This window comes from Malus sylvestris, chromosome 16 (assembly GCF_916048215.2).
Source record: "Malus sylvestris chromosome 16, drMalSylv7.2, whole genome shotgun sequence".
NCBI classification, from domain to species: Eukaryota; Viridiplantae; Streptophyta; class Magnoliopsida; order Rosales; family Rosaceae; genus Malus; species Malus sylvestris.
This window is the reverse complement of record NC_062275.1, coordinates 9,874,889-10,118,681: the sequence shown is the minus strand read 5'-3', so window position 1 is coordinate 10,118,681 and position 243,793 is coordinate 9,874,889. Positions and strand designations below refer to the sequence as shown.

Genomic DNA, 243,793 nt, shown 5'->3' with positions numbered 1-243,793 from the left:
GATCAAATGTATGGTCCATGATCTTACATCACTTGCTCCATAATATCCAACCACTAGATTTTCACTAGTAAGTTCCTAAGGTCCAACAACTGATAACTAGGGTGCTCACAAAATTGTACGACGATCCAATGATCGGATTGTCGTCAATCATGCAAACAAGTGGTGGTCCAATTTGATCACCACACCAAACAATTGAATTTCGGGAAACTGAGCTAGACATAGGTTCATAGGGTCACTAGAAGGTATTTGGTACTTAGACAACACTCATGGACGGTCCCACGCACTACCACACACGAGCTAGCCATGGTGAAGGGTTTGAAAACCCAAATTTTCAATATTAACTAGATGAACTCAAATTTACGTGGTAACTAGAGCTCAACAAGGGAAACACTTTTCACAAATAAGCCGACGACCAATTCTAACCGGAAGCCGTCCAAATTCGCCAGAGAAAACCGGGTTTCTAGGGTTCTAAACACCCAACTCTAAAACGAATACGAAAGCATAAACCAAGCATACCAACTTGAAGATTATGAAGAGTAGATGAAGTTTCATACCTCACTCGAAGGAAATGATTGCCGGATTCACCGGAAAAATGATAAAACCGTCGGAAACCCACAAAACTTTGCTGCCTCGAACTGGAAAAATGGATAAGAAAATGGGAAATCTAAAAATACAGAGATGTAGTGCTCGCCAAGAGCTTTGCATGGACACCAAGATGACCCAAAACGGAGCTCGGATGAAGGAGATATGAGCAGATCAAGATGGCGGGTTAATGGGTCGAAATTGCCCAAAAAGTGGCTGAAATCAGCCACCGTTTTGTTTTGTTTTGTTTTTTTTTTTTTTTTTTTTTTCAGAAACCTCCTCCTGTCTAATTGGTCTCTCCCTCTTTATTAAACTCACTTAACCTTTAACCCACATGTGGGAATTAAATCATTCCCACAATCTATAGCTCACAACTTCAAACGTCTGTAACTATACCGTTATAACTCAGACTCGCAAACGGCTTTCGCCTATACGCTTGTGGCTTCGAGATCTATTCGAAAACTTTACTTGTGACCTCAAAAGGTCAACGAATTTTAAATAATTATTTTCCAAACTTCACTCTTCGTAACTAGTTTAATTAAAATCTAAATCCAAAAAATTTAAAATAAATTCTTGAGAAATAATATAAAATCTCAATAGTACAAATATGTAGATTATAACAGTGAAATCCGGGAACGGGATTTCACATTCTTCCCCCCTAAAAAAAAATTTCGTCCTCAAAATTTCAGTATATCTATCAATGCCAAAAATCAACTGAACAACAATTTCGAAATGGCATTTACTCTTTAATTATAATCAAATTTAATTAACATCAAGCTCAACAACATCGAATCACAACTCACAAATACAATTATCATCGTCTCAGCACGACTTCACCACCAATCTTTGCACAATCACAAAGAATGCCACTACTAACAAGAATTCATCAATATACTCATAATTATGGCAACCATGAGTGAAGGATGGGAAAGAAATATGAATCATCAACCAAGAGATGATGAGAGCGAGCATAGGAGCAAGTCAAAAGGTATAGCACTGGATCAAAATTTATTAAAATAATGTGACAGGAAAGTCATTACCTTGTTCTCCAAGTAAATGAAGAAAGAAAAAAAGGATCCTAAAACTCTACTTCAAAGCTTGGAAACAGAATCCTAAACTGCCAATAAAAGTTGTCAAAAATATACAGAGGTTGAAAGCCCAAACACCCTAATTTAACAATGTCCCTTAAACAATGCTAGAATCTTTACATGTCTTCTTATTGTGGCCGAGCCCCTTGCACTTGCTGCATTGCAGCTGGCGTTTTATTATGTCGTCTGATTCCGTCTGCTTCATCTTTGGCCGCCCTGGCGGCCGCCTGGTGGGCGGAGGGGTAACAGTAACTACTGCTTGGTTTGATTCATCTGTGTGTGGTCTGTCTACATTCGGAACAGGGTGAATTGATTCTGCATAAGTTAAACGGTAACTCTCCACTGTGAAGTATCTGGAGCAGTAATCATAAGGGTTCCTGCCAATAGTTATAAAGACAGCAACAGCATGGCAGCAAGGAAGACCAGTGAGTTGCCATCCCTTACAGGTGCAATCCCAATGGTCGATGTCAACACTGTCAACAGATTCTCCACGAACCTCGAATGTGCTATCATGTGAGAGTAACACTTGAAGTGATCGAGCAATTTCCGTTTCCTTTTGAAGCTTTTCCTCCTTTGATGGTGTTAAACTTGTCACCCACTGACTGGACTCCACCCCGCGTGAATAGAAGGCTTGCATCGTATTGCCTCGTAATACATCAATCATCTGCGTAATTGGCAACTCATGCGCCTCTGATACCCAACTGTAGAACTGCTGTCCGAAGTTTGATGTCATGTGGTTGTACCTGCCTCCTCCGCAGAATGCATTAGCCCAGTGCACTGGCTCGCTTTGTATGACCCAATTGTAAGCATCCGGTGAAATATTTTTTATGTTGTCAACACTGTGCTGGAAAGCCTCCCGAGTGGGTGCATAAGCAGCCGCATAAAAATCACTTATCATGAATCGTCTTGCCTCGTGAGAAAATTGCCCCTTCAAGTCCTTGTTAAGTTTTTCAGCAAGATGCCTCAAACAATAGCAGTGGTAACATTTATCAAATACCTCGGGCAATGAATTTTTCAATCCATTCTGAAAATCTGCTACAAATGTGATCGGCTGAGATGTTGCCACTGCCGATTTCAGTTCTAGTAAGAACCAATGCCAGTTCTCATCAGTCTCAGCATCCACAATAGAAAATGCTACTGGAAACACACCATCATCAGCATCTGCAGTTGTTGCAGCCAACAAAACTCCTTGATATTTTGAGTTCAGAGGAGCACTATCAAGAAAAATTAGAGGGCGGCAACCTTCTTTGAAACCCACAATTGATGCACGGAAAGATACAAAGAAACGATGGAAGCTTGAGTCTTCCTTAGTTGCAAATGAAGCAAAACTTCCTGGATTAGTTTCTTTTATCTTCTCGCAGAAATATGGCAACTGATTATAGGCCTCTTTATAGGAGCCTTGAAGCTGCTCCCTGGCAATCTCTTTGGCACGCCATGCCTGAGAATAATTCAATTGAATCCCGTACTCTCGCTTAATGTCCTCTGCTATAGCCTTTGGCTTGTAGTCTGGGGAAACTTTCAACTTCTCTTTTATGATACTTCCCACCCAACCTCTCGTAGCCCGATACCCAGCTTTCACAGCAGCTCCTTCACATGTATGATCTGTGTTCATTTTCTTGATACAAATCAACTGGGTAGTAGACAACCTTGATGCATATATCCTCCATGGGCAATTTTGACCTTTGCATTTGACAGTGACACGGTGACTGTCATTTTTCTTATACCTATAAGCAAATCCATGCGCAATTGAAAACTTATGCAATGCTTCTCGGAATTCGCTAAAACTATTAAACCTTTGGTCCACACCGGTGATGGTGTTTTCCCACTGTTGTGCAGCTTTATGATGCTTATCATCACTGGAACAGCCAGGAACAGAAAGCAAAGGGATTTCATGGAGTTCCATATCAATCTGGCCATCGGCATTGTCAGTATTGTCGGTATCAACTCGCGCATCAACAGGATCAACAATAGGAACCACTGCTTCCGATACAGTTGTCCTGCTTGACCTGCATGTCCAAGTGTCCGAATTAGATTTTTATGCTAAACACATGCAGGGAAAACATCACTTCTTGTAACAATCCGTGTAAACAAAAATTTGATAATAAACACATTTCCATGGCCTTCGTTCCACATTGTGATTGTTCCCAAACCGAACCATATAAGATTATGCATACAGGGAAAAAAACACAGAAGCAGATACCAAAACAGCAAGAAATAAGATGAACTAAAAATAAAATGTACCTACTAGCAGGCATGTTGGACAAATTTCGAATACCAGCTTCCTCTGTCATGACAAAAACATAGACAGTGTTTGTATCCCCCAGAAAATTGACCATACGTTGCAAGTCCTTGTCTTTAGAGATCGTAATGAGAGTCTTCTGATTGCCAGGAAGGAAGTACTTGATGGACAATGTATCAGCACTACAATTAAACACATCCGCTATTTCGGACTTGAAATCACCAAGCAGTGCTTTCTCATCAATGCCAATTGCATGAGCATCACCCCCAGAGTACGATAAACTTCCATCATTATTCGTCACAAATTCTCCGCCCAATTGACATATTGCTATAACCTTCTTTGCAGCCATGGCCTACCCACTCAAAAAGACATTTTTATATGTTTATGCACAAGAAATCATAACGAAACCTACAAATTGCTCAAAGCAGTTTACACAAGAGAGTCAAATTTCGTAGTTCATAAGAAACTAATTACACAGATTGAAGCTAAGTTTCTAAAATTACATAAGCAGGTTTAATTTCACAGTTGATAAGAAACTTAGTTCCAGCCACATTCACAAAAATAACCCTAAATTTTGAAACTTTTGCACACATCCATACCCTAAATGTTGAAATTACACAACCCCAATCTCTTATTTTGCATATAAAAAGCATCAAATTTTCCATCTGCAGAAGGAAGACGTTCAGAAAAATCCTAATCCTAAATAATAATAAATAAAAAAGTCAATAAAATCGAACGTATAATTAAATGCAAAAGAAAAAAATCATTTATAAAGTAAACAAAAATTAAACAATTACGAGAGAGCGGGAAACAAGAACCCTAATACGAAAGAATTGTAAATATAAACATATATAATCGAAACCCTAGAATTTGGGGGAATTAAAAATCAAACCTTGAAGCCAGACTGAGATGAATTTCTCAGGTGAAACTATGAGAGGCCTTCAGCTTCTGAAACAGAAGAAAGTCGAAGAAGCTCCGCAGACCGATAAACAGGAGGAGAGAGAGGAGCGAACCGGGTGATGACTTTGCCCTTGTAATTGGCTGCATCCGCGTGTAGGTTACTTTTTGTTTACTTGGCGTCAGAGACCGTTGATTGTTATACTACTTCGGGTTTGACGTTTTGAACGGCTGTAGATTTGTGGTGTAGATATATTATTCGGATTGTACGGTATCTGGTAAAACGACGCGGTGAGTGTGATCGTATCGGGAATGCTGCTTTAGCCTTTAGGTAATTTACTTGTCCAAGCAGCATGCGGGGCCCACATAAAATCGACGTGGGCCTCACGTAATTGGAGAAACGACGTTTCACTGTTTAGCAATCAGGTACACAATATATCTGCACATTGTATCCTGATCTTCCAATCGTCTGATTACACATATCCCGTACTTTTCGTTGAGTCATGTACAATAGGATCTTGGGTTAGGCAGGGCACTTCGACCATCTTATTCATAGGACACTCGTATTATTTCACATCGATCTCACTTAACGTGTAAATTGTGTTATAAAAGCAGTCATGCTTAAATTTCTCTTTTTAAATACATAAAAATACTAAAACTGTAGTGTTCATTTCAAATTGTTACGTGATCATGTAAACATGGACACAAACACAAGGAATACCTACATGTCGACAGTGGCGAAGCCACGTGAAGGCGAGGAGTGGTAGCCGCCCTTCCCCTCGTCAGAAAACACAGCTGGAGCGCAGGTTCAACCCCTCCCCTCGCTAGAAAATCCAGCCCCTACGATCGTCGGAAATCGCCATTGAGGGTGAGGATTTCGCTCCTTCGATCTTATGAACCCACTGGTATTTGGGGTTGGTGTGCTGCATTGCTGGGTTTTAATGCTTTCAAGGGAAGAAGACGACCTAATTTTGTTTCAAACCACACGACGTCGTTTGCTTGTTTGTGGTTATTAGTCATAAAACTTGGTTTCTTTTAATGAAACGGTACAATTTGGAGGTGGGATCCTTTAATTTCTTTTTTATTTTTTTATTTTATATTGATGTGGACTTCTTTCCCAATCGGACTATGGTTTTAATTGATTATTGTTTCCACCATTTCAATTCTCTTTCCTCTCTTTCATTTGTTTAGACTAAAGAAAAATAAAAGGTTGATGCTTACTATTGGTCTTTTTTAATTCTTGTTATTTTTCCAGAATTTAAATAATTTTTTTTTTCCAATCCTTGAGAGATGATTACTTTGAGGACTTGTTTCATAATGTATAAAAATTTGTGAGAAAAATAATATTAATGTTCTTAATATGGAAGATTTGCATTTTATACCCAGAAAATCAAAAGCATAAATCTCCAAGACTTGCAAACTTCTATTACTATCATGTGGACCTCTATTTTCAGGTCCTTCATATGCAACTCAAAGAATTGAATGATCGCTTCAATGAAGTAAACACCGAGTTGCTTCTTTGTATGGCATGTTTGAGTCCGGTGAATAATTTGCAAGTTTTGACCAACAACAAAAAATAGTTTGTTTCGCTAAATTTCATCCTCAAGATTTAATTGAAAGAGATGTTTTTTTTTAGGGAACTTTAACGAAAAGCACCTGGTACTGTTCACTTTAACGAAAAACCACATTTTTACACTAAAAAGTCAATCCTGGTACTATTCACTTTGCCCTTTATTTTGTCCTTATCATTAAAACTCAAAGTTTTCAAGCCCTTTTCATTAGTTTTCCTTTTTTTTTATTGGTAATGAGCCTAGATGTGACATTTCATAGTATGAAACCTCATTGGCAACAATTGTAACTTGTTTGTATTAATAAATAATGAATGACATTAATATTGTGTACTATCTAAAAGGTAAGCTACATTTCTTTGAATTGTTTACGCTTTTAAATTTTGCCCCTTCCCATGAAAATTTCTGGCTTCGCCACTGCATGTGGAGACATTTGTTACTCAAATTGTGAGACTCCAGTTAAACTATGGACACGACATTTCTTAAATGAATTTTTTTTATACAACAATATATTCACACTAAGAGATAGAAAAATAAATTGATATAAACTCCATGCAATTCAAACATAAAATGTCTCATTTGCAAATAAAGAGGAATACAACTGATCTACAATGACACGTTTGAGTCTAGGTACGGTCACAAACTTATTTACACTCCTTGGAGTGACATAGTGCATCCTGAGCCAATAATGTGAACTATGTGTTTGTTGGAAATATGCCTTAAAACCAATCATGAAATGATACTTTACGAACATTTCATATGTTAAAATAATCTATTTTAATATAATGGTAAAGATTATTGTTTAAAGCCGTCTCATTAAATGTTATGCGCTTCAACAATAAATTCAAAGAATATATAGTTAAGAGAATGTGATCTAAATAAGTTAGAAACATGAGACCTTTCAATTTCACATATCCTAAACGTTCATGATCACAGGATTGCCAATTGAAAATTGACAATCCAGATAGATCGATACATATTATACCTTCTCTTCATACAATGGCTAGTCTTGAGTCATTGGTGGCCAAGACAAGTATGTGAGTGATCAATAGATAGTGAGTCCACTGAATACGATCAACCAAGAGTTCTCATACTCATGTCATATGCGCACTCACTAGTTCGGATAATGTAAAGTAGTCTTTTAACCTAAGACACCACAATTGTCTTATAGTTAGGTCATTAATCTTTAATAGCTCAGTTGGTATAACATTCTTTTAACCTAATGGTCACCCGACAACGACAAGATGCTAAATTTCGAAGCTACTCTCGGTACAGGGGTATCTTTCATTGGGGGAACGGGTGCTCCAGTAGGTATGGGATTTACTGTTACGTCGATTAGGGCACCGACGGCTACAAAGGAGAGTTGCGAACAAAGTAAGGCCAAAAACCCCAATCGGAAACGTTTCACTATGCCACACGATTTGGCGGCTCAACTAGGGATAGAAAAGACTCCAATGTGTCCATGACTATTTCCAAACAAAGATCCAAATCAATGAGCTTGACCTGCACACACTTGAACTCATATGGCATGCTGCTCCACAAGCAAGGAGCATCCAGCCGGTCTTCATCTTGAAAACATCCAAGACTCTAGATCTTGTTAATTATAAGGTAGTTTACTTGCTTACTACAAAGTGCAAGCAGCAAGAGGTGTAACATCAAGTGTTGCGGTTTGATAAATCGGAGGAAATGTTGCATGCTCTATGTTAAAGGCATTCCATTTGAGTGTCTACGACATCGTTGGGGTTAAGCTACCTAGTTATTGAGGCAAGTGAGTGTATAACAAAGGATCTCTAGCCTTCAAACCGTTGAAGAAGAATACTCTAGGAAGTACAATTTAGTTGTTCCAAATCACATTTAAAGTAATTGTTTAAACAAGGGAATCACATTGGATGGTGAACATGGATGAACTATCAACCAAACAATGTGATCAATAGGGTTGATATAAAGAAAAATTGTATTGCATTGTAACCCCAAATTGAATAGATTCTCCACCTCCTTTACTTATCTTGGGTAACCATGATATATTGCAAAGTGCTACTCATGATTTGCGGAAGCTCTGAACACCAGCAATAAAAAATCTTTACTAAAAGGAGAATTGAAAGTAAGTTTCGATTCAGTAGTAAAATTTCTAATCGCACTCTGCCTAACTAATTGAAAGCTAATGAATCATGTGGAGTTAACAGCCGAGGCTTGAGAAAATGTCTCGAACATCCGCGTCTTTAAACCGTTCATCTTGCTACTTCATTGCTTTTGACTCTTTGAACGGCTGAAGATTTGATTTCCCGTCTCTTAAACCCTTCGGAATTGCAATGTAACGTGTAAAACATTGTGACGGACATTTGGGGGTTTGAGTGGAGAGATGAGAAGATGAGTAGTGCTGCAGTTGTAGTAGCCCTTCCTTCTCCCCCTAATCTTAACGGGTCTCTCTCTTCTCCAACTCCCATTAATAGCAGCTCGGTAATCTCTCTCTCTCTCTCTCTCTAACTGGTGGTAACAGAAATGGGTAAATTTTGCAGAACAAAAAGGATGGAATTGGAGAGCAAATGGTAATGAAGAAGACAGGGAATGGTGGGTACAAGTGGCGTTTGGTGATTGCTTGTGACGGCACCCGTTATGCAGGTTATTTCTTTCTTCCATTAAAATTTAAAGCTTTGAGCTTTCCCCTCCTTCTGCTTCAATTTTGATGTGCTTTGCTTTATTAGTCAGCGCCCAGTCTTGGGTTTTGCTAATTATTACGTTCATGAGGAACCCAATTGCTAATATGCGATTTAAGTTTTGATGAGAATAGCATTGGCTAGAGCGAATGTGCTCCGTGCACTTGATTTCAAATCATTTCTCGCAATTTTGATTAGTTTAAGGTATAATATCGCCCATATATAAAAGAAAAAAGTTTCTGCGGCCAATAAGCTCTGCTTAGAAATGTGATTCTATGATATATTTGACATAATGCCGCTGAGAAGGATTTTACATTTTCCTCAACTTCCAACTTTGTAAATCGAGCACCTTATAGCCATGAAGGTCATTCTTTGCGGTCAATTTTAGGAGAAAATCTGTCGTATCACCAGTTATATATAACCACGTGCCTGCCATGGGTCTCCCTCGTCATTTCTGTGATGAGAGAGATAGGCTCATGGTTGTATACATCCGGTGACACACAAGGACCTGTCCAATTTGAGATGTTTAAGACGCCCATTTCAAAAGCTCTCAACTTGATGTTAAGCTTCAACTTTCTGCATCAATCTTCTTCCAACACCTCAATGAATGTTACAGGACGGCAATATCAGAGTTCACCACCTACCGTACAGTGCTTTGTGGAGAAAGCTCTAACGACCGCTACGAAGCTGGAAAGGAACGATCTTCATTTCGTTGGTGCAAGTAGGACGGATAAAGGAGTACATGCCTGGGGTCAGGTCTGACTTTCTCACAACAAGCATTTTAACAATCAACCATATCACAGACTTACGTTCAGTTGAGCTTTCAGGTTGCACACTTTGTCACACCTTTCGACTATGACAGCATTGAAAGCATTCACGCTGCTCTCAACGGTCTTCTTCCTGATGATATCCGAGTTAGGGAGATCAGCCCTGCAATGCCTGAATTCCATGCTCGTTTTTCAGCGAAAAGCAAGATTTATCATTACAAAATACATAACGACACATTCATGGATCCATTTCAGCGCCAATATGCTTACCATAGAGTGCTCATAAGCTAAACGCCGCTGTCATGCGAGCAGCTGCAAAGTATTTTATTGGAAAGCATGATTTCTCTGCTTTTGTCAATGCTTCCCAGAAGGAACAAGTGCGTGATCCAGTGAAGGATATATTCCGTTTTGATGTCATTGAATTGGTAACGATCAAACCCCGAAAGATTTCTTCAACAGTAGTTGAATTTTAGAGTTCTGTGCATTACTGTTCATTGATTGATAACTGATTCTGTCGTCGTATCCTTGTTTAGGGAGTTCTTTTACGGCTAGAAGTTGAAGGCTCCGGCTTCTTATACAGACAAGTCCGGAACATGGTGAAGCATTCGTTTTAACCATTTTCGTCAAAAGTTAACGTCTTTTTAGTTCCAAGCAACAAAAGTATAAGCATCTGCATTTTTTCACCTCTGCAGGTTGCTCTGCTTATTCAAATTGGAAGGGAAGCACTTCCTCCTGATATTGTTCCCAAGATATTGGCAACACGAGATCGGAGAGTGCTTGCCAAATATACCATGTTTGCTCCACCCCACGGGCTTTGTCTTGCGACGGTCAAGTACAACGAGGAGCATCTACGGCTTCCATCCGGTTCCTTCGCAACCAGTTTTGGTATGCATTATACTATTGGCTCATGTAAGCTTCCATTCTACTAAGAATTTCACTTGCATTCTACCAACCAAACAATTTACAACAAGTAATAACATGATTGTTCAATAAATAATATTAACTTCAATTTGTTAGTTCTCCCTCCAACAACACAGCACTTACGAAATGGTGAATGAAAATTTCCATTAATGGGAAAATCTCCCTCAAAGATTCAAAATGATCCAACAATACAAACCCTATCACTGCACAGTAGGACGTGGTTTTATGTCTCGTAAAAACGAAGCTCTATCATGCATTCCTGGTGCTTTGGGGAATACCAAGCAACGGCTTTAGCTGAACCGAGGACTTGCAGCGCGTATTCAAGCGCAAAGACGGGCTCATCCACGCGTATATTCCAATCTCGGTTCTTTAGTTCAACTGCGACTCCTGAATCAACCCTGAAACTGACAGGTCCACAAATCTGCAACAAATTGCAGAAATTCAGTTCATGGCTAACATTCATGACAACACCGCTCAGGTTCAACATCCCAAACAGAAGCGATCCTAGTTAGTACGATGTGCGGCTCAAGTTCAACTCATGAAAATATGTTACAAGAACAAGTTTCCAAACTTAAAAACTCTCTTATTCTGAAATCGGAATTGACGTCATTTCTGCCAAAATGGAAGATGAAATTAATACAAGAGAAATATGGGTACCTGCTGCTGAAGAGAAAGTGTGGCATTGGGGCAAATGTCCTGTATAGCTTCCAACTTTGGCTGCTGAGAATTGAAGTAATCTTGTGCTAGATGTGCAGCACCTGAAATAAACTTAGAGCCAGAAGGAAAATCCAGGCGGGTGTGAAAGCGAGTAAGATCTAGGAATAGTCTTTGGAAGTTTCCATGCTGGGCTGTAAATGTTGCTGATGCAAATATATCTGCTAGAAATGCAGACTTTACTCCAGGAGCCCGAAAACTAAAACCTCTAAAACCCTGAGGACCATCGTCAGCAATTTGTGACCTAACCGAACTATCACCAAATGAGGCAGTCATAGCAGCACCTATGTTTAAAACAATGAATTTGAGGATCAATCAGTAAGAGTTGCATGCCTCAGTTTGCATCAAAAGCATCCGCAACAAACTAGTCGACCAAATTCACCTTAAACCTAATTTGTCACAGGTTTGTTAATAACGAACATAAGCAAAATTACACTGCAACTTCTGCACACAATCATCCCCTACTCTGCACCGTAAGAGTACATGCCAGTAGACAAATCTGACAAAAATTGCATTCGATGGCAAAGCACACAGGACTACCTGATCCCAATTTACGAGCAAACATTTTTATTATTAATGCTACAACTGATTGTTTCTTTCCTAATAAGTTCCGGAAAAAGCGTTCCTCCTTTATATAAGCAAAAGGGTGTTAACTAGTTCTTATAGAAAACCTCATCATCTTCTCCCTTCCCTAGTCCTTCCTTGCCAACTACCTGTATAATTCTGCAAATGCAGTGCCTTACCAATAATCCCTGAAGCCGAAACATGAGGATTCGAAAGGAATATATCAAATGGTTGGACCATTCTCAACTTCTGAGCACGACTCCTCCAAAGCTCAAAGTTCTTCTTAAAGGAAAATGCACTTGTGACAGACAAACCAGGAAGCAGAGTAGCAGGAACTCCATCGCTCTGACCACCGTCAAACTGGTCAGGAGTCCCTGAATTATGACGTGCACATACATGATAACTGGTACCGGAGTCAGAAGCAACCGAAGCCAGATCAAGTGACATTGAGAATGGCACATCCCAATAGTTTCCGGGTTTGTCAACGAAAAGTCCGGGCCAAACTGCCTCCACTGTCAAATTATGATGAGGAAACTGCAATGTACATGATTATTCACAGCATTACTACAAACTCAGCAACAAGGGCACAAAACTGATAATTTTCCATGAAAAAAAGTCACCTTGTGCTGAAAAAGTGCTTTCTTTCGGGGCTTCTTGTCATCGCCATAACCGTCCACACTCAAAACCAATGTGTCATCGGGTGTTAGCCAAAACTCAGAGCAGAAAGAAAGGGCGTACAACGACTTCTCACGCAGGTGGGTTCCAATGCTTTGCATCCACGAAGATACAGAGTCCGGCGACGCCTCCTTCCCGCTCTTTTTCACGGCGGAGATGAACCGCTGCACATGGAACTGACCCAGAAACGTCCCGAACCTATAGAGCTTTTCAATTCGAGAATTAGTGATTCAACTTGAAAAATGCAAAAGGGAAAGTGAAGTGGATTTTGGCGGCGGCTACCAATTGTCGCCAATGGGTAGGGTGAGGACTCGCTGGAGAGTGAAGCCGTTGGCGGGGGCGTAGGAAGGGACCAAGGGGGAGGGCATGAACCGCTGCATGAAGTCGATTTGCTTGGGCCTGGAGAGCTTGGCGCCACGGGTGAGGCCCAGAGGAAGTGGATCGCCGGGAACCGGCCGGACCAGTCCGTCGAGGGTCCTCGGTGTCGACATGTCGAGGTCCCAGAAGCTGCCGTCCATTGCCCATCTCAGCTTCTTCATCTCCATTCCCAGATTGCTTCTTGTTTCAGCTTCTTCTGCTGCTTCTGCAACTTCTTCAAACCCATTTGATCTTTGACAAATTAATGAACGACAAGTCGTCTAACTTTGGAAACGTCAGTGCTTCGAGTGGGATACCCATTTTTGTGATTCTTTTGTGTTATTTTGAGAATTTTAACGAAAATCTCACGATTCTATTCATTTTAACGAAAAATCAAATTTTTACACTAAAAAATCAAACCTAGTACTATTCACTTTATCCTTTATTTTGTTATTTTCGTTAAAACTCAAAATTTTCAAACTCTTTTCATTATTATTATTTTTTTTAATCATTTGTACTTACAGACCCTAACAAGCATCGACACATTACATTATTGAAGCAAGACGCAACGTGGTGATAAACTCGTTTCATATAAATTTCTCTCAAACGAGGCCACATAGGAGTGAGAAGGAATTTTAACGTATAATTTTCATCATTCGTTTGAGCCTTGGCATAGATGAATTGATAAAGGTGATGAACACCTCGGTGTCGTAAATCCGTCACAAGCCATAAGCACTGATTACTAATTAGTAATCACACATTATTGTTATTAGTTTGAAACCTTGAAGTTGTAACCTGCCGAATCATCATACAGATCAATACTCGATTTAGGATAACAACAACAACAAAGCATTTTCTCACTAAGTGGGATCGATTATATGAATCCCAGAACGCCATTACGCTCGGTTGTGTGTCACGTCTTTCGTTAAATCCAAATACTCAAGTTAGGATATTCAAATAAAAATCAATATGGTAAACTTGGTCGCCATGATCAATATTTACAACAAAAATGCAGTTTTAAGACATACAGTTCACCTCGTCGTCCATGGCAGATCCATTAAACCTCGAACAGTAGTATGAATACGAATCATGAGCAAGCGTCTGCAGAAACAAAAGGCACGGCGTATAAGTGTTAGTTCTAAGGCCGTTGCTATGAAGACTACACGATTGTGCGCGCGTGTAATACATTGCTTATTTGCATTTTCTTTACTTTGTATCACGTCTGCATAGAAATCCTGAGTTTGAATGCAGACCGGAGCTACACCTATATGGTTTTCTATGTCAGCATTTCATCGTGCAGGGTTGCACGTGAAGAAGAGATTTTCGCTCATTCTCTAACAATTTAAGCTTTGGTGTTTAGTGGTTGTCAAACACAGAAAGCATGATAAAGAACGCCGTGATAGTTGAGTTACCTGTTCCTGCGAGCGGAAATACATGAACGGTGTATAATGTAGGAAATTGGACACCCTAGAGGTATATATATCAGCATACCTGTAAGATGAAAAGGAATTGAGAGGATCAATATCAATGAGGACATTCATAATTTCAATTTTGACATCTGTCACAGCCGTGACCAGAGTACACATTAACGAAAGTGAACATGTCAGAAGAAAGAACATACTTCTCGATTTGCCTCATCAAATGGCTTTTATCCCAGAACCCTGCACGTGAAAGAAATCCCCACCTGATGCAAGGCGGGTTCAAGAGGTCAACTGTATGTTCATATGACAAACTTTTTCTACAAATAAAACACTAGTAGTGAATAAACAATTCTGTATTCTTTGTAAGCATCTTACCTTTTGTTGAAGAGCTCTCCATCTGCTTCTAGCATCGGAGCAATTTTCTGGTCTAGTCGTTGCATAACAATAAGTAGCTTTTGCATGCTTTCTGAGAGTTCTTGATCATCCAAGTTTGTTGCAGCAAGGGTCTGAAAGCACAGAAAAAATTTAAGAAGCACTACATCACATAAGTCTTGGATTAGGCATTCAAGGCGTTCACATTGCTTACTCAATGCTGATGATTCAAAACGAAACCAATTTAGACTAATAGCTAACTAAAAACATAAGCAATGAAATCATAAGACAACTTACTTGAGCAGGACGCCCTTTAGTTCGCCTTTGTGAGGCGAGCCGAAGTTGGTTGAAAAGATCCCCTACGACCTCCTTTTGATTTATAAGATCTACGAGTGCTGCTCTATGACCCCGGCTATGAATCAAAGCACTATACTGCAGTTCAAAATTTTCATGAAACAAATTAAGGCCCTCATTAGCATTCAACAGCTCAAGTATATTAAAATCTCAATTTCTAGGACACCAAATTATAAATTTAGTTCACAGTGTTCGGTCTGGGGAATAACGGAATACTTATATAAAGGCGGATTTAGTTTGCAGTCTCAATGATTTTTTTCTAGGTAATACTATATTATGAGTGATGCCAAATTGTTAGTTGCATTTCCCTTTCTGAACTCTAGCATGCAAAGAGAAATCAACTGCACAAACCTCTTCTTCCAATTCTCGACAAATCAATGCTGTTCGCCATCGCAGATGAACTTTGGATTGACTTACATCGGTGTAGATATGATCACCAACATATAGTATCTCATCTCCGTGGATATTTAGGGAATTCTCAACCATCTGAGCACTTCCTCCTGAATACAATCCCCCTGCAGAAAGAAGACATTTGAATGAGAATGAGATTCATAAATAGATGTCAACAAAGTATAGATGAATCGAAAAATCAGATCAATGCAAAGCACAGATGAATATTCAGGCAATCCTGGCAAGCAGTGCCCCTTATTACATGCACCTAAATTCATCTACTATAGCCATGAAGAAATGTATCCTCAGGTATTATCCCTGCTCATTCACTGTATTTCTTCCGTGCATATAAAGTTCACTACAAATTATGAGTCATGACGACTATGCCACTATCCATTTCTCAAGACTAAGAGAAGACATTATTGTCCATGGAATCACATCCTAGACACCTTAACAGCATGTTCAACCACATACAAGATATTCAGTGCTAAACAGGCACAAGTACCAAACTATAGCCACTATCACCTGTTTTAGCCTAAACCCTGAAGTATAGCCATTATCACCTGTTTTAGCCTTGAAGCATGGACGCATGAGGCCCTCACCCGTCACTACCTCATACATTGGGTGTGACATTTGGAAGAACTCTGGCTTCCTTGCAGAGACTATTACCTGCATATAAGCGTAATAAACAAAAATTCTACTCACTGCTGTTGACGCCTGGTTACAATTCTAAAGATCATTACTATTTATCAAACTCCTGTAGAGCAGATGCCCAAAAGAATAATTATTATTCAACGTAGCATGAAGTTAACACTAGATGGATGACGTTTACTTACAATGTCAAATAGATCCCTCCAACCCATCTCATTGGGAAGAAATCTGTTGAAGGAATGCTGCATCATTTTGTCGGTGTAATGATAATCTGAGTTGGTAATGAGCAGAAGCTTTTTACCAGCCTTATGCAGAAATAAGTTCTAGTAAATTAGGATTTATATAATAGCCACACGCTATGCAAAGATGAGATCATTGAGATCCTATAAGACATACCTCTTTTTGATCCAAAAGCGCTAGTGGCAATTCTGGATCAGGCGTCACAAACAGTTCAGGCTTAGACATTATCTCGCTCTGCATATACACCAAAATCAGTTCATGTTCATGAACCAATATCTGATTATTATTCAATAAACAAATAATAAATATACAAATATATTAACCTTTAGTTGACCCTCGACATGTGCCCAGAAGAGGGCTGTTCCAACAGCCTGAAATCATGTCAAGAGTTAAAAGGGAGCAAGAAAAAACCAATGCCAGAGCTCTATAAAATTGAGGCAGAGCATATTGCCTTATAGAGCCCTTTATAATCAAGTGGACCAAGTTCTGCAGGTATGGTTCCATCATCCAATCTGTCAACCAACTGAAAAAAAGAAGAGTCAATATCTACATAAGTAAAATCTGCAAAATGATAGCAACAAAATGAGTCGGTTGTTTAAAAAGGTGATCTAGCTAAAACAACACCAATACCTGCATATAAGCCACAGCTTCTGAGACAGAGAACAGTGTATTAAGGAATTCCCACCGAGTTTCCTTCCGGAGGTCCACCAGTTCCCTCCCGTACATCTCACTTCAATGGAAAGAAAGTTAGGCCACACTATAGAATATACTACTCCAGCTTTTTCCCAAAATGATATTCTAAGGAGCTACATGCTTGAAGAACCTAGCCGCATACGCAAAGTTACAATATAAGGGCAGACCAAGTATACATATGATATATAGTTACATTCATTTGGAAAATCTTATTGTTAGTTATAACAGAAAAGAAAACTGAATTTGCATTTGCAGTGCGAGACTAAACATAAATCCATGGGCTGACACTATACGTGAGTCACATTCTCCATTGTTTCTCTATAATCAGAATAAAAGGTTCCAAGCGTACCTTACAGCTCGATTAGATAGCATGGATGTGCCATGCATAGCCCTCTTAACATAACCAAATCGATCAGCCTTCACCAAGTTTCCGTTCTCTTTGTCTATGACGAGGCCTCTAATAACCTATATGAAAAGATAGAACAAGGGTGGGGAAGAAAAAAGTAACTTGAAGATCTTCTGGCTTGCATAAATGTAAATACTCAGTTAAATTTTCAACTAGTTTATAGATGATACCAAGTCAGGGTCAAATGCAAGACCGTCAACAGGGAATCCCACTTTCTTTAAATTTTCCATACAGTAATCATAAGCCCTCCCTTCCCAAGCCTGCAAGATACAAATCCATGTCAGACAATCCACAATTCCACCTCCTCCAGCACCAGCAGTAACCAGAATAGTAATGGTTACTAATGTACTCTGGCTCCAACACTGCAAATGCAAAATCATAAAAAAACAGAAACCAATGAAACTTACAATCACGTTATAATGCATCAAGGTGTAGTCCATATCATATCCGATGGCACTGATTGATCGGAGATTCAACGTGCGGCTACAGAAAATGCCACGAGGTGATTGCCTCGACGAAAAAGGGCTCTGCACATAAAAATTCTACATGGTAAGTTCGATGCACAGGTACCACCATAAGCAAATGGTCAGTGTGACGTTCACTGGAACAACGACAAAAGAAAGGAAAACAAGGCCAGTGATTTAAACACTCGCTCAAACATTGTAAGCTATTCAATTTGGGGTGCAGATGGCTAAAACTATAGTGCGAAAATAAAAAATTGTCAGTCTAAAACAAATGTATGCAACAAAAAGATTAAATAACAGCACCGGAATACCCAAGTCTCTGAGCAAGTCTCCAGCTTCTTCAGCCTCCACTCTGGCAACTTCCTCAATCGGACCTTTCAAAGTTACATCACCATCGATTCCTACGCGGGTTTTCGAAAAAGATCAAAACTTTATACATTGCAGGCTAATACAGTTGCAGTTTCACAAGTGGGAAAATTGAAAGAGTGAACTGGAATTTGGATAGGGGAATAATAAAAAGTTACCAAAAGCCTGGAGATGCTCCATCTTCACATTCAAATCTCCTTTGGTTTTCTCTCCCAAGTAATCCACTTCATACTTGCTCGACGAAGTCACTGAAAACGCTGACTTCTCGTCAACGCCGCTGCCGCTGCTGCTGCAGTTGCACTTCATTCCACGATTCCGGCGCAAATTCTTGCTGCTGATGAAGTTCTGGGACATGGGTCGGATTCGAAACGGGGTTCTGAGAGAGCTGGAAGCCGCCATTGAAACGGGGGTCTCTCTGAAAACTGAGAATTTCCCCAACGCCTCGAACGCGTACATCTCTAAAGCTGAAAGCTGGGTCCTTGCAGTTGCAGTTGCGGAGCGCGAGAGGAGTAGAAGAAGCGGAAGTGAAGGTTTGCTTTTTAAGTGTTTGTGGAAGAGATTGATTGGTTTGTCGCTCAGCTGCTGGGACTACTGTCGGGTCTATCGGGCCTCTGTGACCATGGTGGTGGTCGTCGTTGTGGTCGTGGTCGTCGTGGTGGTGCTGCAACAAAACGATCGAAAACTAAAAGGCCTTTGGGGGGTCACCTGGTCCGTTTCTCAATTTTCAGAGGCACCACCGGACCATTGAATTTGATCATGGGTCAACTTCATGTCAGAGATATTTTATTTTTAGGTCTGGCTTGCTTAACTTTACTAAAATTATATAAACATGTCTAAATTTTCGAAGATATTCAATGTCCATTTCACAACATGTCAAAAACATTTTGTATTATCTTATGATGTTTGATATAAAACTTCTTTTTCATCAAAGCAAATAACTGAAATTTAAACTCGTGATTAGGACCAAACTAATCACATTCCAAGAGCGGAGAATTAATAATCATCATCCTAGCAGAATGAGGATACACTAAAACAAAACACAATTAATCACTTGAATATAAAGTTCATATGCAACGGAAATTATTTATGCATACTCATTTTTATATACGAGCATTCTTAGTTATTATGATTTTTTTTTTATTTGAACAAACGAAATTATCTATTCTGACTTTTTTTTAAACAAATAATGTGGACTTAGTATCACAATGAACTAGTAATAATGTAGTTTAAACTTACATTTAGCGAGAAGTGAAACTAAAATCTCTTACAAATGAAGATGAATATACTAGACTGTAGTCCTAATGATATTATTCTGACTTTTAAATTAAATAATTAAAGAAAAAATTAGTAAAGGATGGGCTCGAGTACAAAAGAGTCACGTTTTCCTAACCACAAATCAGGCCTTATGCCTTAATACACAGTAGGCCCATTGCATATCTCTTCCATTTTTCTTCTTCTTTTGGGCTTTTTACATCATGAGGCCCATCACATATTTTTCTCAGGTAGGTTAACTACCATGAGTGATAATCTGTTTTAAGTTCCAAAACCTTTTCATAATCATCCTAGGTCTGTTTTTTGTTTAGGATACAAGCAATACTTCGAATACAAGACATTGTGTGCAGGAGTGAATGTTTTGCCAATTCACAGTCCCAAAATGAATATTAAACTCGCTTTAATTCATCGTGTTCGCCATCACACTGTCTGGCTGGTGCATTGACCTCCATGAAATTTTCGGAATCTACAAAAACATTATAGGGAGCAATCTGATGATTAGCCTATTCCGAACTACTTGGGGATTTCATGAGGATCTAAAACCCCAGTCCCTTTTGGAGGCCAAATACCTTACTTTCTCTACTATTTCCAAGTATGTCGTTCCAATTAAGAGCCAAATTTTGAACAAACAACCTTTGGTCAAGTTGGACAGTTCTCCAAGTAATGTTTGGTTCAGGGATCGCTCACATAAAGCATGATATTCTTATGTATTTTGATCATACTCGGCCCTCATGGTTTAATAAAAATGAGAGCTGCCTTGGTAATACAACCCTTCCGAAGTATTGTAAAAAAAACCTCTCACAAGGACATGAAACTCTCTCGTTTCTTCAACGTAGTCAGGACATCTTCATCCGATTTCTATCAAGTCTCATTAACAGAATTGATTCTTGACCTTGATTCAATGCAAACAAACAATGCCAATGAGAACATGACGATGATTTCCCTCCCGTATGACATGGATGCAACTCATGGCATGTTTACGTAAGGGTAATCGGAATAAAGAAAGGGAATTGAATTTCGATTACGGAGTATTCCGGTGTTTACTAAATATTAAGGAATCAAAAAAGTGGTGGAGCCCACACCAAAAAAAGAATCCAATTCCTGAAATTGGAGGAATCAGATTCCCTAGTTTTGTGAGGTATTTGAATTCCCTGAGGGCAAGGGAATCGGGAATGCATCTTTTATTCCAATTATGCCCTCACTTGTTTCTTATTATCCCAACATTGCCCTACATTTGACACTCATTATGTCATTTTTAATAAATAAATAAAATCTATTTATATATTTTTATATAGATAATTGTATTATATAAATTTAATTAAGAATTTAATTTAATTAATTAGTATGAAAATAATTTATTTATGTAAGGGCAATTTAGTCATCAACATAGTTTTCATTCCGATTGAATTGAATTAGTAAACAACTTATATGGACTCAACATCATTCTTACCATCTTTTAATAAATAAATAGAACCTATTTATACATGCTTATATAGATGAATTTTATTATATAAATTTAATTAAGAATTTAATTTAATTAATTAGTATGAAAATAATTTATTTATGTAAGGGCAATATAGTAATCAACCTAGTTTTCATTCTGATTGAAATGAATTAGTAAACAACTTATATGGACTCAACATCATTCTTGCCATCTTTTAATAAATAAATAGAACCTATTTATACATGCTTATATAGATGAATTTTATTATATAAATTTAATTAAGAATTTAATTTAATTAATTAGTATGAAAATAATTTATTTATGTAAGGGCAATATAGTAATCAACCTAGTTTTCATTCCGATTAAAATGAATTAGTAAACAACTTATATGGACTCAACATCATTCTTGCCATCTTTTAATAAATAAATAGAACCTATTTATACATGCTTATATAGATGAATTTTATTATATAAATTTAATTAAGAATTTAATATAATTAATTAGTTTGAAAATAATTTATTTATGTAAGGGCAATATAGTAATCAACCTAGTTTTCATTCCGATTGAAATGAATTAGTAAACAACTTATATGGACTCAACATCATTCCTACTCCGATTCCTAACAGTTTTAGTAAACAACTTCAACAGGAATCAGATTCTGATTCCACCTCATTTCAATTCCTCCTTAATCCAATTCCCCCTCAATCCAATTCCTCTCAATTTGATTACGGATTAGTAAACGCGCCATCAATGTTCTACTGCAGCCAACTTTGACTCCCAACAATCTATAGATTCCAGATACACTTTTGGCTGTGTGACATAAGGAAATTTGATCCCCTTTACAATCTAGAGGTTTTGAATTTTCAACAAAATACTTGACTTCCTACTAGGTTTTCTATTGGTTACGACCAATGACTAAAATATCGATAATATCGGCGATATTATCGTTTTTCAGAGACACCGATATTTTCCCACGTATCAGTCTCATTATCGTCAAAATATCGCGATATATTCGATATTATCGAAAAAGTTGTCGTGGCTCCGTCGTCGGAAAGGCAGCCGAGGCTGCGTCGTCCCAGCTGCCTAGATCTCTCTCTGCAATCCAGGCTTAGACCCAAGATCTGCGCCTCCGTCGTCGGAAATGAAAAGTCCAGTGTTCTAAAACTTGCTGCAAATCCCAAACTTGCTGCAATTTTTGCAATGGGCTGCAGAAATTTGTAGAGACAAGCTGCAGAAATTCGTACGAGATCGGAAGTTGTAGATCTGTGAAGATGAGGGAATTTTTCCAGAGACGATCTGTAGCTCGTCTGTGAAGATCTGTGAAGTTGTAGAAATTCGCAGAGACGATCTGTGAAGATGAGGGAATTTTTGCAGCTCGTCTATGAACTGTGAAGATGAGGGAAGAGAGTTTGAGAGAGTGCGAAGAGAACCATGGGATGTGATTAAAACGGGTGATGTGATTAAAACCACCCATGAAATTGAAAACCATGGGATGGTTTTAGCGAGGTAACCCAAGGTGGTTTTGATTATAAAATAGAAAACCATGAGATGGTTTTAAAAGTGGATGGGTGACGCTAAAGAGGTGAGGGGATGGTTGATGGTTTTAACTTTTTAATAATGAAAACCACCCACTATGTGGGTTTTTTATATTTTTAAAAGTTTGGTATATATATTAAATATATATGTTATATAAATTATAAATTATTTAGATAATATTAGGTTTTTTTTTTCATAGGCAAGCATATTATATATATACATAAAACATTCACATATGTATATTCTTCTATAAGAAATAACATATTAGTCAAGAATTATTTACATTTGATATAGTAAATTTAATTAATTCATAAAATATATAAGAAATTTCTTATATCCAGCCCATGTGTGTGTTATCCGAGAGAAGAAAAAAAAATCCAAACCTGCTTTCAAAATATCCAGCCCACGTGTCAGTAATCGTGAGGTTTGGTCTTCAATGTCTTCAAATGATTTTGCTTATGGACAACATCAACCAATCTCGGATCCATATGGGTGGCATGTTAACAATTACATGCAAAACTATTTTGGGGATTTATCATTTGATGACTACTCTTCACAATACACTTACTCTACACATAGAGATGATGAAGATAGTCAAAATTTTGAACCTCATAGGAATTCTATGTGGTACTAAATCACTCATGTATCTTATCATGCAATGTATAAAGTGTAAAATATTGTACTAATTCATTAAATATAAATGATTATAGTGTGTTTAAACTTCTTTAATTAATTACTACATATTTTCTACGCTCACAATGTTTGCCAGCACGCTATATAATCAACTTAAATAAGTTAAATTCATCATGCAATGCATTTCGTTCCAATTTTTTATGTTAAACTAATAAATAATTGACTAAATAAACATCCTACAAAGTTTCAATAAAAATTTTCAAGTTTTTCTTACAATTTCCGTGGTTTCCATATTATTTTTATCGATATTGATAATATCCCGATATTTCCATCGATATTTCCGTGTTTTTAGACTACCGATATTTCCGATATTATCGATATTTAATATCTTGGTTACGACTGCTTAATTAGTACACGTGCACACAAATTTGCCATCCATTGAGCTGGCCAAATAGTCATGTTCATTAATTTTACTAACTTGGCCACTAAGCAAAGCTTAATTCAACTGATCAGAGTATCTCTTTGGCTCTACATAGTGAGCAACTTGAGAAAAGACTTATGACATATCTTTTGATTAAAATTTTATAAACATGTCGTTATTATTACGATCTAATGATAATTATCATTTTGAAATTCAAAATTTCAAATTGACTGGTTCAACTTAATTATTACTGATCTGCCAAGCGTTTTAGCCCGACCTTTTTTCTACAGATTTGGATCCTCTCCTGAGCCAATGGAGAGGATCCTCCTGATCAAGCATTATGAGCTGTTGGATTTTTATCCAACGGTTATAATTATTATAACTTTTAAGTGATCCTCTGTTTATAACCGTTGAATTTTTATCTAACGGCCCATAATACTTGGTCAGGAGAATCCTCTCCATTGGCTCCGGAGATGATCCAAATCCTTCTTTTACATCAACGTCATTTGTATAAAAAGAATATTTTATAAAACTACGCGCACAATAGTGACCCAAGAAAAAAGTCTCCCTAGAAAGTCGTATTGAAATTGTTCTTCTATAGCATAAGCTCGAGCATTTTTTATTTTCATGAGTGCAATAATATTCCATACCTACCTCATGCGTGCAAGCCATATTTGATGCCATCATTTGTTTTTTGCCGTGATCTTATGGTGTTTCTCTTTAAGATGTAACTTAATTGTCCAATTTATGTATATAACTCCAACACCGGCTTCTTGTTTTACTCAATTCGTTGTGTAGACAATAAACGCTAATGAGTTTATAGACAGAAACGAACTTACATATAATGGAATAAATTCATTCATGTTTATTATTTTCGTGTGAGAGGTGTAAGAGAAATTAATATCGCTCTATCATATAGAGGGAAAAAACTTACAAGTAACAAGATAAATTCATTTCTCTCTACTACTAGAATAACAAAGTAAATTCATTTCTCCGTGACTGAAAAAGGAGCAAGAGAAATAAAGAAAAATAGGCATTATTCAGGAGAAAAGGAATTTGCAAGTACGTAACATAGTGTACATATCTTTTTCTTTGTTTTTCTTCACGCTTAGACTTGTCACGCTATAAGGACGATACAGGAAAATAAGCTTGAACCTCATTGCATTTACGTCATGACCTGTTAAGATGTCGTCATGGTCTCTTGTTTTGTTTAACAATAATTAACAACACATTCCTTGTTTTCTAAAACAAAAGGACATACTCGTTGCATTATTATTTGCTAGTGTAAAAATATAACAATATTGCGTAGTCCCTTCGGAGACATTCGATAAAATGATAATGTGTTGAATGCATATCGCCCCATATTATTCTCCAACTCTTAGAGTAAAACTTAAATTTTAAATTTTAAATCCACTTATATTTTTAAGTTACTTTAAGAAAAAAAATTATCCTAAATTCATTAAATGTCATTTTTATTAGACTTTTTCAAGAGGGAAGTGCATGTTGGTTGGACTGCCACAATTATTATTTTTTAGGAAACTAATGAAAATAGTTTGAAAACTTTGAGTTTTAACGATAAGAACAAAATAAAGGGTAAAGTGAATAGTACTAGAATTGACATTTTAATATAAAAATATGATTTTTCGTTAAAGTGAACGGTACTATAGCTTTTCTTAAAATTCCTTTTTTATTTTATTTTATAAAGTGATATGAAAAATGGAAAAGCAAACATGGACCCATTGACATTACAAAAAGAAACTCGTCGTCTATGTAAAAATTAAAAGCCAACATGACAGTGGGGTAGGGGTAGTCGGAGCACAGTTGACCTCAGGACATCAGGAGACGACAAACCACAAGCAGCACAACAGACCCAGGAGCTCAAATGGTATATCGGAGTTGGACTACGACTACCAGATATCAGAGCAACCCAAGTTTCCCAGATACTTCCATACTTGAAGAAGAAGAAAACGAAAAAAAAAAATGAAAAATTAATCAAAGGTCAGAGTTTGAATTGTATTTCATTCAACTGTTAAGCTAAAGAGAGAAACATGAATTCTGTATATATATATGAATAGAAGAAGAACAAGGAAGAACTAGAGAGAAAGAGAGAGAGAGAGCTAGATGTAATTCTCTTGTATATTTTTTTTTCTTAATCTGAAAGTCATCACAATACAAGGTATTTATAGAGGACATAATATTGCAACTACTCTAACTGCCTAGCTAATCTTCTGCCAAGTGTCATAATCTCACACACTATATAACATCTCTATCATCCCCCCTCAAACTCATGCTTGAATGATCCTAGCATGAGATTGTTGCAATGGGTGTGAAACAAAGGAGCACTCAAGCCTTTAGTTAAAATGTCAGCAAACTGTTCCTGAGAAGACACAAATTGAACCCGAAGCTGATTCTTGGCAACACGTTCGCGAACAAAGTGAACATCAACTTCTATATGCTTTGTCCTTTGGTGCTGAACTGGATTGAAAGATAAGGCAATGGCAGACATATTATCACAAAATAAAACCGGAACAGAAGAGATAGTGATGTGAAGAAACCCCAAAATTTGTTTAATCCAATCAAGTTCTGCAGCAGTAGAAGACAAAGCTCTATACTCTGCCTCTGTGGAGGATTTGGAAACAGTTTGTTGCTTCTTTGAAGACCAAGAGATAGGACTACCACCCAGGTAAACAATCAACCCCGTTGTAGATCTCCTATCATTGGGATCGCCGGCCCAATCAGCATCACTGAATGCTTTAATGTCCAAATCAGTTCGGGAATAAGACAGGCCATAATCCATAGTGCCCTTGAGATATCGAAGAATCCGTTTAACTGCAGTATAATGAGAAAACATAGGGCACTGCATAAACTGACACACTTGATGAACGGAGAAGGCTATATCAGGCCTAGTAAAGGTTAAGTATTGCAGAGCACCCACAACACTCCTATATAGTGTAGGATTATTGAAGGGTTCACCATAATCTTTCAGAAGCCTAGTATAAGGCAGACAAGGTGTGTCACAAGGTTTAGAATCAACCATTTATGTTTTCACCAGTAAATCATGAACATACTTGTACTGAGAGAGAAACAAACCAGTTCCAGTTCTGGAAATTTGAATGCCCAGGAAATAATGCAAAGGACCTAAATCTTTGATGTCAAACTCAGAAGTCAAAGATTGGATAACCTGTTGAACAGCCAGAGAATCATTGCCAGTGATGATGATATCATCGACATAAAGCAACAAAATGATCAATGTAGAATCAACAGTCTTCACAAACAAGGAAGAATCAGAGTAAGTTGTCTTGAATCCCAACTGAGGAAGAAAAGCAGTGAATCTCTCATTCCAGGCTCGGGGAGCCTGTTTCAAACCATAAAGAGACTTATGAAGCTTGCAGACCAAGTTAGGATAAGTAGAGTCTTCAAACCCGGGAGGTTGCACCATATAGACCTCCTCTTGCAAGATGCCATGTAAGAAGGCATTTTTGACGTCTAACTGCCGTAAAGACCAATTAAAATGAGCTGCCAAGGCCAAAACAATCCTCATTGTTGTAGGTTTAACAACATGACTGAAAGTTTCAGTATAATCAATCCCTGGTTCTTGATTAAACCCTTTTGCGACCAACCGACCTTTATGCCGAGCTATAGTACCATCAAAATGTCTCTTAATCTTGAACACCCATTTACAACCAACCAAATTCTTGGTGGAAGGCAAAGACACCAAACTCCAAGTTTTCTGAGTATGAAGAGCATCAATCTCTTCTTTCATAGCTTGTACCCAAACTGGACACTTGAGAGCTGACTTATGGGAAGTAGGTTCAATCAAAGACAAATCGGGGACATCAGATGGAGGAATAGCTGATAAGAATGCTTTCTTCTTGATAATCCCATTTTTGCTTCTGGTTTGCATAGGGTGTAGATTCATTGGTGGAAGTGGCAAGACTGCCTGAAGAGTCTCAGGACAATGGACAGGGGCCATAGGGATCTCATCAGTAGCATTTTCTTCAACATGGACAGGTGCCACAGGGAGCGCAACAGTAGCATTGCCTTCAACAGTAATGGACGGAGAAGAACTGGGACTTGAAGAGGATAATGGTGAAGTTGAAATCGAATGAGGTGATGAAGGACAGGGAACAGGTATAGAAGAAACAACCAAGTTATGTGGGGTAACAACTGGTTGTGGGAAAGACACAGAAGAAGTAGGCAAGGAAACAGTATCATTATGAACCTGAACCTTTTTAGATGCTGTCAATAAATCAGGATATGGAAAATCATGTTCACAGAAAAAGACATGCCTTGATACATATATGCGTTGTCGAATGACTTCATAACAAAGAAACCCTTTGTATTTGGAAGCATAGCCTAAAAAGACACATTTAGTAGTTTTGGCTTGTAATTTGGTGCTATTGTAAGGCTTAAGAAGAGGGTAACACGCACAGCCAAAAATTCGTAAGTGAGAAATAGCAGGAACACTCCCATATAGTAACTCAAAAGGAGACTTATTGGATAATAAAGGAGTAGGCATTCTATTTATAAGATAAGTGGCTGTTTGACATGCAAAACTCCAAAACTGAGAAGGAATCTGTGCATTTTGAAGCAAAGTAATGGAGGTTTCAATGATATGCCTATGCTTGCGCTCAGCCAACCCATTTTGTTCAGGGGTATAGGGACATGATTTTTTATGGACAATGCCTCTCTCAACAAGAAAAGATTGAAACTTTGTACTACTAAACTCCCCTCCCCCATCACTTTGGAAAATCTTCACAGTAGCAGAAAACTAATTCAGTACATAGGCATAAAAGGCAATAAAAGTGGCACAAAGATCTGATTTATTAAGGAGTGGGAATATCCACGTGTATCTAGTACATTCGTCAATGAAGGTAACATAGTACCGATATCCATCAATGGATTTACAAGGTGTAGGACCCCAAAGATCACTATGCACGACTTCAAAGGGAATGACAGACTTAGTTACAGAAGAGGGAAATGGCAGCTTACAAAATTTGCCTTCTAGACAACTGGCACACACAAGAGGTACAAAATCTTTGGCACAGGAAATATTGGACTTATGCAACATCAAAGAAACAATGGAATTAGAAGGATGACCTAACCTACTATGCCATATAGTAGAGTTAACAAGTTGTCCAACAAAGGCTTTAGCTTGGAGCTTGGACTGAGAAAAACCAGGAGTGGGAGTAGTGAAGGAATGAATGGGATACAGTCCATTACTGCATAATCCGCGGAACAGGATCCTCCCTGTGGCTTTGTCCTGTATCCAGAAGCAAAAAGCATAAAAAATGAGGTAACAGTTATTATCCAGACAGATCTTGTGAACTGAAAGTAAATTCTGTGATAATTTGGGAACATATAACACCGAATTCAACTTTATAGGAAGCACAGAAGTTTGAAGCATAGTATTGCCAATATGGGACACTTGCAAACCTTCACCATTAGCCGTTTGAATGGTTTCATTGAATGGATAGGGCGAAGCCAGTGACAAGTTACTCAAGTCGGCGGTCATATGATTGGTGGCACCGGAATCAGTAAGCCAAACCTGAGAGTTAGCCTGTGAGGGAGAAGGTTGGGATGGAGGATTAACCACTGTGTGTAGGGCCTGCATTGGTGGTTGTGATAGACCGGGTTGCACATTATAAGCAGACATAGGAGGTCCATATTGCTGTCCAGGATGAGATCCAAAATGTTGACCAGACATGAGAGGCCGTTGAGAACCAGAACCAATATAGTTAGGACCTTGCTCATTGTAAAAACAAAACCATGTGACATGATTCGTTTTGCCATAGATATGACATTGAGGGCGGGTAGGATGTGGAGAAGCACAAAATGGTGCTGTGTGGCCGTCACTGTTACACAATTGACATGTAACAAAATTTGGAGCAGAAGGTTTATAAGAGGATTGCGGTGCTTGCCCAAGTACTCCCGGAGTAGGAACTGGAAAAACATGAGTTTGTGGTTGATAATATTGGCGGGGAGTAAAGTTTCTGGACCCGGGATTAAACTTGCCCTTGCCCTTGTTTTTATATTGATGGAACTGCTTGAAGCCTTTGTGAACAAAAGTAGATTGTCCTGGACCATTAGAAAAAGACTGAGATGAGCCTGTAGGTGCCTGAGATGGAAGATTGGCAACCATGGCAGTTAAAAATGGTGCAGCTGTATTAGAATCAATAATGGCCTCTTCAGCAAGCAACTGAGACCTGAATTCTTGAAGAGAAATGACTTGTTCTCGACCTCGAATAACAGTCCGAAATGTATTATACTCAGCCGGCAACCCATTTAAAGCCAAAATGACGATGTCTTCATCAACAAAAGAAACACCTGCAGCAGTAAGATAGTCCCGAGCTACTTTTATCTTTTGCAGATACTGAGCCACAATATCAGTACCTTTCCTTATGTTCTGCAAATTGGACTTCAATTGAAAAATACTAGTGCGAGAAACAGTAGAAAATTGTTCCCGTAGTCGAGTCCATAGATCGTGAGAACTAGTGCTACCTATAGCACAGGACATGGCTATGGGAGGCAAAGTAGCAGTGATCAAGTGCATAAGAGCCCGATCATGCATCGTCCAGATCAAGTACTCATCAGAAGGAACAGAAGAAGATGAATGTGACACATCCAGACCACAATTAGCAGATTGAGATACACAGCGAGCAGGACAAGGAACAGATCCATCAACAAATCCCATAATACCATTGCTTTCAAGTAATAATTGCATTTGAAAATGCCAATTAAGATAATTGGAGTCATCCAGTTTAACATTGACCGAAGTAGAAAGAGAAGGAATAAGTGCAGTAATCGGAGATTGAAGCAATTGTAATTGGCTAGCCGTAACCATTTTGCAAGAAATCAACTTACAAAATCGTGAAGAAACGAAGAAACTTCGCAGCGACAAACTAACAAACACCTGGAGTGCAAGAACGAGGAAGATAGCGAAAGAAGGATTCCGAGCAGAAAAAAAAAAATTCCGAATATCGAAACCCTAGAATCTTGTAGAAGAAGAAACCGAAGAAACAGAACACAACTCAGCAATTGCACTGTAACTTTGTAACAATCAATGACAAAAGCGGAAGCTTGTGACAGATCGAAGAAGCGGTAGCCATGGTGGCTCTGGATACCATGTTAAGCTAAAGAGAGAAACATGAATTCTGTATATATATATGAATAGAAGAAGAACAAGGAAGAACTAGAGAGAAAGAGAGAGAGAGAGCTAGATGTAATTCTCTTGTATATTTTCTTTTCTTAATCTGAAAGTCATCACAATACAAGGTATTTATAGAGGACATAATATTGCAACTACTCTAACTGCCTAGCTAATCTTCTGCCAAGTGTCATAATCTCACACACTATATAACATCTCTATCATCAACTAAGTTCAAAAGTATCTACTTTCTTTAATCTTCTCCATAATGTGAACGTTTGACTTATCTGTAGGGCTGCGATGTATAAAAAGCAATGGTTGGCGGGGAATTATCCGAAAAACTTCATCAATCCGTTTCCCAAAAACTGGTAAGAAACTTCATCTTTCGCAGTTACAATGTTTCCTGCACCACTTTTAAGGTTGCACCTCTGATGTTTGTAAAAATGTCTCTTCCTTTAAGTTTCAGTCCTTTAGCAATTAGCATGCGTTAGCAGCTGCCCACTTTGTTTCCTTCCTTCGTTTGATTCCTCGTTTCATCAAGTTAGTAGGTAGTTTTTAAGGTGGTTATTCTTTTTGTTCATATGAAAATCTGAAAAGAATTAACTTCCCTATATTGCATGCTTTGTGAAGCATTTTAATGTTTAGTTCTGTTGTAATAATCTTTCACTGCAAAGTAACAACCACCCTTCTTCGTTATTTATTGAGTTACTACTTCTTGTGTTGTTTCAATGGGGCCAAATTTTTTGTTTTCAATGCCGGAATTGTATACGGGTTTGTATTCTTTACTGCTTACCTAAACCCTATAGTCAATTTAGTGCTCATGAACTAATGTGGTTTTTATAAGTACAATTTACTCAAACCATAAATTGTTTCTCCTGCAGCTCTGATCTCACCATCCAAGTTGTCTGAATTGCTTGTGTTGTAAAACAAAGCAACTAAGCTTTCTGAAGTGTTGAATTTCCAAGAAAACAAAAGGGAAAAAACAAGAAGAGTTCGGAAGTGCTGCTGCTTGTCAATTATAGCAAGTTAAAACTATTACTGTTAAAGACATGGCTGAGGAAAATCCTGTTAATGGAGATGTAATCAAGGAGGAGGCTACGACAGCATCAAACGGAAACTCAGCAGTGGTGGATTCTGAAAACAACGCACAAGATACAAGCAAGAGCAAGGAGGATGGCACCAAAACGGTTCCATTTCACAAGCTTTTCTCCTTTGCTGATTCCTTGGATTACCTGTTAATGTCTGTTGGTACAATCAGTGCCATTGGAAATGGGATCTGTTTGCCTCTCATGACCATAATCCTTGGAGATTTAATTAATTCTTTTGGAGGAGCGGGGAATACCAAAGGCGTGGTTGATGCAGTTTCCGAGGTAAATATTCTGTGACTAAAACCTGATAAATACTTCTCTCTGGTAGTGCAACATCTCTAGAAATTAAGTCAACCGAGCAATAGCATAAAAGGAAAGCAAATAACAACGTATGTAGCAGATTGTTCGATACAGTTCCATCTGAATTTTTGTGTCAACTGAGCTCTCAACTTCTTTATTGGAACTTTTTTTTTTCCGGTTATCTGGTGCCTGCAGTTTTGTTGCTAAATAGGATCATTGCCCCTCCACCAAATTTCTGCATTAAGAAATTCTCATATTTGTAAATTGTGCTATATGCAACTATTATTACTAGGTTTAGTGGGAAATAATTTAGGCCAACTCAATATCCTTTTCAGGTGGCTCTAAAGTTCGTTTATTTGGCTGTGGCAGCTGCTGCTCTTTCATTTCTACGTAAGTTTTACTGAACTCCCTGCAGGTATTAAGGAAATAACTTGGCTCATTGGAAAATGAGATAATTAGCTTTTTCTATATGCCAGAAATGTCTTGCTGGATGGTCACTGGAGAGAGACAAGCTTCACGAATAAGAAGTTTATACTTGAAAACAATTATAAGGCAAGATGTTGGCTTTTTTGATAAAGAAACGAACACTGGGGAAATTGTTGGGAGGATGTCAGGTGATACCGTGCTCATTCAAGAGGCAATGGGCGAAAAGGTATTTACATGCCAGTGCCACACAACAACCTTCAGTTATTGTCATTATCTCTAATTCACATCTTGATTCCGTTTCATTTTCTTGTGGCAGGTAGGAAGTTTTATCCAATTAATTGCAACATTCATCGGAGGCTTTGTTATAGCATTTGTTAAGGGATGGCTTCTCACGCTTGTCATGCTATCATCTCTTCCTCTTCTCGTCCTCTCTGGTGCCGTCATTGGCATAATTATATCAAAGTTGGCATCCCAGGGACAAACTGCTTATTCACAGGCAGCAATTGTAGTAGAGCAGACAATTGGTTCAATAAGAACTGTACGCCTACTTGTCTTTAAAATAAAATTTTCATAATAATATTGCCTTTTTATAGAACTAAATCTTACAGGCATTCCCAATGCAGGTTGCATCCTTTACAGGAGAAAAACAAGCTATAGCTAATTACGACAATTCCTTAATTAAGGCATACAATTCTGGTGTACAAGAGGGCTTGGCATCTGGATTTGGAATTGGAGCGGGAATGCTTGTTATGATGTGTAGTTATGCTTTGGCTATATGGTTTGGCGGAAAGATGATTCTTGAAAGAGGATATACAGGAGGAGAAGTAATAAATGTAATTTTCGCTGTGCTGACTGGTTCCATGTAAGTGCATTTCCATAAATTTGGCATAGTCTATGCGTTGCAAGAATGCGATATTCAAAAACTTGTAGACTATTCCTCCTCTCCTCCTCCTTTCTCACTCCAAAAATTGGATAATTTGATGCTTCAGAATATTAAGATATGAAAGTTAATGCAATAAATTTTCAGGTCTCTTGGGCAAGCATCTCCATCCATGAATGCATTTGCTGCTGGACAAGCTGCAGCTTATAAGATGTTTGAGACGATTAACAGAAAGCCGGAGATAGATGCTTATGATACTAATGGGAAGCAGTTGCATGATATACGTGGAGACATAGAACTGAGGGATGTTCATTTTAGTTATCCTACGAGACCGGATGAACAAGTATTCCATGGATTTTCACTCTCAATACCTAGTGGTGTAACTGCTGCTTTGGTTGGAGAGAGCGGAAGTGGTAAATCAACTGTAATCAGTTTGATTGAGAGATTTTATGATCCCCAAGCTGGTGAAGTTCTTATTGATGGTATTAATCTGAAAGAGTTCCAGCTGAAATGGATCAGACAGAAAATAGGCCTTGTCAGCCAGGAACCCGTTTTGTTTACCTCTAGCATTAAAGATAACATTGCCTACGGGAAGGATGGTGCCACTGATGAAGAAATACTGGCTGCTTCTGAGCTCGCTAATGCTGCTAAATTCATAGACAAACTGCCTCAGGTTAATTCTGTTTATAGTTGCTCTAAGTTTGGGTGTTTCTTCGCTGAATATTTGCTGTCAATTTTTAACTCCACTAGGTGGAATTTTACCATTTTGCTTGTTCAATTCTTTTTTCAGGGACTAGACACAATGGTTGGTGAACATGGAGCTCAGCTGTCTGGGGGCCAAAAGCAGAGAGTTGCCATAGCTAGAGCAATTCTGAAAGACCCAAGAATTCTACTATTAGATGAAGCCACAAGTGCTCTTGATGCAGAATCTGAGAGAGTTGTGCAGGAGGCACTGGACAGAATTATGGTAAACCGAACCACAGTCATTGTAGCCCACCGTTTGAGCACAGTAAGGGATGCTGACACCATTGCTGTTATACGCAGGGGAACAATTGTCGAAAAAGGTATCCTATTATACCATATGGGTCTGCAATCTCACTGCCAATGGTTCAACGTTTCCTTACATTTTATCATACTGCACATACTGATCTTTTTCGTCTGAGCAGGTCCACATTCTGAGCTAATCAAGGACTCTGATGGAGCATATAGCCAGCTTATAAGGTTGCAAGAAATGAGCAGTGTGTCAGAACAAACATCTGTGAATGATCATGAAAGGCCAGAAATTATAAGTATGGATTATCGGAAACATTCAAGACAAAGACTTTCAAACTTACGATCCATAAGCAAGGGATCATCTGGAAGAGGAAGTAGCAGTCATCATTCCTTCTCAGTCTCATATGATGTGCCCACTGTAGTAGGTGTCCCTGAAGCAGCACATGCAGGACCTGATATTCCTGAGTCAGCGTCATCAAGTGCGCCTCCAGAAGTTTCACTTCGCCGCCTGGCGTACTTGAACAAGCCAGAGATCCCTGTTTTATTACTAGGTACCATAGCCGCAGTAGCGAATGGGTCAATCTTACCTATTTTTGGGGTACTGATATCCAGTGTAATCAAGTCCTTCTTTGAGCCACCTCGTGAACTCCGAAAGGACTCTGAGTTTTGGGCCGTAATCTTCATTGTTCTGGGAGTGGCATCCTTCATGGTACTTCCCGCAAGACAGTACCTTTTTGCTGTGGCTGGTTGTAAATTAATAAAACGAGTCCGATCTATGTGCTTTAAGAAGGTGGTTTACATGGAAGTAAGTTGGTTTGACGATCCCGAGCACTCGAGTGGTGCAATTGGTGCAAGGCTTTCTGCAGATGCAGCTTCTCTGCGAGGGCTGGTTGGAGATGCTCTAGCTTTGGTTGTTGAGAATCTAGCAATGGCAATTGCTGGTTTGGTGATTGCTTTTGTCGCAAATTGGCAACTCGCTCTTATAATCCTCGTTCTGCTTCCGCTGTTAGGAGTAACTGGTTACGTTCAAGTCAAGTTCATGACAGGATTCAGTGCAGATGCAAAGGTATTTCTCCAATCTCAAACTATAAAAAAATATGTACTTTACAACTGCTATCTGGTGCACCTCAAAACATCAACCATTTTTTCGGATGGAAATAGACAACACCAACAGCAGAACTCAAACAGAAACAAGATGGGGTCTGATTAAACCAACCCTGTCGTCGCCAAGAATATCAATTATGAAAATAGGAGGATCAAGCAACTCCTGATACACAGTTGCACAAGAAAGTCCCATCTTCACTAAGTGATCGGCAGCAAAACATCATCCATTTTTTCATTCAATATACATGGAACCTAATCAGTTATCCAATCCAATCCTTGATACCAAACAAGGTCTTACAACTAGTGGCTGGTGAGCGTGCATAACATGTATAAGACTAATCCGTTTTCTAACAATACTGAAAATTCTAAACGGTTGCAGAAAATGTACGAGGAGGCAAGTCAAGTAGCGACTGATGCTGTAGGGAGTATTAGAACAATTGCTTCCTTCTGTGCTGAAGAGAAGGTGATGGAGTTATACCAGAGAAAATGTGAAGGCCCTATTAAGACAGGGATAAGACGAGGGTTAATCAGTGGGATAGGATTTGGGTTATCATTCTTTTTTCTTTTTTCTGTGTACGCCTGTAGTTTTTATGCTGGTGCCCGACTTGTTGCAGCAGGCAAGACGACATTCTCTGATGTTTTCCGGGTAAGTTTCTCTACGTTATGCTACAAGTCTTCAAGTTACTACCTAGCTCAGGAAACATAACTGCAGGATGCGCACTTTGCTAAATAAATACTTGTTACTTGAGAAATAAATCTTCATTATTCGATTCAGTCCATTAACATTTGTTGTCCTGGTTTACAGGTTTTCTTTGCTCTCACTATAGCAGCTGTTGGAGTGTCTCAGTCTGGATCCCTAGCCCCTGATGTAAGTAAAGTAAAAAGCTCTGCTGCTTCCATATTTGCAATTCTCGACCGGAAATCAAAGATAGACTCCAGTGACGACTCAGGAAAAACTATAGAAAATGTTAAGGGAGAAATTGAATTTCGACATGTGAGCTTCAAGTATCCAACCAGACCTGACGTTCAAATTTTTGAGGATCTTTGCTTGACCATCCATCATGGCAAGGTAACTTACTAGCATGCTTTGTACATTTACTCCTCCTTTTCAATCAATATAAAGATTTGGAATTCTTAGTCTGATTTATGTTACTGGAACTTACATTTTGATTTACATTATGCAGACAGTTGCTCTGGTTGGAGAAAGCGGAAGTGGGAAATCAACAGTTGTCTCCTTGTTGCAGAGATTTTATGATCCTGATTCGGGTTACATTACACTGGATGGAATGGAAATCCAAAAGCTACAGTTAAAGTGGTTAAGACGGCAAATGGGGCTGGTGAGCCAGGAGCCTGTATTGTTTAATGACACAATCCGAGCCAACATTGCATATGGAAAGGAAGGGGATGCAACGGAAGCTGAAATTATAGCTGCAGCAGAATTGGCAAACGCTCACAAATTCATCAGTAGTTTACAACAGGTAGGCACTAACTTAAACACATTTGTCCATCTATGCACAAATAGGGCCGGTCACAAAATTTTAATAAAAAATTGAACCGGAGAGACACTAAATTGTCAATAAACGCACGCTATACAACTTATTGTCTATTTTGTTTCCCCCAGTTGTAACTTTGATTAAAGTATATAACCGGTTGTATATGTATGTATTTCACTTTTGCCATGGTGTTGCATAACTGAGGACTAGTTGATGAAATATTACGAAAATATATTAAGAATGATGGAGATTAATGCATAGAGTTTGGAAAACAATGCAGGGTTATGATACAACTGTAGGAGAGCGGGGTGTTCAGTTGTCCGGCGGACAGAAGCAAAGGGTGGCAATTGCAAGAGCCATAATGAAGGCCCCTAAGATTTTACTACTAGATGAAGCCACAAGTGCGCTTGATGCTGAATCCGAACGAGTTGTTCAAGATGCATTGGATCGTGTCATGGTGGATCGAACCACGGTGGTGATTGCTCATCGGTTATCCACGATCAGGAGTGCAGATTTAATAGCCGTGGTGAAAAATGGAGTGATTGCAGAGAAAGGAAAGCATGAAACTTTGCTCAATGTCGAGGATGGCATTTATGCTTCTTTGGTAGCACTCCATGCAAGTACCTCATCGTAGAGAGCTTTGCAAAGAGGTAAATTAGCGAGTGGCATATTTCGTTCATTTTTTTTCTTCTTTCCTGAAAGCTTCACTTGGAATTTGAAGTGTAGTACAACACTTGTGAATACAACCCTTAATAATGTTGGATTTGTTTACATAAATTTTTCCTATTCAATTTTTTTTTATATAATTTACAAAGGGTATTCGGAAAAGAAAAATCGAACATAGAACTTGATGTGAATTGTTAAATGCACTAAACCGCTTACAGTAAGATCCACTTCCAATTTTCTACTCTAATTAAACTCATTAGATAAAGGTTCATCCAATTTCACGTGGAGCAAGAGAGATTCGACAACTTTATTGAATCCTTTTTCCTGTTGCACAAAGTCTTCGGCACCCTTGAGTCTTTCACTATACTAGATACCAGGCCTTACGGTTGGCTCAAATTTGACGAGTGGTTGCATGATTGCATCAACTTTAACATCCAACTGGGTGGTTGCATGCATGATTGCATCCATGGACAAAGCCAAGCTCACCGGGGGCAGATGCCCTATTCACGTAATTCGTTTGTTTAGTTGCAGATTATAATTATATAATATACATGTGTTATTTTTAAAGAAAGTATATGTATCTAATATCCAACATACGTTCATACTACTTATACTTCATATCAAATATTATATGAGCAAAGATACTCTTGTTCTGTTATTCAAACCGAAAAACCTTCTATTTTTCCAATCACTTTGCCGCTTTCCGTTACTATATCGAAATTTTTGTAACAACAATAACAATAATAAATAACAATTACATAATCTAAAACTACATTAATGAAACCCTCTTTGTCAACAAAAGAGGGTGAAAATATATCTTTATCTTCTATCACAACAAAAAAGTTAAGGATAGTAACGTAATTTCACAAAACAACATTTTGCTATTTATTTTAAACCTCACCTACATGTAAATTTATCATATCTAATTTTTTTTAAAAAAAATAAAAAACAATCTCTCTCCCTCTCTCCCTCTCTCCTCACTCCCACCTTCTCTCTCACTCTATTCCTCTCTCCTTCAATTTTTTTTAATACATCAATATTTTTACACTAAGGGGAGGGGGAGTTCGGCTAAGCCACACAATTGACAACCTAATTTGGTATAGAATTCGCCATTCACGAGATTCAAACCTAAGACCTTTCACTTCCAAGTGAAGATGAATATCATCATATCGTAGTACTGAGTGACCTCTCTCCTTCAATTTTAACAACCACAACAACAACAACAAAGCGATTTTCTCTCATCTTTCCTTCAATTTCGGCTACTCCTACTTTACCTCGGATATCCTCATTCCCAATCTTATCCTTTCTCGTGTGCCCACACATCCCACGAAGCATCCTCATCTCCGCCACACCCATTTTTTGTACGTGTTGATGCTTCACCGCCCAACATTCTGTGTCATACAACATCGCTGGCCTTATTGCCGTCCTATAAAATTTTCCCTTGAGCTTCAGTGACCTATGACGGTCACACAACACGCCGGATGCACTCTTACACTTCATCCATCCAGCTTGTATTCTATGGTTGAGATCTCCATCTAATTCTCCGTTCTCTTGCAAGATAGATCCTAGGTAGCGAAAACGGTCACTTTTTGTGATCTTCGCTAGATTGCTCCGGTCATTAGTGTGGATAAGTATATAAATGGATAGAGATAGGAAAGCAAACACAAGACGTACGTGGTTCACCCAGATTGGCTACGTCCACGGAATAGAGGAGTTCTCATTAATTGTGAAGGGTTTACACAAGTACATAGGTTCAAGCTCTCCTTTAGTGAGTACAAGTGAATGATTTAGTACAAATGACATTAGGAAATATTGTGGGAGAATGATCTCGTAACCACAAAACTTCTAAGTTCTAAGTACCGGAGTGTGGTATCGTCTTGACTTGCCTTATCTATCTCATAGGTAGATGTGGCATCTTCTCTGGAAGTACTCTTCCTCCATCCAGGGGTGGTATCTGTAACTGGTGGAGATGCACAAGGTAATGTATCAATTTCACTTGAAGCTTACTTGTAGTTTCAGGCTTGGTCAAACGCGATACAAACCATGTAGTAGGAGTCCCCCAAGTCGCCGGGCTAGGGGATCTGCTGAAAGAGGTGACAGACAAGGTAAGCAATCAGAGCTCCGGCTGATTGTTCACATTCTCCCTATCTTGCAGGCAGCATGAAGGATAAAGAGAAGAAAAATGAGAAGAGATGATATAGGATACTTTTGCTTTTGAAGAAGTAACTTTCCACAGGCTTATTCTTGAACCGGGCTGGAGGGTTTTCTGGTTTCCTCCAGAGTATAAGGCCGACTGAAGAATTTGAGGGTCAAAACAAGTCCATCAAATCTAGAGTACGTTCGACCCTGCTGATATGGGATACTTTTGCTTTTGACAAAGTAGTGGATGTATCGGCACGTGTGCTGTTACGCTTGTCTCCACATGCTTCCTTGTATCCTTCTCACTTGACCTATCTGTTCCTCAGGCAGATGCGGTATCTTCCCTGGCAGCATAAGATGTTGAAGATGAGTACTCGAGAGCAATGCCAGGTAAGTAATTAGGTAAGGGGTTCCAGGCAGTCAGTTCCTGGCTGGAAGCTTGATTCCAAGTGCTGACTGATTGCTCTCTTTCTCCTTGTCTTGTAGGTAAGAACAAGGCCAAAGGAAAAGACAGGGAAAAAGCATGATATGGGATACTCTTGCTTTTAACCCTGATGATATGAGATATTCTTGCTCTAGTATAGTTTGTTTACAGAGGTATTATCGGGGGGAAAGAAAGCTGAATATTTCGAAAGGCTTCGTTGGGAGTGCCCTCTCAGATAAGAGAAAGGGTTGAGCATTTTTGCAGGTCTGCCTGTCCGTTAGGGATGGAGGTCGACATATATAGGAGTCTCCCTAACATCAAGTAATCATGCTATTCCTTTACCCTGCTTGGTCATAGCACGGTAGTGGGAGCTGCCAGCTTCACATGTTTTAACTCTGTCAGAGCACTTTGAAAAAGTGGTCTGTGGTATATGGAAAACTGATGTTGCGTGTGAAGATTACAGACAAGCTTTATCCAAGGAGATCCAGCTCTTGAAGTTGGGAAAGTGGTGCCTCTTCGGTTTTCGAACAAGCAATCCTGTCGGGGATCTGGCTCTCGAGATTCGGAGAACGATGCCTCTTCGATTTTTGAGAAAGCAATCCTGCTGGGGGTCTGGCTCTCGAGATTCGGAGAGCGGTGTCTCTTCGATTTTTGAGAAAGTAATCATGTTGGGAGTCTGGCTCTCGAGATTCGGAGGGCGGTGCCTCTTCGATTTTGGAGCAAGCAATCTTGTTGGGAGTGTTTTCTCGAATGTGAGTAAAGGTTGGGCATGTTTGCTAGTCTACCTTGCCACGAAGCACAGAGGTTGACACACAGGGACTTTCCAATTATCCAGCAGTGGTACTGTTCCTTTACTCTCTCTTCGATTTTTGAGAAAGTAATCATGTTGGGAGTCTGGCTCTCGAGATTCGGAGGGCGGTGCCTCTTCGATTTTGGAGCAAGCAATCTTGTTGGGAGTGTTTTCTCGAATGTAAGTAAAGGTTGGGCATGTTTGCTAGTCTACCTTGCCACGAAGCACAAAGTTTGACACACAGGGACTTTCCAATTATCCAACAGTGGTACTGTTCCTTTACCCTCTCTTCGATTTTTGAGAAAGTAATCATGTTGGGAGTCTGGCTCTCAAGATTCGGAGGGCGGTGCCTCTTCGATTTTGGAGCAAGCAATCCTGTTGGGAGTGTTTTCTCGAATGTGAGTAAAGGTTGGGCATGTTTACTAGTCTACCTTGCCACGAAGCACAGAGGTTGACACACCGGGACTTTCCAATTATCCAGCAGTGATACTGTTCCTTTACCCTTGTGGGTAATAATATGGTAGCTAGACCTTCAAAATTTATGTGTCTAAACTTTGTTAGTGTTGTTTCTTTGCAATTCTTTTACCCTTCTTGGTCAGAGCGATGTAGCGGGAGCTGCAAGCTTCACGTGTCTCAACTTTGTCAGAGAACTTTGGCAAAGTTATCTGTGGTACCCATGAGTTACTGTTGCGTGTGGGAAGTGGGTGATTGAACAGTACGATTCATGTGCTTTCTACTTCGCCAGAAATCTTCGACAGAATGCCCATAATTTCCGCAAAGCTGAGTGTGCGTGTGACAGGTGCTGACAAGGCTGGAAAAGTAGGTGCCTCTTCGATTTCTGAGATCGGCCCTCGTGGTCTCTTAGCAGCCCAGCTTTTGAGAAAGCAAGCCTCTTCAATTTCTGAGATCGGCCTTCGTGATCTTTGAGCAGCCCAGCTTTTGAGAAAGCAAACGCCTCTTCGATTTCTGAGCAGGCGCCTCTTCGATTTCTGAAGCTTCGTCGAGTGCAGATTTTTATAGGGGCTGACATTAAATTCCGCTTTTGAGAAAGCAAACGCCTCTTCGATTTCTGAGCAGGCGCCTCTTCGATTTCTGAAGCTTCGTCGAGTGCAGATTTTTATAGGGGCTGACATTAAATTCCAAAGCACACTTGAATATCCACCAGTAGAAGCTCCATTCTTGCACTTCTAAGATCTTGATTTGTCCGACCTCTTCTCTCTTCAACACCTTTGAAAATGTCTGGCCCCTCCGACCGTTGTTTTAACTTGAACCTTGTTGAAGAGGCAGCCCCGCCTTCTCCAGACAACATATAGCGCCCATCATTCGTCTCCCCTACTGGTCCTCTTACCGTTGGGGATTCCGTGATGAAGAATGATATGACCGCTGCGGTAGTGGCCAGGAACATTCTCACTCCCAAAGATAACAGACTACTTTCCAAACGGTCTGATGAGTTGGCTGTTAAGGATTCTCTGGCTCTCAGTGTTCAGTGTGCAGGTTCTGTGTCTAATATGGCCCAACGCCTATTTGCTCGAACCCGCCAAGTTGAATGATTGGCGGCTGAAGTGATGAGTCTCAAACAGGAGATTAGAGGGCTCAAGCATGAGAATAAACAGTTGCACCGGCTCGCACATGACTATGCTACAAACATGAAGAGGAAGCTTGACCAGATGAAGGAATCTGATGGTCAGGTTTTACTTGATCATCAGAGATTTGTGGGTTTGTTCCAAAGGCATTTATTGCCTTCGTCTTCTGGGGCTGTACCGCGTAATGAAGCTCCAAATGATCAACCTCTGATGCCTCCTCCTTCTAGGGTTTTGTCCAGTACTGAGGCTCCGAATGATCCCCCTCCGGTGCCTTCTCTTTCTGGGGCTCTACCGACTGCCGAGACTTCTCCTAAGCAACCTTTGTGAAGGCTCCCTCTTGTTTGTTTATTTTGACTCAAGTATATGTACATATTTGTAACTTATCGGGGATATCAATAAATAAGCTTTCCTTCATTTCAACGTATTGTGTTAAATACACCAAAGCCTTCTTCGCTAAGTTCTTTGAATTTTCTTTTGTTGAAGCTTGTATGTTGAAGCTTTGTGAGTGGAGCATGTAGGTTGAGGTAGTGTTCCCTTAATTCCCGAGTGAGGAAAACTTCTCGGTTGGAGACTTGGAAAATCCAAGTCACTGAGTGGGATCTGCTATATGAATCTTAGAATGCCATTGTGTTCTGTCCTGTGTCATGTCCTCCGTTAGATCCAAGTATTCTAAGTCTTTTCTTAGGGTCTCTTCCAAAGTTTTTCTAGGTCTTCCTCTACCCCTTCGGCCCTGAACCTCTGTCCTATAGTCGCATCTTCTAATCGGAGCGTCAGTAGGCCTTCTTTGCACATGTCCAAACCACCGTAACCGATTTTCTCTCATCTTTCCTTCAATTTCGGCTACTCCTACTTTACCCCGGATATCCTCATTCCTAATCTTATCCTTTCTCGTGTGCCCACACATCCAACGAAGCATCCTCATCTCTGCTACACCCATTTTGTGTACGTGTTGATGCTTCACCGCCCAACATTCTGTGCCATACAGCATCGCCGGCCTTATTGCCGTCCTATAAAATTTTCCCTTGAGCTTCAGTGGCATACAGCGGTCACACAACACGCCGGGATCAAGAAATATGTCATTAGTATACGGCTTGTTGTCTGTCTACTGTCCCCCAGTTCTATGTTTGATCAAAAGTATATAAGTGATTCTATTTGTTCATATTTCCTGTGCGCATAATTAAACTAGGACTAGTTGATGAAATATTACAAAATTACGTCGAGAAAGTTTTAGAGTAATGCACGTTAAGTTTGGAAAACAATGCAGGGTTATGATACAATCGTAGGAGAGCGAGATTCAACTGTCCGGCGCGCAGAAGCAAACGGGTGGCAATTGCAAGAGCTATAATGAAGGCACCAAAGATAGCTATTAGATGAAGCCACAAGTGCTCTAGATTTGACACTGAATCCGAACAAGTAGTTTCAAGATGCATTGGATCGCCTCATGGTGGATCGAACCACGGTGGTGGTTGCTCATCGGTTAGCCACGATTAGGGGTGCAGATTTAATAGCAGTGGTGAAAGATGGAGTGATTGCAGAGAAAGGAGAGCATGAAACTTTGCTCAATATCCAGGATGGCATTTATGCTGCTTTGGTTGCACTGCATGCAAGTGCCTGATGCTGTTCTATTATTCTTCCGAGAAGTCACCAAGGGGCATACATCAAATTGAAGCACCCGTATCCAATTGGTTTTGTGTTGAATGCTCATTCTAGCATTCTAGCAATCTAGCATATAGTAGACTATTCGTGTGATCGGCTCAAAATGTATTTGACTTGAATGACTTCATCGTCCATACGATGTGTTGAAAGACCATCCTCAAATATAAATGAGACCCACATATAATAATACTAGTAACACCGATGTTTTTTGTGATATAAAAACCCTACACTTGAACGAATCATCGGACTTCTTGTAGTATATAGAAAGGTCTTCTAATTCAGACTACTAAACAATAATACAAAATATATCCATTATGACCGTTACAAATACTTTATAGAAAGCCTTTCTATTAGTCGTGACCATTACGACTTACAAATACTATAATCACGCTGGTCATTTTCTTCTGTTTCGACAGGTACCAAATTCACCATCATCTACTCAGAAACTGATGTGCAAATCTGCATAACGCTTTATGATCCAGTGAGCTAGCCGGTAGTCCTTTTTAATAAATAAAAAAGAAACTGGGCCAATAAGCAAATATCAAAGACAACAACTCCACCCTAACCAATCCACAAATTCAAAGCTTAATCCAACGAAGGAAAAAACACAACTGAGCGGTGCTTTTGTCATGACTGATGTCAGATTGCATCTTTTTCTTTTGTTAACGTAGCTCTGAGTTATATTAAAAAGATTATATTTTCCTCCTTCCTCTTTGACTGCATGTGGAGAGAGGCCAATTAGTCTCTGTAAAAAGAATCATGTCTTCCCTTTATTAAACAAACACGCATGAAACAGGATGCATATATTAACATACAGCGACATGATAATTACACCGTTTATTTTTATGTACTATAAAAGGACTTTTCACTCTCATTTTAGGGAGGGGGTCTCTCATTGTAATCTTAACCCTAGTTCCTTTACTCTCTTAAGGCTCAAGCCTCTATGTATAATATAACCGCTCCAGTTATATAGTGAAAATGGAAACTACACCAACATAGATGTGTTGAAATGTCTCACATCGATCGTATCAATGAGAAAAAAAAAAAGAATTTAAATATCCTAACCCCACTCCAACTAACACCAAAGCCTTTTGTGATAAAACCCCACACTTGACGTATTGTGCAGGTGGTAATTACCAAGTTGGGGACAATATTGGTGTTGTTGGAAGTGGGCCTTTGGCACATCTCTCTGATAATTCTATATGGTATATTAGAGCCAGGGAGCGAGCTCGTATTATACTGCCACATGATGGGTGGGTCCCCTTGGCCCCCGCGATGATGGTGGGTCCCTTGGCCTCGAGTGTAGGTGAGTCTCCTTGGCTCCACGTGATTGTCGATGTGTGGATCTCCTACATGTGACCCACTAGAGTGGGCATGTTGAAATGTCCCACATCAACCGTATCAATGAGAAAATAAGAGTTTAAATATCCAAATCCCACTTCAACGAACACTGAGACATTTTGTGTTTAAAACCCACACCTAAAGGATTGTGCAGGTGATAATCTCTCTGATAATTCTACAAGATGTGGCTTAAATTTAAGTAAATCACGATACATTTTATGTTTTTATACGTTTGTGTGATTTTACTGTCGGATCTAAGTTGATCCAGTTTTGTACATCAACCGTTGTCCTAGTACAAGCCGTTTGACAATCCTTAGGGAAAAAGAAAGGCAAGAATGAGCGAAAGAAAATTTCCTCAATCCGCCAATACAACTTAACCATTGTCCAAATTATGAACTTAAATCCAAATGCCAGCTCTTTATTTTACTCACTCCATTATGCAGACTGTAGACAGTGGTTAAGGGCTAAAGCAGCATCATATCCAACCTAATGCGGTGATATGCTTAGGTTGGCATATATATCATGACCAAATAATAATAGAATGCTAGAGAACAAAAAAACAAGGACAAATAATTAGAGACTGATATATAAAATATATGTTAATCAATATTTCACATATGCATTGCTAGGTGACCAAATTGATTTCTTGTCATCTATGAGATTATTAGGATTTTGAGGTTGTTAGTGTTTAAGGTGGCAAATTAATATATTAGGTTGTTCATGTGTAATTTTTAAAGCAATTTAACTAGTTAGGCAAGAGCAAGAGAAAGGGTAGCCCTGTGGAAATTATTATTCACTCTAAAAAGTAATTGTCTTTTTGCAACTCCACCTGTTGGACGATGGCAATAGTGTTTACTATTCACAAATATACTTTTTCATTATTTTTATGTTTTGTTGCATTTTTAGGTATTTTTAAAAATATTTTCTTTTTCTAATTTTTCTTTAATTTTTAAAACCTTTTTTTCAACATTTTAATTTGTTAAATAAAATTTTAAGTCAAGAATAATATAGGCCATGAGATCTTTTTCCGTTTGAAATCTAACGATTTGCAAGGCGCCACGTGACCAACTAAAAAAGAACTAGGTTGTTGGACCACATGAGGGCCCTACAACAGTAGAACAAGTCGGCCCACTCGCCTGGATGCCTGTGTATTACACTTGCCAGACACATAAAAATAGTATAATGTGGCTGATGTCAACCAAGTCAGTAGGTGGACCACAAGGTGATTCTTGCACTATCACTAGGTTGAGCTTGGCTTGATTCACCACTTGTGCTTACATTTATGGGCCGGTGGACGAGTTTTTTAAGTTTAAAGGACAATTGAGAAGTCCTAGCCTTTGCCCTTCGACAATACGTGGAATTGCTCTTAAGATCTATTTAGTTTGATTTCACCATTACACATTCATCATCACTAACAATCTCACCACCATACTATGGTGAAATCAAACTAAGCGAGCCTTAATGGTTATCCATTAACAACCCAATAGGTTAGTTTGTCCTTTCTAGTTAAGTCTTGGCCAAATTTATCATTTTTTCTTAGGGCTGCTATTAATTATGGGTTTGGGTTTAAAGTTTTAGCCTCGCTTTTTTTTCTGGTCCTATTGTTATACCACACCTTCTCATGTGGTCATAAAGTTTTTAGGAAACTAGATTATAATCCCTAAATAAAATACATTTTTCATTAAAGTTGGGTGTAAGATTAAATATTGATTTTGATTATATATCACCTAAAATCTAGCTAATAATTATTAACTTTTGTTTTGTTTTATTTTTAGTATTATAAATTAAAGATTTTTACTTAATGCGTATTCAATACGTGTAAAAAAAATTGCTTAAGTGGTAACAATACATATATGTTTGTATGCACATATATATATATATATGTATACATAATTGGTGTACCTATGCATATGTACATAAATATATATTTATGTACCCATATATATGCACCTATATATACATTTGTGTATATGTACCTATGTGTATATGTGTACCTATATATATATGCACCTATATATATATTCATGTACTCTTATTATATATTATTTATTGTGTCTGCATATTAGTTTATTTGTTTGGTTTTGTGATTTATATAGTTTAATTCTCATTAGCAAAATGTTTTAAAAAGTCTTCAATTTAAAATTGCTAAATTTGATTTGTAGAAATAAAAATTCCTAGTTCAAGGCCTAGTTGATGATTAAATTAGGAATTTTAGAAAGAAAATTTGAAAATAATAAAAGTGGGCAGGGGTATTTAATATGACTGATAATGAGTTTTAAAGTTAGGGACTAAAACTAGATTTATAAAAGCATCCCGGTTATAATGAAAAAATAATCTTCTTTAGGTCCTAGAGTCTAAATGCCCCTAAAGTTTTTGGCAATTGCGTTTGAATTCATAACTTTCTCGGTTCTATGGTGATACCACGTAAGTTTCATATTCGACTCACATAAATAATAATGACGTATTATACAATTGTATTAAGTTCGATACGTTGTTAATTGTTAACGTGTGGCGTAGCTCAAACTTTTATCACGTAGAGTAGAAATCATTATGTGTGTATATATACATATAAAACTTCCGTTAGTCCTATATTAAAAAGAACACATGTGAGACTTATGCGTTAGCTCATATCAATTTTCTCAAACTACATTTGAAGTTTTGAAATCATATCCAATTCTGCATTGCATTAGTTTGAAAATATGATCCTATGTCAAAATCAATTATTTTAATAGTTTATCTCTTCAACTCAGTACACCCGAAGTTTAGAAAGAGAGTAATGTTACACTTATTACATTTTTCATTCTCTATATGTACGGGAAATTTTCAGTGTGTTGAGAACACAGCTTGGAACACCAAGTGTCATAATACAATTAGTTGGAATTTTTTTTTAAGTTTTCAACCAATTGTATTATTACACTTGGTGTTTCGGATCATGTTCTCAGCACACTGAAAAATCTCTCCATATGTACAACTTGTGGAGCCAAAAATAATCAAGAGGCGACACATGGATTTTTTGGTGAAAATGACAAAATTACCCTAGAGGCACATCAGGATTCCTACACGTGAGCAGTGGACAATTATCCCTCAATCAAGCCAAAAGTGCCCAAAATAGGTAACAATTCAAAACATATCTCATCAAATCCCTTCTATAAGGTAACTCCCAAAACCTATTTCATTCCATATATTTTTTTACCTCTTTTTCCCCTTTTAGTTAATCAATTAACTATTTATTTTAATCATTCCATAACTTCTAAAAATATGTTAATTGGCTAATTAATGGATTTATTACCTAATTAATCCATTAATTGCCAATTACATTACCCACTAACCACAAAATACATTAAAAAACATCCCAAAGGGCCGGCCACCTTTTCTCCAAGGGGGACAGGCCATGCCCTACATATACTACCCCATTTTCTCTAAAAACGTAAGTCTACACTCTTGCAAAATTCTAAAAACTCTATAATCACTTTTCTCTCTAAATTCTAACTTTAGCATAAGAGGTTCTTCGGCCAAAGCCCCCTCATTCATCGTGGGCGCGTAAGGCTTTTGGCCTTAACCAAATGTGTTAATTGTTTTGTAGGTGCAATTTTGTCCAAGATCAAGGAGGAAGAAATTTACATCCACACAACCTCTCTAATAGAGGTAGGGCCCATCAACACATGACCACATCATGCTATAACTATGAAATGTGGTAAGAGTAGCATTTTTGTTAGAAATGAAAAGCATGTAATTAGAAAAACAAAACCAAAACTTTGGCGGGGGGCAGGATGATTGAGTATAATTTTTTATTTATTTATTTTCCGAAGTCTCATGATGATTGAGAACAATTGACCACCGGACACCGAAATAGGACGGCTGCGTCGCCATTTACAAACAGCAGAGCAGACAAAGGATCTGATATGATATATTCGATCACAACCCAAATGCCAAACCAACCGAAAGTTACCATTACATTTCCACACTCCCAGAAGAACTGAAAAGGAAAAAGAAAACTCATCCTATCAAAGCTAAAAAAGTAGAGAACTCGAATCGTATTTCTTCCAACTCAGTTCAAAGTAACAACTTTTTTTCAACTTTTGTTCTGGAAATTTTGAATTTTGACTGATCGCGGCTTCTAAAAGCAATATTTTGGCAGGGAATTACGCAACAAATTCTCACAAAGTGGTAAGAAGTCTGTTTCTTCATTGCTCATTATGTTACTATATATTCTCTCCTTGAGCAGCATTGCTTTCCTTCTCTTTGTCTTTTGATTTGATTCTTCGCTTTCATGTTAATTAGTGCTTACTTGTGTGTTGTGGAGGATGGAATTTAGTCTGCTGAGGTTGTAAATATTTGTTCTCTGCAGGTTTTTATTTCTTCTTTTGATGTAAAATACTCACAAGAATTAGCTTCCTTGCATTGCATGATTGCTATGTGAAGCTTTTGAATTTTTTTTTTGTTTTTTTGAAGAATAATTTTTCTTGGCAAACATTTTGCTGAATGATTTTTTAATTTTTGGCTGAATAATCAAATCCTTTAGTATATTACAACAAATTTTCCATCCATTCTTTGGTGAACTATATTTTAAAATTTTTTTTTTTAAAGACAAAGTTTGGTTGGTAATTCAAACCATAAATTGTTCCTGTTGCGGCTCTGATCTCATCATCCAACTTGTCTGAGTTGCTTGTGTTGTAAAACAGCAAGTTAACACTACTCCTGTGAGAGACATGGCTGAGGTAAATCCTGTGGAGGGCGATGTGGTCAAGGAGCAGGGCACGACAGCAACAAACGGGCACGCAGCAGTGGAGGATTCTGAAAACAGCCAGCAAGATACGATCAAGAACAAGCAGGATGGCACCAAAACAGTACCATATTACAAGCTTTTCTCCTTCGCTGATTCCTTGGATTGCATGCTAATGTCTGTTGGTGTAATCAGCGCCATTGGAAACGGGCTCTGTATGCCTCTAATGACTGTAATCATGGGAGATATCATTAATTCTTTTGGAGGAACTGAGAATACCAAAGATGTTGTGGATGCAGTTTCGAAGGTAAATGTTCTGTGGCTAGAGCCTGGTGAAAAGTTTTCTTTACGAACACATCTTCACTAGGAATTACTCCTGGGGCCTGGAAACTATTTCAATTAAACGACACAAATGTCATGGCGTTGTGTGTTGAACTCGTACATGTTAAGACTAAACTTATGAAATTGGACAACAGTCCAACATTCCGTGTCTTATAAGTCCCACATAAAAGGGTGCACTTTAAAGGACTTGCTTGGAATCATGAACTCGATTCAAATCTTCTCTAGTTCAGCCGCCAAGTGGTTGTTACATTAGGATTTGTGTCTGAACTTCTATTTTTGAACTTTTAACTTGGTTTCTGGTGTCTGCGGTTTAGTTGCTAAAATAGGATCATATCCTCAGGTAGCTCTAGAGTATGTTTACTTGGCTGTGGGAGCTGGTGCTGCTGCATTTCTGCGTAAGTATTACCGAGCAACCTTACAGTATTGAAGAAATAGCTTGGCTTATTGGAACTCAGATAATAAATTATCTTTTGCTATATGTCAGAGATGTCTTGCTGGATGATCACCGGAGAGAGACAGGCTGCACGAATAAGAGGTTTATACTTGAAAACAATATTAAGGCAAGATGTTGGTTTTTTCGATAAAGAAGCGAACACTGGGGAAATTATTGGCAGGATGTCCGGTGATACTGTGTTCATTCAAGAGGCCATGGGCGAGAAGGTATTTACACGCTACACAAAAGCCTTAAATGATTTCCATTTTCTCTAACAGCCTCTAATTTTTTCATGTTCTTATTGCAGGTAGGAAGGTTCATCCAATTAATTGCCACATTCATTGGAGGCTTCATAATAGCATTTCTTAAGGGATGGCTTCTCACCCTTGTCATGCTATCGTCTCTTCCCCTTCTTGTCCTCTCAGGTGCTGTCATGGGCATCAATTTATCGAAGATGGCATCCCGTGGGCAAACTGCTTATTCACTGGCATCAACTGTGGTAGAGCAGACAGTTGGTTCAATCAGAACTGTATGCCTACTTGTCTACAAATTATAATTTTATTTTCTATATTATCTTGGTATGGAACAAAAACGATGAGCATTCCCTTGCAGGTTGTATCATTTACAGGAGAGAAACAGGCGATAGCTAATTACAACAATTCCTTAATAAAAGCTTACAAGTCGGGTGTGCACGAGGGTTTGGCTTCTGGTTTTGGGATTGGTGTTGTTCTGTTTATTATAATGTCCAGTTATGGTTTCGCTGTATGGTTTGGCGGAAAGATGATAATTGAAAAGGGATATACTGGAGGAGAAGTAATTAATGTAATTTTCTCTGCGTTGACTGCCTCCATGTAAGTTGCATTTCGATAAATTTTGATGAAAATTTTTGGTGAACGTTGCGTGATTGCACTAGTAAACATGTTTTCACTTTTGCATACACTTCAAGTTGTGATATCTTAAAGTTATTGACTACTCCCACTCTTCACTTCAAAGTTTAATATTTTATGCTTCAGAATATCATGACATGAACATGTCTCTGTGATATTTTTCCAGGTCTCTTGGGCAGGCTTCTCCATGCCTGAGTGCATTTGCTGCTGGAAAAGCTGCAGCTTATAAAATGTTTGAGACGATTAACAGAAAGCCGGAGATAGATTCTTATGACACTAATGGGCAGCAGTTACAAGACATCCATGGAGACATAGAACTGAGGGATGTTTATTTCAGTTATCCTGCAAGACCAGATGAACAAATATTCCATGGATTTTCTCTCTCAATACCTAGTGGTGCAACTGCTGCTTTGGTTGGGCAGAGCGGAAGTGGTAAATCAACTGTGATCAGTTTGATTGAGAGGTTTTATGATCCCTTAGCTGGGGAAGTTCTTATTGATGGTATTAATCTGAAAGAGTTCCAGCTGAAATGGATCCGACAGAAAATAGGTCTTGTCAGCCAGGAACCCGTGTTGTTTACTTCTAGCATCAAAGATAACATTGCTTATGGGAAGGACGGTGCAACTAACGATGAAATAAGGGCTTCTATAGAGCTTGCTAATGCTGCTAAATTCATAGACAAACTGCCACAGGTTAAATTCGTTTATACATACTCTTTAAGTTTGGGTGTTTCTTTGTTGATCTTACCATTTCGATACATACGAAGATGGAAACCTAGCCTAATTCAGCTCGTGTAATTAATTTTTTAGGGACTAGACACAATGGTTGGTGAACATGGGACTCAGCTGTCTGGGGGCCAAAAGCAGAGAGTTGCTATAGCTAGAGCAATCCTGAAAGACCCAAGAATTCTACTTTTAGACGAAGCAACAAGTGCCCTTGATGCTGAATCTGAGAGAGTTGTGCAGGAGGCATTGGACAGAATTATGATTAATCGCACCACTGTCATTGTAGCCCATCGTTTGAGTACAGTAAGGAATGCTGACACCATTGCTGTTATACATAGAGGGGCAATCGTCGAAAAAGGTAACACATTTGTTTTCTATTTTACCATTCGAGTTCCCAGTCTTACTTTCATCAAGTTTAAAGTATCGTTACCATAAGCTTAATTAATGAGTACTTATCATACTGAACTTTTTCAACTGAGCAGGTCGACATTCGGAGCTAATTAAGGACCCTGAAGGAGCATATAGCCAGCTTATAAGGTTGCAAGAAATGAGCAGTGTATCAGAGCAGACGACTGTGAATGATCATGATAGGCCAGAAATTAGTAGTGTGGATTCTCGGAGACATTCAAGTCAAAGATTTTCACTCTTACGATCCATAAGCCGGGGATCATCTGGAAGAGGAAACAGTAGTCGTCATTCCTTCTCAATCTCATTTGGTATGCCCAGTGCAATAGGTGTCCTTGACGCAGCACCTGCAGAATCTGATATTCTTGCTTCAAAATCATCAAGAGTACCTCCAGAAGTCTCGCTTCGCCGCCTAGCTTACCTGAACAAGCCAGAGATCCCAGTGTTGTTCCTAGGTACAATAGCTGCAGCAGCCAATGGGGTAGTCTTACCTATTTTTGGGTTATTGTTATCCAGTGTAATAAAGACCTTCTTTGAGCCACATCACGAACTCCGGAAGCATTCAAAGTTTTGGGCATTAATCTTTATTGTTCTTGGAGTGGGATCTTTAATAGCACTTCCAGCTAGACACTACTTTTTTTCTGTGGCTGGATTTAAATTAATAAAACGAGTCCGATCTATGTGCTTTGAGAAGGTAGTTTACATGGAAGTAAGCTGGTTTGACGATCCTGAGCACTCAAGTGGTGCAATTGGCGCAAGGCTTTCTGCAGATGCAGCTTCTCTGAGGGGGCTGCTTGGAGATGCTCTTGGTTTGCTTGTTCAGAATTTAGCAACTGCAATTGCTGGTTTGTTGATTGCTTTTGTGGCAAGTTGGCGACTTGCTCTTATAATTCTTGTTTTGCTGCCTCTGTTAGGAGTAAATGGTTATTTTCACGTCAAGTTCATGAAAGGATTCAGTGCAGATGCAAAGGTATTTCTCTGAAATCCAAAATTTGAAGAAAAATTATAGTATGCAACTTGTTGCCGGTGCAGTTCAAAACATGATCCAATCTCACATACATAATATGTATAAGACTAATTTTTATTGATACTGAATTCTAAATGGTTGCAGAAAATGTACGAGGAGGCAAGTCAAGTAGCGAATGATGCTGTAGGGAGTATTAGAACAATTGCTTCCTTTTGTGCTGAAGAGAAGGTGATTGAATTGTACCAGAAAAAATGTGAAGGACCTATTAAGACAGGGATTAGGCAAGGGTTAATCAGTGGAATAGGATTTGGTCTATCCTTCTTTTTTCTGTTTTCTGTGTACGCCACTAGTTTTTACGCGGGAGCCCGACTTGTTTCAGCTGGAAAGACAACATTCGCTGATGTTTTCCGGGTAAGTTATTTTGCCTTCCTCTACAAGTCTTCAAGTAGTGAATGGCACAGAAAATTTGTTCACATGCCTGAAATTTTGCCCTTCTGGTTTGTAGGTTTTCTTTGCTCTTACTATGACAGCTGTTGGAGTGTCTCAGTCGGGTTCCCTAACTACTGATGTAAGTAAAGCAAAGAGCTCTGCTGCTTCTATATTTGCAATTATCGATCGAAAATCAAAAATAGACTCCAGTGATGATTCTGGAACAACGATAGAAAATATGAAAGGCGAAATTGAATTCCGCCATGTCAGCTTCAAGTATCCAACTCGACCTGACGTGCCAATCTTCCAGGACCTTTGCTTGACCATTCGTTGTGGCAAGGTAACTCAGCAGCATGCATTGTTCTTCTTTGTACTCGTTTTCAATTCATTCACGAGATTTTGACCTTGTAGTCTAATAGTCTAATATGCGTTTCTGGAACTTGGAAATGTATTTTGTGTTTATCAGACAGTTGCTCTGGTTGGAGAAAGTGGAAGTGGGAAATCGACAGTCGTCTCATTGTTGCAGAGATTTTATGACCCTGATTCAGGTCACATTACACTTGATGGAATCGAAATCCAAAAGCTACAGTTGAAGTGGTTGAGGCAGCAAATGGGGCTGGTGAGCCAGGAGCCTGTGTTGTTTAATGAAACTATCCGAGACAACATTGCATATGGAAAGGAAGGGGATGCAACAGAAGCTGAAATTATAGCTGCAGCAGAATTGGCAAACGCTCACAAGTTCATCAGTAGTTTACAACAGGTAGGCACTAACTTAAAAACTTCGTCGATTTCTTTTTTATCAGTATGATTTAGGAACATGCGTAGCTGAAAATAAAGATTGCGCCACCTCAATCCATAACGAAACATGAAGATCGAGCCAACTCAAAGAGATGTAGATTCGATCCTTATGTTTGTAATGCACGTTTGTATCACTTATCACTATAAAAATCTTTGGCGTTGCTTACAAGAGGACTATTTTTACAAAATTATATTCAGAATGTTGAAGATTTATACATGTTAACTTCGGAAAACAATGCAGGGTTACGATACAATCGTAGGAGAGCGGGGGGTTCAGCTGTCCGGCGGACAGAAGCAAAGGGTGGCAATTGCAAGAGCTATAATGAAGGCACCAAAGATTTTACTACTAGATGAAGCCACGAGTGCGCTCGACGCTGAATCCGAACGAGTTGTTCAAGACGCACTGGATCGCGTCATGGTGGATCGAACCACGGTGGTGGTTGCTCATCGGTTATCAACGATTAAGAGTGCAGATTTAATAGCAGTGGTGAAAAACGGAGTGATCGTAGAGAAAGGAACGCATGAAACTTTGATCAATGTCGAGGATGGCATTTATGCTTCTTTGGTTGCTTTGCATGCAAGTGCCTCATCTTAGAGATCTACTTTTCAGTAATTCTTCCGAGTACTTCAGTCGAATAGGAAATCCAAGGAATAAGTATGTAATATATATAAGGGTAATGTTAAGGAAACCATCTATTTAAACAAGATTTTGTAAATTATATAACGTGGTTATGTGTTGGATTATGACTTAAGTATTGATTAACGTACATATATTTTTATGGTGACACGTCAAATGGTTTTTAATTTAATCTAAACAATTAGTATACCTAGTTTTTTATAAGAGTTATATTACCAAGGCGTATATGTTATGTTTTACTTTATATCTTGTAAAAGGTCTAAGTATGTATTACAACAATTATAAACACAACCCATTATAAAGTCGATTAGAGAGAAGGATTCGAACACCTGATCTTGACTGTGGTTATTCTAGTGTCAAGCGCTTTTTACTATTTGAATCACAAGTCTCTTCCAAATTTTTTCACCAATTTAAAGCAAGCAAAATCCGCAACGGCTCGGTTGTGGTGGTGGCACAAAGAAAGTCGTATCTATGCCCTAGTTTTTATTTCGCTCCGATTCATGTCTTATTCCTTTGTTAAATTTCTGAATCCACTGCAGCTCAGTGTATGATGGGGTATAAAATATCGATGATATCGAAAATATCGGTAATCCAAAAATACGAAAATTTCGATGGAAATATCGGAATATTATTGATATCGATAAAAATTGAATAAAAATCAACGAAATTGTAAGAAAAACTTGGAAATTTTTATTGAAACTTTGCATGATGTTTATTTAGTCAATTATCTATTAGTTTATCACAAAAAAATTGGAAGGAAATGCATTGCATGATAGATATAACTGATTTAAGTTGATTATATAGCGAGGTGGCAAACATTGTGAGTGTAGAAAATATGTAGTAATTAATTAAAGAAGTTTAAACATACCATAATCATTTATATATAATAAATTAGTACAATATTTTACACTTTATACATTGTATGGTAAGATACATGAGTGACTTAGCAAGGTCTAAAATATCGATGATATCGGAAATATCAGTAGTCCAAAAAAATATCGGTAGTCCAAAAACACAAAAATTTCGATGAAAATATCGGAATATTATGAATATTTTAGACTATAATGGTGGCACAAAAAATAGTCATATTGATGCCATCATTTTTATTTTGATACGATTTTTGTCTTATTTTTTTGCTAACTTTCTGAATTCGCTACAACTAAATAGTGGTGGTGGCAAAATAAAAGTCGTATCGACGCCATCGTTTTTATTTCGCTACAACTTTTGTCTTGTTCCTAGGTTATCATTTCCATGTACTCACTTTGATAAAATACAACTTTTTATGTATAAATTATGAATATAAGTCTAAATCCCAGCTTTTTCTTGTACTGTATAATGTATATGCTTACATAACACATAAAGAAAAAGTATTAATTGAACGTTAGACAACAAAAAGAAAGAACAAATAATTAGAGAATGACGAGGAATATATTAATGAATATGTCACCTGTGTGTGTTTTCAATACTGTTGCTACATCAACCAAATGATTTCTCTCTCTAATCAAATCTCAAAATTTTGACTTTTTTTTCTTTTCAAGGAGGGAGTGGGTGGTCGATCTAGAAGACTAGAACGGTTTCTTTGGAGGAGTTTTGGTTTTTCATTTACTGTAATTTTAAGGCTATGATTTGGTTGCTTTCAAGCTTTTGTTGGAGGTACTGTGTTCGGAGATTATTCTTCCCCCTCCCGTCCTCCTTTGTTTTTCTAGATTCTTGCGGTTGTTTTCGTGTTTGGTCCTGAGATTTTTGAGGTCCAGGGTGACGCTAAAAAATATGCCCTAACTTTATATAAGGTTTCACACATATAATTTCAATTATACTTAGAAAAAGATTTCAAACTCAATAATTTAGAAACACAGAAAAACTAATTTATTTTGTATTGAGAGAAGGGAACAAAAAAAACACAGATGTACAAGTAGATAGATGATGAGTTTTGTTTCCCCTTTATGTGAAATTTTAAATTATTTTACATAAATCGTGAGGTATTTTGCTTACTTACTAACCTTGTTAGTAAGGGACTAAAAAATTTAATCACATTTTCGAGTATTTAATTGATATGTTTAAGCAATGCATGAGCACCTAATTAAACCTAGTAGGCTAGTATTGGTAAAGACATACATATATTAATTTATTGAAAACTAATACTAAGGAGACCAAGTTTTAAATCAAATTTTGTAAACCATATGATATGATTGTTGATGATTTGATTACTATTTAATTGTTGATTAACGCGCTATTTTCTATTCGTGACACATCATATGGTTTGCAAATTTGGTCTATCTTGCATTACTCTTTGTTAAATGTTAGATTTGAATTGGAATGAACCTCTAAAAATTGCAATCAACATAGCCACAAATAGGGTTTCGAACCCGCAACATCTTTTTTAATTTTAAGGAAGAGAAACCACCCCTTCTTGTTAAAGTTGATTATTTAACCAAATTTTATAAATTTATACTCTCCTGAAAACATATATAAATATACCACCTAATATTTTTGGTGCCCTGATTTTTTGAGGCACCGAACGATCGTCCTGCCCGTTGTTCTTCAGCTTTGCTTCCATGTGCGATATTGGAAACTTAAAACCGAAAATCTAAAAGTAAAATTGAAAATAGAAAATTTTATATGACTGATACTAAACCCACCTCATTGTCTTATTTTTTCCACCCCATTTTAATAAAAATGATAATACCATATTTATACTTTAGAAAATGACTTTTAGACCCCTATTTATAAATTTATTATAATCTTCCTATCCAAAAAATGGAAAACAAATGAAAAAACTGAAAAAGCTTAGCAATCTTTCACCTCCCCCAACCTGTTTCTCTCTCTCTCTCTCTCTCTCTCTCTCTCTCTCTCTCTGTGAATTTCTTTTACCATCTTGAAGAAAAGCTCAAAGGGGTTGCAGCACGAACAAATCTAATTTGAATTTCTATAGTTCTAGTTAGTGAAGAAAAACTGAAGGCGATTGAATTGGTTTTATCTTGGATGCTTAATTGTCAAAGAGAATGGCGTTGTTTTTTATTTTTTATTTTTTATTTTTTATGAAGAAAGCTTCAACAGCTGAGTTGGATGCTTTCTTTCCAATTAGATCAGAATTTGTAAGATGGCATGCTACTTTCTCTGAAGATGGTCCTTTGGATATAGCCAAAGTGCTTGGACATATCTAATGGTGGGGTCTAAGAATTCTTGTTAGGTTGCTTTGATCCAAATAGCACATTCGATGAACGAAATCAGCTTAGGCAATGCCATAGGTATATATATATAAGAAGGTTATTTTGGGAATAATAGTGGGTGGGAAATAATGTAACATCTCACATCGTCTAAGGGAGTGGATCTTATAAGCCTTATATGTATATTATCATCTATACCTAATATGAGGCCTTTTAGGAGCCCACTGGTTTCGGGTTCCATTGGAACTCCGAAGTTAAGCGAGTTCACGCAATCCCATTCTCAGGATGGGTGACCCACTGGGAAGTTCTCGTGTGAGTTCCCAGAAACAAAATCGTGAGGGCATGGTCGGGGCCAAAAGTGGACAATATTGTGTTACGGAGGAGTCGAGCCCGGGATGTGGTGGAGGCCCGGGCCAAGATGTGACAATTTGGTATTAGAGCCAATCCTTGGCCGGAGGTGTGCCAACGAGAACGTCAGGCCCCTAAGGGGGGTGGATTGTAACATCCCACATCGTCCAGGGGAGTGGATCCTGTAAGCCTTATATGTATATTCTCATCTCTACAGGATGTGGTGGAGGCCCGGACCGGGATGTGACAATTTGGTATCAGAGCCAATCCCTGACCGGAGGTGTGACAACGAGAACGTCAGGCCCCTAAGGGGGTGGATTGTAACATCCCACATCGCTCACAGGAGTGGATCATGTAAGCCTTATATGTATATTCTCATTTCTACCTAGCACGGCCTTTTAGAAGCTCACTGGTTTCGGGTTCCATTGGAACTTCGAAGTTAAGCGAGTTCGCGCGAGAGCATTCCCATGATGGGTGACCCACTGGGAAGTTCTCGTGTGAGTTCCCAGAAACGAAACCCTGAGGGCGTGGTCAGGGCCCAAAGCGGATAATATCGTGCTACGGTGGAGTTGAGCCCAGGATGTGGTTAGGGGCTCGGGCCGAGATGTGACAAATAACATTTTAATTCTGTAAGTTTCTATGATGGGTGAAATTATAATATGGGTAAAAAATAAGATAATGAGGTGGGTGAAACAAAACCCTGAGGGCGTGGTCAGGGCCCAAAGCGGATAATATCGTGCTACGGTGGAGTTGAGCCCAGGATGTGGTTGGGGGCTCGGGCCGAGATGTGACAAATAACATTTTAATTCTGTAAGTTTCTATGATGGGTGAAATTATAATATGGGTAAAAAATAAGATAATGAGGTGGGTCTAGTAGCACTCTTTTATATTTACCCCATTCACAAGCATATTTTAAGAAAACCCCTTATATTTTAATACAAACTCATTGGCCGTATTTCTCACTCAACTAACTTCTCGTTATGGCCTTAAGTTGATGAGTTAACTGATAATTTGTTTATAATGTGATTTATGACCATTTTCATAAATTGTTTTTAAGGTGTTTTTAAGTTGTTCTTAGTCCTCAAAAGCAGTTTCAGACATATTCCTTTTTTTTAATAGAGAAATATATTTACATTAAGAGAGTAGAAGAATAAATTGGTTGCAAAACTCATCATTTTTGAAATTCCGACCTAATATCATTCACTTACAAGTGAATATGGATATCACCAGACCGTACTACTAAAGGTCAATTTGGGATTGTTGCGCTTTTAAAAAAATACTTCTACTGTATTTCAAGAATAATCAACTGTAAAATAAAGCAATTGAGCGTATTGTTCTTTTAAAAGTGTTGTGAGTATGAAAACATTGAAAAATCGTTTGGTAAATTTTAAGGTAAAAGTAATATAATTGTATATATTGATGCGCAAAATTAGTGAGGACTTGGTACAACATAAAGTGTTAATTTTATGACCTTCGCTAGATTGCTCCTGTCATTAATGTGGATAAGTATGCAAATAGATAAAGACAGGGAAGCAAACACAAGATGTACGTGGTTCATCCAGATTGGCTACGTCCACGGAGTAGAGAGTTCTCATTAATTGTGAAGGGTTTACACAAGTACATAGGTTCAAGCTCTCCTTTTGTGAGTACTAGTGAATGATTTAGTACAAATGACATTAGGAAATATTGTGAGAGAATAATCTCTATTTATAGAAGAGAGTTTCTAGTTTTATTCTGACATTGACACATGTCGTGTTGTGATTGGCTTCGGATGTTGACACGTGTCGCGTTATGATTGGCTTCTTATATCGACACGTGTCGCGCTATGATTGGCCTCCTGGTTAGAGGGAAACTCTTTTGGGTCCTTGACGGTATAACGTTGACCGGTGCTCAGTAGTTTCGGGATTGGTCAAGTATAGTACAAACAGTGCTCCCCTAAGTTCCCGAGTGAGGGAAGCTCCTCAGTTGGGAACTTGCAAGATCCAAGCCATTGAGTAATCACGAAACTTCTAAGTACCGAATAGTGGTATCATTTTCACTTGCCTTATCTGTCTCATATGTAGATGTGGCATGAAGCTTTGTATAAAGCTTTTGTGTTGAAGCTTTTGTTGAAGCTTCACAAAAGCTTCACAAAAGCTTCACACAAAAGCTTCACAAAACTTCTAAGTACCGAAGAGTGGTATCTTTTATGAGTGAAGTTTTTGTTGGGTACCATGAATTGATTTTGCTTCACACTATCTTGATCAAGATAGTGTGAAGCTTTTGAGAATTTATAGTTGTCCTCCATTGATGAAGCTTTGGAGTTGAAGCTTTTGTTAGGTACCATGAATTGATTTTGCTTCACACTATCTTGATCAAAATAGTGTGAAGCTTTTGAGAATTTGTAGTTGTCCTCCATTGATGAAGCTTTTGTTGGTAAAGCTTTTGTGATGAAGCTTTGTTGGGTACCACGAATTGATTTTGCTTCACACTATCTTGATCAAGATAGTGTGAAGCTTTTGAGAATTTGTAGTTGTCCTCCATTGATGAAGCTTTGTTGAATTTCCCTTTTTTTTTTTGGGAAACTAGAAATTTGAAAATGTGGGAGAGACAACATATACAAATTTTGCTTCCGCACTGTTGAGCAAGAGATTGTGATGCAAGCCACACCTTGTAGTAGTCGAAGGTTTAGATGAACCATATAAATTGAATTTGCTTCAAACAGTCTTGAATTTGCCTTGAAGGTTTGAGAATTGTAGTTGCCCTCTATTGATGAAGTTTTTGTTGGCACCATAAATTGGTTTTGCTTCACATTGTCTTGATCAAGAATGTGTGAAGCTTTTGAGAATTGTGGTTGCCCTCCATTGATGAAGCTCTTGTTGGCACCATAAATTGGTTTTGCTTCACACTGTCTTGATTAAGAATGTGTGAAGCTTTTGAGAATTGTGGTTGAACTCCTTTGATGAAGCTTTTATTGGCACCATAAATTGGTTTTGCTTCACACTGTCTTGATCAAGAGTGTGTGAAGCTTTTGAGAATTGTGGTTGCCCTTCATTGATGAAGCTCTTATTGGCACCATAAATTGGTTTTTCTTCACACTGTCTTGATCAAGAGTGTGTGAAGCTTTTGAAAATTGTGGTTGCCCTCCATTGATGAAGCTCTTTTTGGCACCATAAATTGGCTGTCTTGATCAAGAGTGTGTGAAACTTTCTACGAGTTGTAGTGTTTGCATTGTTACAAAGGAGAAATGTCTGAAGCAAATGCAAGAGGGCTGAATAGCTTGATCTTCGTATGCCATGCACTGAAGTTATTGTTGGCTTGCAATAAGACTTTGTTGGTAACTATAACTCTTGTTGGGCATAAGTGTTCCCCTAGTTGAGTTGTAAAACTTGAGGGTTTTTTATTATTTGTGAATGCTAGGAGTTCACATGTACAAGTTGTACCACTTGTTTTCTGGTTGGTGGAATGAATGGTGAGTTGCTTTCATCACTTGGTTGGTGGTACGAAGGTGAGTTCCTTCATCACCTTTCATCACATTTCATCACCTGGTTGGTGACACGAAGATGAGTTCCTTCTTCACCTGGTTGGTGGCATGAGTGGCAAGTTGCCAAATGATATTAAAGTACGGGTTGTACGTTTCATCACCTGGTTGGTGGCATGAAGGAAAGTACAGATTGTACATTTCATCACCTGGTTGGTGGCACGAAGATGAGTTCCTTCTTCACTTGGTTGGTGGCATGAGTGACAAGTTGCCAAATGATATTAGAGTACGGGTTGTACATTTCATCACTTGGTTGGTGGCATGAAGGAGAGTACAGGTTGTACATTTCATCACTTGGTTAGTGGCATGAAAATGAGTTCCTTCTTCACCTGGTTGGTGGAATGAGTGGCAAGTTGCCAAATGATATTAGAGTACGAGTTGTACATTTCATCACCTGGTTGGTGGCTCGAAGATGAGTTCCTTCTTCACCTGAGTGGTAAGTTGCCAAATAATATTAGAGTACGGGTTGTACATTTCATCACCTGGTTGGTGGCATGAAAGAAAGTACATGTTGTACATTTCATCACCTGGTTGGTGGCATGAAGGAGAGTACGGGTTGTACATTTCATCACCTGGTTGGTGGCATGAAGATGAGTTCCTTCTTCACATTTCATCACCTGGTTGGTGAGAATAAGGGCAAGGTGTCGAGGCACATTGTAGCAAGTGTCGAAGACACAAAGTATGTTGAACCCTTTCGAAGCACAATTGGCTTATGTATGGATGTGTTGGAATGTATGATGTTTATGTATGAATGTGTTGGAATGTATGATGTTTATGTTGATTGATATGAGTGATGCTTATGAATGTTTTGCTATGCATGAAGGGATCCATGTTTCTTATGTGTGAACCATGTTGGTTATGTTGGAATGTATGATGTTTATGTTGATTGATATGAGTGATGCTTATGAATGTTTTGCTATGCATGAAGGGATCCATGTTTTTGATATGTGAACCATGTTGGTTGTAACACTTAGTATCACATACTTTGTGTCAAAGTACGCATGTTGAAGCTCTGAGTTGGAGTATAAGGGTAGGTCAGCGTAGACCAAGTGTTCCATTGCTAGGAACGCAAAAGACTCAGAAGAAGTTGTTTGAATTCCCTTTTCTTTAAATATTTACCAAATGGCTTATGTTGCAAAAGATCTCAAGCGGTTGAGAGTCAAAACATTTGTAATGTGTATGTCTTCTTATAATAGCATTTCTTTCAGTACCTAGTCCTCCACTTTGAAAGAGTGAGGCCCCATAGTCATAATTGTCGACGGTACGTTCACCCTTGGTTGTCTTGATACGAACTTGTATCCCTCTTGTTGTAATGGGCTTGCTGAGAGTAAAAATCCTTCCTTTTACTAAGAGACAGATACGTTTGGTGACTTAGCGAGTAGCTAAATGAGGCAGGAGATGATGCAATGGGTGTCTGAATGGCCAATATCTCCTCACTTGGTAGAACTTGGCTTCCACTTCCCACTTGTTGATTGGGGTTAACCATATGGAGGTTCCCTTAGTATGTCATTGCTTCGGCGGAGGTGTGGTTGTAAACCTATGCCATTACTTCAGAGTAAGTCTTCCAAGTGTTGACATTGATTATGTACTTGAAGAAACAATCACATAGGCCTGCCGTGAAAGCCTTGAGGTCGGTCTTGTCATCTGCCTCAGTGTAGCGAGAATACTCATGGCTGAAGCGACCAGTATACTCTCATAGTGACTCGTCCGGCTTCTGGCGAATAGTGTACAAGTCATCTGCAGAATGCAAGCGATCGATCTAGAAGATGTGTTGAGAGACAAACAGTTTCCTCAGTTCCTCAAATGAGTCTACTGTCTCAGGTGGAAGACGGCAATACCAGTTTAGAGCTCCGCCAGAGAGGATGGAAGGGAAGAGAAGACATCGCTCTTCGTCGGTGTGCATCCGATATGCCATGGTGGATTCAAAGAGGTTAAGGTGTTCAATTGGGTCTTCCCTTCCAGTATAGAGTTGTAAACTAAGCTTTTGTTTTGTCTTTGCTTGAAATGGGGTGTCGAGGATCTTTCTTATGAGAGGGCCAGGCCTGGGTTGGTTCCAGTCAAGTATCTCGGCCTTACGTTCGGCCTTCAACTTGTTTACTTCCTTAATGAGCTGTAGGACAAGAGGGTCCTGAGTGGAGTCATATATCACTGGAATTTTCTTTCGTAAGTCTTTATCGCCTCTTGGAAGTAGGAAAGTTTGAGCAAGGGCATGTGGTTTTTTCTTGGACTCGCCGTACTGACTTCTAGGGCGAGTCTGTTGTTCCTTCCCTAGATTGGTAGTTGGCCTGGGTCGTGGAAGGGGATCGAGTCTTTCAGAAACCCTTGGGTCATTGATCTTCAAGCATATGTGGAGGGGATTCTCTCGACGTTACTTTAGGAAGTCTCGGCAGTCATGATAAACGGCTTTCGATCCTTCCAACCCTTCTGCAATGAGGTGTCTTCCTCCACTTCTTCTACTTCGAGTCGAAGCATCTGGGTTGAGAGAAGTCTCATGTTGATCAATGTTTTGATGATTAGCTCGCTCATCAGCAGGGACACCCATGTCGAAGGGAGGTGACCCTCCGAGCTGGGGGGCACCCAGATGATGTTGATGTCCACAGAGGCAACAAGCTCGCGTGTTTGAGTACGCCTAGTTTGGTGGAGCGTCTTAAAGAGCTTCTCATACTGCTCATGGAGGACCTCATTCTTCATTGCTATCTTGTTTTTTTTAGCTTCTAGCTTATCGACTTTAGCTTGAAGAGCAACCCTCTTTCCTTCTTTCTTTCGTTGCTTCGCACTAAGTGTAAGAGGGGTGTCATTCTGTGTGTTGTGGCTTCCTTCGCTCCCCATGTTGGAGAGGGATGCCTTGTCAAAAGAGAGTGTACGAATGGTGGAAACCAGTTTAGCAAAGCTGAAAAGAATGGGAATAAGTGTCGTTCCCACATATGGCGTCAAATGTTGATGCACAAAATCAGTGAGGACTTTGGTACAACATAAAGTGTTAAGTTCATGATCTTCACTAGATTGCTCCGATCACTAATGTGGATAAGTATGCAAATGGATAGAGACAAGGAAGCAAACACAAGATGTACGTGGTTCACCCAGATTGGCTACATCCACGGAGTAGAGAGTTCTCATTAATTGTGAAGGGTTTACACAAGTACATAGGTTCAAGCTCTCCTTTAGTGAGTACTAGTGAATGATTTAGTACAAATGACATTAGGAAATATTGTGAGAGAATGATCTCTATTTATAGAAGAGAGTTTCTAGTTTTATTCTGACATTGACACGTGTCATGTTGTGATTGGCTTCAGATGTTGACACGTGTCGTGCTATGATTGGCTTCTGATGTCGACACATTTCACGCAGTGATTGGCCTCCTGGTTGGAGGGAAACTCTTCTGGATCCTTGACGGTATAACGTTGACCGGTGCTCAGTAGTTTCGGGATTGATCAAGTATGGTACAAACAGTATATAATGATAAAAATTGACATGATAGTGTGGGTGATGATAACAACGACAACGGTGGTGAAAGCAATGGTTATGATGGTGGTGGTGGTGGTGGCGATGCCAATAAAAGGGTGTGGAAGTTGGGTCGCAGTGGTAACAGTGGTAGGGGTGGCGGTGCCAATAAAGGGGTGTGGAAGTTGGGTCGTAGTGGTAACAATGGTGGTAGGGGTGGCGACAACGACGATGGTGGCAATTGTGGTGGCAATGGTGGTGGTTGTGTATATGGTGGTGATAGAGGCGATGACGGTAGCGATGGTAGTGGCAGTTGTGATTTTGGTGATAGTGGTGGTGGTTGTAGTGGTGGTGATGGTGGCGCCATTGTGTAGTGATGGTGGCAACAATGTGGTGGTAATGGCAATGTTGGTGTAAGAGGTTAGGGTTTGTAGTAGTAAATGGTGGTAGTCACTTTGTTCTTTAAAAATAAAATATGTCTAGAAGGATAAATAAAGTTATTTTTTTTTAAATTAATGAGCATGTTACATAAATTCAAAATATTCATTAAAGGCTCCACTCCATTTAGTACCTACCTCATAGATTAGTTAACACAGTTAACCTACGATAAAGGTACAAGAAAAAATTGAGTATGAATTAGTACCAGTAAAAAGGAGAAATAATATTTATTTTTTATTTTCAATCCTAAAATTAAGTAAATGATAAACATATAAGCAGGGGATGACATTTATCACCATTTAACAAAAAAGATAATAAAAATAAAGGTGTGAATAATCAGTGAATAGACATAACCCAAAAAAGTGGACTAAACCCATTAACACTCACAAAATTGGACTTATATAAAGTTTACTTTAGTATTAGTTTTTGGATAATGCTAGGGAAACCATTAGACCAAATTCGGTAAACCAAATGATGTGCAGCTTTTAAAAAGCTATTGTCTAGAAACCATTGCTTTTAAAATAAGCATGATATTTTATTTTTACTAAACACTTTTTTACTGTTTAACTATAAAGTGAAACAGTTTTTGATAAATAAAAAAACACTACCAAACTGGACCTAAATGGTTGATCCTTATTTTATTTGAATAACTATCTATTTTTCTTTTTTGGATTTTTGACACCGTATTCTAAAACTACTATTTTCACTCAAATTATCCAAAGATGAATTAAGACACTGCCTAACTCTTTACATGCAAAATTATTCTTTTCCTAAAAATACTCTTGAGAATGAACGGATTCAATTATGAAGTTTGTCTTAGGTTGTCTTTGAAGAAAGAACAACTACTTGTTGACATTTAGTACTAAGGTTTAATGGTATTCCTCTTCACTTGTAAGTGAGAGGTCTCACGTTCGATTTTCGCCGAAGGCAAATTTGAACCACATTATTGCATGAGGCTAAGCCTACTCCCTCCCCCCACTAAGATAATACCATTTGTTCAAAAAAATAAAAAACAACTACTTTGCATGTGAGGGGTGGAGTATTGTCCCACTCTATGGTGAGGCAGGGTGACGAAGACAATGGAACGACGGACACCAAGGAGGACGTCTACGTCGGCAATAGCTAGCAACCAGTCAGAGGTCGGAGACTCGGAGAAACCAATCAGGAACAGAAGTGGAGGAACACGAATTGTATTTTTTAATTTTTCAGATATCAGTGTTTTTAATAACACTTTGAAAGTTGCGGCTAAGATGTTGGTGGTTATGTCTCTTAGCTCTCAAAATTTTTCTCCTTTAGCCGCCCACTTGATTTTTTCTCTTTGTCCTTTCATTTGATAATAATGTTAATTACTTTTTTAATTGTCTTTGTGAAGTGTTGTTCTCCAACATCCTTTTACTTCTTCAACAACATTGCATGACTGCCGTATGTTAACAAAATAATTTTTGTTAGTGTCCGTCCAGACTTTCCCGTTCTGTTTGTAGAGGGTATATTTTCCCCGCCTGCTTTGTTGTAAAGATTTGATCGTTGCATTCTCTTTGTTTGTTTCATATGCATCTGTTCCTTGGACTGTAAGTCAATTTAGTGCTCATGAAAAAAAAATTGCTAACTCAAACCCATAAATTGTTTCTCTTGCAGCTTTGATCTTATCGTACAAGTTGCCCAAGTTGATTGTGTTGCGTAAAACAAAGTAACTCAACTTTCGGAATTGGTGTTGCTTGTCAAATATAGCAAGTTAACTGTAAGAAATGGCGGAGGATGAAGATGTAATCAAGAAGCAGGTCACGGCAACATCCAAAGGCCACTCAGCGGTGGAGGATTCCCAAAACAGCAAGAAAGATACGAGCAAGAACAAGGAGGATGGCACCAAAACAGTACCATTTCACAAGCTTTTCTCCTTTGCAGATACCTTGGATTACATGTTAATGTCTGTTGGTACAATCAGTGCCATTGGAAATGGGCTCTGTACGCCTCTAATGACCATAATCTTGGGAGAGGTGATTAATTCTTTTGGAGGAACTGGGAATACCAAAGAAGTGGTGGATGCAGTCTCCAAGGTAATTGTTGTGTGACTAGATAATAGCACAGCAGCAAACTAAAGATAAAAATTCTCTGATCCGGTTCCCATCAGAATTGTGTCAACTGTACTCTCAACTTCCATTTTTGAACTTACTTTTTCGATTCTCTAGTATCTGTAGTTTGGTTGCTTAAAAGGATCATCTCCCTCCAAATAAGTTCTGCATTAAGCAACTCTCATAATTGAAACGTTGAATCATTAATAATTTGTCCAATTTGATCCTCAGGTGGCTGTAAAGTATGTTTACTTGGCTCTAGGTGCTGGTGTTGCTGCTTTTCTGCGTAAGTTTTACTGAACTCCCCGCTGGTATTAAAGAAAGAACTTGGCTTATCGGAGATAACCAGTGTTTTCTATGTGCCAGAGGTATCTTGCTGGATGATTACGGGTGAAAGACAAGCTGCACGAATAAGGAGTTTATACTTGAAAACGATATTGAGGCAAGATGTCAGCTTCTTCGATACAGAAACGAACACTGGGGAAATTGTTGGGAGGATGTCGGGTGATACTGTGCTCATTCAAGACGCCATGGGCGAGAAGGTATTTACATGCCACATAAAACCCTCAAGTTTTTGCCATTCTCTTGTAACCTATTAACTTTTATTTTTATTTTTCCTTTTCTTCTGTCAGGTAGGAACTGTTATTCAGTTAATTGCAACATTTATGGGAGGCTTTGTTATAGCATTTATTAAGGGATGGCTTCTCGCCCTTGTCATGCTATCTTCTATTCCCCTTCTTGTCCTCGCTGGTGCGGTCGTGAGCATCCTTACATCGAAGTTGGTAACCCGTGGACAAGCTGCTTATTCAGTGGCAGCAACTGTGGTGGAGCAGACAATTAGTTCAATTAGAACTGTACGCCTACTTGTCCCTAAAATGAATAAAAATGTCTTCGATAAAACTAAAACTGATGGGAATTCGTAATGCAGGTTGCATCATTTTCAGGAGAAAAACAAGCTATAGACAATTACAACTCCTCCTTAACTGAAGCTTACAATTCTTCTGTGCAAGAAGGTTTGGCATCGGGTTTTGGATTTGGCTTCGTTATGCTTATTATGATGTCTAGTTATGCTTTGGCTATATGGTTTGGCGGAAAGATGATTCTTGAAAGAGGATATACAGGAGGAGAAGTAATAAATGTACTTTTCGCTGTATTGACTGGCTCCATGTAAGTTGCAGTTCAATAGAATTTGATGAATATCGTTGGTAATATATCCGTGTTTAATTTTACGTGCACTGCAAGAATGCAACTTTTATTTACTACACCCCAAAATTAAATATTTGATGCTTAAGTATCAAGATATGAACATGTCTATCTATCTTCAGGGCTCTTGGGCACACATCCCCATGCGTGAGTGCATTTGCTGCTGGACAAGCTGCAGCTTATAAGATGTTTGAGACAATTAACAGAAAGCCGGAGATAGATTCTTATGAAACTAATGGACAGCAGTGCCAAGACATCCATGGAGACATAGAACTGAGGGATGTTTATTTTAGCTATCCTGCAAGACCGGAGGAAAAAATATTCCGTGGATTTTCTCTCTCAATACCTAGAGGTGCAACTGCTGCTTTGGTTGGAGAGAGCGGAAGTGGCAAATCAACTGTAATCAGTTTGATTGAGAGATTTTATGATCCCCAATCTGGGGAAGTTGTTATTGATGGTATTAATGTCAAAGATTACCAGCTCAAATGGATCCGACAGAAAATAGGTCTTGTCAGCCAGGAACCCATTTTGTTTACTTGTAGCATAAGAGATAACATTGCCTATGGGAAGGATGGTGCAACTACAGAAGAAATAAGGGCCGCTGCAGAGCTTGCCAATGCTGCTAAATTCATAGACAAATTGCCTCAGGTTAAATTCTCTATTTTGCTTTGAAAGTTTTCAATGAATTTTTTCTAAACGATGAAAGCTTGTTGAGCCATCAGTGATCTTACACATTTTTATTTTCCTCTATTGGTTTTGTAATTAGGGACTAGGCACGATGGTTGGTGAGCATGGGACTCAGCTATCCGGGGGCCAAAAGCAGAGAGTAGCCATAGCTAGAGCAATCTTGAAAGACCCAAGAATTCTACTTTTAGATGAAGCCACGAGCGCTCTTGATGCAGAATCTGAGAGGGTTGTGCAGGAGGCATTAGACAGAATTATGATTAACCGCACTACTGTCATTGTAGCCCACCGTTTGAGCACAGTAAGGAATGCTGACACCATTGCTGTTATACAAAGAGGGACAATCGTTGAAAAAGGTAATGTATTTGTTCATTGGTGTGACAGTTGTTACGCTTTATCATTATTCATTAATTACCTCACATACCCATGTTTTTAAACTGAGCAGGTCCACATTCTGAGCTAGTTAAGGACCCTGGAGGAGCATATAGCCAGCTTATAAGGTTGCAAGAAATGAGCAGTGCTTCAGAACAGACTGATGTGAATGATCAAGAAAGGCGTAGTAGTGTGGAATTGGATTCCCAGAATAGCAGCCATCATTCCCTCTCAATCTCATATGATGTGGCCCCTGCACTAGGTTTCCTTGAAGTAGCACCTAAAGAATCCGATATTCCTGCTTCAGAATCATCAGTAGTACCTCCAGAAGTCTCACTTCGCCGCCTTGCTTACCTGAACAAGCCAGAGATCCCAGTTTTAATTTTTGCTACTATAGCTGCAATAGCCAATGGGTTAATCTTTCCTTTTTTTGGGCTATTGATTGCTAGTGTAGTCAAGACCTTCTTTGAGCCGCCGCATCTACTCCTCAACAATTCTAAGTTTTGGGCATTAATTGCCATTGTTCTTGGAGTGGGGTCTTGCGTAACACTTCCATCAAGACAATACCTTTTTGCTGTGGTGGGAAGTAGGTTAATAAAACGAGTCCGATCAATGTGTTTTGAGAAGGTGGTTCACATGGAAGTAAGTTGGTTTGACGATCCTGAGCACTCAAGTGGTGCAATTGGTGCAAGGCTTTCTACAGATATCGCTTATCTCCGAGGGTTGGTTGGAGATGCTTTTGGTTTGCATGTTCAGAACTCATCAACTGCAATTGCTGGCTTGGTTATTGCTTTCGTGGCAAATTGGCCACTGGCTCTTATAACCCTTGTTCTGTTGCCTCTTCTAGCAGTAAATGGTTATTTTCAAGTCAAGTTCATGAAAGGATTTAGTGCCGATGCAAAGGTATATCTCCGAAATCCAAATTTGGAAAAATCTACAACATACAACTTTGTAGTCGGTGCAGTTCAAAACATGATCCAATCTCACATGCGTAATATGTATAAGGCTATTTTTTAATTAACAATGAAAATTCTAAATGTTCGCAGAAAATGTACGAGGAGGCAAGTCAAGTAGCGAATGATGCTGTAGGGAGTATTAGAACAATTGCTTCCTTTTGTGCCGAAGAGAAGGTGATGCAAATATACCAGAGAAAATGTGAAGGCCCTATTAAGACAGGGATAAGACGAGGGTTAATCAGTGGGATCGGATTTGGTCTATCATTCTTTTTGCAATTTTCTGTTTTTGCCTGTATTTTTTACGCTGGATCACAACTTGTTGCAGCAGGCAAGACAACATTCTCTGATGTTTTCCGGGTATGTTTTCTGCCTTGCACTACAAGTCTTTAAGAAGAAAATAGTACAGAAATCTTCTGCTTATATCCAAACTCTGCTAGATTAGTAGTCATTACTAAAGATTTAAATCTTCATAGCCCATTCAATACATTAGTTAAATTTGCTCATCTGGTTTGTAGGTTTTCTTCGCTCTCACTATGGCAACTGTTGGAGTGTCTCAATCGGGTTCCCTTGCCCCCGATTTAAGTAAAGGAAAGAGCTCTCTTGCGTCCATATTTGCAATTCTTGACCGGAAATCAAAAATAGATTCTAGTGACAACTTTGGAACAACCATAGAGAATGTGAAGGGAGAAATTGAATTACGCCATGTGAGTTTCAAGTATCCAACTAGGCCTGATGTACCGATCTTCCAGGACCTTTGCTTGACCATCCATCATGGCAAGGTAACTTACTATCTTGCATCGTTCATTTACTCATTTTCACTCAATAATAAGATTTGGACCTCATAATCAGATTTAAGCTGCCGGAACTTACAACTTGATTTTATATTATTCAGACGGTTGCTCTGGTTGGAGAAAGTGGAAGTGGGAAATCGACAGTAGTCTCGCTGTTGCAGAGATTTTATGACCCTGATTCGGGTCACATTACACTAGATGGAATCGAAATCCAAAAGCTACAGTTGAAGTGGTTGAGGCAGCAAATGGGGCTGGTGAGCCAGGAGCCTGTGTTGTTTAATGACACTATCCGAGCCAACATTGCATATGGAAAGGAAGGAGATGCAACAGAAGCTGAAATTATAGCTGCAGCAGAATTGGCAAATGCTCACAAGTTCATTAGTAGTTTACAACAGGTAGGCGCTAAATGACTCTGTCAATTTGTGCAGAAATACGACAAGTTCAAACTTATAATAAAAAAATAGAACTGGAAAGACATTAAAATTACAATAGAGGCGGACAAAAACAATTGTTTACATACGGCTTTTATCAAATTTTTATTAAGAATATGCGTAAAACACAATTTTGGTCACTGTTTTAGACCTAATAACAGATTCGGCACCAACGTTATAATTTTACCAATCTGGTGAGGTGTTTAACTGTGTTCGCTATTTAAGTCCAATATTTAACTACCGTTGTATAGTGTCATAGTGATCAACATTGGTGACCAAAGCATATAACCGGTTCTATTTGTTCATATTTTGCTTTCTGGTGTTGCATGAATGAGGATTAATTGATGAAAACTCGCAAAATTATTGAGACCGTTGAAGATTAAAGCATATTATGTTTGGAAAACAATGCAGGGTTATGCCACAGTCGTAGGAGAGCGGGGTATTCAATTGTCCGGTGGACAGAAGCAAAGAGTGGCAATTGCAAGAGCTATAATTAAGGCACCAAAGATTTTACTACTAGATGAAGCCACAAGTGCGCTTGACGCTGAATCAGAAAGAGTTGTTCAAGATGCGTTGGACCGAGTCATGGTGGATCGAACCACGGTGGTGGTTGCTCATCGGTTATCCACGATTAAGACTGCAGATTTAATCGCGGTGGTGAAAAATGGAGTGATTGCAGAGAAAGGAAAGCATGAAAAGTTGCTCAATGTCCACGATGGCATTTATGCTTCTTTGGTTGCAGTGCATGCAAGTGCCTCATCCTAGAGAGCCTTTCTATTCTTCTTCCGAACTACTGCAAGTAAAAAAATAAAATAAAAAAGAACAGTATGTAATATCTTTTATGCAGTAGAACAATGCAACCTCCTGTATATAAAGTTTGTTTGATTTGCATCAATTTCCTTCTCTTATAACCCTAAAGTGTAAGAGAAATTTACCAGCACCTGGAATGCTACAATGACGGTGTTTGAACCCAATTGCGTATTGTATGGGAAAATTAAATAAAATAAAGTTATAAAAGCAGTGCATGATTGACGTGTCATCCCAAGTGAGTTTTTATCTTGAAGTGCCCCCTCAACAACCCAATTTTTTCATTCACAAAACAGCAAAAGTGGATCAAGCATTACTCAGAGTCTCCAAAAATCATAGAAAACAAAGTCAAGCCAAGTTTCTTGCTTTGCAAGCTCATACAAAATCCATAATAGTAGGTTTCTCATCAAATCCTTTCTTAAAATTTCCTTTTCCATCAATGAACTCTTCATGCAAACATGATTAGCTTGGTGACTGAGACTTCCATTGACATCACAGAACCCTTCCACCTACCTCTGATATGACCCAGCACCTATTTCAAACTGCCATTTCCACTGAACAAAAATCTGAGCTTATCTTTTAGGAAAGAGACTTCTCTACATCTTTGGTAACATGATATCTCAGACCAATAATGCAATATCTTATGAGAAAAGTAAAACACATAATATTACAGCATTTGTTCAAAAGTCACGATGGCTTACCAAGGTCTAGGTAAACCTTCACTTACATGGATCAGGTTCACCGCAACAGTAACGCTTGTTTTGATAAAACAATGACATGTGCAGTTTCTTAAAATATAACATTGTATTATTGAATCAAAATGTCACATGTTCCAAATAAGTTGTTTTCTCTGCTTTTAGGCCACAAGTGGGGCCAATTCCTACTGTTTTTATAGACACTCTGCAGATGGAAAAGTTCAGCTAGGAAAAGAAAAAAGAGAGGGATGAGGCAATCAAATTAGACCTTTTATTATTGCGATATATATCTAAAGCCCCACAACTACTACCTTCCACCACCTCTCAACTACTTTATGGACTCGTTTTAAAGATACGACCGAGAAATTTTGTGTTTGGTGTCATTGGATAAAAATTGAGTATAACTTGCGCTTTACACACCATCATGCAAGATTATGAATGGGGGTAATAATATTTGCTGGAGTCAAATGGCTTTCCCATGAACATGACAAAACCTTGATCTTTTTCACAAATTTTATGATTTAAGACCCACGAGTACTGTTCACTTGTCGAACTTACGTGATCAGAAATAAGACTATAAATCTAGATCATGCACTAAAATAAATACCCGCGTGTTCACCAAACTTTTAGAAGAAAAAAATGGTCCGTTTTTGCTTGGTTCTCAAGCTACAAGCGACAAGCATGATATTATGATAAAGCACATGCTCTAGAAAACATCATAATGCAATATCTGAAGAAGAACCAATGTCTCTAACCACAAACATTAATTTGGTGAAACTATTAAGCACTAATCAATATGCTGCAAACTTACGTATTTTCTCGGGGAGTAATTAAATTAGAAAGGGACGTTTATCAGTCAATCTCTCCAGTGTAAATGCAACGTTAAGCACTAATCAAGGATTGAATTTAATTAATCACGTGGAATAGAGAAAGTCTTAATCAACTTAAATGAAAACAGCGTCTCATCATATATATGTCACATTCAAAAACAACAAATATGACACATCCTGTGATGTGAAGTTGCAACTGACCAACCACTTAATTATATATCTTATTAACCTTGCATATATTTTTCAAAGTATTAATCCCTTCAAAGGGAAAGTTCTCTCTCTGCTGAAATATCCACCTAGCTCTCTATAGTCTTCGTTCTTCAATTTCCATCAACTTTAGCTCATATTCTTCGTTTCCAATATTAATGTTTAATTGGGACCTGCTTAATTAAATTTGCTGAAATGTGATTTTAATGGCGGTTTGGATCCATGGATATGCGATCTTCAGTTTTCAGGTACACTGGTTTTTCTGCAACCTGCAATTCATGTACAATCTCTATAGACTTGCTCTTCACAGTAATCCTTTGCATTATGTGAGCTTGTTTGTTTGGTAGTATTTTTGTGCTTCGTTTGGTGTTTAGAACTAGATCGGATTTCACACTAGAGACCAAGGTGGATGGGATACGTATCCTTCATAACTAATTCATCTTCTTCTTTCAACTTGAACAAAATTTGAAAGTTGACATTCATTTCTTCTTTTGACATGCATTGAATGATTGAATCTAATTAGTTATACATCAAATTCAGTTCAATCTTGGACACCAAGCAAGCCTTTAGAATCACTAAAAGCGTTTTTTAGATAATCAAAACTTTAACAACATTAGTTACCTCTACAAAATTAACAACATCAACCATACTACTTTAATTCGAATTGCTAAAACCGCTTTCAGATAACTTTATCAGGTTCCTTATGCAAAATTGAAACCGAAGGTATAAGGGGCCATGAGCCCGTTAATTAAGGTGGTCCATAATTTGTTCAATAGGAGACAAAACATGACCTCATTAAGGCAATTGAGCAATAAGTATAACGTCTTTGTAGTACATGGAGGGCATGCACCATACAGTTTCAATTTCTCTTAGCTTGGGTCTCTTCGGTGGCTTTTGAATCTAGCGCATGCAGAAGCACACGTCACATTCTTCACGGACTCACCAGTCACAATTGCCCACTCTCACATGCACTGTTGCATGTGTCGTTCCATTCCAAAAGGCTTCACGGGTCCGCTATGTATTTATCGCAGCATGCAAGCGCTAGATATATCTTGTAATTTTGTACGTATGAGGCATGTTTGACGCCCATTTATCTAAATATATGTATTAACAAAATTTCAAGCCTATATGTTCACTTTGATTACCATCAATTTTCTTTTGATACCATTTTCCTGTTAGAGTGTTAAGAGTATACCACATTAAATGATAGACGTCTAATTAGCATAACTTCTTAAAATATGAGTTTCTTCATTCACCGTCAATTGGTCTTGAATTAGATACTCATTTTTTTAAAATGATATTAGAATAGAGTAATCACGTATCCACATGCTCCCATTTCATCCGATAAGGATTGTCTAGATGTTAGGTCAAAAGGCCTGATAAATCTTAGGTCTCGTAGCACCATCACATAATTTTACCCAGTCATGCATACGTAGTTCATATAATTTTACCCAGTCATGCAACGTGGTACTTGGTACATGCAATCTTAAAAGCTAGCTAGCCAGACCTAGTTATCATCACATGGATTCACATTGGAACTTGAAACCACTGTTTGTTATATATGCATACATAAATTGCAGTGATTCAGAAGAATCAGATGATGAACATATCATGCATGCCCCAAACTGAAAGTGCTTTTCATTTCATTCAGCTACAGGGCCGGCAGAAACAGGGAAACGTTTCATAATTCATATGCAGATGCAGGCAACGCTTCGTCTATGTATGATGGAAAAGCACAAAGAGAAAGAGTAGAAGTTTCATTTCCATTTTATTTGAGGGTTAAGTAAGGTACGGTGCTTATGGCTTTTAACTCCTGCAATCAACGAGCGCTTTTACATTTTGTGTCTTTTCATGCACTATATATTTTCTAATTAATACATAGCTTCATCTTAGCCTGTAGCTATGGTGTGATTTAGTTGGAACTTGGAACCATGCTTTTTGGATTTGCATATTGCTTTGAGAATAATTAACAATAATCTTTAGACCTCTCATCACAAATAAACGGCTAATACACGTTTTGAATGAAATCATTCTTTTCCTTTCACCCAGCCCTTTTCATCCCCGTATTCGCAACCATTTTCTCCTCTTCAACTGTTCTGTCGTCGCTGCATAGTTGCCACCCCCTTCACTCCTCGTTCTCATCTTTTGTCCACCCTCTACCCATCAACTCCTTTATAAAATCTCGTATCTCGTAGTTTTACGCTACGAAATAAAGAATAAACAAACACATAATATTAGAGGAAAGCAAGAACAAAAATTAGAGACGAACTTTTAGCCTAAATCCACGAGGTTCGACGTAAGTAACTTATATTGGTGCTTCTAAAATATTTGATAAATAATCCTTTGATCAAATCATAATGCTAGTGTAATTTTGCCAATACTAAAATATCTACTTGACAATTCTAAGTTTAATTTCTACTCAAATCCCTGCCACAAATATCTAAATCCCACTCATCTTTTCTTTTCTTTTTTGTGAGAAATTTTTTCTTATCTTTTGATCCTCAATGGTAGAGCAGGCTTTAGCGAGTCCGTGTCCAAAAATCTTAACGTTTTGTCTGGTAAATATATTCTTTGTTAGCCTTGGGAGATAAGACAGGGTATGTATTAATTTAAGCCGTCCCCAATATTGATTTGGACATTGAGGAATAAAAAGAAGGGTATATGGACCCCAATAAAGTACATTTTCTCCAACATTTCTTTTTCTTAAACAAACAAATGGAAATATGACTATACAAAGCCAAAATTGATTTCTTTTCAATTTCTTTGAGAGGACAAACACATCTTCAATGGTACTACAAAGAGAGGTTAACACAACTCATTTGAAAAACTATATGTTTGGAGGACAACACTTAACAAAATAGAAGTGTATGTATGTAATTTGTAGTTAAATTTAAATTTGACACATTTGCACAATAAGTTGCTTTAATATGAATGTCGGTCTGTAATTTGCAACAAGTAGTGGCCATACAAGATTGTCGCTAGGAATCAAGTTTAGAAAGCCAAACATGCACCAAACCTAATATTACAATTATAATTAAGGGATGCTTTGAATGCGGTCCTTAGTCTCTAACATTCTTTGATTAAAACATTAATGGTATTCGAAGTTTGATCAAAGTCCCTTGATTTTATACACATCATTATATTACTATTACTATTTATATTTTTATAGTTTTGACATTAATTGTTTGATATTTTATGAGATTTATAATCCTATAAATTTAAAATCCCTCGTTATAATACTATTAGAAATGGCTACAATAAAAAAATTCAAACATTTTAATTGAATAAATGGACAAAAACTATGTAACAATAAGAAATAATAATTGGCAAAAGAATGTATCCATAGTGTTAAAAAAAAAATTGGTACATTTCACATATAACAAAGTAGTACATTAATAAAGAAGAATGGGTAAATTATAAATAAATTAGGGTACAAATAAAAGATTAAAAAGAATTATGAGTACAAATGAAATTTTAAAAAATATGGGCACAAAAAGAAATTAATACATGGGTACAAATTCAAACTAAAAATAAAATACTACAAATTTAAAAAAAAGGTTGCAAATTAAAAGTGGGTACAAACTAAAAATATAAATATATGATACAAAGTTTAGCCATAAAATAGAAATATATCATATGTAATTTTTCTATCATTAATTAATTATACAATATCACGTGATGGTAAACACATGAGCAAAAATACAAATAAAACTTTAAAAAATATGGGCACGAAAAGAAATTAATAAATGGGTACAAATTAAACTGAAAATAAAATTGGTACAAATTAAAAATGGGTACAACTACAAACTAAAAATAAAAATATATGATAAAAAATTTAGCCATAAATATAAATATACTAATCGTAACATTTTTAACTTTAAATGGATATTTTTAGGTAAAAATATTTTATTATTGAAATAATTAATGATGTTATTAATATCCAAGGACCTTGATCAAAAATTAAAAAAAAAAAAGGTTTTAATCAATAAAGTTGCAAAATGAAGGATGAGAACCTAATTTCTCCTATAATTAATCCAATTGGATAATTTTGTGTGTGAAAACTAATCCAATCGCCCATAATTGTGACATCGCAACCAACCATTTGGAGAGGGAGCAGTTTGAGCTTAGAAGACAACATGAATGTTCATCAAAATCTTGTAGTTTGAGCTTAGGAGGGGACAATGATTGGTTTTTAAGCATAAAGAACTCACCGTTGGCAATGATCCTCATCATCCAATTATTTTCTCATGAGTCATGAGTAAATATAAGACTCCAGTACGACGACCTGAGCATGATGGACACATCATTGTATTTAACTGTACGATGGCAAATATTATAAGATGCTAAATTCACGTTTCTGAGTTGTTTTCTGTATTTAAATGCAGACAAAATGAATGACAAATTAATTACAAATAAATACAAAATAAATAAATAAAAATTAAGAGGGCCACTTTCAAAGATTTTTTTCTTTGTTCGAATCTTGTGCAGCAGCACCACTTTTAATTGAGTTTGTTGTGCGAATTTTTAGCGTCTTTCTATAAGAATTTGTGGTTTCTAATGGTAATCTTTGGTTTAAGCGGGAGTTCAATATTGATTTTCTGTGATTATTTGTTAGAAGAAGACTTTGTAAATTTGATTTCGACAGAATAAGACATGAATTTCAACATCACTATAAAAAATAGACCCTCTTCGGATTCTTTTGGTGATGATCTTGGGGATCTGTCAATCGTTAATCGTATATCATGCGATCAGTTTTTATCAAGTATTGTTTGAGTTTAATTTTAAATAAAAATATTTAAAAGAATTTATGACCACACGATGTATGATAAACGAACATAATTGACGAATTCCCAAGATCCTCACAAAGAGGATCCAAGTTTAAAAATAGACCTATATACATTTTACGAGAGTTATACTAAAACGGATAATGTGCACCTGAATTATGCATGAATTGATAAAAATATCAATTGCTTTGTAGCTATTGTCACTTAGTATACGGTCTAGTGGTATTTCTCTTCACTTGTAAGTGAGAGGTCTTAAGTTCGATTCTCGCCAAAAACGAGCTAGCCTATTGTGAGGCTAAGCACACCCCTCCCCTTAGGCCATCTCTAACCGATGGCTGGCTAAATGGCTCATTTTAGCCCTTGGCTCTCCAAGAAATTAATATTTTAATGAACAGTGCAGGGTCATATTTCTTACCATCTTCAATTGAGGGCCATAGGGTCAAACATATTATTTAAATTTAAAACTACAACAACTTAAATTAAATACACATTTATTTACCATGTATAAATGCACATTTACCATCTCTAATAGGAAGCTTATATTTGGGGGACCTTTCTAGGCCTTAATTAAATATTCTTTTTAAATTTTTGGCCCAAACAAAATGTAAAAAACTGTTAAAAAAAATTCAAAATAACGGCTAGCTAACGTCAACTAGTCGTTGAGATTCAAAAATTTTAGCCCTGCTCGGGGCCGGTCGGTTGGCCCTTTGGCCATTTTTTGTCCAATGAGACCCACAAACCTTTTGGTCTGGCCCTCGGTTGGAGACAGTTTTAGAGTTATTTTCGACCCTCTGACCTTCTGGAGCCTTCAGTTGGAGATGATCTTAGTGTAGATAATATCGTGCTTGTTCAAAAAAAATTGTAGCTATTAACATAGAAAATTAAAAGGTGGAGAATGTGGCAATATTCCTATCAAATATTATGAACAATTAAATCTCTCGTAATTAGGTTCGATTCTCGCTAAGACGAATTTGAACCGCAATACTGTTAGCTCATTATGAGATTTACCCAACCATCACATCCTTTAGTATAAATACTATCATTTGTTCAAAAAAAAATTCCCACACGCCCCAGAGCAGTACGTTTGTTGCTCACCAAATTTAATTCTAAAATTAGAATTAAAATACGCATTAAACAGAAAATTCTAACAGAAAATTCATTTATGTGCACAGAAACTGATAAAACACAATAACACCAAAGCAACACACAAATGGAATGTTGCATTAAACTTGAGTTCTCATCATCCCAAGATTCTCCATAGCCTCAAATTAGTGGCCAAGAAAAAGTGGTTTGATTCGGTGCGGTGTGGTCCGCATGTCAGCAATCCACCAAGAAAAAGATGGCTTTTAGTAGTTTAAAAAGTCAACTGCTCCGCATATGCATTCATGCACCAACACTGCAGTACGGAAAATCCAACAGAAAAAATGTAAAATCTCTGTTTGCACATTTGTTGTTGCAGTCGCAGGTTGCTTGAAACATGTCTAGCCAGACGACCAAATCTTATCTCAGAGCTTCAGCTTCTTCCAGAGCAAAGGAGTCTCCGACTGCTGCGAGACCGGCAAGAGCAAAGTCGGTATCCCCAGATGTGAATTCAGAGAGTTCGAGGAGTACGAGGAGGGCTCTTCTGCTCAGCAACAAGCCGAAATCTGGGGAGTTGGTGTTGGGATCTCAGAAAAGCAAGGAACTTGAGGAGATTAAGGTTGTGGGTCGGACCGGAAATCGCCAGGCCGCCGAGCAGTTCTCGAGACCGCGGCGGCTGAGGGCGGTGGAATCCAATTCCAAGAGAAATGGTCTGAATGAAGACGACCCACATGGGAAAAACAGAGAATTACAGGAAAAGCTGGAGATGAGTGAGAGTTTGATCGCCGGGTTGCGGGCAGAGGTGGCGGCGCTGAAGGCGGAGCTGGATAAGACTCAGGGTTTTAACGTGGAGCTGCAGTCGCAGAACGAAAGCCTCTCTCGGAATCTTGCCGCTGCTGAGGCAAAGATTTCAGCTTCTGCCACTCCTGAACAGGTAAAGACTCTTTTAACTTTCATGGTCTGTAATTGTTTTCTTTACCCAAGCGATATTCTACTTTTAACTAATCTAAATTGCACCAGTTGATTAGAACTCCGGTGCATAGAGCCGTGGTGTTAATATTTGATTGTGTATTTTCTCTTTTAAAACTAATATTGATTGTGTTCTTTGACAGAAAATTCGATTTCTTCGTTGGAAATTGGAATTTTATTATTTCTAATTTAATTTCGTGTTCTGTTTTTGTAGGGGGAGACAAATGGAGAATACCAGAGCCCTAAGTTCAAAGACCTTCAGAAACTCATTGCCAACAAATTAGAACGCTCAGTAGTTAAGAAAGATGCAGTCAATGAAGAAACAAGTCCTCCTGTTAAAGCACCACCTCCTCCGCCACCAAAATCTGCAATTCCTAGAGTTTCCACCACCCAATGCGGACCACCACCACCACCCCCACCTCCACCATCACTTCAGCTCCGACCCCCACCCCCACCCCAGTTCTCTGTGAGAGCAACTGGCAGTACCATTCAGAAGGCTCCAGCACTTGTAGAATTTTATCACTCACAGAGGAAGCAAGAGGTGAAGAGGGATTCTCCGGAATCTGGAAACCATCATAAACCGGCTGCTATTAGTGCACATAATAGCGTTGTCGGAGAAATTCAAAACCGTTCAGCACATCTTTTAGCTGTAAGCATTAAAGATTTTGATTATCTTATTGCTTCTTTTGTCTCTGCTGAATTTCGCTCGAAGTTTGAATCATTGTCCAATGACATTTTTTGGTTCCAGATAAAAGCAGACGTTCAAACAAAAGGAGAGTTCATCAATGACCTTATCCGGAAAGTGCTGGCTGCAGCATATACCGATATAGAAGATGTCCTAAAGTTTGTGGATTGGCTTGATGTTGAACTCTCATCTTTGGTAATTTCTAATTCCTAATTTCCTAACATCAGCAAAGAATCTTATTTAACGCACCATCCATGAGTAGAAGTCGAAATTTTCTAGATCAGTTGCAACTTATGTTAAGATGGTAGACCAGTAGGCTTTCCTTGGGATTCAGCTCATCTTGCATTAGTTTTTTCCGTTGAGGAGGGGTTAACAGACATTAACTTTACATCACCAAGAGTTTGGAAAATTTTGAAACTTTGTACTCCTACTAGATTGTTTTGGCAGATGCTTAATTGGTCCAGAGATTCAGAGATACATAAATGGGTTGCTAAATCTAACATCTTTGTGCCTTCAACAGGCAGATGAACGGGCTGTCCTAAAGCATTTCAAGTGGCCTGAGAGGAAGGCTGATGCCATGCAAGAAGCTGCAATTGAATATCGTGACCTTAAACTGTTAGAAAGTGAGATTTCTTGTTATAAGGATGACACTGACATTCCATGTGCAGCTGCCTTGAAGAAGATTGCTGGCTTATTAGACAAGTAAGAACTTTATGAAATATCTTCTGTATTCATTAAAAATATACCACTTCCCAGGCTTAGAACGCTAATGTTGCTCTCTCTCGTCTCATTGTTTAAGGTCCGAGCGAAGCATACAACGGTTAATTAAGTTAAGAAATTCAGTTATGCGTTCTTACCAGGAATTGAAAATCCCAACTGATTGGATGCTCGATTCAGGGATTGTGAGTAAGGTATGCCTTTCTTTTGTGTTTTATAATATATTGGAGTCTAAGGAAATCGTGTAGTTAATTTAAGAACTAAAGAATTTCAGCATGGTGAAAACCTTTTAAGTATCTTCATTTCTTGGGTAGATTAAACTTACTACGGAGCCATATCTGCACATCTCCGCTGTTCTTAGTGACTAACTCTGTTTTATCTCATCACCTGTCAGCTTATGCCATGAATAATTTTAAAGCCTTCTTCTCATCTTTATTTAGTCACTGGTTCGGAAATTGCTTGTATTTACATTTTATTTGAGGTGAACTGAAGTAATCCCAAATGGTGCAGATAAAGCGGGCTTCCATGAATCTGGCTAATATTTACATGAAGAGAGTGACGTTGGAGCTTGAATCCATTCGGAATTCAGACAGAGAGTCAAGTCAAGAATCTCTTCTGCTTCAGGGTGTGCATTTTGCATATAGGGCTCACCAGGTAATTCTTGAGTTAGCATTTTCTACGTTGTTAGTAGCTATGGTATGGAAAGTAACGGCAATTAGATCGGGTTGTTTTTCCCTTACAGTAGGTGTATGGAGACTGGAGATATGATGAACTTCAGGACTAAATTTTTATTTTGTAAGGCAGTGTTCTGGTGGTTTGGACAATTTGAACGAACCAAAACTTTAAAAACATCTTCAAGCATATTATAATTCTAGTAGCCGAATTTACATATGAATCACCATGGAATGGTTTGTCGACTTTCTTCTTGATCTTTCTAGGTGCCCTTGATTAACATCCTCTCTTTTTCACCCCTCTGATCTCCTATATTGTGAAATTCTCTTCTCATTATGTTTCCTGGTATGCATGTCTGCAGTTTGCCGGAGGTCTCGACTCTGAAACATTATGTGCTTTCGAAGAAATAAGGCAGCGAGTACCGGGACACTTAGGAGGTTCCCGAGAGCTATTGGCAGGCATAGCATCTTCCTAACAAACTACAACGAGAGACTTGTTGCTGCCACTTGTAGGTTCTTAAGAAAGTTAAAAGGATTAGTTAACTACTTTCCTCTTCTGTTACCCTTGGATTTTTTGAAGTTTGCAAGAACCTCATCTCCCAGCTGCAAACAGAAACTGAATAATCCGACCCAAAAAGGTTTACGATCAAATTTTGTGAAGCGTTGAGAAGTGAACGGTGACTCGGGATGCCCCTAAAACGGCCGTTTACTGTCAGGGTTCGATTCCCCCCGAAGCTCCTACTACTGTATCAACTGGCTATGGTAACAGATACCGTAAAAGATATCTACGGATTATATACTTTTCAGTCTGTTTTTTTGTGTATAATCATCAAACAATCTTGACTGTATATTTAATCGCCCTTTTGCTTCGTAATAAGATATCCATAGATTGTGATTAGTTTAATCTAAAGAAATTTATAAATTTAGCACAGGTGTGTTTGAAACATGGTTCTACTTGTTGCTGGTAAGAATGTTGGTTGGTTGGAACTTGGCATTGCCTTCTGTCCCATGTTGTTTGTCTTGCTGTCACCTTTTTTTTTTTTTTCCTTAAAATGAGGGCAACTGGTGGCAAGTCACGATTATCTATCCCTTCGGAGGCTGGAAAGACTCACAGAGGCATTTCAGTCTCCCTTGACCACAAGTTTGGCTTCCACACCAACAGCGGGTTTCGAACCCAAAACCTCCATTTTTTAATTTGAAAGAAGTCTCGCAACCGTCTTTTATCACTAGGTCATCAGCTTGTGGTTGTCTTGCCGTCACCCTTTAAGTATGCGTGTATAGCATACGTTTACCAACACGTGAATCAAAAATTAATTTTATTAACACTTGTTACATATTTTATTTAATCAAGTCCGTTATTTTATTTTATTTTATTTATTCAATCCGACCACAAAAATAAAAGAAAATGTATTAAATAAAAAAAAGCTTATGTGCGACAATCGGCTTCCCATTATAGTGTGCAAAATTTGACTCAATGGTCAAAGCATGCTAAACCTTCTAAATTCATTCTAAGAAATGTTATCGACACTCTCTCAAAAGTAAAATTCTCAATATACTTTGTCACTGCACATTTTAACGTCAATTTATATGCCAATATTTTAAAACATTATACCAAAAACATAAGTTGGCAAAAAACCCATCAAGAGACCCACTTTTGAATAGCATTTATCATTATGAATTATCTATAAAGTGACAAAGAATCTATAGAAAGTCTTAAACAATCTTGGCCATTTAGTATTTTGGATTATATATAAAATGTCGGTTTTTATAAGTTATAACTAAGTTAAAGATAGAATTTGTTATTGACACTATAAAAATTTAATTGTGTATTACAAATTTTTTATGTTAAAAAGAATGGTACTTTTTTTAAAATCTACAATTATATTTTTGGAGTGTTAATAGTAACTCTCTTAAAAATAGTATTTTGTAGCCAAAAAATTGAGAATGTAAGAAATGCTTACTTTGCAGCACACGTGGCGCCAGTTGGCTCCATTTCCTACCCTCGGATACATCGAAAGGTGAAGGCTTTACCCTATTCGTGTGGACAACCGAAAACTGCCACAAGCTTCCAGGTGCCCCACACCCGCCTTCCACGTCATCATCGGCCAATTAAAAACGTCCGCGTGGCTCTAACATTAAAACCAAGCTTTACGATTTAAAACGACGGTCTATTAGTCCGTTTCCTCCGCAATCTGCCATACGGTGCGTTTTGTGGGTTTACAGTTTCCAGGTTTTCATCATCGTGTTTGAAGAGCCATGGAGGTCTCCGGCGCCGTTTCTCGCCAAGTTCCGTGCTTTTCCGCCGCTAAAATCGACACCACCGCCCGTTCTTGTACGACTTCGTTTAGCTGCGAGCTTCGCGCTCTGGGTCGCAGAGATTTTGGAGTTTCGTTGAGAGCCAGAAGGCCTCCCCGGCATTTGAATTCTGGGTTTAGCGACGACGGACATTTACAGTATTATCAGGTGGGTCCCATGTGCGGTGGTATGAAAGAGAAGGAGAAGGAGATCAAGAAGAAGGTGAAGTTGCTCAAAGGGTTGTCGAAGGACTGCGCGGTGTATTCTAAGATGGGTTTTGGACCTTTCGATTCTCAGGAGGGTTTGGCCCCTCAACTTCAGGGGAGGCTGATCTCGGTATGTTTCTGTTCGTTTGACTTTTATATCTGTAATTTTATTCATGTCTGTAATTTTACTTGAATTGGGCTTTTTGTGTGTTCTTTTTTTTAATTGACATAGTTTAGATTGTATCTAAATTTATAAGAATTCGAATACTTGTGGGAAGAATGAATCAGATGTGTTTTAATTTTCGCGAAATCGGGTTTTGGTACTGATGATTTATTGAGCTGAAGTTATTAAATGCGTAATTTTTCTCAATGTGCAGGAAGGTGCAGAGGAATTATTGTTAAAACAATTGGAACGGCTGAGAGAAAATGAGAAGGAATTGAAGAAGAAGAGGAAAGAAGAGAAGGCAAGGCTTAAAGCCGAGCGGATGAAAACCATGGTTGACAGTGAATCCTCATCATCTTCATCGTCTGAATCAAGTGACAGTGAGTGCGGGGAGGTGGTAGACATGAAGCGCCTGCGAACTGAAGTCCCAGCACAACCAATGGTGGATGTTTTGCAGCCATTCGCTCATCAAGAAGGGGCATTGTTGACCATACTGAGCTCGCTAGCTACTTATCAAGAGAACACAACTGTGGATAATGGCATTGAACTTGGGAGATTACAGATTGGTCAGAAAGCGGAATGCTGCAATGGAACTAGTACTAGTTGCAGTAGCAGTGGTATTATTGGCGTTGATGACATGCTAAGTAGCTCAGTTGTCGGAGTATCTGCGAAGAGGATTGAGGTGTGCATGGGAAACAAGTGCAAGAAATCAGGAGGCGGAGCATTGTTGAAAGAATTTGAGAGGCAGATGGCTGTTGAAGGGACTGTTGTAGGGTGCAAGTGTATGGGAAAATGCAAAAATGGCCCTAATGTGAGGGTTTCGAGCACCATAGATGGGATTCAATCCGAAGGAATGGATGATTCGATTAGAACTCCCACAAATCCTTTGTACTTTGGAGTTGGCATGGAAGATGTGAGCCTCATTGTGGCTAATTTAATTGGGGAAGACAGCAAGGAATTGGAGCTTGTTCCTGCAGCTTAGGTTTAGCTTTTTTATTGGTCTGCAAGGGATATGGCATTGGATTGGTTTTTTTTTGGTGTATAATGTATGTCTTGTGACTTGTAGGTTTGCATTTTTACTGTCATGCCCACAGGTCCCAGTTCTTTATAACTTTTTATCTTTTTACTACTGTAAATGTAAATAGATAGGCAGTGTATCTGCAATTACTACGTACTAGTTAATCACATGCCTTTTTTCCTGCGTGCATTTCTCTTTATGTATGACCATCAGATTGAATGATCAAGCGAAAACACAAACGAGACCAAGCACGAGCAAAGTGAAAGGAGCAAAAAGGTGTGCTGGTTATAATTTTCCTTTTAATCTGTTTTTCTGTGAGAACAAATAATAGATGGATGGTGCAAGTATTCAATAACTTAAATTAACACTTGAAATACGCTCAGAAATGTGATCATATTTGATTAAATTTCTAATCTGGTTGGTATTGTTGAGCACGTAACTTTACTTGCAAGACACGGTGGGATTTGGTCTCACTTTGATGCGGATATTAGTTATTTGACAACAAAAAATTTGGGTCCACTTATCCGGCTTGTATCTTTTTTTTTCACTCAAACGGGGAATTTGAACTCGGAATCTTAATCGGAATTTAACATTGAGGTCAACTTTTAGAAAAACTATAATTTTGGAATATTTTTTTTCTTTTTCTTCCGTATCGCTTGTATAAATTTTTTTTTTATAAAATCTAAAACTAGAAGAAAAAAAAAAAACCATTGTTAGAAAAAAAAAAATAATGATTCCCATGGACCAACTATAAAACAAAACATATGCAAAGGAAAAACCCAACGATGGTCAATTGAGTTTCTTGGGGACCAAGCTTCTCATTAAAAAAAAAAGAATCTAAATAAAAAATAAAAGACCTAAAAGCATAATGCCTATATAAAGTCCTAGCAGCCTCTCTGACCACAGCAGTTGCCAAAAAAAAAAAAAAAAAAAAAAAGAGAGGAGGTAAGACACCGACGATGGTTTCGCTCAAACTCCAGGAGAGGCTTGCCTCCAGCATCCTCAAGTGCGGCTGCGGCAAGGTCTGGCTCGACCCCAATGAAGTCAGCGAGATCTCGATGGCCAACTCTCGCCAGAACATAAGGAAGTTGGTCAAGGATGGCTTCATCATCAGGAAGCCGACCAAGATCCACTCGCGCTCTAGTGCACGTCGCATGAAGGAGGCTAAGAGAAAGGGACGTCACTCTGGATATGGTAAGCGCAAGGGTACCTGGGAGGCAAGGCTTCCTACCAAGATCCTTTGGATAAGGAGGATGCGTGTGCTCAGGCGGTTGCTTCGCAAGTACCGTGAGTCGAAGAAGCTTGACAAGCACTTGTACCATGACATGTATATGAAGGTTAAGGGTAATGTTTTTAAGAATAAGAGAGTGCTGATGGAGAGCATTCACAAGTCAAAGGCTGAGAAGGCCAGAGACAAGAGTCTGTCTGATCAGTTCGAGACTAAGCGGGCAAAGAACAAGGCTGGCAGAGAGAGGAAGTACGCCAGGAGAGAGGAACGCTTGGCTCGGGGACCTCAAGAGAAAGCACCAGCATCCGCTGCCCCAGCTGCAGCTCAACCACTTTATTAAAAATTCCCTAGGCATTTGAAAATTAAGAAAATGAGCTTAGACGTGCTTAGGCGCCTGTCCAAACCCGTCTAGACACCAGCTTAGGTCGCGACTCTCCCTTAGACAGAAAATAAATAACTTTCATTTTCTATTTATTTTGTTTAGTAAATTGTAAGAGACTTGTTGAACTTAGATAACACACATTATATGTTTGTTCTCTATATTTTCATTATGTTTTAATACTTTATAATTTATATGTCATCTATTTTGCAATTTATGTATCCAATGCAATTATGTTTTTTTTAAGTATAAACAGACGCTTAAGCTCAACCGACACATGTTTCCCAATATAATATATGTCATTATATAGGCCCCGACTAGTCCCTAGCGTCTTTTAGAACCTTGATGAGCTCAACCGACACAGGTATCCAAGAAATCAAAGAAGTGAGTGTTGTACGAGGAGAACTGATGGATTGATGGCTTGTTATTGTTCATTCGTCTTGAGTTACTTTGGTAGACTAGTTTTGACGAGCAAGTTTCTTTGTATGTTTTGTTCTTCAGTATTTTATTTTCTAGTCGAAAGAGAGATTTCAAAACCGTTGTACTTTGTATGAAGTTTAGTTTCTTTTTATCTAAAAAGAAAATATAAGGTCCTCGTACACGAAGCAAGTAGCTTTGTCATATTATTAATCAAAATAGAAAATTTAGACGAGCGAATCTTGGAAATTTTGAACCGCTTGAACATTTCAAGAAAGAAAATTTAGCAAGGTACACATTATGTTTCATATTTTTCTTATTTAAAGGCCTAATTTAGAGTTATAATTTCATTTTAATCATATTACAACTCAATTTGACGCTAATTAATCTTTCTATCTCATTCTTCCGCCGAGTCAACCTTGGTCCGTAGGGTTTGGTCTATAAGGTAGCTTTGGGGCCAAGCTTATTGTTTGTTTGGGCCGAAGGCCCAAAAGTATCTCAGACAAAGGAATTTCTAAGCAGTAAAATTAGGGCAAAAGCCTACTGCGGTACAGTGAGAACAAAAAAAGTCTTCCAGTCTGCTGTCTTCTCTCTTTCTTTATTCTCAGAAGTGGAAGGCCACAACTGCGGAGCCGCAAACGCAACGAACCAGATTCAATTCGGTAGAAACTCAACTTTCCCAGATTGTTTTTTCTCTCATTTTTTTGGGGTTAATTTTTCTCTCATTCCGTTTTTCTAGTATTTTTTTCATGCATTTTTCTTCGTTTCAATCTCGAGTTGTTCAAAAATGGAATCTGGGTTGTTCCTGTTGGATTACATTTGGATTTTATTGTATTATTTAGCAAAAAGAACTGAGCTTTGAGCATAATTCTGCTATCCGGATAAATGAAATTGTCTAAGTTTGTTGCAATAATCTTGTATCTGGTGTGTGTGGTCTGATATAGGTTAGAGATATCGAAACATGGCGGACCAGGGTGCTAAGAAGTCCAATGCCAAGGGTGGTGAGCTTCGCTTTTCGGCTTCTCAATTTTCGGGTTCTTATTTGATTTCCGTGTTTCTGTTGGCTTAGCTTTGATATTAATTTTTCCTGATTTTTAGGAGGGAAAAAGAAGGAGGTGAAGAAAGAAACCGGTCTTGGTCTTTCCAAGAAGAAGGATGAGAATTTCGGAGAGTGGTATTCTGAGGTATCTGTCTTTATCTTTTTCTGGGGTTTATTAACTTTATTCAACAATTAAGTAATGAATATGTTTCCTTGTGTTTAGGTCGTTGTTAATAGTGAGATGATCGAATACTACGATATATCTGGTTGTTATATATTGAGGCCATGGACGATTGCGATATGGGAGACGATGCAAGTAAGCATGCTTTTTCTTGTTTAATCCATTTCATGTTGTTAATGAGTTTTATTTGCTATTAGAACCAGTAAACAATCATCTGGTTCTCAGGATTTTGATACCACTCCCCCTGTCTAGTTCTGAAGTACTCAATTTAAATTTGACTTTGAAGCATGATGTCAACTGATGTCATCTCATCCTGTTAGTTGACTATTTTGCCTGAATTCTTTTCGACACCTGATACTACTTTTTCATTTCCTACCTCTTGTCTTGAGTTCACTTTACATAATCTCATTTTGCACTTATCTGATTAGGTACTGGTGGCTATACATTCATCTCTAATGTCAAAATTATGAACTTTATGTACCAGTTTTTATGTTTGCAAATTTCTCTAATTCTTTAGAAAATTTATATGTAACTCCATCACAGTTACTCACTTCACACACTGTTACTTTTCAGGCATTCTTTGATGCAGAAATAAAGAAAATGAAGATAAAGAATTGCTATTTCCCTTTATTTGTCTCCCCTAGTGTTCTAGAACGAGAGAAGGATCATATTGAGGGTTTTGCTCCAGAGGTGAGATATATGTCATTTGTGTGACTTAATTTATTGTGTTACACGTAAATAAGCATATACACATGCTCCGTTGGTGTTGATTATGATTTCTCATTCTAGTTTTCTTTCCCTGTTTTTCTCCTTTGCATGCCCCCTATTTTAGTGTTTAGCATGCAACCTCACCTTCTATGTGTTTGCCTTGGTTTTTTGAAATCATATGATTGTGTAATGATAGATTTGTAATTTACTTGTCACTTTGCCAAAATTTAAGCCTGTCCTGTTATTCCCCAATCACCGCCACTGTGTTACTCCATGTGTATATTATTATTTTTTTCTTGGGGAAGGTCTTAATTGTTTTAGACTACCTCTCTTTTCATGCTTTTATTTTCATAAATAGGTTGCGTGGGTCACAAAGTCTGGAAAGTCTGACTTGGAAGTGCCAATAGCAATTCGTCCAACAAGTGAGACTGTTATGTATCCTTATTTTGCTAAGTGGATTAGAGGACACCGCGATTTGCCATTGAAGCTAAATCAGTGGTGCAATGTTGTCCGGTGGGAGTTCAGCAATCCTACACCATTTATCAGGTATTAGCATGTCTCACGGTTTTGGTGTTCTTATAATACTTTCTGTGGTGTTTTTGTATTATTGACAATAGCACAATTAGTAAAAAAAACCTTTTTATTTGTTCCATTTTGTTCTCATAGATATCGAGTTCAGTTCTTGCTTAGTGTTTGCTGCATATTTAGTCACGGTTTCAAATTGTTCTATGTCCGAGGACCATTTTCTTTGAACTCTCTTTTTGTACAAGTTTGTTGAATTTGGTTTTTCTTCTTATGATCTCAGGAGTCGGGAGTTTCTTTGGCAAGAAGGCCATACAGCTTTTGCAACAAAGGCAGAGGCAGATGAAGAGGTAAGGAGCCACTTAGATTACTATTTCCCCCTTCAGTGCCCTATTATGTTGCCAATCACACTTTTAGGATAGAATTGAATTTTTACTATGCCGAGTCTGATTCTCACCCATTGTCACCTTTCCTTGAAGATTGCTTTTTGATTATACATCCTGGTTTTAGGTCCTTGAGATATTGGAACTGTACCGGAGGATATACGAGGACTATTTGGCAGTTCCAGTTGTGAAGGGAAAAAAGAGTGAGAATGAGAAATTTGCTGGTGGTCTTTATACTACTAGTGTGGAGGTACTTAATATGTTCTTTATATATATATAATTTGATCTTCCTTCTTATGCCTCTTCTATGGTAAGCTTGAGTGTATTAATTCATGCGTGCAGGCTTTTATTCCAAATACTGGCCGCGGTGTACAAGGTGCCACCTCACATTGTTTGGGTCAAAATTTTGCCAAAATGTTTGAGATTAATTTTGAAAATGAAAACAGAGAAAAGGGCATGGTTTGGCAAAACTCTTGGGCATACAGCACTCGAACGGTAACTTTGCTCCCTTCTCTTTTCTGTGTTAAAGTTTGATTCAAAATCTATACAAGAACACTTTTTATTTTCTCTGGAAATTAATTACTCTTGCCATGCATCAAGCACGTTTTTGGTCATCATGCATCAACACAATACCATTATCTATATTTTATGCAATTTATTTTTATGTTGACGCAAGTCTGAGACTTTTGAACATTCTACATAGGTAGGTGCATTGTCCATGTTAGGCAACATAATCCTAAGTACGTTAGGCCAATTATTCTCTTTTTGGTGAATAGGATAATATGTTTTTGCTAGTGCACAAAGTTTAACTTAGAGACAATGCCGTGTCTGTCACGTAAAGTTTAACTTAGTGACAATGCATAATGTTTACTATTTCCACCACCAAATGTCAATTTATGTCACGCCATTGTTGCTATTACCATCCACATAATCTTTTCTGTTTTTTGTTAGCGTTATCATTTTTGTTATTTTGTTTAGATTGGAGTTATGGTGATGGTGCACGGAGATGACAAAGGCTTGGTATTGCCACCTAAAGTGGCAGCAATTCAGGCTATTGTGGTTCCAGTGCCTTACAAGAATACTCCTATGGAAGAAATATATGATGCCTGCTTGAAAACTGTGGATACCTTGACTAAAGCTGGTATTCGTGCTGAGGCAGATTTAGGCGACAACCAAACTCCTGGTTGGAAGTATTCACATTGGGAAATGAAAGGTGTTCCTCTAAGGATTGAAATTGGACCAAAGGATCTGGAAAAGAATCAAGTGAGACCATTCTTCCATTTAATTCGTTATTTTCTATCTAGTTGCTCATATTTGCTTCTGGTCTTTTTGTTCTGTTGAGTTAGTTTGTCATTAGGCCCAGGGGCCTGCTTTGCACAGATCTCATGGTTTTATTTCTGGGCCTTATCATGAATGTAAGCTGCTAAAGGTCTAAAAGGCAGGTCTGGTAAAATATTTGGCATATCAGGTTTTTGGCGAGTCTTGTATATTCGAGTATGACATGTTAAGATTTATCTTTATCCTTGTAATATTAGAGTCAGGACCTGTATGGTGTGTAGACAAGCTAACATTAGTTAAGATTGTTCCTTACCGTTCTTGGATTAACCCTTGGAGATTGAGGTGTCCAAGACATGGCAAACAATGACATAATTCTTGATTTTAGGTTCGCGTTGTCCGCCGTGACAATTCAGCAAAAGAGGACATTCCTGTGAGCACGTTGGTAGAGCAAGTACAAGACATCTTGGCTAAAATTCACGAAAATCTGTTCAATGTTGCAAAGGAAAAACGAGATGCTTCTATCAAGGTTGCAAAGACATGGGAAGAATTTATGGAAGCTCTAAACCAAAAGAAAATGATCTTGGCTCCTTGGTGTGATGAACAGGTACTGTTATCACTGTCACTTATATTACAATCTATCATCTGGCTCGAAATGCTGTTTCTAGCAAATGTGGATATTTCACTGTTCTGTTGTAATCTTACGGTTGTGTCTTTATTACACGATGGGGTTGTCAATGTCACATTAATTTTTTTACTGGTTAGGTTCTTATATCAGCACTCTTTTTGCTGTCATTGTCTTTCCTTTTACTGTTTATTTCATATTTATCAGGAAGTAGAAGAGGACGTGAAAAAACGGACAAAGGGTGAAATCGGAGCAGCCAAGTCACTCTGTACTCCATTTGAGCAGCCTGAGCTTCCTGAAGGTACACTTTGAAAATTACTTCGAAACTTCATAACATTTTTGCAATTTATGATCGGCAGTTATCTCTTTAGCGTTGTGAATTCGTTGCAAAGTAGTGCCGTAGTGTTCAGAAATTGAAAATGGACTTCCGTGCAGGGACACTTTGCTTTGCCTCTGGAAAACCAGCCAAGAAATGGACCTACTGGGGCAGGAGTTACTAGGCAACTTTTCAAATTACGCTGTTTAATTTTACCCCCCACGTTGTTGGGCTAATATTTTACATCCCTATCTGCCTTGAGGGATGAATTTTTAAATCACTCAAAAATTGTTTTTTCCATGGCGTACGGTCTGTAGCTAATACAACACTTGCAGTATACAATTAGCATGCGAACGTTATTTTCTCGTCTTTTTCTTTTTCGAACAACGGTGTTTGTTTTAGACACTCGGTTGTAGACATTGTTAAACTGAGCAAGTGCTGAATACTTTCTTTTCTGAAAAAACCACGATTCACGGTATCCTCTTCCCTTGTGTGCACATGCTTCAATTTTCTTTGAGTTCCTTTCCTTAAAAATACTAGTTTGCTACGGTGTATGCCATGTACCGGATGAACCGAGGCTTAATGCGACGCCAATGGCCTAACAAATAAGGATCCAATTGGTCTCGATGGCCGAAACAAGTTATGCTACCAAAAATCGTGCAAATCTGGATTGTAAACAGAACTACTCCTACACATTACATTAAACATTAACCGAAACAAGCCCGGAACCAGTTAGGATCTTCAATATATAGTAGCGCGTGCAAACAATAAGTGAACATAGGAAAATCCCAGTCGGAACTTTCGATATAATTCTTCAACGCTCTTTGTTGCAGTTGCAGACAACTTGGCAAAACCTCTTTCCAGACATCTTACACAGGTGAGTTAAAGGATGAACCTCGAACGGGAAGAGAACCCTTCACATTACTAGTTTGGCTTCGATATTGTGCTTTCAACGCATTTCAAACAGGCAAAATTAACATTTTGTACAGCATAGCCTTCATTCAGGGCCTTTGGGTTTTGAACTTAGGCTGACTTTTGGGGTCTTCCCTGCTGTTGCAACGCTTCATGTAAGAGTCGAGTGTTTTCTGCTTTGATGGACTGCTTCTCGGTTGGCTGAACGTAAGTTTTTGCTTTGCAGGGCTGCTTCGCGGCTGGCTTGCAGGGGTGATTCGGGTCTGGCTGGCTGCAACTTCCATAGTATTCTCCTGGCCATCGAGCATCTGATTGTCCAAAAACCAGAGTTCATTCTACTGTTAAAACAAAAAAGTTTTTTTTTCCCCCTTTTTCCCCTAAGAAGGAATGCTAAGGGGATTGAACTTTACCTGTCCCAGATTTTCCAACTTGCTCTGAACAACATCCCTGAAGATAGAGAGAAAGTGTTGGAAGTACAAAAATCATCAAACTAATTAGAAAGTAGACAACTGCGTAAAATCATACCATATGATGTCATCAACTGTATCGTTTGCTAGAAGGTAATATATATTGACCGAAGCCACCTAAAAACATGAACAGAAAGTTAGAAACATATCAAGGAATGAGGGAATGCATCAATTTTTGCTGGTTGTGTATAAACAAATATTAGAGTAGCTTATAATTAATGCAAAGAATGCTTCAGAATCATGAACTTTTACCTGGCCTATTCTATGAGCACGATCTTCAGCTTGAATTAGGTCGCCAGGAGTCCATGACAATTCTGCAAAAATAACAGTGCTTGCAGCTGTCAAAGTTAATCCAACGCCTCCAGCTTTAATAGATAGCTGCACGATGACATTCAAAGGTTGAATATTAGACTTAAATCACAGAACAGCACCTGAGATGTAGCACTCAAAATTTTCAGTTTTTCGTTTTTTTGACAATTCCAATTACACAGAACTCAATTAGGTTGGTTACACAGAAAACAAAGTATATAAAAGAAGCATACTGCCATACCACTGCTGCCTTGATAGAATCTTTTTCTTGAAATTCTGTAACATAAGCTTGCCTCGCAACAGTAGGGATACTTCCATCAATTCGAATGCAACCCACTTTCTTTTTCTGGAAATTGGCAGTTCTTATAAGAAAATTGGTCAATCTTAGAGGAAATTATGAATTCATGTGGCCTTACCAGAAGAAACTGATATATCGAATCAATCATGGACTGATGGTGTGCAAATACTAGAAACTTGCAGCCTGCCTGCAAGAACCATTGTATAACAACATTCTAAACTCTGAAAAGGAAAACGTGCAGACTAAACTAATGATAAGGAAACAAAATCACCTTAGAGAAATAGAACTAAAAGACAGAGAGAAGGATATAACATAGGGTGAGGTACCTCAATGACAGTTCCCAGGTAATCCAAAACTGCAGGGATCTTAGCCTCGGCAGAATCAGTATAAATCTGGAGCACAAATGAGGTGGTTAAAGGGTTCAAAGTTAGCTACTCAATTGTAAAAGAAAAACTACAAGAGGAAATGGTGTGACCATTTCAGCATCTTCAGTATAAGAAAGGAACTACGTTGGGCCCATGTGCACTACATTGCGTGCGTAATGCATGAATACCTTATTAATAAGATTCTTCTCAGTAAACTTAAGTGAATCAACCTCTTCTTTGGATTGGCAGGCCTTAATTTTCCCTTTTACCACTTCCAACTACAAAAAGGAGATAAACAGCAGCTATGCTCTATTATAATTTTCCTTACGCTTGAGAACAAAGTAAACTTTACAAGGCACATTAATAATATGTTTTTGCACACGGTGCCATAGCCAAGAAATCATACAACTAATTAAAGATAGGGAAAAAGGAAATTAAAAGGGTTCATATAAGATAACAGCAAAACAGCACATGACTAGACTTCAGCTAGTTGGAACTCCAAGGGCAATAGCTACTTATTCTCAACTTATCAACTTCATTAAAAAGACTTAGATTACCTCCCGGAATAAAGCATTGATTTGTTTCATGTCCTTTTCAGCCAAATCCAAAAAGACCTGAGATCGGCAGGGGAATGAAAGAAAGATAAAGATCACCGATTGTAACAGGACTACTAAGGCCATCCCACAGGTCAAAACACAGATTGGACAAAGCATGGACCTGTTGCCTACGCTTCACAGGAAGCTCAGAAAGAACATCATTTTTTAGTCTGCGAATCATCACTGTTGCCTTCATCAAATTATGCAATTCTTCATGGTTACATGCACCTTGATACAATCCAAACGTTCCCTGAAATTCCAAACGAGTAAGGAACAGAATTTCTTATAACGTGACAGAACATCTTCAAAATAAAGAAATAGTGACTTACTCCCTTGCAATATCGATTACCATATTCGTGAACACTTTTGTATACATCAGGATACAAGGCTTCAAGCTGTTAAATTCAAAGAAATTAATAAACAAATGATTAGATTCTAGATAAAGATACTTGTAGTTGCAGCTTCTTAACTAGAGTTTAGAAATACCTGCTTAAATAGTTCAATCGGTCGGGACAAAGCAGGAGTACCACTCAACAATATTGCGTATTGAGCCCTCTGAAATTGTTGAAAACGTTAGAGAGAGAGATTGAGATCAATATGTCTCAAAACTTTCATCAAGCAATTTTCTTAGATTTTACTCCTTTCTGTATACTTCTACAAGAATAAGAATAAATAATCCCGGTTTACTTGATGACTTGCTGCAAACTTCAATTATAAGTGTTGAAACTGTTTCCAATATTTTCATCAACTTCATTCACTGAACCAGACCATGAGTTCACTACTTTTACCATCAAGTGCATAGTTAGAGAAGAAATGACAAACATCAGAGTCACTAGTTAAGGTAGGAAGCATCACAAAAATATCTTATTGTTAGTACACCTCAAAATACATATATACAAATGGTCCCTCTGAGACAGGTGCTAGAAGAATGGACTGAGAAAAAAGTTAGCAGTTGCAAGCTAGTCATCAGTAGATTCAGTACACAAGAGAGAAAGACCTTTATGACAGGAAGGCAGGCACTTGTTCTTTTTGCTTGAGCATTTTTCAAAAAGTGTGACTCATCTGCAATCACAACCTGAGCAAGAAGTTAATAACATATCAAAAGAAGCAGCGTATGCAAGAAGCGGGAAACAGAGAAAAAAAAAACACCGGCAGGATTTCCTAATGACCATGTTGGACACTATTTGTCAATTTAAAAGAGGCTCAAACTGTTTCTAAAGAAAATGTTATGTAGTATTACAGTTGCAACATGAAAACTAGAGGAAATCCCTTGATCCTAACATAGTTTTCTTAATTCCTTCTACAAGGTATCCAAGGAAAACACCATACACTTCTATCCTTAGGTTTGTTAGAAATGTGAAGGACAGTACTGCAGAGAAAAAAGAAATAGTTAAGATTTTCATTCACATTCTACCATTACAAGTTTAGCACATGGTTCTATGCAGTCAAAGCAACTGGTGTACCACCAAATTACCATTCTCATTCCATGTACCACAAAGACTTGTGTTTTAGGTAACATAGAGTTGGATGGTAAATAACAAGCATCTCTAAAAACTAAACGACCTATAATTATGAACTCTTTGAAAATAACTAAAGAAATGAAAGACACACAGAGTTCTCGTTGTTCTTTCACATGTCTCCAGCTTAGAACTTTTCACACCAAATCATATTTGGCCTAATACTAATAGAAATCATTATTTCTAATATCTAGGTGCTTTAAAAGCTAGAAAAAGGTGGAGGATGAGTAGGCCGGCCAACATACTCTGTATTCTGACAGAGCTGATGATCAAAAATATAAGATTGTGTTATTTAGTAAAAGAAAGTAAAAAGAACATTACATTGACTGTTTTAGTCCTCACCTTAAACTCTGATGCCAATAGTAGATTCTGTATTTTAGGGACTACATCATAGGAGATGATGTTAAATAGGCCATCGAGATGAATGGTCCCTTTGACGTTTGAGGATACAATTGTAAACCCGCTTTTGTTTGACCCACCACATTGAGACAAAACAACCTAGTGAAAAGAATTCAAAAACAAAGTTTATAATAACTAAAAATGCATCAGACCGCTGAGAATGTGTTCAATATTTAAGCTGAATAAAAAAAAGTGACCAGAATATTTAGACAAGAATAGCGAATAACAGACAAGTATATCTGATGAAGGGATGTCCATCCATTGTTGAATCATCTGCAAGAAAGAAAAAGAGTACATTATTTTTTGCAAGATCAACCTTCCTACTAACGAAATTCAATACAGCACTTACAGAGGCCCATTGCAAACGCAAGGAAGACGGTGTGATTATAAGAACAGGCCAAGAGTCACGAACACAAGATGCAACAGCAATAGCCTGAAAAAAATGTATAAGGTTTCAATCTAAGGCCAAAGTTGGGAATGGTTTTGCAGATATAAATTCCAATCCCATGGAAGCATCTCTATCGTATTGTTACAAATCACCCTATAGCTATGCAAGAGGGAACTCCACCATATTGGCACCATATTACACCAAAGATTCTGGTGCGATGGCAAGTGCCTTCGCCCATGAGCGGTAGGTCTCGGGTTCGAGACTTGGGAGCAGCCTCTCCATAAATGGGGGTAAGGCTAGCCGACATTCACCTCTCCCAGACCCTGCGTAAAGCGGGAGCCTTGTGCACTGGGTACGACTTTCTCCCCTATCATCTACTCACTTATTTTCTTCTATATCTCTCCAGTTTCCTTGAACCTATAGCAAACCTAAATATTCTTCATTTGTCCTCCAAACTTCTGATTAAGTTTCTGACATTTGCAAACTATAACCCATATAATCATAGGAAGCGCCCACCTATGTTGTCCTATTTTGGCATTCTTACTGTACCTTAATTAATAAAATCCACAACACTAGGAGCTGTTGTCAAAGGAACATGACCAGGAAAACTTGTATAAAAGTAGAAAGTACTTCAAATGCAGGACTGGTTGTATGGGACTGTTTATCATTGAAGGTACAGAAAGAGTACGCATGAAGAATTTCTTGCCTGTAAAGTCTTTCCCAATCCCATTTCATCTGCGAGGAGAGCACGCCCCCCGTGCTGCAAAATAAACCTAGAAAAAACAATACTGATGTTAAAAATGATAACTAAGCAAAATTCCATATTTCATGGGGGACAAAATAATATAATATCCACAACACTATCAGAGATCCAGAAGAATGTAAATATAAACAAGTTGCATATAACACTCTACAAATAAGGAGAATCTGCAGATTTAAAATATACCTAACACCTTCTCGCTGAAATGGCAAGAGCTTTGATTCAATACAACTAGGTATCCTATCATATTGGTCTGGACAGTGAAGACACCAAAAAACAAAAGAACAATTAAAAAATAACATGCAAAAGTTAGAAGAAAAAAAAATGAAAGATGTCTAGAAATTAGAACCTGTCACTCTAAAACAATTAAAAATACCATAATAGAGACCAATATTTACCCTTTCACGAGCTTACATTCTAAAATATAGAAGACATACTTGTAGCCTATCTTTCTTTTTTCCAATTTGCATGTTACAGATCTTATTCACTCATAATTATGTAAAAACCCGAAAACTGTCTGGAAAAGAAAAGGACAACTCATACCAACATATCAATTATGCACAAACTGAACTTGACTAATACTAGCGTAATCACCCTTTACCTCGAAGGTCTGGAACAACAGAGGCAGCAGCAATAGCACGGTGGACTAAGGGATCTAAGTTCTCTATCTGAAACAATTTGTAACAAAGTATCAAATGATGAAACAAAGTGAAAAAGCAATCCAATTTTGGTGAACTTCAAACACAAACGCTAAGAATGTATATGCCAAAAATCAAAGTGTGCCAATTTAAACTAAACCATAATGTAACACCTGAGTAAAAACTAGAAAAAGGGCAACAGTTATTACCTCAACATTAACACTAGATGTCTCATGAAGAACTTTCTCTGCAGATGACAAAGAAGGTATAGGAAACATCCATAACCTGCAGTTTCAACACTATTACATCTGCCTGGGGCTCCATCCCACAACATGTCCACGTTTTTCAAAAGTCCATACAAGATATGAAGAGAAAACATAATGCATTTTCCAAGTGGCTTTGAGTAGGAAGGGGAATCAAGTAGGGATACCTTTCTTTTGCATACCATGTGGCTTTGGGGATTTTGCGAACAGCACCTACTACCGCCTGGTGCAACATGGAATATAATTGATAACGAAACGAAGAGTTTGACAAGTGTTGTGAATGAACATTTTTAACCCAAAAAAATACCTGGTCATAAGGAAATTTTGCAGCAATGTTTCCGCTAGCATGAAGAAAAAATTTAACAGTGATCTTAGGTAGCTCTTTTAGTCGTTCATATTCTTGTAAAAAGGCAACAAGATAGAGATAGGAGCCAAAGTTAGCCAGAAACTACATAAGATCAGCAGGTAGAACAATGCAACCAGCCCGTAATAAAATTGAATGAAAAAGGTTCAAACTGGTACAAATTGGAAGATTAACCATTGGTGATTGTCAAGGTGGGGCATTTAATTCCTGATTCAGTTTCGATATTCAAAGTGAAGAACTATTAAATATGAAAAGGCATAAGTCCTTTTAAGATCACTATCATGCTCGATACAAGTAGCATACGTGATGAAGCAGTCAAAATATGGTTTCATAAGCTACTTTTTCTTGGAAAGAGTTAATTTTTAACACTTCAGTAAAAGAAAAATGTTCAAAACTTCGAAGTAAAAGTGTAAAGGAAATGGGTAAGGGGGGAAATTACCCAGGTTTACTTTACATGGGACTGATGGAGGTAATACTCTAGTTCCGGTTGACAAAGGTGCTACCTGCATTGTTGCAAAACAAACATGTACACAGATAAAGGTTTTAAATTTTAAATTTTTATTCAAAAAAATCCAAGAAAAACATAGTAATAATTCGAATTCAGAAATAAAGAACACTTCAATTAATTAGGCATACTAAACCCTAGATACTTAAAAAGAAACCATTGATGGGAAAATGACGAATTTCACCTTGTTCGGAAGAGAATTCGAAACGGGTTTCGCAGGGGAACTCTGGAAGCTGCAGTTGCTGTTGTAATTGTTCGTGGCAAGGAAAGACTGGTGCACCTGGCGGTGATCGTATGAAGGATACGATGAGGAGGAGGAAGAACAAGTGGAAGCGGAGTTGACGCGTTGCTGAGCGAGTTTCTGGAACGCGTCTCTTTCGAGAGAGTCGAATTCTTCGGCGCTCAAATCCCAGTCGTCGTCCTCCAAAGCCATTGTTGGACAGGAAACTCAGAGAGTTGCAGAGTGCCGAGTCACAGACTCAGTGAGTTACCACTCTCGCATTTGCAGAGTATTTGAATTTTGGGTTTTAGATTTTTATTTTTTCCCCTTTTTGCGACATGAACATCTCCCAACCGCCAAAAATGAAGAAAGTAACGTGAAAAACCTGCCGCCGTTACACGCGTGATTTGGGCGCTAAACTCCTTACTTTATGATCTTTATGTAACCCGGCCTAATCATCAGCCTTTGGGCTTCCTATCTAGGCCCATCATCAGGATGGCCCACCAGGCCCAAACTATTTTTATTATTCTTTAGAAATTTTCTTTTAATCAGGATTTTCAATTGGATTTAAGGGAAAAGAATACCACACAACAATAAATACAAACGAAATGATAAAAGTGCATACCAATCCTCGAGTGGAACATCAATATTCAAGTCAGGTAGTTCTTCAAACTACCTACAAGTATCTCCTATACTAGGGCAAATCCAGCGGGGCGATGAAAAACTCTATTGGCAAACTATGGAGATGGTTTCTAGTGACACTTAACAACGTTTTTGCATCCTTTACAAAATGACTTGTGTTAGACATGTCCAAGCACAAACATGACAGAGTTGAGAACTTGAGATGATTTAAAGATAATCGCTCTCAAAATTATCCGTTCTTTAGCAGCTAGGGCTTAAACGAGTTGGGGGATAATATATTTCAAACCGGCAAAGGTAAACATGCACCATATCATCCGAAAAACTTAAGAAAATAAATAGTGAAGTGTCATATATCATTCGCTAAAGAGGTGGGAAGAATTTACTTATCACATTATTGATGGTCATCTTAAAAAGCTCGGTTCTACATAATTAGCATCCATAGAAGTGAGGTTTGGTCGTCAGCAATATGATTAATAGTTATCAGAGTACAAAGAGTAGTATCATTTTTGTGGTTATAGTACAAAATAGCATTAAGAAATACATACAAAAGAGTTTACAAACTTTAATTAAAAATAAAAAATAGAAGAGCACTGACACGTGTATATTCGCAAAAAAAAAAAAAAAAAACCCGAAACATGTTTTAGCGATCTTCAATTTAGTTTTTATTAAAAATTTGTAATCGATTCGTTTATTACTATATTAGTACGTGCCAAATAGCACTTGCCATTCAATCATTCATGAAGAAATTTCCCAACTCAACTCAAACATTATGGTAACAAATCCTTAGCAGTTGGCAGCTGAGCATTTTCTACAAGCAAGCAAGCAAGATACGTTCTCTACAAGAAAGCAAGCAGGATACGTTCTCTGCTAGCAAGCAAGCAAGGTACGTGTCTATGTCCGTATATTATTTTGGTCAATTCCTAAACCCGTACAGACCTAGAAACTGCCTCGTGGTTTCCCAAACTCTCTCTGGTCTCCCCCCCTACTTCTATAAATAGCGGAAGCCATGCCACTCCTTCCCACCTGAAACTGCTGCCAGGTATGAACACTACATCTTCATGATTATTACCATGTGAGTTAATATTGTCGGGCATATTCTTATGTTATCAGATAAGAAGATTGAGCTTGAGCGATGTAAAATTCCACTCGTATAGGATATAGTCACTTAGTACTGAGGCTTAACTGAAAATTTTCATTCATACCACAAAATTTCTTAGGCTAAGTTCAAATCTTTGAAATATGATGATTCTATAAGAAGTTATTCAAAGTTGCAAATCAGCGTATAGTCAAGTTGGTTAGGATAATGTGTTTACTTTATGCACTCAAGTTTAAATTTTTCTTCTCATAGTTTAGATTAGATTACAATATCTCTCAAATCAAACGAAAAAATGAAATTTTTGAAGTTGGTAGTGAAAATTTGTCACACACAAATAATGAAATTGAATGGATGAATAGTTATGAGGTTGGGGTCCAACTGCACAGCTGTGGTGAAATTCAGTCTACTAAAATTGTATTTTATTATTTTCCATGGCAGCCACAGAAGTCTGAAAATGAGGTTTAAGGGACTTGTGGTTGCAATTTGTATGTGGGTTTGGTCAGGCTCCTTGGCTGCTGATACAAAATCCAGTGATGGGTTACTGAGAATTGGTCTAAAGAAGCAGCCTTTGGACCTCACCAGATTGAATGCTGCAAGAATCACCAGGTCACAAGTTTCCCAACCCAGTGATCTCAAATCCAACATTGTGGATCTGAAAAATTATCGGGACACCCAGTTTTATGGGGACATTGCTATTGGCACCCCACCACAGCACTTTGCTGTTGTCTTTGACACCGGCAGCTCCAATCTGTGGGTCCCATCTTCAAGATGCATCCTTTCTGTAAGTGTAAATTGCAGTGAAATTTTATATTTTCTTTTGTTGTTCCTGGAGTTTTTGAGTAGTTTGTAAAAGTATGAATGTTTGCAGATGTCTTGCTATTTTCATTCTAAATACAGGGCAAGCCTTTCGAGCACTTATACCAAAATTGGTAATTTTTTCCTATCCCTTACATTTTGAGCAATTTTTTTATAGAATTTGACTGCATGTTGATGTTGTGTATTGTTAATTATTTAGGAATACCCTCCAAAATTCCTTATGGGTCTGGTTCGATTTCCGGCTACTTTAGTGAAGATAATTTGAAAATTGGGGATGTTATCGTCAGAGATCAAGTGGGTCTCTCTCACTTTGTCTCTCCTTTTTGGGTTTTCTGAAGTGTTTGTTTAAGTGTGTTCCTTTTCCAAGTTGTTGATGCTTTTGGAATATCTGTTCCCATCCTATAGGAATTTGTTGAGATTACAAGGGAAGGATTCCTAACATTCTTAACGGCACGGTTTGATGGAGTCCTTGGACTTGGATTTCAGGATATTTCTGTTGGTGAAGCCACACCAGTGTGGTATGGTTCTGGCATAAACTTTTCAGCACTGATATATCATAAACTAGCTTTTGGTTTAGCGGTATTTCTCTTCCTGTTGGAATTCGATGCTTTTAGAAAGAAAAGAAAGAGTTTTGATGCTTAAAAGCATACATTAGTTTTCCGGGTGCAGGTTTAACATGGCGCAACAAGGTCATATGAGCCAGCAAATTTTCTCCATCTGGCTAAATCATGATCCAACATCGAAGGTGGGAGGTGAGATTGTCTTTGGTGGATTTGATTGGAGGCACTTTACTGGTGATCACACATACGTCCCAATTTCACAAAAGGGTTACTGGCAGGTTTATTGTAGTGATAAGAAGTTGGTGTTCCGCAGTTATATATTTTTTCTTGCCTAATGAGATGACATTTGTTTCGGTTTCACTGATCTCTCCAGATTGAGGTTGGAGATGTTATTGTTGCAGACACTTCTACAGGTTCCATTACACTTCCACTCCTACGTTGTTTAACTATCTTTATTCCATCTTAAAGTTTAAATTTGCTAATTAGAATCTCGACAAGTCTAGGAATTCATGGCATAACATCAAAATTTGAAATTATCAGGACTGTGCAAGGGCGGTTGTGGTGCCATTGTAGACTCAGGGACATCCTTCCTTGCTGGTCCAACTGTATCAACTCGTGCCTAATACTTCCCTCAAATTAATTTTTCCTCTTTTCTGCTTTCGTTCTGCAGTAACAACTTGTATTCCATCATTGATTAGCTCTTCTTTTTCAGACTATTGTGGCTCAGATCAACCATGCCATTGGTGCAGACGGATTTGTGAGCTTGGAATGTAAAAATGTCATTTCCACTTATGGAAATTTGATATGGGAATATTTAATATCTGGGGTTTGTATTTTCTCTTCCTTTCATCCTCCTCAAAACTTCCTTTGAAATTCCTCTTAAGAATGAACTAGTGCATTATAATTTACCTCACATTGTCTGCAGGCGCGGCCTGATATAGTGTGTGTGGACATCGGTCTATGTTCATACGATGGTTCTCGGAATATAAAGTTGAGACTTTCTTTTCTTACAACTGTTATCAGGTTTTGATATCTGCATCAAAATACCATAACAAAAGGAAAACCTTTACTTCTGCAGCAATCATATTGAGTCAGTGACCGAGAACAAAATCGGGAAGGAATCATCGGTCGATGAAACTCCTTCATGCACCTTGTGTGAAATGATAGTCTACTGGGTTCAACTACAGCTTAAAAAACAAATAGAAAAGGAAAAAATATTTAGCTACGTGAATGAGGTAATTCTTCTCGAAGTCTCCGGCTGCCTGGTTGATGAATATGCATATAGACCAATCTAAAAGTTCTTTTGATTCTTTTATTTTGTTGCGAATTTTTGGTGAATTATAAAGCTGTGCGAGAAGCTTCCAAATCCGCTAAAAAGGTCATTTGTCAACTGTGATAACATTGCATTCATGCCGGATATTACATTTACGATCAGAAACAAATCCTTCACCCTCTCTCCAGAACAGGTACACTTAATGCTTCACAGTCTCACTCTATTCCTCGAGATTTTTTCCTTACAATTTTGAAGATTTTTTCCTTTATATTTTCTAAAACCTTTCGGACTTGATGTTCAGTACATACTTAAAGTAGAAGAAAAATGCTCCATTGTCTGCCTTAGTGGATTTACTGCTTTGGATGTGCCTCCTCCACAAGGTCCTCTATGGTAAGCCACTACGAACCCTCTGTGTCCGACTTAACAGATTTCTGTGATTATGCTAAACCTCTGTGTGGAGCGACTGTGCCTCGAGTATGCATGAAACATGACATGTCCCGCCCTAGCCACTCGTTCACGATATTTTAATTTTAAAGTTGATGTAAGACTGGTTCATTCTGCAGGGTTCTCGGAGCTCTGTTCTTGGGAGCATACCACACGGTGTTTGATTTCGGTAATCTCAGGGTAGGATTTGCAAAAGCTACGTAGTGCTTAGACTTGATTTCCCCCTTTATCCGTAAAAGATTTATGCTAATACTAAACGATTATCGTAGAATATTAGATATTATGGATCAGTAAATGTCCCATTGGATTATGTGAATCCGTTGGATATAAGTCAACAATCTGTGATTTAATTATATATGCTAATAAACAATAAATGCAGATATAACAATTAACAGAGTATGAACAAAACACAATTATAAAACAAACAACTTGAAGATCGAGGTTTTCGTACCGTAATTTCCTTGAAACAGAAATTTCGTCCCTACTCAATGTTTGCAGTTCGATGGACGTCTGCTTCACCAGGATGCAACGATCTAAGTTAGAATTCCAGCACCGGAAAACTAGACTTCTGGCGAATTTGTTTGTGGTACTCTCAGTATGCTTGGTATATGAGGATTGATGATTTTCAGTGATTTGAATGATATGCAAATGCATATATATATAGTGATCATATGTCTGTTCGCAACCTTAAGACCATCTTTTGATAATTAATTAATATATATTAATTATCAATTAATTATTACATCCCAAAGTCCAACCTTAAGGGTGAGTCCAATTTTACTCTCCAAGGTCCATCACTTCAATCACTTTTTATAAAGGACAAAACCTTATAAAGTGAAGAAACCTTGTGATGGTGAGCAATGTGAGACAATAAAATTCTACTCAAAATTTCCAACAATTTCAAGTATCCAATGCGATGCATTAGGGCCTCCTGTAACTGTTTATAAATAAAAGATGTGCTGTTTGCTTGGCATGAATTGCAATAAGATGCAAAAACTGCAAATATTTGACTCTGTTGTAAATTATCTGCTGCCATCTAAGGCTAGAAGTATTTGCTTGACTGGATTCGGCATTAAATCTTAGCATAACGATCAAAATGCTTCGTATTTCGCTACAGAAGATCAAACAAGGACGGCTACTACCGTTGTAATAATTTATTCGACATGTCAAGCTTGATGGAGTAGAAGCCGTTTGAAAGCACAGCAGCAAAGTTCAGTACATTTGGAACTTTTACCTGTGTTTCCTCAAAGACCTGTTCTGCAATGAAGGCCTCATTGCCATCTGCTCTTTTGATCTCCAGGTGAGCCTTTTAGTAGAAGCAGGTACCTCTCAATGCATCGACAATAAAATTGTTTGTACCATACTTGACCAATCCCGAAACTACCGAGCACCGGCCAACGCTATACTGTCAAGGACCCAGAAGAGTTCCCCTCCGACCAAGAGGCCAATCACTACTCGACACGTGTCAAGATTAGAAGCCAATCAGAGCGCAGCACGTGTCAACATCAAGAACCAATCATAACATGACACATGTCAATGTGACAAAGCTATAAGTTTTTCTATAAATAGGGGTCATTCCCCCACAATATTGCCTAATGCCATTTTGTGTTAAATCATTCACAAGAACTCACTAAATTGAGAGCTTGATCCTTTGTACTTGTGTAAGCCCTTCACTACTAATAAGAACTCCTTTACTCCGTGGACGTAGCCAATCTGGGTGAACCACGTACATCCTGTGTTTGCTTCTCTGTCTCTATTCATTTACGTACTTATCCTCACTAGTGACCGAAGCAACCAAGCGAAGGTCACAAAACCTGACACTTTCTGTTGTACCAAAGTCTTCGCTGATTTTGTGCATCAACATTTGGCGCCGTCTGTGGGAAGCGACACTTATTCCTACTCTCTTCAGCTGTGTCAAGCTGGTTTCTATCATTCGTACACTTTCTTTTGACCAGGCATCCCTCTCCAACATGGGAAGCGAAGGAAGCCACAGCACACAGAATGACACCCCCCTTGCACATAGTGCGAAACAACGAAAGAAGGAAGGAAAACGAGTTCTTCTTCAAGCTAAAGTCGATGAGTTGGAAGCTCAGAACAACAAGATAGCAATAAGGAATGAGGTCATCCAGGAGCAATATGAGAAGCTCTTCGAGACACTCCACGAAGCTAGGCAAGCTCAGACACGCGAGCTTGTTGCCCCCGTGGAAGTCAACCATCAACTGGGTGCCCTCCAACATGGAGGGTCACATGCATTCGACATAGATATCCCTGATAGGGAACAGATTACCCCTCGACTTGATAATCAACATGAGGCTTCTCTTAACCCAGTTGCTTCGACCCGAACCATGAGAAGTGGAGGGAGACACCTCTTTACTGAAGGGGCAGAAGGATCGAAAGCCGTCTTTCGCGATTGTCGGGATTTCCTGAAGCAACGTCGAGAGAATTCCATCCATATAAGCTCAAAGATTAATGACCCAAGGATTTCTGAGAGACTCGGTCCCCTGCCACGGCCCAAGCCGGCCACCAATTTGGGGAAGGGGCAACAAGTCCCAGAGAGACATGAGGGTACAGGGGACTCAGAGGTGTTCCGACAGACATACCCTGGAAGCCAGTACAGCGAGTCCAGGGAAAAATCACATGCCCTTGATCAAACCTTCCTAATTCCAAGAGGAGATGGAGATTTACGAAAGAAAGCTCCAGTGACACATAACTCCGCTCAGGACCCCCTTGTCCTACAACTTCTTGAGGAAGTAAACAAGTTGAAGGCTGAACGTCAGGCTGAAATACCTGACTGGAACCAACCCAGGCCTGGCCCTCTTACAAGGAGGATCCTCAACACCCCCCTTCAAGCAAAGACAAAGCAAAAGCTTGGCTTGCAACTTTATACTGGAAAAGAGGACCCGATTGAGCACCTTAACCTCTTTGAGTCCACCATGGCATACCGGATGCACACCGATGAAGAGCGATGTCTTCTCTTCCCCTCCACCCTCTCTGGTGGAGCTCTAAATTGGTATTGTCGTCTTACACCTGAGACGGTAGACTCATTTGAGGAATTGAGGAAACTATTTGTTTCCCAACACATTTTCCAAACCGATCGCTTGCACTCTGCAGATGACTTGTACACTATCCGCCAGAAGCCAGACGAGTCATTACGTATGTATGCTGGCCGCTTCAGCCATGAATACTCCCGGTGTGCCGAGGCAGATGACAAGACTGCCCTCAAAGCCTTCACGGCAGGCCTACGTGATTGTTTCTTTAAATACATGATCAATGCCAATACTTGGAAGACTTACTCTGAGGTGATGGCGCAGGCTTATAACCATGCCTCCGCCGAGGCAAAGACATATCAGGGGAAACCCCCTACAACCATCCTTTATCAACAAGTGGGAGGTGGAAGCCAGACTCACCTAAATGAGAAGACCTCGACTTCCCAAACAGCAGTGGCACCTCCCCATGCCTTGCATAATGCTTCACCGAATCAACAGACATATCAATTTCAAGGCAAGAGGAAGGATTTCCATCCTCACCACTCTCCTTTCAGTAAAAAGAGTAAGGGACACTATCCCGATAACCAAGGGTATCGCCACAATAACGCTCGCCCCCAGGCAGTCAATGCAGTGGGTCAAACCCGCGTCAAGATACCCCCTACCCCAAGGTATGAGACATACACGCCCTTGAATGCCACATGCGCGGCCATTTACCCCAGCATAGCTCACCTGATACCAAAACCAAAGCCGAGGCACCCAGATTACACGCCCCCGAATAACGCGGGCACGTTTTGTTGCTACCATGAGCATAACGGCCATGATAGCGAGAAATGTATCATCCTCCGTGATCGTATTGAAGCTTTGGCACGAGAAGGAAAAATTGATCAATTCCTTCTTCACCCTCAAAGGGATAACCGTAACCAACGCCAGGTGAATGTCATATATTCCATAAGCGGCGGCACACCCATATCTGAATCTTCCAATAGGGCCATGAAAAACAGTGAATGAAGTCTGAGGCCTGGTCACCAAGTGTTTCACGTGGAAGACATCAGGGGAGGGAAGTATCAAAAACCTAACTGGGATCCGATATGTTTCTACCCTGAGGAAGAAAGAGGCATCATCTACCCTCATAACGACCCATTGATCGTGGAGGCTCACATAGCCAACTTTGATGTTCGACGAATCCTCGTAGACACAGGGGCTTCGGTCAATATCATGTTTGCCGAAGCTTTCAGGGCGCTCAGTGTAGCTGAACACTTGCTCGATCGCTCGATTTCTCCTCTGATAAGCTTCTCCGGTGATATCGTGCAACCCTTAGGGAGCATACATTTACCCTTTACTATTGGTACAGGCCCTTACACGGCTACCATTACCACTAACTTCCTAGTGGTTGACTGCCCAACGGCATACAATGTCATCTTTGGGCGCACAGGCATCAATGATCTCAAGGCTATGGTATCTACGCATATGCTGTTGATGAAATTTCCAACCCCCCATGGCAACGGCTACATCAGAGGAGATCAGCTTAGTGCACGATCATGTTACAACACTTCAGTTAAGCAACAACACTTGCCCGGACCCAAGGAAACCCTGTCTGTACATGACCAAGTCACAAAGACCAGCCTAGATGAAGCGAACTTGGATCTTCCTGATAGCAACAATCAACCCGATGATCCTCGAGATGACTCTTTCACCCAGCAAGCCCAACCTGCTGAAGAGTTGGAGAAGGTACCTATCTCAAGAGATTATCCAGATCGCATGGTGAAGATTGGCACCACATTGTCACCACCCCTTCGGTTAGCATTGATATCTTTTTTGAAAGAGAACACTGAAGTCTTCGCCTGGTCATACGAGGACATGCCAGGCATCTCTCCCGATGTCATCTGTCATCGTTTGAGTATTGACCCCAAGATCAAGCCGGTGAGACAGAAGCGAAGATCTTATGACGCTGAACGATACGAGGCAATGAAAGCAGAAGTTGAAAAACTCAAAGGCATAGGCTTTGTCCGCGAAGTCAATTACCCGACATGGGTAGCAAATGTGGTCCTTGTTAAGAAAAATCCGACCAAAGAAAGTCTTTTGCTTCAAAAGGTCTTGTGGAGAATGTGTGTTGACTACACCGACCTAAACAAAGGGTGTCCGAAAGATAGCTTCCCTCTTCCTCTTATTGACAGACTTATAGACTCTACGGCCGGGTGTGAACTCCTGAGCTTCATGGATGCTTACTCAGGATACAACCAAATCCTCATGAACCCTTCGGATCAAGAACACACAGCCTTCACTACCGACAGAGGACTATACTGCTATAAAGTCATGCCTTTCGGCCTAAAGAATGCAGGAGCGACTTATCAGAGACTAGTCAACTCAATGTTCGCCGAGCAGATTGGGAAGAGCATGGAAGTTTACGTTGATGATATGTTAGTCAAGAGCAAACATGCTGACCAACACATCACCAACCTATCTGAAACTTTCACTATTTTGAAGAGGTATCGAATGAGGTTAAACCCCAACAAATGTGCCTTCGGCGTAGGCTCTGGCAAATTCTTAGGTTTCATGATTAGCCAACGAGGCATTGAAGCTAATCCCGAGAAGATCAAAGCAATCCTCGACATGAAGGAACCGGTAACTTCAAAGGACATCCAGAGCCTTACTGGCAAGGTGGCAGCCTTAACCAGGTTCATTTCTAAGGCCACAGACAAATGTGCTCCCTTTTTTAAAGCACTTAAGGGAAGTAGGAAGTACATTACATGGACTGATGAATGTGCCGAGGCATTCAAAAACCTCAAGGAGTACATGAGTAAAGCCCCTCTACTCTCCAAGCCCGAGGTAGGAGACATTCTCATTATCTACCTATCGGTATCAGCTTCAGCCGTAAGTTCCGTTCTCATTCGAAAGGATGGGAATATTGAGCGACCTGTCTACTACGCTAGCAAAGCCCTACAAGATGCGGAGACACGATACTCCAACATTGAGAAATTAGCTCTAGCATTGGTCATGTCTGCTCGGAAACTTCGCCCTTATTTCCAAGCACACGCCATCATCGTGCTTACCAATCACCCTCTTCGACAGATACTCCAGAGTCCTGACACGTCTGGGCGAATGATCAAATGGGCGATAGCATTGGGTGAGTTTGACATCTCCTACCAACCAAAACCAGCCGAAAAAGGTCAAGCAGTAGCAGATTTCATTGCCGACTTCACATATCCGGTTGACATTGCTTCTACACCTGAAGCAGTGGCTTCATTACCCCCGGAAGCTCAGAAGGTAGAATCAACGACCTCAGCTTGGAGTCTGTATGTTGATGGCTCATCCAACCAACGGGGCTGTGGAGCGGGACTAGTCTTGACTACGCCCGACAAGGTAGCAATGGAGTATGCTCTTCGTTTCAAATTCAAGGCATCAAACAATGAGGCCGAGTATGAAGCCCTTCTGGCAGGATTACGTTTGGCCAAACACCTCGGGGTTAAACAAATTGATATTTTCAGTGACTCCCAATTAGTGGTCAACCAGGTTACCAACAACTTTGATGCTAAGGACAGCTCCATGGCAGCATATCTTGCGCAAACACAACTTTTGCTCAAGCACTTCCACTACCAGATCACCCAAGTTCCTCGAGCGGCAAACAGTCATGCAGACGCCCTGGCTCGCCTTGCCTCAGCTGTGGAAGACAAGATTGGAAGAAAAATTCATGTCGAACTGTTGGCAACACCAAGCACCATGGCCGCAGAAGTATGCAACTTACAACAGGGGGATAGTTGGATCACCCCGATCTATAATTTCCTTGCTCATGGCACCCTCCCAAATGATAAAGTCCAGGCTAAGCAAATTCGATACAAGTCTACCCGCTACCTGATCATCAATGATCAACTCTATAAGCGAGGTTTTAGCCTGCCATACTTAAGGTGTCTTACGCCTGCCGAGGCGGAAATCGTCCTTCGGGAAATACATGAGGGAGTCTGTGGAGATCATGCTGGATCTCGGTCCCTAGCACACAAGACTTTTCGCCAAGGATATTACTGGCCAACACTCCACCAGGATGCCATCAAAGTATCCCGCTCATGTGACAAATGTCAACGATATGCAACTATTCCTCATTCCCCTCCAGAGCCTCTTACTCCTATGATCAGCCCTTGGCCCTTCGCCCAGTGGGGACTTGATTTGATCGGCCCAATGCCGGCAGGGAAGGGCAAAGTCTGTTACGCAGTCGTTGCAGTGGACTACTTCACAAAGTGGGCCGAAGTAGAACCCTTGGCAACCATTACTGAGGCAAAGATAGAAGACTTTGTGTGGAAGAACATCCTTTGTAGATTCGGCATTCCCAATGCGATAGTCACTGACAATGGGCGACAGTTTGACAACAAGAAGTTCAGGTTGTTCTGCTCTAAGTTCAACATCAACTTATGCTTTGCCTCTCCAGCTCATCCCCAGTCTAATGGACAAGTTGAAGCCATCAACAAAATAATCAAGCGCACTTTGAAAACCAGCTTGGACAAAGCTAAAGGCTGTTGGCCAGAATTTGTACCCCAAGTTCTTTGGTCATATCGCACTTCATATCGGACTTCAACAGGAGAAACTCCATTCTCACTTGCCTTTGGCACAGAGGCGGTTGTCCCTGTTGAGCTCGAGCAAGCAACATTCCGAGTCCAGAACTACATTCAAAGTGAAAATGACAAACAACTCACCCTCAACTTGGATTTAGTCGAGGAACACAGAAACCAAGCTCACTTGAGGAATGTCGCCTACAAGCAGCGCATCTCCAACTATTATGACTCTAGGGTCAAGCTTCGTTCTTTCAAAATAGGAGACTGGGTCTTAAAGAAAAGATTACTCTGCGACAGAGTCCCGAGTGAAGGCACACTTAGTCCAAACTGGGATGGACCGTATGAAGTCATTGGCATCAGTCGCCCTGGCTCTTACACACTTAGAAGCTCCGATGGCAAGACCCTTGGCCATCCATGGAACGCTGATCACTTGAAGTACTACTACAAATAGACTCACGATGTACAAATGTTGAGCTATAGCCGTTCGGCATCCTATGTAATGAAGGCCATTTGGCAATGAATTCAATAAAGAGGTAATTTAGCCAACTCAGCCCTCACTCTTTTACATTCCTAGCAAGGGAACACTCAAGTGTTGAAACCTCAAAGCAGATATATCCAACACGAAACAAAATCTAAGTATGTGTCGACAAGACTATACAAAGAAAGGAACAACCAAACAATGGCTTATATCCAAACAATAGATCTATTCATACATAGCCAAACATGCATTAATAATAGTGCAAACACTCATAAACACCTAAAATCCAAAACTCTCAAGCTTATAACATGGGCACATGTTATACACACATCAGACTACTACATCCAGAATACATGCAGATAGTAAAGACACTGCTATTCATTCTCATCTGAAGCCGAACCCCTGGCAGTATCATTCCGCGTCCTACCATCATCCTCTGCATCCCCAAGATCCTCTTCACCATGCTGAGTCTGTGCATCAGCACTACCTTCATTATCAGACTCATCTTCGCTGCTAGGATCAACAGCAAGGACAAATGTCTCGCCCTTTCGATGATGCTCATCTATATCTTCATGGTATTTTCGAAGAATGCTCCCATCATCATAACGATCAAGGACGGCCATCCATTTCCTTTTTTCAAAGCGAGCTTCTTGAGCACAGTAGGGTTTAATAGCAAGATGAAAGGTCGAAGAACTTAAGTATTCTTGCACAGCAGCCTCCCTTTCAGTTGGAATGCTCTTCTCCAGTTCAGAAATCTCAACTAAGGCACCATCCAATTCTCCCCTAACCTTGGATACTTCCAAGGTAGCCACCTCCAACTGTTTTTTAGTTGCCTCAAACAATTTCTTAAGCCTTAGGTTCTCACCATTTCGCCTTTTCAAGCTCTCCATGGTTTCATCCTTCAGTTTGAGAGCCTGAGTCAAAAGTCCCTTATTCCTTCGGGCCTCGTCCACAAGCTGCTTATTCTCCTTCAGTTTTGCCTTGTACCGCTCAACCTCTTGCAGTCTGTCGTGATACTCGGCCATGACCTGCATGGCAAGACGATCATCACTACCTAAATAATGATAATAAAGAGGAAAAAGTAAGGAAATGACAAAGTAACACTCACATATGAAGACAGCTTCAACATCCGGTCGCAATCCGATTCATCCTTAGCTAAGGGCTTTCCGAGCTCATCGAAGGCGAATCGACGCCCTGCCAAGCAATTGTTGATATCCCCAAAATCCTTTGGCCGCGTGGCAACCCTCAAGTCCTTCCACGGGACACTGCCAGCTCTTTCCTTGCCTTTCCCCTCATGGCGGGAACCAGGATCACTTTCCTGGACAGTGTGCTCCATAGTAAGAGGATGAGGCAACAGTCGGTTCCCTTCTCCTGCAACTACGGCAGTAGCATTATCAACGGTCTCGACTCCAGTCTTCTTAAAGGCAGGCCCCTTAAGGACCCCATCTTGGGACTTAGGTCTAACGGATGGTTCCCCTCGGAACTTATGAATTTTCTTATGCGGTAGGATGTCTTCCGAAGGAACTAACACTGGTGCTTTCCTTTTATGGGTGCTAGTCCCTGTTTTCTTGCTTACCTTCTCCACTGCATAAGGAAAATCAAAATAAGAAATACAACTTTCCAAATAAAGTAAGGAATTGAGCTAAGTTTACATGAAGGATACAACTTACTCGATCGTCCCTGGCTCTCGGAAACTAAGGGTTGAAAACCGTACCGACGAAATAAGGGTCGTAGCTTGCTTAAGTGTCTATCCTCTTTGGGCACCCTCAACACCTTCTCTATGTCAGATAGCTCCTGCCCAAACAGTTGGATGGTGCCCCGCGTCACTACATGAAGCAAAGTGTTAGAAGCAAGAAAAGACCACAACAAATAGCAAATAGTACGAACGGTTGATACGTTACAACCTACAGTCTGGAAGTGAGTAAGCACACGTCGCTCAGGCGTGACACCCTTATCATACTCCCAATCATTATACAGAAAGCACCAACGGTTTTTCCATGTGTAGTATGCCTTTTTCTTACCATACACAATACGCTCTCTCTCACTCCGACATGCACACTCGGCATAACCAGTGCATGATTTTGCTGGGCGCATCTTGTAACAGTAACGCCACTGATGGAAGGAAGGCTCACACAACCCACACTCCATCCAAATGATATAAAATCCAATCAAAGTATCCCAGAAACCAGGATTGAGTTGCCCAGGTGCATATCCGATCAAAGATAACATCTTTTGCAACCACGGATGTAAAGGTAGTCTCACCCCTAAAGTCAGTAATATCTGGGTGTAGAACATAACATGACCCTGGGGAGGCTCAGAAGGCCATTCTTCATCATGTACCAAACGTATCCCTACACTACGAGGGATATTACATGACTGCCTTAGCGCCTCAACCTGCTTCTCATTATCTAACAAGTTATTCTTTAGATGGTCTGCTGTGAACTCAGAGCGAACTATGGGTATGGCATCAAAAACAACCCCCTCACCCAACGCCATGGAGGAAGAACTAGCAATAGCTAAAGTTTGACGGTTGGGAAGATCATCCAATGTTTCTCTAGTACCGGACTCTAACAAAGACCCTGAAGACTCCGACATTGCAGACTCAGACTTAGAGCTAAAGCTAGAAGAGCCCTCATCACTAGAACTTCCAGGCTCTGACATCTACAATAAGAAGAAACAAATTCTATCACTACATGCATGATCAAAACATAAGGAAGTTCCTATATTACCCACATGAAGATGGTGCAAAGCGATGCCGGAACCCTTCTCAATCAGAAAGCAATCCGTCTTCCACAGTCACTACAAAACAAGCAAATGAAGACCGTGTCAAGCGCCAAAAAAAAAAAAAAAAAAAAAAAAAAAAAAAGCTTCACCCGAAAAGCTTCACCTCCAAAGCTTCACCCACAAAGCTTCACCTCAAAAGCTTCACCCACAAAGCTTCACCCAAAAAAGCTTCACCCACAAAGCTTCACCCAAAAAAAGCTTCACCCGAAAAGCTTCACCCGAAAAGCTTCACCTCCAAAGCTTCACCCACAAAGCTTCACCTCAAAAGCTTCACCCACAAAGCTTCACCCAAAAAAGCTTCACCCGAAAAGCTTCACCTCCAAAGCTTCACAAGGGCCCAAAGCTTCACTTAAAAAAGCTTCACCTCCAAAGCTTCACCCACAAAGCTTCACCTAAAAAGCTTCACCCACAAAGCTTCACCCAAAAAAGCTTCACCTAGAAAGCTTCATCTACAAAGCTTCATCTACAAAGCTTCACCATCAAAGCTTCACCTAGAAAGCTTCAACACCAAAGCTTCACCTACAAAGCTTCAACACAAAACCTTGCTCCAAATAAACAAATTTTGTTCACACAACCTAAACATTTTTTGTTTTACACCCACAAGGGCCCAAAATCTTCCTTCTTATTTATTCACTTATATATGTTCCCAAACATATTATGATAGATCAAATAATAATTCAAAGTCCAAAATTTAGTTATGGACAAAAATACAAGCAATTCACCAGTACTGAAGTTGCTACAAAAACTGGAATCTTCCCCAGCCTAGAAATCCAACAAAGCTTCGCCTCCTTTTCTCTATCAAATTTTTGCAGCTGCTGCTTCTCTCCAATGGAGCTGAATTTTGGACACCCTCTAGTTCTTGAGCAGATGAACAACTTTCAAGAAGGAACCATTTCTGTTTGAGCCACGGAAATTAAAGTGTTGAAGCTCCAAGCATGACAGTCGGATTCTTGCAGATTTCGAAGCTGCTGTGATGTTTCGAAGATCTGGAAATATTTGACCATTAGTTCATTCTGAATTTTTGATATGTTATGAAAGAGACGATGAGGAACAACTTCAATGAAGAAAGCATGCTGATCTGAACAAGAGAAAATAGAGTTTCAAATCTCACAACAAATCTGACGGGTTGACAGAAAAATAATAACCAGTCATTCATCATACCTGAATTTCTTGAGTTATACAGCTCCGAGGGATCTCAAATTTGGATATGTTGTAGTTCACAAGCTGAGGAACAACTTCAATGAAGAAAGCATGCTTATTTGAGCAAGAGAAAATAGAGTTTCAAAGCTCACAACAAATCTGACGGGTTGACAGACAAATGATAAACAGTCACTCATCATACCTGGATTTCTGGAGTTATACTGCTCCGAGGGACCTCAAATTTGTATATGTTGTAGTTCACAAGTTAAGGAACAACTTCGATGAAGAAAGTATGTTGATCTGAGCAAGAGAAAATGGAGTTTTTGAAGCTCACAACAAGTCTGACGCGTTGATATACAAATGACGAACAATCACTCATCATACCTGAATTTCTGGAGTTGTACTGCTCCGATGGATCTCCAATTCGGATATGTTGTAGTTCACGAGCTAAGGAACAACTTTCATGAAGATGGTTTTGCGATCTGAGCCACAGAAAATGGTGTTATATTGAAGAAAAGCTAAAGGAAGACTAAAGCAAAGCAAAAGAGAAGCTAAAGGAAGACAAAATCATGGCACATGATAATGAGTCATACCCTACCCCTCATTCAGCTCCATTCGAATACACCCATGTAAATGACACAAGAAAAAGGGAGGGAGTAAAAAAAAAAAATAATAAAAAAAAAAAAAAAAAAAAAAAAAAAAGTTCCTAGGCCTCCACTTCTTTGGGCCTAACACATCTTCATAACAAAAAACAATATATGAAGAAAGAGCCCTGGGTTACCACTTCGAAAAGAAACAAGTGAAGTTTTCCTACTCATGACATTGACTACTAGCTAGACACCTCATTCGGCAACTCTCTTCGCCTGAAGACTTGGGGGACTCCCACCATATGCTACTGCACCTTGATACTCGGCAGTCTCACAACCACTCAGTGACTTGGATTTTTCAAGTCTCCAACCGAGAAGTTTTCCTCACTCGGGAAATTAAGGGAACACTACCTCAAACTACATGCTCCACTCACAAAGCTTCAACAATACAGGTTTCAACAAAAGCAAAAAATTCAAAGAACTTTATGAAGAAGGCTTTGGTGTATTTAACACAATATGTTGAAATGAAGCAAAGCTTATTTATTAATATTTTCGATAAGCCACAAATATGTACATATACATGAGTCAAAATAAACAAACAAAAGGGAGCCTTCACAAAGGTTGCTTAGGGGAAGTCTCAGCAGTCGGTAGAGCCCCAGAAAGAGAAAGCACCGGAGGGTGGTTATCCGGAGCCTCAGTACTTGACAAAACCCCAGAAGGAGGAGGCATTGGAGGTTCATCATTTGAAGCTTCATTACCAGGTACAGCCCCAGAGGACGAAGGCAATAAATGCCTTTGGAACAAACCCACAAACCGCTGATGATCAAGTAAAACCTTACCATCAGATTCCTTCATCTGGTCAAGCTTCCTCTTCATGTTTGTAGCATAGTCATGGGCGAGCCGGTGCAACTGCTTATTCTCATGCTTGAGCCCTCTAATCTCCTGTTTGAGACTCATCACTTCAGCAGCCAATGATTCAACTTGGCGGGTTCTAGCAAATAGGCGTTGGGCCATATTAGACACAGAACCTGCACACTGAACACTAAGAGCCAGAGAGTCCTTAACAGCCAACTCATCAGACCGTTTGGAAAGTAGTCTGTTATCTTTGGGAGTGAGAAGGTTCCTGGCCACCACTGCAGCGGTCATATCATTCTTCATCACAGAATCCCCAACGGTAAGAGGACCAGTAGGGGATATGAAGGATGGGCGCCATATGTTGTCTGGAGAAGGCGTGGCTGTCTCTTCTCCAAGGTTCAAGTCAAAACGACGGTCGGAGGGTCCAGACATTTTCAAATGTGTTGAAGAAGGAAGAGGTCAGACAAATCAAGATCTTAGAAGTGCAAGAAATGAGCTTCTACTGGTAGAGATTCAAGTGTGCTGTGGAACTTAATGCCAGCCTCTATAAAAATCTGCACTCGACGGAGCTTCAGAAATCGAAGAGGCGTTTGCTTTCTCAAAAGCTGGGCTGCTCAGAGACCACGAGGGCCGATCTCAGAAATCGAAGAAGCACCTGCTTTTGCAGCCTCGTCAGCACCTGTCACATGCACAATCAGCTTTGCGGAAATTACGGGCAATCTGTCGAAGATTTCTGGTGAAGTAGAAAGCACGTGAATCTTACTGATCAATCACCGCTCTCCATATGCACCATCAACTCCTCGGGTACCACATATAACTTTGTCAAAGATCTCTGACAAAGTTTAGGCACGAGAATTTCGAAGTGCCAGCTACCCTACTATTACCCATAAGGGTAAAGGAACAGCACCACTGCTTGACAACTGGAAAGTCCCTATGTGTGTCGACCTCCGTGTTTTGTGGCAAGACAGGTTGGCAAGAACGACCAACCTTTACTCACATTCGAGAAAAGACTCCCAACATAATTACTTTCTCAAAAACCGGAGTAGCACCGCTTTCCGAATCTCGAGAGTCAGATCCTCGACGGGATTGCTTGTTCGAAAACCGAAGAGGCACAACTCTCAGAACTTCGAAAGCCAGATTTCCTTAGATAAAGCTTGTCTGTAATCTCCACACGTAATATCAGCTTTCCAGATACCACATACCACTTTTTCAAAGTGCTCTGACAAAATTAAAACACGTGAAGCTGGCAGCTCCCACTACATTGCTGTGACCAAGAAGGGTAAAGGAATAGCATTACTACTTGTTATTGGGAAATCCCTATATACATTGACCTCCCTCCTCAACGGACAGGCAAACCTGCAAAAATGCTCAACCCTTTCTCACATTCGAAAAGGCACCCTCAACATAACCTCTCGAAATACTCAGCTTTATTTCCCCCCGATAATACCTCAGCAAATAAGCCACACCAAGAACAAGAGTATCTCATATCATCAGGGTCGAAAGCAAGAGTATCCCATATCATGCTTTCTCCCTGTCTTTGTCTTTGTCCTTGTCCACACCTGCAGGACAAGGAGAAAGAGAGCAGTCAGTCGGAACCTGAAATCAAACCTCCAATTTGGAACTGACTGCCTGGAGCCTTTGCCTGGTTGCTTACTTAGCATTGCTCTCGAGTACTCATCCTCAACTGCTGTCAAGGTCACGAATTCCACCGGCAAATACCTCATGACAGTTGATCAGATATTGGCTCTTTACATTGAAGCTGCCAAGCGTGGATGAGTCACTATGAAGGAATGTTCTGAAGGACCATTTAAATGCAAAGGTTGCACACCACTTCTGCCATGCAAAAGATTGAAGCAGAAGGTTCAACGGTGAGCTGAAACAGATCACTACAGCACGACACCTTTCCATACCACATTCATTATTCCGTCAACAGCAAAAGTATCCCATATCATCAAGGTCGAACGTACTCTAGATTTGATGGACTTGTTTTGACCCTCAAATTTTTTAGTCGGCCTTATACTCTGAAGGGCACCAGAAAACCCTCCAGCACAGTTCAAGAATAAGCCTGTGGAAAGTTACTTCTTCAAAAGCAAAAGTATCTCATATCATCTCTTATCCATTTGCTTCTCCTTATCCTGGCAGTTGAATGAGAGACAAGGAGAATGAGAACAATCAACCGGAAGCCGACGTCAAACCTCTGATCCTGGGTTGCTTACTTGGAAGTTTGACTGCTTACCTTGTCTGTCACCTCTTTCGGCAGATCTCCTAGCTCGGCGACTTGGGGGACTCCTACTATAGGGTTTGTATCACACTTGACTAAGCCCGAAACTACAACTAAGCTTCAAGTGAAATTGATACATTACCTTGTGCGTTAACATCAGCTAAGTACACCATTCCCGGATGGAGGAAAGGTACTTCCAGAGAAGGGCAGATGAAGATCAGACCACACTTCGGTACTTAGAAGTTTCGTGATTACTCAAGGGATTGGATCTTGCAAGTCCCCAACCGAGGAGTTTCCCTCACTCGGGAACTTAGGGGAGCACTGTTTGTACCATACTTGACCAATCCCGAAACTACCGAGCACCGGCCAACGCTATACTGTCAAGGACCCAGAAGAGTTCCCCTCTGACCAGGAGGCCAATCACTACTCGACACGTGTCAAGATTAGAAGCCAATCAGAGCGCAGCACGTGTCAACATCAAGAACCAATCATAACATGACACATGTCAATGTGACAAAGCTACAAGTTTTTCTATAAATAGGGGTCATTCCCCCACAATATTGCCTAATGCCATTTTGTGTTAAATCATTCACAAGAACTCACTAAATTGAGAGCTTGATCCTTTGTACTTGTGTAAGCCCTTCACTACTAATAAGAACTCCTCTACTCCGTGGACGTAGCCAATCTGGGTGAACCACGTACATCCTGTGTTTGCTTCTCTGTCTCTATTCATTTACGTACTTATCCTCACTAGTGACCGAAGCAACCAAGCGAAGGTCACAAAACCTGACACTTTCTGTTGTACCAAAGTCTTCGCTGATTTTGTGCATCAACAAAAATCATCAAAGCCGACGGCAATGGCTGCTTCGGCCTTGGCTCCATAGACCAACCTCTGTTAGATATTAACGGATAAATTACCCCAAATGAATGAAAACGTGATTGAATTGGTCCTAGTTACTCTTCAGAACGGAGTGGAAAAAGGGAAGAGGTTCTCGAACGAGGAAAATGATCCAATGACTTCAAAAGAATTGAACGAGGATCCGTATGAGGTGAAAATCTCATGTACGGTTCTGTAGAGTGCATTATAGATTAAACCAGAAAGGCAGAAATATGAGAAGATTTTCGAGCAAGTTCAACCTTGATCTTTGAAAGATGGATGGCACCAAAGCACATAGGCTTATATGTATAGTAAAGGAGGACTTATGAGCTAATAATAAGTATTTTTCAAAAAGAGAATACTATTGGAGCAAAATGATATTTTGAAGAGTTTGGCCTCTGAACTTGTAGAGAGGTGCTAAATTCCCTTTAAACATTAATTTTAGTCAATTACCCTTGAATTTTTTTGATAGCCAATTTCTTCCCTAAACTTTAATTTTAGCCAATTATACCTAAAATTTTATTAAATAACCAATTTTTCCCCTAGCGTTAGATTTTAAAATTTTCTTCCAATTTTTATCCATCTAATTTTCCATGTCATGTGTTGTCCGCGTTGTGGATGCAAATTTCTTCCTTCTTGTTCTTGGACAAAATTGCACCTACAAAACAAATAACACCTTAGGTCAAAGCCAATAGCCTCATGCGTCCACGATGAATGGGGGTGGTGCTTTGGCCGAAGAACCTCCGATGCCAAAGTTAGAATTTTGAAGGAAAAATGTTTGGAGAATTTTGAGTATTTAGCAAGAGTGTAGACCTAGGTTTTTAGAGAAAATGGGGTAGTATATATAAGGCATGGCAGGCCTCCTTGTGGGAGAAGGTGGCCGGCCCTTTGTGGTGTTTTTGAGTGTATTTTGTAGTTAATTGGTAATTTAATTAGCCATTAATAGATTAATTAGCTAATTAACATAATTTAAAAAGAATGTTTTGGGGTTACCTTGTGGAAAAGATGGATGAAGTAGATTTTGAATAAATACATATTTTGGGCACTTTTGACTTGATTATGGGATGATTTCCATTGCTCGTGCATGGGAATTCCGGTGCTTCTCAAGGGTAATTTTGTCCTTTCTACCTAAAAATCCACGTGTCGTCTCTTGATTATTTTTGGCTCCACAAATGCCCCCACACCTGCTGGGCTGCTCACAGGAAAGGCAACAGGTGTAGAGATCTCCAACTTTGATGCAGATTATCTCTTGGACTTGGAATTAGCTTTTTCTATGGAAGGGAAATAAATCGGCTCCATAGCCTATTTAAGCCTACGTTAAGTAGGGGATTAAATCAACTTCGGAAGGCAATTATTTATCCCTATAAGAAAGAGAGAAAGCTAGAGGATATTTGTTCCCCCTCCCCTAGCACTCTTCTTTGCTTGTCTATGCAAAGAATTGTCTTCCGTTGATTTCTTTGTCTTCTTTAAGCCGCACCAATGTAAGAAAAACTTAATTCTCCTTGTCTTCTTCTTGGGAGGTGCTGCCACGAGGCAACTGTTGGGGTGGTGCAGCACTTCGGCTGGCAAGGGCCAGAAGTTGGCTTAGCATGGGCAAATGAGGTGATGTGGCAGGGGCCATTGCTTGTGTTGCTCGGCTTGATTGAAGCTAAGGATAGGCATGGGCAACGATTTGTGCTGCACGTCTGGGCTACTTACCAAAAATGAGGAAACTGCTTGAGTTTGATTTCTCAACTGCCGTAGATGGAGCAGTCAAGGGTGGAGCTGTCAAGATCGGAGCTGTTGAAGATGGAGTGTCAGATGAGCGAACTATTAAGTGCAAAAGTGGTTGCTGCCCCCTGACCATTTACTACCTAGTTGATCTTCAAGCATTCGATCTTTTGACTTATGTGGCCTTCTCGCACTAGAGAGCTTACCCAGATGGGTGTCGAGGAATTAGTTTACCCTCTCGCATTGGAGAGCAATTAGTTTACTCTCTCGCACTGGAAAGCAATTAGTTTATCCTCTCATACTTAAGAGCAAACCCATATGGGTGTCGGGGAATTGGTTTACCCTTTCGCAATGGAGAGCAATTAGTTTATCATTTCGCACTAGAGAGCAGACCCATATGGGTGTCGGGAAATTGGTTTACCCTTTCGCACTAGAGAGCAATTAGTTTATCCTCTTGCACTGGAAAATAAACTCATATGGGTGCTCGCACTGGAGAGTAATTAGTTTATCCTCTCGCACCGGATAGCAGACCCATATGGGTGTTGGGGAATTGGTTTACCCTCTAGCATTGGAGAGCAATTAATTTATCCTCTCACACTGGAGAGCGGACCCATAAAGGGTTTTGAGTAGTTGTTGTGGACAACAGTTAAGGAAAGCTGGACTGCTGGATAACTAAAATAATCCTCAGCCTGCGAGGTCTTGTTTGGCGAACTGCTTGAGATTTCGAACTGTTTGTGGAACCCACGTAAGGGTGTAAGCACAGTGAGCAATTCCCAGAATTATTGTGCCATCATTATGTGTTTCGTCGTGTGCCCTTTTGAAGCTTGGTTGATGTGAGCAACGTGGCAAAATCGGCACAGCTGGGAACCGTGGTGCAAGATTGACACAGTTATAAGACATGGTGATAGGTCAATGGCTGTTGAGAGCCGTGGAGCAGGTAGGCACGATTGTGAAAGTAGGGCTTAGGCCAGGTTGTGCGCAACAGGAGGAATTGGACCAATAAGTCTGTGATGCTCGGCTACTGATGATGTGCTACTTCAGTATTAAATCGTCTGAAGTGTTGAGAACAAGGCCTGCCCTCGATTCTTGGTAGTTGGGTTAGTGTGTCATTCTGGTACTCGTCTACCCCCGACGCACCATTAGGCTAAGCTGTTGTTGGAACAGAAGTAGTCTTTGTATCCGGCAATCTATGTGGGGTAGTCCCGCCTGCTCGATCTTGTCATTGAAAGATGACTAGTTTATGTTGGTCATGTCTCATCGGAGCGCCTTGTTAATAGCTTCGTTGCGCGAGAAATCGCTTAATCGCTTGGTCATGAGTTTTTATACTTTTTCCTGAATTTACCTTTGTTGGGGATGGCGGAGCTCTCGGCTGTCCTCGGTCGTGACCTACTGGTTTATGATGCTCATCCATATGTTCAGCTAGTCTACAGTGCAGCTGCGATGCATTTGGTATGTTCCTAGCAAGCGAGCAAGTAACTCATAGGCTGCTGGTTGAACTTGAGCTAGATTGAGTGATTGTTTCTCTTCGTCCGTTGTGCTGCCTACTTTGATGTGAGGTGAATGATGCTCCTTGCGGGCCTTGCCGCGAATGAACACTTCGCCTAGAATGCTGCTCATGTTGATTATCGGAGTATGGCCCCAACCGTGAGTATATGTTTGTCCGTGGGCCTAACTGAGAATGCATGTTTCTCCTCGTGCTAAGACTAGAGTATACTCCATTAGAACGCTCGGTTCGCGACTGGTTAAGTGGCTGCTTGCTGGAGAGATTCTTCGTCTGCCTTTGTCCTACGTTGGGACACCTCGTCAGGGGCATATTGCATCTCGGTGCATTGCAAAAGCTGATTCACCAAGGTCGTCTGCTATGCGAGGGCGCTCGTCAACTCTATAACTTGTTGAGACAAGTGTTGTTCTCCATTTGGAAGGAATGTATTTCATTAAGCAGTGGAAGCGTGGTCGACTCCGGGCGCGAGATTTGAGTTGGGAAATGTCAAATCCGCATAAAAATGTGGTGAAAATGCTTCTGGTTTGATCGTCGGTCCAGAAATTTGGAGTCGGGATGATTGAACTAATCTTGGACCGATTTAGGCTGCTTGGAAGGCCACAGGAAAAGGCTGGGCCACGGGAATTGGCTGCTCAGCGGGAGCAAGCTGGGCCACGGGAGTAGGCTACTCGATGTGCAACGCATGTGGGTGCGAGGCTTGGGCTCGGCTTGGCAACGCATTGGGTTCACTTTAGGCGTGTAGTGACTTGGCTTGGGCCGTGACCTTGGTGCCGTAGGCTTTGGATGGCACGACTCGGGCTGTGGTGGTGACATCATAGACCTCGCCGTGGGTGGCTACCGTGGTAGCCACCGCGGTGGTTCCCGTGGTGGAAACTCATGGTGGTGTTGCCGCTCCACTTATTGTCACATTTAGCCTCGGGAATCACCGCGGTCCCATCTTTTGAATATTTGAATTTTCTAAATTTCTAGCCATTGTACTTCTCTATTACATTTTATCAAAGAATTTTTGCAAATAAAAAATTCTAATAATATAAACATACGAAAAATCTACAAATGTACAAGAAAAATAGAAAAACCTTGGATGCGAGAGTCTTCTACGAGCGGGGACTCAACTCTCAATGAAAACACCAATTTGTGGATGCAAATTTCTTCCTTCTTGTTCTTGGACAAAATTGCACCTACAAAACAAATAACACCTTAGGTCAAGGCCAATAGCCTCACGCGCCCACGATGAATTTAGGGGGGGCTTTGGCTGAAGAACCTCCAATGCCAAAGTTAGAATTTTGAGGGAAAAGTGTTTGGAGAATTTTGAGTATTTAGCAAGAGTGTAGACCTAGATTTTTAGAGAAAATGAGGTAGTATATATAGGGCATGGCGGGCCTCATTGGGGGAGAACGTGGCCGGCCTTTTGTGGTGTTTTTGAGTGTATTTTATAGTTTATTGGTAATTTAATTAGCCATTAATAGATTAATTAGCTAATTAACATAATTTAAAATGAATGTTTTTGGGAATTACCTTGCGGAGAAGATGGATGAAATAGGTTTTGAATAAATACCTATTTTGGGCACTTTTGACTTGATTGTGGGATGATTGTCTACTGCTTGTGAGTGGGAATTTCGATGCTCCTCAAGGGTAATTTTGTCATTTCTGCCCAAAAATCCATGTGCCGTCTCTTGATTATTTTTGGCTCCACACTCGTGATCAAAATGGATAAAAATTGAATGAATTTCTTTTTAAAAGGGAGACTTTGGATACGGTCCTTAGTTATGAATATTCTTTGATTAAAACCTTGTTGGTTTTTAATTTTTGATCGAGGTCCCTGAAATTAATGTGATAATTTATTTCTATGTACGTTACTATATTTTTTAAATTAAAAATTAGAAATTTTAGTTGTTTATATAATTGAGATTTTAAATAAAAAACCATAATTTGTGGGATTAAAAATCTTAAAATATAAATACACTATTGTGTGTGTGTGTGTATAAACATGGGTACATTCATCAAAATTAACCAAAAAAATTATTGTATCAAAACATGGGTACATTCTTCAAAATCACAAAAAAAAAAAAAGATATTAGGCTTAATAACATTAGTAAATTTCTTAGATTAAACTTGACATGAATACATTTTAAAATCAAAGAAAAAAAAATTAATGTACCCATATAAGTTTTAAAATGTGATTAGAAAAAAATTGCATAGATTTTATATAAAAAAAGGTACATTTTACATATAACAAATTGATATATTTAAGAATGAGTACATATAATTAGCATGGGTACATTTAGCAAAATAAAAAGTACAAAAAAAAAAATATGGGTACAAATACAAATAAACTTTAAAAAATATGGGCACAAAAAGAAATTAATATATGGGTACAAATTAAAACTAAAAAGAAAATTGGTACAAATTAAAAATGGGCACAAACTAAAACTAAAAATATATTATTTAAATTTAGTCATAATATAAATATACTAATTGTAACATTTTTAACATTAAATGAATATATTTAGAAATAAAAAATTATTTTATTATTGAAATAATTAATGATGTTATTAATACCCAATGACCTTGATAAAAAATTGAAAATGAATAAGATTTTAATCAATTGAATAGCAAAAAGAGGGATGAGAACTTAATTTCTCATTTTTAAAATCAACGTCATGGGAGAAATGGGCTATTTATAAAAATTCAGAGGTAATTGGTTAAAATTAAAGTTCAAGGGGAAAGTGGCTAATTACAAAAGTTCAGGCGGGTAATCGGTAAAAATTAAAGTTCATGGAGGAAATTAACAGCTCTATACAAATTTACGACAACTCTATACAAATTTAAAGAGCAAATCGGCAAATATGTTTGATATATTATATATTTACATTAAGAGGTAGGCAGGTGAGCGGACAAATTAACTCCAAACTCATAATTTTCGAAATTTAATACCTCTTAATTACAACGGCATGACGTTTGGAGACAGACATAGAGCAAACAGATTAAAGAGGCATGATGTGGGTTCAGCCGCTTCCAGTGGTCATGGCGGTCAAGCCGCGGAGCTCTCCTCACGGCGGCAGCCGCAGAGCCGCCTCTGTAGTTGCCCAGAAATCCAATATTCCATCTGTAGATTCTGTATCGACGCAGCAACGGCGGATACTCCCAAACCCCACTTCCAAATCAACGACTCCATCCTCCCAAACGCAACCGCTGCTATTTTCTTCTTCCTCTGCTATTACTCCGTCCGTACGCACCGTCAAAGCTCTGCGGATTCGACCCACCGCCGAGTTGGGCCTCCTCTCTCTCCTCTTTGTCCTCTCCGCGGTAAAACCCATTTACCCATTTGCCCTTATTGTTAATTAACCAGTAACCGATGCTTAATGTGTTAATGGCGCTCTGAACCTGCAGGCTTTTGCGGCAGTTTTCTCCGTCGCCATACTTTGCATTCCAACGATAAACGTACGCCACTCACTTGCTCACTCACTTCCACTGCATATTTTTCAGCTTTGAATTTTGAGCAATGCAATCATTTTATCAATTTATGAGCTAATCAAGCTTATTGGGATTTCAGGCTATGAGAAGATTGGCAGTTGCAGTGGGAAAACTATCCAATGTGGTGTACCGGGAGGTTCCCGGAACGTTGTATTCTCTCAAACTTTCCGGTGTTGAGATCAACGACTTGGCCAAGCAGCTTGCTGCTCTCAGAACCATTTGCATTTTCTTGCTTCCCCAATTCTCTCACATTGCTAAAAACACATGCTTTTGCTCATACTGGTTTGAATTTTTTGGGTTTTCAAGGGAACAGATTTCCACAACTGGGTTTGGCAAGAATTCAGAGAGACAATTTGTTGTTTAATCTCAACTTGGTGTGTGTATGTATGTGTGCTCTTGTATTGAGTATTTGCAAATTTAATAAAAGTTTCAATTTTTTAAGTTGCATGATTTGTTAAAAAGCTACAAACTTTGGGCCCGTTTTGATAATCATTGCGTTTTTAGCCTTTTGCTTTCATCCTTTTTTGGTATTGACGGAGGAAAAGTACAAGGGAGAAGAGGAATGAAGAAGAGTAAAGGAAGGACGGTGGAAGAAATGAGCGATGAGTGTGGATGGAATGACACACAATAAGAAAATTAGAAACCAAAATTCGAAAACAATTTTAAGTTGTTTTTGCTTTCATATAGTTACCTCCATTTCCTCCTCCTCCCTCCCACCAGCTCTCTTCATCCTTATCCACTCCTCATTTTGCCCCTCTATCTCTATCACAAAAATTGGAAAGTAAATATTAAAACCAAAATGGCCATCAAACGGGTGCTTTATATGCAGATCAGGTCGAATCATGATTTTTCGGTCTAACTCATTTGTGTGATCGACCTGCCTAATTTGGACTGCGATCATCAGTACAATGTATCTTGTTCCTTGTACCATGTCGATGCAAGTCAGGCTTTTGAAGTCCCTTGTGTTTAGTGCTGATCACACTCAAAAATTGACAGAAATTCTTAACTTTGACAATCTCATCTCGAGTTGTTTGTTTGGAATATAATGCTAACTCAAAGCGTCTTTGATTTCTTTGTTGGTTTCATAACAAGCAGAGTTGAACATGAATAGGGTACAACAAAGTTTATAATTTGGCATACATCTTGAGCATTTCACCGGCATCTTTCGCATGCTCCGGCACATGCATGTTGCTTAAAAGAGTAACTCTTGATGAGGATACTATGGATTTGATGTTTGAGTTTGAAGGATCAATCTTCCATATTGTTGCCTCCCAAACCTGCCCAAAAATAGACAAACCCAAAAACAATCGTTGAATGATGTAATCCGTTGATCAATTTCGTTACAGGAAAGGAAATGATAAACTGATTTAAGATGAAAAACCAATGTGGATAATTGGGTGTTGGCATTCACATTTCTTTAGTATAAACCTATTTCAGTAGGAAGTTATGTTGAAATAGAATGTTATAACTGTTGTGTATGTAGCATCATTTACCAGTTATGAATTGCAATTAATTGGAAATGATAGTTGATGATGAAGACCTGAGAGGATTACCTGAATGGTTTTGCCGACGTTGACCGGGGAGGCTTCGGCAAAGATATGGTCGCCGAGCTCGGCGCGCTTCAAATGGTTGATGCTGAGGTGAATCCCGGCCACCCTTTGGAAACCAGAGGCCATGTGAGCTCCGATGCTAGCCAGGGCCTCAGAGATGAGTGCTGATACCCCTCCATGTAGCACCTTGAATGGCTGGTCTCAGCAGAAAAGAACGGTAAGAAGTTAATCACGTGTTTTGCTTCTGTAAATAACAACATATTTCAGAAAGTTGAGCAGGGTCAGATTCGTGACATGAAAAGAGAAACAACCTGGACGCAATTTTCAGTGACATGGAGGCGACCAGAGACCTTTTTGGGTGTTATCTCTTCAAGCTCGAACCCTAATGCACTTAGTGGAGCTGCCAGAACCGATGTCTTCGATGGCGGCGCTGATGGCTGAGATTGGGACTGAGAAGCCATATCTGCACCAAATATGAATCTCAGAATATATGAAACCAAGGCAATTCAATTCCCCTTAGACTCTTTGAGTGGATGGTAAGAATTTGCTGTTATTTGGGGGTCAGAATTATCATAAATATATAAATGTACACACACCAGCGACGTGTTTTGATTGGTTTATCATTTTCTGGTGTTTGGTTGGTGGTGGTGGCATACGGTTTGTCTATTTCTGGAGGGTCCACCGGTGGCCAGAGGTTCACAGGGAAGGAAGGAAGGGTAGTTTGGCTATTCACACATGACATTGGGGGAGGACGTAGGTTAGGTGGGGGAAGGAGGATGAGGTGATTAAGTGCCTACTGGTCTTCGTCATCTGTCGCCCACCTTTGTTCTTTTAATTGCTTATGACGTTTTGTTATGCCTTTCAATGGTTGGTGCGAGTTCGTTTTCACTGGTCCCTTTTTTTTAACAATTAACAATTTAACCTATTAACGTTATTATTTGTCAAAAAGAAAAAAGCTTTCTTGTCATTATTAGTGATTTTTATTTATGGAGCTATAATGAAAAGCGTTTGAGTTAAGTTTAATTTAACCAAAAACCACCATATACTATTATTTAACCAAAAGGATTTCATATTTAATCATAAGGACAAAAACAATTTATATTAAGCCCCACAAACATTGAATACACATGGGCTGAAATAAAAGCCCAAAACGAAATATTATTTTTTCCTGCACTACCCCTAACGGAACCTCATGTTGTCTGCTAATTCGGTTAAAAATAAACTTTCCTGTATTTGCAAACATGCCATTCTGTCAGCCAATTACTTATGTCTTCCTGTTATGATTTTTTTGCCGTTGGTTTTTTCTTTTTCTTTTTTTTCTTCTCGTCGTCCCCTCTTCCTCCTGAAGGGACGTCTATTGTCTAGGCTTGAGAAACCCAATCAATTCCAACTTTCTTTTATTATATATATATATATATAGGGGTGTGCTATCCACACACCCTATTTTACTTCTCACACACTTCTTGATAATTTCTGTCGTTGATATTCTTCAATTCATCCGATCAGATGGCCGAAAATTAAAAGAGAGCTTTAATGAAAAAGGCTTTTTCAAACTTTTTATTAACAAAAAATCATTTACTAACTTTATTTAATAAAAAAGACTTAAATTTTAATGAAAAAGGACAAAAACTAGAAAGAACAACCAAAATAAAGAAGCCTCACGTGCAAAATAAGAAATTCATTTTCCATCCATGCCCCGGCCTTCCATCAGCCCACTTTTGTTAGAATTAAACTTTCATTTATTTACAAATATGCCATTACCTCATTTATTTACAAATATGCCATTTTCTAGAGGATTCGTCAAAAAAAAAAAACTTTTGCCAGTCGATACCAATTAACCCCCAACATAATTAATTATCTCCAATTCCTTGCCTCGCCTCCCATCAAATAAATTTAAAAAAAAAACTAAATTCCACAAATCACTACAAAATAATGAAGGTTAAGGGAGGATTTCTTGGATCAGTGAAACTTAAAGTGCGAGACTCACATCAACGTTTATGATTATGTTTTTTTTTTTTTTGGAAACTAGTTTATGATTATGTTTGGTTTGAATTATGTTTGGAAGTCTCACGCAATTGCCTTTGATCTATCTCATTATAAAATTGAACTCATGTGTGTGTGTGTAGTGTTCCGTTTGAGAAATAATCAGTGTTTAGTTTACGAAACAGTAATAGTACTAGTGTTCCGTTTAATAAATAGTCAGTGTTTAGTTTACGAAACAATAATAATGTTCCGTTTAATAAACAGTCAGTGTTTAGTTTACGAAACAGTGATAGTACTAGTGTTCATTTGATAAATAATCAATATTTAGTTTACGAAACAGTGATAGTACTAGTGTTAGTGTTCCGTTTAAAAAATAGTCAGTGTTTAGTTTACGAAACAGTGATAGTGTTCCGTTTGAGAAATAATTAGTGTTTAGTTTACGAAACAGTGATAATACTATTGTTCGTTTGATAAATAGTAAACTAAACAGTGATAGTACTAGTGTTCGTTTGATAAATAGTCAATATTTAGTTTACGAAACAGTGATAGTACTAGTGTTTCGTTTAAGAAATAGTCAGTGTTTAGTTTAGGAAATAGTTATAGTACTAGTGTTCCGTTTAAGAAATAGTCAGTGTTTAGTTTACGAAATAGTGATAGTGTTCCGTTTGAAAAATAATCAGTGTTTAGTTTACGAAAGTTTACGAAATAGTGATAGTGTTCTGTTTGAAAAATAATCAGTGTTTAGTTTACGAAACAGTGATAGTACTAGTGTTTCATTTAATAAATAGTCAGTGTTTGGTTTACGAAACAGTGACAGTACTAGTGTTCCGTTTAAGAAATAGTCAGTGTTTAGTTTACGAAACAGTGACAGTACTAGTGTTCCGTTTAAGAAATAGTCATTGTTTAGTTTACGAAACAAGTGTTCCGTTTAAGAAATAGTCATTGTTTAGTTTACGAAACAGTGATAGTACTAATGTTCGTTTGATAAATAGTCAGTGTTTAGTTTTCGAAATAGTGACAGTACTTGTGTTCAGTTTATGAAATAGTGATAGTACTATTGTTCGGTTTAAGATATAGTCAGTGTTTAATTTAAGAAATAGTGTTCATTTTAAGAAGTAGTCAATGTTCAGTTAAGAAATAGTGATAGTACTAGTGCTCCGTTTGAGAAATTATCAGTGTTTAGCTTACGAAACAATGATAGTAGTAGTGTTCCGTTTAATAAATAGTTAGTGTTTAGTTTACGAAACAATGATAGTACTAGTGTTCGTTTGATAAATAGTCAATATTTAGTTTACAAAACAATGATAGTACTAGTGTTCCGTTTAAGAAATAGTCAGTGTTTAGTTTACGAAATAGTGATAGTACTTATGTTCGTTTGATAAACAGTTAATGTTTAGTTTACGAAACAGTGATAGTACTAGTGTTCTGTTTAAGAAATAGTCAGTGTTTAGTTTACGAAATAGTGATAGTACTAGTGTTCGTTTAAAAAAATAATAGAATAATAATAATAATTAAGCATCTTGATCTTAATCAACAAGCATATGATAATAATTGATCATATTGTAAGTAGGGTCAACATAATCAAGAAATGACTTTACAGGGATCCTCGTTCCATTCAGCTCTACCTTCACTGTCTTTCCAAGGCATTGTTTCGCACCGAGCTGATTTCAATCCGGCTAAAAGTACTCCAGATGTTGCTGGATTCACAGTTGCATCATAGTGAGTTGTATCACCTCTAATCTACTGACACAATTGATAAATTAACTTTCATGGAGACAATGTATTATTTTATGAGGATAAATAAAATGCATGAAAGTACCACATGATAAAAAATGAGCACTGAATATTTCTAGAATTGAACATAGACTATCTCTAGAATTAAACATTGACTATTTCTTAAACTAAACACTAGCACTATCACTATTTTGTAAACTGACCACAAACTATTTCTAGAACTAAGTACAATACTATTACTATTTCTTAAAGTGAGCATTGAATATTTCTTAAACTGAACACTAGTATTATCACTATTTAGTAAATTGAACACTGGTACTATGACTATTTCTTAAACTGAACACATAATATTTCTAGAATTGAACATTGACTATTTTTTTTAAAAAGTAAAATACTCATTGAAGGAAAGAGTAAAAAACTCGAAAAAAAAAGAAAAGAAAAAAAAAAAAGGTGGTGGAACCAACCCTCTAAACTCTACCCTCTGCATTCTCAACTTGTTTTTTACTCTTTAGAGTACACGCACAGCTTTAGAGCCTGCATCAACTTTATTTCCCTGCAAAATTTTCAACGGTATACGATTAACCTTCTATGATTTAGTCGGTCAGCTACTCTCAAACACGAAATAAGAACACATAATGGTTTACTGAACGTTTCAAAGCACCCGACGAAATAAGAACAAGTTCATCAATGCATCAATACACATGCTATATAGAAAAGAGGAAGATATGAAAGGGTCTCCCAAAGTCCCCAATTCCAACTGACAAGAATAAGCATCAAACACCCCAAAGAAGAGAGCCAATAGCACTATTAAGATATGGTGCACGTTAGCACCTTCCTCAGTGTAGCCAATGCTACCCACCTCTTCTTCTGCATCTGGGTATCTGAAGCTCCTCACTTATTCAGAGCCATAGCCCAAAAAATTCGAATGTGAATAAAGATTGTCTTTCGGTTGTGTGGCTTTGTGGGCTGAGCTGAGGGCGGCACTGCGACTGGAGTTGACTGACTGTTTTTGGGGTTTGGCTTTTATGCTATTTTGATTGTGCGTTATATGGGTTGTTTCCGATTGCTTGCGTGGGTACTTTGCTCTGTTTATTTCCCGAATAAACTAACAAAAAAATAACAAACGGAAAAATTAAAACACTGTCAGAGTAAAAGTCAGGGGTAGAATTGGACACACGTTAAGTTATTTCAATTGGGCCATGTTGATTGAACTAATTAAATGTTGGGCTTTGTCCTAACCATTAAATAAACTTTTTATATGGTTTTTGGTTAAAATTCAAAGTTTTGGAGCCCTTATCATTAGTTTTCCTTTTTATTTAATGGTACGGAACATTGAGTGCTACAAAAAGTAATAAATGGTGGAGATTTAATGTAGAAGATTTAATATTTGTGATTATCAATTTTAATGGCTAAGAGACATGTAGCACTAAGTTCGTAGCATTGAAGGTAAAGATGTCAAATTTTAAATACAAAATTCAAATTTGACAACTTATGTGTCATTTTTGGCATTTAATATTAATAATAGTAATTAAAAGCATTTAATAATAATAAAAAAAATAATTTTTTAAAGAAAAAAATTAATAAAAATAGCTTTAATACTTTGTATTTTAACCAAAAATCATGTCATACTTTTATTTCATAATTAGGACAAATCCTATATCAAATCAGCCTAATAAAACTGACTCAAATAAAATAATTTATCGAGCCTCCAAATTACCACTAACGTTTGTCTTGGCCCGTATATGTGCTCCTCTTGAGTAGTGGGTTGGCAACGAACGTATCCCGCCTAACCAGCAAGGTTCCATCCATGGTAAACTTATTGAACATTGCCAAAAGGATACAAACTAATCGCAATTTTTTTTACATTGAACTGAAAAGATTAGTAGCAACCCTACTATTGCTATAAGAGCAATTCCACCCCTAAAGATTTTGCGCCAGCACTCAGCGCATTTATCCACTCAATGAACAGTAATAGACCACAGTGAACAGAAATAGGCTAAAGTATCTCCACCCCTAAAACTAAATAGCCTAGTCAATTTTATTAAAATATTATTAATTTTTATTATAAAATAATAAAAATTAATAATTTGATTTTTACTTTCTGAGTTTCTCCCCAAAAATGCTCCTCAGACCAGAACACGTTGATCCACCCCCCATCTCCGCCCTCCATCAAATCCCCACCTCTTCTTCACTCTCTGCTTCCTCTCCACCGCCCTTTGCGGTATGACCCACCCCAAACTGGTCGACATCGGCTCCTTGGCTCGCCAGCTCCAAACCCTCCGCCTCTGGACCTACACCCTGACCTTCAGCTGCATTGCCGGATTTGTATGTCATCGTCCTTAACAGCTTCCAAGACCAGTTCGTCCTCAACAGCAAGTTCCAGGTCGGCGGCCTCGTCCTCGAATGTAGCATTGTCCCGCCGTCTTCCTCGCCGGAGATGGAGTTTGTTGTCACTGATTTCAGATCATGACGTCAGCCTGACGTCATGTAGGCCAATCCCAAGGTCTGTCAATTTTGGGCTGGCCTGGAGAGATTTCCCCAGGTGCCAGGCCATTTTTTTTGCTGTGTGCCGGCCTATCCCACCCCCGGTGGAAGTGCTCAAAGGGTGTTTCAGAGTTCAGTTTATTGCTTGCAGCCTCCCGAGGATTCATTCGTTCGGAGTCAACCTTGGACTCTTTCCTGGTTGGCAGAGATTTTTCAATGTGACCTGTACACCGGGTGGTACATCACGTGTCACTAAACAAATGGTGGGATATGTGTGCTAAAAAGTTAATAACTTAAAAAATAAATTTTTTCACCATTCCTATTAAAACACCTAGTGTACTACTTGTATTCCAGTCACAACTAAAAATTTCTTCTTGTATTGGTTTTGCAGATGAGGATAGCAGTTGGGTCACATTTTCTGAGACTAGGAAACAACAGACTTGATTGAATGTCGTCGATGATTTGTAATCGAGTCAGTAGAGGTGGAATACTATTATAAAAGACTTTCTCACAAGAAATACAAATCAAGATTTTAAAATACGCTAGGCGCTAGACAGACGGCGAGTTGGGCCTAGCGTCTAGGTAGATTATGCGGATTTAAGTAAATCTATTATATTTCGTGTAAATAAGTATCTGTTTATACTTAAAATATATATAATTTTATCATAAACTACAAAAATAGAATTACATATATATTATTGTGTGTTCATAATGAAAACATGGGGAACAAGCATATAATGTGGGTTCATTTAACTATTCCACAAGTCTCTTACAATTTATTAAAAAAAATAAAACACAAAATAAAAGTTATTTATTTTCTGTCTAAGTGAGTCTCAACCTAAGCAAGTGCCTAGACGGGTCTGGGCGGGCTAGACGGGTCTGGGCGGGCTAGACGGGTACCTCATCATGTATAAGCGTCATTTCTTAATTTTTAAACACTTAAACATTAATCGGAACGATTATCAATCGCCTAGCTCGGAGATTTTTAGAACATCGATACAAATACAATGAAATTGTATCCACAAAAATGGTTGGTTCGATTTATGGTTGGGAAGGCTCCCGCGGTTCCACCTAATTGGAAGACTCTGTCTCTGCAATTGCATGCCTTAATTTATGACTTGAAGGGATAGCGTATGCAGACATGGTACAAGGAACATCATTTGATGGGCATAGTACCATATATGTGGGCCCAAAGCTAAGTGTTTTATGTCAAGATTCACCTGGTGCGGTTAATGTACAAAAACCATTTTATCATCTTTATTTGTCCTTTTTTTTTTTTCGGTCCAAATGAAGTCGATGTTGATAATTGAATTATTAAGTGTTGGTTAATGTACTTATTCTTATTTGTAACATATCATTTGGTTAACAAATTTAATTTAAAATTTTGATCTTCCTAACATTATCTTTAGAAAAAAAAAAAAAGTATGCAGGAGAAAAGGACCTTATAGTTTTCAACTTTCCCATCCCAAAATTTCTATGGATAGACGTATATAATTATTAGTCCATAATACAGTTTGACGTTCTTACATGTAAGTTTTTTTTTTTTTTTTTTTTTTTGGGAAATTGAGATTTTGTGTGGAAATTTTGTTCCTGTTTGCATTAGAATCGAGTGGAGAGAATTTACTGTCATGAATTTGGCATTACTCGTTACTGGATTTGGATGGTTGGGAGTTGGTTTGGGATTTCTTGTACATGATGATGGCTGAAAAAACCCCCCACAAAGCAAAAGGAAGTGCTAAAAATTAGAGGCCCAAATCAGAGAGTTGCTTCCTACAGGTGGGGCTAGGGTGCTCGGGTGCTCACTTAGAAATAATGATAGTACAAGTGTTCAGTTTAAGAATAGTCAATGTTCAGTTTAAGAATAGTGATTGTACTAGTCTTCAGTTTAAGAAATAGTCAGTGTTAAGTTTAAGAAATAATGACAATATCTATTCAGTTCTAGAAAGAGTCAGTATTTAGTTAAAAAAATAGTGCTAGTACTAGTGTTCAGTTTAAAAAATAGTGATAGTACTCATGTTCAGTTCTTGAAATAATCAGTGTTTAGTTAAGAAATAATGATAGTACCAGTGTTTAGTTTAAGAAATAGTCAGTATTTAGTTTAAGAAATAATGATAGTAGCATTGTTCAGTTTAAGAAATAGTGATAGTACCAGTGTTCAGTTTGAGAAATAGTGAGAGTACCCGTGTTCAATTTAAGAAATAGTAATAATATCAATACTAAGTTCTAGAAATAGTAATAATACTCGTGTTTAGTTTAAGAAATAGTAGTACTATTGTTCAGTTTAAGAAATAATCAAGTCAATGTTCAGTTCTACAGATAGCCAGTGTTCAATTAAGAAATATTGATAGTATTTGTGTTGGGTTATAGAAATAATTAGTGTTCAGTTATAAAAATAATCAATGTTTAATTATAGATATAATCGTGTTCAATTCTAAAAAGAATCAGTTTTTAGGTATAGACATAGTGGTAGTGACAGTGCTCAGTTCTAGAAATAGTTAGTGTTCAGTTATAGAATAGTGGACTGTTAGTTCTAGAAATAGTGTTTAGTTCGAATATTTTAAATTTTGGAAACTTTATGTGTTTATAATTGATAATTATTTTTTCTTTTGGAAATATTTTAGCTATTTTAACTTTTTTTACTTGAAGAATCGCAAAGTATCAAATTTGTAGTATGATATCAATGCATTTTTGTTGATTTGTATTTGGGTTTTTGCTGGGACATAACAAAGCGACTTATAAATCTGTAATCCAAGACAATTGATTTGCTGATATAAAAGATAATTCGATGGAATATTGCTACATAATTTTAATTTGATGTGTAATTTTTGTTTTGTTTACGAAACTACCAGCCAAATTTTTTACTATGGATATTATATGCCTATGAGCAAAATTACATTACAATTATTTATATCTTAACTTTAACTCAATTAGAGCAATGATCTCTGAACTTAAAATTCATTATCATTGGTCTCTCAACTCATCAAAACGTGCAGCTATGATCTCTCAACTCAAAATCTATTACCATTGGTCCCCAACTTTAATCCAACTAGAGAAATGGTCCCTCAAATTTAACCCAATTAGAGCAATGGTCCCTCAACTTTAACCCAATTGTAGCAATAGTCATTCCAACATAACTCATTTTGACAAAATTCTAATGAAGTTAACGAAAAGGACCATAGCTACACGTTTTGATGAGTTGAGGGATCCCAATTGTAGCAATGATCCTTTCAACATAACTTATTTTGACAAAATTCTGACGAAGTTGACGAAAAAGACCATAACTACACATTTTGATGAGTTGAGGGACCAATGGTAATGGACTTTTAGTTAGGGACCATTACTCCAATTTGATTAAAGTTAAAGCACCGTTGCTACAATTTACTCTTATTTATATATAAAGACATGAATTAATAGTAAAAATAATAATTTATGGTGCAATTTGAAAGTAGAAGATTTAGGGAGAGATAAGATGGTAGTGCATGTAATTTTGATTAATAATGTCATAAGAATATGATTATTCAGAAAGATTCAATGGATAATCATCACCTCACCTCCCCCACTTGCCTCTCATAGAATTTATTTGCACAAAAAAAAATAATAATAAAAAGTTGAAAGAGAAATAAAAAGAAATAGGAATAAAAAATAGAGTCAATCTCTGGCAAGCATCAAATTTGCTGATGCGGGTAAGATTGGGGCGACAAAGCTTCTCAACACTATCCTTAATTCTTAATTAAACCTAATCCATCAGATGCTATTTTATTATTCTATCATTCAACTTAATCGCAAACACAAAAAAACTCAGAAACAAACACCGACGAGAAGATGGGGTAGCATGATCAAGAGGCCGTGCTTTTTATTGACTGACGGAATGGTGTTTTCGTCAAGGGCATTGGCTGAAACAAAAAAATTTGGTTTTGCACATCGTCTTGTTTCCTACTCATGAAACTTTAGTTTTTGTTCTTACTATATATTTTTTTTGTCATTTTCATTAAACTAGCCTCTCCGCACGCGCTTACGCGCATGCGTGAGACTTTTTTGCATCACGGGCGCTACACGCCTCAAAGATGTGTTACTTCTTATATATCCTAAGTGATTACTGAAAATAAATAAGATCTCATTGCTAATTATTTAACAGAATGGATTCGAAGAAGATGATGAAAGTGAAAAAGGCTTCTTCTCACTCTCTGCAAGTTTCAGAGGTGCTCCTTGCTCCTTTGATTATACTGATATGCACACACCCACTCACACAAGTCGTGAGGTGAGGAATATAGCTGTTAGTGACTGTTGGATTCATTCTCTCTCCTAGCTTTAATCACAGCCACACATCTAACATGTAATAATAAAGGAAAAAACTCACATGGCTCTCATGGCCTCTGCAAATCAAAACTTTACACTTGGCATTCTAAGCTCAAGTGGATACACCATTTAAATCATAAGAAACTTATTCTATCAGCTCATAACTTATAATTCAACACTACTCACAGGTTCAGCGCTTTTTGGTCCGGATTGGGGGTTCCCAACATACATCACAGTGATGAGTTTTGATCAGGCAGACGAGGGGTTTTTGATGAACGATACTTGCATAGTGGATGCAGAGCTCACAGTCCTTGGAACTACTAAAGCACTATAGTCAGCTTGCCGTAATTAAAATTTGATCCGTGGGATGTATTTGCTTCTGAGTTTTAACCTTCTTTTGTGAACAAATACCAGCGTTACCATATTATAAAGATTTCTCTCAAACCCCTGCGGCAACTTTCTCATCTAATGTATTTGCTTTATGCAAGGTTGTTTAGGTTTCTCACCTTAATGTTTGGTGTGAAAACACCGTTTGGATCATGGGCGCACTTATTATCATCGTTACTAGTTCATCTATGTCTATCCAGTATTTTCTTGCCAAGTACTTTTGGATAAGGTTCTAATGCATTTGGATTAAAGTTCAATTTTCTAAACCTGCGGTAACCGACAATCAAATTCGATTTGGAGTTGGACTACATTTAGTACGGTGCACAATTTCGCTCAGGAACACAAGGGGACTTTAGCGAATGATAGCTGCCCAGTGGAGGCAGAGAGGTAGTTACTAATTTGGCAATCAGTTAGTCAATACCTCCTGAAGCAAAGATGATATAATGAAGGTGCCTCAGACCTAGATAACGTTAACGTTCCACTCGCATGAAAATACGTTAAGGTTCATTTAACCCTAATCTACTAAAGACTCCCAACTCAATCAAATACTAACAAGGACATTCAAAACTCACTTAGACACCGATTTTTTCTTTTTGTTTTTTGACAAATGATGGAATTTACATTAAAATCATCTAAATTGTGGGGAAAGAGGATTTGAACCCGGGAAGCAGTGACTTTAAGAGAGACTATTCACCATGACAATCCACCACTTACCACTTAGACGAGGACTTAAGAACTAAAAATATATAAACACGTAACAAGCTGTCTTTTGTGTTAAACCAAAGACGTCTGCATCACCTATGCTTCCTGCTGTTGTTGAGTCCTAACGTGCCATATATTGCTACTGCTGTTGTCTTGTTCTGCAGGAATAAGGAGTCCTAGTCTTCATTGGAGTTTTTGTATCTTGTTGAATTATAATTCTTGTATGGATTAGACTTGTGTTTGTGTTCTATATAAATATTAATGTGCAGCGCACGCTCTATTCATTGAGTAGAGTTTGCAGGTCATTATATTCTTCTAGTTTAATATCTTTCAGTTTGCAACCTGATCACAATTCCTGCAACGTTCGCTGGCCAATTTTTGTTGCCATGGGTCAAGGTGGTAAGATACTTTCTGTGCCTCTAATTCTTTGCGTGCGTTTCAAGCATTGTTTTGGTTTTCCGTAATTTTAGTGACTCAGATGCTTTGTTGTGTTGCCACTATTCAGTTTCAGGGATTTCGAGATCATATTCAGCTTCACCCGCAACTCACTACACTTTAAAATTAGAGTCGTTTTCAATGCTAAAAGAACTTCCAGAGGATCATAGATGTGAATCGGACGAGTTTGAAGCTGGAGGATACAAATGGTACTACATATTCTTGTACATATCTGCTGATTAAACAAACCAAGTTAGAAAACATTCATGTCTAGTATATTATTCTGTTACTTATGTATATATTATTCGGTAACTTGTGTATTTATGTTATGCTCATCAAAGGAAACTGGTGGTCTTCCCATATGGAAACAAGAAGAAAAATGTGGAACACCACATCTCTATCAACTTGGAAATGGCTCGAACAGATTCACTTCAGCCTGACTGGGAAGTATATGTTGATTTCAGAGTGTATTTGCTTGATCAGGAAAAGGGAACCTACGTGGTTTTTCAAGGTATATATGATGTGTGTACGTATGTGTGTGTTTTCTCTAAGTGATATCCGCACACTCCTTTTATCCCTTTGAACACCCAAGTTTACTTTTTGTCTTTGTATTGAATAAATCTAATCAAAAGAAGAATCAAGGGAGTGTGTGGAACACATTTCCGTACATTAAATACCCATCTATTTACATTTAATTCTCATGCATCCAGCAGATCATATAGAACAGTTAATATATTATTATATGTAAAACACATTGCTTAATTTTACTCAATTTTTTTTGGTGTTGCGGTACTTAGATGATAAGATAATGCAAAAGTGCCTTCATGGGGTGGCGCCTGATGTGGGTTTTAATAAACTTATCTCCCTTAAAGAATTTACTGATGCCTCCAATGGATATGTCATTAATGACACCTGTGTGTTTGGAGCGGAGGTCTTTGTTCGTAAAGAAAGAAGAGCAGGCAAGGGAACGTGCATATCAATGATCAAGAATGCTGCAAAGTACACGCATGTTTGGAAGATTAAGAAATTTTCAAAGTTAAAAGATGAATGCTATTACTCCAAACCATTCACCGCAGGGAACCAGAGATGGTAAACTAAGCAAGCATTCTTTTTTATAACTGTCAACCTTCTTCTCTCCCTCACCAGGAACGAAAGGAGATCGATGCTTTTAGCTTCAATGCATCTTCATTAAAACCTGTACGTTATTTGGAGTTTTACTTTACACTAATTTGTTGGTTATTGCAGGAAGATAATGATATATCCCAAGGGAAATAGTACTTCAAAGGGTACCCATTTTTCACTTTACTTAACATTGGCTGATACAAAAACGTTACATCCTCGCTCCCAAATCCTTACAAAGATTACCTTGCGCATTGTACACCAAATGCATCACAGGCTTCATTGTTGTATATCAGGTAAAGAGTGTCCCTATTTCTGCGTTTTATGTTATATGTAATGTAACCACACACACATGTATAGTCTCCTTTCGTTGAACAATGTTTTTTCTAAACCTCGACGGTACAAGGGAAATTTTAAAGAAATAAGAAGTTACATAGACATAAACTTAAAAAAAAAAAAAAAAAAGAAAGAAAAGAAAGGAACATAAATCTTACCTAAAGAAAGATATACAACGCACACTTCTCAATTAATGAAACCCCGAAATAGGGTGCGGCAATTACTAAGAATTGTTTTTACTTGTAGGTAATTTTTGGTTCAGCGCTTCCCAAAGGAGTTGGGGTCGGGCGTCATTCATCACACTGGTCACTTTGAATGAGGCAGACGAAGGCTTTTTGTTGAACAATACTTGCATAGTGGAGGCAGACGTCACCGTCGTTGCACTTGCTAAAGCACTATAGTCAACTGGGCGGAAAATTAAAACTCGATCCGGGGGATGTATTTATGCTATTATTTTGATGGCATTGGTCGACAATGACTTGAAGTTATTCATCATTCTTAATAAATGTGATTGAGGAAAAAAAGATACATTATTAGCCTATTATTTTGATGTCACGCACTTGAAGATTTCATCATTCTTAACAAATATGATTGAGGAGAAAAAAAAAAAGTTTACATCCAATGTTTTTATTTTGATGACACTGCTAAATAGTGACTTAAAGTTATCCATCACTTTGCATGGGGCTCAATATCCTGTGGATAGGGTGTTGAGTTTCTAGTTATGCTTCTTTCCTAAATTATTTTAATAATTTCTGTGGAGCCAAAAATAATCATAAGACGACACGTGAATTGTTGGACAAAAAGGACCAAAATACCCCTGAGGTACACCGGGATCTCTACGCGCAAGCAGTTGACAATCTTTTTTCAACAAAGTCAGAGATGCTCCGAAAGAGGTAAACAATTCAAAGTCTATCTCATCAAATTCCCTTTTGCAAGGTAACCTCCAAAATATTATGTTAATTGGTTAATTAATGAATTAATTACCCAATTAATCCATTAAATATCAATTAAGTCACCCATTATATCAAACTAGCCTCTCCGCACGCGCTCACGCGCATGTGTGAGACTTTTTTGCATCACGGGCGCTACGCGCCCCAAAGATGTGTTACTTCTTATATATCCTAAGTGATTACTGAAAATAAATAAGATCTCATTGCTAAAGATGTCTCAAGTTAGTTATTTTTCATTGTAATTGTCAAGATATATGTTTAATGTATTGCGCATGCAAGAGATATTTTTTTTATCACGGGCGCTACGCATGCCCCTGAAAATGTGCTGCTTAATTTGTTTCCTTATTTCGTAAGTGCTTATTTATATTTTAATGTGAGGGCCATTTCGAAGTTTTTGATTTTGAATTTGTGAGAGGCCAACACCCATCTTTCCTCCTATTTTTTTTTAATATATAACTTCATCGTGTGTTTTTTTTCCTTCTGTTGAGAAGTAGTAAGCACAACCATGTAACCAAGAAATATGTCAGTGACTCAGTATAAAAGAACCAAAAGGGGAGAGAATTGCACATAATATTTTTTTTTGTGACAAATACACACCAAATCATTTAGTCTTTCTACACGTGCTCTTGCAATTTTTTTTTGGTTTACCTTAGGATTAGACTTAGAAATATAATATTAAGCGACAATTTATTCTACTATTGTGTTGAACAACGTTGAATAGAAGATACTTTGCAATATTTTGTACTCTTCTGCGATAATAAATCGGTAAATAGGTATGCAATGGTAGTATATTTCCAAATAAAATAAAATCATGCTGCATATATACACACATTTAACACGGACCAAGAAAAGAAAATTTCTCTTTGCTTTGATAGCTTATAGAAGCATACATCTATAAGCATACTGTTGTATGACACTATAAAATAATAGGTACGGCAACAACATTATCTTTGTGCAATCAAATCTAATCGGTAGACACTTCGAACAAATAGTCTGATTTCCACCCGCCAGTAACATCCAAAAAAAGAAGCAACTTCTCCTGCATTAGCACAATATACACAACTGAAATTTTGTCCGTAAGAAAAAAGAAACTCCATACTACTTATTCTCTTTTCTTATTTTGATGGATAAAATGCACTGAAACCAAACTGCATATAGGCATACTTCGTTTTAGTTCCATGGTATATATGTACAAAGAGTGAAGCAAGAAAATTCCTTTTAAGAATACAACCAAATAAACAAAGTAATCTGAAACAAGAACGTAAAAAGAAGGCATAAAGAACTCATAAAGCTATAAAATGAAGAAGAAGATAAAGCACATAGCACTTTAAATAAGTTCCAATAACCAAATGTTAGAACTCTAAATGCAATCACTTAAAAACACAAATGGAAGACATATACCTGAACAATTTTTTTCGTTTGCAGTTGAGTTTGTACCCAAATTGTCTCTGGTTGCGTCATTCTCAATCGGTTTTTGAGCACCTAAAACGAAAGAAATCAAGCTTCTAGAGTTAATGAAAACGAAAACTTAAACTACAAAAACTTTAAAGCTAAAATGTACATACAAAAATTGAAAATTAAACTATTTAGAGCATAATAAGTGCCATGATGTCCAATTCACTCGTTAATGATGGATCTAGGCCTGGTGTTGTGTAGATATCCAAGCAAAACTCTGTTAGAATGTTAAAAAAAATAAAAATAAAAAAGAAGTAATTACCACATTAATAGATACTGAAGAAAAAAACATTGTTCTTTAAATGTGATCCGATCACTTAAAAAAAACAATATTTTGTACCCCAAAATCAACTACCCAGCATAAAGGTGAAGAAAGGAAACCGACTTCAATCATACAATCACCAGCAAGAAATACCCAACCTTATTCATAAATCTGCAAAAACATAAACAAAAAAACTACAATGAAAAAGGCTTTTCAAAAATAAAATAAAATAAAATAAAAAAACACCAAATGATAACTATTAGTAAACTGAAAACAATTACCTTATCGCAGCCTATATATGAGCACCCTCCAAAGGCTCTCTTCTTTTACTATTATACACACAAAAAACTCATAATTTTGTAAAAGCAGTCTCCAAAACCAAATAGAATGTTAAGAAGAAAATATTGAATTAACAAAATTAATTATGAAAAATAAAAGATTCTCATGCAGTGGCCATTTCATTATACCCTGGAAATCTAATATCTAGTACAAATTATTCTTCAATTAAGGGAATCGTAATAGTTCCATAAATTATATCGACATATCTATCAGTTTACAAAAGCGTGTTAACAATTTACCAAGAAAATAATAAACATAAGAAGAAAACCAACATAAAAAGTACTTAGAAAGAGCATACGTAGTTGAATCCTAAGCAACAAAATGCCGCTCCGCCTATCTCTTCCTCCAGTTTTCACAGGATGGGTCGTGCTTCTTTCCATCCACTCCTGCAATAGATTTCCTATACCTGAAACTAGCCTCTCCGCATGCGCTCACGCGCATGCGAGAGGCATTTTTTTTTATCACGGACGCTACGCGCCTCTCGAAATGTGTTGCTTTATTTATTTCCTTATTTCTTAGGTGTTTCTTTATAAATATCCGGCTTAATTACCATAGTGTGGTATAATTGTGAATGTATTCTTTTCCCGATTCTGCACTTTTGCATGTACTTGGGCTTAGCATGAGGCGTTTGCATGTGACATTTTTAGGTCTCAACACTCGGATTCGTAATGAAAAACACTCCTCAAAATCCGTCTCGGGAGATATGTTCGTATGAAAATATTTGTTTTGATCATTTGTCAAGGGTAAACAAAATAAAAATAAAATGCAACATACAGTTACAAATAAAAGAAAAGAAAACCAAAATAAGTCGCGTGCAAAATGCGTAATAAAAGAAAGTCTCCTTACACGCACAAAAGCACGTTCTTGGAAATTAGTAATAAATAAAAGAAGAAATACAGTAAGAACCAAATAATAGTGTTAGAGAACAAACTAAACAATCAATCTCTAAAAAATATCAAAACTCGTCCCAAAGTAATATAGCAACCAATCATGTTCCATATCCATGTCCTCTCTTTGTCCAACTTATTTTTCTTTGAAAATTTAAGCCTCTCAATTTGTAGCAAATTCAAATTTGAAAGCAAAATCTGCATATTTTTGTGTACCTATAGACAAAAATTAACAGAATCAAAGTTAAAAGATGACTTGATGACTGGAATGAGATACTTTCTATCAACGCTTAAATCCAAATGCTATCAAACCAAGGGCACATGAATTATCAAAATGAGAAGTGTTAAACCAATTCGGACATTTCGACCAAAAAAAAAAAAAAAACTAAATCAGACGTTGTTCTCAATTTTATTAGCCAAACTATGACTTGTATGGCAAAGAAGTAATAGTAACCGGAAGATAAAAAGGTATGCTAATGAACTATTTATGTTGCCTTATTTAATATAGGTTTTTTTGTGTTCTACATTCCTCCATTTGTTGTATTCTTTTTTCTCCATTTCTATTTTATTTGATTTATAAATACATTCAGTTCTCTTTTAATTGGCTATATACTACTTGTGAGAGGCTTTATTAAACATGCGCACAACGGGCGTCTTACACATTTGTCATATTTAACACACGCCAAGAATAAAACTAAGAAAAATATTACTCTTTATCTTGATAGATTAAAAAACATGTATTAGCATGTCCTAACATATGATTCTGTTTTGAGGGTCTAATTTGTCAATATTTGAAAGACACTCTTGTGCTCTCTTCAAAACAATAGGCAAGACAACAACATTGTTGGGCACTTTATCTTTGTTCAATCACATCTTCTCGGTATCTCCATTAGCCGTTAAAACCTTCTCTATTAGAAGCAACTTGTCCTACAGCTGCATAATATGCTCGTATTAAATGGTTCAATAACAATTGGAGTGTTGTCAAATGGCATGTAGGCATACTCAATTGAAGGTGAGGTTCTGATCATGACAGAGTGCAAGAAATCCTGCATCAGGTTCAACCAAAGCACCAATTAAAAGGCAAAAAGCTATGTAATAAATTTTAGCTGGTGTTTGTGCTAAAACTTTAATCCATCGGAACTACAAAGGAACCTAAAAAAGTAGGAACAACCACATTAAGCTATAAAAACGATAATTTTTCATTTTAAGTTTTTACTTATACATGCATAAAGCGTATGTCTAATTTCATGTTATATCTACAAAGAGTAAAGCGAGTACAATTCATCTAATCAGAAGAGTTAGAAAAAGCAGCCAACCATGCAAAGAAGTTCTCTATAAAAAAGGAATGCAAAGAGCAGGATTTTTCAATGCAGACATCTTTTGCTCAGGATTTCGTTTGTCAAACATTTTTTTTAGTACAAATTGTCTACCAAGCATCATGATCATGATGGTTTTTCTCAGGCATTTCATTAAACTATACACATTAAACAAAATATAAAATGTCAAACAAACCAAATATTGGACTTGCCGCTTCCAGTTGCCATGTAAATCAAGTAGTCACTTCACTTCTCTATGTTTATCTGGATAACTTTCTTTCTGTATAGAGGACCCATAGTTACTCTCTGAAACATAAAAAGAGAAAGAAAGAAAGAAAGGAGACAATTAAAACATGAAAATATAGAGCAGGGGACGAAGAGAAAAGGTTATCCCCGAAAAATCTGACCATACGAATTTGATTTCAATCGTAAGTGGGTAGCGTGCCAAAGAAAAATGAAACACAGAGGAATTGAATTAAATTCCAATAAACTCCCAAACAATTATATGGCATAGATGATAAATCAGTAAAAAGTGGAGAAAGGAAACCGGCTTCACCCACAGAATCACCAGAGAGAAATACCCAATCCTTGTTCATAAATCTGCAAGATAAGAAAACATAACTATATGCTAATCTTAGAACCAAATAGTGTGATCCATTGAAAAAAAAAACAGAAAGAATGAAAAGAGTGTGGTGATCCAACAACTGCATGGAATTAAAGAAGAGCAAACCTGTAATTCTCTTCAAATTTATGAGCAAGCAATGGCTTTTGTATCATCTTCTCTTCCTGCAAAACTGTTTCAGTTTTTTTTTTTCAGGTTCTTACTTTGTGTCATTCTATATATCTCTCATCCAGCAAAACTGCTTCTTTTTGCACGATTAGGTGTTTCTTTTCCTCCTCAACCCCACTCTGCACGTTCACGTTTGTCTCTCTTTCCGCAAAACGGTTCCCGGTTAAGAAGCATAGCAGTTTCCAATCTATTCCCCATGTGCCTTCTCCGTGTATTGGTTTAAAATTCTGTTTTCTTTTTTCTTTATTTATTTATCTATTTTGTTTTCTAATACATTTTTTATTCAGTTTTTTCTTTTTTTTTACCAATTTGTCCTCCTTTTTTGGATGTTTTGGATTTTGATTGTGAAGGAAACATAGGGATCTTTTTGGTATTTTGGAATGTTTCACCAAACTGGAGCTCTCCCTTTATATATATAGATTAAAACGAAAGACAAAGAGGGGGGGGGGGCAAAGAAATCAAATACTAAGAGAAACATAGATTTTTCGATTTTTTTGGATTTTGATTGTGAAGGAAACAAAGGGTCATTCTTCGCATTTTAGAATGCTTCACCAAATTGGGGCTTTCTTTATATATATATAGATAAAAGAAGACAAAAGAGAAGGAAAAAAAGTAAAAAATTTTAGACACAAAAGAATGAGATGATTCAGTTTTGCGTGATGAAGTCCTTGTCGTCTCGATTTATGTATTTAAGTAAGGAACTAATTCGTTTGTCAAATATTTCTTTCCGCAACATTCTGTCCAAGAAAAATGACTGCTTGAAATTGAACTTCTGTTAAATACTCTGCCAAAAGATATAGCAACTGAAAGGAAAAAAACACTTGTAACTGAAAGATTATAATCATGCTACCAACATTTGACCCAAAATTGAAAGGAAAAAAGATGAAATTCTATGCATATAGCAGATGATTGATAAATCAAACTCTGCAACGGAAAGATTGACAATGGCTTCAAAATTAACTGAATATCTAAAACAACTTGTAAACGTAATTATATGGAAGAGGTAGAGAAAAGCAATGTGCTGCAGACAGCTTACGGCTCAATATTCATTGTAGACAGCTTACGGCTCAATATTCGTTGTAGACAGCTTACGGCTCAATATATGGGTATAGGCTCTGGTTCAAATCTGGAAATTCCTTCTCTAATTCCATTGAATTGCTAGATAACTTCGGCTCACTCTCAAAGCCCACACTTTGCCCACGCAAAACTAAATCCGAGAATTCCTCTTCCCTGCATTAAAAAACACACCGTCAGTTAATTTTAGATTTTAGAGAGAGAAAGCGAGAGAGAGAGAGAGGGATTGCAGATGGTGCTGGGAGTGAAGGGGGAAGGATGTGGAAGAATCGGAATTGAAAGCAAGGTATCGGCTTTGATTTGGTTGTTAGTTTGCATAATGTGGAGGGTTTGTTTGAATCCCACGTTCGCGGTTCTCATTCCTCATCCAGCAAAACTCATCCGTTTTAATGCTTTCTCTCTCTTTCAGGTATTTTATTTTTTTATTTTAGGGGTTATTCATCTCTAAATATTAGTGGGGGCGTAGGTAGTTATTGTGGAATGTCCCACTAAACTCAATCCAGATTGTGGGAATCCTGCAGAGGAAACGTATTTACTCTTTGTTTTCTTTTTTTTTCAAAACAGTTTTTTTGTTTAGTTATGTGTTTTTACCAATTTATCCTTTTTTTTGAATTTTGATTGTGAAGGAAACAAAGGGTCATTCTTGGCATTTTAGAATGCTTCACCAAACTGAGGCTCTCACTTTATATATATAGATATATATAGATATCAAGCTCTTTAAATTAAATTAAATTATTAGATGATTTTTTTTAAAGTAAATTTAATCCAAACTCTATTCATTAAAACTCCTTTTATTTAATTGTATTGACGAAAAATAAAAGTTATAAAATGAAAAGGAAAATATGAGCTGCTTCATGAGAATATATATATATTTTTTTTTATCAAAACTAAAGTTCAAATCCATTAAAATCGTGGGTCATTTATCTTTTGAGTGAGTTGGCCATAATCCAAGTGGAAGCCTAGCCCAAGCCAACTCCAACTTCAAAGTCCAACAAACCAATTATTCAAAGCAAGAGTAATGCTAAACTACTTGGAAAACTTTGCCTCATGTGCCAGTGGTACAACTAGTTGACACCTTAGCTCCATCCCTTTTCTATTTGTTTTTGTTTTTTATTCTATTTGCAGGGATGTGATGGTGGTTCAGATTTGGTGAATCTCGTCACCTGCGGTGGTATTAGTGGCAAATTTTGGTTAGAGATGGTTCTTTGTTACAGGTTGATCATTTTTGTGTTGCAATTTCATCTAATTCAACGCAGAGTTTATTTTCTTAGGATGGTTACCCTTGTGGCGGCTGGCAAGGTGGTAGTGGCAGCAATGGCAAATGGTTCTTCCTTTGTGGGCTAGAGATTAGGTTTTCTTATTCTTTATCTTTCTGCTTAATGAGCTCTTGGCTATTTCAAATTTTTATTGGGCTTGCTTTATGTAAAATGGAATGTACATTTTCTCATCCAATGAAATCTTATGCTCATTCGACTGAAAAAAAGTTGACATGCGTCATAGTAAATGTTTATGTTTCTAAAATCAACAAATGACTTCTCTAGTATGTTACAACATGTGCTAGTTTGAGCTTTGAGGTTAATCATTAGTTAATTTTCTTTGCAAGTAGTAACTGATATTGTGCAATGACATATTAATCTACCACAGTTGTTCATACCTTGGTTAATTAGAGCGGTGGTGTCTAGTTTTCACTTTGTTAGAAAGATCATGATTTTTTCACAAATCTTGAGTAAAATTTTGATGTAATTGCGGTCGTGTGAAGAATGTCTTTTAGATTGTATATATATATATGCAGAAATTATCATTCTGCCAGTTTGGATATGATCGTACAAGTATATCATCCCCTTGTTCCTAATCATATATTATATACACAAGTGGGCCATAAAGTTTAAGACATAAACATAACAGATGTGATTACAACAAGAAAAACATATAATACTGAATTAGTGACTAATGAAACAAACTAAAGGCAAAGGGAAGAGATCTTATGCCCTAAATTTTAAATAGAAAAGCCTGAAAAGAAGATATGCATACCAAACTGGTTCCAGTGCAGGGTTTCTTCGAGATGCTTCAAAGCTAGCTTGAATGCACTGTTTGTAGCTGTGAAGGGGTTTGTGGGGGCTTGCCTAAACTCTTACCAGCCATTGCTTATCCCAAAAGTTAACCTAGAAATAATTAATTAAAGAGAAAGCACTACACATTTAAAAGCTGCTTTTGAACTTTTTCTTCTATATATCTTTGATCTCATCTTCCTAAACTCTTTCCTCAGGGAGTTTTCTTAGCTAGGTACAAAGTATTTGGTGCAACTTTATCTAGCTACCAAATATTTAACGGCAACCAATTATTGTCTATAAGCAATTTGATTAGCTACATGGTGTAGTCATTTCAACTTATAAGTTGCATATAATTCTAATGTCTCAGTAAAGTTCAAAATAATTTTTGAAAAAACTGGTCTAAGCTCTCAGTTTTTATGCTTGACTTGGAAACAAAATGTACGTGTATGGTTTTTGAATTCTTTGTATAATGTATCGGTAACATGTTAATTAGTACGTTTTGTTATTGACGTCTTATCGATACCAGATCAACAGTCTACTTTGTGTAGAAAATAACTGATAAGATAACACGAGATCCATTAAAATGAGAGAAGAGAAATACCCTCCAAATCTTAGTTTTCAGTAGGCATTATTTTACAATAGTTAGAGGGCATCTTTTGGGAGGGCAAAAAGAAAAGAGAACTGGTAAGAAGAATAGAAAAAGTTGGGTACTGTACCGCCAAGGAGAACTGTTTAGGTCAATTCAAAAGGACAGGACAATAACACTTATGCTTTCCTTTCATGCTAAATCTTATCATCCAATCGCGACCGTCCATTTTAATTTTAAAATCAGAATTTAGCTGGACTCCCTACGTCCTACATTACTAAGGGTTTTCTTCCACTATAAAATGCCATAGATATTTTCATGCCATTGCAACAACATATACAAGACCTTGCTTGTCAAGAAAACAAGAGAAAGAAAAAAAACCAAGCAGAAGATGGGAAAGCAATCTTCACTCTTCTCTTTCTGCAACATGTTCAAGGCCTGCTTTTCAAGCGGCAGCAGAGATGATACATATTACTCCGATGATGGCGGTGTTTATATTAGACGGAGAATATGTCCCAGTGATGAGGACAGAGGAGGCTGGACTGCCGAGCCTGGCATCGATGGCAAGGCCACTGCTTTCATTTCCAGGTTCTACGCGAGTCGTGTTTCGGATCCTGAATGCCAAACTTTCGCAAATTGATCGATCAGTTATCATGTTTTTGTTGAGCTAGAAATTTGTAGAAAGTGGTTGATCAGACTAGCTGATTGTACTTTCAATTCTTTTGTCATGCTTCCCTCCTTCTTCTTCTCTTGTAATTTTTCTTGGAAGTGTGCATGTAATCTGTGTGTTAGTTACAAATAATGCAGAAAATAAAATTGTAACATAGTTTCCTCTTTCAAGATCTTTTTCTTCTTTCTTCCTTTTCCTTGGGCAGTTGCTTATAATTACATTAAAGTAACATTTAGATTTAACTGTTGAAAGTATTAGCAACTTTAATGTACATGCACTAAGCTAGTGCGGGTAACAAAGATGCAAGATGCAAGTTAATTAATGTACTATAATAATCTATTTGTTCTCTCACCCCCCCCCCCCCCTCCTCCTCTTACTCCGTCGTTATTTTATAGTCTTCCAATTCAATAAATCATAAGAGAAACCAAAGGGCAAAAACAAGGGGAGTTGTGTAAAAGGAATTTGTTCTCTCACCAAGAAGTGCACCCAATTCAATAAATCATAAGAGAAACCAAGGGGCAAAAACAAGAGCGGTTGTGTAAAAGGAGAAAATAAGAGAGTAAAAATAGCTATTTTTTTTCCTGTTATTTTTTGTTTGTTTGTTTGTTATTTGATCTTAAACAGCAAAAAGGTCATCGAAGGACCAAACATATTGCCTTTTTTGCATGCATCTTCACCTTTGAATTAGTACATAGTAAATTGCAGATTCACCTTCAAATGTTAGTGAATTATAAGACGTTTTTTTTCTACGTGTAAGCGATTCGAGCACAAGATCGGGTGAAAGAATAAACTTTCACAACCACCTAAACTGCAAGCTCCTTAATTATGATAACAAAATGTATATCATAATTTACATATAAATAAATTATAGAAAATTTCATTCTAAACCTTGGCAAAGATGACTTTTAGACTAAAAACATGAGTAAGATCAAAATATAATTTTAGTCCCTTATACATTAATAACCTCATTTATTAATTACATTTGATTATTTTAATTATTTCTCTTTTTTTTCCTAATTTTAATGTATTAATTTTATTTCATTATAACTATAATTTTCATTTCATTTATCGTAATATATTTTGTTGTAAACATTTAGATAAACTAATTTTTGTTGTATAATATATTTCGATGTACTTTGTCTTCTTCATTTAGGTACACTAAATTCATTATAATACATTTCGGTGCATACATTTAGGTACACAAATTTCGGTACATACATTTCGATACAAATATTTAGGTACATTAATTCAATATAATACATTTTTGTACATACATTTCGATACTAACATTTCGGTGCATACATTTCGGTACACACATTTAGATACATTAATTTAATATAATACATTTCAGTGTATGTATTTTAGTACATACATTTTGGTACTAACATTTAAATACATTAGTTCAATATAATACATTTCATGTCACATCCTGACATGGGGCGGACCACTTCCCGGGCCCGCTCCAACATCGTAGCACGATATTGTCCGCTTTGAGTTTCGACTACGCCCTCACGGTTTTGTTTCTGGGAACTCACACGAGAACTTCCCAGTGGGTCACCCATCATGAGATTGCTGTCGCACGCTACTGGCTTAACTTCGGAGTTCCGATGGAACCCGAAGTTAGTGAGCTCCCAAAAGGCCTCGTGCTAGGTAGAGATGAGAATATAAATATAAGGATCACTCCCCTGGATGATGTGGGATCTTACATTTCAGTACTAACATTTAGGTACATTAATTGAGTCTTTCAAGTTTGAAGAATGTTAAATAAAATTAATAAATTAAAATAAATAAATAAATTTGTATATTAATAAATTAAAATATTTAATGAGAGACATTAAATAAAATGCACATTAATTATTTTAAATTAAGGAAAAATCAAGGGACTATAATCAATATGTAATCTAACACCAGATTTATTTTAAATTCCAATCTTCTTGAAGGATTAAAATTAAAAAAACCCCAATAAATTATTCCTCTACTTTTTGGTTCTATACTCCATTTCCCTGCAATTATTCAACAATTTGGACCTAAAAATCTGTAAATATCAACATGACAAAATCTTGCACTGTCATCGACGAATGAAATATATTAAACTGTAAAAGCATCCTAATAAATGAAATTAAGACCCTTAACTCAGTCCGTGAGTAGTTCTGCTGGAAACCATTTATGTGATAGGAGCTTCAATCTGAGTTTATCATAGCTGCAGTTTGCAGATGCTGCTACATTAATATGTCAATTTGCCAATTATTAGAGAGAAAGAGAAAAAGAGCTGAAATATGATGTTAATTTGGAAAATCTTTTTGGTCCCTCAAGGAAAATCAAATCAAAAGCTAACATATAATGAATTAAAGTTGCCAAATTTTGTTTTCCCTTAAGAATTAATGAAGGAAAAAGTTTGATCCACTTCTAATAGAGCAATGATATGTACCACATAATGTACCTGGGGAATATAATGTTAGAAATTTTGTAGCAGCATCTTGTTTAATTAATTATATTTTTTTGTTTAATTTGCATGATTAGAATAGAGAGTAATTAAGATTGTAAAATGAACCGACGAGCACTGATACTCTAAGCTCATATCTCAAATGATCTCGACACTATTTGTATAGAATTATCACTTAGTTTTATACCATAAATTGTTGTGGTACATTTTTTATATAGAATTATGCTCATCTGTATTCATGGTTTGTTTCGAGTCACACAACACAAACAAAGAGAGCAAGAATTTTATTTCGCTTACATATAGTGTATATAGAGCCCACATTACTCAAAAATATAGTTTAATTGGAATACATATTGTCACTAATTTTGTCTAGCTACCATTTTATTTAATGACAATAATATTGAGAGATTAGAGCGTCCCCAATGAGGGGCTCTATATGAGGCTAGAAAAGTGGTGGATATAGCCCAATTTAGAGCTCCGATGAATCTTTGGGGCTCTAAAAAAGAATCTCTCCCAATAAGGGGCTGTATACTTTCGGGCTCTATATAGGGCTATATATTTTATTTATGTAGTAATTTGATTACGTGGTAAATTTATTTTTGTCTTAACTTTTCTTAACTTGATTTTTTGACGTGTTATCTTAAATTTTAATTTATGAACTTTTTAACCTAAAAAAAATTCAAATTCTAACAAAGTTAAATTTCATCACTTATGCATTGTTCTAGGCTCTCTTATCTCAATCTATCCGTTGGTTTGTTTATATGAAATCAAATAAGATTTCATTTCATGACAACCATTGGATTTGATTATGTTATCTCAATCTCATACGTTGATTTATTTCTCTGATTGACACATTCTTCGAAAACAAACGAGATTTTTATTTCATAACAACCATTAGATTAGATTATCTTATCACAATTTAGTTATATTATTTGTTTATATTTTTGGTTTAGGTCTCTAAACTACCAATGTTAAATTTCATCACTTTTTTATGAATTTTTCAATCTAGAAAATTAGACACAAATCACAACATTTTTTTGTAATCAATCATACAAAAAATAGTCATTGTTTGTAAATGTTTTCTTAATCGAACAAACGATTGAAAATAAAACTTAAAATCCTAAACGGTTGAAAATAAACCCTTAAAACTATGTTTTGGAATTAAAAATGGGGCTCACCTATTTCTAAACTAAAAAAATAAAACAAAATAAACCCAAGATTGGGCCCTCAATTTGATGTGGATCCTCCTACTTTTTGAGGCTAGATGTATCCTAACTTTTTGATACCTAAGAATCATGGTATAAAAAATCGATAATATCAGCGATATTTCGCCGATATTATCGTTTTTTTCGGAGGCCGATATTTCCACACACATCCAATAGGTTTTCGTCAAAAAATCGAGATAATATATATAATATCGCGATATTGGCGATATTAGTGATATTATCGCGACATTGCTTGAAAGGCGACGCCGACGCCGATGGAGTAGACGGCGATGGGCACGAGGGCCTTGAGCATCTGGATGAAGGAGACGGAGAGGAAGATGTAGGCGGAGTTGGAGAGCCAGAGGGAGAGGGAGTAGAGAGCGCCGATGGGGACGACGGACGAGATGGTGATGGTGATGTTCCTCGCGCAGGGAGATGGGTGCGTGCGTGCTGCGGTGTAGAGAAAAGAGATGAGGGAGATATGAGAGAGAGCCGAGAGGGAGACAGAAGAAAAAGAAAAGAAAACAGAAAGAAGAAGAAAAGAAGAAGGGAGTCACGGGGGAACAGAGAGAGAAAAGAGAAGAGTGGAGGGGGGCTGCCACGTGGCCACTTCAGAAAGAAAGGGATCCAATGTTTTGGATCCTGATTAGTAGTCAAAGAGGACCAATTTGATATATTAAAATGTTTAGGGGATAATTACACAAATATATCTTTATAAATGGGGGTGGGTGTTACATATTGCCCTAAAAAACTCCAAGTAATTACAACATCGTATTAGAATTGTAATTGATCCTTGTTAGATTTGGTTTAGAAATTCTATGTAATTTAGTGATTGTTTCATATTAGGTTTAGATTTGAATTTTTTACTCCATTCAGATTTTAAAGGATTATAATAGATTTAAAAATTTATGAATTTTGATGAAGTTTAATAATTTTTAAAACTTTTATGTAAAATTTTAAGTGAATTCCCTCAAATTTTCAGGGAGCGATTTCAGAATGTTTAAAATATTATGTAAAATATTTCTAATTTTTTCGAGTTTCCCAACTTTTTAAAAATCTCTTCGAATCAATTTCTAAATGAATACATTTGGAATGCATGAATTTCTTAAAAATCATGATCGAATACCCCTTAAACTTTAAAGAATCACTTAAAATCCTGATTAAATGCCCTTTGATTTTTAAGGAGAATTAAAATGTTTATAAGCCCCAATTGGATGTACCGCTTAATTTAACTAATTGACACAACACAACAAAACCAGTTAAGATTACAAATTAACACAAAAGACGACTTGATGCGAGGTCATATCTAAAAAACTTGCCGCAATAAGCCCCAATTGGTGTGTTTAAACTTGTTTCATTAATTACTACATATTTTCTATATTCACAATGTTTGTCAGCTCGCTATATAATCAACTTGATAATGTTAAATCCATCATGCAATGCATTTCCTTCCAATTTTTTGTGATAAACTAATAGATAATTGACTAAATAAACATCCTGCAAAGTTTCAATAAAAATTTCTAAGTTTTTCTTACAATTTCCGTGGTTTCCATGTAATTTTTATCGATATCGATATTATCCCGATATTTCCATCGATATTTCCGTGTTTTCGGACTACCGATATTTCCGATATTACCGATATTTTATTCCTTGCTAAGAATTGAAGTTACTAGCCCATGTGGTGGATGTAGCCTTATTTTCCAACCCATTCAAGGTGAAATTTTTCATTAGAGCTACAAATTTGGTAGCCTCAAGGAAGATAAATCATATATTGGGGATGCTCTTATCGATGTCGTATTGACAACTTGTTCTTTATGTTCTTTATGAAAACACGAGATCTATCTAGAAGATAACCGACAATATAATAATACGAGAGATTAGATCAAACCTTCTTTTGGTTTCTGGGGTCTCTCATCTACTGCATGTTCTGCTGATCTCCTGTTTTTACTTCAGTAAAAGACACTTCATTAGCTTTAAATTCCATGCATCTGCTTTCTAAGAGATTCATTAAATTGCGAGAAGAGAAGTACCCTCCAAATCTTAGTTTTCCGTTGGCATTATTTTAAAGAGTTAAGAGGGTTATCTTTTGGGAGGGAAAAAGAAAGTAAAAACTGTAAGAAGAAAAGAAAAGGTTGGGTACTGTTTGAGCCAATTCAAAAGCAGAGGACATTAACGCTTATGCGTTTCTATTAGTTTTACGATCATCCTACCCTTTCACGCTGTCTTATCATACAATCCTAACCCTCCATTTTTAATTTTAAAACCAGCAGCCAAATTAGCTGGACTCCCCCTGTCCCACGTTAAGACCTAACTAGGGCTTTCTTCCACTATAAATAAACATAAAATTTTACATGGTATTGCAGCAACAAACCAAAAAAAATCCTTGCTTGTTAAGCAAACTAGATTAGAAAACCAAGCAGAAGATGGGAAAGCAATATTCACTCTTCTCTTTCTGCAACATATTCAAGGCCTGCTTTTCAAGCGATAAAAGAGACGATGTGTACTCCGATGACGGTGGTGTTTATGTTGGACGGAGAATATGTCCCAGTGATGAAGACAGAGGTAGATGGACAGCCGAACCTGGCATCGACCGTAAGGCCACTGCTTTCATTTCCAGATTCTACGAGAGTCGTGTTTCAGATCCCGAATACCAAGCTCTCGCAGTTTGATCTGTACCATGTTTGGATTGAGCTAGAAATTAATCTAGAAAGTGGTTTGATCAGACTAGCTGATTGTACTTCAATTTTTTGTCATGCTTCCTTCCTTCCTTCCTCCCCTTCTTCTTCTCTGTTGTAATTTTTTCTTGGAAGTGTGTATGTAATCTGTGAGTTGGTTAACAAATAACGCAGATAATAAATTAAGTTGTAAAACATATAGTTTCCTCCTTCAAAGTTTTTTTTCTGCTTTGTTTTTTTCTTGGCCGGTTTGCTTATATTTCCATCAATATACACTTTATATTAAAAAATTGACAGTATTAACAACTTAATGTACCTGCACAACCCAAGCTAGTGCAGGTAACAAAAATGCAAGTTAATGCATGCGCACTATAATAATCTTTCTCTCTAGATCTCTCAAACACAGGACAATGACATCGAGTGTAAGAGTGAATTCTTTCTAAACCAACTAAAAGTTTCCTTGTGATTACAAGGTTAATATTGTGCGCTGTACGCACATCCGTAAGTTTGCTCATGTACATTTTTAGTTGCATCTCTTATATTTATTTTGAAAAAAATGTGTAACTATCAAAGTTAGATGGGTGAAAAATTTGCAGCAAAAGGAAATAGATTTTTGAACTATATATAAAAGAAATAAACGATGAAATTAGGATGCTTAATTCACTGTCTACATTGGATAATCATATATTATATATATGCAGTTGATTGTAGAACAATATCTGATATTATCATATTACAAGCTGTTCCTGAGCAACCTCATTTTTGTGACAGAAGCTTAGGTCTGAGTTTATCTACATAAAAGGCAGTTTGCAGCAGCTACATTAATGTCAAATTTTCAATTATTAATTAGAGAGAGACAGAAAAAAAAAGAAAGTAGTTTACCCTTTTAACAAACGATATTATCTACATTAAGTGAGAAGGGGTGGGCAGCAGCTAAATAAAAGTTTCAGTTTGTCTAGGAAGGGCTCTCTAGAGTCTTTTGTATTCTCTTTATAAAGCCTTTGGCTTATCAATTTAATCACAAATAAATAAGAATTGTAAGAAATCAAGAAGTAAAACAAAAGCTCTGCTGTAGCAATTCAAAATTCCAACATCGATCATTTTTTCTGCACCAAAATATACTTTTTCGCACCAACAATATTTCATTTTTAATCCAACAGTTAATGCCAAATTTTTGGTCCCCAGCTGCCAAAATGAAAACAAAAGCTAACATCATACTGAAATAAAGTTACCAGCTTTTCTTTTCTCCTAAGATAATTAAAGGAAAACGAATTTTTTGTCCACTTCGAAGAGAGAAATGATATGTACCACATAGAGTACCTGCAGGGAATATAATGTTAGAAATGTTGTAGCAGTATCTTGTTTAACTAACTTTTTTTTGCCTTGAATTGCATGAGTAAAGAGAGCGATATTGCAGAATTTTTTCCCAAAAGTCTCGGTTCTAAAACTTAGTTTTATTTAGTAGATTGTTGCACATTCATGATGAAATTATGCTCATCCATATTCATGGTTTGTGTCCTGCCACACAAACCTAGAGAGGTAGCCGTGAATACTACGTACTCACTTGGCTATAGTCTGTGTACAACCCGCATTACTCAAAATAATTAGTTGGAATAATACAGAATGTCACTAACTTAATCACTTCCATTTTCATTTATCTTTAGACTAGCTTAATCAATCACATCCATTATATTATTAACCATGAAATCACGCGATGTTTGCTGCCAACTTCCAATTGAAGAAAGAATAACAGTGCCTGGTTTTTGGTACTAAGAAACTCTAATAATGGCATATAGGAACCTAATCCTTATGGTTTCCAACTCATGGCTAGTCCAAGCAAAACCAAGCACCTTTGAAAAAGTGGCCCTATATATAACTCTATGACAATGATATAAAATTTAAAATTGCTAAAGAAGCCAATTTGCTAATTTTACTAGCTCTTTGAGGTGAAACAAGCCACAAATCAATGATATAAGCTGGGCAAGATGCCAGGCTAAGAAGCCAACACCATATACTAATGTTAATAACTCTTTTAAGTTGAAACAATCCACAAATCTAAGCTAGGCAAGATGCCAGGCTAAAATACTAAAAAGTAAATTCTCTCTCTCTCTCACACACACACACACACACACACACACACACACACGGGTTATGTTTCTTTTCTGCAGCAACTTGGAAGGAGAACTATCTAAAGAGAAAAGATCCCTTTACCCCAAGCCCTTTTACCATGTGCATCTATAAAGCTTCAAACCCCTTGCCATATCCACCTTTCCGCTCCACTATGTATTATTTAGTTCCTTTGGTATTTACAGGAGTATTGTAACTCACTAAATCCATAAAAGAATTACTTGAATGAATTCTTTTTTGGATATATTAACTCATAAATGAATGCATGAAAGGCATATAATTCATATCGACTACACTTTGTACCCTTTTGAAGTGGTACATATACTTATTTTTACTTATATTGACACGGAACAGATATATATATATATATATATATATAAATCACAATTTTGCGATGTTAAGTTATATATATTAGTGATATACAGTATATGGATGGTTATAATCAAGGCCAAACAAGGTCAAGATGCGTAGAAAAGTTTTAAAACATATTTTTTTACGAGAACAGGATTCCATTAGAGTACCTTTATATGAAAACTTATAAAAATATGAAGTGGTGAGGAAACATCATCACCTAGAACTCCGGCCAATACATGGCCCAACCTGAATCCCCAACCTTTTGGCAATCCAAACCAAAATCTAACCTACCAATTCCCAAGTTGGGTGATTTAAGGCTAATCCGTAGTGCAATGCATTGGGCCAAGAGGTCACATAACCCACAGCCTGTAGGGAAATTAGCAAAAGACACATGAACATGGGATTATATTACAAGGTGCACTTCAACCGTTGAAAATTGTGTCTATGATATTTCACATACATTCTGATAATCTTTGTTTTTTAACTTTCTTTTTTCATACAAAGCAATACGGGGATAGGGGAGTTCAAGCACATAAAACCGACTGCATAGTAATATTTTTAACCGCTTGAGTTACAAATATAATTTTTATTTATCCAACTGAAACTTTTTATTTGATATGAATGACCATTTGGCCTAATAACATACAATCTTTATTTTGTTCGAAAAAGTCATGAGTTTAAATTCAGAAACAACCACATTCAATTAATCAAACATAAAAATAACTTCTCATCGCCTTGTTGATACTTCGCATAAAGAACACAAAAATGACCTTTTTTGTATGGTGGAGATGTCCCTTTTATTTTTATTTTTTGTCAAATTGTCACCACTTGCATGAAACTATAGCTAGCTATGCTTAAATCCATGGTTCACAATGATGCTCAAATTTTGGTAAAAGTATTTCTATTGAGGTTCTAACTCAACAGACAAATCAGTCTCCACTCTACAAATTAACCTCTGCGATTGAGGTCCGATCAAAACTCAGAACCACGAGTTTGGGCAGTGGATATTCAATTATGCGATTAATTTAATTCATTCAGTCTCACAATTCTGTTGGACTTGCCAAAGATTCTTTAGTTTGCATAGTTTTTTAATTTAATTAATGGTCGCTCAGTAAAAAGAGGGCTTCAAACTTCAAAGTTCCAAAGTTTGAACATTTGAAGAGAATATCCATCCAGTCCACGGTCGTTTACTGGTCGTCGTCTATGTTAATATTCCTTTGAATGAATGAAAAACTGTTGGCTTTTTGAAATCTAGGGTTTTAGGGTTTAGCAGTTAAAAAACAGCATGATAACGTTGTATACTTGCGCCACGTGGCAGAATCCTAAGCATAAACCCTAGAGGTCTTTTTTTTTTTTTTTTTTGATAAAAATACAATATGATTTCTTTAAACGCCAGGAAGGCTACTCAATACAAGGAATGAGGAGATCCTCCTCAATTAAATCACAAATCAATGAGGGGGTTTCATCAAGTCATGTACAATCACCTCCGTGGAGGGCAAAATGAGCGAGCCTATGGGCAATAGAGTTAGCTTGACGACGAACATGTGACGCAATAGCTTCAGTGACCAAGTGCAATAAGGATTTAGCATCTTCGATGATAGGTCCGGTAGTAGACATATTCAAAGAACTCCTTTACAGTAGAAATGATCTGAAGTGAATCACTTTCCAACGAAATGTTTTGTAAACCCCCTTCAATTGCCATCAAAAGACCTTCTCTAATTGCGAGTGCTTCAATATGAATAGGAGAGAAGATGTCCCCAAATCTCTTACTCACAGCAGCCACACAAGTTCCATTTGAATCCTTGAAAATAACCCCACACCGCCTAGATTAGTCTCCTTGCACCAGGCACCATCCACGTTGAGTTTGAACCTTCCAGGTGGAGAACAAGACCATTTATAAATGGGAGCATGCCATCTAGGCTAGGGATGGCAATTCTAACCATTAAACCTGATAACCGCTTGAATAGATTGGATTTGGGTATGAAAATTCGGGTTTATTTTGAGTAAGGAGAAAAACCGTGAATATTATTCGGTTATAGTTTTGGATATGGTTATAGGGGTTTCCAATCCTTATCTGTCCCCGAATCCGAACCAAATAATATATAATATTAAAGTATTAAATGAAATACACACACACACACACACATATCTGTATATTCATTATTCACTGAATCCATTATCTTGAGAATACAAAAATTGCATTGTATGAGTTGCATTTTGTGGGAAAGTTCAAAAATTTTGATATGAACCAAAATATATGAGAATTCAATGGTACTTATGGGAGATATCAAAGATCAGTCAACATTATCAATGTTTAGCTTTAATTTTTATGCTCCACAAAATCCATTCATTAAATCATTTTATACATCAAATATTTAATGACAAAATAAGTATTTACTAAATTATCTTGCGTCAATTGAACGAATATATTTTTTGTATTGAGGAAGATGGATATAACCGCTAACCAATGGGGAATATGTTACCCGATGGGTATGGTTATGGATAATACTCGATGGTTTATTTGCGGTTATAGATATGGTTAATTTTCGTGGTTATGGGGATGGATTCCGCCCCCAAACCGAACTGTTACCATCCCTAGTTTGGGCAGAGAAAGCCTGAAGTTGATCCTAAGGTATTCCTGCCACCAATCAATAAACCCTAAAGTTCTGAATGCACATATACAATATAAAAATCGCAGCACGTCTTATAAGTCATATTAAGACTTGATACGTGCTTAAGTATTTGCTTAATTATTGCATGAGAAATGTGAAATCTCGTTCCCGAATTTCACTATTTAAAATTACGTATTTTCGTATTATAAATTTTAACGCATTATATTACGATGTATGTTTTTTTTTGGAAGCACATCGATCGTATAATGTTACAAAAGGGAAGCCACGTGAGTGGCTGGAAAAAAAAATAGAAACTGCCGAGTGGCAGTAAGAGAAAGGGGAGAGGAGAAGAGTTGGAAGAAGGAGGAACATGAGGAACAATGAGGGAGGGGGACGAATCAGAAGAGGAGAGAGGTGAGGGTGACCAATGAAAAAGCAAAGAAAGGAAAGAAAGGAGAGAGGTGCAGGGCACCCATCCCTGGCGACCCGTGCACCCAGTTTCTACCCGAAGGGATTTCTAGCCAACTTCCACCATTTTTTAGGCGATTTTTGCCCAGTTTTCACTTGACATCAACATGGTGTCATCCCAGCTTCCATTCCCACATAAGTTTGGTGGTCATTGGTCGTGATTTCACGATGAAAGTTCATGTCGGGCCGAGGGCACCCACTGCGGTGAATTCGCCATTCCTGAAACGATTTGGTGCAATTGTTATCACCAAAATACTTCCCTTGAACCCAGGAACCATGCCCAGTCAATTGTTGAGACGTTGGGGGTTCGATTTGGTGGTGATTCGAAGAACACCCTTTATAGGGTTTCTGAAGGGTTTTAACAAAATTGGAGCTCTTCTCGGCCAAATTGGCCTTAGTCATAGGTATGAAAATTGCTCCCCTCACTGAGATCTACTTGTCTATAAAATTTGAGAATTTTTAAAAATAGTTGAATTTTCCGGCGAGTCGGGACGGCCGACCGCCACCCACGGCGGTGCGTGGCCTGTGGACCGATGATGTCTTTTTAAGCACTATTAGATGCCTAGGTTCATGTTTGATATCCGTATGACGTAATTTGATTGTTTGGACTTAGTTTCATTTTGATACGTGAATAGGTCAAAATTTGAATTGACGATCCGACCGTTGAATCGTCACCAAACTTTAATGCATTATAAAACGTAATATTTGAGGATAGTTGGAACTGATGGATCAGGAATCCGACGTACGGATCTTCCTGAATTAGATTTCTAAGTTACTAAATTTAATTGTTAACCATCACCTAATTCTAGTAATTGGCGGAGATCCAACCGTCGGATCGCGATGAGATTTTAGTATGTTGTTCTCTGAGCATAATGTGGACATTAGGATGTTACAGATCTAGATTATGATGTGTAGATATTCTAGATTAAATTGCTAGGGTGTGGACCCCATCGTTGATTTTGGTCAACATGTATTGAACCATTTGAAATACTAGACTTAGTGAAGCTTTGCAGATTTGTCTCGGTGAGTGACCTTAATATTTGTGATACGGTGATTACCTGATTCCTTATATTAATATCCTTTGGGGATATGAAATGGTTTTATAAATGTGATTTCTATTGAAATATGAATTTTATATATTTAGCCATAGACCTATGCTAATTAAATATGATTTGGCTTGTGTATTGATGATGTTTGTGATATATATGTGTTTAATTAACTTTTAATAATGTGAATGATAATTATGATGAATGTTATGACAATTATGGAACCTAAATATTGTTTGATAATTATTGGGATATAATTGCCAACTGAATACCTATTTGAACTTAGCATTATTACTTGGCATGAGATGGAGATGAAAGTCAGGAGATGAGTTATGTACTTTATTAGATTTTTAGTAGGAATAGTAATTGAGGGAATTCCTTGTGTTGTGCTCCATATGACTAGATGCTGGTTGATATGTGGAATCGATAACATGTATGCGTATAATTATGTATAATGTGTGATGATGAGATTGCACCATGTAGTAGTTGTACATGGATGATCCTGCTTGGTATATCCGCGATGGGGGACCATATACACTTTAGGGATGATCATGCTTGGTATATCCGTAATGGGTGATCACTGCCTATGGTATTAGACTATACATATGGTTCTGCTTGGTATATCCGTGATGGGGGACCATATGTATTCAAGGGTGATCATGCTTGGTATATTTGCGATGGGAGACCATACGCATTCTAGAGGTGATGATGATTAGTTGTACTTGGTACATTTGACAGACGATCATATTTAATTTGATTCCGTTGAGTGGTCCGGAACCCGAGGTTGTTGAATTTCGTGGAGTAGTCTAAAATTCCATTATTTGGAGAAGTAGGCTTGGCCTAACTGTGTCACTCTAGCCTTAGTTTTATATATATATATATATATATTTGTGACAATGGTTTCGAGAATCTTGTGAATTGAGTTAGAAAAGATGTTGGATGTCTGAGTGATTATTTCGGGATTTTCTACGATTCGATTATGATTTCTTAAGGTATGAATTTAGAAGATATGGGAATAATTGTTATTACTTTGATCAAAGTAATTAATTAATGAGGCTAGATAATGGTTTTGTGTTTCGTCGGTTCTTAAATATGATGTATGTTGTGAATTGCAATATCTTGATGAGACATAATGATTTATATGTTGGATGGGAAAGAAATCATGTTTTCATGGGGGTTGGCTATGTAGCCTGAGTCCCGGAATTACATGTTGTCAGGTTATAATAAATGATTGAGGAATGCTACACTTTTCTGCTTGAACTTAGTGGAATAAACGTCTGATTTTGTGATAAGTGAACTACGAATGACTTGATCACTGTTGAGGGTACGTAGGCAATCTAATGAGGAGGTTAGATGCAGCCATAAAGTATACGCAAAATTATTATGCATCTGAATATTGAATTATATTTTGTACATATCCAAAAGGTGGGGTACGTTGAGTTACGGACATTTAGTAATGTCACGTGTCAATCTTGGGCGTATGTCGGGATTGGGCCGTGACAACTTTAATGGTACCAGAGCCAATCCCTGGCCGGAAGTGTGTCGACGAGGATGTTGGGCCCCTAAGGGGGTGGATTGTAAGATCCCACATTACCCAGGGGAGTGGATCCTATAAGCCTTATATGTATATTCCCATCTCTACCTCGCACGAGGCCTTTTGGGAGTTCATTGGCTTCGGGTTCCATCAGAACTGCGAAGTTAAGCGAGTTCACGCGAGAGCAATCCCATGATGGGTGACCCACTGGGAAGTTCTCGTGTGAGTTCCCATAAACAAAATCGTGAGGGTGCGATCGGGGCCCCAAAACGGACAATATCGTACTACGGCAAAGTCGAGCCCGAGATGTGGTAGGTTGTGGTTGCATGATTTCATAATTTGTTTGGGCATAAAGATGCATTCATGTGATATATGGACACATATACATTTGAGATACATATATGAATTGCATTGTGTTGTGGTGAAATTTCCATGGTGATGAAAAATCTCATTAATGGGAATTATGATTTGCATTGGTATTGCATTATTCCCTAAGTCCTTTGAGTAATGAGAAGTTATGTGAGAAGTATATTTATGTTGTGAATCATCATGAAGTGAAGTAAATTGGATTGATAATACTTTTGAAAAAGTGAATTAAATTGCATATTGGGATGGTTGTTAAATTGAAGGCTAATAGGAGACCATGACCCTGCTTGGTTAATCCGCGATAGGGGGTCATTAGTGGTCCTGCTTGGTTAATCTGTATTGGGGGACCATACTAGATATGGATCGCACTTGGTTAATCCGCGTTGGGTGATCCTCATGGCCATTTATACTTAGGGGTGATCATGCTTGGTTAATCCGCATTGGAGGGTCACTAGTGGTCCTGCTTGGTTAATCCGTGTCGGGGGATGGGTCGCGCTTGGTAAATCTGCGTTAGGCGATCCTTATGACCATGTATGCTTAGGAGTGATCATGCTTGGTTAATCCGCATCAGGTGATCACTTCCTAACATCTGTAGGAGTGACTCTGCTTGGTTAATCCGTGTTGGGGAGTCACATCACTACCTACTTGGTTATTTTCTAGGTATTATGAAAATGTTGAATGTTAAGGTGATTGTGAGGTTGCGATAAATAGATGGAGAATTTGTATTATACCTGGCACTTGAGAAATTGAATTGGGCAAAAAGGGCCGTGGATATAAGGGTGGATATGTGAGATTGGGTGAGAAAGGCTTATGGATGTGAAAATGGGCGGAAAAGGCCTGTAGATGTTAAAAAAAAAGAAAGAAAAGAAAAACAAAGTGTGATGTGTATTGGTCATGTATATTACAATCTTTTCCAGCTTACTAGTCACTGATTGAAATAAAAGAAAATGATGGTGAAATCATTATTCTGTCAATGATAAGTGTGGATAGAAATTTTAAAATGTTATGGCCAACAATAAAAGTGGTTGGAAATGTTTATATTAAGGAAGATATGGTGATTTGTTGAAAGGGAATTGTTGGTACCATATTATATTGTGCCTCGTTACTTGGGCTTCCAGACATTGAGCCCATGATTTATGTAAAAGGGGAGGAGCCCTTAGTCTATAAAAGGGCATCTTCACCCTCACAATCCGCAGGCCTCACATCCCCAAACAGAGGCTCTCATATTCAAAGCAACCCTCCTACAAACACATAAACTCTCTTAACTCTCTTCCTCTGTGAATCCAACAGAGGGCAATACCCTCACAAACACAACAACACTTTGTAATCCACACATACATACATAATCAACATCAGTGTGGACGTAGCCCAAACATTGGGGTGAACCACGATACATCTTTGTGTTCTTGGGCGTTTGCATGATTCACGGTCGGATTTACGTTATTCCAAGACCTTTCGATTTTGTGCATCAACATTTGGCGCCGTCTGTGGGAAACAACACGAAAAGCTATGTCGGTTCTCTTTCATTTTTTCATCTCACCACCGTGGATATGAAAAACCCAGGAACCCAAAGCTTTTCCAAAGAACACACACATGCTTTATATGAAAAATTCTCTCTCTTGCGGTAGGTATTATTTCATACATGGAGGACCATACCCCAACGAACAAGAAGCGGGATCGAGACAACTCAAACGACTTGGTTCACGACTCGGCCGAGGTGAAGCGACTCAGGGAAGACTTACTAGGTTTCCTTGATGACTCGGACGCCAATCCCACGACTCAGGACATTGACTCGGTCATGAAAAGCTTCGAGGAAGAGATAGCAGCCGCAACCACTTTTTGCCAGTCGTCGTCGCGTCCAGCATCAGAGACTCTGCTGGCTTCGGGGCCTGTGGTTGATCTAACGTCAGAATCCGGCGAGTCTAAACCCGACCTTGGGTACCTTCTAGAAGCTTCGGACGACGAGCTGGGCCTGCCCCCGTCGGAGAACTTCAACGAGGAGGCGACGAAAGACGGGATATCGAGTTGGTCCGAGTTCTGTCCAACTCGTCTGGAGCTGATGAGTTATGACAGATCGACGATCCCCCTCCGAGTACGCTTGACGGGCTGTTAGGAAACGACGATGTGTATTTTGACTAGGCTGATTACAGGGATGACAAGCTGCTTGCTTCTTGAAGCTCCATGATTTCAAAAAGGCAACAGATGAATGTACCTCAGTTCTTAAACTTGATTACAATCACACTGGAGCATTAATGTTGTGGGCGCGGACTTTGGTGACCCTTAAGGAATATCACTCACCAATCTCAACTTCACCGATCTCGACTTCCCCGAGATATGTTTTTCAAACAAAGAGTCAAGTTAATATACTTAATGATGGCTTTTGTCGGCCACCAAAGAAGATGCCCAAACTTTCATCATGAAAGGGAATGCATGTTCCCTACCCATTTTCTGAGAAAGCTATAGGAAGACCCAGAAGGAAGATAAGGGTTCCTTACCATTATTTTTTTATTATTTAATAGTTTATTATTTACCTTTAATCATTTCTGACCATCACGTGCATTATGTGGTAATTTATTGTTTATCTGTAATCATTCCTGATCATGATATGCGCACTATACAGAATAACTTGTTTACCTAATCTAACATTATTATTATTAGTCACATACCCACTATCCCAGAACTGCCCCACGAAGGAAAATAATATATATATATATATATATATATATATATATATATTATATATATATATAAGGGGCTAAGCAGAGTTTGGCATCTGATGATGGTTTTTGTCGACAACCCCCATGCAAAAGATAGTTTATCTTTTTTATTTAATATGTTATTGATATATGTTATAATGAAAGTAACCTTTATTATTTAAACGTTATGATGAAACCTTCATCATGAAGGGACAAAAGGAAAAAATAAAGAAAGCTTTACTTTTCCTTTTCAGCAAACATCATTATGTTTTCATCATTTATTTAATATTTTATTGTTATTATATTATGATATTTGTTAACATGTCACCTAGTGACATATATTTAACCCAAGTACCTGTACAATATTTATTCATGGCCTAGAATATTATGATTGCCTTTAAACTATGTCACTTATATAACATGTGATTTATCACACGACTGAATAAATTATTTATTTATAGAAGGCACATAGTACAATATTTTTCCTTGATAAACTTTGTCAATTTGATTTATTCATTATACGGTCGTACTTATATTGTCATTTATTGTCAGAAATTATTGAGCAACTAGATCTACTGATCAACATTGTTGCTAATTAAAGAAGTCTACCAACTTATAGACTGATGAGCCACGTGCTCATGGTGATCTCTTGTCTGACCGGACACCCATTTGCTCGGACATTCGCTTATTGGGACACTTATGTGCTTGGACCCAACTCAATGACCCTACATATAGCCCCAACTCGATGACCCTACGTATGGCCTTGACTCAAAGACCCAACTTGAGGACTCGATCCGTGGATCAGACATATAGACCCAATATGCGAACCTGACAAGCGGACCCGAGTCATGTCAAGAATCAACTTGTATTGAGTGCATGTCGACATAAAGTAGATACTTGCAATGAGGAATACCACGAGTCGAGTCGCCTCGCAGCGAGCATAGCCTCTAGTCGAGCCACCTCGCAACGAGCATCGCCTCCAACCGAGCAAACGCCTCGCCACGAGCATAGCCTCTAGCCGAGCAGCCTCGCAATTAGCATCACCTTCAGCCGAGAAGTCTCGTAACGTGTGATACCTCTGGCCGAGTATTGCTTTATGTTGAGCATTGCCTTGGGTTGAGTACTGGTTCAAGACATCTAGTCACTTGAGCCCATACATGGATTGAATTTGAAGTCTCCAGCCAAAAGACTCTCTTGACTAAAGACTTGGGGGACTACTGTTGGTACCATATTATATTAGGTCTCGTTACTTGGGCTTCCAGACATTGAGCCCATGATTTATGTAAAAGGGGAGGAGCCCTTAGTCTATAAAAGGGCCTTCTCATCCTTACAATCCTCATGCCTCACATCTCCAAACAGAGACTCTCATATTCAGAGCAACCCTCCTACAAACACAGAAACTCTCTCAACTCTCTTCCTCTATGAACCCAACAGAGGGCAATACCCTCACAAACACAACAACATTTTGTAATCCATACATACATACATAATCAACATCAGTGTGGATGTAGCCCAAACATTGGGGTGAACCACGATACATCTTTGTGTTCTTGGGCGTTTGCATGATTCACGGTCGGATTTACGTTGTTCTAAGACCTCCGGTTTTGTGCATCAACATGAATGAAATTATAAACTGTGATTATGGTTTGCCATTATAATGAGAATGGTGGGTGAATGTGAATGAAATTATGGAATGAAATTTTTGAATTCATTTAATATAAATGCTTTCCCAACTGAGTTTCTTTGTCTGATGAAAAGAATTGACGGGAAAGGTTGATAATTATAAACTTGATAGGTTAGTTTACCATTAACGCATTATGGTGTGAAATTCCGATATTTTGTTAACCACGTTAGTCATGGCTTGAGATTTGGAATGAGGAATACCATGAGTCAAGCCGCCTCGCAGTGAGCATAGCCTCTAGCCGAGCCGCCTCGCAACGAGCATCGTCTCCAGCCGAGCAAACGCCTCGCCACGAGCATAGCCTCTAGCCGAGCAGCCTCGCAACTAGCATCACCTTCAGCCGAGCAGTCTCGTAACGTGTGATACCTCTGGCCGAGTATTGCTTTATGTTGAGCATTGCCTTGGGTTAAGTACTGGTGCAAGACATCTAGTCATTTCGGCCCATACATGGATTGGATTTGAAGTCTTCAGCCAAAAGACTCTCTTGACTAAAGATTTGGGGGACTACTGTTAGTACCATATTATATTGAGCTTCGTTACTTGGGCTTCCAGACATTGAGCCCATGATTTATGTAAAAGGGGATGAGCCCTTAGTCTATAAAAGGACCTTCTCACCCTTACAATCCTCAGGCCTCACATCCCCAAACAGAGACTCTCATATTCAGAGCAACCCTCCTACAAACACAGAAACTCTTTCAACTCTCTTCCTCTGTGAAACCAACAGAGGGCAATACCCTCACAAACACAACAACATTTTGTAATCCATACACACATTCATAATCAACATCAGTGTGGACATAGCCCAAACATTGGGGTGAACCACGATACATCTTTGTGTTCTTGGGCGTTTGCATGATTCACGGTCGGATTTACGTTGTTCCAAGACCTTCCGGTTTTGTGCATCAACATGAATGAAATTATAAACTGTGATTTTGGTTTGCCATTATAATGAGAATGGTGGGTGAATATGAATGAAATTATGGAATGAAATTTTTGAATTCATTTAATATAAATGCTTTCCCAACTGAGTTTCTTCGTCTGATGAAAAGAATTGACGGGAAAGGTTGATAATTATAAACTTGATAGGTTAGTTTACCATTAACGCATTATGGTGTGAAATTCCGATATTTTGTTAGCCACGTTAGTCATGGCTTGAGATTTGGCGTGTGACTTTGTCAATGTGAGATAAGTTAGTTCTATGACTGAGACTATCTTTAAATTGATACATGAATTGGTTGCATAATCTGTTTTGGTGAGAAAGTGGGAACAAATTGGTTGAATTATTACTATCTTATTCATTGTGTTGGAGTATGTGAAAGTTTATAAAAGTTGCTATTGCACAACTCAACCAATAAATGATCTTAATATCGATGCTCGTCTCACCGTTATAACCTTGATTCAAAACAAATTGGTTGAATGTGGCATGTTGACTAAAGTTTAACCCTTCATTTGTAAGAAAGAGAATAACCACTGCCATGATAGCTATTCTTGATTCAAAGATTGTTTTCACAACGTTCACATTGATACCTGTGATCTCGTTCCTTGTGTAGTAAAATATGATGTAGGTATGCTCTGAAAACAACACTAAAGGAATGTCAAATTTTGTTTTTGAGCAAAAGTAAGCATATAATAGATGATATGGAAATAATTTGAGTCAAATTTGATCAATGACTCATAATTTGGTTCATTTGTGATCACTTGGTATTCTTCTTTCCATTACCTAGTGATGTGAATGGAAATTCCAATAATTTTGGTTGGAATTTTGGAACTTGATTTGTCAATTTTAATGGTTGGTTGAAATTTTAATATTCATTTAGCCAACAAGACTTATGGCTTAAGGTTGATATTATTTTGCAAGGGAATGTGGCTAGAAATTTTGAGAAAGAATCGTAGTTATGACTATGTATAGCCAATGATGGTGGATGGTTTACCAATGATTGTAATTATTATGTTACTATCTGTCTAACCAATAGTAAATGTGATTTGATTATTTAGTAATTATTTTAAGTTATGATGACTGCGGCTTGATGTTTGATAAATATTTTGCCAATGTGTATGGCTAGAATTTCTAATATTTATTCTGCAATAAATGTTGCTAGGAATCTGAGTATATGGGTGAGAATCATGATGATCTATTCGTTAATTTATTTGTTTTGAGTTGAATAAACTCGTAGACTGAGGTTATGATCTTATTCACCATAAATGGAATATTGGGAAATGCTTGTAATTACAAAATTGGTTGGTCTGGTTGCTAGAATTATGAGTATACTGATGAATTCTTGTTAGTAGTGGCATTCTTTGTGATTGTGCGAAGATTGGTGTTGAAGTTGTGTTGAGAATATGAAAATTGTACTTGTGAGTTGTGGTTCAATGTTGTCGAACTTGTTGATACCCAAATTCGAGTATAATGAAAGTGTGAATGTCATTCGGGCATTGTTATTTGTTGATATGCGGTATTGGTGGTTTTGGAATTGGTATTGAAATTTCGGGGACGAAATTTTTTTAGGGGGGGGGAAGAATGTGAAATCCTGTTTCCGGATTTCACTATTTAACATTACATATTTTCGTATTATAAATTTTATTGCATTATATTACGATGTATGTTTTTTTTTTGGAAGCACATCGATCGTATAATGTTACCTAGTCATTTTGCCGAAGTTACAAAGTCATTTTGCCGAGTTCCTTCAATAGAGGTGGAGAAACAAAATAAACCCAATCTCTAACAATCTCTCTCTCAGTTCTCTCAATTTATTTAATATGTTTTAGATTTTGAATTTGTATGGTTACCTAAGTGAACAGAATAAATAAGTATGGTACAATTACGCAATTTAATCAGTACTGCTCAGTTACTATGAGTTTGCAAGACTAAATAAGGTCTAGTTGCTAGTTTTGCACATGCTCTTTGTATTAAATTTGTTCTCAATATATGTAATCATATGGAATCCTAAACTATATGTTTTTATCCATAGGCAACTAGTTTATATGATTAATTTAATCAAACTCTTATTGCACGATGACCAACAAATATGAAAAAAAAAATTAGGGTAGATATTCACACTGTCATGAAGTGCTACTAATTTACGTATTATATTACAAATGAATGACAACGTTAATATTTCATAAACCATTTTATGATAAGGAGTAGATCAGTTAGACAACTTGCTCTAGTTAAATAATTGATTAAGCTTAATTAAGATCATTTAGAATGAAGATGAGCCCAGGTGGGAACTAGGAGGGATGGACATCGATGGAAGCAAATTTCAGATATTATGGTTACGTGGGAGCCACTTCCATTTGCTTTGAGAGACACACACACATGAATACATGATGATTGTGTGGAGTAGGTAAAAGCCTCAGAGTCTGATAGTCTAAAAGTTGAGGCAAATGAAACCAACCAAAACCAATTGTGTCCTATTTTTGCACGAACTTGGGTCGGGTTAGGCAGGATTAATTTGTTTGTTTGAGTAGTTGGGTTTCTGTCCGTATGATCCTGCACTTTGCAAAATCCAAATCTCCACTCGATTAGATGCATCTCGATCTCATTCACTTACAGAAACTCAGATCTCATCTCCTTTCCTTTGCGCATCAGTCATCACCCCCATCACCGGTCAATGGTTATGTGGGTCGTCTTTTGCTTCTTTTGAGCCTAATCAAAGAAAAGGCCAAGAAGAAAAAGGACATGCATCTTTAAAGGAAAAGGAAAAGGCCCCAAGAAGAGAAAACAACGTGTCTATAATTAATATTGTTCGACTCGTCACATATAAAGATTAAAATGTTATTTATCTTTTACGTGTAAATTACAGTCCAACACATAATAAAAAATAAAAAAAAATAGAAAATTACAGTAGGCATATAAAATTTGTGATGTATCTATAACGAAATAACTCTGTACATGTAATATGATGTAAATATGTTGGCATATAAAGTAGCAAACCAAAACCGAAAACCACCATTCAAATGTTCTGGGAAAAAACAAACCGACCATCAATTTAGTGCAGAAACATGCAGTCTGACTACATGTGAAAACTGCCCCCCAATCATCCGTGGCAGTTATTATTTAATCAAAAGATCCACTTATATATATATATAAACCACAATCATAAGTATATATTTTATCAAGGGTAAACTGTCATTGAGAGCATGTGGGATGCAATAAACAAGCTAAATTAATCAATAAACTTATGTAAAAAATTAAAAATATTAAAACGAACCCGAAGCTAGGGATATCAAAGGGGGATGAACTTCACACTGAATGAAAATTTTACATCAGAATAAGTGCTCAGACATAACAGAGCATTCTAAGTTTCTATAACAATTAACTATTAAACTATTGGTTTGTGTTAAACTATGGTGTTGTTGAGAGTTCAAGGAAGGCAAAACCCTACTTAATTAAAAATTAAGAATCCCTTTTCTTACTTACGATGTTAGCAACATGACCGTCTTGGTTTACTAGAAAAACACATTATGCAAAGAAGATCATGTGCCCGCTAATATGGTAAATATTGCTGCTGCATTGAGACTGCAATTTGTCAAATTTGATAATGCAAGTAGTTCATATAAAACTAATTACATTTTATATGTTCCCATATAGGAGGTGTGTGGATGCTTTTGTCAACTCATGATTAGAATCAAAGCATCACTAATGAGGTTTTTATATTTATCAAAATACGGTTTGATGCCGGGATGGATCGATTTAACTATACATTTAGAGTATCAATTTCACATATATCGAGGAAATAAGGGATTTTGCATGTGTTTATAAGTAATTGGATTATCAACTTACTTATACGCCCTTGCAGGGCTCATTTCACTGGTGTGGAGCTCTTTAACTTTCACAACTTTACATGTCCCTTCATGTGTGACTAATTTTCAAGCAAACATGTGGATAACATGAATTGGGTGACGTGGGGCACGTGTGACCGTTGGGCCTCATGTGGGCTAACCTGTTTTGATGCCATGAAGAAAGTTGAGGTTTTAGTATTAAACCAATTGACAATATGAAGAATAACCGAATTTACTTATAAGCCCTCATAAAATTTCTCCATTCATAAATAAAGGACTCTTTAAACCTTCACATCCTGACATAATATATGAGCATATATAAATGTATAAATACTGCAATAGATTTGGCTGTCTTGGTCAGTCTTTGTGCCTACCATTGCATGTGGGAGTCACATAAGTGTGAGATAATAATGGATAATTAGGCCTGTCCCATAGTCATGTATATCCCTTGCAGAATTGGGTTCGGAGTGCTGGCTCACTTAGTCAGTCGCTCACAAATGTTACAGATTAGTTATAAAGATGAATTGAAGCAACAACTAGACTGAATATGCATGTGACAGACTGACAGGTGAAAAACAATTGGGGTAGGAACTTTTCAATAATGAGGCACGATGAATGCTGAATGATTGTTCAATTAAACATAACATGTATATTATAAATAAAAAGTTTGTAACACATATTATGTTTTAACGCAACAATGCATCTAACCTATCCATGCAAGTATTAGTGTTACATAAAAAATAAAAAAAATTTAGACGTGAACTTCATGTCACGTGAGAGGATAAGTAACAAAGATGTCTACTTAATCCATAACATCTACTACATACTTTGAATTTACTAACAAAAACTTGTAACAGACGTTATGGTTTAATGAGACAGTATTGCCACTCATCGTGCCAAGTGACAAGGAAGTCCCAGCCCAAACTTTCTAAATTGTCAGGTAAAGAAAGGAGCAACGAAATTTGTTAAGTTGCATACATTTTGGGAATCAGATAGGCATGCAGTTTATTAAACAAAAAGATTATAATGCAACAAAAACTTATAACATGTGTAAGTTTTAACTAAACAATGTATGTCACTCATCATGTCATGTCACGTGATATACATTTGTTAACCTAATTTTTCTCGTATGACATGCTAAGAATGGGCAAAGTAATTGGATAATTGCAGAATGATCAACATAAAGATTGTAACGCTGTGTAATGTAATAGTAAAGTGACCCAAAAGTCAATTAGGCCAATGAAAGGCAATTTCATAACTTATATAACAACCATAGAGAAGAAGAAGAAGAAGAGGAGAAAGAGTAAGATGGACAAAGCAAATTCCATAATATACGTCACATTCAGAAAAGTGTTCACGTGTAGAGAGTCCAAGGGAGAGAGGGGTGGGGGAGGAGAGAGAGAGGGTGTGTTTGGGAGCGTGCGCCATGTGCGTTGTTGCAGTCGGCGACCTTGCTGAGATGATGAGATAAGAGAATTTAAAAACCAAAAAACTAAAAAATAAAAATAAAAATAAAAGAGTGTTGTTCCTCTAATCTCCAAAAAGCCCATCTCACGGATCTTGCCCCACTCTTCCTCTCCACTCCTATATACACACACTATCTTATATAATTATTGTGCCATATCCTCCTTACGCAGCTCCTGCATAAAAAGCTAGGCTTGAGAGAGATTTCAGTCGTCCTCTTCGTTCAGACTACTGTATTCTAAACATAACATTTTCATTGGAGAACGCCAAGTTTTAACAGCACAAATGGCTTCGTGGAAGAAAACTATTACAACTCCATTCAGGAAAGCTTGCACTTTCTTCAACCAGCAGCCAGGAGGGAGAGAGCAGAAGAAGTCTCAGCTTCAAGGTATATACATACATATTACATCACTTTTCTTATGTGCCGGAAAGTGTTGACGTTCTCTTGTCAGACTGTGAATTTAAACGGTTGATTCTTGTCAAAATATGCGGTTCAGATTAACAGTTTGGATATACACTCGTTTGGCAAGAGAATGTTGCTCTTATATAATATCATCGTATGGATATTGATGTGAATTGTGTATACGAGTCATGTATGGGAACATAAGAGTTGATGATTTCCATGGTACTTAATTTGAACAGGGAGTGAAAGTAGCGTGATGGCTCTGCATGGTGAAGTGATGGCATGCTCATATGAAGATGTTCAGGTGATGTGGTCTATTCTGGACAAGTCCAATGCCTCAGCCTGCAGCATCACTTCTTAACATATATAGATGGCTATGGCTATCGATAATTGAGGCCAAAATCTATCTCAAAAATCATAAAAAACAAAGAAAAGAGAGAGCCCACGTCAGCAATTAGCAAATATGTGCATACAATTTGGGTCAAAGCTAGCTGAAAGTAGAGAAAAAGAAGGGGGGATTTGTGAGGCTTTTAATTGTAGAATTGCCCCCATTACAAGAAAGGTATTTTGTTTAGTTTGTAATTTGTTAAATTAACGAATAGGCTAATCCATGTGATAAACATCACATTGAGATTATTAATGGAAAATTTAGATGAAGTATTTTCATTTTCTTCTTATCTTCTTCTTGATTCTCTTGGTTTCTTTGTAACTACCACCTTACCTCTTCTTCCTGGTCCTCATTAAGAAGGCTTTTGCATTATTTTAAGAAAAATTGGAGACGTTAAGGAGAAGAATTTCAAACTACCCATGAGATGTTATATAAAAAATAAAGACAAAATTAACTATACATGATAAGTTTGTGATACCACTACTTTAACGGCCTTTTTCACGTTAGTCCATTTCCAATTGATCCATTAAACCCAAAATAAAAAACAAATTTTGCATGATCAACTGACTTGTTTTGCTTTATAGTCCATTTTATTGGTTAGAAAACTAATATAATATCTTAATTTGATGATATTATAGATCAGAATTTTTTGTATTGGCAACTGAATATATTAAATCTCCTTCACCAGTTTCTGTAAATCCATATAAATTAACAGGACAAATCAAACAAGGTGCAGGGAATTCTGATGAAAATATCAAAAAGCTTCCAACTACTTTTTTCAGCAGTTTAATAAAATCCAACACATTGCTTTTGTAATAAATATCTTGTTCTTCTTGTTGTACTTGCTAGAAAACAAATTTACTACCCAACATCAAAATTTCGCATCTACTCCATATGACACAAATGAATATGCCATCCATGGCATCGAATACAAACGGTTCGTTTGAAAACCCAAATTTTATTTTATAATAATGAGGAAATTTGTTTGGCAATTTTCTTCATTTTTCATTTTATGTAGAACTTAGAAATGACTTCTTTCTTTTCTTTTTCATGTTGTTGAATTGTGAATTTAAACACGTGAAAAAAAATATATGGCTTTTTTAATTTCTTAGGTTCGGATGACTTCTGGTGAATTTTGTTAGATCCAAAGGTTGGTCTGAGGCACTCGAGGCCTGAATTTGATTCACTCGAAACCAAGAGTTGTGCGGCCCGGTCCAAGTCGACCCAAATGCTAAGTTTTCAGTTTGGAGTGCGTTGCACATTTTGTGACGTAGGATTGGTGCTGAGGAAGGAGACCAAGCTAATGAAATAAAAAGGGGTGTGATATCCACACACTCTTTTTTACTTCTCCCATACCTTTTTGGTTTTCGGCCGTCGGATCGGATGAATTGGAGAAGATCAACAGACAAAAATTAACAAGGGATATGTGAGAAGTAAAAATGGGTGTGTGGATAGCACACTCCAATAAAAAAGTTGACTGATTTTAGGGAGATTTCAAAAAATTGAAAAGTGACACAATTTTTTATTTTGTCATCAGTAAAAGGGAAACTGAAAACTGAAAAAGAAAGGGTTATAGAACAATGTCAAAACTTGCAGATGGCAAATTTAAGTAGTGACAAAAAGCAATCATTCATATGTATTATGATGTGAGTTCAATCTCTACCGATTTTCTCCTAACAACTAACTATTAATCCACTAAACACTATCGTTTGTTAGAAAAATGTCAAAACTTACATCGATGATTGTCTAACATTGGATTTGAACTTTTAATGCAAGGACAATTCAAAGTTTAAGATTATTTTTCAGTATATATAAAATAAAATAAAAAATCGAACTCTTGACCTATCTAACCTTAACTCATTATCCCATCCACCGTCACCACCTAAGCTGACCCCAAGATCTTGAAGAAGCTATAAGTTCTCCATGATTTGATGACATCGAAGTTTTGGATAAGTAGATTATGGTGAAATAAAAATCAAGACGAGAGTCATGAATTTTTTTCTTTATTACTCATTCCTTCCTTTCTCAAGAAAACAAGACTAAAAACCAAAAACATGACACATGCATTTGTTATCACCGATTGAAAACAGGCTAACAGCACAATATCGATTAAATAAATCTTATACAATCTGTCCAAAACAAATAATGGAGGAACAGTGAAGCACAATTTCTGGAGGAAACTGGTGGAACAAAGAAAATGTACCTGTCGATCAAAAGTACAAATCCAGTACAACAATGCCGTCCTCCAAATTGTTTGTGTCAGGCAGTTACAGTATTTGATTTCTTAGTCGGTGGCTTTACAAAAAGGCCACACAAATTGACTCATAATTTGAATTGATTGATTTCAGGAATCAAAGCAGGGAAATTTGATATATAAGTAGGCTCCATAAGCCTTGATTGGGGTTCTGGATCGTCACTACTTTCACACCGGTGAATATCACCGACAATGCAGGTGCAGGTCATCTCAGTTGATGAAAGCAGTGCGTCCACCTCTCCACTTGCATTCACTCGAGTTAGAATTATCATTCCTCTTTGTAAAGTAGAGTAGGTTTAGAATATCAAATTGTCTGAATAAAAAAGTGCCACCAACCCTTTTCTTTTTCAAAAATCACTAGCTAATACTTGGATGGATGGATGTGAATAATGAGTGAATCTGTCTTCTTCTTCCTTTAAAGATCAACTTGTCCTATTGCGGCAAGTGGAGAAATGAGGATGATATCCTAAAGTTTGTAATGAAGGCTAGATGGCAAGCAAAAAAGTTTATTTATTTATTTTTTATTTTTATAAGCATTTGAGTGCGCAATATAAACTGAATGAATAAAAGGGAAGAGTGCGTCGGTGTGTTATCCGGTCGTCGTATGCCACTAAAATTCAAGAATTTTTTTATATAGGACAACAATAAGGCCAGCGATGCTTTATGAAACAAAATGTTGGGTGTTCAAAAAGCAACACGTGCAAAAGATGTGTGGACACACAAGATGGATAAGATTAAGAACGAGGATATCCGGGCTAAAGTAGGAGTTGGCGCAATTGAAGATAAGAAAAGAGAAAGTTGGTTAAAATGGTTTGGACAGGTGAACCGGAAGACCTACAGGTGCTCTGGTTAGAAGATGCGACTATGAGATAGAGGCTCAGGGCAAAAAAGGTAGACGAAGACTTTGAAAAAGATTATAAGAAAATATATGAAGTAATTGGAGCTAACGGAAGACTTGACGCACGTGCTCAATGACGTTCTAAGATTCATATAACTGACCCTACTTAGTGGAATAAGGTTTGGTGGTGGTGCTTGTCAGCATTTGAGTGCACAATGTGAGTTTGGGAATGCCTGCAACCGTTGTGTACAACTGACCTCTCACATCCAGCTCTTAAAGTGCTGATCACGTGACAACAGATTTGAGAGGTCGGTTTTATACAACGGTGTTGTAAGTAAGAATTCATATATGGAGGCCCTTTACAGGGTTTGAGCAATGAACTTAAAGAGCCAGTATTGGTGTCAAAATGACTAGCGAGTTTTCACTAGGTAGAGAATTCAGACAGACATCTGATCTAGCTTGTCAACTACAGGTACCCTATTTCATGTTACAATTTACATCAGTCACATAATTCAGAATCCCAGATAGTCGCTTACAAATGCCCTATGTAAGTTGTATCAGTTCCAACATGTTACTAGCCTCACAAGCAGAACATGCAATATATACATGAAGAATGAAAGTAAACAGACCTGCACCAATGGGAGCCATTTGGTTAAGTGAATTGCAGGGTGTCTTCTCCTTTCTTCTAGCAGAAGAGTTCCAGCAAGTAATAGGGATTGCTCGAGTAATGAAACATGGTCTAGAAAGAGCAGGGACATCATTATTATAGCTCTTAGGGTTTCCTCCAATACCGCCTATTATGGTAATTGGATTGATTCCTCTAATCACCATTTAATCCATATATTGTCCTACCAAGGCATGTACTGATATCTTCCTTAATTAGGTCTTTCCAATAGTCAACTAATGAGCTAACAATTCCACGATGCATGCTAATCAATCAGCTAATCACATTGAAGGCTGATTACTTGCCATGCAAGTAACATCCTTCTAATTGTGATTCGAAACTCAACACTGGACAATTCAACATGGTTCTTACATTCTCCCACTTTGAGTGTCAAGTTTTTTAATTTGATCGCAACATGTATCATGGTGATCACTGAATTATTAGCACAACGGCTGTCCCTATAAAACAGGCATGTCCAAAATTGAAACACAGAACTATGGAAACTCAAATGCATATCTTTCTGCATTCTTGCTCCATGATTATTGGTGCATGATCTCAGTGCATGACTGCAGATTATGCTAAGGTGTATGGGACTGATTATCTTGATATCAGTTTCACCCATTTCAATAATCGAGCTTTAAGCTTAAGTTTTGGCTCACAACATCTATCGACAGCTAGTTTATGCAAGAGTATGAACAAAATAATAATCATCATGACAAATTATTGGATGAATTCATAACAATTGATAGAATTTAGATGATGAGTGGTCTAACCATTACTCCCACTCATTTGCAGATTCAAATGTTTCATGAACTCTCATGTTGTAAACAAGTCTCTTGAACACTCCCACTAGCAAAGCCTTTGTCATGGGATCAACCAGCATGTAATTTGTGCCAATGTGTTCAATGTCCACAGTCATCTTCCTTATTTCATCTCTCACTTTCAGATACTTCATATCCATAAGCCTACAAGCTAGTGACCCTTTGTTATTTCTTGAGAAGAGCTTCGTTGTCACAAAATAATTTCAATGGTCTGGATTGAATCAACCACTCTCAAGCATTGGATAAGATTTCTCATCCATATTGCTTGCTTGGTCGCTGTGTAACATGCAATGAACTCTACCTCCATGGTGGAAGTGGCAATTGAAGATTGCTTCTTGCTCTTCCATGACACTGCTCCATTTGCTAGCATGAATATGTATCCACTTGTAGATTTCCTGTCATCTATGCAGCCAGCTAAGTCTCTATCACAGTAGGCCACAATTTCAAGATTCTCCATATGACTGTAAACTAGCATGAAATCTCTTATCCTTTTCAAATATCTTATTACATTCTTGGCCGCCACCCAGTGAGTTGTACCAGGATTTGATTGAAACCTACCTAGTACACTCACTTCAAATGACAAGTCAGGTCTTGTGCAAACTTGTGCTTACATCAAACTTCCCAGATGCAAAAGGCTTGTCTTTCAGACTTAGCCTTTCTAGTTCATTTTTAGGGCAATGATCACTATTGAGTTTGTCACCCTTGCCTATAGGCATCTCTCCTCCCGAGCACTTTTCCATCTTGAATCCTTTTATGACTTTGTCAATATAAGCCTTTTGTGATAGTCCAAGTGTCCTCTTGTTTCTGTCTCTTTGTATTTCAATGCCTAGAACAAAATGAGCTAAAAACAGGTAACAATATCGTGAGAAATCATCAATGAATATTACAAAGAACGTGTTATCACAGATAGTTTTATTTGGGAATGGACCACAGATGTCAGTGTGAATAATTTCAAGTAAATTTTGACTTCTTGTGGCATGCATTTATCTGGCGTTAGTGAGTTTGCCTTTAAAACAATCTATGCAATCATTAAAATGATCAAAATTCAACTGTGGCAACATGTTTTGCTTCATTAGTGTGATGATTCTTTCTCTAGAAATGTGCCCCAGCCTCTTATGCCAAAGCATGGGGGATGTTTCATCAGTGAGCACTCTTTTAGAACCAGCAACGTTTACATTGAAGTATTCATTCACATAAGCACATTCTAATTGCCACATATCAGTTTTAAGAAAAGCATGACCAAGCAAAACATCTTTATTATTTGAATGGAAAAATTTGACACTCTCACTGTCACCAGTAAATATGAAACCAGACTCAACTAGTTTAGAAGCTGAAATCAAACTCCTCCTCATTGAAGGTACAAAATGAACCGGATTTAAGACCAAAATAAAACCAGAATATAACTGCAACTTGACACTTCCAATTGACTCTACTGCCACTTTGCTCCCATTTCATACAAAGGCATTGTAATTAGCTTTATTTGTCTCCTTTAGTTTTGTAAATCCCTGCAAACAATTGGTAATGTGAATGGAGCTGCCAGTGTCAAACCACTAGCTTTTTGGTGGGATAAAAACTAAATTAGACTCTACACAAACAAAAATATTTATAATATTACCTTAATTAACCAATGTTTGAAACCAGCAAAATCTTTTGTCAAGTGACCAACTTCTGTGCAAAAGTAACAAGGTTTATCAGTGGCAGGTGCATTAAAATGACTCTTGGTTTTGAAATCATGAGATCCTTTAGAGGGGTTAGAACTTTTAGCTGAAAAGTTTGAGTTCTTTCCTTTATTACCAGCAGGCAAAGTTTTCAGGACAGTGGTGGCAACCTTCTTACCCTTGTTGGCATGCACTAAGTTCACATTTTCCTCCTTGTCAGCCTTGAGTCTTTCCTCTTCTTGCACACACATGGAGATTAAGTCATTCATGCTCCATTTGTCCTTCTGAGTATTGTACGAGACTTTCAACCGACCATATTGAGCCGGCAAGGAATTGAGTGCCATATGAACAAGAAACTCATCTGTCATTGGTACTTCGAGATCCTTGAGCTTTAGTGCAATGTCTGATATTTTCAGCATGTGTTCTCTTACACTCCATGAGCCATCATATTTCATGCTTGTGAGTTTGGTGAGTTGGCTGCCAGTCTCAGCTTTCCCAGATTCTTTGAACTTGTTTCCTATGGTGTCAAGCAGTTCTTTGGCTTTGTCATATTTCGGAATTCCACCTCTGACAGTCTCATTGATTGCTTTTCTCATTATTGCCAGTGCCATCTTGTTTGCCTTATGCCATTTAACATGCTTGGTTCTCTTCTGCAGTGCTTTGAGGGGTAAGTGCTGGAGGTTGATCTTCATCAATAGCAATATCGAAATCCATGAGTCCCAATGCAATCTCAATGTCCTCCTTCCATTTCTTGTAATTGGAACCATTCAAGGCTTCAATGTTAGTGAAGTTGAGTGAGGTCATTTCTGCACCAATACAGACTCGCAAGACATTAGTGTTGTTCATGTTTCATATTGACAGATATCAGAGAATTAGTTATAATTTAACCAATTCCCAACTTCATGAGTTCGTGCAATTCAAAATCATCTTTAGACCGATACTAATCACACTAGTTTTGCATAGCCAGTACATAAAATACAAGGGAAAATACATATAATTTCAACACTTTTGAGCAGATGAAATTTATACGTTCTTGTCAATTCCATGTCGTACTATACATTGGTTTAAGGTCTCTCAGAACCAATGAAACACTTTTAAGCAGAATCATTTTCAACAATGACTATAAACCACTATTTTGTCATAAGAAGGTGATAAACAAGTCAACACTTTTGAGCAGATGAGCATGTTAGCATGTTATCCTGCAATTTCTAATTCCATGAGTTGTCTTATCTGAATAACAAATTTTTGAATTCTAGTTATGATTTACAGTGTCTGTATATATGTATATACATACACATATCAGCAGCATATAGTAGTTAACACAGATATCAGTAATTGGATTTCGATATCATGTGTTTGAGTGATTGAATAAGTTTCATAAAAGGATGCCAGACATATTGTTTGGCTCTGGTACCAAATGTAAAATGTATCAGTTCCAACGTGTTACCAGCAGCACAAGTAGAATATATATATTATATGCAGTGATACATTAAGAATGAAAGAAAACAAACCTGCACCAATGGGAGCCATTTGGTTAAGTAAACTGTAGGGTGTCTTCTCCTCTCTTCTAGCGGAAGAGTTCCAGCAAGTAATAGAGATTGCTCGAGTAAAGGAACATGGTCTAGAGAGAGCAGGGACATCCTTATTATAGCTCTTAAGAGTTTCCACCAATCAATAGCGGAGCCAAGAATTATTTGGTGGGTGGGCTAAACTAAAATTATTACTAGGAGATTAAATGGATAAATTTTTTTGTTACTTACATAAAGTTACACAATAACAAGCCTGAAAATAATAATTTAAAGTAGGAAATTTAACTATGAATAAAGTAAGTTTCAACTAGATTTAACAAAGAAAACATTTGAAGTTGCAACTTATAGTAGAAAGAAACATAGATCATCAATCTTGTCATAACAACTTAACAAATAAAAGAAAAGGTACCTATTCAAGTTGTGCCCTTCGATCCTAAATGGAATTGAAATCCTTTGTTATTTCTTCTGAATCAATCTTCTCGGCAAGCTCTTTTTCAATGTACACAACCATTGAATCTGCTAGAAATTCACTCTCCATCTTGTTGCGAAGTCTTGTTTTAATAAGATTTGTTTGTACCATACTTGACCAATCCCGAAACTACCGAGCACCGGCCAACGCTATACTGTCAAGGACCCAGAAGAGTTCCCCTCCGACCAGGAGGCCAATCACTACTCGACACGTGTCAAGATTAGAAGCCAATCAGAGCGCAGCACGTGTCAACATCAAGAACCAATCATAACATGACACATGTCAATGTGACAAAGCTACAAGTTTTTCTATAAATAGGGGTCATTCCCCCACAATATTGCCTAATGCCATTTTGTGTTAAATCATTCACAAGAACTCACTAAATTGAGAGCTTGATCCTTTGTACTTGTGTAAGCCCTTCACTACTAATAAGAACTCCTCTACTCCGTGGACGTAGCCAATCTGGGTGAACCACGTACATCCTGTGTTTGCTTCTCTGTCTCTATTCATTTACGTACTTATCCTCACTAGTGACCGAAGCAACCAAGCGAAGGTCACAAAACCTGACACTTTCTGTTGTACCAAAGTCTTCGCTGATTTTGTGCATCAACATTTGGCGCCGTCTGTGGGAAGCGACACTTATTCCTACTCTCTTCAGCTGTGTCAAGCTGGTTTCTATCATTCGTACACTTTCTTTTGACCAGGCATCCCTCTCCAACATGGGAAGCGAAGGAAGCCACAGCACACAGAATGACACCCCCCTTGCACATAGTGCGAAACAACGAAAGAAGGAAGGAAAACGAGTTCTTCTTCAAGCTAAAGTCGATGAGTTGGAAGCTCAGAACAACAAGATAGCAATAAGGAATGAGGTCCTCCAGGAGCAATATGAGAAGCTCTTCGAGACACTCCACGAAGCTAGGCAAGCTCAGACACGCGAGCTTGTTGCCCCCGTGGAAGTCAACCATCAACTGGGTGCCCTCCAACATGGAGGGTCACATGCATTCGACATAGATATCCCTGATAGGGAACAGATTACCCCTCGACTTGATAATCAACATGAGGCTTCTCTTAACCCAGTTGCTTCGACCCGAACCATGAGAAGTGGAGGGAGACACCTCTTTACTGAAGGGGCAGAAGGATCGAAAGCCGTCTTTCGCGATTGTCGGGATTTCCTGAAGCAACGTCGAGAGAATTCCATCCATATAAGCTCAAAGATTAATGACCCAAGGATTTCTGAGAGACTCGGTCCCCTGCCACGGCCCAAGCCGGCCACCAATTTGGGGAAGGGGCAACAAGTCCCAGAGAGACATGAGGGTACAGGGGACTCAGAGGTGTTCCGACAGACATACCCTGGAAGCCAGTACAGCGAGTCCAGGGAAAAATCACATGCCCTTGATCAAACCTTCCTAATTCCAAGAGGAGATGGAGATTTACGAAAGAAAGCTCCAGTGACACATAACTCCGCTCAGGACCCCCTTGTCCTACAACTTCTTGAGGAAATAAACAAGTTGAAGGCTGAACGTCAGGCTGAAATACCTGACTGGAACCAACCCAGGCCTGGCCCTCTTACAAGGAGGATCCTCAACACCCCCCTTCAAGCAAAGACAAAGCAAAAGCTTGGCTTGCAACTTTATACTGGAAAAGAGGACCCGATTGAGCACCTTAACCTCTTTGAGTCCACCATGGCATACCGGATGCACACCGATGAAGAGCGATGTCTTCTCTTCCCCTCCACCCTCTCTGGTGGAGCTCTAAATTGGTATTGTCGTCTTACACCTGAGACGGTAGACTCATTTGAGGAATTGAGGAAACTATTTGTTTCCCAACACATTTTCCAAACCGATCGCTTGCACTCTGCAGATGACTTGTACACTATCCGCCAGAAGCCAGACGAGTCATTACGTATGTATGCTGGCCGCTTCAGCCATGAATACTCCCGGTGTGCCGAGGCAGATGACAAGACTGCCCTCAAAGCCTTCACGGCAGGCCTACGTGATTGTTTCTTTAAATACATGATCAATGCCAATACTTGGAAGACTTACTCTGAGGTGATGGCGCAGGCTTATAACCATGCCTCCGCCGAGGCAAAGACATATCAGGGGAAACCCCCTACAACCATCCTTTATCAACAAGTGGGAGGTGGAAGCCAGACTCACCTAAATGAGAAGACCTCGACTTCCCAAACAGCAGTGGCACCTCCCCATGCCTTGCATAATGCTTCACCGAATCAACAGACATATCAATTTCAAGGCAAGATGAAGGATTTCCATCCTCACCACTCTCCTTTCAGTAAAAAGAGTAAGGGACACTATCCCGATAACCAAGGGTATCGCCACAATAACGCTCGCCCCCAGGCAGTCAATGCAGTGGGTCAAACCCGCGTCAAGATACCCCCTACCCCAAGGTATGAGACATACACGCCCTTGAATGCCACATGCGCGGCCATTTACCCCAGCATAGCTCACCTGATACCAAAACCAAAGCCGAGGCACCCAGATTACACGCCCCCGAATAACGCGGGCACGTTTTGTTGCTACCATGAGCATAACGGCCATGATAGCGAGAAATGTATCATCCTCCGTGATCGTATTGAAGCTTTGGCACGAGAAGGAAAAATTGATCAATTCCTTCTTCACCCTCAAAGGGATAACCGTAACCAACGCCAGGTGAATGTCATATATTCCATAAGCGGTGGCACACCCATATCTGAATCTTCCAATAGGGCCATGAAAAACAGTGAACGAAGTCTGAGGCCTGGTCACCAAGTGTTTCACGTGGAAGACATCAGGGGAGGGAAGTATCAAAAACCTAACTGGGATCCGATATGTTTCTACCCTGAGGAAGAAAGAGGCATCATCTACCCTCATAACGACCCATTGATCGTGGAGGCTCACATAGCCAACTTTGATGTTCGACGAATCCTCGTAGACACAGGGGCTTCGGTCAATATCATGTTTGCCGAAGCTTTCAGGGCGCTCAGTGTAGCTGAACACTTGCTCGATCGCTCGATTTCTCCTCTGATAAGCTTCTCCGGTGATATCGTGCAACCCTTAGGGAGCATACATTTACCCTTTACTATTGGTACAGGCCCTTACATGGCTACCATTACCACTAACTTCCTAGTGGTTGACTGCCCAACGGCATACAATGTCATCTTTGGGCGCACAGGCATCAATGATCTCAAGGCTATGGTATCTACGCATATGCTGTTGATGAAATTTCCAACCCCCCATGGCAACGGCTACATCAGAGGAGATCAGCTTAGTGCACGATCATGTTACAACACTTCAGTTAAGCAACAACACTTGCCCGGACCCAAGGAAACCCTGTCTGTACATGACCAAGTCACAAAGACCAGCCTAGATGAAGCGAACTTGGATCTTCCTGATAGCAACAATCAACCCGATGATCCTCGAGATGACTCTTTCACCCAGCAAGCCCAACCTGCTGAAGAGTTGGAGAAGGTACCTATCTCAAGAGATTATCCAGATCGCATGGTGAAGATTGGCACCAAATTGTCACCACCCCTTCGGTTAGCATTGATATCTTTTTTGAAAGAGAACACTGAAGTCTTCGCCTGGTCATACGAGGACATGCCAGGCATCTCTCCCGATGTCATCTGTCATCGTTTGAGTATTGACCCCAAGATCAAGCCGGTGAGACAGAAGCGAAGATCTTATGACGCTGAACGATACGAGGCAATGAAAGCAGAAGTTGAAAAACTCAAAGGCATAGGCTTTGTCCGCGAAGTCAATTACCCGACATGGGTAGCAAATGTGGTCCTTGTTAAGAAAAATCCGACCAAAGAAAGTCTTTTGCTTCAAAAGGTCTTGTGGAGAATGTGTGTTGACTACACCGACCTAAACAAAGGGTGTCCGAAAGATAGCTTCCCTCTTCCTCTTATTGACAGACTTATAGACTCTACGGCCGGGTGTGAACTCCTGAGCTTCATGGATGCTTACTCAGGATACAACCAAATCCTCATGAACCCTTCGGATCAAGAACACACAGCCTTCACTACCGACAGAGGACTATACTGCTATAAAGTCATGCCTTTCGGCCTAAAGAATGCAGGAGCGACTTATCAGAGACTAGTCAACTCAATGTTCGCCGAGCAGATTGGGAAGAGCATGGAAGTTTACGTTGATGATATGTTAGTCAAGAGCAAACATGCTGACCAACACATCACCAACCTATCTGAAACTTTCACTATTTTGAAGAGGTATCGAATGAGGTTAAACCCCAACAAATGTGCCTTCGGCGTAGGCTCTGGCAAATTCTTAGGTTTCATGATTAGCCAACGAGGCATTGAAGCTAATCCCGAGAAGATCAAAGCAATCCTCGACATGAAGGAACCGGTAACTTCAAAGGACATCCAGAGCCTTACTGGCAAGGTGGCAGCCTTAACCAGGTTCATTTCTAAGGCCACAGACAAATGTGCTCCCTTTTTTAAAGCACTTAAGGGAAGTAGGAAGTACATTACATGGACTGATGAATGTGCCGAGGCATTCAAAAACCTCAAGGAGTACATGAGTAAAGCCCCTCTACTCTCCAAGCCCGAGGTAGGAGACATTCTCATTATCTACCTATCGGTATCAGCTTCAGCCGTAAGTTCCGTTCTCATTCGAAAGGATGGGAATATTGAGCGACCTGTCTACTACGCTAGCAAAGCCCTACAAGATGCGGAGACACGATACTCCAACATTGAGAAATTAGCTCTAGCATTGGTCATGTCTGCTCGGAAACTTCGCCCTTATTTCCAAGCACACGCCATCATCGTGCTTACCAATCACCCTCTTCGACAGATACTCCAGAGTCCTGACACGTCTGGGCGAATGATCAAATGGGCGATAGCATTGGGTGAGTTTGACATCTCCTACCAACCAAAACCAGCCGAAAAAGGTCAAGCAGTAGCAGATTTCATTGCCGACTTCACATATCCGGTTGACATTGCTTCTACACCTGAAGCAGTGGCTTCATTACCCCCGGAAGCTCAGAAGGTAGAATCAACGACCTCAGCTTGGAGTCTGTATGTTGATGGCTCATCCAACCAACGGGGCTGTGGAGCGGGACTAGTCTTGACTACGCCCGACAAGGTAGCAATGGAGTATGCTCTTCGTTTCAAATTCAAGGCATCAAACAATGAGGCCGAGTATGAAGCCCTTCTGGCAGGATTACGTTTGGCCAAACACCTCGGGGTTAAACAAATTGATATTTTCAGTGACTCCCAATTAGTGGTCAACCAGGTTACCAACAACTTTGATGCTAATGACAGCTCCATGGCAGCATATCTTGCGCAAACACAACTTTTGCTCAAGCACTTCCACTACCAGATCACCCAAGTTCCTCGAGCGGCAAACAGTCATGCAGACGCCCTGGCTCGCCTTGCCTCAGCTGTGGAAGACAAGATTGGAAGAAAAATTCATGTCGAACTGTTGGCAACACCAAGCACCATGGCCGCAGAAGTATGCAACTTACAACATGGGGATAGTTGGATCACCCCGATCTATAATTTCCTTGCTCATGGCACCCTCCCAAATGATAAAGTCCAGGCTAAGCAAATTCGATACAAGTCTACCCGCTACCTGATCATCAATGATCAACTCTATAAGCGAGGTTTTAGCCTGCCATACTTAAGGTGTCTTACGCCTGCCGAGGCGGAAATCGTCCTTCGGGAAATACATGAGGGAGTCTGTGGAGATCATGCTGGATCTCGGTCCCTAGCACACAAGACTTTTCGCCAAGGATATTACTGGCCAACACTCCACCAGGATGCCATCAAAGTATCCCGCTCATGTGACAAATGTCAACGATATGCAACTATTCCTTATTCCCTTCCAGAGCCTCTTACTCCTATGATCAGCCCTTGGCCCTTCGCCCAGTGGGGACTTGATTTGATCGGCCCAATGCCGGCAGGGAAGGGCAAAGTCTGTTACGCAGTCGTTGCAGTGGACTACTTCACAAAGTGGGCCGAAGTAGAACCCTTGGCAACCATTACTGAGGCAAAGATAGAAGACTTTGTGTGGAAGAACATCCTTTGTAGATTCGGCATTCCCAATGCGATAGTCACTGACAATGGGCGACAGTTTGACAACAAGAAGTTCAGGTTGTTCTGCTCTAAGTTCAACATCAACTTATGCTTTGCCTCTCCAGCTCATCCCCAGTCTAATGGACAAGTTGAAGCCATCAACAAAATAATCAAGCGCACTTTGAAAACCAGCTTGGACAAAGCTAAAGGCTGTTGGCCAGAATTTGTACCCCAAGTTCTTTGGTCATATCGCACTTTATATCGGACTTCAACAGGAGAAACTCCATTCTCACTTGCCTTTGGCACAGAGGCGGTTGTCCCTGTTGAGCTCGAGCAAGCAACATTCCGAGTCCAGAACTACATTCAAAGTGAAAATGACAAACAACTCACCCTCAACTTGGATTTAGTCGAGGAACACAGAAACCAAGCTCACTTGAGGAATGTCGCCTACAAGCAGCGCATCTCCAACTATTATGACTCTAGGGTCAAGCTTCGTTCTTTCAAAATAGGAGACTGGGTCTTAAAGAAAAGATTACTCTGCGACAGAGTCCCGAGTGAAGGCACACTTAGTCCAAACTGGGATGGACCGTATGAAGTCATTGGCATCAGTCGCCCTGGCTCTTACACACTTAGAAGCTCCGATGGCAAGACCCTTGGCCATCCATGGAACGCTGATCACTTGAAGTACTACTACAAATAGACTCACGATGTACAAGTGTTGAGCTATAGCCGTTCGGCATCCTATGTAATGAAGGCCATTTGGCAATGAATTCAATAAAGAGGTAATTTAGCCAACTCAGCCCTCACTCTTTTACATTCCTAGCAAGGGAACACTCAAGTGTTGAAACCTCAAAGCAGATATATCCAACACGAAACAAAATCTAAGTATGTGTCGACAAGACTATACAAAGAAAGGAACAACCAAACAATGGCTTATATCCAAACAATAGATCTATTCATACATAGCCAAACATGCATTAATAATAGTGCAAACACTCATAAACACCTAAAATCCAAAACTCTCAAGCTTATAACATGGGCACATGTTATACACACATCAGACTACTACATCCAGAATACATGCAGATAGTAAAGACACTGCTATTCATTCTCATCTGAAGCCGAACCCCTGGCAGTATCATTCCGCGTCCTACCATCATCCTCTGCATCCCCAAGATCCTCTTCACCATGCTGAGTCTGTGCATCAGCACTACCTTCATTATCAGACTCATCTTCGCTGCTAGGATCAACAGCAAGGACAAATGTCTCGCCCTTTCGATGATGCTCATCTATATCTTCGTGGTATTTTCGAAGAATGCTCCCATCATCATAACGATCAAGGACGGCCATCCATTTCCTTTTTTCAAAGCGAGCTTCTTGAGCACAGTAGGGTTTAATAGCAAGATGAAAGGTCGAAGAACTTAAGTATTCTTGCACAGCAGCCTCCCTTTCAGTTGGAATGCTCTTCTCCAGTTCAGAAATCTCAACTAAGGCACCATCCAATTCTCCCCTAACCTTGGATACTTCCAAGGTAGCCACCTCCAACTGTTTTTTAGTTGCCTCAAACAATTTCTTAAGCCTTAGGTTCTCACCATTTCGCCTTTTCAAGCTCTCCATGGTTTCATCCTTCAGTTGGAGAGCCTGAGTCAAAAGTCCCTTATTCCTTCGGGCCTCGTCCACAAGCTGCTTATTCTCCTTCAGTTTTGCCTTGTACCGCTCAACCTCTTGCAGTCTGTCGTGATACTCGGCCATGACCTGCATGGCAAGACGATCATCACTACCTAAATAATGATAATAAAGAGGAAAAAGTAAGGAAATGACAAAGTAACACTCACATATGAAGACAGCTTCAACATCCGGTCGCAATCCGATTCATCCTTAGCTAAGGGCTCTCCGAGCTCATCGAAGGCGAATCGACGCCCTGCCAAGCAATTGTTGATATCCCCAAAATCCTTTGGCCGCGTGGCAACCCTCAAGTCCTTCCACGGGACACTGCCAGCTCTTTCCTTGCCTTTCCCCTCATGGCGGGAACCAGGATCACTTTCCTGGACAGTGTGCTCCATAGTAAGAGGATGAGGCAACAGTCGGCTCCCTTCTCCTGCAACTACGGCAGTAGCATTATCAACGGTCTCGACTCCAGTCTTCCTAAAGGCAGGCCCCTTAAGGACCCCATCTTGGGACTTAGGTCTAACGGATGGTTCCCCTCGGAACTTATGAATTTTCTTATGCGGTAGGATGTCTTCCGAAGGAACTAACACTGGTGCTTTCCTTTTATGGGTGCTAGTCCCTGTTTTCTTGCTTACCTTCTCCACTGCATAAGGAAAATCAAAATAAGAAATACAACTTTCCAAATAAAGTAAGGAATTGAGCTAAGTTTACATGAAGGATACAACTTACTCGATCGTCCCTGGCTCTCGGAAACTAAGGGTTGAAAACCGTACCGACGAAATAAGGGTCGTAGCTTGCTTAAGTGTCTATCCTCTTTGGGCACCCTCAACACCTTCTCTATGTCAGATAGCTCCTGCCCAAACAGTTGGATGGTGCCCCGCGTCACTACATGAAGCAAAGTGTTAGAAGCAAGAAAAGACCACAACAAATAGCAAATAGTACGAACGGTTGATACGTTACAACCTACAGTCTGGAAGTGAGTAAGCACACGTCGCTCAGGCGTGACACCCTTATCATACTCCCAATCATTATACAGAAAGCACCAACGGTTTTTCCATGTGTAGTATGCCTTTTTCTTACCATACACAATACGCTCTCTCTCACTCCGACATGCACACTCGGCATAACCAGTGCATGATTTTGCTGGGCGCATCTTGTAACAGTAACGCCACTGATGGAAGGAAGGCTCACACAACCCACACTCCATCCAAATGATATAAAATCCAATCAAAGTATCCCAGAAACCAGGATTGAGTTGCCCAGGTGCATATCCGATCAAAGATAACATCTTTTGCAACCACGGATGTAAAGGTAGTCTCACCCCTAAAGTCAGTAATATCTGGGTGTAGAACATAACATGACCCTGGGGAGGCTCAGAAGGCCATTCTTCATCATGTACCAAACGTATCCCTACACTACGAGGGATATTACATGACTGCCTTAGCGCCTCAACCTGCTTCTCATTATCTAACAAGTTATTCTTTAGATGGTCTGCTGTGAACTCAGAGCGAACTATGGGTATGGCATCAAAAACAACCCCCTCACCCAACGCCATGGAGGAAGAACTAGCAATAGCTAAAGTTTGACGGTTGGGAAGATCATCCAATGTTTCTCTAGTACCGGACTCTAACAAAGACCCTGAAGACTCCGACATTGCAGACTCAGACTTAGAGCTAAAGCTAGAAGAGCCCTCATCACTAGAACTTCCAGGCTCTGACATCTACAATAAGAAGAAACAAATTCTATCACTACATGCATGATCAAAACATAAGGAAGTTCCTATATTACCCACATGAAGATGGTGCAAAGCGATGCCGGAACCCTTCTCAATCAGAAAGCAATCCGTCTTCCACAGTCACTACAAAACAAGCAAATGAAGACCGTGTCAAGCGCCAAAAAAAAAAAAAAAAAAAAAAAAAAAAAAACAGCTTCATCCAAAAAAGCTTCACCCGAAAAGCTTCACCTCCAAAGCTTCACCCACAAAGCTTCACCTCAAAAGCTTCACCCACAAAGCTTCACCCAAAAAAGCTTCACCCACAAAGCTTCACCCAAAAAAAGCTTCACCCGAAAAGCTTCACCTCCAAAGCTTCACCCACAAAGCTTCACCTCAAAAGCTTCACCCACAAAGCTTCACCCAAAAAAGCTTCACCCGAAAAGCTTCACCTCCAAAGCTTCACAAGGGCCCAAAGCTTCACTTAAAAAAGCTTCACCTCCAAAGCTTCACCCACAAAGCTTCACCTAAAAAGCTTCACCCACAAAGCTTCACCCAAAAAAGCTTCACCTAGAAAGCTTCATCTACAAAGCTTCATCTACAAAGCTTCACCATCAAAGCTTCACCTAGAAAGCTTCAACACCAAAGCTTCACCTACAAAGCTTCAACACAAAACCTTGCTCCAAATAAACAAATTTTGTTCACACAACCTAAACATTTTTTGTTTTACACCCACAAGGGCCCAAAATCTTCCTTCTTATTTATTCACTTATATATGTTCCCAAACATATTATGATAGATCAAATAATAATTCAAAGTCCAAAATTTAGTTATGGACAAAAATACAAGCAATTCACCAGTACTGAAGTTGCTACAAAAACTGGAATCTTCCCCAGCCTAGAAATCCAACAAAGCTTCGCCTCCTTTTCTCTATCAAATTTTTGCAGCTGCTGCTTCTCTCCAATGGAGCTGAATTTTGGACACCCTCTAGTTCTTGAGCAGATGAACAACTTTCAAGAAGGAACCATTTCTGTTTGAGCCACGCAAATTAAAGTGTTGAAGCTCCAAGCATGACAGTCGGATTCTTGCAGATTTCGAAGCTGCTGTGATGTTTCGAAGATCTGGAAATATTTGACCATTAGTTCATTCTGAATTTTTGATATGTTATGAAAGAGACGATGAGGAACAACTTCAATGAAGAAAACATGCTGATCTGAACAATAGAAAATAGAGTTTCAAAGCTCACAACAAATCTGACGGGTTGACAGAAAAATAATAACCAGTCATTCATCATACCTGGATTTCTGGAGTTATACTTCTCCGAGGGATCTCAAATTTGGATATGTTGAAGTTCACAAGCTGAGGAACAACTTCAATGAAGAAAGCATGCTGATCTGAGCAAGAGAAAATAGAGTTTCAAAGCTCACAACAAATCTGACGGGTTGACAGAAAAATAATAACCAGTCATTCATCATACCTGAATTTCTTGAGTTATACAGCTCCGAGGGATCTCAAATTTGGATATGTTGTAGTTCACAAGCTGAGGAACAACTTCAATGAAGAAAGCATGCTTATTTGAGCAAGAGAAAATAGAGTTTCAAAGCTCACAACAAATCTGACGGGTTGACAGACAAATGATAAACAGTCACTCATCATACCTGGATTTCTGGAGTTATACTGCTCCGAGGGACCTCAAATTTGGATATGTTGTAGTTCACAAGTTAAGGAACAACTTCGATGAAGAAAGTATGTTGATCTGAGCAAGAGAAAATGGAGTTTTTGAAGCTCACAACAAGTCTGACGCGTTGATATACAAATGACGAACAATCACTCATCATACCTGAATTTCTGGAGTTGTACTGCTCCGATGGATCTCCAATTCGGATATGTTGTAGTTCACGAGCTAAGGAACAACTTTCATGAAGATGGTTTTGCGATCTGAGCCACAGAAAATGGTGTTATATTGAAGAAAAGCTAAAGGAAGACTAAAGCAAAGCAAAAGAGAAGCTAAAGGAAGACAAAATCATGGCACATGATAATGAGTCATACCCTACCCCTCATTCAGCTCCATTCGAATACACCCATGTAAATGACACAAGAAAAAGGGAGGGAGTAAAAAAAAAAAAAATAAATAAATAAAAAAAAAAATAAAAAAAAAAAAGTTCCTAGGCCTCCACTTCTTTGGGCCTAACACATCTTCATAACAAAAAACAATATATGAAGAAAGAGCCCTGGGTTACCACTTCGAAAAGAAACAAGTGAAGTTTTCCTACTCATGACATTGACTACTAGCTAGACACCTCATTCGGCAACTCTCTTCGCCTGAAGACTTGGGGGACTCCCACCATATGCTACTGCACCTTGATACTCGGCAGTCTCACAACCACTCAGTGACTTGGATTTTTCAAGTCTCCAACCGAGAAGTTTTCCTCACTCGGGAAATTAAGGGAACACTACCTCAAACTACATGCTCCACTCACAAAGCTTCAACAATACAGGTTTCAACAAAAGCAAAAAATTCAAAGAACTTTATGAAGAAGGCTTTGGTGTATTTAACACAATATGTTGAAATGAAGCAAAGCTTATTTATTAATATTTTCGATAAGCCACAAATATGTACATATACATGAGTCAAAATAAACAAACAAAAGGGAGCCTTCACAAAGGTTGCTTAGGGGAAGTCTCAGCAGTCGGTAGAGCCCCAGAAAGAGAAAGCACCGGAGGGTGGTTATCCGGAGCCTCAGTACTTGACAAAACCCCAGAAGGAGGAGGCATTGGAGGTTCATCATTTGAAGCTTCATTACCAGGTACAGCCCCAGAGGACGAAGGCAATAAATGCCTTTGGAACAAACCCACAAACCGCTGATGATCAAGTAAAACCTTACCATCAGATTCCTTCATCTGGTCAAGCTTCCTCTTCATGTTTGTAGCATAGTCATGGGCGAGCCGGTGCAACTGCTTATTCTCATGCTTGAGCCCTCTAATCTCCTGTTTGAGACTCATCACTTCAGCAGCCAATGATTCAACTTGGCGGGTTCTAGCAAATAGGCGTTGGGCCATATTAGACACAGAACCTGCACACTGAACACTAAGAGCCAGAGAGTCCTTAACAGCCAACTCATCAGACCGTTTGGAAAGTAGTCTGTTATCTTTGGGAGTGAGAAGGTTCCTGGCCACCACTGCAGCGGTCATATCATTCTTCATCACAGAATCCCCAACGGTAAGAGGACCAGTAGGGGATATGAAGGATGGGCGCCATATGTTGTCTGGAGAAGGCGTGGCTGTCTCTTCTCCAAGGTTCAAGTCAAAACGACGGTCGGAGGGTCCAGACATTTTCAAATGTGTTGAAGAAGGAAGAGGTCAGACAAATCAAGATCTTAGAAGTGCAAGAAATGAGCTTCTACTGGTAGAGATTCAAGTGTGCTGTGGAACTTAATGCCAGCCTCTATAAAAATCTGCACTCGACGGAGCTTCAGAAATCGAAGAGGCGTTTGCTTTCTCAAAAGCTGGGCTGCTCAGAGACCACGAGGGCCGATCTCAGAAATCGAAGAAGCACCTGCTTTTGCAGCCTCGTCAGCACCTGTCACATGCACAATCAGCTTTGCGGAAATTACGGGCAATCTGTCGAAGATTTCTGGTGAAGTAGAAAGCACGTGAATCTTACTGATCAATCACCGCTCTCCATATGCACCATCAACTCCTCGGGTACCACATATAACTTTGTCAAAGATCTCTGACAAAGTTTAGGCACGAGAATTTCGAAGTGCCAGCTACCCTACTATTACCCATAAGGGTAAAGGAACAGCACCACTGCTTGACAACTGGAAAGTCCCTATGTGTGTCGACCTCCGTGTTTTGTGGCAAGACAGGTTGGCAAGAACGACCAACCTTTACTCACATTCGAGAAAAGACTCCCAACATAATTACTTTCTCAAAAACCGGAGTAGCACCGCTTTCCGAATCTCGAGAGTCAGATCCTCGACGGGATTGCTTGTTCGAAAACCGAAGAGGCACAACTCTCAGAACTTCGAAAGCCAGATTTCCTTAGATAAAGCTTGTCTGTAATCTCCACACGTAATATCAGCTTTCCAGATACCACATACCACTTTTTCAAAGTGCTCTGACAAAATTAAAACACGTGAAGCTGGCAGCTCCCACTACATTGCTGTGACCAAGAAGGGTAAAGGAATAGCATTACTACTTGTTATTGGGAAATCCCTATATACATTGACCTCCCTCCTCAACGGACAGGCAAACCTGCAAAAATGCTCAACCCTTTCTCACATTCGAAAAGGCACCATCAACATAACTTCTCGAAATACTCAGCTTTATTTCCCCCCGATAATACCTCAGCAAATAAGCCACACCAAGAACAAGAGTATCTCATATCATCAGGGTCGAAAGCAAGAGTATCCCATATCATGCTTTCTCCCTGTCTTTGTCTTTGTCCTTGTCCACACCTGCAGGACAAGGAGAAAGAGAGCAGTCAGTCGGAACCTGAAATCAAACCTCCAATTTGGAACTGACTGCCTGGAGCCTTTGCCTGGTTGCTTACTTAGCATTGCTCTCGAGTACTCATCCTCAACTGCTGTCAAGGTCACGAATTCCACCGGCAAATACCTCATGACAGTTGATCAGATATTGGCTCTTTACATTGAAGCTGCCAAGCGTGGATGAGTCACTATGAAGGAATGTTCTGAAGGACCATTTAAATGCAAAGGTTGCACACCACTTCTGCCATGCAAAAGATTGAAGCAGAAGGTTCAACGGTGAGCTGAAACAGATCACTACAGCACGACACCTTTCCATACCACATTCATTATTCCGTCAACAGCAAAAGTATCCCATATCATCAAGGTCGAACGTACTCTAGATTTGATGGACTTGTTTTGACCCTCAAATTTTTGAGTCGGCCTTATACTCTGAAGGGCACCAGAAAACCCTCCAGCACAGTTCAAGAATAAGCCTGTGGAAAGTTACTTCTTCAAAAGCAAAAGTATCTCATATCATCTCTTATCCATTTGCTTTTCCTTATCCTGGCAGTTGAATGAGAGACAAGGAGAATGAGAACAATCAACCGGAAGCCGACGTCAAACCTCTGATCCTGGGTTGCTTACTTGGAAGTTTGACTGCTTACCTTGTCTGTCACCTCTTTCGGCAGATCTCCTAGCTCGGCGACTTGGGGGACTCCTACTATAGGGTTTGTATCACACTTGACTAAGCCCGAAACTACAACTAAGCTTCAAGTGAAATTGATACATTACCTTGTGCGTCAACATCAGCTAAGTACACCATTCCCGGATGGAGGAAAGGTACTTCCAGAGAAGGGCAGATGAAGATCAGACCACACTTCGGTACTTAGAAGTTTCGTGATTACTCAAGGGATTGGATCTTGCAAGTCCCCAACCGAGGAGTTTCCCTCACTCGGGAACTTAGGGGAGCACTGTTTGTACCATACTTGACCAATCCCGAAACTACCGAGCACCGGCCAACGCTATACTGTCAAGGACCCAGAAGAGTTCCCCTCCGACCAGGAGGCCAATCACTACTCGACACGTGTCAAGATTAGAAGCCAATCAGAGCGCAGCACGTGTCAACATCAAGAACCAATCATAACATGACACATGTCAATGTGACAAAGCTACAAGTTTTTCTATAAATAGGGGTCATTCCCCCACAATATTGCCTAATGCCATTTTGTGTTAAATCATTCACAAGAACTCACTAAATTGAGAGCTTGATCCTTTGTACTTGTGTAAGCCCTTCACTACTAATAAGAACTCCTCTACTCCGTGGACGTAGCCAATCTGGGTGAACCACGTACATCCTGTGTTTGCTTCTCTGTCTCTATTCATTTACGTACTTATCTTCACTAGTGACCGAAGCAACCAAGCGAAGGTCACAAAACCTGACACTTTCTGTTGTACCAAAGTCTTCGCTGATTTTGTGCATCAACAAGATTCATTGTTGAAAAAGCTCGTTCAGTAGTTGCTGTAGAAACGGGAAGAGTCAATACAAGTCGAATTAACCTATCAATCAAATAGTACCTTTCGGACCTCTTTGTTTCAACTAATCCCCGACATAATTATGAAGTAGTAGACATTTTTTGAAACACAGGATGATGCGGTACGTCTGATTCATAGATTTTCAACTCACACCTCAACGTATGTAGCTCTTTTTCAGTGAAATCCAAAGGATAAAATTTCTCTGCAAGCTTGCAAATGTGATCAATGTTGAATGCCTTAAAAGCTTCTCTTGGTTCCAAAGCTGAACTGAGAATAAGAAGTTCCATTGCTCCCTCACTAAACCTGCTATTTAGCTCTGCCAGCTGAAAATCTATTGCATTATTGAAGATATCAATGTGATAATGATGCTTAAATGTAATAAGATTTGTTTGCTGACAAGAACGACCAGTTCCTACTTTGTATTGAGCATTCATATCGGGCATATGTACGTCATGTTTCTTGCAGAATAAATTCACTTTATCAATAAAGGTAGCCCAACCATCCAATCACAACTTTTGAAGGACATCTTTTGTAGTAGTGACTAGGTTCATAGCATTTAGAATGTCTTGTGACTTATTTTGCAGTTCGCGACAAAGGATATCAGTGATTCCCATGATCTCTTGCAATAGATGCAAGATGAAAGTAAATTCAAAATATCTGATTGCATTATAAGCACCAATAACTTCCCCACGCAAAGAGTTTGTAGCAGATCTATCATTCTTTATGTTCTCAAGTACTGTACAAGACGCGTCGTACATATGCATCAAGTCACACACTAAATCATAATGAGAACCCCAACGAGTAGCTCCAGGTCGATGTATAGTACCGATTTGATTAGCTCCTCTTCCTTTCTCAAGTTCACTAGCACCCACCAACTCTTCAATGTTCACTGTGTGTGCAACTTGCAGCTGAGTATGACGCTTTGGAGAAGTAGTAATAACATTTACAATTGAACCTAATGCTGAAAAGAATAACCAGATAATAGCTACTTCTTTTGATGCTGCAACTAATGCTAATTGCAGTTGATAGGATACTCCTTTTCTTCATCGCCCTTCGATTAATAGGATACTCATGTATTTGAATCCGTTTCCCCAGGTCTTGTTCCAATTCCAAATAAGCATTATCAACAACTTTTTCTTGAGGTTCAATTATATTAGATGTCTGGTGAGAATCATGAGGCTGCTCAGTCGATATTGGTGCGTTATCATTAGATGCAGAAGGTATATCACTCTCTAATTTATCACCATCATCTTTTTTTTTTAAAGAATGAATCAATGGTTCTTAACCTCTTCATTGAACGTTAACCTAACAAATTGAACAACAATAATGCAAGTTTAGATAATAAATCATATTTCTAAGAAATTTATCAGACTATCAGAAAAAATATATTAAACTTGAAATTGAAATTTTAAAGTACGAACTCTTAAAATTAAAGCAATAAACAAATAAAATCATCAAGACATAAGAATAAAGTGTTAAAAAACTTACCTATTAATAAAGGTCAAAAAATTTATAGACAAAAAAAACATTGAAAATATGATCCTTTTGTCTTGAGCTTGAACTACCTAAACAAATAGATGATCCTATTGGATTTGGCTTGAAATTAGTATAAACAAATAGATGGTCCTTTTGTCTTGAGTTTGAACGGCCAATAAATAAAAATTCCATCTAAATTCTAATGATCAAATGAGTATAAACATAAAACATATCAACAATCATATCAATAATAGACTAAAAATCTTCATCAATATCTAATATAATTTAATTGAGATTAGATTAGAATATCAAAAAACTTACTTGAATTGTGAACCAAATAGTGGTGGCCTAGAGATTTGGGGAGGTATGATATTAGAGTAATAAAATTATAATATGGGATTGGGTGTGGGATTTAGAATTTCAGGGTTTTGAAATCTGAGGAGTTGGGGGAAGTAGAAGAGAAATTTGGGTGAATATGTTATTGGGCATTGAGGGAAGCAGAAGAGCGGGAAACAGGGGAAGGGTGGGACAGTGGGGAATGATGTGGGTTGGGGATGAGATTTAAAATAATTGACAAACACTTTGGGTGGGATATAAAAAACAATTTAAAACAATTGGGACATGTGGTGTGTGTCAATGTGTGTGTACAATCATGACTCCTCCTCCTAGGAAACCTAAACTAATTAGACTACTCCCTACCATAGAAACTAATCAAATAAAAAGATTATTGGGACGTGTGGTGTCACATCTCGCCCCGGGTCCACCATATCCAGGGCCCGTTCTACCACCGTAGCACGATATTGTCCGCTTTGGGCTTACCATTCCCTTACGGTTTTGTTTTTGGGAACTCACAAGCAAGTTCCCTGTGAGTCACCCATCTTGGAAGTGCTTTGACCTCATTTTCGCTTAACTTCGGAATTCCTATAGAACCCAAAGCCAATGAGCTCCCAAAAGGCCTCATGCTAGATAGAGATGAGAATATACATTTAAGGATTACTCCCCTGGGCGATGTGGGATGTCACAATCCACCCCCCTTAGGGGCCCGACGTCCTCGTCGACACACTTCCGGCTAGGGATTAGCTCTGATACCAATTGTCACATCCCGGCCCCGGTCCACCACATCCCGGGCCCGTTCTACCACCGTAGCATGATATTGTCCGCTTTGGGCTTACCATTCCCTCATGGTTTTGTTTTTGGGAACTCACAAGCAAGTTCCCAGTGGGTCACCCATCCTGGAAGTGCTCTGGCCTCCTTCTCGCTTAACTTCGGAATTCCTATAGAACCCGAAGCCAGTGAGCTCTCAAAAGGCCTTATTCTAGATAGAGATGAGAATATACATTTAAGGATTACTCCCCTGGGCGATGTGGGATGTCACAATCCAACCCCCTTAGGGGCCCAACGTCCTCGTCGACACACACTTCCGGCTAGGGATTAGCTCTGATACCAATTGTCATATCCCGGCCCCGGTCCACCACATCCTGGGCCCGTTCTACCACCGTAGCACGATATTTTCCGCTTTGGGCTTACCATTCCCTCAGGGTTTTGTTTTTGGGAACTCACAAGCAAGTTCCTAGTGGGTCACCCATCCTGGAAGTGCTCTGGCCTCCTTCTCGCTTAACTTCGGAATTCCTACAGAACCCGAAGCCAGTGAGCTCCCAAAAGGCCTCGTGCTAGGTAGAGATGGGAATATACATTTAAGGATCACTCCCCTGGGCGATGTGGGATGTCACATGTGGTGTGTGTCAGTGTGTGTACAATTTCAAATATGATGATAATAAATTTTGATATTGATGAAAGTAAATAATTTATTTAATATTTATTAACTCTTACTTTTTTTTAAAAGTAGTCTTATTTTTCAGAACTTTTACTTATTGGATAGGCTATAACAATTAAAAATAATAAAATATTCTAAATTATAAGTATTTTGACCTTACACAACTAAAACTCTCCCTATGATAGAGCCCACCGTAGCCTTGTTACTGCCTCCGCCGGTGGCACCAATACTGCCTATTATGGTAATTGGATTGATTCCTCTAATCACCATTTAATCCATATACTGTCCTACCAAGGCATGTACGTGATATCTTCCTTAATTAGGTCTTTCCAATAGTTAACTAATGAGCTAACAGTTCCACGATGCATGCCAATCAATCAGCTAATCACATTGAAGGCTGATTACTTGCCATGCAAGTAACATCCTTCTAACTGTGATTCGAAACACAACACTGGACAACTCAACATGGTTCTTACACCCTACACAACTTAATTTAAACCATCGCAGCTGTTTTATAATTCACCGAGCAATCCTTTCTTCTTTCACTTCAAGGGCCTCCACTTCCACGGTAGATAGAAGATCAACGATGGGTTCGTATACATCCCACTCCTTTCTTTTCCTGATACATTTAGGAGCAAAGTGGCAAACCACTATCAGTAATTTTCACTTTTTCTAACAACTCTATCAACTAAAAGAAATGCTACACACAAGGTACTGAACTTAATCATATCAATCAGCGGGTTGTAATCAGATAAAAATGATGTTCCAACGCTGGAGGGTGAATGAACCCTAGATATCGAACACATAATATAAGGGACACTATCAGTGGGCAAACTCTTAATATTGATCGAGAAATTCAGTACAACCTTGTGTTGGAACTCATATGATCTTAACATGTGTTGTGCTAGGATAGCACTAAACCCGTTGGAACCAACTCAAGCTAACCCATAGGAAATATATCAAATGGAATGCAAGAACAAAATATAAAAGACACCAAGATTTTAACAAGGTTCCTCAACAGTCAGTGTAACTGGAGTACGTCCTCGGAGCAGTAGGAGCTCACCCAATAATCCACCATCAACCAAATGGAAGTTTACAAAGTGTTGGTAAGCTCACAACCCAAACCCCAATACAACCAATAGCTCTCACACACCAAAGAAACAAATAGAGAGAAATATAATGAATAATTTCATCTCTATACAAAGCTCAAAGCTATTACAACAACAACTACCTTGGTGGATGATTACTAACCAAAGAGAGGAGCACTTTCTTCTTCTCTTCAAAGAGGGGTTGCTGCACTTCTATTTTTTCTTCTCTGTTTTTCTGGTGCATTCTACAACTACCTTCAGAAAATGCTTTCAATTTTCTGCACCTTTTACAACTCTCCTTCCGTTTCTCTCATTTCCAAAAAGGCAACAAGTGGGGGGACAAAAGCTGAATTTTCTACCTTCGAAAAGCCAAAGCAAAAGGAAACATAATCATTTGTCTCCTCATAATGATGTTCCCACATCATTATGTCCATCATTTTTTATTATATGCTTTTGGCCACTTGGCCACTAATTCAACAATCTCCACCTTGGCCAAGTTCCGAAAACGCCATGATAAGCCAACCAACACAATCAACACAAAAAATCACTCCCAAACACTAGCAAGAGAACAACTCATGCCGAGCCAAATGCTCCAAAACTCCTACTGCTCAACGCCTTCTTTATATAGGCATAATGTGAGCAAAGTCAAACAGTGAACAAACTTGGCTACACCAACAACCTTAGTCAACATATCATCGGGGTTGTCTTTAGTTGGAATTTTCTGGAGAATAATCTCTCATTCACCAACGACTTCACAAACAAAGTTATAGCGTACATTTATGTGCTTGGTCCTCGCATGATGAACCTGATACTTAGCCAAATAAATGACACTCTGACTATCACAATGTACCTCCACCTGCTTCTGATCAACCCCCAAATCTCTAATCAGCCCATGTATCCAAATGGCCTCCTTTATAGCTTTAACAACTGCCATATATTCAGCCTTTGTAGTAGACAAGGCAACATACGATTGCAAAATGGACCTCCAACAAACTGGCCCTTTAGCCATAGTAAACACATAGCCTTTAGTAGACTTCCTTCCATCCAGATCACCTGCATAATCTGAATTAACATAACCAACTGCAAAATGACCAATACCAGAGTCATCTCCCTCAAAGCATAAACCAACGTCTCAAGTACCATGGAGATACCTCAATATCCACTTAGCTACTTGTCAATGCTCTTTACCTGGATTATGCATATATCGACTCACCATGCCAACTACATGAGCAATATCCGGTCTAGAGCATACCATTGCATACATCAAACTACCAACCAAATTTGCATTTGGTATATTTTTCATTTGCAGTTTCTCTTTATCAGTTTTAGGACATTGTAGAGAACTCAATTTAAAATGAGGAGCCAAAGGGGTACTAACCGGTTTGATTGAATCATGAACTCCAAACTTCCGAATCAACTTCTCAAGGTATTGTCTTTGATTCAAACTGACCAAACCCTTCGCTCTATCTCTAGTAATCTCCATGCCAAGGATCTTCTTTGCTTCACCAAGATCCTTCATCTCAAACTCATTCTTCATTTGCTTCTTCAATTTTTCAATCTCTTTAACATTCTTTGAGGCAATCAACATATCATCAACATATATTAACAAATAAATAAAAGACCCATCTTGCAACTTCTTGAAGTACACACAATGATCATATTGACTTCTAGAATAATTTTGGCCTCTCATAAATTTATCAAACCTCAAATACCATTGTCTTGGAGATTGCTTCAAGCCATAAAGTAATTTCTTCAACTTGCAAAACAAATTCTCCTTCCCTTTCACTGTATACCCATCCGGTTGACACATATAGATCTCTTCATTAAAATCACTATGTAGGAAAGTCGTCTTCACATCAAGTTGCACAAGCTCAAGATCATACTGTGCAACAAGAGCTAACATAATGCGAATTGAGGAGTGCTTCACAACCGGGGAAAAGATTTCATTGTAGTCAATGCCCTCCTTTTGTGCATACCCTTTAGCAACTAATCTTGCTTTGAATCTCACATTGCTTTTCTCATCAGCATCTTCCATCTTGGCATACACCCATTTGCAACCGATAACTTTCCTGCCCTTAGGCAATTTAGCTAACTCCTAAGTCTTGTTCTTCAAGAGAGAATTCATCTCATCACCCATGGCATTGCACCACCTCTCCTTCTCCTTACTCTCAATGGCTTCCTCGAAATTGGATGGAATATCATCAATGATAATAGGAAGAGCAAAAGCAACATAGTCACTATACCGAGCTAGCTTGGTAATTTGTCTCTTTCCTCTGTTCTAGGCAATAAACTCTTGAGGTGAAACTTGCTCTTCAACTTGAATAGAATCTTCAAGTTCAACTTCTTCAACATCCTCATGGTCTCCAACTTCTTCACTTGTAGTGGCTTCGACATTAGCGAAAATAGGATTTGAAGTATCAGAGGCAACTTTCTCAAGCTCCACATGTTGAACATCTTTCACATTCTTCTCAGAGTCTTTGTACATATTTTCTTCATCAAATGTCACATCTCTATTGATTACAAGTTTCTACATCTCTGGGTACCACAATCTATAACCTTTGACACCATTACTAAAACCAAGAAAGATAGCCTTTTTGGCTTTAAGATCAAGTTTATTTTCAGTCACATGAAAATAAGCAGGTGAACCAAAAATACGGATATAGTCATAATTAGAAGAAGGTTTTCCAGTCCATACCTCCATTGGTGTCTTACCCTGAATAGCAGTTGAGGGTAACCGGTTGATGATGTGACATGCATAAGTAACTGCCTCTGCCCAAAATGACTTGCTCAAACCTGACTGAGACAACATACATCTAACCTTCTCAAGCAAGGTTCGATTCAATCTCTCTGCAACTCTATTTTGCTGTGGAGTTCCCCGAACACTGAAATGCCTCACACTCCTTTCCTCTTTGCAAACTTTAAAGAAATGGTCGGATGTGTATTCACCATCATTATCCGATCTCAAAATCTTAATCTTTCTCCCAGTCTGGTTTTCAACCATTTTTTTCCAACTCAAGAAAATGCTTAATACCTCACTCTTGTGCTTCATAGTGTAAACCCAAGACCTTCTTTAATAATCATCAACGAAGGTCACAAACCTATGTCTAACACTCAAAGAGGGAGTCTTTGTAGGACCCCAAACATCCGAATGCAGATAATCAAGAATTCCTTTTGTCTGATGTACTGCAGTACCAAACTTCACTTTGGTTTGTTTCCCCAAGACACAATGCTCGTCGAAATCAAGCTTACAAGTCGTGGCACCTTTTAGAAGACGTTCTTTCACAAGCCCTTGTAGAGCTTTCACACCGGCATGGCTTAATCTCATATGCCACAGTCTAGTAGTATCTGAATTGGATGTGCCCATATTTTCTGATACTACAGACGCTTCACCTGTCATAGTGCTTCCTTGTAATAGATACAAATGACCACATCGATGAGATTTCATCACAACAAGTGCACCATAAGTAACTTTCAATATCTGCCCATCTGAATGAAACCTGAAGCCTTGGATTCTAAAGTGCCCAAAGAAATAAGATTTTTCTTCAAATTAGGTACATACCGAACACATGTCAACTCTTTAACCATGCCATCATGCAACTTCAAACGAACTGTAGCAATCCCTTTTGTTGTACAAGGATTGTCATCTCCCATGAAAACAACACCACCATCAAACTCTTTCAAGCTTGAAAACCAATCCTTATGAGGAGTCATGTGATGAGTACAACCCGTATCCAACACCCACTTAGTAGCATAATCAAATGATGAGGAAGTGGTTAAAGCAAAATAAAAAAAATCTGTTTCAACCTAGGACAATCTTTCTTCCAATGACCCTTATTATGACAAAAGGCACATTCATCCTTTTCCAAGGTTTTTCTACCTTTAGAGTTCCTCTAGGTCGAAAGTGTGATTTTTTCCTACTAGAAGAGGATATTCTCTTCGATGATCTACCTCTAACAAATAAAGCTTCAGAGGTACTATTATGATTTTTATCTTTATGCCTCATTTCATAATTCATCAAGGCATTTGACACATCTTCAAATTTCACAGTTTCTTTACCATGCATAATAGTGGTAACAAAATGCTCATAAGAGTCCGACAAGGAATTCAACAATATTAAGGCCTTATCTTCATCCTTAATATCCTCATCTAAATTTAACAAGTTGGCAATCAACTTATTAAAAACATCAATGTGTCTAATCATTTTTGTACCTTCTTTGTATTGGAAGCGGTAAAGCTTTTTCTTCAAGTGTAGCCGGTTCTCTGCACTCTTCGTCATATACTTATCTTCCAATTTTTTCCACAACACACTTGCCAATGTCTCCCGCATCACAAAATATTTCTGAGTTTTTGCAAGGCATAACCGAATTGAAGAGCAAGCCCACAAATTTAATTTCTCCCATTCCGGCTTCGACATAGCTTCCGGCTTCTCTCCCAAAGCGGCAAGTAGATCTTGTTGAGCCAACACATCTTTGACCTCACTTGCCACATCCCGAAGTTCTTTGTGCCATCAAACTTTTCCACTTCGAACTTTGCATTTTGCACCGTAGTTCTTGCAAACCCGGAGCTGCTTCTAAAAGAATTCTCATCTTGCCCATCTTACATCTTTGGCAACTACACAGTTCCCAAGAGCAACCAGTGTTTTGATACCAATTGTTGTGCTAGGATAGCACTAAAGCCGTTGGAACCAACTCAAGCTAACCCATAGGAAATATATCAAATGGAATGCAAGAACAAAATATAAAAGACACCAAGATTTTAACGAGGTTCCTCAACAGTCAGTGTAACTGGAGTACGTTCTCGGAGCAGTATGAGCTCACCCAATAATCCACTATCAACCAAATGGAAGTTTACAAAGTGTTGGTAAGGTCACAACCCAAACCCCAATACAACCAATAGCTCTCACACACCAAAGAAACAAATAGAGAGAAATATAATGAATAATTTTCTCTCTATACAAAGCTCAAAGATATTACAACAACTACCTTGGTGGATGATTACTAACCAAAGAGAGGAGCACTTTCTTCTTCTCTTCAAAGAGGGGCTGTTGCACTTCTATTTTTTCTTCTTTGTTTTTCTGGTGCACTCTACAACTACCTTCAGAAAATGCTCTCAAGTTTCTACACCTTTTACAACTCTCCTTCCGTTTCTCTCATTTCCAAAAAGGCAACAAGTGGGGGGGACAAAAGCTAAATTTTCTACCTTTGAAAAAGCCAAAGCAAAAGGAAACATAATCATTTGTCTTCTCATAATGATGTTCCCACATCATTATGTCCATTTGTTATTATATGCTTTTGGCCACTTGGCCACTAATTCAACAACATGAACCCTAAATCACATATTGAGGTATACGACTAGAGCACTTACCTGTTGAAGACATTGTTGCAACCCAAGAACTTCTTCTACTCACTAGGAGACCTTTATATTCATATAGTGATAGAACCTATATCGCATAATACTATCTCTGTGAGCAGGGATTTCTTGTACTTATAGCGGCAATGGCAGCCAACTCCCATGTATCATGGAGGGTTGGTTATTTTCTCTTTTCCTCAAATCCCTAATGTGCAGGAGCAATTGTGATTAGTGCACATTTTCAAATGCACATTGGAAGTGTACGTATTCCTCAATTATAGGAGATAGCTTTACACGTATTCAAACTCTATTTGATTTTTGTTAACAACCTATTAAGTATTCAACGAAAGGTTCGTTTGATAGCTATTTCATATGTAGTTTTAATTTTCTTCATAGAGATAGAGGAAATGCTTGGAGTGAGGAGGGTGGGAGGAGAAAGAAATGAAGGAGAATGAAAGAAACAAAAACTAGATAAAATTGGAGTGAGGAGGGCGGGAAGAGAGAGAAACGAAGGAGAACAAAAGAAACAAAAACTAGATAAAGAAAACCTACCATATTGTTTTCATTATTAGTTTTTAGTTTTCATGAGCACTCTCGAGTGCACATTTCCTTCTACTTCTTTCTAGTTCCCAGCACCCCCCGTCCCTCTTTTCTCCATGTATTTCCTACTCCTAGTCCTAACAAAAAGGTGAAAAACAGGGGGGGGGGGACACAAGAGGTCAGACATTCGCATCTTCTTCTACTAAATACCCAGAATCTTACCTCTAATGCTTGGACTGGGAAGATATCGGCTCAAGGCAGCAACCGCCAGGCTTGCCGAAGGGTCCCATTCATTAACGGCCGAGAAGGAAACATTAACTTATGATTCCGAAATCAATCCAAGAGGCGGACTGCCCTTCATGAAAAGAGCGAGTGCTGCACGTTAATATTTATAAAGAATATAAACACAAGTCTAATCCGTGTGGGATATGAACTAAGATATCTACAAGTCACCCAAGAATAATAATTCAGCATGATACAAAAACTCCAATGAAGACTAGGGGCTTAGTGGGATGTGATTTTAAAATGATTGAAAGCGCTTTTACAAAAAATGTTTTGGGTTCCAAAAGCACTTGAAGGGTGCTTTATGCAAGAAGCACTGGTTATGTGCTTCTTCCATGAAGCACCAGTTATGTGCTTCTTCCATGAAGCACCAGTTATGTGTTTCTTCCATGAAACACTTTAAGTGTTTTTCCAGGATTTACTTACATTTTTACTAATGATTGGTTTTAGAAACATTTTCATCAAAAGCACTTTCAGTCATTTTAAAAACACATCCAAACGAGCTCTAGGACTCCTTATTCCTACAGAACTAGACAACCGCAGTAGCAATGGCACGTTAGGACTCAACAATAGCAGGAAGCATAGGTGATGCAGACGTCTTTGCTTTAACACAAACGACAGATCGTTTGTTACGTGTTTATATATTTTTAGTTCTTAAGTCCTTGTCTAAGTGGCAAGAGGTGGATTGTCATCCCATATCGGTGAGAGAAAGAAAGAGTTTAAATATAATAACTCCACTCTAACTAATACCGTATTGGTGTTGTTAGAGTGGGACCCTCAACCCGTCGACCTGAAAAATTCAACCATGAGAATTCGCTTTCTATTAGAATTGTGATTTTTTTTTTTTTTTAATAATCCTTTAGCCTATTGAGTTTATTTTTTATTTATTTTTGGATATATTTTTTTTTATTAAGAGTAATGTGTTTTAGCTAGGATTTGTTATTTGCTGAACTAGTCAAACTATCAGTTGTGGCCTTGAAGAAGGTCACTATACCTTCTTGATGTGGTACCAATATTTGATAATATTTGGTTGCAAGGGTTCCGAGATCAGTTACTGATGCACCGCCAACTCAAATTACACGGTAAAACAAAAACAGTAAAAAATACAGGCACTGTCACTAATTTCTGATGAAAAATTAACGGCACCTAATTGTAGAGAAATTGGTAGATAAGGAAAATAAGGAAAACGAGGCACCTAAACCTAAAATGACTCTAAAATAGTTGGTAGATATATGATGATGAATACCTCTATATGCCCCTTTCTTTCATCATTTTATAAAATCTCAGCATATGAATTTCTTGGAAGAGAAGCATGTATATGGACTACTTCAAAAACTTCGAGTTAAGTAACACATATAAAATATCATAATTAGTAACTCCAAAGAAATGCAACCACAGGGTGGGTGGAAGCAAATTTAACAATGCATGATAATATGGTTTAGCTGACTAGCTACACCACTTGAGAATTTCCATGGACGGTGACCTCGGTCTCAACCAAGCATCCTTTACAAAATCACCCTTGCCGGCCTGACAGAAGTGTCCAGTGCAATGAAGTAAGACCAACCCCAACTCGGACTCGAGGCATCAAACCAGTGATTAGTAATTACAGGAATAGAATAGATTATTTCACTTATATAAGAGCGCATTGTATATATATTAATAGAACGTGCGCGTCCAATCTAATACCAATTAATTAGCAATAGCATGGAGAGACTTGAGATATTTAAAATATTTAGGCAAAGCTTCCTTTTTCGATGTGGAATATCTAAACGTAGTTAATTATATATCCACAGAAATAGTTCAACCTTTATTTGCGTATAGTACCTTTTTGACAATGATTAGTCTTGCGATTCATTCGATAGACGATGCGCAGGGAAAACTCCACACAAGTTTTGGAGCGAGGAATGAGGGTTTCTGGATCAGCCAATGCTAAGAAAAGAGAAATATGAGTACCTTTTCTGTCCGAGTTTCCCTTAGGATAGAGCACTATCTTCCTGTAACCACAAACAGTACGTGAAATTTAAGGACAATGCCTCATTTATAAGTTGATCTGATCTTCATGAGCAATGCTTCATTGGGCACTTTATCTGCTAGACTATATTTCAAATTGCATAGCGAAATTGGCTAAAACAAAAATTATTGATGTTGGTGATGCCCATGCTTGGCCATGTTGGTGGAGCAATACTTTAGTACTAAAAACTATTTGTCGTTGGAAAATTGAGTCCCACATCATGTAGTATTACAAAATAATATACATTTTATAAGTGGGATGTTCACTACTAATGTCATTGGGGTAATTTGATAAAAGTCACATTTAATAATAGGTAGTTAAGTTGTGGATAATATCAGTGATGTTGATGGGTGGGTGGTGGGTGATGTTGGGTCAAAAAGGAGGACCAGGATCCTCGCCGGATCCATTCCCTAGGGATCCTAGGGATCCCACAATCCTGTCCGTTCATCGTATATCGTGCGGTCAGAAATCATTTAAATTTTAAATTTTAAAATTCAAAAGTAAATAGTACCTAACGAAAACTGACCGCACGATATACAATGAACAGATAGAATTGCGGGATCCCTAGGGAATGGATCCGGCGAGGATCCTGGTGCCAAAAAGGCTAACCATGTTGGGCACAAGGGTATTAAAAGAATGAATAAGCCTTCGAAATGTGAGTTGGCTCTAGTGAATGAATAATGAATGGGCTCTTGAAAATATGTGTGAGCTCAAACATAATGAAATTGACCAATGTTTACGTAAGAATTAGTTTCTGGTGTGAAACTGTGTGGATCTATCGTGAGGATGCATGTTAGAAAATGTTGATGCACAAAATCAGTGAGGACTTTGGTACAACAGAAAGTGTTAAGTTTGTGACCTTCGCTAGATTGCTCCGGTCACTAGTGTGGATAAATATGCAAATGGATAGAGACAGGGAAGCAAACACAAGATGTACGTGGTTCACCCAGATTGGCTATGCCCACGAAGTAGAGGAGTTCTCATAATTGTGAAGGGTTTACACAAGTACATAGGTTCAAGCTCTCCTTTAGTGAGTACTAGTGAATGATTTAGTACAAATGACATTAGGAAATATTGTGAGAGAATGGTCTCTATTTATAGAAGAGAGTTTCTAGTTTCATTCTGACATTGACACGTGTCGTGTTGTGATTGGCTTCTGATGTTGACATGTGTCGCGCTATGATTCGCTTCTGATGTCGACACGTGTCGCGCTGTGATTGGCCTCCTGGTTGGAGGGAAACTCTTTTGGGTCCTTGACAGTATAACGTTGACCAGTGCTCAGTAGTTTTGGGATTGGTCAAGTATGGTACAAACAGAAAATATAGTCCGACACTGGAAATATAACAAAATAATATACATTTTATATGTGTAATCAAGACTTTTTAGCTAAAATGGTCCCTAAGATTTGCATAACTCCTCAATAGGAGTAATCCATAAGTTTGTCTATTATCAATCATTTTGGTCATTCCATGAAAATTCTCGATTAAATAAGGTTAAAATAACAAAAATTTGTCAAATCATTTGGCCTATTGTTTATTAAACTGATGGTGTTTTTGTTATTTTGGTCCTTATTTAATATAATTTTTTTTGGAATGACCAAAATGATTGTTGGTGGACAAACTCAAAGACTACTTCTATTGATTTCAAATCGCAAAAGTCAAAGTGATGAGTTATGCAAATCTTATGGAACATTTTGGCTAAAAAGCCGTGGAGTTGACGCGTTGCTGAGCGAGTTTCTGGAACGCATCTATTTCGATAGAGTCAAATTCTTCGGTGCTCAAATCCCAGTTGTCGTCCTCCAACGCCATTGTTGGACAGGAAATTCAGAGAGTTGCAGAGTGCCGAGTCACAGACTCAACGAGTCACCACTCTTGCATTTGCAGAGCATTTGAAATTTTGGGGTTTTGGATTTTGACCTTTTTGCCCTTTTTGAGACATGAACGTCTCTCTCAAGCGCCAAAAATGAAGAAAGTAACGGTGAAAAACCTGCTGCCATTACACGCGTGATTTGAGTGCTGACCTCTTTACATTATGATATTTATGTAACCAACCTAATAAACAACCTTTAGGCTTTCTATCTAGGCCTTACATCAGGATGGCCCACCAGGCCCAAACTATTTTTCTTTAGGAATTTTCTTTTAATCATGGTTTTCAATCTGATTTAAGGAAAATGAATACCACACAACAATGATACAAAAGAAATGATCAAGGTGCATACCAACCATCGAGTGGAACATCTAAGTCAAAACTATACGACAAACTATGAAGATGGTTTCTAGTGACACTTAACAACATTTTTGCATCCTTTACAAAACAACTTATGTTAGACATGTCCAAGGACAAATATGACATGGTTGAGAACTTGAGACGATTCTAGGAGAGCCACTCTCAAAATTACCCTTTCTTAAGTAGCTAGAGTGTGAACGAGTTAGAAAAAATACATTTCAAATCAGCAAATCTAAATATGCAACAAATCACCCAAAACTTAAGAAAATGAATAGTGAAGAAAGGAAACCACCACTTCCAATTTTCAGGAAGATTTTCAATCGAATGAACCCCTAAACCATTAAGAAACTGATCAGCCGCAAACCCACTGAGCACCGCAACCACCATTTCCTAAATCGAATGAACCCCTAAACCATCAAGAAACTGATCAGCTGCAAAACCCACTAAGCATCGCGACCACCATTTCCAATTTTCAGGAAGATTAATTTTGCAGAGGATGAGAAGGATACACCGCCTGAGGAGGATACACCTCTGTTGAGTTCACTACTTTCATCCTGTTTGATGTTTGTTTTAGACATTATGCACACTTCTCACTTTTCTCCTTAGTCCATGGGTTTTTCTCCTATCTTAGGTTTTACCATAGTGAGGTTTTGTGAGTTTTACTACCAATGCATACTTTCTTAAGCTTGAGACTCGCATTTGTCCGTTGTGCTGCCAACTTCATCAACTGTTCTACCTTATCTGCTGAATATCTGATACGATGTTTTGTTGAATATTTACACACTCAAGGGGGGAGTGTTGCAGTCATATTTGGAATAAGAATGTGATTGTGTAAATCCTAGTGTATCTAGGGATATCTTTTGCATTCTTTTTAGTAGTCTAATTCATATTAGAGTTGTAATCCTAAAAGGGTAAGGATTTTACCTATCATACTATTATAAATGAAGGCACAATGCGGTGATACAACATACACCTCATTATTAAATCTCTCTCTTCTCTCTCTCATTACCGTCAGCCTCCCTCTCTCTATTCCTTTAGAATAGCTCAGTTAAATAGGCTTACAACATACACAAGTTTTTTTTATTGCTAGAAAAAAGTGAAAATTAATATATTAAGTATAGGTCCAGTTAATCAATTGTAATATAGAGACAGAGAAGCAAACACAGGATGTACGTGGTTCACCCAGATTGGCTACGTCCACGGAGTAGAGGAGTTCTTATTAGTAGTGAAGGGCTTACACAAGTACAAAGGATCAAGCTCTCAATTTAGTGAGTTCTTGTGAATGATTTAACACAAAATGGCATTAGGCAATATTGTGGGGGAATGACCCCTATTTATAGAAAAACTTGTAGCTTTGTCACATTGACATGTGTCATGTTATGATTGGTTCTTGATGTTGACACGTGCTGCGCTCTGATTGGCTTCTAATCTTGACACGTGTCGAGTAGTGATTGGCCTCCTGGTCGGAGGGGAACTCTTCTGGGTCCTTGACAGTATAGCGTTGGCCGGTGCTCGGTAGTTTCGGGATTGGTCAAGTATGGTACAAACAGTGCTCCCCTAAGTTCCCGAGTGAGGGAAACTCCTCGGTTGGGGACTTGCAAGATCCAATCCCTTGAGTAATCACGAAACTTCTAAGTACCGAAGTGTGGTCTGATCTTCATCTGCCCTTCTCTGGAAGTACCTTTCCTCCATCCGGGAATGGTGTACTTAGCTGATGTTGACGCACAAGGTAATGTATCAATTTCACTTGAAGCTTAGTTGTAGTTTCGGGCTTAGTCAAGTGTGATACAAACCCTATAGTAGGAGTCCCCCAAGTCGCCGAGCTAGGAGATCTGCCGAAAGAGGTGACAGACAAGGTAAGCAGTCAAACTTCCAAGTAAGCAACCCAGGATCAGAGGTTTGACGTCGGCTTCCGGTTGATTGTTCTCATTCTCCTTGTCTCTCATTCAACTGCCAGGATAAGGAGAAGCAAATGGATAAGAGATGATATGAGATACTTTTGCTTTTGAAGAAGTAACTTTCCACAGGCTTATTCTTGAACTGTGCTGGAGGGTTTTCTGGTGCCCTTCAGAGTATAAGGCCGACTAAAAAATTTGAGGGTCAAAACAAGTCCATCAAATCTAGAGTACGTTCGACCTTGATGATATGGGATACTTTTGCTGTTGACGGAATAATGAATGTGGTATGGAAAGGTGTCGTGCTGTAGTGATCTGTTTCAGCTCACCGTTGAACCTTCTGCTTCAATCTTTTGCATGGCAGAAGTGGTGTGCAACCTTTGCATTTAAATGGTCCTTCAGAACATTCCTTCATAGTGACTCATCCACGCTTGGCAGCTTCAATGTAAAGAGCCAATATCTGATCAACTGTCATGAGGTATTTGCCGGTGGAATTCGTGACCTTGACAGCAGTTGAGGATGAGTACTCGAGAGCAATGCTAAGTAAGCAACCAGGCAAAGGCTCCAGGCAGTCAGTTCCAAATTGGAGGTTTGATTTCAGGTTCCGACTGACTGCTCTCTTTCTCCTTGTCCTGCAGGTGTGGACAAGGACAAAGACAAAGACAGGGAGAAAGCATGATATGGGATACTCTTGCTTTCGACCCTGATGATATGAGATACTCTTGTTCTTGGTGTGGCTTATTTGCTGAGGTATTATCGGGGGGAAATAAAGCTGAGTATTTCGAGAGGTTATGTTGAGGGTGCCTTTTCGAATGTGAGAAAGGGTTGAGCATTTTTGCAGGTTTGCCTGTCCGTTGAGGAGGGAGGTCAATGTATATAGGGATTTCCCAATAACAAGTAGTAATGCTATTCCTTTACCCTTCTTGGTCACAGCAATGTAGTGGGAGCTGCCAGCTTCACGTGTTTTAATTTTGTCAGAGCACTTTGAAAAAGTGGTATGTGGTATCTGGAAAGCTGATATTACGTGTGGAGATTACAGACAAGCTTTATCTAAGGAAATCTGGCTTTCGAAGTTCTGAGAGTTGTGCCTCTTCGGTTTTCGAACAAGCAATCCCGTCGAGGATCTGACTCTCGAGATTCGGAAAGCGGTGCTACTCCGGTTTTTGAGAAAGTAATTATGTTGGGAGTCTTTTCTCGAATGTGAGTAAAGGTTGGTCGTTCTTGCCAACCTGTCTTGCCACAAAACACGGAGGTCGACACACATAGGGACTTTCCAGTTGTCAAGCAGTGGTGCTGTTCCTTTACCCTTATGGGTAATAGTAGGGTAGCTGGCACTTCGAAATTCTCGTGCCTAAACTTTGTCAGAGATCTTTGACAAAGTTATATGTGGTACCCGAGGAGTTGATGGTGCATATGGAGAGCGGTGATTGATCAGTAAGATTCACGTGCTTTCTACTTCACCAGAAATCTTCGACAGATTGCCCGTAATTTCCGCAAAGCTGATTGTGCATGTGACAGGTGCTGACGAGGCTGCAAAAGCAGGTGCTTCTTCGATTTCTGAGATCGGCCCTCGTGGTCTCTGAGCAGCCCAGCTTTTGAGAAAGCAAACGCCTCTTCGATTTCTGAAGCTCCGTCGAGTGCAGATTTTTATAGAGGCTGGCATTAAGTTCCACAGCACACTTGAATCTCTACCAGTAGAAGCTCATTTCTTGCACTTCTAAGATCTTGATTTGTCTGACCTCTTCCTTCTTCAACACATTTGAAAATGTCTGGACCCTCCGACCGTCGTTTTGACTTGAACCTTGGAGAAGAGACAGCCACGCCTTCTCCAGACAACATATGGCGCCCATCCTTCATATCCCCTACTGGTCCTCTTACCGTTGGGGATTCTGTGATGAAGAATGATATGACCGCTGCAGTGGTGGCCAGGAACCTTCTCACTCCCAAAGATAACAGACTACTTTCCAAACGGTCTGATGAGTTGGCTGTTAAGGACTCTCTGGCTCTTAGTGTTCAGTGTGCAGGTTCTGTGTCTAATATGGCCCAACGCCTATTTGCTAGAACCCGCCAAGTTGAATCATTGGCTGCTGAAGTGATGAGTCTCAAACAGGAGATTAGAGGGCTCAAGCATGAGAATAAGCAGTTGCACCGGCTCGCCCATGACTATGCTACAAACATGAAGAGGAAGCTTGACCAGATGAAGGAATCTGATGGTAAGGTTTTACTTGATCATCAGCGGTTTGTGGGTTTGTTCCAAAGGCATTTATTGCCTTCGTCCTCTGGGGCTGTACCTGGTAATGAAGCTTCAAATGATGAACCTCCAATGCCTCCTCCTTCTGGGGTTTTGTCAAGTACTGAGGCTCCGGATAACCACCCTCCGGTGCTTTCTCTTTCTGGGGCTCTACCGACTGCTGAGACTTCCCCTAAGCAACCTTTGTGAAGGCTCCCTTTTGTTTGTTTATTTTGACTCATGTATATGTACATATTTGTGGCTTATCGAAAATATTAATAAATAAGCTTTGCTTCATTTCAACATATTGTGTTAAATACACCAAAGCCTTCTTCATAAAGTTCTTTGAATTTTTTGCTTTTGTTGAAACCTGTATTGTTGAAGCTTTGTGAGTGGAGCATGTAGTTTGAGGTAGTGTTCCCTTAATTTCCCGAGTGAGGAAAACTTCTCGGTTGGAGACTTGAAAAATCCAAGTCACTGAGTGGTTGTGAGACTGCCGAGTATCAAGGTGCAGTAGCATATGGTGGGAGTCCCCCAAGTCTTCAGGCGAAGAGAGTTGCCGAATGAGGTGTCTAGCTAGTAGTCAATGTCATGAGTAGGAAAACTTCACTTGTTTCTTTTCGAAGTGGTAACCCAGGGCTCTTTCTTCATATATTGTTTTTTGTTATGAAGATGTGTTAGGCCCAAAGAAGTGGAGGCCTAGGAACTTTTTTTTTTTTTTTTTTTTATTTATTTATTTATTTATTTTTTTTTTTACTCCCTCCCTTTTTCTTGTGTCATTTACATGGGTGTATTCGAATGGAGCTGAATGAGGGGTAGGGTATGACTCATTATCATGTGCCATGATTTTGTCTTCCTTTAGCTTCTCTTTTGCTTTGCTTTAGTCTTCCTTTAGCTTTTCTTCAATATAACACCATTTTCTGTGGCTCAGATCGCAAAACCATCTTCATGAAAGTTGTTCCTTAGCTCGTGAACTACAACATATCCGAATTGGAGATCCATCGGAGCAGTACAACTCCAGAAATTCAGGTATGATGAGTGATTGTTCGTCATTTGTATATCAACGCGTCAGACTTGTTGTGAGCTTCAAAAACTCCATTTTCTCTTGCTCAGATCAACATACTTTCTTCATCGAAGTTGTTCCTTAACTTGTGAACTACAACATATCCAAATTTGAGGTCCCTCGGAGCAGTATAACTCCAGAAATCCAGGTATGATGAGTGACTGTTTATCATTTGTCTGTCAACCCGTCAGATTTGTTGTGAGCTTTGAAACTCTATTTTCTCTTGCTCAAATAAGCATGCTTTCTTCATTGAAGTTGTTCCTCAGCTTGTGAACTACAACATATCCAAATTTGAGATCCCTCGGAGCTGTATAACTCAAGAAATTCAGGTATGATGAATGACTGGTTATTATTTTTCTGTCAACCCGTCAGATTTGTTGTGAGCTTTGAAACTCTATTTTCTCTTGCTCAGATCAGCATGCTTTCTTCATTGAAGTTGTTCCTCAGCTTGTGAACTTCAACATATCCAAATTTGAGATCCCTCGGAGAAGTATAACTCCAGAAATCCAGGTATGATGAATGACTGGTTATTATTTTTCTGTCAACCCGTCAGATTTGTTGTGAGCTTTGAAACTCTATTTTCTATTGTTCATATCAGCATGCTTTCTTCATTGAAGTTGTTCCTCATCGTCTCTTTCATAACATATCAAAAATTCAGAATGAACTAATGGTCAAATATTTCCAGATCTTCGAAACATCACAGCAGCTTCGAAATCTGCAAGAATCCGACTGTCATGCTTGGAGCTTCAACACTTTAATTTCCGTGGCTCAAACAGAAATGGTTCCTTCTTGAAAGTTGTTCATCTGCTCAAGAACTAGAGGGTGTCCAAAATTCAGCTCCATTGGAGAGAAGCAGCAGCTGCAAAAATTTGATAGAGAAAAGGAGGCGAAGCTTTGTTGGATTTCTAGGCTGGGGAAGATTCCAGTTTTTGTAGCAACTTCAGTACTGGTGAATTGCTTGTATTTTTGTCCATAACTAAATTTTGGACTTTGAATTATTATTTGATCTATCATAATATGTTTGGGAACATATATAAGTGAATAAATAAGAAGGAAGATTTTGGGCCCTTGTGGGTGTAAAACAAAAAATGTTTAGGTTGTGTGAACAAAATTTGTTTATTTGGAGCAAGGTTTTGTGTTGAAGCTTTGTAGGTGAAGCTTTGGTGTTGAAGCTTTCTAGGTGAAGCTTTGATGGTGAAGCTTTGTAGATGAAGCTTTGTAGATGAAGCTTTCTAGGTGAAGCTTTTTTGGGTGAAGCTTTGTGGGTGAAGCTTTTTAGGTGAAGCTTTGTGGGTGAAGCTTTGGAGGTGAAGCTTTTTTAAGTGAAGCTTTGGGCCCTTGTGAAGCTTTGGAGGTGAAGCTTTTCGGGTGAAGCTTTTTTGGGTGAAGCTTTGTGGGTGAAGCTTTTGAGGTGAAGCTTTGTGGGTGAAGCTTTGGAGGTGAAGCTTTTCGGGTGAAGCTTTTTTTGGGTGAAGCTTTGTGGGTGAAGCTTTTTTGGGTGAAGCTTTGTGGGTGAAGCTTTTGAGGTGAAGCTTTGTGGGTGAAGCTTTGGAGGTGAAGCTTTTCGGGTGAAGCTTTTTTGGATGAAGCTGTTTTTTTTTTTTTTTTTTTTTTTTTTTTTTTTTGGCGCTTGACACGGTCTTCATTTGCTTGTTTTGTAGTGACTGTGGAAGACGGATTGCTTTCTGATTGAGAAGGGTTCCGGCATCGCTTTGCACCATCTTCATGTGGGTAATATAGGAACTTCCTTATGTTTTGATCATGCATGTAGTGATAGAATTTGTTTCTTCTTATTGTAGATGTCAGAGCCTGGAAGTTCTAGTGATGAGGGCTCTTCTAGCTTTAGCTCTAAGTCTGAGTCTGCAATGTCGGAGTCTTCAGGGTCTTTGTTAGAGTCCGGTACTAGAGAAACATTGGATGATCTTCCCAACCGTCAAACTTTAGCTATTGCTAGTTCTTCCTCCATGGCGTTGGGTGAGGGGGTTGTTTTTGATGCCATACCCATAGTTCGCTCTGAGTTCACAGCAGACCATCTAAAGAATAACTTGTTAGATAATGAGAAGCAGGTTGAGGCGCTAAGGCAGTCATGTAATATCCCTCGTAGTGTAGGGATACGTTTGGTACATGATGAAGAATGGCCTTCTGAGCCTCCCCAGGGTCATGTTATGTTCTACACCCAGATATTACTGACTTTAGGGGTGAGACTACCTTTACATCCGTGGTTGCAAAAGATGTTATCTTTGATCGGATATGCACCTGGGCAACTCAATCCTGGTTTCTGGGATACTTTGATTGGATTTTATATCATTTGGATGGAGTGTGGGTTGTGTGAGCCTTCCTTCCATCAGTGGCGTTACTGTTACAAGATGCGCCCAGCAAAATCATGCACTGGTTATGCCGAGTGTGCATGTCGGAGTGAGAGAGAGCGTATTGTGTATGGTAAGAAAAAGGCATACTACACATGGAAAAACCGTTGGTGCTTTCTGTATAATGATTGGGAGTATGATAAGGGTGTCACGCCTGAGCGAGGTGTGCTTACTCACTTCCAGACTGTAGGTTGTAACGTATCAACCGTTCGTACTATTTGCTATTTGTTGTGGTCTTTTCTTGCTTCTAACACTTTGCTTCATGTAGTGACGCGGGGCACCATCCAACTGTTTGGGCAGGAGCTATCTGACATAGAGAAGGTGTTGAGGGTGCCCAAAGAGGATAGACACTTAAGCAAGCTACGACCCTTATTTCGTCGGTACGGTTTTCAACCCTTAGTTTCCGAGAGCCAGGGACGATCGAGTAAGTTGTATCCTTCATGTAAACTTAGCTCAATTCCTTACTTTATTTGGAAAGTTGTATTTCTTATTTTGATTTTCCTTATGCAGTGGAGAAGGTAAGCAAGAAAACAGGGACTAGCACCCATAAAAGGAAAGCACCAGTGTTAGTTCCTTCGGAAGACATCCTACCGCATAAGAAAATTCATAAGTTCCGAGGGGAACCATCCGTTAGACCTAAGTCCCAAGATGGGGTCCTTAAGGGGCCTGCCTTTAGGAAGACTGGAGTCGAGACCGTTGATAATGCTACTGCCGTAGTTGCAGGAGAAGGGAGCCGACTGTTGCCTCATCCTCTTACTATGGAGCACACTGTCCAGGAAAGTGATCCTGGTTCCCGCCATGAGGGGAAAGGCAAGGAAAGAGCTGGCAGTGTCCCGTGGAAGGACTTGAGGGTTGCCACGCGGCCAAAGGATTTTGGGGATATCAACAATTGCTTGGCAGGGCGTCGATTCGCCTTCGATGAGCTCGGAGAGCCCTTAGCTAAGGATGAATCGGATTGCGACCGGATGTTGAAGCTGTCTTCATATGTGAGTGTTACTTTGTCATTTCCTTACTTTTTCCTCTTTATTATCATTATTTAGGTAGTGATGATCGTCTTGCCATGCAGGTCATGGCCGAGTATCACGACAGACTGCAAGAGGTTGAGCGGTACAAGGCAAAACTGAAGGAGAATAAGCAGCTTGTGGACGAGGCCCGAAGGAATAAGGGACTTTTGACTCAGGCTCTCCAACTGAAGGATGAAACCATGGAGAGCTTGAAAAGGCGAAATGGTGAGAACCTAAGGCTTAAGAAATTGTTTGAGGCAACTAAAAACAGTTGGAGGTGGCTACCTTGGAAGTATCCAAGGTTAGGGGAGAATTGGATGGTGCCTTAGTTGAGATTTCTGAACTGGAGAAGAGCATTCCAACTGAAAGGGAGGCTGCTGTGCAAGAATACTTAAGTTCTTCGACCTTTCATCTTGCTATTAAACCCTACTGTGCTCAAGAAGCTCGCTTTGAAAAAAGGAAATGGATGGCCGTCCTTGATCGTTATGATGATGGGAGCATTCTTCGAAAATACCACGAAGATATAGATGAGCATCATCGAAAGGGCGAGACATTTGTCCTTGCTGTTGATCCTAGCAGCGAAGATGAGTCTGATAATGAAGGTAGTGCTGATGCACAGACTCAGCATGGTGAAGAGGATCTTGGGGATGCAGAGGATGATGGTAGGACGCGGAATGATACTGCCAGGGGTTCGGCTTCAGATGAGAATGAATAGCAGTGTCTTTACTATCTGCATGTATTCTGGATGTAGTAGTCTGATGTGTGTATAACATGTGCCCATGTTATAAGCTTGAGAGTTTTGGATTTTAGGTGTTTATGAGTGTTTGCACTATTATTAATGCATGTTTGGCTATGTATGAATAGATCTATTGTTTGGATATAAGCCATTGTTTGGTTGTTCCTTTCTTTGTATAGTCTTGTCGACACATACTTAGATTTTGTTTCGTGTTGGATATATCTGCTTTGAGGTTTCAACACTTGAGTGTTCCCTTGCTAGGAATGTAAAAGAGTGAGGGCTGAGTTGGCTAAATTACCTCTTTATTGAATTCATTGCCAAATGGCCTTCATTACATAGGATGCCGAACGGCTATAGCTCAACACTTGTACATCGTGAGTCTATTTGTAGTAGTACTTCAAGTGATCAGCGTTCCATGGATGGCCAAGGGTCTTGCCATCGGAGCTTCTAAGTGTGTAAGAGCTAGGGCGACTGATGCCAATGACTTCATACGGTCCATCCCAGTTTGGACTAAGTGTGCCTTCACTCGGGACTCTGTCGCAGAGTAATCTTTTCTTTAAGACCCAGTCTCCTATTTTGAAAGAACGAAGCTTGACCCTAGAGTCATAATAGTTGGAGATGCGCTGCTTGTAGGCGACATTCCTCAAGTGAGCTTGGTTTCTGTGTTCCTCGACTAAATCCAAGTTGAGGGTGAGTTGTTTGTCATTTTCACTTTGAATGTAGTTCTGGACTCGGAATGTTGCTTGCTCGAGCTCAACAGGGACAACCGCCTCTGTGCCAAAGGCAAGTGAGAATGGAGTTTCTCCTGTTGAAGTCCGATATGAAGTGCGATATGACCAAAGAACTTGGGGTACAAATTCTGGCCAACAGCCTTTAGCTTTGTCCAAGCTGGTTTTCAAAGTGCGCTTGATTATTTTGTTGATGGCTTCAACTTGTCCATTAGACTGGGGATGAGCTGGAGAGGCAAAGCATAAGTTGATGTTGAACTTAGAGCAGAACAACCTGAACTTCTTGTTGTCAAACTGTCGCCCATTGTCAGTGACTATCGCATTGGGAATGCCGAATCTACAAAGGATGTTCTTCCACACAAAGTCTTCTATCTTTGCCTCAGTAATGGTTGCCAAGGGTTCTACTTCGGCCCACTTTGTGAAGTAGTCCACTGCAACGACTGCGTAACAGACTTTGCCCTTCCCTGCCGGCATTGGGCCGATCAAATCAAGTCCCCACTGGGCGAAGGGCCAAGGGCTGATCATAGGAGTAAGAGGCTCTGGAGGGGAATGAGGAATAGTTGCATATCGTTGACATTTGTCACATGAGCGGGATACTTTGATGGCATCCTGGTGGAGTGTTGGCCAGTAATATCCTTGGCGAAAAGTCTTGTGTGCTAGGGACCGAGATCCAGCATGATCTCCACAGACTCCCTCATGTATTTCCCGAAGGACGATTTCCGCCTCGGCAGGCGTAAGACACCTTAAGTATGGCAGGCTAAAACCTCGCTTATAGAGTTGATCATTGATGATCAGGTAGCGGGTAGACTTGTATCGAATTTGCTTAGCCTGGACTTTATCATTTGGGAGGGTGCCATGAGCAAGGAAATTATAGATCGGGGTGATCCAACTATCCCCCTGTTGTAAGTTGCATACTTCTGCGGCCATGGTGCTTGGTGTTGCCAACAGTTCGACATGAATTTTTCTTCCAATCTTGTCTTCCACAGCTGAGGCAAGGCGAGCCAGGGCGTCTGCATGACTGTTTGCCGCTCGAGGAACTTGGGTGATCTGGTAGTGGAAGTGCTTGAGCAAAAGTTGTGTTTGCGCAAGATATGCTGCCATGGAGCTGTCCTTAGCATCAAAGTTGTTGGTAACCTGGTTGACCACTAATTGGGAGTCACTGAAAATATCAATTTGTTTAACCCCGAGGTGTTTGGCCAAACGTAATCCTGCCAGAAGGGCTTCATACTCGGCCTCATTGTTTGATGCCTTGAATTTGAAACGAAGAGCATACTCCATTGCTACCTTGTCGGGCGTAGTCAAGACTAGTCCCGCTCCACAGCCCCGTTGGTTGGATGAGCCATCAACATACAGACTCCAAGCTGAGGTTGTTGATTCTACCTTCTGAGCTTCCGGGGGTAATGAAGCCACTGTTTCAGGTGTAGAAGCAATGTCAACCGGATATGTGAAGTCGGCAATGAAATCTGCTACTGCTTGACCTTTTTCGGCTGGTTTTGGTTGGTAGGAGATGTCAAACTCACCCAATGCTATCGCCCATTTGATCATTCGCCCAGACGTGTCAGGACTCTGGAGTATCTGTCGAAGAGGGTGATTGGTAAGCACGATGATGGCGTGTGCTTGGAAATAAGGGCGAAGTTTCCGAGCAGACATGACCAATGCTAGAGCTAATTTCTCAATGTTGGAGTATCGTGTCTCCGCATCTTGTAGGGCTTTGCTAGCGTAGTAGACAGGTCGCTCAATATTCCCATCCTTTCGAATGAGAACGGAACTTACGGCTGAAGCTGATACCGATAGGTAGATAATGAGAATGTCTCCTACCTCGGGCTTGGAGAGTAGAGGGGCTTTACTCATGTACTCCTTGAGGTTTTTGAATGCCTCGGCACATTCATCAGTCCATGTAATGTACTTCCTACTTCCCTTAAGTGCTTTAAAAAAGGGAGCACATTTGTCTGTGGCCTTAGAAATGAACCTGGTTAAGGCTGCCACCTTGCCAGTAAGGCTCTGGATGTCCTTTGAAGTTACCGGTTCCTTCATGTCGAGGATTGCTTTGATCTTCTCGGGATTAGCTTCAATGCCTCGTTGGCTAATCATGAAACCTAAGAATTTGCCAGAGCCTACGCCGAAGGCACATTTGTTGGGGTTTAACCTCATTCGATACCTCTTCAAAATAGTGAAAGTTTCAGATAGGTTGGTGATGTGTTGGTCAGCATGTTTGCTCTTGACTAACATATCATCAACGTAAACTTCCATGCTCTTCCCAATCTGCTCGGCGAACATTGAGTTGACTAGTCTCTGATAAGTCGCTCCTGCATTCTTTAGGCCGAAAGGCATGACTTTATAGCAGTATAGTCCTCTGTCGGTAGTGAAGGCTGTGTGTTCTTGATCCGAAGGGTTCATGAGGATTTGGTTGTATCCTGAGTAAGCATCCATGAAGCTCAGGAGTTCACACCCGGCCGTAGAGTCTATAAGTCTGTCAATAAGAGGAAGAGGGAAGCTATCTTTCGGACACCCTTTGTTTAGGTCGGTGTAGTCAACACACATTCTCCACAAGACCTTTTGAAGCAAAAGACTTTCTTTGGTCGGATTTTTCTTAACAAGGACCACATTTGCTACCCATGTCGGGTAATTGACTTCGCGGACAAAGCCTATGCCTTTGAGTTTTTCAACTTCTGCTTTCATTGCCTCGTATCGTTCAGCGTCATAAGATCTTCGCTTCTGTCTCACCGGCTTGATCTTGGGGTCAATACTCAAACGATGACAGATGACATCGGGAGAGATGCCTGGCATGTCCTCGTATGACCAGGCGAAGACTTCAGTGTTCTCTTTCAAAAAAGATATCAATGCTAACCGAAGGGGTGGTGACAATGTGGTGCCAATCTTCACCATGCGATCTGGATAATCTCTTGAGATAGGTACCTTCTCCAACTCTTCAGCAGGTTGGGCTTGCTGGGTGAAAGAGTCATCTCGAGGATCATCGGGTTGATTGTTGCTATCAGGAAGATCCAAGTTCGCTTCATCTAGGCTGGTCTTTGTGACTTGGTCATGTACAGACAGGGTTTCCTTGGGTCCGGGCAAGTGTTGTTGCTTAACTGAAGTGTTGTAACATGATCGTGCACTAAGCTGATCTCCTCTGATGTAGCCGTTGCCATGGGGGGTTGGAAATTTCATCAACAGCATATGCGTAGATACCATAGCCTTGAGATCATTGATGCCTGTGCGCCCAAAGATGACATTGTATGCCGTTGGGCAGTCAACCACTAGGAAGTTAGTGGTAATGGTAGCCGTGTAAGGGCCTGTACCAATAGTAAAGGGTAAATGTATGCTCCCTAAGGGTTGCACGATATCACCGGAGAAGCTTATCAGAGGAGAAATCGAGCGATCGAGCAAGTGTTCAGCTACACTGAGCGCCCTGAAAGCTTCGGCAAACATGATATTGACCGAAGCCCCTGTGTCTACGAGGATTCGTCGAACATCAAAGTTGGCTATGTGAGCCTCCACGATCAATGGGTCGTTATGAGGGTAGATGATGCCTCTTTCTTCCTCAGGGTAGAAACATATCGGATCCCAGTTAGGTTTTTGATACTTCCCTCCCCTGATGTCTTCCACGTGAAACACTTGGTGACCAGGCCTCAGACTTCATTCACTGTTTTTCATGGCCCTATTGGAAGATTCAGATATGGGTGTGCCGCCGCTTATGGAATATATGACATTCACCTGGCGTTGGTTACGGTTATCCCTTTGAGGGTGAAGAAGGAATTGATCAATTTTTCCTTCTCGTGCCAAAGCTTCAATACGATCACGGAGGATGATACATTTCTCGCTATCATGGCCGTTATGCTCATGGTAGCAACAAAACGTGCCCGCGTTATTCGGGGGCGTGTAATCTGGGTGCCTCGGCTTTGGTTTTGGTATCAGGTGAGCTATGCTGGGGTAAATGGCCGCGCATGTGGCATTCAAGGGCGTGTATGTCTCATACCTTGGGGTAGGGGGTATCTTGACGCGGGTTTGACCCACTGCATTGACTGCCTGGGGGCGAGCGTTATTGTGGCGATACCCTTGGTTATCGGGATAGTGTCCCTTACTCTTTTTACTGAAAGGAGAGTGGTGAGGATGGAAATCCTTCCTCTTGCCTTGAAATTGATATGTCTGTTGATTCGGTGAAGCATTATGCAAGGCATGGGGAGGTGCCACTGCTGTTTGGGAAGTCGAGGTCTTCTCATTTAGGTGAGTCTGGCTTCCACCTCCCACTTGTTGATAAAGGATGGTTGTAGGGGGTTTCCCCTGATATGTCTTTGCCTCGGCGGAGGCATGGTTATAAGCCTGCGCCATCACCTCAGAGTAAGTCTTCCAAGTATTGGCATTGATCATGTATTTAAAGAAACAATCACGTAGGCCTGCCGTGAAGGCTTTGAGGGCAGTCTTGTCATCTGCCTCGGCACACCGGGAGTATTCATGGCTGAAGCGGCCAGCATACATACGTAATGACTCGTCTGGCTTCTGGCGGATAGTGTACAAGTCATCTGCAGAGTGCAAGCGATCGGTTTGGAAAATGTGTTGGGAAACAAATAGTTTCCTCAATTCCTCAAATGAGTCTACCGTCTCAGGTGTAAGACGACAATACCAATTTAGAGCTCCACCAGAGAGGGTGGAGGGGAAGAGAAGACATCGCTCTTCATCGGTGTGCATCCGGTATGCCATGGTGGACTCAAAGAGGTTAAGGTGCTCAATCGGGTCCTCTTTTCCAGTATAAAGTTGCAAGCCAAGCTTTTGCTTTGTCTTTGCTTGAAGGGGGGTGTTGAGGATCCTCCTTGTAAGAGGGCCAGGCCTGGGTTGGTTCCAGTCAGGTATTTCAGCCTGACGTTCAGCCTTCAACTTGTTTATTTCCTCAAGAAGTTGTAGGACAAGGGGGTCCTGAGCGGAGTTATGTGTCACTGGAGCTTTCTTTCGTAAATCTCCATCTCCTCTTGGAATTAGGAAGGTTTGATCAAGGGCATGTGATTTTTCCCTGGACTCGCTGTACTGGCTTCCAGGGTATGTCTGTCGGAACACCTCTGAGTCCCCTGTACCCTCATGTCTCTCTGGGACTTGTTGCCCCTTCCCCAAATTGGTGGCCGGCTTGGGCCGTGGCAGGGGACCGAGTCTCTCAGAAATCCTTGGGTCATTAATCTTTGAGCTTATATGGATGGAATTCTCTCGACGTTGCTTCAGGAAATCCCGACAATCGCGAAAGACGGCTTTCGATCCTTCTGCCCCTTCAGTAAAGAGGTGTCTCCCTCCACTTCTCATGGTTCGGGTCGAAGCAACTGGGTTAAGAGAAGCCTCATGTTGATTATCAAGTCGAGGGGTAATCTGTTCCCTATCAGGGATATCTATGTCGAATGCATGTGACCCTCCATGTTGGAGGGCACCCAGTTGATGGTTGACTTACACGGGGGCAACAAGCTCGCGTGTCTGAGCTTGCCTAGCTTCGTGGAGTGTCTCGAAGAGCTTCTCATATTGCTCCTGGAGGACCTCATTCCTTATTGCTATCTTGTTGTTCTGAGCTTCCAACTCATCGACTTTAGCTTGAAGAAGAACTCGTTTTCCTTCCTTCTTTCGTTGTTTCGCACTATGTGCAAGGGGGGTGTCATTCTGTGTGCTGTGGCTTCCTTCGCTTCCCATGTTGGAGAGGGATGCCTGGTCAAAAGAAAGTGTACGAATGATAGAAACCAGCTTGACACAGCTGAAGAGAGTAGGAATAAGTGTCGCTTCCCACAGACGGCGCCAAATGTTGATGCACAAAATCAGCGAAGACTTTGGTACAACAGAAAGTGTCAGGTTTTGTGACCTTCGCTTGGTTGCTTCGGTCACTAGTGAGGATAAGTACGTAAATGAATAGAGACAGAGAAGCAAACACAGGATGTACGTGGTTCACCCAGATTGGCTACGTCCACGGAGTAGAGGAGTTCTTATTAGTAGTGAAGGGCTTACACAAGTACAAAGGATCAAGCTCTCAATTTAGTGAGTTCTTGTGAATGATTTAACACAAAATGGCATTAGGCAATATTGTGGGGGAATGACCCCTATTTATAGAAAAACTTGTAGCTTTGTCACATTGACATGTGTCATGTTATGATTGGTTCTTGATGTTGACACGTGCTGCGCTCTGATTGGCTTCTAATCTTGACACGTGTCGAGTAGTGATTGGCCTCCTGGTCGGAGGGGAACTCTTCTGGGTCCTTGACAGTATAGCGTTGGCCGGTGCTCGGTAGTTTCGGGATTGGTCAAGTATGGTACAAACACCTTTCAATCAAAAACTTTTTTATGAAAAAAGTATACTCATATTAATATGTAAGATGAAAATTTTTGGGGCCTACCGAAATTCAAGGCCTTACATCACTGCACCTTTTGCATACCCCTAATGTCGCCTCTGCTCCGAGGATAGTGAGAGGCGAGGACAATGACATTGACCTCCACTAAAGTGACTTTTGTGATGAATGTTGGGAACCCCCAATCCAGACCAAAAGCTCTGAACCTACGAGTAGCTACAAGAGGAAAATCAAATTGATTCTCAGTAACTGCCGCCGCCACCCCCCCCAGGCGGGCCACACCAAGGTATATGTTCCCAATTTTGCTGTTCCATTGAGAAGTGTAGATGTTGAATAGAAACTATACTTAACATGTTACACAGAAAAGGGGCCAAAGGTATGTTTGTAATGCAGATGATCTACGATGCGCAAGGAAAACTTTGTAAAGATTTTGTAGCGAAAATGTAGTTTTTTTGCACCAACCAATCTTAGGTAAACAACAAGATGAGTACCCCTTGAATAAATATTTCCCTTGGGATAAAGTCTTCCTGCAACAATTTAAGGAAGAATATTAACTACTTTGGTTAACCTCCTCTCTGCAATAATGTCATTTATGACCATATTGACATTTATGCCCCACAACACATGACCAGTATTTCATTGCTGGAAGAAACCACTGATGCTGGTGACTTGATCGAAAATTTTGTTGCCAGTGGCCACCACCGGACTTCACCACCACAACAGTGGGGCCTTACATGAAATTAAAATGAAAATAATGTTTCCTTGGAGACTTAACCTCCAACCTCCGGATCCTCTTCCTAGGGATTCTGTGATCGTGACCGTTCATCATATATCGTACAGTTAGAAATTATTTCAAAATTTAAAATTTAAAATTAAATATAAATAGTACCTAATGAAAACTGAACCGCACGATGTACGATGAATGATCACGATCATAGGATCCCAAGAATCCCCAGAAAAAAGATCCAACGAGGATCATTTTCCCTCCAAACACATCTTACCAACTCAGCTGCACCAATTTCTTTTGAATATTGTCATGTTATAATTATGTCTAACAAGCATATCAAAATTCTTTTTGTTTTCTTCAAAAAAATAATTTGGTGAGTTATTTAGTAGTTTATTTCAAACTTACAACTAAAACAAACCAACTTAGTTTTATGAGAGTTCGAAATTGTGGATGCAAATTTCTTCCTCTTTGATCTTGGACAATTTTTCACCTACAAAACAATTAACACCTTAGGTTAAGGCCAAGAGCCTCACGCGCCCATGATGAATGGGGGGGGCTTTGGCCGAAGAACCTCCGATGCCAAAGTTAGAATTTAGAGAGAAAGAGTGTTTAGAGAATTTTGGGATTTTTGCCAAAGTGTTGGAATGAGTTTTTGGTGAAAATAGGAGCCTATTTATAGGGCTAGGCTTGGCCATTTTTTTCCAAGGAATGGCCGGCCCTTGAAGGAGTTTTTGTGGTTGAGATTTTGGTTTAATTAGCCAATTTATTGGCTAATTGAACCTTAAAGAATAAATTGGTGGTTACATATTTATTTAGAATAAATTGATAATTAGGTTATGAAAAGGTTATAAAGAATAACTAAATAATTAGCTAAAAAGGGGAGAAAAGGGTAAGGAAAGGTAGGTAGGATGAATCCCTTTTTAGATGGGGATGGCCGGCCATTAATGTGGTTTTGGGTGTTTATTTGATATAATGGGTGATTTAATTGATATTTAATGGATTAATTGGGTAATTAATCCATTAATTAACCAATTAACATAATAATTTGGAGGTTACCTTGCAAAAGGGAATTTGATGAGATAGACTTTGAATTGTTTACCTCTTTTGGAGCATCTTTGACTTTGTTGAAAAAAGATTGTCGACTGCTTGCGCGTAGAGATCTCGGTGTACCTTAGGGGTATTTTGGTCCTTTTTGTCCAACAATCCACGTGTCGCCTTGTAATTATTTTTGGCTCCACAAATGCCCCCACACCTGTTGGGCTGCTCGCAGAAAAAGGCAGCAGGTGTAGAGATCTTCTTGCTTTAGGAAACTTTGGACTGCTTCCTATTTTGATGTAAATTCTCTCTTTAATAGGAAATTAGATCCTTCTAGGAAAGGGAAATAAATTTCTCTTAAATCCTATTTAAGTCCACCCTAAGTGGGTTATTAAATCAACTTTGGAGAGTGATTTATTCTACCCTACAAGAGAGAGATAGCTTAGAGGATATTTGTTCCCTCTCCTCTAGCAATCTTTTACATCTTGCATGTGCAAATGACCGTCTTTCGTTGCTTTCTTCGTCTTCTTCGTGCCACACTGAGTTAAGAAAACATCAATTTTCCTTGTCTTCTTCTTGGATGGTGCTACTGCGGGGCAGCCGTCTGGGTGGTGCAGCACGTCGGCTGGCATGGGCTAGGAGTCTGCTCAGCATGGGCCGATGAGGTATTGTGGCAGGGACCACTGCTTTAAGCTGCTTGACTTGGCTAGAACCAAGGGCAGCTTGTGTGGCTAGGGCCGCAGATTGTGACGCTGAGGTGCAGTGCTAGGCGAGTCATATGGCTCATGTTCTTTTAGGCTTTTGGACATGATGCGAGCTAGGCCAGTGATTGAGAGAAATGAAGAGGTTACGGGCCTCATGAGCTGCTGGAATGTTGGGTTGAACTCCCCTGCTGGGTACCACGAATGGCGTTGGCTACTTTAACTCTCTTCGTCAGGATAAACGTGGGCTGCTCCCAAAAGATGAGGTGGATAGGATCAAGGCGGATGCATTGGCTCGTCCAATCACTGTTGTGGATCCTGCTACAAGTGAAGGTGGGAAAAAGGATCTTCCTTGCTTGCTCAAGAGATGCCAGCTGAGAAAAAACCAAAGACTTTTTTCGCTGCTCGTGCGGGTTCGCCGACTGCCTCGAGGCTTGTGATTGACTTGACTTTTTCCAAGAGGATGAAAAATGAGGCTGCTAAATCTGAGCATGTGGCGCCTACCATGTTAAGAATGGCTAGTATGATTGCTGATAGGATTGTTCGGCATATAGGTCATGTCATGCCCTTAGTGCCGAATTTTGTACCAAGACGTCTGTTGGGAGCTAAGTCCGGTTCACCTTTGGAGAGGCTTGCTATTATGAAGAGCGATAAGGTGGACTCTGCTGCTAAAGTGGCGCCAAGGCCCACTTCCTTTGTTACTGAGATTGATCCTGCTAGGAAGGAAGAGACTGCTCGCGTGGGCAACTGTGAGAAATTCACTAAGCCTGCTTCTGGGGAGGCTGCTGAGATCTATGTGCTTTGAAGCTAGATATGCTTGAAGACATGGACGCTTGTGCCAAGTCTGTTGATGGCGGTAGAAAGGTTGTTTGCCCAAGTTCCTTTGCAAAGCATACCACCCAATATAGAAGGACTGCTCCGCTTGCTATGATGTCTATACAGCAAGGCTGCCAAGGAGGTGGCGAAGACTATGGCAGCTGAAGCTTATTTCTCAGACGAGGAGATCAAGAGGTTGGATTCTAAACTTGTTGCTTTGAAAGGGTCTAATATTTCTGCCCCCACTTTTCTGCAGCTTGAGACCGCACGCCACGAGATCGTTGACTTGAAGACTAGGCTTGATGCAATCCAAGTTAAGTATGAAAGTGCAGAGAAGAAGATTGGATTTTACATACCTCAGATTCAAGATCTTGAGTTTGCAGTTTCTGAGCTTCGTTTTGCTGCTTATGCAAAGGATGAAGAGTTGATTGCTGCTTATAATCAAGTGATTCACTTTCAAGAGAATCGTCGATATATTTGAACCCCAAGTGTTGGAACTTCAAGATGTACTGAAGATCAACGAAAGTTTGAAAAAGGGAGTGGATGAGCTACAGCACATCCGTGTTAGTCTGCTTGAGAAGAATGAGCAGCTGAAGGGTGAGAATGATGGGCATGAGGTTTTGAGACCTTCTCTATTTCTCCAGAAGACTTGCTTGCTTTTACTTTTGAGGCTTCCATTGGTGAAGTAGTTGAAGAAGTTGGTGCCCAGGCTGGGGCAGCCGGGGGTGAAGCGTCGGTTGATGCCGTTGCTAAGAGCGTTACGGCTGCTGAAGGTGTGGTGACCGAGTAGTCGTGGGATGTCCAAGTTGTCGTAGTCTTCTAGGTAGTCTTTAGGATTTTCTTTTTCTTGTAGCTCTTGTTTTGCTTGAACTCCTTCGGCCTTTGCTAATTGTTTATAAACATGTTTTCCTTCGCTTTTCTTCATCTTCGCTTCTTTTGTTCATGCCCTAACCTTTAGACTTCATAGACCAGTGGCAGGCATGCTACTTTTTTATAAGTAGACAAGCTAGCGTAGCCTATGCAGCTGTAGGTGTTGATGTAGAACTTTGCAAAGTTGTTTAGCCATAAGGTTGGCAGCCAGATGCCTTACTTACAGAAGCAGACAAGTCCGTGTAACCACTAGGCTGCTAACCTTAACTTTCTCCAATTCCGTAGGTTGCGTAGCAAGTATCACAACACTTTAGGACTTGGTGTAGGTTGTTTCGCGCTTGGCAGAGGTGAAGCTTATCGACTACGTAGCATGTCGGCAGTGGATAAAGATTCGTATATGCATGCTAGCTTGTTTAACCTTTCACAAGAATGTGCAGTTGTATAAGTCTAGCGAGGCTTTACTGCTCGAAGGCAAGCCGTAGGCAGTTTTCTAGAATCCGTAGGCTACCTTAGTACACTTGGTAGCAGCTTTAAGGTTCCATGGCAGCCATCTATAGGGCATACTGCGTAATGTGCCCCCTTCATCTCTAGGGCCCGGTTCCCCACGAATTAAGCCAAGAGACCCAAAATCCTTCAGTTAGCTAAGCCTTGAAAAAGACCATTATGGCTACTTCTAGGAATCTCGATGCAAGCCTTCGTGCATCTAGTTATACTAGGGCAGCCAAGCTCATCCACGTCTAGATATTAGGAGTGTAAAGTTTATCCTCCCGTCTTGGAGAGTTGACCCATATGGGTGTCGGGGAATTGGTTTACCTTCTCGCACTGGAGAGCAATTAGTTTACCCTCTCGCACTGGAGAGCATGGTTCGTCCATCGGGGGGCGCAATTCCTGCGATGAGTCCCTAAGAAAGGCGCAATCTTTTTTTAAGGTGCATGAGTGATTAGTTGTTGTAAGCATGCAGCCGAGCCAAGTTGTGATTACTTCTAAATTCCTCATTGAAAAATGAGTGAAACGAACGAGAACTTAGCTGTAAGGTAGGAACTGCATAACAACTGGATAGTCCTCAGCTTGTGTGGTGGTGCCCATCGAGCTTCTTGAGTCTTCGGGCTTTAATGTAGTGGGAGATCACACATGGTACCTCTTCAGATTGTAGGCGCTCCACTGTTTTTCGATCTTTTTTTTTCGTTGTGTAATTACTTTTGCTACCTACTCTGCCAATCTTATACAGACCTTCCCATATGAGATTCATCTTTTTGGAGCCTTATCTGCTGGCAGTGATGAAGGCTTTTCTTATGACTAGATCTCTGGGCTGGAACTGCGGGATCTTGGCCCTTTTGTTGTGGCTGGAGAGGAACTGCTGCTAGTAAGCTACGATGTGGGTGATAGTCTACTCGTACTTCTCCTTTGCCAGATTTAAGCTTGTAGCCATCTCATTTTGGTTGCTCGTCTTTTGGTGGTGCGATATGCCCATAGACATCCAGGGAGTTCGTCTGGCCATTTTCTTTTCTTACTGGTGGGGGATTTTTTACGGCAGTCGAGGATCATCTTGGTGGATACTTTGGCTCGCCTATTGCCTTGAGAATATCTTGACGTAGACATG

The 243,793-nt window shown here is 38.9% G+C and overlaps 17 protein-coding genes, 7 long non-coding RNA genes and 2 pseudogenes across 48 annotated transcripts; 13 read left to right on the top strand and 13 right to left on the bottom strand.

Annotated features, from left to right (window-relative positions):
• Positions 1–1,573: 1,573 nt before the first annotated feature.
• On the bottom strand, positions 1,574–4,950 carry LOC126607550 (uncharacterized). 3 transcript variants are annotated; one of them, XM_050275185.1, is made up of 3 exons: positions 4,802–4,950; positions 3,912–4,261; positions 1,574–3,676 (listed from the first exon to the last, which is right to left on the bottom strand). In XM_050275185.1, the coding sequence occupies exons 2-3, from the start codon at positions 4,256–4,258 to the stop codon at positions 1,768–1,770; spliced, it is 2,256 nt and encodes a 751-aa protein (XP_050131142.1). In that variant the 5' UTR covers positions 4,259–4,261; positions 4,802–4,950; the 3' UTR covers positions 1,574–1,767. The 3 variants fall into 3 exon arrangements, with proteins under 3 accessions (XP_050131142.1, XP_050131143.1, XP_050131145.1); XM_050275186.1 differs by having other exon boundaries at positions 3,912–4,317; positions 4,802–4,920; XM_050275188.1 differs by lacking the exon at positions 4,802–4,950 and having other exon boundaries at positions 3,916–4,063.
• Positions 4,951–8,641: 3,691 nt separating this feature from the next.
• On the top strand, positions 8,642–10,811 carry LOC126607560 (uncharacterized; annotated as a pseudogene).
• Positions 10,812–10,843: 32 nt separating this feature from the next.
• LOC126607558 (protein TRIGALACTOSYLDIACYLGLYCEROL 4, chloroplastic-like) lies at positions 10,844–13,616 on the bottom strand. 2 transcript variants are annotated; one of them, XM_050275202.1, is made up of 5 exons: positions 12,952–13,616; positions 12,615–12,875; positions 12,174–12,528; positions 11,374–11,714; positions 10,844–11,137 (listed from the first exon to the last, which is right to left on the bottom strand). In XM_050275202.1, the coding sequence occupies exons 1-5, from the start codon at positions 13,192–13,194 to the stop codon at positions 10,940–10,942; spliced, it is 1,398 nt and encodes a 465-aa protein (XP_050131159.1). In that variant the 5' UTR covers positions 13,195–13,616; the 3' UTR covers positions 10,844–10,939. The 2 variants fall into 2 exon arrangements, with proteins under 2 accessions (XP_050131159.1, XP_050131158.1); XM_050275201.1 differs by having other exon boundaries at positions 12,615–12,867.
• A 134-nt stretch (positions 13,617–13,750) lies between these two features.
• LOC126607554 (uncharacterized) lies at positions 13,751–19,150 on the bottom strand. The gene is made up of 17 exons (XM_050275192.1): positions 18,542–19,150; positions 18,321–18,418; positions 17,961–18,080; positions 17,724–17,813; positions 17,497–17,612; positions 17,085–17,184; positions 16,906–16,977; positions 16,778–16,825; positions 16,611–16,688; positions 16,400–16,519; positions 16,127–16,232; positions 15,525–15,688; positions 15,117–15,251; positions 14,823–14,953; positions 14,648–14,710; positions 14,439–14,517; positions 13,751–14,127 (listed from the first exon to the last, which is right to left on the bottom strand). The coding sequence occupies exons 1-17, from the start codon at positions 18,837–18,839 to the stop codon at positions 14,044–14,046; spliced, it is 1,902 nt and encodes a 633-aa protein (XP_050131149.1). The 5' UTR covers positions 18,840–19,150; the 3' UTR covers positions 13,751–14,043.
• Positions 19,151–25,526: 6,376 nt separating this feature from the next.
• LOC126607548 (ABC transporter B family member 11-like) lies at positions 25,527–56,196 on the top strand. Of its 9 annotated transcripts, none has more exons than XM_050275178.1 (15): positions 25,527–25,688; positions 31,131–31,205; positions 31,719–32,207; positions 32,561–32,615; positions 32,702–32,877; positions 32,968–33,189; positions 33,275–33,513; positions 33,679–34,204; positions 34,322–34,595; positions 34,698–35,590; positions 36,008–36,274; positions 36,434–36,697; positions 36,813–37,106; positions 37,402–37,492; positions 55,762–56,196. In XM_050275178.1, the coding sequence occupies exons 3-15, from the start codon at positions 31,887–31,889 to the stop codon at positions 56,022–56,024; spliced, it is 3,885 nt and encodes a 1,294-aa protein (XP_050131135.1). In that variant the 5' UTR covers positions 25,527–25,688; positions 31,131–31,205; positions 31,719–31,886; the 3' UTR covers positions 56,025–56,196. The 9 variants fall into 9 exon arrangements, with proteins under 9 accessions (XP_050131135.1, XP_050131140.1, XP_050131139.1 ...); XM_050275181.1 differs by lacking the exons at positions 25,527–25,688; positions 31,131–31,205; positions 31,719–32,207; ... (9 more) ...; positions 36,813–37,106; positions 37,402–37,492 and adding exons at positions 49,478–49,778; positions 49,859–49,887; positions 50,002–50,044; ... (9 more) ...; positions 54,708–54,971; positions 55,098–55,391 and having other exon boundaries at positions 55,671–56,196; XM_050275183.1 differs by lacking the exons at positions 37,402–37,492; positions 55,762–56,196 and adding an exon at positions 43,988–44,083.
• LOC126607568 (uncharacterized) lies at positions 37,332–74,037 on the bottom strand. The gene is made up of 2 exons (XR_007617667.1): positions 73,989–74,037; positions 37,332–37,492 (listed from the first exon to the last, which is right to left on the bottom strand). It is a non-coding gene; the product is annotated as an uncharacterized LOC126607568 (long non-coding RNA).
• Positions 39,994–41,653, bottom strand: LOC126607570 (uncharacterized). The gene is made up of 2 exons (XR_007617670.1): positions 41,572–41,653; positions 39,994–41,353 (listed from the first exon to the last, which is right to left on the bottom strand). It is a non-coding gene; the product is annotated as an uncharacterized LOC126607570 (long non-coding RNA).
• LOC126607549 (ABC transporter B family member 11-like) lies at positions 68,726–74,251 on the top strand. The gene is made up of 12 exons (XM_050275184.1): positions 68,726–69,034; positions 69,281–69,335; positions 69,416–69,591; positions 69,682–69,903; positions 69,978–70,216; positions 70,375–70,900; positions 71,019–71,292; positions 71,382–72,211; positions 72,355–72,621; positions 72,780–73,043; positions 73,157–73,450; positions 73,898–74,251. The coding sequence occupies exons 1-12, from the start codon at positions 68,726–68,728 to the stop codon at positions 74,249–74,251; spliced, it is 3,810 nt and encodes a 1,269-aa protein (XP_050131141.1).
• A 1,840-nt stretch (positions 74,252–76,091) lies between these two features.
• Positions 76,092–85,829, top strand: LOC126607555 (protein CHUP1, chloroplastic-like). Its single transcript, XM_050275193.1, has 9 exons — positions 76,092–76,273; positions 77,677–77,813; positions 82,269–82,823; positions 83,073–83,507; positions 83,607–83,738; positions 84,064–84,245; positions 84,343–84,454; positions 84,771–84,914; positions 85,294–85,829. Exons 3-9 carry the CDS (start codon positions 82,287–82,289, stop codon positions 85,405–85,407), a joined length of 1,656 nt encoding a protein of 551 aa, XP_050131150.1. The 5' UTR covers positions 76,092–76,273; positions 77,677–77,813; positions 82,269–82,286; the 3' UTR covers positions 85,408–85,829.
• Positions 85,830–87,115: 1,286 nt separating this feature from the next.
• LOC126607559 (diacylglycerol O-acyltransferase 3-like) lies at positions 87,116–88,802 on the top strand. The gene is made up of 2 exons (XM_050275203.1): positions 87,116–87,562; positions 87,810–88,802. The coding sequence occupies exons 1-2, from the start codon at positions 87,188–87,190 to the stop codon at positions 88,575–88,577; spliced, it is 1,143 nt and encodes a 380-aa protein (XP_050131160.1). The 5' UTR covers positions 87,116–87,187; the 3' UTR covers positions 88,578–88,802.
• A 731-nt stretch (positions 88,803–89,533) lies between these two features.
• LOC126607562 (60S ribosomal protein L19-3-like) lies at positions 89,534–90,473 on the top strand. The gene has a single exon (XM_050275207.1). The coding sequence runs from the start codon at positions 89,573–89,575 to the stop codon at positions 90,179–90,181; it is 609 nt and encodes a 202-aa protein (XP_050131164.1). The 5' UTR covers positions 89,534–89,572; the 3' UTR covers positions 90,182–90,473.
• Positions 90,474–91,150: 677 nt separating this feature from the next.
• On the top strand, positions 91,151–96,051 carry LOC126607557 (proline--tRNA ligase, cytoplasmic-like). Its single transcript, XM_050275200.1, has 13 exons — positions 91,151–91,299; positions 91,582–91,638; positions 91,736–91,821; positions 91,900–91,992; positions 92,431–92,547; positions 92,924–93,111; positions 93,371–93,437; positions 93,598–93,720; positions 93,813–93,965; positions 94,449–94,733; positions 95,134–95,352; positions 95,578–95,671; positions 95,806–96,051. Exons 2-13 carry the CDS (start codon positions 91,599–91,601, stop codon positions 95,868–95,870), a joined length of 1,530 nt encoding a protein of 509 aa, XP_050131157.1. The 5' UTR covers positions 91,151–91,299; positions 91,582–91,598; the 3' UTR covers positions 95,871–96,051.
• Positions 96,052–96,356: 305 nt separating this feature from the next.
• Positions 96,357–104,075, bottom strand: LOC126607551 (uncharacterized). Its single transcript, XM_050275189.1, has 24 exons — positions 103,652–104,075; positions 103,402–103,465; positions 102,906–102,997; positions 102,766–102,821; positions 102,545–102,620; positions 102,299–102,365; positions 101,884–101,950; positions 101,644–101,710; positions 100,899–100,982; positions 100,781–100,822; positions 100,493–100,648; positions 99,631–99,708; positions 99,120–99,188; positions 98,963–99,028; positions 98,755–98,883; positions 98,595–98,651; positions 98,226–98,315; positions 97,999–98,064; positions 97,791–97,859; positions 97,616–97,720; positions 97,318–97,443; positions 97,124–97,182; positions 97,009–97,045; positions 96,357–96,906 (listed from the first exon to the last, which is right to left on the bottom strand). The coding sequence occupies exons 1-24, from the start codon at positions 103,898–103,900 to the stop codon at positions 96,688–96,690; spliced, it is 2,190 nt and encodes a 729-aa protein (XP_050131146.1). The 5' UTR covers positions 103,901–104,075; the 3' UTR covers positions 96,357–96,687.
• A 1,076-nt stretch (positions 104,076–105,151) lies between these two features.
• LOC126607556 (aspartic proteinase-like) lies at positions 105,152–131,305 on the top strand. 5 transcript variants are annotated; one of them, XM_050275198.1, is made up of 15 exons: positions 105,152–105,368; positions 105,864–106,206; positions 106,279–106,354; positions 106,441–106,535; positions 106,647–106,759; positions 106,911–107,079; positions 107,175–107,214; positions 107,342–107,406; positions 107,514–107,627; positions 107,727–107,791; positions 107,880–108,036; positions 108,148–108,267; positions 108,376–108,464; positions 108,638–108,698; positions 109,017–109,523. In XM_050275198.1, the coding sequence occupies exons 2-15, from the start codon at positions 105,880–105,882 to the stop codon at positions 109,053–109,055; spliced, it is 1,530 nt and encodes a 509-aa protein (XP_050131155.1). In that variant the 5' UTR covers positions 105,152–105,368; positions 105,864–105,879; the 3' UTR covers positions 109,056–109,523. The 5 variants fall into 5 exon arrangements, with proteins under 5 accessions (XP_050131155.1, XP_050131153.1, XP_050131151.1 ...); XM_050275196.1 differs by lacking the exon at positions 109,017–109,523 and adding an exon at positions 109,636–109,860 and having other exon boundaries at positions 105,319–105,401; XM_050275194.1 differs by having other exon boundaries at positions 105,319–105,401.
• On the bottom strand, positions 116,544–119,249 carry LOC126607552 (uncharacterized). The gene is made up of 3 exons (XM_050275190.1): positions 118,195–119,249; positions 117,633–118,108; positions 116,544–117,552 (listed from the first exon to the last, which is right to left on the bottom strand). Exons 1-3 carry the CDS (start codon positions 119,183–119,185, stop codon positions 116,899–116,901), a joined length of 2,121 nt encoding a protein of 706 aa, XP_050131147.1. The 5' UTR covers positions 119,186–119,249; the 3' UTR covers positions 116,544–116,898.
• On the bottom strand, positions 119,869–121,129 carry LOC126607569 (uncharacterized). Of its 2 annotated transcripts, none has more exons than XR_007617668.1 (3): positions 120,833–121,129; positions 120,470–120,748; positions 119,869–120,294 (listed from the first exon to the last, which is right to left on the bottom strand). It is a non-coding gene; the product is annotated as an uncharacterized LOC126607569 (long non-coding RNA). The 2 variants fall into 2 exon arrangements; XR_007617669.1 differs by lacking the exon at positions 119,869–120,294 and adding an exon at positions 120,344–120,386.
• On the bottom strand, positions 131,024–133,993 carry LOC126607563 (1,4-dihydroxy-2-naphthoyl-CoA thioesterase 1-like). 2 transcript variants are annotated; one of them, XM_050275208.1, is made up of 3 exons: positions 133,535–133,993; positions 133,200–133,418; positions 131,024–131,886 (listed from the first exon to the last, which is right to left on the bottom strand). In XM_050275208.1, exons 1-3 carry the CDS (start codon positions 133,682–133,684, stop codon positions 131,749–131,751), a joined length of 507 nt encoding a protein of 168 aa, XP_050131165.1. In that variant the 5' UTR covers positions 133,685–133,993; the 3' UTR covers positions 131,024–131,748. The 2 variants fall into 2 exon arrangements, with proteins under 2 accessions (XP_050131165.1, XP_050131166.1); XM_050275209.1 differs by lacking the exon at positions 131,024–131,886 and adding an exon at positions 132,723–132,950 and having other exon boundaries at positions 133,227–133,418; positions 133,535–133,963.
• An 11,088-nt stretch (positions 133,994–145,081) lies between these two features.
• LOC126607561 (uncharacterized) lies at positions 145,082–147,243 on the top strand. Of its 2 annotated transcripts, none has more exons than XM_050275205.1 (6): positions 145,082–145,208; positions 145,315–145,453; positions 145,586–145,755; positions 146,042–146,333; positions 146,490–146,659; positions 146,946–147,243. In XM_050275205.1, the coding sequence occupies exons 1-6, from the start codon at positions 145,196–145,198 to the stop codon at positions 147,098–147,100; spliced, it is 939 nt and encodes a 312-aa protein (XP_050131162.1). In that variant the 5' UTR covers positions 145,082–145,195; the 3' UTR covers positions 147,101–147,243. The 2 variants fall into 2 exon arrangements, with proteins under 2 accessions (XP_050131162.1, XP_050131163.1); XM_050275206.1 differs by having other exon boundaries at positions 145,144–145,205.
• A 1,176-nt stretch (positions 147,244–148,419) lies between these two features.
• LOC126607565 (uncharacterized) lies at positions 148,420–154,463 on the bottom strand. Of its 6 annotated transcripts, none has more exons than XR_007617662.1 (5): positions 153,126–154,463; positions 149,648–150,122; positions 149,215–149,537; positions 149,051–149,131; positions 148,420–148,688 (listed from the first exon to the last, which is right to left on the bottom strand). It is a non-coding gene; the product is annotated as an uncharacterized LOC126607565 (long non-coding RNA). The 6 variants fall into 6 exon arrangements; XR_007617660.1 differs by having other exon boundaries at positions 149,051–149,321; positions 149,445–149,537; XR_007617659.1 differs by having other exon boundaries at positions 149,051–149,537; positions 149,648–149,695; positions 150,004–150,122.
• On the bottom strand, positions 150,688–153,118 carry LOC126607567 (uncharacterized). Of its 2 annotated transcripts, XR_007617666.1 has the most exons (3): positions 152,639–152,906; positions 152,105–152,508; positions 150,688–150,808 (listed from the first exon to the last, which is right to left on the bottom strand). It is a non-coding gene; the product is annotated as an uncharacterized LOC126607567 (long non-coding RNA). The 2 variants fall into 2 exon arrangements; XR_007617665.1 differs by lacking the exon at positions 150,688–150,808 and having other exon boundaries at positions 151,953–152,508; positions 152,639–153,118.
• Positions 154,464–173,548: 19,085 nt separating the features above from the next.
• Positions 173,549–174,084, top strand: LOC126609087 (uncharacterized; annotated as a pseudogene).
• Positions 174,085–182,573: 8,489 nt separating this feature from the next.
• On the top strand, positions 182,574–183,612 carry LOC126607564 (uncharacterized). The gene is made up of 2 exons (XM_050275210.1): positions 182,574–182,920; positions 183,175–183,612. Exons 1-2 carry the CDS (start codon positions 182,818–182,820, stop codon positions 183,294–183,296), a joined length of 225 nt encoding a protein of 74 aa, XP_050131167.1. The 5' UTR covers positions 182,574–182,817; the 3' UTR covers positions 183,297–183,612.
• Positions 183,613–198,330: 14,718 nt separating this feature from the next.
• Positions 198,331–201,027, bottom strand: LOC126607553 (uncharacterized). Its single transcript, XM_050275191.1, has 3 exons — positions 199,982–201,027; positions 199,420–199,895; positions 198,331–199,339 (listed from the first exon to the last, which is right to left on the bottom strand). Exons 1-3 carry the CDS (start codon positions 200,970–200,972, stop codon positions 198,686–198,688), a joined length of 2,121 nt encoding a protein of 706 aa, XP_050131148.1. The 5' UTR covers positions 200,973–201,027; the 3' UTR covers positions 198,331–198,685.
• A 631-nt stretch (positions 201,028–201,658) lies between these two features.
• On the bottom strand, positions 201,659–203,034 carry LOC126607566 (uncharacterized). Its single transcript, XR_007617664.1, has 4 exons — positions 202,804–203,034; positions 202,622–202,719; positions 202,260–202,357; positions 201,659–202,084 (listed from the first exon to the last, which is right to left on the bottom strand). It is a non-coding gene; the product is annotated as an uncharacterized LOC126607566 (long non-coding RNA).
• Positions 203,035–226,637: 23,603 nt separating this feature from the next.
• Positions 226,638–227,969, top strand: LOC126606452 (uncharacterized). The gene is made up of 4 exons (XR_007617209.1): positions 226,638–226,868; positions 226,953–227,050; positions 227,315–227,412; positions 227,588–227,969. It is a non-coding gene; the product is annotated as an uncharacterized LOC126606452 (long non-coding RNA).
• Positions 227,970–229,460: 1,491 nt separating this feature from the next.
• LOC126606451 (uncharacterized) lies at positions 229,461–231,342 on the top strand. The gene is made up of 3 exons (XM_050273846.1): positions 229,461–229,692; positions 229,779–230,254; positions 230,335–231,342. Coding segments are annotated over exons 1-3 (744 nt in total). The 5' UTR covers positions 229,461–229,691; the 3' UTR covers positions 230,602–231,342.
• Positions 231,343–243,793: the final 12,451 nt, after the last annotated feature.

Coding starts and splice junctions, on each gene's coding strand:
- LOC126607550 (XM_050275185.1), bottom strand. CDS start 4,258: ATGGCTGCAAAGAAGGTTATAGCAATATGTCAATTGGGCGGAGAATTT. Junction 3,677..3,911: donor TCCAACATGCCTGCTAGTAG/GTACATTTTATT, acceptor TTGGACATGCAG/GTCAAGCAGGACAACTGTAT.
- LOC126607558 (XM_050275201.1), bottom strand. CDS start 13,214: ATGGAGATGAAGAAGCTGAGATGGGCAATGGACGGCAGCTTCTGGGAC. Junction 12,868..12,951: donor CTACCCATTGGCGACAATTG/GTAGCCGCCGCC, acceptor AAAGCTCTATAG/GTTCGGGACGTTTCTGGGTC. Junction 11,715..12,173: donor TTCGGCTTCAGGGATTATTG/GTAAGGCACTGC, acceptor TTTTAAACATAG/GTGCTGCTATGACTGCCTCA.
- LOC126607554 (XM_050275192.1), bottom strand. CDS start 18,839: ATGTACGCGTTCGAGGCGTTGGGGAAATTCTCAGTTTTCAGAGAGACC. Junction 17,185..17,496: donor CTATCTAATCGAGCTGTAAG/GTACGCTTGGAA, acceptor TTTCCATTGAAG/TGAGATGTACGGGAGGGAAC. Junction 16,520..16,610: donor CGCTTTTGGATCAAAAAGAG/GTATGTCTTATA, acceptor TTTCTGCATAAG/GCTGGTAAAAAGCTTCTGCT.
- LOC126607548 (XM_050275178.1), top strand. CDS start 31,887: ATGGCTGAGGAAAATCCTGTTAATGGAGATGTAATCAAGGAGGAGGCT. Junction 32,878..32,967: donor AAGAGGCAATGGGCGAAAAG/GTATTTACATGC, acceptor TTCTTGTGGCAG/GTAGGAAGTTTTATCCAATT. Junction 34,205..34,321: donor TCATAGACAAACTGCCTCAG/GTTAATTCTGTT, acceptor TTCTTTTTTCAG/GGACTAGACACAATGGTTGG.
- LOC126607549 (XM_050275184.1), top strand. CDS start 68,726: ATGGCGGAGGATGAAGATGTAATCAAGAAGCAGGTCACGGCAACATCC. Junction 70,217..70,374: donor GCTGTATTGACTGGCTCCAT/GTAAGTTGCAGT, acceptor ATCTATCTTCAG/GGCTCTTGGGCACACATCCC. Junction 73,044..73,156: donor TGACCATCCATCATGGCAAG/GTAACTTACTAT, acceptor TATATTATTCAG/ACGGTTGCTCTGGTTGGAGA.
- LOC126607555 (XM_050275193.1), top strand. CDS start 82,287: ATGTCTAGCCAGACGACCAAATCTTATCTCAGAGCTTCAGCTTCTTCC. Junction 83,508..83,606: donor GTTCAGCACATCTTTTAGCT/GTAAGCATTAAA, acceptor TTTTGGTTCCAG/ATAAAAGCAGACGTTCAAAC. Junction 84,246..84,342: donor ATTGCTGGCTTATTAGACAA/GTAAGAACTTTA, acceptor TCATTGTTTAAG/GTCCGAGCGAAGCATACAAC.
- LOC126607559 (XM_050275203.1), top strand. CDS start 87,188: ATGGAGGTCTCCGGCGCCGTTTCTCGCCAAGTTCCGTGCTTTTCCGCC. Junction 87,563..87,809: donor TTCAGGGGAGGCTGATCTCG/GTATGTTTCTGT, acceptor CTCAATGTGCAG/GAAGGTGCAGAGGAATTATT.
- LOC126607562 (XM_050275207.1), top strand. CDS start 89,573: ATGGTTTCGCTCAAACTCCAGGAGAGGCTTGCCTCCAGCATCCTCAAG.
- LOC126607557 (XM_050275200.1), top strand. CDS start 91,599: ATGGCGGACCAGGGTGCTAAGAAGTCCAATGCCAAGGGTG. Junction 91,639..91,735: donor GAAGTCCAATGCCAAGGGTG/GTGAGCTTCGCT, acceptor CCTGATTTTTAG/GAGGGAAAAAGAAGGAGGTG. Junction 94,734..95,133: donor AGGATCTGGAAAAGAATCAA/GTGAGACCATTC, acceptor TCTTGATTTTAG/GTTCGCGTTGTCCGCCGTGA.
- LOC126607551 (XM_050275189.1), bottom strand. CDS start 103,900: ATGGCTTTGGAGGACGACGACTGGGATTTGAGCGCCGAAGAATTCGAC. Junction 102,621..102,765: donor ACATGGTATGCAAAAGAAAG/GTATCCCTACTT, acceptor TTGAAACTGCAG/GTTATGGATGTTTCCTATAC. Junction 97,046..97,123: donor ACAGTTGATGACATCATATG/GTATGATTTTAC, acceptor CTCTATCTTCAG/GGATGTTGTTCAGAGCAAGT.
- LOC126607556 (XM_050275194.1), top strand. Junction 106,207..106,278: donor CTTCAAGATGCATCCTTTCT/GTAAGTGTAAAT, acceptor AGTTTGTAAAAG/TATGAATGTTTGCAGATGTC. Junction 108,465..108,637: donor CCTCCACAAGGTCCTCTATG/GTAAGCCACTAC, acceptor TTCATTCTGCAG/GGTTCTCGGAGCTCTGTTCT.
- LOC126607552 (XM_050275190.1), bottom strand. CDS start 119,185: ATGTCAGAGCCTGGAAGTTCTAGTGATGAGGGCTCTTCTAGCTTTAGC. Junction 118,109..118,194: donor CGAGAGCCAGGGACGATCGA/GTAAGTTGTATC, acceptor TTCCTTATGCAG/TGGAGAAGGTAAGCAAGAAA. Junction 117,553..117,632: donor TGTTGAAGCTGTCTTCATAT/GTGAGTGTTACT, acceptor CTTGCCATGCAG/GTCATGGCCGAGTATCACGA.
- LOC126607563 (XM_050275208.1), bottom strand. CDS start 133,684: ATGGCTTCTCAGTCCCAATCTCAGCCATCAGCGCCGCCATCGAAGACA. Junction 133,419..133,534: donor TCACTGAAAATTGCGTCCAG/GTTGTTTCTCTT, acceptor TGCTGAGACCAG/CCATTCAAGGTGCTACATGG. Junction 131,887..133,199: donor TCTCAGGTCTTCATCATCAA/CTATCATTTCCA, acceptor ATGCAAATGGTT/CTGAGAGCAGCAAGCTGCTT.
- LOC126607561 (XM_050275205.1), top strand. Junction 146,334..146,489: donor ACCGCAGGGAACCAGAGATG/GTAAACTAAGCA, acceptor TGGTTATTGCAG/GAAGATAATGATATATCCCA. Junction 146,660..146,945: donor GCTTCATTGTTGTATATCAG/GTAAAGAGTGTC, acceptor TTTTACTTGTAG/GTAATTTTTGGTTCAGCGCT.
- LOC126607564 (XM_050275210.1), top strand. CDS start 182,818: ATGGCTTCGTGGAAGAAAACTATTACAACTCCATTCAGGAAAGCTTGC. Junction 182,921..183,174: donor GAAGAAGTCTCAGCTTCAAG/GTATATACATAC, acceptor TAATTTGAACAG/GGAGTGAAAGTAGCGTGATG.
- LOC126607553 (XM_050275191.1), bottom strand. CDS start 200,972: ATGTCAGAGCCTGGAAGTTCTAGTGATGAGGGCTCTTCTAGCTTTAGC. Junction 199,896..199,981: donor CGAGAGCCAGGGACGATCGA/GTAAGTTGTATC, acceptor TTCCTTATGCAG/TGGAGAAGGTAAGCAAGAAA. Junction 199,340..199,419: donor TGTTGAAGCTGTCTTCATAT/GTGAGTGTTACT, acceptor CTTGCCATGCAG/GTCATGGCCGAGTATCACGA.
- LOC126606451 (XM_050273846.1), top strand. Junction 230,255..230,334: donor TGTTGAAGCTGTCTTCATAT/GTGAGTGTTACT, acceptor CTTGCCATGCAG/GTCATGGCCGAGTATCACGA.